The 288,358-nt window shown below is 44.9% G+C and overlaps 3 protein-coding genes and 2 long non-coding RNA genes across 16 annotated transcripts; 3 read left to right on the forward strand and 2 right to left on the reverse strand.

Moving 5' to 3' along the window:
- Positions 1-17,734: 17,734 nt before the first annotated feature.
- RIOK1 (RIO kinase 1) lies at positions 17,735-34,049 on the reverse strand. The gene is made up of 17 exons (XM_061346540.1): positions 33,969-34,049; positions 32,639-32,834; positions 31,816-31,906; positions 31,009-31,078; positions 30,269-30,311; positions 28,969-29,061; positions 27,896-28,008; positions 27,696-27,776; positions 27,070-27,156; positions 26,400-26,537; positions 25,655-25,758; positions 23,778-23,884; positions 22,594-22,659; positions 20,804-20,923; positions 20,553-20,606; positions 19,432-19,572; positions 17,735-17,942 (listed from the first exon to the last, which is right to left on the reverse strand). Exons 1-17 carry the CDS (start codon positions 34,037-34,039, stop codon positions 17,832-17,834), a joined length of 1,686 nt encoding a protein of 561 aa, XP_061202524.1. The 5' UTR covers positions 34,040-34,049; the 3' UTR covers positions 17,735-17,831.
- A 3,265-nt stretch (positions 34,050-37,314) lies between these two features.
- SSR1 (signal sequence receptor subunit 1) lies at positions 37,315-46,945 on the forward strand. Its single transcript, XM_061346541.1, has 8 exons — positions 37,315-37,612; positions 39,735-39,853; positions 40,724-40,811; positions 40,982-41,244; positions 41,924-42,000; positions 42,892-42,970; positions 43,993-44,086; positions 46,721-46,945. Exons 1-8 carry the CDS (start codon positions 37,528-37,530, stop codon positions 46,786-46,788), a joined length of 873 nt encoding a protein of 290 aa, XP_061202525.1. The 5' UTR covers positions 37,315-37,527; the 3' UTR covers positions 46,789-46,945.
- A 1,993-nt stretch (positions 46,946-48,938) lies between these two features.
- Positions 48,939-59,769, forward strand: LOC133208579 (uncharacterized). Its single transcript, XR_009724439.1, has 2 exons — positions 48,939-51,595; positions 58,957-59,769. It is a non-coding gene; the product is annotated as an uncharacterized LOC133208579 (long non-coding RNA).
- Positions 59,647-185,035, reverse strand: RREB1 (ras responsive element binding protein 1). Of its 12 annotated transcripts, none has more exons than XM_061346547.1 (13): positions 184,821-185,035; positions 184,495-184,738; positions 140,389-140,761; positions 129,260-129,379; positions 126,068-126,276; positions 121,363-121,452; positions 119,894-120,057; positions 101,288-101,432; positions 99,983-100,122; positions 86,303-86,492; positions 81,825-84,567; positions 66,582-67,325; positions 59,647-63,510 (listed from the first exon to the last, which is right to left on the reverse strand). In XM_061346547.1, the coding sequence occupies exons 3-13, from the start codon at positions 140,417-140,419 to the stop codon at positions 62,984-62,986; spliced, it is 5,103 nt and encodes a 1,700-aa protein (XP_061202531.1). In that variant the 5' UTR covers positions 140,420-140,761; positions 184,495-184,738; positions 184,821-185,035; the 3' UTR covers positions 59,647-62,983. The 12 variants fall into 12 exon arrangements, with proteins under 12 accessions (XP_061202531.1, XP_061202528.1, XP_061202530.1 ...); XM_061346544.1 differs by lacking the exon at positions 140,389-140,761 and adding an exon at positions 160,997-161,082; XM_061346546.1 differs by lacking the exon at positions 140,389-140,761.
- Positions 185,036-185,132: 97 nt separating this feature from the next.
- LOC133208578 (uncharacterized) lies at positions 185,133-186,622 on the forward strand. The gene is made up of 2 exons (XR_009724438.1): positions 185,133-185,327; positions 185,418-186,622. It is a non-coding gene; the product is annotated as an uncharacterized LOC133208578 (long non-coding RNA).
- Positions 186,623-288,358: the final 101,736 nt, after the last annotated feature.

The following is a 288,358-nucleotide window of genomic DNA, read 5'->3' on the forward strand; positions in this document are numbered from 1 at the left end:
AACGTATCACAGTATCACAGTAGGTTAGAGATTGGAAGGGACCTCAAAAGATCATCTAGTCCAATCCCCCTGCCGGAGCAGGAACACCTAGATAAGGTTACACAGGAACGTGTCCAGGCGGTCTAATGTCTCCAAAGAAGGAGATTCCACAACCTCCCTGGGCAGCCTGTTCCAGTGTTCCGTCACCCTCACTGAGAAGAAGTTTCTTCTCAGGTATCTTTTACTATGCCACGTAATAAGGCAGTGTTTTATCAGGAGGTTTCAGTGCATACAGAATAATTTATAGCACCCGAGGAGCAAGCCAAAATACATTTATAGTTTTACTATCTTTGCTTTTTATTACTGTATACGTTTTAACACGTGCTGTATTCAACCTGAAAAGACAATACAATCAAAGAAAACAATAGAACGAGCACTGAATAACCACTTTCATATTGCAGAAAGATCAAAACCAAGCTAGACATTGTCACTTGCCAGTGGAGGTTACAAGTGACACAGCAGGTCAAAGGGGGAAGGAGGGAAAACCCATCAATGCACTGCCCAGTGAGATTTTGCTTGTTAAGCTGCCCAGATAAATTTCTGTTAGAAGATTTTTTTCACTTGTACTTTAGCTTTTTCTGTGGATGAACATACCCTTTTATAACTAATCCCAATGTGGTACATTCTTGACTGGCCCCAATAAAAGCAGCACTATCTTCCATCTCGGGAATGAACAGGGAAGGATGGCGCCTCATGTCAGGAGAGTCCAACCCTTTCTGTTATGAGGCCCAAGACTGTGATCTACCCCCATGGCAGTGTGTAAAACCAATTCTTCAGGATACAGCTTCCACAAGCCTAGTCCTGCTCTTGCCTCTTGCCTCCTTCTTCTCTCTGTAGAAAAAGGTGAGCAGGAGTTCCCAGCAGATGTTTGTGCCTGCTGGATTTCATCGTTTACTCATCCATTTTCTGATTTGAAAGACTTCTTATCTGGCTGGGGAAGATGCTGAGGAACTCCTTCATGAGGCAGTCTGTGTGCCCCAGCTCCCAGCTGGCCCCAGATGAACCACAGTGTGATCCTGCATAGCAGCATGGAGTACTGATAATGTTTTTTCCTTTCCCCCATCTTTTGCTTATCATGCTTTCCTAGGAGAAGGCTGCCTACAGCCAAAAGGTACCCCAAACTTGCTTAAATCTCACTACAATGCAAGAAACAGTACTATAAAATGTAGGAAAGAAGGAGCAAGTCCTGCAGTGTCTTGCATTTCCCTCCCATCTACTATGCCCATGGCAGAGGGGGGGAACTAGATGATATTAGGGTCTTTTCCAACCCTAACTATTCTATGAGTATACAGAGCAAAACAGGCTGCTGTGGTTACGTGGAGCCTCATGAAAGAGCACAGGCAGGAGTGAACTACAGGAATCTGCTCCCTTCTCTCCTTACCATTACATGTGTCAGCGGTAGCCTCCAGCAGCCATCTACCTGTGTGCTGCCTGGAGCTGGCACAGGAACCTCTCCAGCTCCCCATCGCACTGATGGCAATCTTCAGGGAAAGAAGTGTATTAACAACTGAGAAGTTGTAGATGGTTTTTAAACAACTCTTCTTTTCAAATCATGTTCTCCACGCTGTCTGCTTCTGCCACAGACTGGTGTGAGAGCATCAAATGGATGTTCTCTGTGGGCAGTAGCACATGACTTTCCAATGCTTTGCACCCTCTGAAAATGAGAAATGATCCCATTGAGCTCTACATAAGCAAGTCCTCTGCCATGTAAGTAAAAACTGGTGTATGTCCATGCCTGCAGCCAAGTTAAATTACAGAGTTTGCAATTAAAGCCACATGAATTGGTCAAGAATCACTGCAGGGAATGCCCAAATTGCCTGAGGCAATGCAGAAGGAATAGTGCACCACCCAGGCAACTGCAACACACAAAATGCTCAACCTTGCATTAGAAATGACAGAAAACCATTATTCCTCATCCACCTCCTCCTCTCTATCCATGATCTTGTAGTCTGCTGTCTGGGCCCTCTTTTCCCTGCTGATACACCCTAGGCCATTGAAGGAACTCTCACAGAGTAGGTATTCCATGCTTCTTATCACCCCAGACACATTTCTCTGCATTTTCTCCAGTTGTACAAATTTGGTTTTGAGATTAGAGACGCCAGAGCCATGGATGTGCAGTGACATGCTGATGCCTTCCCTTCCATTCACCCTCTCTTTCCTAAAAATTACCGGACTTATTTTTTGGTTTTGGTTTGTTTGTTGGGTTTTTTAATGAGGATCAGGCAGATTTTCACAGCTCAGTTATAACTCCAGACCTCGTTCTTGTGTTGCAGCCACCAGTCTGGTACCCATCACGGTATACGTAACAGTGGGATTGCTTCCCCCCTCATCATCAGGTGCCTCTCCTTGCACTTACCTATACTGTATTTTGCCTGCTATTTCAGCAAGTATCACAAAGTCCTTCTGCAGCCCTTCACAACCAACTCTCAACCTCCTCACCCTGATGGCTCAGCATCGCCCGCAGATTTGCTCACACCACAGCTCACCCTCTCCCTCATCGTTGACAGGTATGTTGAAGAGCCCAGTCTCTAGCAAGACACAGCTGATGACTTGACTCCATGGCCATGCTTCTGCATTCACTTTTCCTTCGCGGGGGGGGGGGGTTACATCTCTCACAGCGATTGGCGAAGGCTTCTTGTTTTTCAATAATTCTTTAATTACCATAGCACTAATCTTCTCTTTAACTGACTTAGCTCTCTCAGTAATTACACGGTGTGGGTATTTACGGGTGTAGTGGATATATGGGACAAGAGATACACAGAGTACCCATAAAAGTTAAGATTTATACTCCACACAAATGCTGACTTCAACAACCTGTGCATGTTATCTCTTACTTGAGTAAGGCTTTCACAGAAGCCCATGTGCTGCTCCCAGAGCACCACCAGATGAGTGGTTTAAATACCCAACACGTTTGCTGGTGCCACATTTGCCACTGGTGAGCATTGCTTTCCTGTGCCTGAAACAAAGCTTAGTCCAATCATTCACTGCCATTATTAAAGGATTTTTCTAATTATGGCATCAGATCCCATCCCTTCTCCAGAGCGCAACCAACCAACCAACCAAGCAGAGGAGTACAGGGAATGCTGCAGCAGGGCCTCAACCAGGAAAGACCTGGCCTTTTTCAGTCCTGAAGGCATTTAACCTTCATGCCAGCCTGTTGTTCAACCCAAACAGCAGCCACAAAGGGGTACCAGACACAGAGCTGTGGATGAAATACGCTTCCACGCGTGCTTAAGGAATGCCCTTCTTCCCAGAGGCTGCAGTGTCCGTGTGTGGAAGACAGGCTCTTCTGGCACAGAAAGTTCATCAGATCTGGGGAAGGTCAGATACACATTCACCTCCAAGAAACGTACAAGAAACATGATGACTCCATGCACCCCCCCTCCCTGCTACTCAGAGTCTGCAAACACACACCTCAGCAGTAAGTGCATGCCCACAGTCATTATCAGGACAGAAATATTATTGTGAGACAGCTCTTCATGCACTAACTTAGAATGAAAATATCTAAGAAATATACCCATTTCTTTCAAAAATGGTCAAAAAAGACCATCATGCTAAGTACTACACATTTGTGTGTGTTTTTCTCTTTTAGGATACTTCCATATTTGTGCCAAGAGTGTTGAATCCTGTAAACATGTTAGCATTGTGTGTACTATCTTCACTTGTCAGGAGACAAAACAGAAAAATGGATTTTCTTCTTTTCAATTGTCTAAACATTCAGAGCTGGATATGCCCTACATACCGGGCTCATGAGGTTTACATTAATAAATTGTGGCTCGAAGGAGAAGGACATTTATGGCACATTTTTACATAGAATGATTTGAACTGGAAGAGACAAAGAATAGTTGTTGTGATTTTTTTATCTTTACAGTGACTCCAGAGTTGGAGAAACACCATCTGTTTTCATTAAAATTAAGCAAGGTATTTTCTGACCTTGTTCTGTATTGGCTTTTTTTCTGATGACCCTCTTGGATAATAACTGGTTTTACTTCATCGCAAACCAGCACAGACAAGGTCAATGCATCTCTATGTAAAGGAAATGTACATTAATCCTTGCAGTAATACCTACATTCATACATGACTGTCCATACTTTTCTGTGATACTAGTCATAGGATATATCAAGTAAGCATTGCTATCCAAGTACTACTTAGGTAACACTTCTGGGAATCTTGGCAATATTTATGCCAAATGTTGTTTCCATATGCACCTACACAACACAAACTCCACTGCCAACAAATACACAGCACATGAAGCCTTTCTGACAGGTACTCAATGCCTTTCAGATAACTATGAGAAAGTACAAGGAAAAGAAGATGGGTTCCCTGCTGTAACATCACTGTTTCTCAGCTTGTCCCTGTGGGGTTTCACGCATATGCAAAACCTTGAAGGACTGCTGCCTTCAACTCATCAAGATCAAATGCATGCTGATGAATTTCCCCTGTTAATCCAGGCCTGAGTGCTTACAAGAATGGGTTTTTGTATTCATATTTTGAAATCCCTTGTGCAGGCTTCAGAAGACGCAGCTCTCTGCAAGTCTTCATGTCATCTCCCAATAACTCACAACCAAAAGGAAACCACCATGAAGGACTGGAGCTCAGATGTTTCAGAGAGTTAAGAGTTTCCCATTTTATATAAAAGAATTAATGGAAAAAACTACCAAGAAGGGTCATAAAAAAAAAAACCCTTTTTGATTCAACTGGCTTTAATCTCTCCCTCACTTTCAGCGAGGACGGCTCCCAGTGGTGGTCCCAGATCAGATGCTGTACATGAAGCAGCTGCTTTTCTGAGCACAGTAAATCACTTGCAGAGATCCAAATTGGCCACAGATGTAGAGCCAGCTCATCCAACAACGTACAGGACAGTAACGCTCAGGAAGCAACTTTAGTTTCATCAACTAAGGTAGCTTGGGTGACGCCTTTGCCTGCAGCATTGTGCTGGCTTCTGCAGCAGCCAAAAAAAAGCTGCTGAGTGTGGACAATTTACGGAACAGATTAAAAAGTAGCTGAGCTGACACATGTGCTTTGAATATCATCTTCTTTCAGTGTGCGATTCAATCCAAACTCCTCAGGCATCAAATGGTGGACTGGGGATTTGGTTTGGTTTTTCCTCCATGATTAAAAAAAAACCCACCAAAACCCAAACAAACAAACAAAAAAAAAAACCATAAAACCCCACTTTTTTTTTAAAAAGAATCAGCTTAAAGTGATTTGTGCGCACCTAAAAATACAGAAAGCACCACACTCCAAATTGCATAAACATTCAATCGTAGAACGGTTAGGGTTGTAAGGGACCATAAAGATCATCTAGTTACAAACCCCCTGCCATGGGCAGGGACACCTTCCACTAAACCAGGTTGCTCAAAGCCCTGTCCAGCCTGGCCTTGAACACTGCCAGGGATGGGGCATCTGTAGCTTCTCAGGGCAACCTGTGCCAGCGCCTCACCACCGTCATAGTGAAGAACTTCTTCCTTATATGAAATCTAAATCTCCCCTTTTTCAGTTTAAAGCCATTCCCCTTTGTCCTGTCACTATGTGCCCTTGTAAAAAATCCCTCTTCAGATTTGTTGCAGGCCTCCTCTAGGTACTGGAAAGTTGCTCTAAGGTCTCCCTGGAGACTTCTCCCTCTTGAGTTGTTGCCTCCAGAGCTGGATGCAGAACTGCACGTGGGGTCTCATGAGAGCAGAGGAGAGTCATCTCCCTTGACCTGCTGATCACACTCCATTTGATGCAGCCCAGCATACAGCTAGCTTTCTGGGCTGCAAGCCCACACTGCTGGGTAATGTTGAGCTTCTCATCAACCAAGCACCCCCACATCTTTCTCCTTAAGGCTGCTCTGAATCTGTCCTCTGCCCAGTCTGTGTTTGTGCTTGGGATTGCCCCAGTCCTGGTGTAGGACCTTGTACTTGGCCTTGCTGAACTTCATGAGGTTGGCATCAGCCTACCTCTCAAGTGCATCAAGGTCCCTCTGTATGGCATTCCTTCCCTCCAGCCTGTTGACTTCACCACACAGCTCGATGTCATCGGCAAACTTGCCAAGGGTGCACTCAATCCCACTGTCCATGTTGCTGACAAAGATGTTAAACAGCACCAGTCCCAGTAGTGACCCCTGAGGGATGCCACTCGTCACTGGCCTTCACTTGGACATCAAGCTGTTGACCACAACTCTGAATCAACCAACCAATTCTTTATCCACCGAGTGGTCCATCTGTCAAATCCATGACTCTCCAGTTTATTCAAGATAGTGATATTTTTAATGAAATGTGCTTTTGGTATTGCTTCACAAATCACGTATGCAGACGATGGCTTCATGCTAGCTTACAATAACCAAAGTTTTGCCAATACTCCTGCACAGAGCCCATGGGAAAGGTGCTTGGCTGACTCCAAAATCAAAGTATCCTGTGCACCACTACTCTTCTATATCTCAAAACCTGATAATAGCACATGTGCAGGATTTCAAAGGTTAGAATGTTTCTTTACTGTCAAAACGCAGCAAATTTTACATGTTTCAAGAGTGTCTGCTCTGGGTGATCACAGCTTGCTATAACCTCCAAACCAGCAAGAAGACACAGTAATGATTTGCAAGAAGCCTGAGTTCTGTAACTAGTTTTTAAACTAGTTAAACCGGGGGGAAGTAGGAGGGGATGATAAAAATCAGACAGTTGTTTTTACTTATGGAGCTTTGCAAACATGCCAAACACTTCTAAATCCCACCATGGTTCAGGAGCAGGGGACCTGCTCGAAATACCAACAGTACCTTTCTGAATGGTCTGTGGCATCTACAGGGCACAGAATGGAGATCTGTATTAACAGGGGCGTTCAACGTGCAGCAAGCGTAGGATTCAGTCCAATGCCTCCCGAGAGCCTGCTCCAAACTGTGGAGAAGCCCTTTGACTTTCATGGCTGGTGGGTCAGTGCCACAGAAAACCAAACCAAAACACCACACAGAGGGGAAAGGAAAAGGTAAAGGCATATTGAAAAGAGCTGGAGTGCTCTCCAAGAGGTTGAAGCACCCAGCTTCTGGAGGAACAACCACTGTTGCTATCAACTGACGTGACACAGTGTGATGCGGAGGTATTTGCTATTCAAAGGGATGAGTGTGCCGGAGGCAGGGATGGGAGCCAAGTAAATCCTCCTCTCTCCCGACCTGAGCACGACAGCAGAGGAAGGAGTTGACACCAGGTAGGTTTCGCTTTACTAAAAGGAATTTTTGTTTTGGTTTGGTTTTAAATCAACTTGCCTGCACCTGTCAGGGAGAAACCATCAACTCGGTGTAATCACAGAGATCTAGAGGGCAGCTCCTCCAGGATCATCCATCACACCCTGGTCCGGAGGAGTTGAAAAAGTTGTAATAAACACACGGCAAGCAAGCAAAGGCTAGAAGGCAAGATCAAAAGGTTTACCCGGCATGCCTAGCCATGGGAATGGGGAGTGCAGCTGCGTACATGAAAGGGTTACACCCAAAAAATGAATACGATTGCCAAGCAGGGTGGAAAGAAATTCTGTTTACAATTGCAAAGCCTCATGCTTCCATCATCAGCTGTTACAGAGCAGGAATCCTTCCCTGCAAAATTTTCCAATTACCTTCCTTGACTTTTTTCTGCATGTCGTTTCCTTTCTTAGGATTTGTTTGAAAAGTTCTTCTCTCTGGAGTGCTGTTCCCATGCAAACCAAGAACTGAAAAAACAAAACCCAAACCCCCAAAATCCTGATGTCATCGGTTGAGCTTTATATGCCAGTTCAGACAGGAGCATAATGGAAAAAACCCCAAATAGCCCCAACTATTTGCTCTGAATCAGGTTCAACTTTTCAGCTTAGTGGTAACTTCTTGTGTCCTTATACAGGGTCCAATTAATGAAGTCATTTGAAATTTTACTACATGCTCCACCCCCTCCAAAAAAAAGGGATTTATAAAGTAAAGCAAGCTGCCATTGCTCTCCTCTCCCCCAGAGCAAATGCAAGTTCTGAATATGCCTTTATGCTTTTAAAGAGGTGGTCAACTTGAAAATAAAACTATAAAAGGAGGAAAGAATGAACACACAAGCCTTGGTTGTTGGTTTTCAAAGTACAACTGCAACTGACTGACTGATTGCTGGTATTTTGAGGTCTCAGAAGCTTAAGACTGACTCTTCCAGAAGAAGGTATTCAGTACTGCAAAGAGGAGTTAAAAACAAGAAAAAGAAATGAATGGACATGAAACCCTTTGAGACCAGTACATCACCAAAGACAAGACAAGGACTTTGCTAACCCTGGAGGCCATCTTGCTGGGAGGGAATTCAAACTCCTCCTGTTAAGAGATAAGGCTAAGAAAGTCATCAGCGAACAGCTGCATTGAACTACTACTACTACTAACACAGCATTCTGCTTTCCTGGGATGGTTTGAAAGTTTGCTGTATTTTTATTGGACTTTCCAATGATGTCAGTTTGAGGCAGGGTTTAGGCGATTAATTGCTAAAGGGTGAGTCTAAAAAGGGTATAATTACTGCAGGGAGTGTCTGGTGTGGGAAAGTGGCATTCCAGCTAGAGGGAGAGACAGGCCCATCTCTCCTGGGTCCCAATGAACTCACAGATACCGCATATGAGTGTTCTCCATCCTGTGCAGTTAGTTACAACCGTGCAATGCCACTGACCTCAGTTATTCTTCAGCAATTACTCAGGCAGCAGTGATTTCATGTCCAACATTACTCGCTGTTACAGTGCTAGCAATGCAAGCACATCTTAAACCTTTAAGATATGTAGCCCTCAAGTTATTGCATCAGGCAATGGTTGCAAAACAGACAATTGCTGACTTCAGTAAGGTTGCATGGGTGTAACTGGGAACAAAATTTGGCCTGTAGCACTTGGAAGGGTTTCACTAAGGATATGGAAGAATCCTCATTTTGAAATAGCAGGGGAAGCCCTACCTCCCCTGCTGCCCATTGCCTGCCCACAAAAGCTGCCCATCCTCCTGTTATGAATGAGACGAATTCCAGGTGCCAACTTCATACATCCATCCTCCTTTAAACCTCTCCTTTAAATTCACCTCTCCCACAAATGCTGATGCGAGGATACAGCTACCCCAGGAGTAAAACCGCTCTTAATGAGCTACAGTTTTGGAATGCCTGCTGTTCGCTTCCTTCCCACACAGATCTGTGTGTCTTTTGCCTGTACTGCCCCTTGTGTACAAAGCAAACTCCCTAGAGGTATCACCCACTGGAGGCTTTTGCAAGAGCTGCTGTGTTGGTCCAGGAGCTTGTCTCTCTTTGTGGTCCTGGCTAACGTGACTATGAGATAGCAAAAAGCATCAGCTAGGAGCTGGCTCAAGTCCGAAGGTGCTCTTATCATACACCAACACCCTAAAGGCATGCACGGCTCACAGCACGGCACACACTGACAGCTCTATGCAACCTGTGCCTTACGCTGAAGGATTTCAGTTGTGCCATCTTATTTTTCCCCTTCACTTGCTCCCTTTCAGTACAGAACTCATAGGTTCTCCTGGCTGCACTACCAGTAACAGCTACCTTCAAGACTTGATTGAAGTGCACTTCATTTTCATTTAAGCCTTACCACCAAACTAATTCTGTTACTCAGCTCCCATTTCTAACACTTCTAGCATCCCAGTCAGTACAAAGCAAGAGAACATTGCACCACCCAGCCTCACCAAATATCAATAAAATGTACTCATTAAGCATTTTTCAAAGCTATGCACAGAGCCATACAAAGAGCATGGATATTGTTAATCCCATACAAATGGTAATCCTTCAATTCTGCACTGCATAACCCATATGCAGCCACAGGGCACTCAGTGTAATTGATGGACTTTGCCTTAAAAGAGCCCGGCTGGTCACAGAAGGCTGATGTCTGGGTTCCATTTAAGTGGAACTCACTACTGCTACATGCAGTAGCATCTGTGGGCACTGCTACTGCTTACCCCAAATGAAAAAGACGAAAGAGAGTTCCTGGTTCACCTGTGGTAGGAAGTCCATGTCCACAGAACATGCTTAACGGGGACTTCCCAGTGTCTCGAGAAAGTCTGGTATCTAAGGGCTTGGAAAGCCAGTGCTGAAGGCAAGTTCAAACTGTTTTGTGACTCCTTTATGCAATAACAAATTTTGCCCCCCCCCCCACTTTTTTTTTTTTTACTAAATACTACAATTGCAGGCTGGAACTTGTTAAACTTTGAGGAAAGATCAGGACTGGCTTTTCTCTCCACCATCTATCACGTATATAAGGCCAAAACACATCTTCATGCAAGCACTTTGGATGACTGAGAGTGGTCACTACAAAGAGGGTATTTTCTTCTTTTCTCAGTAGTTTGCAATGCCATACGCAGTAATCATTACAAGTTTAAGAAAATAAATACCACACGTAACTCACTCTTCTGAACTTTCCTTTCAAATCCTTTTAAAGCAGCTTTGAAGGAACTGCTCACTTTCTCCTGCTGCACTAATACTAATGTATAAGACCACCCAAAATGTGACACATTCAAGAAACCATGTGCCTGGCTACCCTACTCAGCTACAACGCTTCAGCCCCATTTTAAGTCAGCCTTAAAGCTCCACTGCCATCGGGTGTACCAGTAGTTGAGACCTTAGCAGAACTGAGCCCTTGTCTGATCCCTCCCCAGTCCCAACAATGAATCTCACCCTGTACTGCACTGATGCTCCTGATGTCATGGAGGCAAGTCACTGCAGATCTGCCACCTCAGTCATGTACCCCTGCAGCAGGGAGTGGCTTCTCAAACATGTCAAAACTGCCAAGAGAAGAGTCTCCAGCCAGCTCTCCCTGCTGTTTCTTTGTTCTACCCCATATGTAGCTGGTGTGTAGTCTATGATGAAGGTGAGGAGCTGAGGTCAGGTTGGACCAAGAAGGGAGGGGAACTGGCAAACACTCAGTAACAGATCGGAGACAGCATCCAGAATGAGCAATGGTGCAGAAGGGGCTGGAGAACCAGAGTGGCAGCTCCTTCTGCATCTTGTCAACTGCTCTTTCCCCTCTAGCTTTGTCTACCAAGACATTGCTTCACCACTTGAGCTATCACCATCTCCAAAAATCAGCCATTTCCTGCATTTGCCACTATTAGAGCAAAGCAAGTTGTATAAACAGTGTTTCATGAACTATGGTTTTACCTCTTTTCTTTCCTCAATGGCCCACCTATCTGTCATACCTGAGGTCTACCATGCATAGTGGTAGCCCTCATGTCCACGTAAAGGCCTGTTTGTAGGCCAAAGAGACACAATGCTTTGCAACACATGCACTCTTATACCCTGAAAGCTCATGCCTGGACCACAGAATGAGAAACCTGATGAGAACAGAGGACAAAAAATTCCTCAAGTTTCTTTTCTAAACCAGAAGTATAAAGCCATGAAAAGTAACACCTTATCTCAAGCACACAAGTTAGAAATTTTCCTTTAAACAGCAACAACCAGCAAACACTCTGCTCCACATTGCTAGTCAGCATCAGCCTTCATTTAGTCCTGCCAACTCACAGCTCGAGGCTCTGTACATCCCAAAGTCAAACCCCAGTATGCAGACCAAAACCGGTCCTCTTACCACCTCAGAGCAAACCTTACCCCAAACAACCTTATGCACCTGACCCCACCTCAACACTCAACCCTTACCAGATCCAGGAAGAAGCCTGTTTACCCAGCCCCATCTCTCCAAACCTTGCCTCCAACCTGCTTTGACTCTTTATAGGCTAACAGCAATCTTACCAATATGATGACTTTAACTTTTACACCTTAAGAACACCAATCTGCAGTGTGAAGAATCCAGAAATAAATCACACCTTTTAAGACTTGCTGTCCCAATCTCTAACCAAAGTGTTGGTAACAGACCAGCAACATCTCTCTGCTCAGAATTCAGCATGATTTTTGATGGTACAAACGTTCACTCAGACTTTGCACAGCTGTCCATCCCAAGTCTCATTCATCTTTCAGGCAACCCACAGTCAGGGCTAAGGATGGAGAAGAATGAACAGATAAATTCATTGCTGGATCCTATAAGTACCACCAAACTACTTTGATTCCAAGGAATACCAGCCTAGCAAGCTGCTGTCTGCATCTGATCATGGGTTTAGATTAGGGAGTGAAGGGGCTGAAGAACCAGCTTTGTTTCTTGCTCCTTTAGGTGCTAGAGGACTGGGATGACAGCTGGTGTTGATCATACGTCCCAGGATGATGCTTGGGGAATACAGGACTTTCCTGTTTTAGGGTAAGCCTAGAGCTGGAGCTCAGTGCTGAAGGCTGGAGGCAGTGGAAAGCTAGATGTGCCCCTGGACCCTGAGGAATAGTGGGGGGCTGCAGCTGGCTGCAGAGAGAATACCAGCCCTGGCTGAGTCTGGGAAGAGGATGACAGCCCAGAGTTCACGTTGGACTGATTTCAAGGATTGGGGCTCGGATTAGGTACAGGGATGCAAAGCAATGGTAAAGGGCAGGAATGCCAAGTAAACACTCTGGATCTAGCAGCCTCCCAGCAGACAGCTATGAACCCAGCTTTCTGTCCTCATATCCCCACCACCAGCATTCGTGCCAGCCCTTAGCCCAGTGCTAATGCCAGGAGAAGGGTCATTGCCTTTCATCCTGCTCCGCTCCACAATACAGCTTGTTGTCTTAAAAACTAAACCAGAAAGAAACAACACACACTCAAAGTCTCCACGCAATACCTGCCAGCTGCAAGTCCTGCCCAACAGTCCCAGCCTCACGGCCTCTGCAAACTCCAAAGCAGACATGGGTGTCTGGGCTAGATTAGAGGGTGTCTTAAATCTAGTGCTGTAGGCTAGGTCTAGCATTCACGCTGTTGCTAAGGAGACCTTACAGTTCTGTGCAGGCTGCAGACGTCAGAGGCAGGCTGCTGCACATCAGGAAAAAGGGCCAAGTTTGTTCTTACGTCAATCCTTTGAAAGTAAAACAGCTGGGGAGTGGGGGGGAAGAGCAGCTTCAACTCAGACTGTGTTCAGGGCTAGTTACTGTGGCAAAACAATTGCTAACTACTGCATTACACAAAAGACTGGTGTTTATGCCTGTGGATTTGGACAATTGTCGAACAGCATCCTTACCATTTTGTAGATTCTCACCATGAGCCCTCGTATTTATGGGGGACACACACACACACACACACACACACATGACATCCCTTGATGTTCATCATGTGCCACCTAGAACCTCATCCTAAACCCAGCACTAAGTATGACTGCAGCCCCTGCCTGGCCCAGCCCAGAATAAATTAAACCCCAGCACCTCAGGGTTCTCCAAAAAGTACGTATCCAGTCTAGGTGCCATGTGAAAACCCAGCAGCATTTATAGAAAGTTATGCAGAGAATGGAAATATCAGTAGCACTTTAAATGTACTAATGAAGTTCAACATAGTCTGAGAAAGAACCTACTTCTCCCCCTAGAGGATATGAAAACTAGCACAAGGAACACAAGATTATGTCAAGACCAGGAAAATAAAGAGATGCTAATGCAGAGGGCCAGGTTTTGCTTTGAAAATTTGTCTAGCAGTGTTTTAGAAGGACCAAAATGACGCCTGTAAAAACAGCAGAGTTAAAAAGTTATGTATTTATTTATAGCAGCAATGCCTTAGAAAGCTGAAAGTAAATTCTCAATTAGCTCTTTGCATTTAAACAATCTGTGAAGCTGTTTGCTACAGAACACATTATAAGTTCATTGAGAGTGACAAAAGTTTCTTTAGGTCCTTCTTCACTCACCAGGTGCCCAAATCCTTCCATTTCTTTGGTGGGAAGGGGTGATGACAGGCAGGTCCCCGTAACCAGCCAAGAGACCCCTACACACTTTCCCACCCCAGTGGTGCCCCATCATTCTGCAAGCACACCCCAGGGGAGAAGCCCTGGATGAAGGATACACAGAGGCAAAGCACCTGCCATGTCCTGTATCTGTACATCACATTTACAGTATCATACTCCAACTGGCTATACAATTCTGCAGGTGAAAATAGCAGGTAAAGATACAGCTGGACAACCAGGTAAGCAACCCAGTATTCTGGAATCCACCTCTCACCTTTGCACCCCTTCATCATTAGCTTCTTCGCTAGCTTTGGACCACAAACTGCAGGACATATTGGTCCTCAGAAAACATTGGCTTTGATGCTTTTGTATCTTGGAAGGAGCGCAGGTGTGACTCTCGCCTGAGCACACATCCCAAAGGCAAGCATGCAGCCTGCCACAGCTAGTTTTGCATTGTTTAATCAAAATATTTCAGCACAGAAATTAAAACCCTCTAAGGAGACATATCCTTATACACAGAGCTGGTTTTACTGGCTTCATCATGGGGAAACCAAATCTGCAGAACTCCACCTTTTAATGTTTCTCTTGCTACATATAACATATAGTGTGGGAGAAACAACAAATTCATACCTGTCACAGACTCGGAACCAAGACGAAGCCTGATGCCAACTGCTCAGAGTTGCAAACCAGCCATATGGTACTGTGGGACTTCAGGGAGATGGGAGGTGAAAACACCACCACCTCACTGATGAACTTGTTTGCAGCTAAGCATATCTTAGCTAGGAGGATCTCCCTTCCAGTCCTCCCCCCCATCCCTTTCCCACTGAGTCCTAGTGAATGACTGGGAAGATGGGACTACTTGGGGATGCCCTGAAAGATAGGTTTAATTGCTTTTGTATGTTTTTATCTTTGATAGCAGTTATAAACACTCCCACTCACATACTTAAGCTTTCAAATGTCACTAAATCTTTTGGCTGCAAATTCCCAGAAGCGCATTCTTCCAAGCATCTGACCTGTGCCTGAGAATCTGATGTTCTTACACAAGCTACTCGCATTCCTGCCCTGGCAAAACTACTCTGTCCACACAGCTGCCAGCAGCAGGGCACACTGTAAACATGCTGGTATGGCAAACAAAATGTGTGGGCCTTGTCAGATCCTAATACCTGTGGGGAGGGGAAAAAACCCTACCCCATCATACATTGATATCAATAGAGCATAAATGAGTATCTCTGCTGCTCTGAACTTGGAAGGTTTTTCTTTAGCACAAGATACAAAGCCATGCCATCCCATCCACATCCTCCCCTTTTGGTAGTTGTGTCTAACATTTCTTAATGACCATTCTATTGCTTCAGCCACCACCAGACAGATGGTTCATTTCAGGGTCTTGGCCCAAAGAGCTCCCAGCCCACCCCATTCTTATGGACTTCCATACATCTCAAGCCTGCAATGGCCAGGACACATGAACTGCCCTTATCACCCACATTAACAAGCACATACCCAGGTGCAACAGTTATTCCCAGGCCATCTGCACTTGGACATAGGCTTTTCTGGCATGCTCACACCCTGACTATGTAAACATGCCCTAGAGAAACACCTGAGGCAGCAGATAGGTCCTACTTGCACAGCCAGCACAGACAGTCCTGCTGCACATCACTGCAAGCAAGGCTGCAATCTTAGATGACTGATTTGGGACCACCTTCATGCTACAGAATGGCTAAAGCCAGGCAAACTTGATCAGGCTGTGGTGCGTAGCCTAGGGGTAGACAAGGTTACGTGGGCTGGGATGTTTCCTCAAGCACAGCTAGCAGCCTCCTTTCTCTGAAGTGTCTCCTCAGGTAAAGGAGGTAAACACCCTACAGTGGGACACACACTTGGGCTCTGGGGGCTTCCAGCCTCTTTGCCAAGAACTAGCATCTACCCTTGTCTTCAGAGCAGCCAGCCCAAGTGAAAGGGTTACTGTGTCTTGTGTCTGACAGCCCCTGACACACACTGATCAGTCACAGACCAGTTTCCTGGTAGAATCACCCACTGCTGGGCTACATGAAGCTTCTTAGAGATTCACGTGTACTTAGCCCACTTCACCAAAAACACTAAGGTCTGCTCAATGGACAACCTGTTGCTGGAGGAAGGCAACAGCTTGGACACAGCCTCCCCCTAACCCTTACATACACTTCCTAGTGCACACACCTTTATGAGCCACAACTGCCATCACAGATGCACATACCATAACCTGTTAGTCAGCAGGAATAATCCTCAATACAATGGGATTTGAAGGACAAAAGTGCACAAAGCTATTACTGTTTCAGTCACCTTCAGCACTGCACCTATGAACACTAGTCAGGTTCAGGGCAGCCATTACCAAGGCCACCTCTGCCTGACTATGCCTCTCCACAAGCTCCCATGTTAGCAAGGAAAAGCAGGAAGTAATGCCGTACATCTAGCAGCACCTCAGCCCTCAGCATTAAGACAAATGGCCATCAACAGCAGTCCCTCACCTCTGAACGCAGGTCTTGCAGCTCCTCCTCCCTTCACTACCAAGTCAGAGGCTGCCCCTTTCTTATACCTGATGTAATGCCATTTTCCAAAACAGGTATTTCATCTCAGTCTCCCAACAAACATCCCCACTTGATGAGGAAATACCAGTCTTGCTTCCCAACATGCTCCAGCAATACTGCCTACACTTAATGAATACTATACACAAGAGTGCTGTAAATCCTTGTATGGATAGGGAGAAAGGGAGCAGAGAGAGAGTGAAGACCACTTTCTCTCACCGGGTTTACAGTCAAAGAGGATGTGATGGTCACACTGGGGAATAAACCACGTGTGCCGTTGGACAACATCATCTCTCTTTTGGGTGTGGGAGTTGAGGAGCAGAGAGAAGGAAGCTTAAAAATGTCCCTGACCAACCCATCGTTGCTGGATATCCACTGATGGATAAAAGCTGTCCTCTGTCAACAGAGAATGCATGCCCTGCAAGCTTAAACCCCTAAGGTCATCAACCCCACCCCTAATGTGGGATAACACAAATATCGAGATATTCACTGGACCTGGAACCTTCCTCTGTGCTGGCACAGGCGAGTTCTGAAACTACAGGCAGTGGGAGAAGGCAGCTGATGTGCTACAGCATGGGGAGGACACCTCTCCCAAGAATTGTCAACCTCAGTAGGTGAAGAGGCTGCCAAGAGAGGTGGCTTGTCTTCATTACAGCACCTGTGCCCCAGCCAAGTGGGTCTGCCAAATTCTCCCTACTGAAGACCTGGGGCACCTCAGAACAACATGGACTGGTAATGCTGAGCCATACCATAGAGAGATCCTGTCACAAGCCTTTAGGCAGCCTTGAATTCAAACATACATGACTAATCTCGACAGCAAACACCCATCCGACCAGCTCACAAAATAATTCCATCATAATATTTTTAAGAGAAGGAGTACCCTATGTTGTGATCCAAGGAAAAAAGAAAAGATCATCAGGCTTTGGTGTGTTTGAGTCCACCTGATGACAGCTTCAGAAGGGCACAGGGCAATGAGTACAGCTGCCTCCCAAACCACAAAATTTGGCTTTCAGTAAGATAATGTCAAAGGTGATGCAAGCACAGGGAGGCAGCAAAGGCACAATGGCAGGAGGGTTATCCACAGGTGACTGCAGAAGACAGCTAACAAAATTTGCCTCCATACAGCAGAGAAGCCATGGGCCTTTGAATGGCCATTCCTCCTCCTCCAGAAATCTGTTTGAACTGAATCTTTGAACAGCACTCTGCTCTGGAACAAACCAAACTAGCTTGTATACAGTGCGAGGAAGTGGAAAGACCCCAGGAACAAATCAATGCGAATTTAACAACAGCTTAAACCTGCATAGGCAAAGGATTTTAACACGCACAAGCGTTGAACTCATTCTTTCCTTCGAAAAAACCAGTGGGGTACTACTCTGTTCAAACAATTACACCATGTTATTAACAACACCACTCTCAGAATTAATACTGTATGTATATAAATAAAGGATTTTTTATTAAAAAAAAGATGGTGACTAAATAACCCACAACAAACCATCCCTTTCCCCAAGCCAAAGCTGACTTCATTTGCCTTTCTTCATTTTTGCAGTCTTTTCTTTCCGCTTCTTCACATGCTTTGGGATTTTGTTTTTTCTCTTCTCTCTTTGAGCTTCTTTAACCATCTTTTTCCTTTCCTATAAAGAGCCAAACAGCAATCATTTAAAGCCACAAGAGAGATTTTTGAGCAGGTCAATCAATTGTTATATTAACAAGTTAGTTAACACACCACATAAAAGCGAGGTTATCAAGAGGAAGAAATAAAAACTAAAATAAAGTCAATAAGGAACGGTGAGGGGAAAGAAAACAGGAAGTACAGTTTGGAGGTGGAGCTACAAACTGCACACTGGTAATGGCAAAGCAAAATTCAAACTAGTTAAAACCTGAGCTTCAAGCAACCTTTGAAGAAAGGGAACAAAAGACACTCTTAACTCATGCTGTTTATACCAAAGATTACAACAGGATGCCTCATCTAGGTTTTCTGCTACCCACAGGGCTATTATAGCGTGTGTTTCTATATGTTATGCAAAAACACTGCCCCAGTAACTACTGGTAACTCAGAACAAGCTGATCATCATCAAGACTGTCAAGAAAAGGTGCTATGCTACTGCAATATACCATAATTTGTGCCAGACAGTAAACAGACTACACTCAACTAGGAAACACCAAGTCAGCCTAATAAGACTTGGGGATCAGAGTAGCTGCTGCTAATCAGTTGTTCAACCTACAGCTGAACACACAGGTTACCAAAAACCTCATCTTACTCAAAAAGAAGTCCAAATGAAAACCTACCTATAAGATGAGAAATGATCAAGACTTGCCTGCTTCATATCTGAAAGGCAGGAGGTCTAGATTGACAGAAAGTCTCTATCAGAGCAGTACATTTCTATCTCACAGATATGGAATTAGCCTACCTTTCCTAGGAAGAAAAGCCTAACAAGCAAACACCCAAATCTTGAACTCGTTAAGCCCAGCAAGTTTCATCCTTCTTTTGCAGAGCACCTAAAAAGCTGCCAAAAGCTCTCACCCATGGCTGATACTCTGCAGAAAACCCTCATGAAAACAGAGCATACTTGTTCTGCATTTTGGAAAATGACACCTCAAAAACCCCCACCAAACCCAAACCATAAGCCCTTTGCATGACTGTGTTACATCTCTTGCCCACAGCAAAGCTAGCCAGTCTCTACTAAAGGTACTGCAAAAGCCGCTGTGGTACAAACACTGCCATCAAGTATCCAGTTCTATAGGTCAACTGGGCTCAGCTCCCTGGGCATAAGGAGGTTAATGAGGGACCACGAACCTGAACAGCAAAGTCTGGAAGAGTAGCAGGAGGCACTGAAAAACTGCCCAGGCTTCACTAAATTCTGCTTTGTGTAGCCTTAGAATTCCCTGCAGAGATCTCTCTTCTAGCTTTGTCTAGGCTACAGAGACCTACATTAAAAAAAACACACTAACAAAGCATGCACAGTGAAATCCACTTTCTCTGATCTCATTCTGCACAACACGAAACATGCATATTTTGTTTCAGACAAGAAGTAGCAAGAACCACTCAGAACTATATTCATATTTTTTTCCTGTAACATCAGCAGAAGTGGGGAAAAAGTCAACAATTCCTGGCCAGCTGACCTTTTTATCCATGCCAACTTCAGCAGGCTTATCTTTGGGATGTACAGATTCTTTACAGCCTGAATCAGAGTACTCTGAGCTGCCATCATCATCAGAGTCTGTTTCTGACACATCTGCCTTCTTTTCTAGAAGGGCAGGAATCTGTAATATATATCAAAAAAGAATTGTATCAAACAAAAAAAGACTAATGACATACAGACATATATACACTATATAAATACAAAACCCAAACCAGAATCTGCTGCAAAGAAATGCTTGAACAAGCTTGTCTGCTCTCCTTTACTATAGCCATCACCCAAGTCTCAAGAAAAAGAATGAAAAGTAGATTAATCCAAACTAAGAACAAAGAATCTAGAATGTGCAACACAGATTTTTAGGCCAGGGCTCACACTGCAGCTGTATTGGCACTTCCAAACTAATTTCCATAAGTTAATCAGCGATTTGCTAACATATGTGGAAGCCAATTTTAAATCATGCCTGCATTATACCCAGATCTACCTTGGGGGCACTGTATGTACGCTTTATTGTGAGCACACATATCTACACTGGAAAACTCATTTGATTCACTGTGCCACAGCCTCATCCCATCCATGTTTATATATCATAACATTTACAGAGGAGAATCCACACAGGGCTTCTGCCTTTAATTTAACTGCTACAAACTAATTTGTACCCAACTTCTTATCCAACATACTTTACAGAAGTGTCACTGTCAAGTACTTCAAACATAGTAAGGCATAATATCTTACACCTTATATTGCAGGGTTGTTCTTTGAACCCAGGACACACAGTAATTACAACAAAGCTGCCCTGAACATAAAAACACTTGTAGTCATGCTACAGTTTAAATCAATTAAGTTTTCCATAACTGGAAAACATCTGCCCTCCTCTCCACCTTAGAGATCACTGCCATAGTAAGGATTATCATTTCATTCTAAGCAACCCATTATCAGCCACAGTGCACGGAAGCAATTTATGAGGTGCAGACACACTGTCTGGTCACTTTGCAAACAAGAGGCTTCTTTCTTGACGCCAGCTGCAAGACAAGGCATCTGCTATGGTCCCTGAAAGTGCTTTCCTGGGAATGGCTAAAATTAAGGATTTCAAAATTACCCTCTTACCTCCTGAACACCAGACAAATCCTTCTTCAGTCCCGTCACAGTCTGGTAGAGAATCTACAACCAGGGAGGCAGAAAGAAAATTACATCATCAAAATATGAGCCTAACCGGAGGATTTTAAAGTATGGCACTAGATTCAGTACTCCACACCTTGGTAACAAGGCTCCTGGTTTTGTTTGTTGCTGTCAGTTTCCAGGAAGAATTCCCCATATTCCCTCCCTCTTTTTTACAGTGTCTCAGCATATCTACTTACATTATCTTGCTGAACATTCAATGCCATGTCCTCTTCTTTCAATTTCATCATTATATCCACATCTCTCTCATAGTTTTTAACATCAGTCAAAGTTCGAGGTATGTAAGCCTTCTTAAACACCTAATAGAGGGAAAGGAAACACAGGCTCTCTAATTTACATAGAGTTTCATGACGTTCTTTCCTCCTAATTGCGCGTCCTTAAGGGAATAATCATGAATGATTTCATGGCTCAGAGAAACTAAAAATACAGAGTATCTGTTTTTTGCAGGAGGGGACTTATCATGCCAGCTACATATTATTGATAGATGATGACTAAAAGGCTGCTTTCTTAGCATGACTACCACCAGGCACTTACAAACTTCTCCAATCCTTCCAACTTCCTCTTAACTTGAGCCATCTTTTGTATTCTAAGGATTTTTTCTAATGTTTTTATTGTGATGTTTACAATGCCTTCAGGAGGAAACTCCATTAAAATGCACTGTTAGAACTTAATCTCTTTATTTAACAATACCTGCTACAACCTACAATCCAACTCAAAAAAGGTTCCTGCAGCAGTACAGTATGGTAAAACCTAACTGCAGTATCAACACCACCACACTTAAAATTTGTCATGCACTCTTTCTGAAACAGTCCTCCAGCAAACTTAAGTCACTACCAGCTCAGAGGGGAGTATTTGCTTCTCTTCTTCATGGCATCAGTTCAGTTCCAATAGAAACTCAGTATGATTTACGATCATACCTGCTAGACTAAGTGCTGTGCAAAAAGCAGAGGCTTCCACCTCCACATAGCTTGCCCTTAATCAGCTCTACTCTTGTGATGAAGGGAGTAGCACAAGCTCGCCATGGTCACATGAGACGTCTAAGAGAAACAAACTGAACTTAGACATTGCTAAACCAGCTGTCTTACAGGTCAATACCTTTCTATAAGCAATGGAATAATTGGTTTGCAAAAGATGGGCTTGCAGCAAGACACTAGTATCTCAGCCTAGAGTTCAGAAGTTGTATGCTGAGGCTACCTTAAGAAACAAACCAAGAAGATCTTTCCTTGGCCAAGCCTGAGCCAGCAGCAGTTAGTAAAAGCTGCAAAGCTACACGAGAAAAAGAAGTCTCTGATAAAACAAGCAGCATTGACTCCAAAGATATTCTCCATGTGAACCAGTACAAATAAGTTCTCAGTGATACAAATTCTGCTCAACACAGAGTTGGTTGGGGGTCTTTTGTTTGTTTCGTTTGGGAGAAAGGAATAACTTTTCTGAAACACATGCATAAGACAAAGGTAGAAACTGTTTTTCTTTACATCAAGCCTTTTCAGAATGTTAGCAGTTTTCTGTAATGGACTTGAAAAGGCTTCATTTACTGTAAAAGCAAAAGAGAAAATCAGTACATGGAAGAACTGAATTGGACTGAGACTGGAGCTAGGTAGACAATTTGGTCAATGCACGCATCCAAATACCCTGCTTCTGAATCACTGGTCTAAAAGCACCTGCAAATCATATCTCTCCACTCCAGCTTTTCCGTTAACTGAACATGAGTTGGGAGATAAATCAAGGGACCTAGCTTCATGCAAACACTGGTTTAGGAAATGGACTATTTGCCTTCTAAAACCTTACCATTGTCAGGTTTTACACACAGCATCCCTTAATGCTTCACATCTCAACTAGCTCAAGACATCTCTATCACAAACAGTGATTTGCTTATCAACTGTACACTCTGCCAAACAGAAGAGAACATTTTTCATCGTTTAGAAAAGGCAAGGTAAATATTAATTTCGTAGCAGAAATCCTCACTTACTTCCTCATCCACTTTATCCTGGCTGGATCTTTCCTCCTCTGTTCTTTTGGATGCTATTTCCATTGCCTAAAGAAACATAAAACAATACGAAGTCATCGCTCTAGAATCGCATCACTTAAGCCAGTTAACCATTCCCATCTGTGTTTCTCCCTGTATTCCATCCATGCTGTCACTCACAAATACTCCAGCCTTCCCTATGGCAATGCCTTGAGCGACACCTAGTGGTACGTAACGTTTCTACGAAGCACATTTGAAGCTGCAGATCCGCTCCATTAAGAGGGAACACACGCTTGCTGCTCCTTCCGGCCAATTATGGCAGGCCCAGCATGACTACAGGACATACTAGTCCAAGGAGAATACAGTGAGCAGCGTTCTGTCCTGGAACTTGGCTCTTCTGACACACATAGAGCAAGCAAGAGGACCACAAGTAAGGGGAACGACACAGCACAGCTCTGTTTTGTTCAACCCCAATGTGATAGGAAGTACAGAGCAACTGGAAAACTCCACGCTGTACTGGTATTTTGACTACACTCACATGGTCTTGACCACAAAAGACACATCGAATCTCCACTCTGACCATGGCACATGTGTTCACCATTTCTCTTGTGTTAATTTAAAAGCTCTGCCAAACACACAGTCCCCCCTTTTTAAAGAAACATCTAACTGGGAGCAGAAGACTGACAGCTACAGATGAAATACATGGGTGCTGCTAGCAGGTTTCCACCTCCTGAAATCAGTGTGTTTTGCCAGCCATTAAATTTGGCTAGCAAGACCACATACCTAGGAGTAACATTGCCCTGAGTCATTTGCTTCCTCCCTCAGCCCACCCTGCTCAAATTTGTATTCTTAACCCCATTCTCTATATAAGCATGGTCATATTCCAGCAGAGCTTCTTGTTGCCACAAGAAAGAACTAATTTAAAGCACCTGAAACAGCCATTTGAGTTTTCATGATTAGACATTTAGAGCAAACATAGAATGAAAGTGATGACATCCTATAACGGTATAAACAGAAAAGATGAAAAGACCTGTATGCATTTCTGCATATGATAAGCATAATACAATGTCATGTACCAGCTTCCTTGAATAGCAGGACGGATACTACATGACATGATGAAGCTTGAACTAGGTCTGATTTTACTGTTCATGTCCTCCTACATAAGCAACAAGGCCATGAGGTCTTACCTTAGACAGATAGTCATCAATGTTCTCGCTTGTGATAGAAGGATCAGTAATAAACTCAAACAGCTCCCTCACAGTCATCACTGCAACATGGTGCTTCTGGAAAAAGTCTACCAGAAAACAAGGGCAGAGACAAACACTGTAAGTAATTATATGTAACATAAGCAGCTGTGATGTTAAAGTGACAGTTACAGCAAGCCAGCAGCCATGATGACCTGGCATGTACTGTACCATACTGGGTTTAGTTATCAGATAATTCTTGGCCATCTGAAAAAAACCTGTTCATCTTCCAGATGCAACAAACAATGAAAGGAGAATAACTGGGTAAATACAAAAGCCAAATCAATTTAGCAAGGAGCCAGACTGAATGGAGTAGGGGCTAAGTAGTAAAAAATTCAAGATGGGTGCAGTATTTGCAATGACTAAGATGAAAAATGTATTTCAAAGAATAACGAATGGAGACCTCAAACTTTTGCAAAAGTAAAACAGAAGTACCCACTGAAACACAGTACAGACTAATTACTTCCCTAAAAGGGAAGACATTAACATACTAGATTTTTCCTCAATAATACATTCAGAATTGGTTCAAGTATAACCAAATTCAGAGGCTGTGCTTTTGCACTAAAGAACAATAATGAAAAACACTGCATATCACTTAATAAGCATATCCCACTGAAGTTCTCAGATTTCTCACCATGAGAAATTAATCACAGAAAGAACAAAGAAAGATTTAGTTTGGAGGCAGCTCTCTGTGCCCATGGAATCACAAATCTTTGTAATGATCACAGCTAGGGCAGAGCAAGGTGTTTCTCAGTCTCTGTAGGAGGACTACACAGAGAAAGTTGCAGTGACAGAAAACAAAGAAAACACCAAAACCATTGCAGCTCACTGAGGCGCTAGGACACTTAGCGAGAACAAGCTAAAAGACATGAAGACGAGCAAGGGTGCAAGTATCTGAGCCAGAAGGGGGTTATTAGAAATCCATGAACAGAAAAGGAGCGAGGAAAAGCATGCACACTGGCTATCAACAAACACACAGCATCAAAATGCACACAGTTCTATTCCCACAGACTTTCAAAAGTCTCTGAAAAATTAGGAAAAATGTCAATGCAAAAAGAAAGGGGGGACAAAAGCAAGCCACAGCGACAGATTTCTTGCCCTCAGGGAGAAACACACCCTGCCAGCTGTGTGTCTGTTACACAACATGCATATTCACACGTGAAGACCAAATTTTCCAGAGAAAAATACCATGAAGGTACTTTATTTATCAAAATAGTATGACAAGTGATAACATCTCTAATAAATTACTCCATGCCTTGATCCCCTCATCTGACCTGGACAAGTGCAGGGAACTTTGTAACACATGGTAACTTCTTGCCAGCTGAGGAATTCCAGATGTGGATTCCACCCACAGAAAGAAACGCATCAGTAAGTGGGCAGAGTCCTTTAAGAAGGGAAGTTAAAACTGGAGTGGGCACTGCTGCATACTGGGACTGACCTCAGATCTATCATATTTATGAGATCATAGAATAGTTTGGGTTAGAAATGACCTTAAGATCATTAAGTTCTAACCCTCCTGCCATGGGCAGGGATGCCTCACACTAGACTATGCCACCCAAGGCTCTGTCCAACCTGGCCTTCAACACTGCCAGGGACAGACCTCACTTTCGGCAGATGATTTCTGGCAGGACAGGCTGCACTCTTCTGAACCTGGACCAGTACATTTCTCCCTGAGGAAGTAATGAGACCCAAGGAGAGAGAGTATTTTAATGGAAGTTAGACTCTACAGTCAGTTATACCTGAAAGAACATAGATGAACACAGCTCACCTTCCTAAATAAACCAGCTATCAGAACCAGAGTTAAAGTGCAGCCCACTCACCATTAACATTGGCACAATCCTTCCGCAGGAACTCCAGTGCATGTGGGTGGTCATGTTCGACAGCCTGAGACACATCAATGATGTACACATCCCCACTGTGGTACCTGCAAACAAAAACCCCAAAAAATCCAACACATGCAGAGCTGCACTAATTCAACCACTGTTACATAGGAGATTATGAAGGAGCACGGAACAAACTGTGCTTCAAACTTAAGAGCCAGCAATCTCAACGTATTTCTCCATCACACACCTCACATATTAGAACCAAAGTGGCTTTTTTGTGTCAAACCTTTCCCACCCTCTACACGAGCTTTATTATTAAACTTTAAAGAAATCATCTTCCCATGAACACAAAAAGCAGTGCTATGAGTAGGGGGAGAGAAAGGAAAAATAAAGGTACCTTATTAATTTGTTCTCTAGTTGAGAGTTTTTGTTTGCAAGGGGGTTGTGGTTTGTTGGTTTTTAGCTTTCTTTTTCCCTCTTTGTTGGTTTGGAGTTGGGTTGGGGTTTTTTTGGTGGTTGGCTGGGGTTTTGGGGTGTTTTCTTGTGCAGTTTGTTGGCTTTTTTTTTTTTTTAACAGAGAAAGCTCAAATCTGAGTTAAAAACTACATAATTAATTAAGTTACAAAACCAAGTCACAAAAGGGGCCCCACCCTCCCCTAGAGGTAGATTAGTACTCTTACTTAGATGTTGCCAATGCATACATTTTAGATGTCACAACTTGGAGCAAAGTTTAGAAACATACAGCATATTAAATTCACTGAGATCTGCGTGAACAAGTCTGGCATCTTGGTACATTCTTCTCATGTATTGGATGATTTGCAGGTACAGCTCCCGAACTTTGGAGTCAGATAACTGAGCATTCTTCAGCAGAGGAGCAGGCCTTCAAATTACAATACAAATAACAGAAAGTGAATACTTTTTCCTTCTTCATATCAGCTGCAAATGCTTTAATTCTTGTACCTGATCCTCATGCTCAGTGTGTCAAGCAAGTCTGTATGAGCAGCTAAGTACATGGAGCAAGCATGAAGAGCAGCAAAGCATGGTATATGCTCGCCAAAGATACTGGAGCTCTGTTTTGTGAGTTAATTTTGACCATGCCACATAAATATTTGTACTACAAAATAATGAGCTATCTTCATGTACGATTAGCAAACATTTCCAGCCTTAATCTCCAAGTAAGCTGATTTATGAATTCATTATGCACACAGCCAAGGCTTCAGAATCATGTAGATTGTCTGCAGTTGTAGTGGCAAATGTCTGGGTATTCTAAAAGTTACATGCACATAAAAGCGTAATGTTAATTTTATAGGCCTAAAGTAATAGTAGATAAAGCCAGAGAATTGGTTGGTTTGGTTTTAATAAACTTTTGTGGAAAACTACTAATAAATATTTGATTTTCTAAGGTTACTTACCTATCACCTTTACCAATAAAGCCCATCACAAGCACATGACTTCTTAGCATAACTGGCTCTGGGCAAGGTATCTGGGCTGTATTCAACCTGTAACACAGGAACAAAGCCACAGAAAAATTAAATCGAACTCTACTGTTTGCACTGCACTTGTGCCTATAGGAGCTCTGCTGCTTTAAGCATCATACACAGTAAGAGCTCCTCTACTGAGGCAACTCTCACTTGTTAGGAACAACTAGGAAATGAAAAAAAAGCCACAACTATTTTGGCTCCGACCCTTCTCTAAGAACGCTTGTGTCAGACAAAGAATCTTTACACAGTTCAGGTTAATCCTAGATTAACCTGTATCATGCACCATGTCGCTCCTCAGCAGCAGTTATTTCTAGCTTTTCCTCACTTTTCAGTCATATCAGACTGGGAGTTTAGACACTGAAAAGCTTAGAGCAAGTCAAAGGAGTATCTTTATTCCTCCCTCCCCTTTCTTTTCTCCCCCACAGGGAAGCTTAAGATACTTTATGAATACTCCAGAGACTCTAGAAGGTAGAGGTAGCCACAATCTAGCAATTAAACCTAGCAATTAAAAAGTTTCAGATACCTTTTGATGCTGAAATAGAAACTGGAATAATCACCTTATTAAATTTCTCATTTCTTTTTCAGCCCACGTCTTCACCATTTTTCTTGGGTTGCCTTTACAATACCCATGACGAAACCTTTAAATAAAGAAGACAACAGGGACTCTTAGCCAAACAATGCAGTATTAGCACCAGTGACTTTACCACCTTTCAAACAATGCCTTTTTCCCAGTAAAACCAGGCAGGAATCAACTCACCTGAATTCACCGCTCACATACTTATCCCGATCTTTAAACATCAGGATAGATGTTTTGTAAATCTTTATTGCTCTGTTCTCCCCACTTGCAGTACTGGCATGATACACATTAGCCTATCAGATTATAAAGAGAAGAAATAACATTAAATAAAAACTCTTAAACCAGCATAACCTCTCCTTTTCTCTTTCCAACACCTGGGAAAGATCTGATAAAATGATCTGATCTCACACCAGCCTCTACATAGCACTCAGCTGAGTGCACAAGGGCAGCTTACAGGAAGTACATGAGACTGCGTAGGGGTCTGAAATCCATATGGGACAAAAACAACAATGCACAAGAAAACTCCACCTCATTCACATTTTGGAGACTGAAACAAGCTCTCATGCAAAGGATTGAGTCTGTGCACTACTTTGGCTCTAAAGCATAGCCCAAATACCTCATATTGACACCTCTACACAGGGTGGAATTATGCCTTTAATCAGTATTCAAGGACTTGGGAGAAAAGCGTATCTGCCCAGGTGGCTAAGCATTCTAGGACTGATTTATTAACTTACTTGGAAACTTGTTTTCTGGTTTTAATTATCTATAATATTACTTGATAATAACAGCACATAAACATGCTCATTTTGTAAAAGCAATGAAGATTTAATAGCATTTTAAACAGAATTTTGTTGCACCATTTAGATACTTCCATGTCTGCTGACATGTGCAGCTGGTCTGATCTGCATGTAAGAGTCTCGCGTGAAGAAAGAATTACCTGGCTTTGTATGTTTTTTTCATACACTGTTTAACAGCATGTGTACATATACACATAACCAAAAATTTCAGTTGCAGCATACAATTAACAAGATCCACAAATATAACATTTAAGCATTCTGAGAAATCTTTCATACTTGAGGAAACTTGTTTTCTTCAATATAAATTGCATTTTGTCTTAACATAACCTCCTACCAATCAAGCAACACAGAGAAATAAATAGTGCTAAACCCTAGTATTTCATCTTTCATCATCTGAGCAGCATAAGCTTCTACTTAGCTTACTAAGACTATTACAGCATTTGTAATAAAACTTACTTCTTTCCCTGTGCTGATGCAGCCGTTGATTTCTGATATGACACCTCTAGTTAGCATCTTGAACAGAATCATCCGGGTCCTTGGATCTAATACCTCAAATTTAATATGGAATAGTCAGCACAATGGATGTCTTTGAACAGGAGAAAACCTAGTAATACAGTCCAGACCTAGCACCACATTTAAAGGACCCATGGCTTTAGACCATTCTTAAGGATCAAATGATAATCCAAACAGCAACCACTCTGAATTTTCCCATGATTCTAGAATGAAACTTTACTTTCTTTTTCAGCATTACTTTTCTCTTTCTTAAACTAAGCATATGTCCTTGAGCTCCCTCTAGAAGAGACGTAAAAGAACGATTTCCCCACCCACAGTTGCATTCAATGTGTCAAAATAAGTTTTCCCTTGATACACAGCTATCATAACTGGGATAGAGCAGCTTTCTGGCTTTCAGCCAGTAATATTTCAGTCTTGTTAAAGAAGAAAAAACCCAAACCCAGCATCTATTTATTGCTTTTTGGAATTTAGTTTAAGGAGTTTAAGATGGAATTCTGCCTTGCAAAACACAATGCTAAGCACAAAAATAAGCTAAAAAAGCTTATGGAAGCAAGTACTACCTTCATATAAGAAACAAAGAAGAAACAGGTCTGTTCAGGATAACTTGCTTCAGCAGAGATAGAGCTTATTTTTTTTTGTAGTAGCTGGTACAGGGCTGTGTTTTGGATTTACTGTGAGAATAATACTGATAACACACCAATGTTTTAGTTGCCAATAAGTAGCACTTGCTGTAAATAAAGGACTTCTCATTTTCCCATGCTCTGCCAGTGAGGAGGGGCACAAGAAGCCAAGAGGGAGCACAGGCAGGACACCTGACCTGAACAAGCCAAAGGGATATTCCATACCAGAGATCATCCTGCTCAGTATCTAAACTGGGGAATCTGGCTGGCAGCCACCGACCACTGTTCAGGGACAAGCTGGGTAGCAGGTGATGAGCAGTTGTATTGTGCATCACTTGTGCTTCCCAAATCTTATTCCTCTTCCTCTCTTATTTCCCTGTTATTGTTATTATTATTTCTATTATAATTAATTTAATTTCAATTATTAAACTCTTCTTATCTCAGCCCACAGGTTTTATCTTTTCCCATTCTTCTCCCCATCCCGTTAAGGGGGCGGAGAAGGAGTGAACAAGCAGCTGTGTCTACTTCTTTGCCAGCTGGGGTTAAACCTCAACATTGTTTTACCATTGATTCCACAATTCCACATTATTTGCTCCAGTCAAAAGATAAATTTGATGAATTACCTGTTCTACTGTTGCTCTGTCTGACTTGTCTTTGACTCGATACCTAGCAGAAGTGAAAAAAAAAAAATTATACAAACCCACATATGGACTCAGTACTTCAGAGTAAAACATCATATTCTCTATCACTGATGACAACCTCCAGAAGCAAAGCTTTCAATTCATACAAAAGCAAAGGTTTCTCCTGCAGGTGAGAGGGAGTAGGGGGAGAAATCCATAAACATCAGTGCCCTTCACTTTTATAGTATCTTATTGCCTCCTCTGAACTATGCTTATTCAGTAGAAAACAGTATCTGTCTTAACAACCTAGGGCTGAAAGCTGCAGGCTTAAAAATAAATTTTAAGTACCACCTTTCCCTCACCAAATCACAGCAGAAGGAACTGATGAAGGAAGAGAAAAGGCTTTCAGTACCTTTTTAGCCCAACATCTTAAGGACCTCTGTTTAGAAATAGGACAGCAGCAATAGTCTCTAGTGGAATGACACCCATCACTTCCATCTTACTGCATCAATACAATCAGATGTGCTATCAGCAGCAGCAACAGATCAAAACTTCAGAATGATTCATGCAACTGACTGGGAAACCAAAAGGTTTAAATCAAAAGGCAAACTGCATGCAGACTGCTTACAGACTTAGTTTTTCATAACAAATTTATTCAAAACTCAGGTTCACACTAAGAAATAAGAACTACTCTTCTGAGTTCCAATTATTTGATTGAAAATAGAACCATGAATAATACTCACATGTCTGCTTCCTTCTGTCTAGACTTTTCCGTGACTCTGTTTATAACAGAGTCATCAAAATTTAACTTATCTGAAAAACACATAGAAAGAAATTAAAAAAAAATCCAAATAAGTTTCAGAATTGCCCCTATAATTCTGTGTCCAGTCAATATGCCACAAGACAATGTTAAAAGACAGGTGGAGTTCTCTGTAACAAGCACGGAAGCTTAGCTACATACCAAAGTTAACCTAGCTTTCCACTCTGTCTACACAGATAAGTGAGACAGTCCACAGACCTGGAGGTGCAATGCCATCCAGAAGTAATGCCCGTTGGACGACCCTTCACCATTAAATTTTTCTTCCTTTTTCTTATCACAATCAAATGCAATTTTTTAAGTAATAGCCTCCAGGATTCTTTCCCCATGATGTATTTTAAATGGTGTTTGATTAATTGCTAAATGTATAAAAACTGCTGTATTTTGGTATATATATCAGCACGACTCTTCTGAACCTTCATTTTAGAACCACTTCATTATAAAGGAAAGCACAACCTCTGCTTACTACCCTGTCAAAAGCCCCCAGTCACATCTAGCCCTAACAGCCTAACAGGCTGACCTGAACTGCCATTTCCATCACGGTAAACACCAAACTACACTGGCTAGGACAGCAACCCCTTCGTTCATCACAGAAAGTCTACCCCATTTTTTCATCTGTTTGGCAATTGTTAACTCACTCCAATGAGTTCTGGCATAAAGTAAGATAAATGAGTCTGAGAATATCTCGGAGAGGTATTTGTTTTCATAAAGACAACAATGCAATTATACTCACCTAAATTAATTTTATGTTCAAATTTCCTTAAAGCCTTGTCTGTAGGGGTAGACATTTTTGCTGAACAGCAACTAGGGGTCTGTCTATTCACCTGAAACAAAGGATTTATTAATGTAAGTTGCCTTCCTAAATGGCCCTTTTAAATACAGACAACATCATTGGAAAAAATTAGCTCAAATACCTATTCCTAGAGCTAAGGAAAGAAAATCAGGAAAGGTGAGACAATGAACTAACATAAGACTTTATTTAATTCAAGAAATGAAAATACAGGTGACACACCAGTTAAAATTCAAAAAAGTGCCCTAATTCAGAGTTCTTTTTAATCTGGAAATTTAGCTACAAGTCTTTAATACTTTTCCTATGTGTAACAGGAAGAGAAATAGCAGACAGAAACAAGGAGAAAAATGAGAAGAAACAAAAAGCTAATAACAAGCAGGTATGGTCTTAAATTTAAATAGAAAGGATGAGGAATATCCTGAAAACCATGTAGGATAAATATCAAAAGGTAAGCAAAATCAGCAGAGATCAGCCCAGGCAAAGAAAGGAAAGTTGAAGAAGGTAAGGAACAGAAGGAAAAGTGCAGTGACAAAGAAAATCCAGTGATAAGAGTTTGAGAAGAGGAAATCAAGCACAGCTCTGGCTACATCGTATATACAGACATGGCATGGCAGATGAACAAGAATCAAAGGAAGATCATTCTCTCAAGCTAAAATTTTCTGTTTGAATTTATGCTCAACACAACACTAATGAAGAATAATGCCTTCAGGTTAGCTCCATTTGCTCTCAGGCACCCTTGATGCTCACAAAGTAGCCTTCAACATACCTGAGAATTGCATCCACCAGCAGCACTGTGGCGTTTTGTGAGTCTTCCCACTTCATCATCCCAGTCCCAGTCTTCATCTTCCTCTTCATCATCATCATCACTATCTCCTTCCTCAGTGTTAAATTCTTGGCATATGCGTGACTGGCAGTTGGTGACCTCACTTTCTTCAGCTATTTCTGTTTCTTGTGTAAATTCACTTTAAACAAATACAGATGTTGGTATAAGTACAAGTGATTGTTACAGTCATCAGGATTTCAATACACTTATCTCAAGAGATGATTTCACAAGGTTAGCTCTCCATGAGATGTTTTTCACTTCACCTGTCTAAAAGCAAGCATATGAGGATGTCACTGCCTTTAAAGGCTAGACTACATTTAAATTATCTTCTTCACCACCGCACTGCTGCCTTCTTAAGTTGTTCTGCAGTTACACGTATTTAGGTCCCTCTGATTCCAATCAGACAACATGTTAGATCAGACCATCTGGCTCCTTCATCAGAGACGAACCACTCTGCTTGCTGCCACAGCAGATCACCATCTGACAAAATATCACACAAAAGTCCCCCAGAGACAGACAGCCAACCTGCTGGTAAATCAGGACACCAGCACAACGTAAATAAAAAAAACCAGTTAGACCTAAATAAGAATCTGTGGGAAAAATTAACCATTTTGACTTACTCATGCCTTAGCATAGTACATCACTTTTCTTCTGCCAGAACAAGTATATTCTAAAGCAGACTCTCTGCTGGTATGTGACATTAAGTGAATCATAAACTGGAAAGAAAACGACTTGCACCCATAACACAGACCATTCCTTATTCACTCCCTGCTAAATACTAAAAGCTCTAGGCTTTCAGTTCAACAGAAAATGCGCTTTAATTCCAAAAATAATCAAACCGATCTGCTATCCTCAGCACCTCACTGTTCTCTTATACTGCTTCCCATGCTCAGTTACGATCAAATACTACCAAAGTGAGATCGCCTCTCCTACCCCGAGCCTGCAGGTGTGTCTGCCCATTTTAGAGGTGAAGCACAAATTACAAGAAACTGAGAAAGCGAGCTGAGAGCGCACACGCAGCCTCTCCTCACACATGCTCCCAGCCCTCGGGTAACACACCCACCCCCTCCGCCGGGCCTCCTGCCCTGCCGCCCGGCCGCTAAGCTCTCTCTTAGCCGGCCACGCCTGGGAAAAGAGGCACCCGAACAGCCCCTCTCACCGGCGGCTCCAACAGGGCCTGCCGGAACCGCTCGGGACACGCTACCCAAGCCCGTACGACCTCGTCCCCCCTCCTCAAGGGGCCATCACCCAGCCCTCCTCCACTTCCTCCTACCCGTCGGAGCATTCTGCATCATCAAACTGGCCGGGCACGGCCTGGCTCATGGCTAACGCCCGGTAATCCATGGCGATGGCGGCGGCAAGCCCCGCGGTACTCCTACGGCGCGGGCAGAGGGACGGAAAGCACAGAGCACGAGCGAAGGCCCGCAAGTGAGGCGGGACCAACCCGCCCGCTCCTCAGGTTCCGGCACGCGGATTGGCTGCGAACGCCTGACGTCAGAAGCCTTAAAAGGCCTTGGAGCCCACCTCTGGGCTGTAAAAGGGCATTTGCGCCACAGGTTCATAGGGGGCTACCCCAAAACATGAGTGACCATTTACAGCCTTCCAACATCGGGGGGGGGGGGGGGGGGGGCCTACAAGGATGCCGGAGACTGACTATTCGTCAGGGGCTGCAGTGATTGGACACGGGACAAGGGGTTCAAACTTAAACACCGAAAGTTCAGGTTAGACACAAGGAAGAAGTTCTTTACTGTGACAGTGGTGAGACAATGGAACAGGTTTCTCAAAGAAGTAGTAAACACTCCATCCCTGGCACTGTTCAAGGCCACGTTGGAAGGGGCTTTGAACAACTTGGTCTAGTGGAACCAAGTTCCTTCAGGAGAGTTAGAACTAAATGATTTTTAAGGTCCCTTCCAACCCAAACCATTCTAACTGGATGTTTATGCAATTTGGAGCTCAGCAATTTCTGTATTTTTAGGTGTATATGCATTCACCATGAGAGGGATTTCAACTGCCATGCACTAAGATGGGTTACAATAACATTTTATCTATCAATATAGATAAAATACATAAGTCGTGGAGTAAATACTGAAGAGGCAGTCACACAGATTCTTCAACAGAAGTATTAATGCAGAAACAGTCTCTCCCTTATGTACATAAACCATTATTTGCCTTCTGATGACATCTTTGAAGAAGCACCGCTAGGAGAACCATTTAGTAAGCTCAAAGTAGAAACTGGAAACATGAGGTAAACTTTATTTATAGTCCACTGGCTTGAAGAATGCTCCACCTTTTTGTTAAACATGTTAAGAAATTGAAGGCATTTTCCCCCAATAGTTTTGCCTGTAATTTCTAACTGAAAAATTTTAAAATGCAAGGATACAATGCTTGTACATAACTGCGACCACACACAGAATTCCTGTGGCATTGACTTAAGAGATGTCAAACCTAACAGTTGCAATAACGGCCATGATATTCCATACTTATTTTGTTAAGTCTGTGAATACATACACAGAGCAGTCTGTGCAAGCAGCAGCTTACTTCAGTTTTCACAGTGTCTTTCAGATTGCAAGTTGTTTAATATGGGTAGAGTACTTAGCACAAAACAACTGCAACCTAGTAGTGTTTAAGGCACAGCTTTAATACTGCAGTCTGGGCTAAGTGTTTTACTAAAGCTAGGCAAGGTATCTCAATTATTTTCACAAGCACTTTTAATTAACACCTTTCTGTGCCCCCACCACACTGGTTAGTTAGTTAACACCAGGAACAGCTCACCCAGGTGGAAAAGCAGCACACAAAGTACATACTCACCACTTAAAAGACACAGAACATTCTGGATTCTACAGTTTTTCTAAATGGAAAAACTTCTATAGCATCCTAGTGTTCTTTCACTTCCCCCAAGAAAAAATATTTGCTTGCCTGCCTGCAAGAAAAAAATAAATCCCCAAACCATCAACCAACCAAAACAACCCTTAAACAAAAACCACATTAAAAAAAACCACAAAACAAGCAGACTATGACTAGGTTAAGCCAAATATGTTTGGCCAAAGATTAATAAGTTAAACAAATTTGAAGACCTTTGCAGGAAAGGTAGTATTATACCATTGGGTGGGTATTACCTGACTAGGAATACTTTTCTCAGTAGCAGTGGGTGTTCTCCAGCTTTCATAATCATGCTTCATTGTCAGTCAATATTTAACAGCGTTTCAGCTATTATTTTCAGCACATTAAAAACGTGATTAAGATAAAACTTAGCTAGAAAGGTAGACTTCTGTGTGTGTGTAATTTTCAGGTTCAAAATCAAACGAAAATAATGTGAAAAATGAAAGACTCAAGACTGAGTTATTATTGCCATTACAGCAAGCTGCATGTGCAGAAATGACCAGTTGACGTTACTTCAAAATACGGGATGTGACATAACAAGACTCAGGTTTCATTGTACACTGTATACAAACTGCTGAATTAACCATGGGAAAAAAGAGAAAGCTTGGGGCCTAGTTTTGTTTTGTTTTGTTTTTTTTTTCACTCAATGTCTCTAGCGTAGGATTTGGGAAAGCTTTGCATCTCAAAACACCTTGTTTTGTGGAATGGCTTAGGTTGCAAGGGGCCTTAAAGATCGTATAGTTCCAACCAACCCTCCTGCCATGGGCAGAGACACCTACCCACTAGGCCAGGTTGCTCAAAGTCCCATCCAACCTGGCCCTGAGCGCTACCAGGGCTGAGGCAGCCACTTCTATGGGCAGTCTGTGCTAATGCCTCACCACCCTCACAGTAAAGCACTTCTCCTTAATACCTAATCTAAATCTACTCTCTTTCAGTTTCATCTAACAAAAAATCATTTCCATGTAACATATGAGCCACTGAGGAGGAGGTAGTATATGACTTAAATATACACTGCCTAACACACTTTGGGAAACTTTTCCAATTAAACCATCAAATATATGACTGAAAACCAATTATTCAAAAGCAATGCAGAAGTGCAAGATGTTAACAGCACCTCTGCTTCAGTAATACACTTTACCCCTGCTCCTTCCAGAGGAATGTTAGCATACTGTGAAGAAAACAACCAACCAATCACCCAACAAATCCCAACCACAAACCCCTCACACCTTGTCTCCTGAATTTTATTTCTCCCCTCGCAGCACACTAGCAAACGCAAACCCAACTGCCATACCCTGCACTAAACGCAACCTAAGCTGAACGCACAGCCTCTCATCCCGCTAAGTGCCCTCCCTCTCCAACTCATCCACCTGCGGTGGTTCCGACAGGCAGCCCTCCACACAGGGGCACACAAACTGCCGCGTTACCCTTCGGGGGAGCAGCCTCAGGGGATGCCCCGGGCACCGAGAATTTCCTCCGGCGGGAACTCCACAGCCCCAGCACGACCTGCCGGACACTGAGGACTATCACCAGGTCTTCCCTAACAGTGCCTACATCCCAGACCCGTGCACCCTGCCGCCTTTCCCCACACACTAGCCTCCGGCCCGCACCACCGCTAAGGCAGTGCCACACTGCGCATGCACACTACCTGATGGAGATAGATCCTCATCTCCCTCCCGCCCCCTTTTAGCCCGACCTGGAAACGGAAGCTGCTGCGCATGCGCGGGGCGGGGCCGGCGGAGGGGAGACGTGTGTTAAGCTCACGTGACCGTCCTGCCTCCTTCCCCGGCGGAGCCACGTCCGCTGTGGCGCTGAGGGGCGGGGCGGGGGTGCGGGCACGGTGGGAGCGGGCCCGGATGGAGGCTGCCGACGCCGCCATTTAGATCGCCCGCAGCGGTAGGCGCCTGGCTGGTACGGGGTGTCGGGCAGTTGTTGCTGCTGCCGCCGCAGTCACCATGAGGCGCCTGTCACAGCTGCTGTTGCTCGCCCTGCTCGCCTTCCCCGCCGCCTTGCTGCTCGGGGGCGCGCGCGGCGGCCCAGGTAAGGGGGGACCCGGTGAGAGAAGGCGAGCGGGCGTTGAGCAGTGGGGCTCTCTTGGGGGTGGCGGGGAGAGGAAGCCGGGGTTTCTCCCACCGCGCCTGGGGAGCCCAGTGCCACCTTCGTGATCCGATTGGAAGGAGGAGGTGGCGGTGGGCGCTGCTCATTCAATCGCCGCCGTTCGCGGTCGGTAGTGGCGTGGCTTCTCGCCCCCGCGCACGTGGGCCGCCGCTGGGGCTGTCCTTCTCGGGCCGGGTTCTGCCACTGTGGAGTCATGTCTGTTCCCTCCGGGCGTGCGGGCTTCTCCGGCACGGCGAACCGCGAGTCACGGTGTCAGACTCGGTGCTGCCAGTGCCCGGGGCGCCGGGCTCGGGCCCACCCGTGAAATCGGCCTCGGGAAGCCACGTGGGCGCGGCTGCCCCGCTTAAAGCCTATTCGGGGATGTAGCAACTGGTCTGTGTCTGTCTTGGCTCTCGGTCCCAGGCGGTGCTGCTCTCTGCGGTGAACGGGTAGCAGATGCGCGGGCTGCCAGCCTGCCTGCCCACCTCTCCTCCCTTCGCCCCCCGAGCGTCCTTCAAATGGACGAGTACTAATCTCTGTTTACGCTGTCGTGTTATCTGATTCACGGTCTGAAAGTCGCCTCCCTGCTACTAAATCTGGAGAGGAGGCAGCGCAGCTATCTCGCCCTGCGCTTCCAGTGGGCTGCAGCACACCCACCCTATGCGTTAGTTCCTTCCCACCGCGGGCAGCTCTCTTTTCCCGCTATTGCCACATCATCAGCCCTTCTGACAGCCATTGAAAGACTGTAAATTAGGGGGCTGAGAGAATGTGCTAGCACAGTTTCTTCTGAAGAATGCCTGTTACTTGCCTACACGCTGTTCAGGTACAAGGGTCTTAATAAAAAGTTTGTAAAAATCTGCATTTGTAGACTATCAAGCTTAAAACGTGGTCAAATAAAATTGCAGTACGTACTCTTAGGTTAAATATTGCACGTGGTCGAGCAAAAGTCTTTGAGTGTACCTTCTAAGGGCACTTCAGAGCAGAGATTGTATTTGCTTTTTCTACCTCTCACTGACAATTCTGAAGTCCTTGTGTAGATATGTCCTGCTCAAGGATTTTTATTCCCCTTAAAAGTTATTAAGTATTTATTTTAAACGTTTACTCATAGCAATTAATTCGTTTTCAGGCTTGTGTAACTCAAACATCTGTTCATTTCTACTCTTTCATTTTTGGAAAACGTTAGGGTTATTAAAACAAAAATATGTAGGGGTTTTTTGTATGTTAAAAGTTCTCAGCCTAGCTTGCATGTGCTCTAAACTGGAGACAGAACTTTGTCTGCCAATATTTACATTAGTCATAGCCACCCAGTGTTTGAATATGTGAGACTCTGCTCCATAAAAGCAAAGAAGTATTGAACAGCAAGATTGCACTTGTCTTGGAGCTGTGCTCTGGAGCCATGCTCTAGATCAGGTTTCTTTTCAGACTAGTGTTACGGTTCTGTTGAACATGTGGATATAGTAGTTAATGATATTGATGAGACCATATAAATAAAAGACTTCTTTATGTTTTAAAACTTCAGTTAAAATAAGTGCAAAAATAATAACTCTAAGAACCTGTGGAAGTGTAGGCTTCTGATACTAACAGATGGAAAGGGGACATACTAATTATTGAACTTACTAGTCTTAAAAGAAACAGTACTTATTAATTTTCTGTCAATAGCAGTATCTTTTTTTGCATTGGTAATGGCACAACAAAATCTTTTCATGCATTGGTGTGTTCAGAAATTAAACAGTAGCTTTTAAGACAAGTCATTTGCCTTCTGTGAATGTATGTGTTGCTGTGTGATGCTGAACTTTTCTTTATCCAGCTGTAAAGTTTTTGGTTTTGAACTTAATGGCACATAAATAGGTAGTTCAGAAAGTTGTTAGAGAAGGAAAAAGGCTAAAATATGCACACAGGTGATCATTTGAATGTGATGTTTTTGCAGCTGAGGCTTCAAAATGCTGTATTTGACAGATTTTGAAGAAATTCTTCAAAAATCAGGTTGGAAATGTGTTATGTCAGTTTTCTGTTGATTAACTAGACATTGATAAGGCTTTCTTGTATTTGCATTTTGTTTTGGTAGGTTCAGGTTTATTAGTTGCAGCTCAAGATGCCACAGAAGATGAGGAAGCTGTGGAAGATACTGTAGTTGAAGATGAAGATGATGAAGCTGAAGTTGAAGAAGATGAGCCAACAGACTTGGTAATTGTACATAAATGCTACTTCATTAGTCTGAATTAGACTAAAAGTGCTTGAAGCTAGATATTTTAGGTATATTTAAATGTGAGTTAAATAGCACTGTTATTTCCACATATCTGTTTCCAAGTCTCCAATCAAACTCATGTTCAGTTTGAAGTTTCAGAAGGATTTATCTTTCCTTCCTGAATTACCACGTGAAAAAACACGTGGGGACAGCCCAGTTTTTGACTACCAAAGCTGCAGCTCACACAAAAGGAACACCAAGTGAGAGAACCAGGTTCTCCTAGAAGCCTTTTGTATTTGTTTTTCAGCTTAAGCTGTGTCTCAGTAAGCTGAAAAGGACATTGGGGTATAAGACTACTTCATTCTGGCCTATTTCATATTGATTGTCAAGGAGCAACAGAATCTTACTACTTAGTTAACCTCAATATTAATTCTGAAAACCTGGTTTTGCAGTCCATTTTCACTTGCTACTTTCCCAGTCTCTGACACTTGTTGACTGTGTGCCTGTTGTGCCAGTGGCCATACTGCTGTATAGGGTCACTTAGTTCAGCTTGAACATCTAGATTCTATTCTTTTCTTTCCACCCCCAAACAGATATTACTGTTGATTTCTGATTACAAACATTTCAATACAGCTAAATGCAGTTCTGATTAGTCACTGTGTCGAATACAAATAGAAGTATAAATGTTGAAAACGATGCTGATTGAACGTAGAGGGAGAAAAGACTGTGTGCTAATCCAGCAACAGCAGGAATCGATACTAATGCTTGCCATGGTTGCATGTTTTGATACGTGGGATTCTCATGAAACAAGTGTGGTCTTTGCTTCACTGTTCATTATAGGATTTTTTCAAAAAAGTCTCTTGTCTTAGACAGAAGAAAAAGAGGAAGAAGACTTGTCAGGAGAACCTAAAGCCTCACCTAACGCTGATACAACCATCTTGTTTGTGAAAGGTGAAGGTAAGAGGCCTGTGCTAATGTACCACCTTCACTGTTGCTTAGGCTGCATTAACCCATGCATAAAAATTAAAAACCCATTAAAAAAAAAAGGCAGTATCTGTTTTAGACACTGTTTAGGAGCAGTTCTGGTGTATGAAGTTTCTAACAGTTGAGTATCTTTTATGTTTTAGACTTCCCAGCGAACAACATCGTAAAATTTCTGGTGGGCTTCACCAATAAGGGTACAGAAGATTTTATTGTTGAGTCTCTAGATGCTTCTTTCCGGTATCCTCAAGACTACCAGTTTTATATCCAGAACTTCACAGCTCTCCCTCTGAATACAGTAGTTCCGCCACAGAGACAAGCCACTTTTGAGTACTCTTTCATCCCTGCTGAGCCTATGGGTGGTCGTCCTTTCGGACTGGTTATCAATCTCAACTACAGAGATGTAAATGTAAGCCTGATGTTACAATTAAGATGTAAATGTAAGCCTGATGTTGCAATTAATTTTAATCTTTCTAGTTGATGTGGAAATGTCAGGAAGGAACTGCTGCTTAGTCAAGTTACTAACTCTTCAAAAAGATACCGCCTTGTGTTTTTTAAGCAAATCAGAAGATACGCAAGCACAGTAAGGGACTGTCTACATATTTCACAACATCCCCCCATGTACGCTTGGTTCTGTATATTACCAGCCTGAATCCCATCTGTATATTTGACTTTGAGCAAATAAAAGACCAGTAGTTGCAACCTAGGGGAAGACTATGCAAAAGCATAAATGGGGATTAAAATGTGGGATTCTTTTTTACTGCAGGTCAAAGCTTAACGGTACCTTCTGTACCTTTGTGTTTTGATTGCTCTAGTAAAACCCCTTCATACGGAGTATCTTGCGTTATAGGAAATGACATATTGAAGGCTGGATGTGACTTTCTTGCTAATACCAAGTCTGCTCTTTGTCTTGCACCAAAATGTTTGCACTTCTCTGTGTTGAGTCAGACCTGCACTGCTTATAAACTTAAGTCTGGTGCAGCAGTTACTACTTTGTAAAGTTTTTCCAGGAACATGGAAAGGGACAAACATTTGTGTATGTGTTCAAGAAATGAATTTAAAATGTTATATGGAATCTTTTTTTATAGGGCAATGTGTTTCAAGATGCTGTCTTCAATCAAACTGTCACAATAATTGAAAAAGAAGATGGACTGGATGGAGAAACGTAAGGAGGCTGGGGATTCAAGTTTATTTGGTATACTGATAGAAGAGGTTATTGATGGTGCCAGAGAGAATAGTTCTTATATCCTAATTTTATTGAATGTTAGGTCTGCTGTGTTTTGCTGATGGTGTAGCAGGCATTTGATTTGTACAACAGTGGACTGAAAATACAAACTTTTCCCCCCAAATTAAGTACTGTATTAGTAACTAGGGATCTTCATAATTGGTACTATGTCATTGAGCAGTTTACACATCTGCTTTGTCTCACAGAGCTTAAGCCTGGAATGCAGAATTTATGTCCAACTCTTGTATTTCAGGTAAAATTGCTCAAAACAAACTAAAATGCACAGACTTAAAAATGATTGCATAGTTAGAATTCTAACTGTGAACACAGAGCCAGATAATCAAGGCCTTTTAAAGCTCTGCTGCCAATAAATTGGTATCCTAGCAGTATCTGATTTGCAGGAGTGTACTAAAAGCATAGAAAAGATTTTTAAGGCTTTTGTAAGGGGTTAAAGCTGTCACAAACAAATACTACCTTTTACCTAAGATCTTGAGACATGATACTGCAAAAGAGGTCTTAGCAATTACCAGATTTCAGTAACTATAAGTTTCCCAGTTTATTCAGCATTTTTCAGGTGTTGTGTTATTCAGAATTAAATCTAGGATTACAGTTCCTGAAATAGAAGTTAGAGTAATTAATATTTGTTAGGAATTCAGTTTCAGAATTTTTTTCCCCACCTGCCCCATATGAAAGTTCTTGGGAAAGATCAAGTGGGTATGGGGGCAAAGCTCAGCTTAGTTTCTATGCCTCTCTTATTCTCTCACTTAAGATTTTTAGTTAATGGTTTCTTAAACTGTTTTCTTGTGGTGTTGTGTTTGTTTTTTTTTAAAGGATCTTCATGTACATGTTCCTTGCTGGACTTGGTCTACTTGTCATTGTTGGCCTGCATCAGTTACTAGAATCTAGGAAGGTGGGTAGTGTATTTTGTCTGTGTAATTGTTCTTACGAGACCTGACTGATACAAAAAGAAGGTAATTCAGTAATTGCTTCTGGCATACAACGGTACAGGTAAAACTTTAGAAGCTTTACAGTTGCAACTATGACCTTATAGATGACTGGGAAAACCAGAGAGTTTTTAAAAGATGTTCATAACTAGAGACATTTAGATTGCTTATCTAATGCTCTCTGAGTCTGCTCTTTGGCATCACACTGAAGTGGTTGAGCCAGACTTTTGATACTGTCCAGCCACTGTCTTGTGTGCAGCTGTTCTTTCAATACTTACTGGCTAGACTTTCCCCATGCTCTCTATTTCTATCTATTAGTTTAGTCTGGGTAAAACTTAGCTGTTTTCTCCAGTCTAGTGCTTTATTTGGTTCTTATTTATGCTTTGCTATAATGTTGATTAGGGCCTTCTGGATTCCATTTATAAATGCTGTTAACAACTAAAGGTTTGTTTATGTAAGTGGTCTGGCACGTAAAAGTCATTGAAAGGTTAAGTGTCAATCTACATTCAGTGCATAGGTTATGTCTTTTTGCAGTCTGATCTATGATACTTTTGAAGTTTCCCTTGTGAAGAAATATGGAGTAATTACTGTGCTTTGAAATCTATTTTGCAAGGTGACATGTGAGAATATTGTTCCAATCTGAGAAGGTATAACAGAACTGGTCATCACATTTTGATTAATTATCAGCCATTTTTTCTAACAGGTATGATGAACTTCCCCAGGCATGCATGAAATCTTGATATCTTTATGCAGAATAAGTATTGCAACTCCTTAAAAGGGGTAATGTCAGGCTTAGGTGAATAAACTGCTAGTGGTGAAGATAGTTAAAGCTAAGCTACAAACACAGCTTCATACATTGACTAGCTGTAAGTTTGTGTCTTAGTGAAATAACTGCAACTGACTAAATATAGCATTATGTGTTATTTCTAATACTTGTGCTACCAACACTTTGTGGAAAGAAAATCTTGCTTCTTTCTTGAATTTTCAGAGGAAAAGACCAGTACAGAAAGTAGAAATGGGAACATCAAATCAGAACGATGTTGATATGAGCTGGATTCCCCAAGAAACTTTAAATCAAATAAGTAAGTAGCCTGCCTTCCACAAACCAGAGCAAAACAAACTTCTGTAATCAATTAGTTGTAATTGAATAAGTAGCTGATACCAATTTCTCAGAGCAGCATACCTCTCTCCTAGGGCATAAAATTGTCTAAAGTGCTGTGCTTAATGATTGTAGACTATATTAGCAGCCTATTTTTTATAGAACAAACTTCACTGGTTGATACAATAATGACTATCAGTTACTTTAACAATTTGTTCTATAGACTCTTTTTCAACAGTATAAAATCTTTACCCAAAATCTGGATCACAAAGGATGTTTAAGTAGGAAAAACTATCTGTCATCTCAAAATTTCTGTAAGTTGCGTGGAAGCATGCCTCTAGACCAGCGTTTTAAATAAGCATTAGAAGTGTGTATTAGCTAAAGCTACATGAAGACTTGATGTTAATGTCCTTCACAAGTCCAAAATGACTTGAGTTCCACTTGATACCTGAAATGTCAACAGTAAACCCAGTATCTGATTTCTTTAGCCCATTTGTGTGTTTGTGGGTATTTCTAACTTCTCTTGCTGTTTCTTCTGTTTTGCTTTCCTATGGCTTCAGTGCAGAGTAGAAGAGGTGAGGCAAACTGGTGATCTAAAGTGTGGAAGTGCTTAATGTGTTGTCCATGTGATAAGAAGGCATGGATAGGAGTACAACAGCTTCCTGCATGCAGTGATTGGTGATGCAGCATGAACAGTAAAAGATTACAGAACAGATGCATGCAACCACACAAACAAGTTTTATATACATATAAATTATGTTTTCTTATATTATAAAAATGCATATGTATTATTTCTGGTTATATTGTAGTAACATAGTTTCAGTAGAATATTGCTGAAGTACTCTTGTCTCCTCTTAGCAGTTCCCAGCACCCTTCATCTAAAATGCGGATGTATATCTTGCCTGCCCTGCTACTTTAGTGTAGTGTCAGGCTGATGTTACATGAGGGAGGTGGAGTACTGATCATGACCAATGGCTGAGCAAATCTTGTCACAGTGAGAAACAAACTTGAGCCTTTGGTATTATAGTTTAATAGTGAGGCTTAACTTCTTGGTGTTTCTTATCCCAGGTGAATTCATATTACCAGTAGCATAGCCTCTCTTAGAGCACATCCTAGACAAAGAGAAGTGCTTTGAAAACCCTTTGCAGGAGCTACCTTTACTTGAAAAAGACCACCATTTTGATGAAATGAGCATATTTTGATCTTTATTCAGTGTAGAAGGGCTAGAGACCTTAGCTCTGATATGAAGTTGTGCCAGGAGTTGATGACTTCACTTTCTGATTCCTTCACCCTTCTTAACTGCACTTACAGGTATAATAAGGACTGTACTTATAAGTGTTTTACTTCAGAAAATGTAAACTTTCTTGTACACTCTCTTCTGTGAGACACGAGAATGAGAGTATAAAATCTAGACACAGTAATTTGAAAAGCCTCAATCGGGCAAGGAAGACGGAAGCTCTAAATGCCTCTTTTTAGGTTTTTTGGTTGTTTTTTTTTTTCTTTCAAAGACCAAACTGTCTTTAAATGGGCTCAAATCCTGGCATGTTTTGGTACTCTCTCCATCCCTTTCTTAAGATGAATAGGTATTCAGATCTTAATAACTGAAGTTGATTAAAACCTGTGAGGGTTTTCTAGCTCCGGGTTAGTTTTAATTGGAACTCTGCACTACAGTCCTTTGAAATACATGGCCGTCAAGATCCTCAGAGGTTCTTAACTATTTCATTCTTGAAAGGCTCTTCATAGTGTACGATTGGTTTGTAATGACAAGCTCCTTGTCTTCACACATACTCAAAACAGGGAAATTACTGGAGATGGTTTTATTGAAGAAAATGTGCATTTTTAAGTGAACAGATGCACTTAGCAATTGTTTTAGCACTTCATACAAAGTATTGTAGCTTCTCTACAATATTACAAGGACTGAAATTCTAAGGACCGTTATTGTAAAGGACAGCTGTAGGCCTGTCATAGTCTTGATGATGTTTCTGGCATCCAGTGATCATACAGCTAAAGCTGGGTGGCTTCCCCATAAGGGATAACTGATCACAAAGTGACACCTTCATAGTTAAATGTGGGTGCTTCCTGAAAGTATGTTTTTTTCACAATCTTTCGCTGTTAAGCTATATGAACATGGCAGTACTTCATGAAAAACAAAGATGTCTAAGGGAGGGTCAGTCACATTCTTCAGGCAGACAAAGGAAACCAGTATTGATCAAAATAATTCATTAACTTTATGAAAGTGTAATTATTAAATGTGATGCTTTTCTGAACAGCACAGCATGCTGTTTCATCAGGAAATGGTGGCGGAGTTGTTTTGGTTTCTGTTATGTTGGATGTTTTGGTTTTTTGCATTTTAGTAACTGGCAAATTGAACGACCTTTGCCTTGGAGCTGCATGTGACAGAATAGGAACATTATTTTTTGCTACCTTCTATTTAGTATGCTAATGATTTAGTAGTTAAAAAGCCTTAACAAGCTGTTGGAAGTGGCTTCTCTGTGGTGGTACATTGCACTAGGGGGGAGCTTGGCTTCTGTTAGGGAGGGAGAAAAGTACGTGGTCATATATCTAATCTGAAGTAACTGCAGTAGCTGATAGAACTATCTTTTTTTTTTTTTTCTAGATAAAGCTTCACCAAGGAGGTTGCCCTACAAGAGAGCACAGAAGAGATCAGTGGGCTCTGATGAGTAAATGTTAATTAGTACAACAGTTGAGCCTTTACTAATCCTGCCTGTTTGGGTTTTTTGGATTGGAGTAGTGCAGAGAATCCATACCACCATAAGGAAAATACTGCTAAACTTTTGGACTGAACAGATTAACTGAACGTGTTAATATTACTGAAAATGCACTTCTCTGGTTTTGGGGGTTTTTTGTTTGTTTTTGTTTTGTTTGTTTGGTTTGTTTTTTGTTTTGTTTTTGATTGTTGGGGGGATGGAAGGGGGTGGTAGCCATTAAGATTTATGCCTGCGTATGTAAGGAGTTGGTCTTAACAGAACTATGTTACCTGAAATGTGCCTTTAGAGTTCTTTGTAATGCTGGCTTGTCATCTGTACACTGTCTTGGAAGGGTTTTTCTCCTCCCCTTAATCTGAATGTCTAGTGACTTAATCGGTTTTGATTGTGTCATGTCTATATCAAAAACTGTGTGCATTTTTTTCAGTAAGTATCTTACTCTCTCCAGTGTGCACACACTGAAGTTTGTGTGTGTGGTCCTACTTCAGTGTTGAGGTACTGATCATCTAGGATTCTGCATAGTTTGCATTCTAAAGGCACAATTGGGTGTAACTGCTTGTAGTGGTAGATATTTTGCTGCTGGCTTGATCTGGGCATGCAGTGACCTAAAGATCTGAACTTGCCTGCATAATCTTAGGAATACTCTTACACAGCAGCAGAACTTGTGAAGCATGGAATTTGTGTGCTGAATTGGTATCAATACATAAATTTTTTTATACCCAACTTGTTAAATGTTAGTTATTGAGTTGTGCCAGCATATTAGGTATTCCTGTTATAGTGGTAGCTCTGCAATGTTTACTCAAGAAATTACTGAATAAGCCACAACAACTTTTCAGTAAGTTCTTGGTTCTCTTACAAAATCTAGAATGTCGTATGTATCAAAATGTGGACTTTTCTTAGAGCTTTACATGGGGAAAGGACTTTGCATTTTCTGTGCCCACTTGAAACTGAATTTGAAAAACTGTTGGCTTCAAATAACCTTTTTAAATGCAAACTATTTAATTCACCCTTTGCAGTTCTTGAATCTCAAAACTTTTTTCCACTGGTCAGTACATTGATCAGAGTTATTTTACCACCTTTCCTGCTAGTAACACAGATGCATACCCATTGTTAACTACCTGTTAGTTCAGTACTAAAGCAGAAAAGCTATATGCAGGCAAAATGGGATTTTCTTTTGCAGCAGGCACAGATGTGATTGCCAGGTGTTGATCCACATCTACTGCATTCAGGAACTTAACTGATAGTAAAAATCAGATAATGCAGAGCTGTCAGTTGCCATTCAGGCACTTGGACAAGGCTCCAGTTGTTGCATTCTCAGCTGTATCTCTTCCTGGGTCTGAAGTTGTCTGGAAGGTTATTGAGTTCAGGAAGAGGCATTGATCTGAGACTTCTGTTTTCTTCTTTTTCTCCCCTTCCTGATCCCCGTATGTGAAAGCTCCTTTTTAGATCTAAATTTGCTCTGTAGGGACTGAGCTGCTGAGTCAGTGAATGCTGAGCAATACTTCCAGATCACATCATAGCAATTTTGATGCATCTGAGCTCTGAAACGAGTATCTCTACTGGCACTATCTTACTATATACTTTTTCAGAATGAACTGTGAAGATGTTCTTGACTTATCTTGCTATGGAACAGATTAAAAATAGGAAAAGCAACCCCAAAAGTGCTTCAGCTTCCTGATAGTATACCAGGCAGAGTATTTTTAATAGCTAAGATTGTTGAATTGTCATACAGATTGTTTAGCAAACAGTTGCATGCTACCTTCATAAGGGGTATCTCCACTCAGATTGTGTGGAACAACTTTGTTTGCCATTAGTGATGTAATCTGACTGGTCCTGTGGTAGGTTTATGGATTTATATTTCACTTTGCATTGATTCCACAAAGTGTTTCGTACTACATGCATTGTATACTAAAGCCCTATAGCTATTGCAGTACCTGATGTACTGAACTAAATTCCTGCTCTTGGATTATGTCTCTAACCTGAAATCAACATTTTTTTTTTTTTAATCTTCTTTTAATGGATAGTCTGAAACTGTATACTGTAATTCTTCCCAAGAGAGGAAAAGTACTGTTTAGAGAGGGTGATGATAAAAGTTACTCCAGGAAAAATGACAAAGGATCAGAACAGAGGGTATTAATTTGTAATATCCTAGTTTTATTTCTTCAGATGAATAGTTTAGTCCTTAGAGATTCAGTTCTGGAGCAAGTTAGGCCTTCAGAAATCTTACAGTGGCCAGGATTTAAGAGAAACTGAAGGACTGAAGCACTGTACAAGTAAGAAATAAGTATTTGAAGGTTTTGGCTTTCTTCTCTGTACTCAGTTAACATCCAAATGCTTAAGTTCCAAGTGTGAAAGAAGAGAGTACATAGCTTAGCAACTCACATAGGAACTAGCAATAGGAAAGTCCAGCTGTACCAAAACTGTCTTTCTGATCATACTACTTGGCATTCACTGTGGAGGGTTCATAGTAACTTTCTCAGCCAGTGCAGTTCATGGGAAGAGTGGTCAGCAGTCCACTACTGCTCATGATAAATGAAGTAACAGTTCTGAATTCCTTCTTTCTTGCTCGTTTGCTGTAGCTGAAATTTAGCAATAACATTGTGTACAGTGGTATTTGAACTTTGGCATCTCTTACATTATTTCTAGTAAATAAGACATTCTGCTACACTTGGATTTCTTCAAATGGGAGAGCACAGTTGTTGCTTTATCCTGTTGGTTAACAATTTTTATTTTGGTACTTGAATTTTCTACTCAATTTTTAAACACATACTGATAGCTTAGTGTCAGATATGTTACTAGATATCATTATCAGCTGAGTAGGGTACAGTTTCATTGACTTTAAGATGGAAAATTAACAGTTCTGCCTTTCTCTGTGCCACCCCTTCCCATGTGGCAGCACAAGCATTTGTATAATCCAGCGTTCTTAGCAGCCTAGTTTTCAGGAAGCTTGCTACACTACCACACAACTGCTCATGTTAGGTAATGAGAAGAGGAACAATGACTATGAAAGAAGATGTGTGCTAAGGTTTCTTCCGTATTAGTAAGAGATGATGAAATAAGTTTTAGACCACAAATAAACTGTGGCCTTAGTGTGAAGGATCAGTGTTCATTCCTTTCACAGCTCCTTAGCCAATACAAAAAAACTGTAGAGACTTAATGAGTCTATATTTGGGGTAAGAAATGGCTTTAGAGTTCATGTCTACCATGGTAGCAAATCATTAGCTATACTTGAACAACATTTGATACTTGTAGTCCTCTGTATGCTGCCTGCTGTGTGACAGCAGTTCATTTTTTCCCTGTACCATTTAATCTGAGAAAGAAGAGTGGCTGCTGTCAGACTAAAGGATGAAGTATCATCTTACTCTTCATGTAGAAAATAATTCAGTTGTAGGCCATGGAGACAAATGGAGCCGATTCAATGGCAGTGCTTCTGCTTATTTCAGACACTTAATGATGAACATCTTCCTTACCTTGGAATGGATATAATTAAAAGCATCTTTGACTTTATTCCTCGAATGCATGGTGCTAAACCAGTTGTTGTGGTTGAAAGCTCTGAATTCAGGGAAGCAGCAGGAAAGTCAAGTACTCGCATAGGCTGGTTGTCCTGTTTTTCAGTGTGCCTGATGTGCTGAGGAGCAGTTAAGAGTCTGTTCTCTTTCTTTCTTCAAAGGAAAGACAGTACCTACCTCATAGGAGTGACACAAGGACTGTTCAGGAGCGTTTTGATGTTACTTGAGACTTGCACAATACACATCCATGGTGAGAGTAAGAAAGACATAGTACTAGTGTAGCTTGATGGTAATTACATAGATTCATGTTATACCAGTTTAATCCCCTCACTGAACAGAATTCAGCAGCTTTATGCCAGGACTTTTCTTAAACAGAGGAATTGCAGTTCCAGAGGAGAGCAAGGCCAGAAAGATCTCAGTTTCTGCAAGAGTTTATAGGTGGGCTAAATAACAGTCTTTTGACATTTTTCCATTTATCTTTCAGTTTTCCCAGGGATTCTTTTTAATCAAGTGGTATTTATATCATTTATGATTGTTTGTGTTGATACAATCAACAGTCAGTTTGACTCTTTTGGATGATTAAGTTCAGATGATGTACTGCAGCTGAAGTGTTAACGTTTACTTTCTTACCTGCTGACTCATGTTTATAAGTGAGATCAGATCTCTTGGGGGGTAAAAAAAAAACGACTGCAGGTTTTTTTTTGTAAAGTAAACTTGATTTTCTCCTTTTTTTTTAGCATTGTGTAGGGGTGTTTTTTTGGTTTTTTTTTTTTTTTTTTTTTTTTTAATAAAGCATGAGAATGGCACCAAAAAGCCTGAGTGGGAACTGGTGCTGTTGTCCTTACTAACCAACCTGTAGGAGCAAATACGCAGAGTGAAAACATACTGTTCTTAACAAGCTGCTTTGCCACAAGCCTATTTGGAATGGGAATAACGAGGAAGTATTCTGTGATGTTTTGGACAATGGGCTAATAGTAAGATTAGAATTCTGTAAGAATAAGGGGAGGGCCCTGGGAAAATGGAATCCTGATCCATTCAAACTGAACCATAGTCCCCTGCATTTCCAGAAAGAATAACCTATTGTTGAACTGTAAGCACCATTTAAGAATCTGTTAAGATTCTTAAAGGCTGCTGAAGTAAAAGGTTATAACAAACCTCATTAGGTGTATGCTGTTGTCTGACCAAGAGGGCACTCATATTCCAGGCAGTAATACTGACAGTAGCAGTTCAAGCAGGTGTACTGCGTACAAGCAGAAGGTAAGACTTGGGGGGGGTGGGGAGGAGAGGGAGAGGGGGGAAAGCTAACAAAAGCAAAAGAAAAAATGGCCTAAAAATAAAAGCTGCCTGTATTTGTGAACCATTTCTGTGGATAAATAAGGGAAAATTAAAAGCAGATCTATTAAGATGTACTTTTAGCTCCCAGAAAACATAAAAACAACTTTTAAATTTGAAGTCTGTCTCATCTTTGAAAAGATGAAGAGAGATTTTTTGAGACTTCATACTGACCTCTGTTCTTTCCAAGTCAGTTGCTATAGTCCTTAACTTCAGTAGGCTGGCTTTCTGCCTCCTCATGTTCATAATCTTGATGATAAATTTATATTAACCAAGATGCAGTAAGATTTCAGCATTACAACATTCCAGTCTTTTAACTGGTGAGGGAAAACAAACTTACCACACTTTGCCTCATCCCTTTGGGTCTGTCCTGCCTTAACTCTGTTTTCCCTGTACCGCTTAAATTGACATAATGAAACTGTAACTTAAGAGCTGGATCTTTCACACAGCAGGAGTTAAATGTACATAGCTGCACAAGCAAGAGGAATTTTCAAGATAACTTCATTTAGAGTTCTGGTAAAACAGATACAGCCCTTCCCTGCAGGGCCTGGATGGAGTGAGACAGTACATTTTCATTCAGATGAAGCTGTATGGGTGAACCGTGTGTGACTAAAGCATTTATCCTGAAGATAAAATACAGCGCTGGGTTTACAGGATGAAATCACTATAGCCAGCAATACCAAAGCTGCCAGCTGAGGGATCACCCAAGCCAGTGACAGCTTCTCATTGTAACAGATGGGCTCAGGAGATCTTCAGTCTCGAAGAGCAGCATTGTAGATAGGCCAGAGCACCCACGTCTGGCTTTTCTTAATCATTCTTTGCTCTCTCTTGGTCACCGAATGAAGTCTGAGCCTTTCTGTGCCTTTAAGTAAGTCTGTGACAATGTGAAGCTGAAATTTTGAAAGCTGTCAATACTAGTGTCCTGTATTTGCTTCCAAAAATGAAAATCAGGGCTATAGGCACCTAAAGGCCCAGCCTAAGGCACTTCAGAAGCAGCAAGAATAGCGATGCTGCATACACACTGCCTCTTTGTCATCTGATTTCCTGGTCCTGGGCTCCTCAGCAAGGTTTCCTGCAATTAAAGCTAGATTAAATTGGGCCTTTTAACTCCATGTGAACCTGGACCATGTTGAGACACAAATAAGTCTGCATTCTATCTTCTGCTGGAGTAGTTTTTCCATGGAGGATGAATCAAACATTTCTGTCCATCCAGAACCCTGAAACATACATACTCCCTCACATGAGCCTGGATCCACAGCACTACAAAGTGAGCAGTGAGCAGGACCATGCTCGATGCCAGCCTCAGCTGGCAGGCCCACCAGTAAGTTTCCAAAAGAGACAGAAAGAAAGAACAAACTGTCTTCTGTGGAAGGAGCCTGCACAAAAAGGAGGAAAGTCTTAAAATAGCCTGTTGCGGGTTTCCACTGGAAAGGAAGAGCTAGGATTTAAATAGCTTCTGGTAACTATCGCGTACTGTATGACAAACATTGCCACCAAAATAACAGGTTATAATTAGAAGCAAGTGTAAATAACACAAACTTGATTATGAAATGTGTTACATTTTCCTTAGAGCCACTATTTAAGACTTAGTTAATGCTTAGTGGTACTAGTGGTTCATTCATACAGAGCAGAGGTGTTTTTCACAGCTGGAAATGACATTTTGCCCAACTAATCCTAATTGGCTGCTACTATAAGCAAGCTGAAAACTAAGCAGCGTCTCTTGCTGTCAGGCACCACAGGAAAGGCAGCCTTTCAGGAAGAAAAAGGCCCCCAACAAAACATATGAAGCAGGATTTAGCTTGTGCTTTAAAAACCCACGCTACACAGGGACCATCTCCTTTCCAATGTATTGTTAATGTGACAGGGCATGCTACTGCTGCATCCTGTTGCCACTCGCCTTCCCAGCTGAAAGGCATGATGAAGACCATGTCTGAGGTATCAGTTGCAGTCATACAGCCAGAACCATCACTGGCTCCACTTAGTGGTGTTACTCCAAAACGTTCCCCCCAGGTCCCACCGAAACTGAACTCCCTCTGCCCCTGTTAACAAAAAGTGTCTCACTGGGTGTCCTGGTCCTTCAGTTAGGTGCAGCACCCTGTGTGCTTACTCCATTTATCCTTTAGTGAGGATCCCCAAGGGCCATCGCTCTGTCATTGCTATTTTGCTGGATTTGTAGAACTGCACCAAAACAGATGGCACTGATTCGCTGCAGCAGTAATAAATACAGGCCACCAAGGACCCACTGACAAACTGCGAAACATCCCTCAGCTGCAGCTCAATAAAACACTGGCACAGGAGCCCTGGGGGGAGCTGCTATCACTTTTAATTAAGTGTTGCTCCAAATACATACCTTCATTTATTAGCAGGTGTTTTACAGCTGCTAAAGAGAGTATTTTGGTTCAGAAAAGGTTTCAGAACTGTTTATGAGAGGTGCATTCACCATAAAGCAATAACCAAATGCATTAAAAGCAGCAGGTGGCTCCGTATCCTGTGCCAAAGCACATTGCCATGAGGTGCACAGGTTCCTCAATACTCCAGGTCCCTTCCTCTCCCTTACCTGCAGCCCTGGGAAGCTTTTCTGACCAGCTCAGTGCTAATGCTGAGTTTCAGGTAGCTGTGCTACAATGCCTGCTGGTTTCAACTCCAAAAGATACTGGCAATAGCCACCTAGACAGGAGATGAAAACCCAAACCCACTGTGTAGTGGTGCAGACTTCACAGATTGCTGTGTACACACAAGCAGCTCAGTACTTTGATTTTCTCCAGCTGTGGAGTACAATGGACCTGATGTACGTAACCTTGAAGCCTGTGAAGCCTCAGTCCTATAAGCACCTCAAAGGCAGTGGATGAAAAGTATCCTGCCATCACAAAGGGATTGGCAAAGTGAGCAAATGCACAGTTATCACTCAGCACATGTCCTCCCATGTTCTACCTCTTCCCCAGCTGCTGCCTGGGACCCCTTTGTACCAAGGATGGCTGTGTTTCAGTATGAACGGAGGAAAAGTGGCAATGAAAAAGGGTGTGGGTTTTGCTTACAGCCAGGTTTTACCCACTTTTCCATTTCTAAGCACAGGTTACATGGAAAAGCTCGAGTTGCAAACACCTGGGAGAAATGCTTACTGGTCAAAGCAAGCCTACCTCTCACAACTAGCACTGCCATCACTGTAAAATGAAATACAAATACTTCTTCTGGGTGCAGATTCATTAGAAATCAGATGCTGCTTGTTTAGAACAACAAACAGCCACAAATCTGAGCCGTTGTCGCTCTCTGTACAACCAGATAACAGGAGATAGGAGGGAAGGTTAACAAAGCCATTGTTTCAGCTACCCAAATGTGACTGAACTCACTCCTGTGCCCACTCCCTGTCTGAGGGCAGGGGCTGCCAGTCCTGTGTGCACGCACACTTGTGGAAGATCAGTTTTCCTACATACCTGCTGCAAAGAGGGAGGTGAGGCACTGGAATGGGTTGCTCAGGGGAACTGTGAATGCTCCATCCCTGGCGGTGTTCAAGGCCAGGTTTGACAGAGCCTTGGGTGACATGGTCTAGAGGGGCTGGAACTAGGTGATGTTAAGGTCCGTTCCAGCCCAAACCATTCTATGAGTCTATGATTCTATGTCCTGCTGCTCCTCCCATCCCAGCTGCGGGCATCACACTCTGCAGTAGAGCCACCAGCCCCCTTGGCTGATGTTCTGTCCAAATCCTTGCCCATTGTACGAGCACCTCGGCCACGCTCCCTGGGTGCTTACAGGCTAAAAAACTGTGGATGGGAAGTGAGCCCGCAGCAGAGCAGGCCTTTACTGCATTAACCTCTGCCTCTGGGAGCAGAAAAATAGATCAGGCCTTCCATGATGGAAAGCCTTTTCCCCAGCAAACTGCTCTTACAGCCTCCTCCTGTTCACTGATGTTTGTAAACGGCCTCACAGCCCTTTGCAGAAGGGCACTAGGGAAGTCCAGACACTTTCACAGCAGTGTATTCCAAATGCCCACTGTCCGGTTTCCTCATACTCCTGGCAGTTTTCCCTGCCAGACGACAGGAATCTGGCACAGGAGAAATAAACAAGCACAGCGAAGGAGAAAGCTGTTTCCAGTTCTACTACTCCAAGGACTGCAGCAAGGTTTTCTACCAGGTTACACAGTAAGGGTCAGTGAGCCAGAGAACTCTTCCCACTTACTCGCATTTAACATAGGAAAAACTCCTGCTTCCTGTGAATGAGGCTTTTTAGACTGAGGGGACTTGAGCACTGGAAGCAGGAGGCAGTAGCAGAGTCTCTGGAAAGTCTTGGCAATGCTTCTCAACTCATCTTTACCTCATTTCAGCTCTACAGGGCTATTTCAGTCGAACTGAAAGGAAGGCTTGAAGGCTCCTTAGCCCCTTACCTAGGAAAGGCCCTGGGTGTTTTCATTGCCCTAGAGAAATCTCTCAGCTCTTTCCACTGTCAGGCACTCCATTAACACATGTGTATAGATGATTCACTACTTGCCTGAGGCAGCCAGCAACAACAAAGTAGATGTTCCCGTATCTTTAAGCATCCCATTCCATGCAGTAATGATGTGCCAGGAGCCTGCATCTTTGAGCAGACCAAGGTCCTTCTCCTCCATCGTTGTCCCAGGTGTGAATGCACTCAGTTATCTGGGGGGAAAGAAAAAAAAAAAAAACTTCCTGCAAAAAAAAACCAAAACAGTTCTAGAAACGTATTTTTGCAATACAGAAACTGCTGCTGCCTCAGCAGCACACAAATACAACACTGGTCTCCTGATCCTACTCTTCCCTCCCTGCCTTGCTTTACACAGACCTCATTGCCCAGGTGAAGGCACTGATGAGGCCTCTTAGCACACAGGGATGCTCTCACAGCCTTTGCCTCTGGATGAGGTGCAGCTGGTGACAGGTCCTAAAGCACCAAGGGATTCTTCCCTGGAGCCCTCCTCTCTGTGCTGTTCACACATCCTCCTCCCTCCAGGCAAACATGTGCACAGCGCAGTGTGAATGAGTCCGTAGCTTTCCACAGGACCAGGGGCACGCACCACAAGCATCTGGCACCCACAGGAGAAATACCTTGTGCTTACCTGATGTAAACGATCCTTTTGGGTGATGAGGGGTTAAAACACCTGCAGCTGCATTCCCAACAGCGCAGTGCTCAGCTGTGAGCAGGGCCCTGCTGAGAAAGGCCAAGAGCACCAAACGCTGCTGAGTGCAGGTTGCTGCACCTGCAGGACATGCTTCAGACTCTGCAGGGGGCTGCATGGAGAGTTGCTGTGTACCCCCCGCAGAGCTGGACCTCCTGACACTGGGGACATTTCCCCAAGCCCTGGGCTGTTTCTTGTGAAACGTTTCTTGTTTCTGTCCCTTCATGGCAGCTCCGCTCTGACACGGAGGAGGTTTCAATGCCCTCAGAGTCAAAATGTGTCTGTTCCCTTGTTTGAACACGGAGAGCAAAACCCAGCATCTCCCTTACTGCCCGTTCGGCTGTTGCAGCACGGGTGCAGCGAGCCTCTGCCCTGCATGGCCGAGGGGAAAGGAACCGGAGGGGAAAGTGCTTGACACAGGTCCCAAACTGGTGAGCTCAAGTGCCCACGCCACCAGCAGACACTGGTGTTGGGCAGGTTTCACTCACTTTCCTTCCTGACGTTGGCTGCTCCAATACTCATCTGCGAAGTGCTGGTGGGGCCCGTTTTCCCCCAGCCCAGCAGTTAGAGATGTGCTGATCGAACAACCCCATGTGTTTCTGCAGCCTTTTCCTGCACTGTCGGGGTGGATGATGAAGGATGGTGCCTCTCAGTCTGTTTGACACACAGAAAATGCCAGTTATCCTGTGCCAGGATCTGGCGTCTCCCTTTTGCAGATAGCCCCAGGCCCCATGGTTTCCAGAAGCGATGTTTTCAATGCCCTTGTAACTCTACAGCAACACCTAAAGAAACAGGCACGTGTGACTCCTGGAACAGGAGGCTTGTTTGCAAGGGAAGGTCTCAAGTAAACTTGTCACTGTGCTAGTGGGATTGTGACCCAATTTTGTTTGAGAGACTTTTTGAAACAGCAGGGCAAAACACTGATGTCAACAGTATTACAGTGAATCATCACACACTTTCCGAAGGTCTCAGTGCAGGTATGCAGCCCTCCCGTCCCTCAAATGCTGGGTATTTGTGACAGCTGGATAATGAAAACAAATACTTCTGTTCCTTTCTCTTTACCAATTTGCATTTCAATAACAGTAAAAATGCAACAGATGCTCCATGCAGGCTCCACATCCTGCTTTGGGACAGCCAATTCCCACCCAAGCCTCCTATCTCAAACCAGCCCTCCTGCCCATCCTCTTGGGCCACAGGTTCATACTCCACACTTCTGGACATGAACACCTTCCTGGTGCGAGGACCTAGGTCTTCCCCAAACCTTAATGACTCCAAACCTGAGGCAGTGCTGTGAGACGGATGCTCAGCACAGGGGCTGTGCCACTCTCTCCACCCATGCCAAGAGTTAACCTGCAGTTTCACCTTTGAAAAGATGGGTAAAAAGCATTAGGGAATGAGGCAAGGAAGCAGCAAGTTGGAGACAGCAGAGGGAGACACCACCACCTGCCCATCCCTCTGCTAACCTGGTGTTTCAGGCCAGCTCTGTGTGGGGAGGAGCGAGGCAGGAGGAGGAAGAGGGAAATGCCAACGAGGAGCAAAGTTCAGCTGGCCTGCAGGATGTCACCCTGCCGAAGGCAAGAAGAGCAGGGAAATTCCCATCTTGGGAATGTTCATGGTCGAATTGCGGTAGAAGGAGCAAAGGGCTGGGCACACTGATCACACCCTGCCGCAGCCAAGTGCTAACTCATCTATTTCGTAAGTGATCAGTTGCCATCACTTCCTTGTCACGTAAACTCATCCCATTTGATCCTACACCTCATGACAGGTCCACACGTACTTTGGGTGCAAGTTTCCCATCAGTCTTACAGGAGGAGGGGAGATTTCTGAGGCTGGGGGCGCGGGAAAGGCAAGAAGGTGATTTTCTGCAGGTTTCCTCCCCCAGAAATCCTGTTCCCAGCCCCTGAGCCCACCACAAGATTGCTCACAGAGCTCTGCTTCATCAGACATGCTCGGCTTGGGGCAGAGCTGCCTGGCTGCTTTGCTTTTAACCTGTCCCTGACTGGTGGTGAGGGACCAGATCCCACCAGAGGAAGTGCTGTGGTCAATTGTAACCTCTGTCACGAAGGTCCAGGAGGCAGGAGGGAGGAAAGTGGCGGCAGCAGCAGCAGTTACTGCCTGGGTAGGTCTCTCTGATTCTGAACCTGGTTCCCTTCTCTACCAGAAAGAACCACCCTGCCAGGACTTAGGAAGATGCAGATGCTTCAGCTTCGCTGCAATTGCCCGGCCTCCAGAGCTGGACACACGACCCAGATGAATCTTTGGCTCACCGTCCCGTGAAATGTGTTTCATTTATAGAAGAGTGCATATAAATGCAGCTAAAGCAGCTCCGGCAAGCTAAAACCAAGGATTTCTCTCTTTCTTTTGACACCTGCATGTGGCTCTTGAATACATGGTGAAGATTTCACGTCTATACACATTCATCCAAAAAGAAAACTATGCTGCAGAAACCTACTTATTTTACACAGAAAATGACTGGTACCACTGTGAATCACCACACTGAGCTGGGAGGATGCTCACTTGGGTGATCACAGGGTTAAGAGAACCCTGACCCAATGCCTGGGCAGGAATATCAGCACCAGAGCACTTCCCTGCTGGTTGCTACATTAAGGAACTGCACCAAGAGAAAAGCACCATTTCCGAGGGGCTTGACTACCAGGAAATATGGGGGTCAAAGTGAATGTGCATCTTCAAAGCACTGCGATCATCCCCAATTCAAACTCAGTTCACCCTTAGGAAGAGCAACTGGGATGCTGTCTGCACAGGCAAGCTCTGTGCGTTGTCCTCTAGCAAAGGCACCTCAAAGCAAGTTAGAACAAACCCACAAGAAGAGCCACGTCCATTTTGTAACCTATAATTTTTAAATATAACATTTTATTGCTTAGATGGTTTGATACAGAACAAGTTTTACTTTTTATTTTGAATTTGGAAGTACTGTACAACTGAATAAAAAGAGGAATAGAAGTACCAAAACAAATGTGTGATTCTCTGTTCATGTGGCATAAACCAGTCTTGTACACAATTCGTAGCAGCAGTTTAAGTTCCCTTTAGAAAAATATGAATTCTACACATTTATTACTGTTTCCTGCATGGGATGAAATCACTAGGATTGAACTTCCTTCGTGGAGAGAGAGAGAGAGAGAGGGGAGAGAGAAAGGAGACACACAGAGAGGAGAGAGAAGATGACGAATCATTCTGCAAATGGAATCACTGTCACGTAGCCCCGACAGTTGTTTCACAACAGCCTCAAACAAAGTTCTCTCTTTTTTTTTTGTCTTTTTCCTTTGTTTATTTTTTTGTATCTTTTTTTCTTTTTTGCGCTTTCACAGTCAAGTGCTCAATGTAGTGATTGAATCTCTCAATGTCAACGAGTCCATTGCAACTCAGGCAAAAGAATTTCAGAAGATCCTTTTTTTTTTTTTTTAATTTCTTTTCTCTTTTTTGTTATTTGTAAAAGCCCTGAGAGAGGAAAAAAAAAAAACAACCCCAAAACAAAACAAAAAACCCCCAAAAATAAAAAGATTCAAACAAAAATCGTATAGAGACAAATTAGCTGAACATGCAAACTAAAGCCTACGATTCACCCATAGTTTAAACACATTATAAATTTCACAGTTTAATATTGGGGGAGGAGGGGAAACAAAAAAAAAACCCCACAACAGCAACGGTTCTCAGTCAAACTCAACTAATAAAAATGTCAATAAAATGTGGCAAGACCTTATACTCTACTAGGATATAGATAAAGGCTAAATAAAGCTTTAAATCAATAGTGATTATTGCTAGCAGATGTCCCGGCAGGCTGCTGGGAATTAATTACTTGCTACATCGTTCTGCAGCATATAGTTTAGTAATGGCTTCTCCCCCACAGTATTGCGCAGTTTAGTGTGGAGAGTTGCAAAAAAACCCCAAAACAAAACAAAAAACAAACCCCAAACAAAAAATAGACAAAAACAAAAAAAAATACCCCAAATAATAATAATAATTATTATAATTATAATAGTAATAACAATTCAAGGGATGTGTGAACTGGTTTTAATTAAGTAGAATGCACCTGGGTAGAGTTTCAAATGAATCATTGGTTGTGACTGATTTATCTTTATGTGGCATTAGCTTCGTTTCTGAACTGGTTCAAACATCCCTATTAAAAACAAGAACCAAAAAACAAAACAACAACAAAAAAAATAGAAATCACATCATATACCTCAACCATTTGTTGTATTTTTTTTTTCTTATTCTATTTGCAAGAATATTGCTCGAGAACGTTTCTCTTCCTTTGCATTCTGGACAGTGAGATTTCAGTCTCCAGAATTTTTCGGAGAATTCTTTTAATATATAGTTATATATAGATATATATATATTATATAATATAGACTGGGTCCAAGGCCCACTTCCTCCATGTCTGGTGAGAGCAGGAAAAGCGATTCTGCAGGGGTCGGGGGGAAGGAGAGGGGGGTCACAGTGTGGGCTGGGATGGGCTGGGCTGGGGGTCTGCAGTGGTGGAATAGCACAGTGAGGCTCCGGCAATGCTATTATGGCTCTGTCTGTCCCAGAGGTCATGACTGAAGGACAATTAACAAACAACAACAAGGACAACAACAACAAGGACAACAACAACAAATGCTGGGCACTCCTAGAAATGCACAGCTACAGTAGGATACATTTCACTTAACCCCTTCAACAGTGGCGGCCGGAGTGTCGCCTGTTGCCGGCAACAGGAGCCACAGAGAGAAGAACTTCCAGCTGCCAGCACTGAAGGGGTTAAATTATTGATATGAAATTTAGACACACACCTCAAGTCTTCAAGCATCAACCCCAAAATCTCAGGAAGAATTTATTTTTTATTAATTTATTTTATTTATTTTTTTAACATGTCTTAAATCTGTAGTTTTATTACCAGTAGTACTTTCTTGCTCTAGAACACGACAGTAGCAAGATGACGGTAAGGCTCGCATTTCTCCCTGGCTTGCTTTCGGCTGGAAGACGGGATAACTTTGCTCTTTGAGTAACGCGCGCTGTCACCGGTGTGATGGCCACAAGACTAACCTCAGCACTCGCAGCACCTTTCTCACGCACTTGGAAGGGGCCTCCCCCTGACACACACGCACGCACACATTCACGCACACGAGTGAGATGCTCCCCTGCCTGTATGGGTGTGCTGATACCCCGCAAACGGCCTCCGTTTGACTCTCCGGCCAGAGGAAGGGTCTCATTTAAAGTACAGTAGAAGAGCTGCAACATAAGAAGAGGAGCTGGTGAAAGCGTCGAGTCAACAACATTTTGAGAGGGGATCCAAGCGGCGCTGTATGTCTGCGAGGGGGGGGCAAATATTGCCCATTGGTTTCTGCTGACTGCAGAGACAAGCAAACTGATGGATTTATAAAATAACAATAAAATAATAATAATAATAATATACTGAAGCAAATCAAACATATATAACAGCGGGTGCATAATTTCCATAGGTTACGTTGCTATGTAACTCTTCTCTGCATACACGCTCAGTCCATGATGGCCAGAAAAACCCCCTAGGATTCAGAAGACCATTTCTAATGCTGAAAAGTGGAAAGAAGCGTGAGGTTGAAATTTCTTTGTGTTTCCTGCTTTTTGGCTTGAATCGCTTTGAACACCTTCAACTGCCATGTTGTTCAGGCCTGGAACAGGCTTAATGCTCCACCGTGTGGCAAATGCAAGAACATCTACTGAGAAAAAACAACAAATCAACACCTCGCCTGCATTTCCTCTGACTATTTCATAAGAAATTCACATATTTTTTTCTTCCAGTTATTGGCTGTGGTATCCAAGGGCCTCCCACCCCACTGCCCCCATTTCCAGCTCAGAGAACAAACACAGCGACTATCACAGATATACAAGAACAAGCTCACACACACCAATACAAAAGGTAACATTAATGCTTAAATGAAAAAGGTCCTCTCCAAATAATTCATTAAAATATTAAAAAAAATCATTTTTGAAAAAATCTATAATACCAAAAGATCTAATAAAGTAGTAAGGCACTCAAATCAGTATGTACTGTAGTCTCTTGCATTATTATACTGAAAGGCATATGGCACCACATCCAGTCTGCCATACTCTCCCCACAGCTGTAGGTCACTCTTCCGAAACAGGACTCCAAGGAAACCTTGCTCTGCTGGCTTCAGCTTGTGTGCCAGGACGGCTCCAACCTCTGAGCAAAGTCATTCAACCCCCAAGAGCTGAGGCGCACTGTCTGCAGAGGCAAGGATGTGATTCATGGGAGACTTTTTGTTGTGCATCTCCAGCAAGTCTTGAATGAAACCCGAGGGCCTCTCGAGCTCCGAGCTGCCCCGAGGCTCCTGGTCTTTTGCGGTCTGTTTCTGTGCACTCTTGGTGGGCTCCACCAGGCAGGTGCCGGCTCCTCGCCCGCTCAGCCTCTCCTCTCTGCAGGGGGAGAAGCCCGGGACCGTGCCAGCCAGGGACTCTTTTCGGCTTCCCATGAGGGGTGATGTTTGGTCACCGATGCCCCCGGTAGAGTCGCACTCGTTTTCTGAGATGGGGTTGGCACCACTGTGGCTTGACTCGTTCTCGCTGTCTTCTCCACACCTTGACTGCGTCTCCTCCTTGTCACTCTCCTTCCCATGGTTTCGGGTGGTTTTGATTTTCTGGTGTATGCGCTGGTGGCGAACCAGGCTGTGTTTCAGAGTGAAGGTCCGTTCACAGGTTTGACACTTGTAAGGTCTCTCACCTAGAAGACAGTTAGAATACAAAGTCAGCACTAAGGTCACTAACACACCTCCCTCTTCGTTTCAAGTAGTATGGACACTCACTGCTTTGGAAATTCAGTACTTATATCAAACATTCATGTCTGCCTTTATGCAGACTTTTTGCTTCTGTACTAGCAAACTAGCTGATGGCACGCAAGCGGGAATACAGATACATCCTCCCAGGCACAAATCGAAAATCAGAACTTGTAAGTGTCTTGAGATTCCTGCAAGCTTGGTATGGTGCTGCACTGAGGAGGGAGAAAGACCGTAGGCCCCAGGTACATCCTGTCTAATTCAGTCAGCAACTTTTCTGAAAGAAGCTTGCACTTCGTCCTATGGAGCTCAAAAGCCTTTGTGAAAACAGCCCACAGTGGGATCTCCCTGCTGCAGGTCAGCCCTGATACACGCAGAGAGAGAGGACTGCACAGGTTAACTGTGGTCCACAGCTCCTACGAACTGAACCAAGTAACACATGAGAAAGCATCTCCCCCCTCTCAAATGCTGACACATGGGCAAGGATGAAATATGCAGATTAATCACCGACTTCAAGCTGTTAGGAACTCCCCTTGCTACAACAGCCCCTTCTCTTTCTGTGCAGCAGAAGACAGTATCACCTCATTTCAGAATGGACACAGAGCAGCTGAAGGACCTAGACTTACGATGGGTCGCAGGAGGTGTCTGTTAGAGGTGACCAAAATCTACTGTCCAAGTGAAAAATGCCTGCCTCTGGATGTTTTCACAGAGCTGCTGGTGTTGCCCAGCCCTCTGGTGCTGCAGGACAGGAGTGACTTGTAAAAGCCCCTGAAAAACCTCCTCATACCCATTCCAGAAATGCTACTTGCAGGACAAAATTCTCCCTCTTATTTTGGACTCTTAAGCCGCAGAGCAGCTGCAGGCATCCTCTGCTGTGACCAACTGATAGTTTGCTCTGGTCTCAGAGCAGCTTTTTACACCTGAGACACTTGAATGCTTCCCTAATCAGGAGCTCATCAAAAACAAAGCAACCACAGCCCTGGAGACAAAATTCCCCCAAGTCCTAACCAATCACAGTGCCCCAGGGTAGTGCCTGCCCTGAAGAACCGAAGATCCCACCCTGACCCATCCTCTATTTCTGACTGTGCCTATTGAAGACTTGCCAGTGCTGCAGTTCCATCCAGACACCATCTTGTGCCTATGAGCACATGGAACGAGACACCTGCAGCTCACTTCTCACTTGTAATAATGCTTGGGGTCATTAGAAGATAAACCTGTGCAAGTAGGTCCACTGTCCCTGGGAAATGTTTCTCTTGGGTGCCTTGCTAGGGCAGCTGCTGTCAAGGAAGGGCACAGCTCCCCAGGAGCATTTTGGGCCAACAGCCTTTGCCCATCTATCACTTGGCTACTGCTGATGCAGCGCTGTGGCTGAGCCTGCGCTTGGGCAGGCAGCACCAGAGCACCTCACAAATGCTTGCTGGGAAGCAGCCAGCACTGTGAGAATGAAATGCTCCCAGCCTGACTGCCATTCAGTAGGTGGGCAGAGGTTTCTTGCACACTTCAGCATGTCCCAAACATTCCTCTTCTGGGTAAACCTTATAGTTATCTTTAAATACCCCACACCTTAAACCCAAACTTTAAGCAATGTAACGATTTGATGGTATTTTATCAGTATCAATGAACAAGTGGGACAGAGAGGAGAGGTATGGAGGGAAGATCCTCAGCTGAACCCACAGTATGGAGGGAACCCACAGTATGGAAGGAAGATACTCAGTTGAAAATGTATTGGCTATAGATGGTATTCATGTTTATTAAATTTGAAAAAAGCACTGTCCCAGGTTCCTTTTCAACACCTATTCTACATTAAAACATCCTTCAGTGTCAAACAAGAAGGAGAACCAAACAGGAAAAAAACACACCGACAAGGCCTACACAGCTCAGCATGCAATGAAAACAATTCAAACATATGGTATTTGTTTTAATTATCATCTGAGCACTCATCATTTGGGCATGAAACTCAGTAGTTTAGATAGTGTCATCTTCCCAAAGGTTCTGAATTAGTGTGAATAGGTTCTGAATATAGTGTCCTATATTCAAATGTGGCTCAACACCAGAAGAAAACAGGTCAGTTTTGTACTCAACAGGTCACTATGATTCAGAAGGGTAAAAAGTCTGGTTAAGGTACTCCTCTTTGGTGTAGCTTACTAAACATCTCAGTCAACTTACAGGACAAATATTTTGTTAAACACAAAGACGTTGTCTTCAGCAGAGAGCACCTTCAAAAGCTACAAAATGTCAAACTGAACCAGTTTTCCCATGTCAGAGCAGCTTGCTGACAGTAAAATGCATAATTAATAAGGATGCATAAATAAGGATGAATGATTAATTCACCTTTCAGCTGGCTCATGGCTTCACCTTATTTGCATGGTACTGCTGCAAACCGTATATCACATAAAGCGACCTAATGTATTTTAACTGAGTCAAAGTCATCAGCCAAGTGGTTTACTACCTGTGTTCTACCTTCCCTGCCCAAGCCTGAAGAGCAGGGTGCCCACTGTTGCTTTGCCTTTCACTCAAGCAGCAGGTCATGCAGATGACCAGCACACTAACACATTGCTCATACCAGGCTTACATAATCAGACAAAACCAGACTCTCTCTCTCTCTCAACTTTCCCTCAGAGATGAAGCCTTATCATATACTGACAGGTTTCTCCACTGCTCATCAAAGTACTGGGAAGAGGTAGAGCCACATGCACATGACAAGAAGGGAGTCAGAAGCTGGGCAGAACAACTGCACAGGGATATCTCCACATCGGCCCTCATCTCTAAATCCTGCGAGCAAGATGGGGAAAAACAGTTTGGGAACTGAAGATAAGGCAGTGGTGACAATTACCACTCCCCTTGACAGGCTGTGTATACAGCATGGGGGATTGGGGCAGAAACCTTGCAGATACCTGTGGGACTAAAAGCACTGTCTCCAACCTCAAGGGCTAGCAGCAATCGTGCACTTACAGAGCAGATGCCGCAGTCTGGTGGCAGACCTGCTTGTGATCTGTTCTGCTCTCAAGCCTCCTCTTACCTGTATGAGACCGCATATGTCGCGTCAGATCCTGCAGAGACCAGAAACGCTTGTTGCACACAGTACAGACTTTCTTTCTTTTGTCTGCTTTTGCAGTAATCTTAGCCTCATCAGTCTTTGGTTTTTTGTCATCACTGCTCTTCTCAGTGGACTTTCTCTCTGTGCCTTCCCCCTCAGAGATGCTTTCGCTCTCTTCATTTTCCTTTCCTGTTGCCTCATAGTCCACAGGAGACTCCACTACCTTCAAGTCCATCGGAGACTCTTCCTGCTCAATACCAGAGTCCTGCATCGAGGGAGCTCCTGCATTATCCTGAACGCTTTTGCTTTCATCCTCACTGCTCCTTTCATCCTTTCTGTCCTCACGAATGTGGACCTTTTTGTGACGGCCAAGAGTGCCAGCAAACTTGAAGGTTTTGCCACAAATGTCACAGGCATGTTTCCTTTCAGTCTGAGTACTGCTGCCTGCACTCTGGTCACTCTCTGCCAGCTTGAAGTCCATTAATTTGCTGGCAAAATTGAGGTCAAGACTTTTGTTACTTACAGAATCTTCCTCAGGGCCCTCTTCATATCCATCCGCTTTTATTTCGGCATCCCGTTCTGCTGGAGGGGAATCAGCCTTTTGCTCCTTGGGGCCGCACTCACTCGCTGGTAGCTCTGTTATCTCCCCTGGCTGTTCCTTCTCGCAAGAGGTCAGGTCCAAGACTTCATTTCCTGTAGCTAGTGTCTCTGCATCACACTGGCTGTCTGCAAGCAAACAGAGAGAAACGTTCAGTGGGATGCTCTCTGCTAATTCACAACTACCAGCAGTAAGGCTGCACAAAGACCCATGAGCACTGCTTCTGGTCAAGACTCACAACATCTGTTTCTCTTATCTGTGACCCAGGCCAATAACTTAGAGCTGAAGAGAGATCAAACCCCAGAAGCCAATTAACCAGATGATTAAAAATCTGTAACAGAAGGCTTTCTTTTCCAAAATACACTCATATTCTTGTCAGTTTCTTGAAGTAATTTTTAATATAATCACTTTAACCAGAGAATACAAAATGTTGATACTCAAAATGTTGCTGAGCCCAAAGAAGAGTTGAGGCCTACAGATACACCATTCCAGAGGCACATGAATGTGTTATTTCTAAACTCGTGTATGACAAATATTGACACAGATTGAAGTAATATGCATCCACATATTAATCAAACTGATTTATAAGTAGCAGGAAATGCTTTTCAAAGAGAATGTAAAGGCCTCATGCAACCAACTGGTACAATTAAATGTTATAGGTTAGTGCAGATGATGACACAGAGGTCAGTTACAAAGGCAAAAGATGCAGAAGTTCATCCACATGTGGGTCTTTGACACACACCAATACATCACCTGGAACCAAAACCTAAAGCCAAGATGCAGTAACAGCATCCTTTGCTGTTTCACAATTACTCCAACAGGAAAACAAAACACCTAAGATGTCCACCTTAATGACCTGCTTCGTTAGCATTTTGTAGCATTAATGTTGCTGAGGACATGTGTCCAAAAAATTAGAACAGATCAGGTGCTTCAGGAGAACAAAGGGCTAGAGCTGTACCCTTCCTGAGCTCCCTACAAACAGTTAAGTGCAAATAGGAAATAAGCTGGAGTCGATCTGGAAGCTAAAGCTGACAATGATGCAACGGCATGTAACTGCATCTCCAGTGCCACTTAACAGCAAATGTTCCAGGACACGAACTTTGCAAGCTGTATTTTCTGCAAGTTGAAACTTTTCTTGCTTTAATTCCCCCACCTCATTCGTGTTGACAGCATGCAGCTAAGGAGCAATACAACCTACCCAGCATTTCAGCATTCATCTGCAAGTGCAATAGCTGCTGAGTAACTGCAGGGATTTAGAAACTTTAGTAAAGCAGTTTAAGTTCTCCATCTGACACAGAACAGCTTGTGCTTGCCTCCAAATTACCTAGATTTCCTGTTGCAGGCTTTTTTCATAAGCAAGAAGTAATTACAGAAGGTAAGATAGTTCTCAGGCACTTGGTAGTTAAATGCAGTCTTGCAACATGACTTGCATCGAGCCATCTCCTTGCACAAGTGATATAAATGGCCATTAAATAAATGTCAAAGCTTAGCGGCATTTCCAGCAATCATGAACAATCACTCAATAGAACATAATCCTCAGTAGGCTTTTTCTTGGGGAAGAAGTGACTTGTCAAAAAAAATAATCTCACCTTTTAAACAAAACAGATCCGTTTACACAGACAGTGGATTACACAAAAGCTTTCCACAAAGTCCAGCACTCATCTAATTATCTGCCCATTAAAACATGCAACTGAGCTATAATCTGTGTATAATGCTGGAGAATTTGAGGATGTGGGCATCTGAAAACAAAGGTCACCTACACGTGCCCTGTGAATGTCCATGTGAATTCTGTGTTTTGGCTCGTTATCTCTTAGCTACAGTAAGGCCAAAAAAAAGGATGACAAAAAAAGCTATTACAAAGACTGGTCACTTCTAAACACCAAACTGAAATGCCGATGCATAGTAATTAAGAGGAAGCTCTGCTCCACAACCCCAAGAAACAGAAGCCAGGCGTGTATGAGAAACCAGGCCCATGCATGGTTCTCCTCGTTACAAGCAGGTAGCTGGGTCTCACAGCTGCTGGCACAGAAGCCAATCCCAGGCCACATCTATACACAGGAGTCATTTAAAATGGAAGCACAGCTATGAGCCTGCTGCCTTCTTCCACCCACTGTGTTTGGGGGCAGGATGAGTACACTGGCAGCACCTCACCTCTGCTCAAGAGTGGGGATGAAAACAAGGATTAATGGCAACTGATGTGACTCCCTGCTATTGCTGGAAGGGTCCTTGTCCTTCCTTGGCTACCCACTCCCTAGCATTCACACAGGGTCTTTTTCACCAGAGCACAGGTTTCTGCTGGACTAAAGCAACCCCATAATCACCGTTCCCTTTAGGCTAAGGGTAGGAGGGAAGGGAAACAACAGTTAAGAAGAGTGGAAGCTTCCCCAGCTGCCTTTGGTTGCTACCATCATAAAGACCTATCCGTGGGTGATAGACAGACAAACCGTAAGCGGCAAAGTGGCTCTGAGGCACAAAGACCTTGATGCGACACCAAAATAAAGCGCCTAGAACAGCTCCTGTATCCCTGCCATCAGTGCTCATCCACAGCAAAGTGTGGGGCACCTCCTAACAGGCATGGGCCACCCCGTCCCATCCACACTGAGGTCAGGAGACACCTCCCCAGCGGGATGTGTATTAGGTCAAGGAAAGATTGCAAGCACAGCACAGAGGGGGTCATTAGGGAGCAGGGCAGGAGACCATGTGAGCTCTGTCGGGATGGAGAAGAGTGAAGAGCAAAAGGAGACAGAGGTGGAGAGAGTTCACTTTCTAGTGTACCCAGAGAGATGTTCTGTAACTCTTCCTGGCCAAACTGAAAACAGCAGATGCAGAATAAGTTGTGTTTTCAACAGCAAGTATCAGGAGCAAAGTGAACAAGCAGGATATACACTAGTAGCACTCAAATAAGAGCAAGCCAAAACCACAACGTCTTTAAACTTTCAGCTGCAGAAGTCCCAAGTTTTACATTCAGCATGTATATCATGTATGATTTTCCAATTTCCTCTTAATTTTCCATAACTTTTTCTTCTTCTGCTTCCAGTATTTAAAAAAATACATTATTTTTCTTATAGTACACTCATCTTTCAGTGAATCATATCCGAGCTCTATCTCGTTTTTTCGTCTCCTCTCTGCCCTGGGTCCTTTCCCAGCTGTTCCTCTGTTCTTGTGCAGCTGGCCTGAAATTACATTTTCCTGTGCACCAAGGGTAGGTGGGATACGCTGTCCACAGGTAAGTTATGCTGCCTTACTAGCACAACAAACAGATGAGGCTAACATCAAGAAAAGCAAACATGATGTTTGAACAACTTCACGCAGGGCAAAGACCACTTCAGACCCCTGGAACACAGATGCACGCATGCTTTCTCTTCCGAAGCTGGCCTGCCATCCCTGAATGAGCACATTCAAAGCTCAGGTAGCGACACAGCTAGGAACGTGCTGACACACGTACGTGCTTGGGTGAGTGCTCTTCCTTCCTACCTGCACAAACCAGACCTGCTGTTTTCTCTGCCGAGTTTTACAGGCTCCTATGAAGCCTCATGCATACCGTAAGGTGGCAGCTCCTGACTAGCTGAGCTGCTCTGTGGTTACCCCCAACCTGTGCGGTTGGTTTTGCAGCTAGTGAAGAAGCAAGCTGCTTTGCACAAGCCCCGGCTGTTTGGGATGCGTGAGAATCTGCCCAGCTCTGCTGCAGATGAACTGGAATATCAGCAGGGGAGCCGGGAAGGTGTGTGGGAAACATGACAGTCGTCAAGGCAGCTGTGCCAGGTCTTGTGTGGGATTTCTCCCGCAGTGCAAGGGATGGCTGCACTGGCAGCCACTCCATCCATTCCAGCAGAAGTCAGGCTTGGCTACACTACTGTTTTTTCTCTGCTTACATGCTCATCTGCAGCAACAAAAACCTCACTGGCCATACGATTCCAGCAGGCTTGTATCTTACACAAAGAGGAGGATTCTGACTGAGCCTTCAGATCTGAGCAAACATTGTTCCAATGAGGCCGAGCTCCTCTCAGAAGGGTAATTCCCATTTCCAGAATTTTGCTGATTTATAGTGCAGAGCAGTCACTTGCATCCAGGCGATGAGGAAGGCAGGGCGCATAGGAAAGGCCTGCCTTTCTTTCACCCCTTTCCCATCTTTCACTTACTAAAGTTGTAAAATGCTTTCCAGTCCATTTGTTATCCCACAGATACTTAGACTCGGAGAGTCAAGAGGACAAGAGTGAAGAGGTCTGCTTGCCAAGGCTCCCACCACTGCCACCTCTGCAGCAACCGTGGGAGCAGAACACATTACCTTGTCACAGACAACCAGAGTTTGTGTCACTCCTCCAAAGGGAAGATCAGAGGGTGACACCACTTGATGATGTCATTTCTGACACCAGAGTCAAAGAACGTGGGCAAGGTAAGGGCAAGAGAGGAGACAAGCAGGGAGGTAGGGATGTACAGAGGAAGGTAACACAGAACAACCACCAGTAGCTCAGCTGCTGCCTTGTTAGCTCCTGGGAAAAAACGAACTTCTCAGGAGATATATTCATAAGCAAAACCTCAAGGACTCCATCTGAGAATCCAGAAACTTTTCCGCTTGCATGAAAGAAACCACTATATAGTTGTAGCCAAAATCATTTTTCCTTCAAACTGTGGAAAGAAAAGACTGTTTTGCTGAAGTCTATTTACAGTTCTGGTTGCTGTTTTCAGCCAGCCTAGCTGGAAGAGTCTGCTTAATCTTTTATAGGTGGCAAGAAAGAAAAAGGGAAGTAAACTGCTTTCTTGCAAACACAAACCGAATTAGCAAGAGAGACATGAAATGTGGAAAATTTCAGATAAAAGAGCAGATACAGATCAAGGTGGGGAGGTTGCTGGTTTCATTCTGTCTTCCTATGGTTTTCTTTTCTTCCTGGAACTAAGGTGGAATAGAGTAGAGCTTGAGATGCTAAGGAGTTGTAAGAAAAAACAAGGTGTTATAACAGAAACTATTTTGTGATTAGAGCAAGTGCTTATTGCCAAACACTCCTGCATCCTGAGAGAAGTGCCAGAAAACCCATTACTTAAATAATGATCAAAACTGGAGCAGACAGAGCACTGGGAATGGATGTTGTACAAGCAGTTGGCATTATCAGCCAGATGAGCCAACGATTTACTATTTGCCTACATTAACTTAAATAACCCCAGCCAATTTTGTATTTTACAACAGACACAGACACCACTAGGTGGTAGCAGTCTAGTAAATTTGGCGGTTTTTGGACCGACTCACACAATGCTGCTCCTGCTTCCACCCGTGATCTGGAGAACATCTTTCCAACCTGTGGAGTTGACTTGAAAAATTTTGGGAGCTATCTTTGCCTATTTCTATTATAAAGAGTCTAAACATTAAAATTTAGCCATCCTTATCATATCACATGCACACACACAAGTATTTTATTAGTTCACAGTTGAGGGAGTTTCGGTCATATCTGCATGCCTCTTGAAATGAAAATATTTGAGATAGAAAAGGACTATTTGCAGTAAATGGAACTGAATAAATCTGGGGGGGAAAGGAGAAAACCAGTCCTGGAGACAAACACTTTTTGCCTTTGACACAAGGAATGACCCGCCGGTACCTTCAAGAGAGCACATGAAGTCACTGACACACAGAAAAGTGCTGGACTAGCTCTGACTGCACCTACCAAGTGGAAAACTGCACTAATGATGAGGTGAAGGGCATGGGGAACACTGGACTTTCACCTTATGGTGATTTTCACCGTTCAGCAGAAAGGCATTTTGATACAGAGCCAGCAATACAACCAGCAAGCTATAGACCATCTTCTCAGTATCCTCCCAACAACAGCTCTAGCACTCAGGCCAACCCCCAGTGGGAAGCAGCTCTTGCTTTACCCTGAGCTGTGGCTCTGGAGCATCTGCTAAACTTCGTCTGACACTGAAAATGCAGTTTCAAGGCCTTTGTCCTCTAGGAAATACCCACAAATGTAGTTCAGAGGTACAAACAGCTAGAGCAGTTTGGAAAAACAAAAAGTCCCTGCTTTACCGAGGGCTCACATGATTTCTGGAGGGATCACAGAGTGGCAGGTATCTGGAGCAAAGATGAATTCTGCTAAAATGCTAATCGTAGAATTCACTGCTGAGTATACTTACTTTGTCAATATTTGCCTAGTTAGCACAGAGCAGTTGTGTTCGACCCTCTCACATTAGGGGTAAGCCTCTTTAAGAAAGAGATCTTTCCTTAGCACAGTCTCTCTCTGTATTACATAACAGATAATCCCTTACCCCATTCCTTATCCCACATCTCTCCTCCTCAACTGTGTTTTGCTGCAAGAAGGGGAGCATTCAGAAAGCCCTAAGGAGACAAAGGCAGAGCTGCTCTAATGTGATGAAAGCAGGCGATTCATTAAGTTGCTCCACAATTTCACTGTCCGCCTCTCTGTCGGTACAGGTCTCTCCTGGTCTCACTGCTGTGAACCAGGCAAGATGTTCTCAGTTTTCTTCCCATGCTCTCCATGCAGCAAGGACACACACAAGCCCCATCACTTCAACAGCCTCCTCATCTCTGAATCCTATTCAAAACCACCGTCCTGTTTTTGTTTTGGTTTAAAACAAGACCAAAAGAAACCATCTATAAACTTGTTCCCAGTGACACTCCACTGAATTGCGCTTCCTGTCTTACACCTCATCTTGAAGCTTCACTTCATTTATGGCTGACCAAACATCACACAGGCATCTCCCTTCATTCGCCTGCCTTCTGGCATACAGTGAAATCTGGATGATTATTCTCTTCCAAGTACAGCCCTTGCGTGAGGCCTGAATGTGAGCCCCAAGCACGCTACTTACCCACCTTTAAAAAATAAAGAGAGAGATGACCCCATTTAAAACTAAGCCACAGTTTCCAACTGTTAATTTACTTCCACTGAATTTGAAATCCATTTTTCTTGGACAATGGAGGGAGACCACAAGTCCAAAGCCATTGAATGACTCTGGACCACAATTAAGCACCACTTGGTGAAGTCAGTTATAAACACTATGCTGTGCTATAAAGTGCACACGGTAACTATAACAGTATAGGATCTGGGCTCCTTCCTTGCTGTCTAAAGCTGCTAGGGAAGACACAAAGCATCTGACAGAGAAGCCAATTTCAACAGCATCTATCCCCAGCACCTCCCAGGAGATGCTGCCAACTCCACACCTCAGCTGCATCAATGTGCTCTTTTAGGGCCCTACTGCCAGCCGGATCCAGGAACTGATTTCATGACTGCTGGTCCCTCCCATTGCCCTTTTCGTTTTCTGGGCAGCTGGGTCAGCTACAGTTGTTGGGATGAACAGTTTGGAACAGGTTGAGCCAGTACTGCTGAGAAGTGCTTTGTGTTCTCCAACCATGGCCCAAGGCTCTGTCTGCCAGGGGCAGGTCAAACCACTCTGACCAGCCCGGCGCTGGCTGCTAAGAACAACATCTACATTCCACCAAAGTCCTACCCATCCTACATGCCATGCCACCACTCACTGGAGAGGCTTTAGAAACACTTGCCTCTTTACCCTGCCGCCCAGCTGAGCTGTGCTAGCCCCCCCGAATACAAAGAAAGTTTTCATGAGACCCAAGTAAGATGATTTTAGTTTCATTCTGCTGTGAAGATCGTCAGAGGTGAGCACTTTCAGAGCCTTTTCTGCAGACTTTTGTTCTGTGAGGGGATCATGTTATAACATGAGTCTTTCTCATGCCGTAGCCATCTGCTGTCTGCATAGGCAGGATGGGCTCACGTGACACCGCAGATACCCTGGCTACAGCCCTGTGAAGTTACAGGCTGTTAACATGGTAACAAGGCAACTTAGTTTCTTCATGATAGGCAAGATCAAATCATGTCGTAACACGCCCCCAGCATGGCTGGTTTTAATGCCAGACTAGTCCTGAGTGAGACCTGTATTACTACATCTGAATCGCTGCAAGGAAACCTGCTGTATTAACAGAAGAAAGGATGAGATAGGCAGTTTCCCAAACAAACTGGAGCTGGTAAATTTAAGAGGAAAATCCTTTGCGCACTTCTGTGCAATCTGATCAGCAGCTACCCCTGAGGTTGAGAGTAACAATTCATTCGTGTAATTTTAGCACAGAGCCAACTTCTTGCTGCTTTTAGGTCTGCTACTTCAACAACTCTCCCGTGAAACCAACTCAAAGTGTCACAAAGGGACCCTTGTCATCTCTCCTGGAGGTGTGAATACCTTTACAGCAACAGCTCCCTTGTGCAAACACTTTTCAGGCAGGGGACATGCACCACCATCTGCTGAGCTTCCTTCTTGCCCCCATCCCATTTGGCCAGCAAATAAAAAACCTGACTGACTGCCCTCACCCTTGGTTTCATGTCAGCTTGTCCTTCCTGACTAAATGCCACTTGCCTGCCTACAACAAAGCCTGTGTGATTTGACAATCAATCTCCTTCACTGCTGAACTCTCAAAACAGAGAGGGCAATAAAGTGGCAGGTGAGCTTCAATGCAGATGAACACAGGGTAGGATGCCTCCAGAAAAATAACTAAAACATGCTTATATGATGCTGAATGTGGTACTGGCAGGTGCATTCAGGCAGGAAGTCTCAGAGCCATCGCCAATAGCTCTCCAGGATCACTGGCATGGCCCGCAGCAGTAGCCAAACTGAAGTCAAGAAAGACGGGGTACCATGAGCAACAGTACTGAAAGCAAGACCAAGGGTGTTCCTCCTCTGCTGTTTAGAGCCCTGGCGTGCCCCCATTTCAGGTGGAGTGTACACTTCTGGTCTTCACGCCACAAAAACGAGACAGCAAAAGGCACACAGCAAACCCAACCCAAGCGATGGGGCAGCTGCCCTGCGAGAAGACACCAGAAAGGTTCAGGCTTCTCTTTTGAAGGAGAGAACACGGTGTTACAATTGAGGTTTACAAATCATGAAGGCAGCTGAGAGGGCACACACAGTACAGCAATTCACCAAATCCTGCAATACTGGAACTAAGGGGGAAACTCTGAAGATAGCAGGGGATCAGCTGTTCCTGACACAGTAGGTGGTGAACTTCTGAAGCTTGACTCCAGGTAAGGTTGGAGGCAGATAGCATCAGCAGGTTCAGAAAGCCATTGGAGAGACTTGCAGACAGCAGGCCCATAAACAGGTAGTAAAGGGAGTAGGCAGGGATGTGCCCTTGAACATGCAACCCTAATGCAGCAGTTGTGGATGCTGATAAAGCATTAAGAGGAACAGATCGCAGGAAGTGGCCAGGCCTACATGCTCACCCTAAATAGCACATCCTACTGCTACCACGAGAGACACGAGTACTTGGCTGCATGTACCACTGCTCTAACGCAACAGGGCACTTCTCATGTCCTTGTGCTTGCTTTATCTGCAGTGTTCAGTCTGATCAAACACAGCTTGGGCTTGCTATTCTGAATAGCTGGGGAAAACTGCACGTACCACTGAGATCCAGCATCCTCTTCCTTAGACTGGGGGATAAACATGTTTCTCCTCAGGTTGCAGCTGGCAAGTCCAGGTTTGTGCAAATTCTGTCAGATTTGGCAGAAAAGACAACACCACACTTTTGAGAGGGGAAGGGCTTCTGGCCTGACACAGGAAGAAAGTATGCCTACCTGTCCTTGTAATGTGAAATAAGAAACTCCTTTTCCCCTTTACTGCTTAGCGACCAACTATAACATCCTGACTGCAAGCTTGTCAACAGGAGGCTCTCTCCTGAGACTTCTATCACCCATGTGAATCTGAAACAACTTCCAACAAAGCCATGGGGCATCTTTTCATTGACTTCAGTGGAACCAAGCCCCGTATGTCAAATAAGAAATCAATTACTTCAATTACTTCCACACAGGAGAAGGCTTTTCACATCTGTAATTCATTTAAACGACTAGAACAAGGGAACTAACAGCACAGGAATAGTTGAAAGAAAAGCCAGGATCATGCAGTGCAATGAGGAAAGCAGTCCTGCAAGACATCTTTGTGATGAACACAGAGATTGTGAGGACAGCTACACGTAAAAGGAGATCAGTGCTTTTCACACCTTCTACCTCACACCCAAAACCTCTGAACAGCCCCCTACATGCACCCACACATGTGCACACACCTCCTTGCACATCCCCTCCCAGCCAGCAGCCGCTTTGATACACCACTGTTTTTCTCACTTTAATCTTCCACAAGCTGGCTCTGTTCTAATTAAAATCTCAGCCCATATGAGGGATTCCCTGCATCACACAGACACCTCAGGTGCCGTTTCTTTCTCTTAATTTTCTTCCACCGCCAGTAGAACTTTTTAGAAGCATTAGGGCACTGCTTTTTGCATACTTTCAAGTCACTCTTTCTTTTTAGTTGCCTGCTAAGTCAACCATAAATTTATGGTTACAAACACCACCACTTTCTGCACTTTTATTTGGCTACATTCACAATGCAAATACAAAACAGAACTTCAAAGTTGAGCAGAAACCCTTTTGCTTCATGATAGCCCAATTCCTTTCCACATTTCTTTTCAAGCATGCAATGACAGGATTAGCTGGGGATTAATTACTTGAAACTCAACCCGCATCTCACGTCACAATTTTCTCATATTTTCAGCCTTTAAAACTTTCCTATCAACCAAGTATTTGTCGTACAGACCAATACTTAGAACAGATAAGATATCCTTTCCACACAGATGTCCTAATTGGAAGTCTCAAAACACAAACAAAAATCCTGCTTACTGTGCAAACTCCAATCCTCCCACCCCAAGTTGCAGTCCTATTCCCAAATGGGGGTGAGACCTCTTTCCAAAAATGTCACCTTTAAAGGCACAAAAAAAAGATAATTTTCTGCTTCCTGTATTGTCCCTTAAAGGCAACTGTTCTTCTGATAAATTATATTTGCTCACTGGAGGGTAACCAGAACAGTCAGTTTAAGTGCAATGTGACTTGATTTTTTATTAGCTTCTTCTGTAAGAATGGTCATGGGCTGGATTAGAATACATCTGTGCCTAGATATTGACTCAAAATCAACTGTAAAACTTGGTTAGCATAGCAGGACTAGTCTAGGCTGGGCACGTCATGGAAAACAGTCATTGGAAGGGAGTCTTTTTCAATGTAAAAGGTGATCTAAATCACTGCATGTAAGAAGATCATCCCTTAATTAAGATACCTCCTGCCACTCTTTTCCTAGTGGAAACACATTATTGCCATGGTAAGGACAAATGCTGCAAAGTTAAGATGTCTACCATTCCACTTTAGCTTATGCCATAAAAGCAAAGATAAAAATGCCTCCAGCCCTTTTTTGTTATGACTTATGTTCTCCAATCAACTGGAAACATTCAGGTTCATGGGCTGCTATAACTGTATTCTATTTATTTATTACTTTATTTTCTTTATAAATCTTTTCTTGTCCAATTCATGTCTGTTGTAACTGCAAAATAAAACAAAAACAAACAACAAAAAATTCTCCTCTGCCACTTTCTACATAAAATAAACCTGAGCCAAATATTTATCACTCTGAAAATATCCTTAAGCGATTCTTTGCAGATTTAGGTTACTTGTAACAAACTAATGGTCAAAAAAAGATTATTTCTAACATTTTATATTGAACCTGCTCTGATGCACATGCCACAAAAAGAGCAAAGTTAACTACAACACCTCCAGGGCACATTTTACTTGATGCTCTGAGAATGAGTAAAGAGCAGGAGGCAAATGCAAAAAAGAAAGGCAAACCAAGCTGAACATAGAAGAGTAAATTAAACAATAAGGACATCAAGAGAAAGAACGCATTACAAGCAAGTGTTCAAGCATGTTCAAACAAAACACAGGTACTGTGCTAAATACTGTATAAATCCAAGCTATGCAAAATTCCCAGTGCCCCACTTGTGAGCTCTGCATTAAAATAAAAACCAGTGAGGAAGGTGTGTGCTTCTTCAGGGAAATGCTTTTGAACTAAAATACACACAGTGGTATTGAGGCAAGAATAAGCAGGGTGAAAACTTTCACGAGAGTGCCTTCTGGTTGTGCAAAAGACACAGATTGCCAGTAGCATGTGTGGATTTGCAGTTTCACAGAAGGCAAATATGACCTTGACACTGCTTGGAAGGGGTCTTCCATGTCAAAACTGACTGGTAATACATAGATACTACTTAAATGCTCAAAATAAATAACTTTTCCTCAACCATGCTCACCACTTACATAGGCCACTTACATAGATTACTCCAACTTTCTTACAAATGGATGGAGAAGCGCTAGTTGCCACTTTTTTGCTCAAATGACTGCCTTGTTTTTTTATAACAGAGTACTACATAAATCTAGGAGCATGGACCAACTTGGCTGCAGTGATTCCCTATGGAGCAGACACCAAACACATGAATTCTTTAAGCAGATCACCAGGACTCTCATCTATCCCACCCACATCAGCCTCTTGGCCCCTTCTCTCCCCAGGTCAAGGGAGCAGCTATCAAGCCCAGACAACAAAGTTCTCCTTTTCTTTTTACAATAAGATTAGTGAATAGCATTTTTAATTAACTCCTCTGAAATAACAGAGCTATCTAACAAGTCACTGCCTGTGCAACAGGTGGGGATAGAAACGGTGCATTGCACTAAGACACTGTAGATGTCTCCATCAGAAGAACAACTCACCCAGCCCTGAACAAAGCCCAACAAATTGCTGCATGTATCCCACAGCTGCCAAACTCCTCCCATGCCACCAGCCCCTGACACTCACCACAAAAACACAGTGCTCACTCCACCTGAATGCATCCTAGTGCTTGCTTTGGCATCACCTCCATAAATCTCTACATTCCCTGCTTACCTTTCCCTTTTTCCTTCCAGTAAGTCTCATTTACACTGCTGTCACAGTGGAGCTGCTGCAAACTCCCAGAGTTTAGAAACAGAGTGCTGGTGTCACCTGGAAGGAGATGCCAGTCAAAGCTTGCTGTGGCGTGGTCATCCAACAAGTCTCCCTGAACACTGATCATGATTAGGAAAGAGCTGAGTATTATCATTGCCAGAACACACCAACTGGAATCTGATTATAGCCACTGCTGTAGCATCACCAAAAATCTTGCATCTGCACTGAGGAACCAGCCCTTGCTTTCCTTGTGGGGCCTGCAGCACAGGCCTTCTGAAGGGACAGTGTCTCCTTCCAAGGCCAGTGATTGTAGGGGAGACAAGTTTTACCAGTATAACTCATGTCCAAATGCATTTTCCTGCATTCAGTAAGGGTTTGCACCAGTGCTGCTACCCTTGGAAGTCTGCCATCAATAAGCAGGTCAAACCTCTTAAGTTCGGGAAAAGCCTCTCTATTGTTTTCTGTCTCATGAACAGTTCTTCAATAACTATGTATTTGTTTTGGAGCAGGCTGTTAGAAAACAACTGATACAAATAAAGAGCCCTCCTTCACCCTGAAAGTAAATTGTATGCTAAATAAGATGAAACAACTTGGTCTCTGTGGGCCAGAAAACAATAGCCTCACTGTTGCACTGATACCTTGCAAGTTATGTCCTCACATCACCCAAGGCAAACTGTACTGCTCCACAGCTCAGATTGCCTTTAAACCTCTTAGCTAGCCTATTTTACCTCTTCAGCAGGTTTCCCTCTTAGCACAGACATGAATCAGTTGCTTCAGGAAACCTCTATACCTTCCAAAAAATGAAATTATGTTTTATGAGGCTGTGGTCAGCTCACCTATGTTTCTCACAAATATCCCCAGCTTCTATCCTTTACACCAGGAGTTGAGATTGCATAATGAAGTAAATAGTATCAACAGCTGTGACTGACTTAAAAGGGAGCAACAGCAAGCAGAGCTTTGTCCTTCCTCTCTCTCCCAGCAGGATGAGAATCTACTAATTACTTTATTACAGTGTGGGTGGAAAAAGGAGTGAACTTCAAATCGGCACAGCATTCAACAAAGTATTTCCTCTACAGGGAAGAATGAGAAATAACCCCAAACCTAGTGTAAATCTGCTTCCCAATTCCTCCTTTGGTTTACACCAGGTTTGAGGTTACTTACACAGTGGCACAGTATTAAAGACTCCACACACATCTCTATGCTCTAGGGCAAAAGCCCACCTTTAGTTGTTTAGCACTGCAAACAAACATTTCCTAGAGGCTAGCTACTATGTAATGATCAAGATGATGCTTCTTGCATCCTCCTTCTTTGATCTGTCAAATAAAAGCCACTGTAATTAAAAAAAAAGGAAAAAGCTAAATACAGTATTATTTTATTTTCCTGCCATAATTCTATACTTATTTGTTCTCATATTTATGGATCTTTTTATCATTACTGATGCAGACAAACAGCTGCTGGAACCAGCCAAACAAACCGTGTAAAGTACAGTGAAATATTCAACATGCATGCTCACCTTCAAGATAAGATAGCAATAACAGAACATCTGAAACTAGAGTCTTAGCAAACGCAGGTACGCCAAGTTATGCCACTGAAGTCAGATGGATTTTAGCAGTTTAATTTGCCTCCTTGATACTCAAAGGCACAGAGATTATTCCATTACTAAAAAATGTACCATCATCACTATAAAGCATTGGCTAGGGATTTCCAAAATAACCAAGAATACCATTCAAACATCAAAGAGAGGACAAGAAATGAACATCACTCCACAAGGAGAGCCTTCCATAAGGAATACTCTCAGAGGCTTACGATCCACTATGAGCACAAGGCGCTCTTACCTGTATGAGTGAGTATGTGCTGCTGTAGGGAATTTACCCATGGAAAGACTTGAGGACAGTAAGGACAGGGGATATTTTGCAGGCAGTCTGAGTAAGCATTCCTCTTCCCTCTCAGCAGCTTGTCTTCAGCAGTGGCCTTCTCATCCTCATTTGTTCCATTTCTGCGGCTTTCTTCCTTGAAATTGTCAGTGGACTGCAGAAACGGGCTGAATTTATTAGCGTCTGTGGTAGCCAGCATCTTCTCTATGCTGGCAAATTCCCCACTTGACTCCAGATCCAGACCACTGCTAAATTTAGGCTTATTTTTTGTTCCTTTCTTTCTACCTCTTCTCTTAGTCAACACAGGTTCGGCAACGGGAGACAGCTCTGGATCACGTGCCTGAGCCAGGTCACTGGGCAGGCTGGAGTCTCTCTGCACGGCGGTCGTGATTGTCACTTTTGCTTTGGCGTTCCCTGATTTGTCACACCCAGTGGAGCTGCTCACTGCCTTAGGACCAGTGTCTTCAGCCTCCGTTTTCAGCAAAGAGGGAGCAGAAGACACAGATGAAATGATCTGTGCAATGGAAGCTAGCGGTGGCAGCTCTTTAGTTACTGGAGGCTTTGGCAAGAGAGGTGGAGGTGGTGGTTTAGGCCTCAAGGGTCTCAGCAAGGCAGAATTGCCAAGGAGAGCCGGGGAAATGATTGGGACAGTCAAATGCAATGAACCTTTCAGTGGCTGGGTATGTCTGACACCCCTGTTGTTCTCTGAGTTCCCATTGGCACCAAAAACCAAAGGACACTGCAGACAGTTGTAGGCTTTATCACTGTTCCCAGAAGCAGCCAGCTCTTGGCTCCTAGCTTCATATGGGACATCATCTTTATCCTTCTTCAGGACTTTGGGGATGGACAGGTCAATAGGCTCCATGGAACAGTCATAGAAGGACACAGGAGAAGAGCCAAACAGGTTCTCCTGCTTCACTTGCACAGCACTCAGGCTTCTGCTCTTCTGAGAGAAATCCAATGGCTCATCAAAATCCATTGGAAAGCTACCTGCAGGTTCAAGTTTGATGGGAACATGAGACGATGTCCCAAGCAAGAAGCCATTCTGTGGCTCCAGGAAAGGCGTCATGGTCTTGTGGTCCATGTAAGTGCTGTCCTCCAATAAAGAAGGGTCTGCCTGGCTTGCCTGGGCACTGCAGTCCACCGCTAAGATGTAATTCTCAATTTCCCTTTCTTGCACATGCAAGTGCTGCTTGAGGATATGGTGAATGCAGTTTCTCTTGGCCGAAAAGGCTGTGCCACACTCCTTGCACTCAAACGGCTTCTTCTTCTGGCAGCCGCTGTGCGTCCTCATGTGAATGCGGAGGGCTCGGTAATGCTTCAGGTCCTCACCGCACAGCTTGCATACAGTGTCTGGGGAGCAGAAGGCATCCACCATCTCTGCAGCATTGCTGGTGACATATTCAATGTTCTTTTCTATATCCTTCCTGGTCACTTTGAAGTGCTTCTTTCGCAGGTGCCTCTCACAATTGGCTTTCACTGTGAATGGGTAGTGGCAGATTTTACAGATGTAAGGCCTCTCCCCGCTGTGTGTCCGCAGGTGTCGGATCAGCGCTGCCTTGTCAGCTGCAATGTAGTCACAGATGTTGCACTGGTATGGGGAAATACCCAAGTGAGAACGGATGTGAGCTCTCAGGACACCAGAGAAGGCAAACACCTGGTCACAAAAACGGCAGGGATACAAAACTTTTCTCATGGTTGGGGCTTTCTTGTTTGCTGCCCCTGCAATGATGGCTTTGAGGTCTCCTTCTGTGACCTCTTGCTTGATCTTGGCTTCCATGCTCAGAGGCAGGAGAGCTTCGATGATGCTGTCCTGCTCCAGTTGTGTCTTCATCTCATGCTGAGTTAAAGGCTCTACTTTGGGTTGGAGGAGCAACTGCGAGGAAGGGCTCGATCTGGCTCCTGGCTGGGGTAGGTGAGAGTTGGAGGAGGACTCCACTGAGCTCTTGATCAGCCTCAGAGGGGGAGGTGGGAGGCTCGGGCTGATGCAGCCAGGGGAGGCTTGCTGGGCGCTGATAAGGGGAGGAGGTGTAGAGGTTGCGACGACTGTTCGGGGCGTTACCAAAGGCTTTGGCTTCAGTGGCGGCATATGCTTGAAAATAGACTGCACAGGGGCAGAAGGTGCCTTAGAAAGGGGAGGAAGACTGATCTGAGGAGGAGCGGAAGAAGCCATCTTCAAGATCTGCTGAATGTCTGCCAGCTCAATGGCAGACTCACTGGAGATGGGTTTTACCACAATACTGCTGTCAGGCTGGATGATAAAACCCTTCTGGAAAGGCTGCAGCGAGAGAAGCTTTATGTTCTCTTTTGTAGGGGGAAGGACTGAAAATGACCCTCCCATCGAGGCAGCTTCCAGAGGAGAGAGGCTGAGCAGACTGGTGCTGCCGGGTTCCTGAGGTAGGTTACTCTTCAGTGCTCTGAGCCGCATTTCTTGGACCTCATCTTGTGTATTGTCCTCCTGCTTGACAGGCTTGATGTCTTTGGTGTACTGTAGGCCCAAGGATGCCATGAAGGCTTTCTGGTCTGGGTTCTCACCAGGCAGGATCATGGACTGTTGCTTGTGCTTGTCTCTTCCCTGATCCAATACATGAGTTTCTGTGTGCAGTTTGAGTGCCGAAAGCATGGGGAATGCCTTGTTACACAGCTCACAAATAAATCTATGGAAGTCACTGATGCACCTTCGCAAATTTGTTTCACACCAGACCTGCAAGACATGCAAAAATATTTAGAGTAGATATCTCAAACTGGAAAGGCACCACATGCTTCTGCAAAACAAAACCAGTTTACTCCCTCTTCCACTGCCCAAGTTAAGGAGGCATGGAGACATTCCTGCTCCACAGCCTTTAGTCACCTAAGTGGTGTATCTGAATTAGGTGCTGATCCTCCAGAAGCTCCTTTCTATAGAGGCAAACTACTCCAGAGAGTTATTCAGACTCTCAAATACTTTTCCACCCTTAACTTCCCCTCCAGAAACCTCTCTCGCTTCTCTGACAGGACAGGAGCCTCAGTGGACTAAACAGCAAACTTCATTGAGACTACCTCCTTTAGTTTTACTACTACAAAGAAACTAGAAGGATTTAAAAAAAGGCATCCAAGAAGGCAAAATAACATAAACCAATCAAAATAATAACACCTTAAAACAAATCAATGAAACAAAGAGCCCAAAGTGCAAAGGCTTTTGGTTAGTGAAGTCTAATCATATTTATTCTCCAAAGGAAAATACTAGGCTCACAAACAGATTTTATACCTGTCGCTGAAAAGGATCATGAACCCAAATGCTGCGTTTAAATGCTACCCACACAGCTCACATGTTGCAGAGGTTCCCCATCAAAGAGGAACACAAGCGATAAATTGAGGGCTGGAAAGATCTTTATACACTCTACACACTTCGTTCAGATACTTCATAGGTCTTGCCTCACAGTGCAAGCAAAATTGTTACAAAAGGAAAGTCACAACATTTGAAACCCTTAATAATGTTAAATGTCTGCCACTAATAACGAACGAAATAAACCCAAGTTGTTTAAAAAGTTATCTCCTGCCCTGATTTAGTAACTTCTACACCAAAACTCTACTTGAGAATTATTTACCAAATTTCAGGTCTAACACCTTGAAGCCAGAAGAGCTGGAAATCAGTGCTTTAATCCAAGTAGAATAAGAAAAGTGCAGCCACTGAATAAGCATGGTCCTGCTGGGATGTGCTGTTGATTTATTTCTTTGGGGTTTTTGAATAGATACACAGCTTCCTCAAGACCCAAACTAACTAAGGCAGGCAAGGTGTGATACAAGAGGGGAATGATACTATCCAATAGAAAGCTTTATGGCTGTCACAGAAATATTTACAGACTACCTCCCTGCCTTTCCCCAGCCACTGGCCCTCAAACATGCAGTATCTTCAGACCTCACATAAGGAACATAGTGGAAAGGTGCCTGTGACTGTTTTGTGAAGAAATCACTGAAGATGTCGCCATTTAGTAAGTAAGGTGATTTCCTGAAGCTTTTCATGATAAAATCTCTCACACCACAACTACATCCTTTTAACAGGAAATTAAATAAATAATGTTTTCCTTACCATGTATCTTCCCTACTTATTTTAGATGTGGGATGGTTTTGGGAAGGAGAGAAATAATGGGCAGGCTGGAAGGGGCAAGGACTTAACAACACTAAAGTTTTCATTTAAAATATTTTTACATATCTTTACACCAACAGTTACCCACTGGAATGTTGGAAAAAAAACAACAGCCCAATCCCAATATTCTTTAGATGAAAAAAGAAAGAAGAAAAACAGAAAGCGTTTGAAGCCTACATGGAGAGTGGTAATGTGCTTTCCACAAAATATTCTACACCCCATCTCTGCCTCATCAAGGACGCATCTTTCAATGAATTCAGAAGATACATGCTGTTATCAGCTGTTACCTTAAGCTATGAAGAACAGAAAGTACCTGAGAAATGCGGGGGAACTTCCTACAGGAGAAGTCCGTGAATCCCAAGTCATGGAAGCCTGCTGGAATCGAAGGGTTGTTCTGAATGAAAGGCTTTCCCATGGGATCTCTGGGAAGCTGCTTGTGGATAACTGCATTATGACGCAGTAAGCCCCGATGCGTACGAAACGTAATACAACAGATGTCACACCTGGAAAGGAAAGGAATAAAATAGAAATGACTTACTGACTACTGCAAGCTTAACAGCTAGCATTCTTGCGTTAGGACAGCCTCCTTCCTCTTACCCCATGATACCATGAACCTGATAAATGCAAAACAAAGCCACAGCATGTCAAAAACTTATGACCACAGAAAGGCCATTTTAATCACAGTCACTTTCTACCAGTTTCTGGCCATTACGCTCACTAGAAGTTGAAAGGATATAGCACATGAGATCCAAGCATCCCATGTGGGCAGACAGCGAAGTGGCAGCTGAGACCACTGCCTTCTGACAACCTTCCCATAGTCCAACATAAAATATTTCAATGGCTTTACACCCATTTCATTTTTACTGAAAACTGCTATTAAAATAAAAGACACTTTTAAAAAACCTCTTACAAAGAGAGCCTAAATCAGACGTAAGTAGCAAGCTGCTGCAAATGAATAATAGCACCTTCTTAACTACTGCTTAAAACATACTGCTGCACACCGCTGAAACACACGTGTATGAATTTCCTCTACACTGTCTTTTCCATTAGTTTTCACTGATTTTTCTCAAAGTTGTTATGAGAAATACACTGTTTTAAAAGGAAAACTAGTGCTCCTTGAAGGGAAAGAGGGTCAGAGGAGAAAGACCTGAAACATATTCAACACTTCTGCACTCATACACCCCTTAACAGTCACTGTGCCCCAAAGATAAAGGCAGATGCATCGCTTTTACTACTGACACGTTATTACTATGATTTCTTGCTTTTCCTAACTTCTCAAATCCCAAATTCAGTTAAACAGAAGTTTCTCACATAATGTAAATTTGCATTAAAAAATCAAAGATACCGAAAATGCAGTTATGCTGCAGGCAATAAACACTAAGCAGCAATATCTGGCCAACATGTCAACAAACAAGCCTACTGCCTTTGAAATGTCTGGGATTTGAGCTCTGCAGCATGACAGGTCACATCCAGTCTGCACTCAACAAGTGACACAGTTTCATTCAACACAGTTCCTTGTGGTTACAGCTCCAGCTCACAACCAAAGCATGAGTTTCAGAGAAGCAAACACGAGTGAATGTGAAGCAGTTGGATTTTGTCAGCAATATTATATTCACTAGGAGTTTTTCACGTCCCCCCTGCCTTAGTTCTCCCCATACTGTCTTCGCCCTCCACATCAAGGAAAAGGACATGTGCCTACTCATTAAAAAAACATCCTGCAATTAGAAATGACTCCTGACAAAATCCTGAAACCACCCCCTCCCTGTCCTGTCCCTAACAAACTCCCATTGTTGTTCTTTTTATCACTACATAAACTTCCACAGACCTTTTTTATTCCCTGAAAATGAAACAGATAACCAAGTCACCAACAAAGCAATTGGACTCATAGTCTCGGAGTGGTGAAAGAAGCAAGTGTGAAGTATATGTAACATGGCCTTCATTATCACAGTACCCACAAGGCTGGGACATAAATATTATGCAATGCAGGTTTAATATCTCCCCTGTCTTTTCTCCCCCGTGAATTCACTTGCATCCTACCTTTATAATTATTGCCAGCACAGTCCTTGCATTCCATTATATGCTGAACCAATGTCATTTACAAAGCAAATGTTTACTTAAAGAGATCTACTAAATGTGACAACAATCTCTGGTGGGGGAGAGGGGGAATGCCAACACATAGCTCTCCCCAGTGTCAAGATCTACAGCCCTCCTCCAGCTCACTTGGCAGCACCTATTCCATGATGCAAGGCTTTAATCTTCAGTGAAAACAGAAGCATACAACCACCAAAACCACTGGAGAAAGAAAGCATTAAAGGGTTACAGCAGTCACCTGAAGAACTTGCAGACTAATGAAATAAATCCTTTTTTAATGGTGATGAAAATGCCTTGCATGAAAGCAAGCCGTGCTTCTGGCATACTCTTGCACCAAAGAAGCATCACTGGTGGCCTGTGGGGCCAGCTGTTCTGCAGAGGGACACAGACCCTCACCTTGGGGAATCCTGATGCAGCTCCAGGGTCCCTGATGTGCCTGGCCTTCCATGTGCCAGCAACCCAATGCAGAAGCCATATCCCCTTGTCTGTGACAGGGCAGGCACAGCTAACACTGATGGCACCGCAGGGCTTCTGGGAGACCGGCGCCTGCCACAGTTTGAGCTGAGCAGGAGCCAGTGCTCCTGGCCAAGCAGCCAACTGTCATCCACCCCAGCAGAAAGGTGCACCTCATCCATCTTACACTCCTTCACCTCGCAGACTTTAAGCACTGGTTTATTTAGGGTTCCCACCAAAAGCTGCACTTGAGAGTTAATCTTTCAGAGCAAAGACCCGTGTGAAAGTCCTTTGCAGTACACCTGTATCAACTACTATGCCTCAGGACAGTAAAAATTTGCAATTTAAAATTGCTGTTTTCTATGCAAAGGGAACCGCATGCCCTCCCCCAAAACAAAAGCAGTATCTTGTACTAGTACTTTATGTCTTTTATAATGCATAAAATTAAAAACCCCTCTATTTTTCTCTTTCTGCTTTAGTCTTCTCTTTTGGTTTCCTTGCTGTGAGTGAAGCAGCAGCAAGAAAAAGGAGAAGTCAGGAAAAGGATTAAACTCTTTTTCCATTCTGTCAAAAAGAAGCTCCTGGCCAAAAAAAAGGAAAAATCCAGATACATCACTCCTGTCATCTCAAGATGTAGGCACTCTTGAGGCATACAAAGGCACTGCACCCTGGCTCAGCACCTGCCCCTGGCATCACAGTTCACAGGATCACACAGAGCTGGAGCACCGGAGGGACTTGTGGATGCCTTCCCTTCCTCCACAGTTCAAGCACACCTGTATAGGCAGCCACAGCTTGGAGAGCTGGAATAAAAACAGCCTGAGAAACGTGTGGAGCAGCTTCTCTGGGGCAGGCTTCCCAGGCAAGCAGGCAGCCTGTCAGGCTACAGCAACCGTGCTGGCACCTTGCACCCACGTCACTCGCCAAAAACAAGGGAGGTCATTGTAAAGCTCTTCCTGATACTGATGGGTGCCATCATGTCGCTGGCTCAGGAGGCCTCTCAGGCTCTGCAGACCTCACTTGGGCTTGTCAGTCTTCGCTGCGAGTGCAAGCTATTTAAAATACATGGAACATTTGTACAAGTGTATGCACATCATCTTTTTTTGTGTCCATGTCTGTGTGTGGTTTTCTCACGTTCTCTCCCCCTCATCTTAACTAGGAAGGCAGTCTGAGTTTCTCTCAAATGACACGGCTTGAGCTTTGAATACAATTAGCGATACAGATGCAGTTATGGATGTGTACCACCTTCAAGAAAAACTTACAGGTACTAAACTTCAAAACCTAACTAGTTAAGGCAAGCACCATGCTGCACTGACTAAGGCTTGTGTTAATATAAAATGGAGTAAGCTGCCATGCGTAACAATGCACTAACTGGAAGTGTTTCTTTCTTTTTTAAGGAAGCCTAACCATTAATTTCTCTGTTTTGCCATCAGTACTATTCTCCATCTTTGGTCGTGTCAATGCCTTCAGTATTTTTAAATCTAAAGATTTAGTCTAAATCTAAAGTCTAAGAAGGATAAGAGAGAGGAATCCTGGGTGATAGGACCAGTTTTTCATATTGCTTCAACTGCTTTAAAAAATAGAGTTAAATAACAGTGGGAAGTTTGAAAAGTCCAGCATATCAAATAAAGTATCTGAAACATATGGCAATACTTTGTTCATGATGAACTTTAAAAAAACCAAACACCAAAAAACTCCTCCTCTCCTTACAAATTCACATGTCTGCTTATGTGTGGTGCCAAGTCAAACAGGGATGGTATGGACGCAGAGAACAGAGATGGGAACAGGTTCTGACATTGTTAGCAGAACAGGCAAAGCAATGGCTCAACACCTGAGTGGAGACAAACCACTCCACTTGCAAGGTAAGTTTCCAGATGTAGCTATTAAAAGCTGCTGTGATGCATGTGATTGCTAGCCTTGGCCACAGTTTTCCATTTTTCTATAAATATGATTACAGAACAAAGATCAGAAAGCTGTTCGGTTCCAAACACAGAGATTCAGTTGCTTCTGGCAGATAAGGACACTTTAAAGTGACCTTCATTCTCAACTGCCTTTACGTTTTGGAGTCAACTTCTATCTGTTCAATGCAAACTTAATACTATAGTTCTGACTTGCTAGCAGAAGTGTACAAAGCAAGCAGGTGGGAAAACAGAAATGCTAAAACACAAAAACAGAGCTAAGATGTAACTGCAGGATGACAGCGCAATGACCAGGCTGATCTTGGGGCTCAGGCCACGTATCATACCAGGAGAGTCTGCTTAACTATTACTACACCAGTGCACCTCTTAAAGTTTGGGTTTCTTTAATGCAGACAAGGTCTCTATGTAAAACCACACCATTAAAAAGCTTTCTACTAAAGTAAGTATTCTTGAAATCTGTAATGCTACTTAAGATATAAAAGCATTTTAACAGGTGTTGAGAAATAATCAATGCTTTGTGCAGCTTCTTAAGAAGCAAGCCAGGATTCGCTACACTTACAACAAGCAGCACCTTGCCTGTTGAAAGGAAAGTTTACATTAGCGATGCCTGCTGCCTTGCATTACACTCTTCACTGAGCTAATTCCAATTTGTCAGCACTGGAAATAGCTTTTTTTCTTTAAGAAAAGGAAAGACATTTTAGGAAAGAAATGCAGAGCCAAATTTAAAGCAAAATTAATCAGCCTTAATTTTAATTAAGGTTAACACAGTCAAACATTCAATCCTTCTAAATTTTATATTTCAGTAGCCAAGATTCAAATGCCAAATATTTACATCCATCATTCTGTTCCAAGAAATTAAACAAACACTTTGCTATGCATTACCCTGGACTGGCAGTGGAAAAGTGACATTTAGCATTCTTACACTGCTGAAAACACACAAGAGTAGACCAAAACCTAAAGTTTTCACCCATGCAGCTCACTGACACTATGCTGCCCATGTTGTGGATGTCAACAAATAAGAACAATGTTAATTTTCTATGCCTTATCTAAAACATAAAGCTTGATACCACTTTGTTCCTTTCCTGTCTGTGCTCTTTTTCAGCTGCCACAAACAAAAGCAAGGAAAACAAAACAAGAATGAAACACATCCTGAGACAGAAGTCATTAATACAGTTACGTTATATTAAATCAGCTAAAGTATAAAAGTCAGATATGTATAAAAATTTCTCCCTTTGTTGTTATTCTTTCTGTCTCACATTATTGGCAGAATTAATGCAGCTCTCCTTAGGAGCAAAGAAAATCTTGTTCTGATCTAAAAATAATACAACTGGGCAAAAGAGAAAGATGGGCAATTCCCTGTTGTTGACTCATGTCTGTAACAGGGATGGGAGCAGGCTCCCTGCCTCCACACCATTAACATGTGCTGCAGAGGAGGCCGACAAGGAGGGGGAGATGGGGAAAGGACAGTTTTAAACATAAAGGCTTTCACCACCTATGAAAGAAAAACTAGCTGGTTACAGACCCATTCCCCTTCACAAAATGATTCCTTTGCTTCTCTCTCACTTTTTGGGGGGCAAGGTGAAGGGAGGGAGATGAGAAACAGCAAATTGATTTCTGCTCCTGTGTAACCCCACCCAGGTCCAGATACTTATCTCCTTTTGGATGAAAAACCGTTCCTGGCCTCCCCACCCAGAGCCCTGGGAAATAACATCCAACAGCTGCACTAATCTCTCCCACTTGCTTCAGATGAGTGATGGAAAAGCAGCAGTGCTGCGAACGCCACTCCTGCCTCCTCCCAGGGATCCCTGTGGGTCCTCCTGCTGTCCTGCAGTGACCGGTCCTGCCTCCTTCCCCTGCAGCATCACAGCGTGTCTCACTCCAAAGGACCTGCTACTCTCCCATCTCCATCTTGCCCAATGTTATGGGTCTGTGCTGAAACCACAAGTGGCACAGCAGCATCAGGAACCAACTTCCTGGCAGGCTGGAGAGTCTCCCATCCACTTTTCAGTGTGTAGGGGGATGGACACAGCTCACCAGAAGCTCAGCCCCTGCTGTTTCACCTCCTCACCAAAGGCGGGACTTGACTTGTAACTTTTCCTCCCTCTCACTTCCCCACTGCAGTGGGACTTTGTTACCAACATGTTCTATCACTCCCTGTAATCCTCTCCCTCAAAGAAGTTGCCCTTGAGTACAGCAAAGGCTGAAACCACTGCATCAGCCCTTCTATTAATAGAGGGATGCACAATGCTGTGTGCATTCCTACAGCTGCGCTGTGGTCCAGGCAAGAAAAGTATCGTGTAGGAGCCAGGACAGATCTGATATAAACCAGGGGATGTCGTGCTTCAGAAACTGGTCAGCATACAGCAGAGCCAGTGCCCATACCAGCATACCAGTTACACTTTGACTCCCACTGAGTAAGTAACTCAAGTGAAATTAACTGTTGTAAGATGTAATGAAAAGGCATGAGCTATCCTGTGCCATCTTTTTCTTTGTATGTAAGCAAAGTAAAATCAGGAAAAGATTTCACTTCTTCCCAAAACTGTAATGAATTACATGCACCAGCAATACTTCAGCAGTGCCATATTTAAATACCTCTGCCCCAGTGGAACACTAGCTCACTCTACCATTTACTTCAACAGAATTCTCATGCTACCAAGAACAAATAAAGGGGAAATGGGGGATGGCTTGAAGACACTTGCACAAACAAGTATTTCATTTGCTCATAATGACTTCTTTATTTAGCTAATGAGTTACGTGTCAAAAAATTGGCTGGACAGAATCCTGAAGCAAGAGCTGAAGATCAACTTAAGAAACAATGAAGGGTTTAATAATTAGGGGAAGCATACCTGGGAAGAAAAAAATCCTGACCTGACCTCTACAGGTACCAAAATTGGAAGCTGCACAGCATCCAGAACAAAACTCATTGTGCATACAAACTCAAGTGGACCTTCTGGTATTCTTTTGGGGTAAGAAAAGGAAACCCCCTACTGCCTTTCAACACATCTTTCATATATGGAAGCCAAGTACTTGTGCAGTTTTAAAATGCACAACGGAGTGAGTAAAAAAAAAGCCAGACCCTATGTACTGACCATGTTAAAAGCAGTACTGATTTTCACAAGTAGAAACGTATCTAGAAGTGCTTGTCTATCCACCGACGACAACAATCTGGACTGAACACTCCTGCCCTTATCAACATTTGCAGGTAAGCTATGCTCAGCATGCAGACAGGACTGCTAACACAGTAAGCAGCAGCCAGCGCTTTGAGAGAGCCTGCGTACAAACAAACCCTGGTCACCAGGATCAGGCAGGCATGCTAACAACCTATTTTGGCACAACCCTCCTTCCCTCCTGGATTCCCTTTTACGAGATGCTTTCCTCTACAGCCAGCTTTGCATTTTACCCACTTTCTATTCTTGCAACCGAGCTAAGATATTCAACACCATGTGATACACCACAGTTTCACATGAGAGCATTACTCCCTGTGTCCATTCACTACCCGTTATTTTTACCCAGCTGCTCTGGATTCCCAGTCTCCTCACACAAGGAGCTCCCTGGTGTGAGCTGACCACTTCCAGGCCAGCGCTGGACTCACGCTGCTCTTCAGATATTTCCCATTTTTGTTTCTGAACAGAAACTTCAGAAAGCACTTAAAATGCAGTTCTGGTCTGCTTCTGCAAGCCAACATGCAGATGCTCAACTCACTGATTTTACTTCTCCATTTGCTCAGTAAAAGGATGCATTCACCAGCTTGCTTGCATATCCTCTCCTCTGTCTTATCAACACTAAGAGTTGCATTGTACCACAGCCTGTTTTTGGTCCTAGCATTTACCAGAGCTGGTCCATGAACCTCTGTGCTGGAGTGCTCTCCATTCCTCTCTTGGTACTCAACAATCATGTAAGATACAACCACCTCTGAATTATTCAGCTGCATTAAAAGAGTACAGTATTACATATTTTGAAGTGCTAACAAGGAATGAAGCTTATCCACGTGCTCACCAACAGCTGTGACAGAGATGGTGCATGAATACTACTTGTCATTCACGCTTCAAGTTGCTTCCAGTAGCAGAAGCGTCAACTACTAGGAAAAAAACTTACTCTCCCCACCATGAACCCATAGTTTTGCCTCACAAGTAATACAGATTTCAAACAACATTTAGTTTTCAGTCACATTCACTCCTCTAAGTTTGCAATAAGAGGGTGTCATTAACACCCTCTTCCCACAGAAGGCTGACCATGCATAGAAAGCAACATTCTTCACAAGAATTAAGTCAACACGATTATTCCCTACTATATAAGGAGAGAAAAGATAGGAAATGTATTCCTAAAGGTGCTTAAGTAGGCATTGGCAGAAACAGGAATGAAACTCAAGGGTCTTTTTCTGGTGTTTTTTTTTGTTTTACATCCTGTACCATGTTCTTTTACTCTGTCACATTGCTGCTTCATACACAACTTAGTTTTGTACTAGTCTTTTCTACTGGTGCTAATGAGTGAAATCATCTCTGCACACCTTAAACTTCCATTAATTTGTTTTCTTGGTTACTTTATCTCCCCAAAGCCTGTGTGCAGAACTGTGCTGAAGAACGGTAACTGGGCAATAAATATGTAATGTTCTAAGTAGCTGGAATAATTTTGACTCAAACCCACTTCCTTTTGTCTTGACTTTAAAAAGGCGGCTCATGTGCATTTGATATAATGTTTTAAGATCATTACCCAGGGACATAGCCCTGGGGTGCCTTGCAGCATCCCACCAGCTGGCACCATGCACTGAAGAATGGGGATGTGCTAGCAAAGGGGAAAACCTGGTGACCAGCCTGACTGAATCACAAGCTGCACTTCGTATCTTGTGAAACGCTTTTCTCACAGAGTCCAGGACACCATTCCTAGCACACTTAAGTTGTCCACTCTCAGGTGTGAAGCCAGGTAACACCAAGACACAATAACAACATTTTCCACTTGGGAGTGTTTTCAGAAACAAAAGCTCACAGTAGTTACCCTGGCAAAACCGGAGGCAAATGAAAACAGTCACCAGTGGTCAGGGCATCCTGACACTTTCCATTCCAGGAACTGAGCTATTCTGTTGCTATGCCTGTTACTGATCTAACTGTTCAAAACAACAGCTTTCCATAGCAGCATTCAATCTCTAGCCAATTTGACTTCACAAGTTTCAGCAAAACTTGGGTCAGCTGTTTTGAAGAACAAGGTAGACTGTGAATGACTTTTGGTTTTCTTTGTTTGGAAGTTCTACAGAAGCACGTTACCCTGCGGCAAGAGAGCTGCTTTTGCTGTCCTTGTGAAAATATGCTTGGGATTTGGCAAGTTACAAAGCTTAATATATTATATCACTGTTTGGACATGCTCTGTAAAAGGTCAAAAAACTTCAATCTGCCCTGAATCCATTCATGGCAACAGGCATCTACTGGTTCTGGTCACTAGGTCAGCTCAGTGACTGAGGGAGACAGTCTTTCACACTCTGCGGTGTCTATTCCTTCTCCTAAGAAGTTAGCAAAACCAAATCCCATAACTGAAGTCAATGCCACACTGAACCAAATGTCATTAGAAAGCCCCCATAACACTCATTAACTTCCAGGCTTTTACCACATTCAAATTGTGCAACTATCCTTGCCAAGATCAAATGCTGAAACAAGTCTCCAAGAAAGCAGGTAACTGCCACAATGCCACCATCTCCCTCCTTCTCAGGAAAATACACGGGCACAAGAGGCAGCATAAACATCCCACTGCTGCTGCAAGGAAGGAAAAATTAAACCACTCTTAGGTGCAGGTACAGCATGCTGTAAGAAGGCCCCTGGAGGAGGAGAGGAAATATAAAGGGTATGCTCTGGTTACAGTGAAACCCAACAGAGGAGCTCTGTAGTGCATGCACTTTATTAAAAGCCACACATTTTACTTTAAGCCTGTTCCACCGTATTTGCCAAAGGAGGAGAAACCTCACATAGTGCCTCAAAACGTTTCTCCCCAGGAAATCCTCCCGTCTCCTTTGCACTGCTGATGTTGCTCAGAGCTGTCTGTCAGCTGACCTTTACAAGCACATTACCATGTTTGACAGCAACCCTCCACCACAAAAGTTTCCAGAGAAGTTCCCCCTCTCCTCGAGGTTTCTCATTTTCCCGACTGGCTGCAGAACGTTTTAGTGCTCTGCTAATTATACCAGCACTCAGATACAAACTCACCAAAATAGATGGTGTCCTGAGGCCCCAGCTGCAGGGAAACAGGCATCTTCTTTAAATAATCCAGGTAGAGAGGGCAAAAGGGGTCAGAAAGCACCCCTGAGCCACCTCCCACTGCAGGCAGCCCTGCAGGAACCAGCTCATGTCACTAATTAGGGTGCAGGCCCCAGAGCTTCAAAGGGACAGAGACTGACCAGGGGGGGTAATGCCATGAAGGAGATGCAGTGCCACAGCCTACTGTCAGCAGCACAAAGGGCCCTATTATTGCTCCCAAGAGCAGGGAAGTTCTTACCGTAATTAGGAGACAAAGATGCACGATTTAGGATTTTACATAATCAAGAGATACTCTCCCAAGGGGGAGCCTCTCTCACACAATCAGTGGATTAAGTATTGTTTATTCTGCTGCAAATAAACAATGAGGTGCTCCCTGCTCCGGGCTTTACATTAAAAAGCAGTACTGGGGAAGACAATGCAGGGTGTCTTTTCATCTGGCTTTGAACAGCTAACTCTGTGATTTAAAGTTGCTCATTTGACAGTATCTGGAAGGGTAATGACCCACCCTGTAAATTAGCTGCTCACATACTGATCACTGAACTGCCAGACAGTCTTACCTTTTCTGCTGCTTAGCAGAGGGGGGCTGGGACAGACAGACTCGGGCAGCCCTGAGGGCAAGAGGCTGTATTTACACAACAGCACTACAATGGAAGGATTAAAGGACCACAGGGGAGCTAGGCAGAAGCTCCTGCCCACCCGAGTACGTTGCTGCTGCTGCTGGGGATGCATCCTTAAAGGGAGGAAGGCTGGTACCGCCACCAAGGCAATGCATGCTGGTGCACCACTCCAGAGATGATGTCCCTAATCGTTTCTATACTAACTACTGGGGGAGCAAAAAGGAGTCAGAAGTTTGCCCTGTGGTTTACAAAGAAAGGCACGGTTAGGGAGACTGAGCATCACTTACATGATCACATGACAAAACAGTCTGTGCTGGGCTACTTAAAGCTGTAGCTCCAAACCAAGAACAGGTCCTGGTAAAATGACCCTACTTTTACAACACTGGCAATAAAAATAGACTGAGGGTGTTCTGCACCCTGTCCTTTGCTCATAACGCAGCTGCTAGGCTTGTTTGTTTGTACTTTGGGGAGAGTTCTTCCTCCTTGTCTTCTACAATAAGGACTTGATGAACACCTTCTAACACTTTGCAGTTTGCTCCCCTGCCATGAGCACACCCATACACACATACCTTCTGCTCTGGTACTCCAGCAAAATCTTCCCTTTTCTTCATTTCTTTCACTCAAAAAAACAAACCTTAAGCATCAGCAGGAGGAATTATTTCATTCACATGAACTCAGGACAGAATGCCAAGCCATGTTCAGCATATCTTCTTGATTCCTACAGTCTTGCAGAACCCTGGGAACCAGAGATTATAGCCTCTGCCTGCAAAGCGTTTTAACCCATTTCCTTTGGGATGAGTCACCTTAACAGCGGCCCAGACTGCTCTGCTTACCAGAGGATTTTCTGTTTGGTTGGGCCAAGCACACAGTGTCATTTGACTTGTCTAGACTAGGACAAAAGATGTGTTTTAAACCATGCAGGCAGGGCAAGCTGTGTTTGAATATGTTAGCTGACCAGGGAGAACCACAGCCTCCTTGTTCTGTCCTATCTCCACTGATACATTCTAAATTACTAAACTAAGTACTTGACGAAAAACCCTACCATCATCTAGACAAGTCCATGAAGACCAGCATCCCAGCACCACCCTTAACTGATGACCACATAGCTTGACAATCATGGCTTTGATTTAGGGGCACATTTTAGTCTCTGTTGCTCAACCGAGTCAAGGCTAGCAAAATCCATTTCAGGAGAATATTATCCAAAAGCAAGTCCCCCAATCCTAGAGAACAAGTTGCATGAAGAGGAACAGCATGTTTGCATAGCCATTGTGTCTTTCTGCCTTGCCACAGCAGACTGCAAAGCTGCCATGCTAGAAGGGTATTCATTCTGTTAACTTTTATCCATCACTTGGAGCAAGAGAACCCACCTGTCCTCTCAGCTACATGGCACAGAACTTTGCAAAGAAGTCATATCTTCATACAAGCTTTAAAATGAGGCTAATGCCAGGGTAAGTCTAATATAACAGTCGCTTTCTATAAGGTGTAAAGTGTATGGCAAGATTATCTCTGACTCCCTTTTGTGGGGATTGCAGAGCTCTTCCCAGAGAACAATTGTTTCAGCTTTGCTCTATAATGAAAATTTACTCCAGAAACAGCAGATTCCATATAATGCACTATTTGCTGGACCAAGCTTAAGAAAGAGGTTTCCAACTCCTGTTCCTAATAATTACAGCACTTACAATGATTTTAAAAAATGTTTTTATAAGTATTTACCAAGGTTTTCTTAAAGAAGGAAAATTTAATAGAAGTAATCCCATTTAACAGAACAGGATGGCTCTGCTCCATGCCATTCTGTTAAGAAACTGCATTCAGGAGAGGGTGTTGACACTTCAAGATGGTGAATTGTGCACCCTTCTGAAAAAATCAGAGTCCAGTGCCCCAAAATAAGCTTAAAACACTGACAAGCTTCTGCAAATGGACAATATCCTCTTCTGAAATAGCAGCTTTCCTACATGCATAAACCAGACTTGGAATATCTTTTATATCTTCATGTATCTGGCTCTATATTTTTCTATGATAAAAACCAGGAAATAAAAAAGTATCAAGAGTCCCAGAGGCAATTACTTGAACTAAAACACAACAGCCAAGCACCTTCCCCAGCAATTAATAACTAATTTTTCCTTGTTAAAAGAAGCTGATTTAAGCCAAAATCCACACCATTCCCTAACCTCAACAGGCAGAAAAGCATAACACATTTTATTGAAAGTCTGGAACCAGAAACTCATCTATCTTCACTCACTCCCACAACAGGCAACAAAACCTTTATATCCAGCTGCCACCTTCTCCCCAAACAGAGTAATCTTAGAGGTTGGTACCTGAATACTTTTATCAAGCTTTGCTTCATGTTTTAAGCATTTTTAGTTTAACTTGTTAAAATTCTGCCATGTTGGCATTCTGCAATTTTATATAACATCAGCAATGGGTTTGGAGGGGAGGAAGGGATGCTTTAATTTCTTCTAAAAACATTCCCAGCTATTAACTGGCAAGATTTCCCATACTTGCAAGAAAAATAACAAAACCAAGCGCTACAGCACCCTGATGACACAAGATGAGCAGAAGCATTTAAAAACCTGTACAAAGTCAGGAAGGGAGCAGGGGATAAATGGTTCCTGCCCTTCCCCAGCAGGCTCTCTAAGGCCACCAAGTGACCAGAAACACTCTCGGGACTATTTCTTACCTCAGAGAATTATCTGGATGTGTCTCCATGTGGGACTCCAGCCCATACTTGCAAAAAAAGTCTTTGAAACACACTGGACAATGATAAACTTCCTCCTCAGCCTTCTTATCCCCTTCACAGGAGTGACCATCCTCGACAACCTTCAGAAAGAGGAGAAAAAGCCTCGCTAGACCAAAGTTTAAGCAACATATCAAACATGCAACCCACTTGAAGTCTTTCTCTTAAAAACAAAGTAGCAGGCTTCAACCATAACTTTGCTGCAGGCGACCAGAAATGACTCATGTTGGTAACAGAGGGAGGGTAAGCAACAGAGCCTCTGTGTGTGTGTGAGAACGTGCACGGGAGAAAAGGAGGCTCGGTAGGAGATAAAGTGTGCAGCTAAGTCATTAATACATCAGTTCCAATGAGAAACTGCATCTGAAGAACTTATAAACCTGTATGTTTATATACCACTGAACCAGCAATCCTCACCATCTAGAAAGCCAAGTGAGCTGTCAGCCTAAATTATTTACGCCACTCAGATACTGCCAACTGCTAACTCAAGTGGTCCAGGGGAAAGCAATGAGTTTTCTGTAGCCCTCTTCTGATTACAGTGAGAAAAGCATGCACAGAATGAGGGATACTGTGCTAAATGGAACTGCTACTAGCTGGCCAGTTAGAGATAGCAAATGGAAAGGGTACAGTTAAGTTTGGCAGCCACCATACATTTTGTACAAATGACTGAAATGCACTAAAATGTTTCATAAACAAAATCCTAATGGAAATGTCTAGCCTTCAAATATTTTTCTGGTTTCTCTTGCAACTCCAGTAATGCCGGATTATGCTCCTGTGAAAGGGAAACGTACTACAGATTTTTTTCTCCAGTTCAAGACAGAAACAGACTTAAGCTGTTGCTGTTTTTGAAGTAAACACTAGTTTTTTACAAGTTCAAATCATTATCCAGCAAGATTATAACGAATTAAAGAAGAGAAAAAAAACCAACCTAGAGGAAAACTGCAGTAGCAAAAGAATAGTTCATCCTTTTGTCATCCAACATCAATTATCTAATGCAAATCATAAGCAACCCCAAATTTCAATAATGAAGAATTAAAAAAAAAATATCAATTCTTTCACTCTCCGAAATGAGAAATTACTTTTCAATCTCAGACAACAGTGTTGCCTATACAGGACAAGCACGGCATCTTAAAATATATATACAGGACTGTAAGATGCCCAGATCTGAGTATCTCTATGCTGACTGCCTGATCTGAACAGCTGACAGAGTTTAGGAGGTAACCATCTTTTGCTTCATGCCCCGTAAAGAACCTTTTTTGCAGGTATCCTCTCCTCTCTGTCCATCTCAGCATCGTGGCAAAACTTCCGTTTTGAAGACAATCGCCTGCGCTTCAGTGGTGAAGGGGGAGTTGTGGTCACTGTGCTGTTCGGATCCTTCTCATGAATCTTCATGTGCCTGGGCAGGAGGGGGAAGAAGACGCTGTCAGCAGCAAATCGGGGCAGAAAGCCTGAGTAAATTTTAATGCCAACACCACTTCTAAGGTTTGCCTTTAAAGGATACCAGCAGAAATCCCATAAACCAGACTGAACTTCTGCAGAACAGCTGGGGCACAATCCAGCATCAGTCCTCTGAAGCATGTGGGACTTTTTGGGACCACAGCAGGGAACCCTATAGCTCTCCCCCTTGTCCCAGCCCACAGCATGGCACTTGCCCTGCTGGCACATAGCCCCAGGAGCACCCTGCCTGTCTCACATCATCCCAGAGGCCTTGCTTCTGGTTAATACTGCACAGTAATTTACATGCCCTGCCTCCCAGTCTGGTGGAGGTCCAGTAAGTAAAAGCCTACAGCTTAGCATCCATTTCACCCAATGCAAAAAAAGCCTCCCATCTTCAGCTGGTCTCCTTTTATAGCTTTTATACCCCATCTGGACATGCCAACACCAGAGCAACACTTCTTAAAAGCATTTATTTCCTTCTCTTCCTTAACACACTGGTGTACCCCAATACTGAATTTCAACTGCAACTCTGAAGTCAAGATATATCTGGTCACACTGTTAAGCTGCAGCAGGTATGGCCTGCAAAACTCCATTACTGCCAAAGTATGTTCACAAACCTGCTTCCCCAGGAAAACAACTATTTGTTGTCACAAAGACACTGGGAAGGGGGGAGGGTCAAAACAGCTCAGGAAGCAATCTCATGAATATCTGTATACCTGACCCAACTGCCTCTTAGTGTTCTGTATTTGCAACGTGAGGAAGACACTGTTGCCTAGTTCCCTTCAGTTAGATGAAGGGTACTGCACCTGTGCTTTTTCTGAATTCTCAAAGCTCAATTTTTATGTTGTTTTTTTTTTTTTTTTTTATGTAGGGCCTTTAGCCTCACTTCAAATTTACAATGCTTTTGAAAAAATCAAACTTAAGCTCTTATAGGCAATGCAGATCTTTGCTTCTAATAACTAGAAATGGGAGTGCAGGAGAAAGTTGCCCTTTGTCCATATGACTGACTTCAAAGCAGCAGGAGGGAGACAATGTCATCGTCATTCAGGCACATCCTTCAGAAGTCACACCCACAGCTCGGCTCAGGACCGTGCCATTTAACTCGACTGCATGCTATCATGTTCAAACATGAGAGAATGTTGTAACCTAGAGTCTCCTATGTCCTCATAACTGTTTGGATGTTATGACATAAAATCTGTTTCAGTTTTGGATGCCAACGGCATGATGCTTCAAGATAACACGCTGGACCAAACTGACCCACAGGCAAAATAGGACTAGAACTGCTGGAAGGACTGTCTCTTCACACAATGCTATTTTTAATGTTTCCTTTCACAACTGATGAACCTTTAAGAAAAAAAAAAAAAAAACCCAAACAGAAGGCAGCTAAATTACCGTCTCAAACTACAGCCAGGCTTCTGAGAGTATTCTCGGGAACAGCCTCAAGCCAAAAGCACCACATGTACCAGAACCGATGCAACATTACAGTGGCTGTCAACACTCAGCAAGGCTGGGGCTGCTTGGAGGACCAGGTCCACATACCCACCAGTAACTTCACTGGCCACACAAACGGTGGATGGACACTGGTGGCATCTGCCAGTCACTCTGTGGGAGGTTCACTAGGAGAGAGCATCTGCGCACAGATGTGCCCAGCAGGTTGGGCACAGCATCACGGAAACATTGCTTCATTTCTGTGACCTCTTTCCCTCCCCATCATCCAACTGGGAGCAGAAAGAAGGCTGAAGCTCTGAGGGTTTCCAGGTTTGACAAGACCCAGGGAGAAGCTGGAGTGCTGACACAGCCTCTGGAGTGTAATGCACCCCCCTGCCCCCTCTGGTAGCCCTACCACCACAGGCACCAATGCTAACTGATTTATCTGCATGAATCTAGTGCTCCCTGATCTCACAAAATCTGCAGGGAAGGCATCTACAGGTACTCTACTGCCTCCTTTTCTTTAGTCTCTCCCCCCTCACACCCATGGCACTCATCTAACTTCTTGTGCTAGCTTAAGTTTCCTATGGGTCATAAATCAACAGTGTGAGGAGCAGTTGTCTGTATTCACGCAAGAATAAGGGAGAAGAAGCCAGTTACTTGTTCTGCCTGCAATGGTTGAAGATAAAACACAAACATCTGGGAACAAAAAACCGTAGTGTGCAACAGCACAGGCAAAGCAAAACCTGGAAGGTGGTTTGTTGGTCTTTTTTGTTTTTCTTTCTGGTAAGGACTGCTTTCCAGTTTTGATGAGCTCTTTAAAGTTAGAAAGCAACATTTTGCATGTGCCTTTCTGTCCCTCCACCCCAGACGCACACACATGGCCTGCATGCTTAACCTTCTGGCAGCTTGGGTGATGCACAGCTAGTATTACTTGGCCAGTTACTTTTCACATAGCTAGAGAGCAAAAGCAGTCAAGCTAAATCACATTCACCCAGAAAACAAACGATAAAAAAAACCTGCTATGTATTAAGTGTGAGACTTTTTGTTCCTATTTTCTTTTAAAGTCTCTTTTCTCACAGTAATGAGTATGAAGAACTCCTGTTTAGTAGCTACTATGCAAAACAGCTTCCCTGGGGCTAAGTTCTTTCTTCCTACTGATGTCCACCTGTTGAACGCTGTTCTGATGGGTACAATGACACATCCACAGCATATCAACGGGAGAAACTGCTGAGACCTCCAGGTTAGTGCCAGTCCAACCTGGCACCTCTGCCTGGCATGACCAAATGCATGCAAACACACTGGCTCCTGCAAGTCTCAGAAGCAGGCCAGCCATGTTCGAATATAATATATGCTAATAAGGCAGGGCTTGCTAATGTGTATGCAGCACCACAGAGATGAGGCTTTGCTATGCCTGGTGTCACTCACTGGCTGCCCTCAGCTTGCAGCTCTTCCTGCAATGCACATGCTTTTGCCATGCCCTAAAAGCCAGAGTGGAATCCGTACCCACAGCAAGGAATGTGGTAATCCCTTCATGTTTTAGTTTTGCATATTTGAAAGGAAGCAGCCTGAGCTATTGAGCTATAAACAGGAAGACACCCTGACTACACCTTTGACTTTTAGTCTGTAGGTCAAATATCACAGCCACTGTGATAGCTCTCTGCATGCGATCATTAAGGAAAAAAGAAGAATCTGAAACCAAAGCAGCAGGTTCCAGAGTTCTCAAGAAGAGTCATAACCTGTCCACAGTACAGCCAGCAGGTTTGTTCCTTTGGCAGGTTAAGCGAGTTTCACTACATCAAGGCAAGGGTGGAGAGGAAAGAGATTACTAGAGCCCAAGATAAGCGGGAAGATAAAGCTGAGCAGTACAAAGGATAGACACAATCTTCATCTCTATTTTACTTTGCAACATGGATGTCATTCTGCCTGAAGAAAACATTTATCACTCAATTTGGGCTGAACTACAGCAGATGCCAAGTCACATCCACATCCACAGACTTTCTTTTAAAGCTAAACACTCCCTTCACCAAGGCTTCTTTTACTTAAAAAGTTTCCTAACTATAATTAAGGGGAGAAAGCAGGGAAGTATTTATGTTGCCTTATCCTCCTTTAGAAGAGTTTGCCTTGATTAGATCTTACATCTAACACTGAAAATGCTCGACCTCACTGCTTAGCCTGCCAAGATACAAGGAGAACAGGAACAAAGCTGTGCTTAGAAGTTATTTTCCCATTGTGACTATAACAACATATTTTGGCCTGACAACACTGGCATACTTTGAATACGAAAGCCAGGCTCATAAGTCAGCCTGGCTTTCAGCATCTTACAATGATAAAGGAAAATGAGATGACATTCATCAGTTAAAAAAAAAAATAAAGATAAACACTCAACACTGGAAGTGAGAATGTGGTGCAAAAAAAAAGGGCAAAATAAGGGCATGCACAGAAATGCTCATACTCAGCCACAGATGCAAGTTACAGTAATGTACCAGCAGCTCTGAAGTGACCAGTTGCAGCTCAGAAGAGAGCCAGAGCCACAGCAGATGAAACCTGGCTTTTCTTTTTCCTAATATAAATAAATGAATCATGGCTCCGAGCCATCCTACAAAGCAACTCAAGAACTGCAGCCAAACTCGGGAAGGTACAGAGCCCTGAAACCTGAACTTAGTACTGTGGTTGTTAAGTCTCCCCAGCATGCATGCAAGTACACATACACTTGGGCAGTACTGGTGGTGGAACACTAAAATGCAACTACAATACACAAGATGAAAGGAAGGAGATAAAAATTTGAGCTTAATATTAGGGAGGGCTCTCTTGCACCTAGTGCTAGCTAGCCTTGATTAACCTCTCAGAGAAGGTGGTGGAAGTCTACTTAAAATGAGACCAGAGTCAGAAGAATTTGCAAAGAAATTAAGTATTTTTCAAACAAGGTCTGATCCACCTCTGATCTAAACTCTTAGTGTTTAAGAATTGCTATGCAAAAACGCAGGTAACTTGCTACACACTATGCTTTTTGCAGCACAGATGTATGTTGAAAAGCACTCCTTGTACTCTCTTCCCTTCTCCTCACACAAGGAATTTCTCAGGTGAGCCAGGAGGATCCAGCTGTGTTATGACTCTGTGCCAGTCAGCCCTCCCAACAAAAACCAGTTGCATTTTTCAAGGGCTGGACTGCCTTTCATTCCATCCTCCCCATGAGACTCACCTTCCTCTTCCCCTCTTCTACCACAACTTTCCTCTCCCCTCTAATAGTCACGTGAACAGGATGACCAAAATCATACTGCACAAGCATTTCCCCAGCTTCTTTCCTTATTTTTCCCCCATTTTTTAAAGCACATGGACAGAAGAACTTTTCAGCCACACACTGTGATGCAGAGCATGATTTCAGACGGGTGACTATTCCACCAGAACAGCAGCATGTGAATACTTTGCTACTTTACATCAAAGAAAAGACTTCTGCAGTAATAAACCAATGCAGAACTGAAGTGTCTTACTCCTTTTTCTCTCCATGGATGGTGTTGGATGAGTGCCTCAGAGAGGTGACTCATAGGAGGACGGAAAAAAAAAAGGGCATGTGTCCTACTGAAGTGACATGCAGCTCCTGCTGGTCACAGCCCAGCCTTTACCACATCTCCAAAAAGGGCTGCTGTATTTTGTTAATGCCAAGGGGATTTGCATGTTGATCATATAAGCTTTCAGGAGGTCTTGAAACAGGGCAGCCCACAGCTTCAATGCCAAAACCAGAATGTGGGCAGGTTTTGACTGGTTGGCTCAAGGCTAGAACAACGAGTCAAAGCATCCTGAAAGAGGCAACTGCAAGATTCAGCTGCTCCCATCTCCGGGTCCCACCGAATTATGAACAAAACCAGGAGCTCCTGCTTTGCATGCAGATAACCTGATCAGCGCCACTTTGGCTCTTGGAGAGGAAGCATCCCTCTGCATGCGTGGGAATCCCTCACCTCTTAACTCTGAGGAGAGAAACCACACCATAGTTGCACCCCAGGTTTCCACGGCTGCTGACGTGCTCCACATCCCTAAGAGAAAAGGCCTGCTTGGCTCAGAGGCCTGGGCAACAGGAAGGTGTGGAACAAAAGGGTGTACCTGCAGCCTCTGAACAGGGTCCAGGGTTAAGCCTCTCCCTTTTAACTATGTCAGCGTTAAGTGTTGCTGGCTTTCAGTCAAGCAGAGGTTTATGCCAGGTAGGTCTGATTAGAAGGAGCAGCATGTCCAGAGGGGGAGCAGCAAGCAATTTCACTGAGGCCTGGTTGGGAAAGTCCCAGCATCTACATCAAGATTAATTCTTGAGAGCAGGATCCAGTGTATAAACACCCTCCTCCTCCCTCACATCTCCACACTTGTGGAAACGCAGTGGGGAGGCCAATGAATCCAAGCATTATCAGTCCAGAAAGATCACCTGACAGTATCATGTTTAGGTTCTGGCTTAATATCCCACATATTACTCTAAATTTCTCCGCTTTACCACTAGATGTACCCTACACTCTACTGTACTGCACATGGTGTTCCTCATCTCCCTTGTGATTTCTGAACAGTTTGGTATTAAAATCAAGGGATGATCCTCATCAGATGCTTATCTAAAGACAAGGGAGCCACACATCCAACCATCCAGAGACTAAGGATAAAAAATCAGTGCTTTCCAGCCTTCATCTTATTTAAAATACATTTTGTTTTCCCCTCCAGCATAAAGAGTTATTCAAGGTCACCGAGCTGGTCTGGGAAGGTGATCAGATGCCCAAAGTACAACTTAGCTGATACAATTGCTTTACCTCTTCCACTGTTTTGTTCCCCAAGATCTTTCACTTATTGCTAACTTCAAATAACAGTAAATAATCTCCAAATAATCAAAACCTCCTATGTTTTCAATAATTTACATTAAAGAAAAAGAATGTCTATTATTCAGAAGGTGACCAAACATCAAAGTCTGCCTTGTCTAAGCTTCAATTTCATGCCACCGTATCAGAACCAGCAAAAATGCAGGATGCATCCAAGACAAGTTGAAATTTGGACCATGACATTCTTCAGGCATCATGGAAAGAAAAGTGGATCACAGAGTAAGAGAAGACAGCCTTCAAAATTCACTGATAGTGAATGACTCTTTTCAGAGATTTCTGTGTCACATCATCTTTGGCACTGTTTTTGTTTCATTCTGTGTAACAGATGTTACTTCAGCCCAAACTTTCTATAAATGCAGGAAAACACAGGGAGCTCATCTTTAAAGCTTCTGCCATTTGACATGGCCTAGTATGAGGTGTCCCTGCCCATGGCAGGGAGGTTGGAAGTAACTGATCTTAAGGTTCTTTGCAACCCTATTGATTCTGTGAGTCTATGATTCTATGACACACAGGAAGTAAATCCTAAACAAACAGAAAGAGAAGCAGCAGCATTTTTAAGAGCAATACACTGCTGCTAACACCCTCCTTAACAGTCTCGTGAACATGACTGGAACTTAAGTCAAAAGTGCAGTAACGTGATACCCTTGGGTTAAAGAGTTTAGTCAGTTGTTTGTTTGTTTGTTAAAACATGTAGAGAATCTGTATTGACAATGCATTTCCACTGTTAATTACAAGCACCACCCACTTAAGAGAGCAATCCACTCAGCTCTTGCCAGTTGTAATCACAGGAACCAGAAAGATGCAGGTAATTTTGCAAATCAAGACACAATCTGTACTTGGACAAGTTTCTGTTTGTCTTCTCTTCTTGGCTTGCTTAGTATTTGCATCCTCAAAAAAACCCCAAAATGACCCAAAAAGCCCTCAGACAGGCACATACACTTCACAGCAAGTCAAGAGACATTCAAATACCAAAACCCCAACCATTTGGGAAATGCCCTATTATAACTGTGAAGCAGTATCAAAACAAATTTAAAGTACCACCAAGTATTCTAGTGGTTACCAGTGTTGAACACTCACATGAGATAAACAAAATGAAGCTGAAGAGCGAGCAACCTCCATAGCTATGCTAGTAAAGCCATTGCAATGCATGCAGTGAAACAGCACGGTGGGGGGCACGGGTCCCAGGAAGGATCAGATTGGGAAGCACTGACTCATTTAGCCGTGTGTCTGCAACCAGGCACATCAGGAGATGCCTCAGCTAGTGCTCCCCACGGCACCCAGGTGCTGCTGTCCTGCCAGTGTAGTGATATGGCTCACTATCCTCATGGAGGCCCCAGTGCTGATTAGCTCTGTCTATAAGGTTGGAGGCCAGGTGAGCCTCTCCACACAGCAACATGCAACAGTATGTGGGTGTAGCAGCCACTTCGGTTTTCCCCTCTGGAACTGCTGCAGCCTAAGTACCACAGAGATGTGCTGCAAGCACCCCCTCAGGTTCAGAGAGGTCTGCCACACTGTCTGTCCCCCTGAGCAATGAGGTTCTCCCTGCAAAGCAAAAATAGCCTTAGAGTGGGGCAGCAGACAGCATCGTTAGGATGACATGAGCATTATTATTTAGATCCACCAAGACTAACTGGGTGTGCTAAGGCTGCAAAAGCCTCCTATGATTACATTCAAATGACAGATTAGAAGTCCCTTTTCAGTGCTACTAGGCCAGCGTGCAAAGTTAACCAGTGCCATGTAGCTGCCAATACACGATACCTAAGGATGGATATACGATACACACACATGCACACAAAGCATTTTGTATTTTTATCCTAGAGTAAAATTTTGCTTTGCTGTGAATAAAGGCAAGTAGTAAGCATGAGTGAGAGGAAAGATACTGATCTACACATCCAAAAAGGGGGGGTACCAGTGCCGAATAATTACCCTGTATTCACATTTAAGCAACTACTTGCTATGCAGAATCAGCAAGTTCAAACAGGCTGAGATTGATACAACTGAATTCCCAGCTTGGCTTAAAGTTACTCCTGTTCCCTACCAGCAGCGCTGTCAGGACACCTCAAAGGAAAATAAGGAGACAAATATTTGCCTGATGATGCTGTGACAGGGAAGTGATTCAAACCATGCCTCCAAAGGAAAGCTTCCCAAAGGACAGCAAAAGAAGGCATTCATTTGCAGTTTGCATCAGTCCTTGCATATGGGAGGGCAAAACAAGAGGGAAATGCAGTGTGAGCCTCCCAGTATCACTTCACCCCCAGTTTGCATTAAATTCAGAGCTAAATTAACAATGCCAAATACTGCAAGGAGACTTCCAAGCTATAAGAGCTCTTTCGTGAGAGACAGTATTAAACAAGATCCCTGAACAAGGCCCCTGTACTTCCTTAGGCTTTGAGATAAAACTTTTTCAGTTACAAAAATATTAAGCAGGAGTAGGTACATCAAAAACCTAGCCTGGGACATTCTCAGCTGCTGTTTTCCATCATCTTTTTTGGAAATCTGTGGTTTTCAGGCTCATCCTTTAGTTATCATGGTATATAACCTTGATCAATGACTTCACTGTTCATTTTTCAGGAAACTTCATGTTTAAAGAAAACAAATGGAGGACAATTAAAGCAGTTTTAAATCTTAGCATCAGGAGGTGGGGGGGGGGAAGGAAGAAAATTAGATAAAAGATGTCAGAAGGGGGGAAAGTTTTATCCTCAAGAGGAAACACAGCTGAAGTCCCAGGTACATCATTCCTCCCCTCTAAAACCACACCCCTTTACCAACCAAGCAAACACAAGTCCCAGCTACTTCCCAGAACCAGGCAAAGCCCTTATGCAGTTGCTTCCCTCTCACACTCCACTGTTGAGCAATCCTGATGGCACACAGCACAGAACAACTTGGCTGCGTCACACAGCTCAAGGAGGAAAAAGTAGATGGCCACAGCAATGCAGGGGATGCCATGCAGATGGAGCCAAATACCTCCCCTCCCCATCACACAAACACGCAAGCAAGCAAGGAAGCTGCAGCAGATAAGAGAAGCACATCTTCCTTAAAGCAGGGTCTCTGCATCACCCCCCGTATCAGCAGCCACCAAGTGACTCCATGGGCAAGGAAGTAAGAGGTTATCACTGCACAACACACAAGTTGTGCAAACTTTTCCCAGCGCTGAGGACGGCATCCCAGCAAAAGAGGTTTCACGTGCTCAGCCCATTTCCTGCCCTGTTCCTGAACATGTGGTCCTCCTTCCTCACCAGTGGTGATCTCACAGCATGCCCCCACTGAGCAGAGAAGCACTAGCAAAAGGTTTCATGTCTTGTTACATGTCTGTTTAGTGAAGCGGAGTAGCTGGAAACAGAATTCCCTGCGTGACTTGTACTGCTTTATAGGAGTTTGGGAACTTTCACCCCCAGGTGAAATTAATCTTGGTGCAGTCCATAAGCAACGTGGATTGCCGTACTCCCTCTACCCTCAGCTTGAGACTGTCAAAAAAAGACAACACACTGAGATGGCTGGATGTCAAAAATGAGACACACCGAAGTTACACACCTCCTCTGTTTTAAGACATGAGAGCTGACGCTGAGAGTTTACCAAAAATCCACTGAGAGTGTTTAGAAAGCTTCATCTAAGACAGCAGCATGAAGAATTCAGCATATCTATACATGCTCTTGAGAAACAAAAAGCAGTATTAGCATATTGTGTGCTATTTACCAGCTGTATGATGGCACTACTACTTTCAGACCACATCTTTGCCTAAGCTGTGAGCATCAAGTAAGTGAGCATCATGGCTGAAAAACGCGAGTGAAAGGCTCTGGCTAAGCCCACACACCAGATTTTCCTGTTTGTTTTTTTTTACAGCTAGAGACATTTCCCCAAATGCTGACAATCTGCTGTTAAAGAATAAGCCTATTTTTAAAAGAGGGGAGAAAAGAAAGAGGAAAAAACCTGCTGACCCTGAGAGAGGGTTCTACAGTTTGCTGGTTTCAGCATGCTGAACTAGAACAGGTTGAGCAGGTTAGGTACTAGGGGGAGAAAAGGTAAAGCTGGAAGACATACATTAAAGGTGGAACGACAGCAACCACAAACGCAGTTTGAGATAGCTCTTTACCTCATTCTCGTGGGCACTTGTCCCAGGAGTCTTTTCAAACAACGTGATGAACAGAATGAACACACGTTCATCAGGGAGGCACTGCAGGTATTTCTGATGTGCATGCACAACAGGCTGAGCGAAGATTACCTTAACATACAGACTCTTCCAGCAAACTTTCTCACCACCAGCATTTTCTACACAGAATCATCAAACTGAAGTACAAGGTGGAAGATAAACCCCCAACTGAAATGCCAGCAAAACATGTTACTTAACCTTGAGAGCTAACATCTCCACAAGAATCACGTTAATGTTGGGCTTACAGCAAAGGACTAAAAGCACCTCAACTCCCACATAGACTGCCTGGATTTTCTAGTGCTTGCTAAGGCTTGCTAAAGGCCTGTATTTATTTTGTAACTCTTCAAGGTGAGAATGGGAGGTAACATCCCTGAGAATACTAGACCTTCAGAGGAGGTGATGTTCCTGAAAGGGTACTTAGCGGAAAGATCAAGGTCTCGCGCTGCCATGTGCTCTGCGACTAGAGTCTAATCTGTCAAGTGGCTTGTGCTTATTTGAACTGTGACATGGGTAACAAAGCAGCACTAAGCCATGCTCAATACTCTCTGTTATGTGGAGATTTATGTTATTGCCCATGAGGAGGGTGGTATTACTCTGCTGTGTCAGACCACCTTCCCCTTGGTACAAGTCACGCCAGAAACCTGAACTTACTGAGAGCAGCAGGCCCCGTTTTTTCACCTGCAGAAAACCAAGACACAAAAATACACTGCCTTACAAGGCACAAGATCCAGCTTAGCTATTACTTTAAGGCAACACATTCAAAATCAAAGACCAAAAAGCACACTGAAGTCTCTCTCATGTTTAGGTACTCAAGACCTCTGAAGATGCAAGTATAATGTTCCTCATTGTGTACGCTTTGGTTCTCAAGAACAATGGAGCTAATTAAGGTCTGCGTATAAATCTTAACTCTGCACTTCCTTGCTTCTCTGGATTCTAATCAGATCTCAGCATTCGTGTTTTTGTGTTAACTTCCTTTGCTGTTCTTTAATGATAACTGAAGGGGGATACTGTCCAAGGCTACAAGCAGCATGTAACACATCTGAAACCATGGCATCTTCTTTCAGCTCTCACAGAGATACTGTAGCACAAGAGCTCCTTCAGAGTCTCTACCACTGAAGACATCTATGGAGGATTTTTTTGGGGCACTGTATTTATACATATGTGAATTAAACAGAAGTTTATATAGTCTTTACAAAAAAATGAGCAATCTACTCAGCAACAGTGCAACAGAAGAAAGATTCTGCTTGGGACCAATTAAAAAACTAAAATCCTCCAATTCTCACCAAAGACACTGAGAAACAGACTCTTCCTGCTATACTGTTGCTGAAAAAGCCTGACCTTTTCTTTCTTTCTTTCCTTCTTTCCTTCCCTCTTGCCCCCACCCCAATCTTCTTCAAAACATGGGGATCCCAGCAGAATACCAAATGTTTACTCTGCATCTATCTGCTGATACGAAAGAAACTAAAAAAACATCCTCCACCTGTTTCCCCATCCTCATGTACAAAATGTATCACCAAAATATAAGGAAAATTTTTAAACTGCAAAGAAAACCAAAACAGCTATCACATCTCACCTGTCTCCTACAACTACAGTCATCAATTACTAGAAGGAGAAATCAGTCCTTTATTTTTGTTATTCCTGTTCAAGAATTAGGGCACTTGCATTGGCAAAAGCTTATCTTTCACTGGCATGCTGACAGTGGTTAAATCACCCCCCATGTATAAGGAATGAATCTGAAAGCCTGTAATACAGCCTGCTACTTCATATTTAAGAGTACTGCCTACCGACTACTACACTACTACTCCTTAGGAAATGACCAGAGAGACATCTCTATTGTGCAAAACAATAGGAGAGGCCCTTTTCACACATGTGAAGTGTCAATCATTTCCAGCATGGCCAGTTTGTTTTCAGCTTCAAGATCTTGTATGTTCAGTTTTTCAAAGCTATCCAGTGTTCAACACCAAATTTCCATTTGGCCATCTTTAAAACCACTAGAAACCAAACCACATTGTGATAAGGCAGTTCATCTCCCCTTCTGGAAGAAAAACAGCTCATCATCACATTTGGCTATGCTCTGCTTCCAAAAACTGCCATCTTAAGCAAATGCCAGACTGCATGTGCTAGACTGCAGAGATCCTATTTGTACTTAGAGGCTGGGCATTGTTACTGCACTGCACCCTACAAAACACACACAACTCACTGGAAGCAGGCCAATGCCATAAATAACAGAGGAGCAATTCACAGGTGGAATGCAGGGAGAAGATGGATTCAGCCAGATTTTGAGGACACTCTGCCTACTGGCCATTTGCAAAGTCACAGGCAGCCTGTACGCATGCCTGATGATGAAACACAGACCAGTGTTAAAGAGAGTGGGGAAATCACTGGAGCATACGCATCTCAACCCTTGTCCCTTTATCAGGATCCACCACTCCTCTTCCAACCAGGATGTCACAATCTCCTACAAGCGTACACTTTTCATTTGCCAGTGAAGGTGGCCAGTTAAAACACCAAAATTCACAGGTTCCCCTCCAGCACATGCATTTTCTATCTTCCTCAGAAAAAAAACACTCAGCAACATATATACACTCATAAAGTGACACTTAATAGAGACTCAATTTGAACATCAGATAATAAAGACTTAATTTGAACATCAGAATAGTACCATCCCCTGATAATAGAAACAGCTGTTTGTCTCTTCGCAGCAGATTAACAAGAGAAGTTTGGGAAAATTATCTAGCACTGAAAATGAGATTGAGAATGAAAGTGCTTTCTTAATTAAAAGAAGAAATACCTTCTTTGATAGGACCCTTTGTAAGCATGCTTCAAAGCATAGCTTCTGTGATCCAGATCTTCCAATTTGAGTTTCAAAGACTTCTGCATGTGGTTGTTGCATGTGGTGTTTTGCACGTGCCAAAAAAAAATAATAAAAGAAAAAAAAAACCCAACCCGAACTTGGAGACCTGCTCCTGAGACAGCGCATGAACAGCCCACAAGTACCTAAGTAGGATGTAAATAAAAGGCCATTGTGAAGAATTTTGCTAGGTGTGAGGTAAGGAATGGAGAAAGAAGATTGGTGCATGCGATGTTTTGGTTTCACGTGAAACAGTTTTCATTACGACACTCATATGGACATCCTGGCAAACATCAGCTACTGACAGTGCAGCTTCATTTACCAAACTGGGGAAACTGTGGCTCTAATACCTATATTAGCCCCTCACTCTTTTCATACTTGCCAGAGGGCCTTTAATAGCTGCCCACTGGAAACTGGCAGTAACATCATTCCTCATCTCCCTTCTGGCATTTATATCCTATAACATTTTCAAGTTCCATGGAGAGCATGTCTTTGGCAGGGAATAAAATGTGATTTTGAAGTGATAGGCACGGGCCATCCTCAGTCACAGGAACGGAAAAGGAGATGCTGGCAAAGTCTCCTATCCCCAAAGGAAACCCTTATGGAGCAAGTGGAGGCATCGCCCTTCCCCCTGAAGCTTGCTTTATGTTCTGCTGGAATGCAACACAGTAAGTCAAGCAAAGTCTTTTCTCTATCTCAAGGTCCCTTGCTAATGCCTACAAACCACCACCACCACTAAAACCCACAGCAGCAGCCTAACTCCTCTATCTGCATTTTGGGGAGATGCAGCAGTGGAGACGGAATAAGAGCCTTTCATCCTCCTATCTGGTGGCAGTCTTGAGACCCAAAAGGCTCCTCAGAGCTACCACTATTCACAGACAAACTCCCTAGGGAGCTACTGTGACAGTACAGATGGAAAGCCTTTAGAAAGCCTTTAATAATTGCAACCTGTCACACACACTCCTTCCATGTAGTTTATGCTCCTGCTCAAGAACTGATAATACTCAACTTCAATTTTCTGTGACCAAGAGGAAGCCACAGTGTCTGTCTCTAGTGTGAAAGTGTAAGGATTAGCATATCCTAAAGTGCAGACTTTCTTATGTACTGATTATCACAGAACCTTTAGAACTCGAAATTACTATGATCTCTTTACTCCAAATTCCTAAAAACCACCAAGAAAACACCACCCCCTTGTCCCCCCAGATCATTCCCTGATTCTAGAGAACACTTGTTATTTCCAAGAAAACTTGCTCTTTCCAGTACTGGTCAAAGAGAAACCTCTGTAAAGGATTCAGCATCATCTCCAGCTTTGCCCCTCCTGAGCAACTCATGTTCCTGACACCAGATGCTGAGGGATCCCCCATTACTGTGCCAGGTTGCAACAATCCTACCCAAATAGCAGGAGCAGCACTGATACGGAAGCAGTTAGCTTGACGGCACATTCGGAAGAATGAGAACACCAGCTTTTTGCACTGCACATTGAGCACTCTCCAGAGACCTTCGCTCTCTCCAACTGCAACTGTCCACACAGGCCGCTCCTGAGCAGTCTGGCAGCTGTATGAGAGTTTTCTGGGATGCCCTGGGCTCTCTGTTCCCTGTTGAAAATCCTGGCCAAGAGCCATCGTGGTCAAAAAAGGAAGCAGGTTTTAACCTCTTTTTCTGAATGGTGCTGCACAAGAGAACCTTCCCCCTCCACCCCTGTCTGCCCATTCAACTTGACTTGTTGACAAGGAGCCAAGGAGTACAACAAAAAGAAATTGGACTTTATGTGAGAGCCTATGACTCACTTACAAATGAAGTGTTGCATGCATTGTGGGAATCTGGAAGGGCAGCATCAGTTTCACAGGTAAAGAGTGCATGCAACACCCCAGCACAGCTAAACTAACTCAGAGAAGAGATAGGCAGAAAATAGTATTCTCATTCCACAAAGAGTCTGGCTTCCGAAAAAAGTTTTGCCATCATGAAAAAGAGCCAAAGATAAGAACTCTGGAAGTGGTTTTTTATCCATGAATAAAGCAAGAGTGGAGAAAAATTACTTTCAATTGAGATGATGGACACTTGAGAGTGTAGCAAAATTGGTATTTTCTAACCCCCCAAAACAACCAAGACTTGTCTCCTTCCCTCCTCTGCTCAGCTGAATGTCTAATGACCTGGATCCTATGAGGTGGAAAAATGGGTCAGAAATTTCATCCTGTAGTGGCAGCAAGAAGCACTCATGTGGCACAGTATTTCTCTGGACAAAACCATTTCATTGGAGTTTTTCCCCTAAAAGATCTTTTAAAAATCTGCATTTTAAAAAGTATAGACAGTTAAATAGGAGCTAAAACAAGGCAGAGGGGTAGAAAAAGAAGAGAGGATGTACCTAGTATGTGCCTGCACATCTTTCCCCTTATTCAGGCACTGGCAGATTAACTTCTCCCTCACTCCTCTCCTATGCACTGAGCATATGTGGTGCAAATGCAGCAATACTTGGGAGGCTCCTTCACAAGGTACGTTGATTCTTCATTAGCACATTTACAACTTTCTGCTAACCCTAGAACTTCTCTCTCTGACCCCATATTGTGCAATGCTCCAGGGACACCACTATGCTGGTTACCAGGGGCATGTTAGAAATTATTGTTTGCTGTTTTGCACGTATATCTGTCACTACTTAGATACTGTAGAACAGAAATAGTGAACAATAAAGGAACTGTGCCCAAAAGCAAAGAAAGATGGACTTGTAGTATCATCCAGCTGTCATGGAAGAACAGACAGACGTGGCACCACCACAAGCAAGGCCTGTGGGAGTTGCACACAAGGCAGGTCCTGGCAAGCAGGTCCTTGCTCCAGGATCTTGAGGCAGAAGCAGTTTTGAATGTGATGCAAAAGGCAGTGGCAGGCCATTGGACCTAATGCTATTGCTAAGTTTGAGATGCCTATGAAAGAAGTTGATTCACACCATCTAGAAATACCTGTTTCAGAACGAGGTATCCGGTGGGCAAAATAAGAACATCTTCCTTATGAGTGCATCACAGCACCAGATAACAAATTTAACTTCACTTTGCATTTATCCTCATCTGCCTACTTGCACATTCATGCTTTCCTCTTTAGCAGTAAGATTCATTATTATATTCTGCTACAGCAACAAGAAAAGTTTATTTATTGCAAAAAAACGGTGGCACAGTCCTGCCAATCCTAAAACTCCTTTAGGAAAACTAGCCTGTTTCAGTTTGCTCAGGATCTTGCCTGTCTGGGGTCATTTGCTGCAGTGCCACCAAGGTCAGTAGCAGGTTTCTGCAGTGTCCCACCAAGCTACTGTGGTGAGGGCCTACACTAGATAAGTTTTAAAGAGCAGACAGGAACCTAACAGATGGAAAGAAAAGGATGATTTTCCTTGCATTAACTTAGGCTCTTCTTAGTGCAGACAGGAAACACAGCACTCCATCCTGGTAACTTCAAGCAACACCTCATTAGGAGAAAAGATTAAAACCAAACAATCTTCTCATCAGAAGGCTCTGATAGGTATTTACTTCTTTGGGGTAAGTCACTGAACCTGGCCATTCTGGCAAATTTGCTACTAAAGTACAGTAAGAGTTGCTGTAACGGGAAACCTGCGTAACTGAAGGTGACTACATCAGCATCTGATAGGCCTGGAGTCAAGTCTCAGGGGAAGACGCCTTTTCCTGCTTCTGGGAGAGGATGAGGAGATGTCTAGTAAGCAAAAAGCCAAAAAATCATGCAAGCAGTCCTTCAGCAAGCAGCCTAGGCTGAGGACCTGGGCACAAGTGTCTGACTACCCCAGAGTCCCAGCACTGGAATTCACCCTTGGGTGCCGACAGTGGCATCAGCTGCAACTCAGCAGCTACCCTGCCATGCTCATGGCAGACAAGAGTAATGACCCAGTCTGGCAAACATGTGGCTTGCAACACCTCTGGTCAGATGAGTCAGACATGTGATTCATTCAGTGCTCAAGGCCAGTATCTCCTCCAAACATCTTTGTCTTTTCCTTCTCATTTTACGTCTCTCTCTCCGATTCTCCTCAATTCCAATCAAGTAAAAGTTAAATAAATATGGAATTCCAAAATTGCATTCCCTCCCATTTCTCCTCTGTTTTCATGTAACTGTTTAAGCTGGACAAAACGATACAGAAAAGGTAAATCTGCAAGCAGCTATTGCTTCCTTTGCACGGCATTACATTATCTTTCCCATTGTCATTGAAATCACCCTTTTCATTCCATCTGTAACACACTGCTTGAAAAATGACTAGCAATAATCAAGGAAACAAGATTTTTTCCCTCCCACACAGAACCATCACTCTGGCAATCTTGTTTATAAGTGATATTCCTTTCCTCCACCTCTCTTGCAGTTTCTTTCTAGTTTGTAAGCTCTTTGATATGGGGACTACAGCTATGTGGGACTTCTCAAAGTCTTAATCAGCTCCAAGGTGTTCCACCCATGCAAATGCATGAATACTGAATCGGGGGATGAGAGAGAGGAAGGCACATCCATGTAATTTAACATTTTGTTTCCCCAGTTGACAACTGTACATATTGTTACATGCCTATGGAGGGAACTACATTAAATATATTTGGCAACTTCGGTTACAGAGAATTTCATGGATCTACAGTACAGTAAGTTGTCTACAGCAGAAGCAAGTACTGATGTATGCATTTAGAAACAAGATCAATTACTCTGAAAAAGCATCCTCTTCATGATGGCTCCTGGATACCTAACTATATAACATGCAACAGCACCACAAATGTTCCAATACAACCACTTTCACCTATGACTGTGAAGCTGCAAAATGAGAAGCTTCTATATGGCTTGGCTATATATTTTTGTCCTCTGAAAAAAAAACATCCCACTTGTCAAAATAACAGTAATACTACTAATAAAAACAAAAAAGCATTACTCCTGGATATCTGTAGTAACCCTTGATAGTATGTGAAGAGAGCTAGAAGACCTTTCTCAATTCTGACTTCCTCCAACAACTTAAGCATCCCAATAGGTGCAGTGTGTGTGCATGTCACACCACACTTGCAGATCACACGCTCCACATTTTTTCCTCAAGTAAATGTCTTTGGTTAGCTTGCAAGTCCTTCGAAGGAAACAAAAGAGTTCCTGTCCTTAGATTCTTTCCAAACTCCTGGATCACAATCAGCACTCACCTGTGCATGTTTCCATTGGTGGTGAAGGACTGTCCACATACTGAACATTTATAAGGCCTTTCACCTGAGTGCACCAGCATGTGGCGATCAAGGGAGCTCGCTGAGCTCAGAGACTTTCCACAGATGCTGCAGGAATGGTCTGTCCCTCCAGTGTCAGTGTTATGCTAGAGAAAGCAACAATTTTTTTTCATTGAATGCCCTTTCTGAAGTGCCGGTAAAATATTAGTGACAACATTTAAAAAGCAGCTTTAAAAAGCCACTAGGCACAACACCTTATATTAAGGCGTGCTCTGTATATACCACTCCTTCCCAGCCCTCCCCCCCAACTCCACCCCTACCCTTCATTTTTAACTACTTAATGCACAAGCATGAACAGCTGTTTCATACAGCCTGCAATGCCTGCCACATGTAGCATTTCTGCTGGGTGTGCAGCAGAAGAGCTAGAAAGGGACTCAGAAACAACCCATCAGACTAATGGTACCTTGGGATACTTCGAGCTGTGCAGTGGCTTGGGGTTGGGTGAGTAGTTAAGGGGGAAAAAGGAAAGATAAAGTAATAATGGCCATTAGCTGCTGTGCTATATGTACCACTCTTTCTTTCTTGTATTCAGAGACTTGAAGATTTCTCCACATACAAACCCCCCCCAAAAACAAACAACAACAACAAAAAAACACAGCCAGGAGAGTAAAAAATAAGAGAAATAAAATAAAATAAAATAAAATAAAATAAAATAAAATAAAATAAAATAAAATAAAATAAAATAAAATAAAATAAAATAAAATAAAATAAAATAAGGGTTACAATACAGGAGGGAGAACTGATGTAGTAAGGATCTTGTGGACTCACAGTGGTGAACGACAGCCTCAGCACCCAAAGCAGAACCTTCTGGCACAGAGAAGGCCAAACCTCCTTATAAGGCATGCATATATTTCAAGAGGAGTAAGAAAAGGCCTGTAGCTGACAAAAATGTGCATCCCCTGTTTAAAAAGCGTATTTTTAATTCTGCCTCCCAAGATTGTGAGGCAGAATTAGATGCTAGACCCTCAGAAGGACTGAGAGCCTCTCCTACACTGAGAGGACTTAAAAATTGTTCCTTCCTGCTTCTTAATTTGCATGACCAGTAAAGAGATCTGTACTCAAACAGGATAACAAAACAGGACTTGTGCCTCATGATGGAAGTGGTTTTCCGGATCCTTGGGATACCTTACGCTACTCAGAACAGGACATACATCCTTGTTTGAGCGAAGATGGGGGTTAGTGTTGGGGAAGGAAGGGGAGTACCCACCTTTGGGTTCAGTTTGGGGGGGAAGGCTTAAAGAAAATACAAGGGGAAGGCTTAAAGAAAAGCAAAACAAACTTATACTGGAAACATTTCTGGTTTGCATATGAAATTGTTTTTTACAACTCCAAAATGCATCCTGGCAAACCAGACGCTCTTACTAACAGTCAGAAATCAGTATTCTGCATACCTGACGAATGTGCATAGTTAGCTGGTGCTGTGTAGTGCAAATCTTTTCACACAGAGGACAGGTATAGGAAGACTTCTCTTCTTTTATTTCCTGTGAACAAAACAAAACAAAACAAAAAAAAATCAGGAGGAATACTGACATAAAAGAACTCAAAAGCTGTTACTGCTGGGGATGGAAAAATCACCCATTGTGAGTATAAAAAGGCCACTGCTGCTAACAAAATAGCTTGTACATGTATGTTTATCATCCTGCTACACCCCTCATGGAAGCTTCAGAAACTTCTGAATTTATAAATAGGGGCCATTTCAACTACTGCAGAAGTTCAGCAGCTGCTTTAACAGCACACGGATACTCAGCAGTAGCAGTTTAGGACAGGAAGTGAAGGCAATTATTGTGACCAGCTCAAACTGCCAGGAGAAATTTAGGTGAGCAGAAAGCAATCCCTGGAATACTGCCAGAATATGTGAGCAAATGCCACTAATCTTCCCAAAAGATCTTTAATGAGAATAAATCTCAGGGACTTCAGGTTTTCCACCCTATCTCAACAGCAAGACACTAGCTCAGTGCCCTTCTCTAGGGGCTGTGTTTTCTGCTCTGTGGCTGACTCAGAAGGAAGAGCAGCGCTTACTGAATCACCAGCACCATTTCCCTTAGCATCCTGTGTTTCTCCTGGAAGCATCCCATCCAGGCACACAAGCCAGGCCCAACCCTTCACAAGCTTGCAGGATCTGATGAGATCATAGCGAGAAAGAGGTGACAATGCAGGAGTGTACGTGACTCAAAACGAACACATTATGAACCCGGTTATTCTCCACCCAGGTGAGAAGCAGGAGTAACCATCCTCAAACCACGAGTACAAACTATGAAGCCAATCCGAGAGCTCAGCCTGATTTAAGTATGCCCTTGAGACACCGAGCAAAGCCACCACTCTTTCAGCCAAGGATGAAATGGCACTCTTGCAGGAACCAAAGGCATTTGCCTGAATTGTCAGCAAGGATGGCTACTGCGTGACATAAAGGGAGTTTTCACCACCTCACTAAGAAGCAGAGGAACAGCTTCTGCACCAAAGCCATTATATTAAAAGCTGCTGAAAATTAAATCTCAGCTTTCTGCAGAATGATGCAAATATTCACCACCTAGACAGAACCTGTTAATTGCCTGTTAACTACACTTCTGGTGACAAGAGAGTACAAAAACCATCTCTGACTGACTGATAGGGAAGTATAGCAATTATGCCAAAATGACATGTTCGACTGGACCTCTTTGCTGGCTATTTTAAGTATCATTAGTAAAATCATGAAAACAAGCAAAAAATGAAGCTTTAGCTCTTTAGCAGTAGCTCTTTATTTGGGAGGGAGTTGATGGGTATGCATGTATCTATGCTTTTCCTCTCTCCACACAACTTTTTTCCTTTCCTCCTCTGCCATCCCAAAAGTTATCAACCCAGAAGCAACCATTTCCAGACTGTCAGACACAAGCATTTGTGGTGAATATTAAGAATGACTAACCCAGGTCTCTGTGACAAATTATCTGGCATGTTTTGAGGAAAGATGCTGACACAGTGTTCTAGAAAGCATTTTTAAGTCTCAAAAAAGCAATTATCACCTCCTATATGACTTGGGGAACCATTCTATAGAGACCCCTATTAAAATCCAACACTGTGCTTTCAAAAGCAGCTCCAGGATAATTTTTTATTAACTTCAGTGACCTGTGGACATGGATGAAGAGTTATTTTCCCATTTTGCATGAAGCAAACAAAACTTGTGACTTCACTTCTAAAAGTACTGGGACTGAAACAACCAGGTTCTCCCACTCCTCCCCACCATTTCTCATGTACATCTTTTTCTAACTCTATTTCAGGGCTCTCCATCCTAAAGGTAATCACTGTAGCCCATGCAAACAGGCCAAGGCCTAATGTACTATTTACTTGCAAAACATTAGAAAGCAAGCAAGAAAGGCTGCCATTATGAAGTTTGAACATCCCAAGAAATTTCCAATTCATTATCTTAGTGCCCCCCCATCCTGTTTATATACAAACCTATAATTTGCACACACTCATTCCATCTTACTTATACAACTTTGATTTTACTATATGCCACCTTTCTGTGGAGTAATGTTTAGCTCCAATTACACTGCAACCCTGTTAAAAGTTGGCTCAGGACAGAGAACAAACACACTGTGCCATGAGGAAAATCCCTGCAGCTGTGCTGACAGTTTAGATGGTGTTTAATCCCCCGGGTATTTCTATGAAATTATCAACCTACTACTTTTATTATTTGCACACACACCCCCCCCTTACCCAAGTGCTGCAGTTCTACATAGAATGCACTTGTTTCAAAGCCTGCTTTCTAGACTGCCTGCTCTTCAAATCATCAAATTAACAGAAGATAGAGTAATTACTGGTTCACCTTGAAGCAAAGATCAGAAACACACTATAGCTCAGCCAGAGCTGATTAGTATTGAACCTGGGGTTTATGATTAACTGAAACCCAAACTTTCTCCAATGGTCACACAGGGTACATGCCGCATACCATAACACAGCTCAAGCAAATCCAGGGTAGCTACAACAGGAATGCTGTTGACTGACCCAATTCAGACCAAAAAAAATATTAGCATCCCTACTGTAAAAGCACCCCCACTCACAAATTTAAAACATTTAAAACTTGGCTACCCCACTGGAGCCAGGTTGGTGAAAACACACTTCCTGAACTGGAAGACAGAATTAGCAGCTAATTTGTTAGCTATTCTCCCTCCAGTAAGTCAAGCTGGCACGACTGCTTTGCATTCAACTCATGGTAAATGCTTTTGCAGTTGTGCATTAGGTCTGTTTGTTTTAATCCAGCACAAAGAAATCCCTTTATCACACTTTTTATTTTCTTCGAGAGCAAAGTAAATGAGAAATTAAAGTGGATGCAGGCTGATGTGAGAACATGTTTATTAGACCATGGGTAGACTACAGCCAAGATAAAGTCAGCATTATAAAGAGAACCATAGACTTTGGGACAAAGGTTCAGGGAAAAATGTTTCACTGCCAACTCATGGGAAACAGCAGTCAGGCCCAGAAAACTAGCTGTTATTATCCTTGAAATTATAATAAGGGGCACATTCTGACCAGAATCTGAGATCTGTGTTCTGCTACACAATGAAACAATCCAGTGCTTTCATTCTGCTATACTGGAAGTGGAAATTTGCTGTATTAGAACTCGCTAACCAGACTGATACCCACTTAATATTTCACATCTCACTTCTATTTTCTCAGCAGTGTAGCTATTTGCCCCTCTGGCGATAACGACCTTTCAGCCTAAAAACAAATAGGCTATTTACAATGTTTTCAATGTATTTGTTTATTTTTACGCTGTAAGAATCCCTCTTAATCCTGTCACATTTACTCTCAAGCTTCCTTTGATTCGATGCCCATCGAAATATCAGGTGGAATAAAGGTCACTAACACTAATAAACTTCTCTGAAGCCAAACCACATGGTGTACTGGCGGACGGCTGTGTAACAGCACTGCTACTGAGACTAGTCTGAACTCCAGTGCCTCACTTCACATGACGAAATCAAGGAACTAGGGCAGCCCCTGAGTGAGAACACTGCAAATAAACCTTAAAGCCAGGTGTTAGACAATACAGTCCCACACAGTTGCTCGTATACTGCCCAGGCTCTTCATTTAAGAATGTTCGTTTATAGTTTATGGCTTTTAACTCCTTCCAAGAAAAAAAAAACACCCAAGACAAATCATAAGTCCGTCAACTGGGCAGCTACTCGACAAGCTATTAATAAACTACTATAGGAACATCACATGAGTCAGGCCTCTCAACCTTTCTGGTCCCTGTTACATCTTGATTCATTTATAAATTTTCCATGCTTCACTGCAAGCTCTAAAGTCAAACGGACACATGAATTTCTTGATAGGCTGCAGCACCTTCATTGGTAGGGGCTTGGCCCAGCAGGAGAAAAGCATGGATATAAATAATCACAGATTTAACTGATACGACTCTCTCATTTTAGATTAATACTGCTACCAACTAGTGCCATCAACTGGTAAATAGAAAAAAAAATGATAAAAGCTACATATATTTGCTTTGCAAGATTTGTACAAAGCATTCTGCAGTAGCTCTTCATAATTTTGTTAACAATGAAGTAAAGGGCATCTTAGACTATGCACCTGTGAAATGAGTGTCTCGATGGATGTTTTGTTTTAGTACCACCTTTAATCTTCCATCGCTTGAATCTTCCCCAGGGACAGCCACACACCTCATGAGGGGTCCCAAATGATGGCAGTACCAAGCCTCCTGCCCCACTGCTCTGCTTCTCTCCAACTTTCTTTTTCCCTAGTTTCATGAAATAATTGGTCCCCCAACAGATGAAGTCAATGCAAGAGCCTGAAGAAAGGATGCATCAGGGAAGAAGGGGCAATTCTTAGGTGGCTTTGCCACTGCATGATACAAGAGCTCATGCTTAAATGTTTTATGTGTGAATGCAAGCAAGCAGACCCTTTTGATTCCCAGTTTTCTAAAGTTATGTTCCGGAGAGCCACCAGAAAATATACACAGGGGAGCAATGGTGGAGGCAAGAAATACCCGCTGAAGGAGAAGGCGGCGAAACAGTCAAAGAACATCATTATGTCTTCTCACTTCCCATGCAGTTGTCTCCCTTTTGCCATCCTTCTGGGTTTACAAACCCCACATGTGGGTTTACATACCTGGTTTCTCCTGCCAATCCGATTTGGTGCAGGAGACTTCAAAGGGGATTTGACATTTTGAGAGCTCCCGCCATTTTCAGCAATCTTCCCCACGTTCATCACTGCTGACATCATGGCGTCAATGGAGGACAAGTCTGCTCCGTCCAAACTGTTTGGTGGGCTTGGTGATACCTGGTAGCTGCTTAAGCTTTCCAACTGCTTCTCTGGAACTAAAAACACACATAGGAGTTTCTATGCCATCTAAAATAAGACCAACCCAAACCCCCACATTGTTTCCAGATGCCTGTAACTTGTATCACACTCTACTGGATCATCACGGAGTACAGGTGACAGCCCATAATAACTGCAATTCTTGTAACAAGAGAAGTTTCTTGTATTGGAAAGCATAAGACAAGGTCTACATTACCTTCTCATACGACCTGCATGTTATGTTCATTTTCAACTTTAATTCAGTTTGGGGCTTATAGAGTGATACACACTCGCTGTAAAATGGTACTATTTGTGGTACCTTGTGATCACCATGAACTAGTACAGCAGTACAGATAAATGCATGCTCTGGCAAGCACAATTGCTCAAGCAAGCACTTATTTGAACAGAACTGCTCAATTAAGGCATTAGCAACACAGCATAGGATACTGGATCCTCCTTATAGTATAGCTTAATCCAGCTCTGTATATGGAGTAAGCTAACTTAGAAAAAACCCAAACAAAACAAAACACCAAATTCACCCCAAATGCCTCTTTACTACCACAGCTGGCATTTATTTACATTTCTTTTCTTTTTGGTCTTCAAAACCATGTTAGTCCATGGAGCATATGTACTACATCCAGAAATAATGCCACTGCTAAAGCTGCTCAGATTCAGACTTCTCCATCACACTCTGTATGTAGCAAGGATTCCAACAAATTCAAAATACACCTAAAATCTCATCTCCAGCTTCTCAACATACAGACGTGTCAAACACACAGCTAAGGCCTTCCACTTTCCTCTTTATGACTTTGAAAAGGGAAATACTTTCAAACTGAACATTCTGCTCCCCAAAAAGAAGTCTCCCAAACAAACAGGAACACCCTGCAAGTCTATTGCTCTGTCAACTCTGATGGAGAGCAAAAAATCTTAATGTGTGATGTGAGAAAGTCGCTGAAACACAAGAGGGTGTGAGGGTGAACAAGGAGGAACATGTTTGTGAACATTTGATCTCTGCATAATACTGTCTTTGGAAGATAAGCTTGAGTATTATAAACAGGTGTTTTTTGAGGCTAAGTAATGTGGTGCCAAGTTACCAGGAGCCAAGAAAATCTTAGTTTGGAAGTAATGGTAGCTGAGCATTCATGTGCCCATGCTTCTGCTAACCAATTTTACACTTTTCAGACAGATAGTCTTGGAAGGCAGACGCAGGGACTGTGAGAATGAAGACCCTACACACACTCTAGGAAAGGAACTGGTTCGAGACCATCTTAAGAACCTGAACATACACAAGTCCATGGGACCTGATGAAATCCATCAGCAGGTCCTGAAGGAGCTGGCAAATGAAGTTGCTAAGCCACTGTCCATCATATTTGAAAAATCATGGCAGCCAGGTGAAGTTCCCAGTGACTGGAAAAAGGGAAATATAACCCCCATTTTCAAGAAGGGGAAAATGGATGACCCGGGCAATTACAGACCAGTCAGTCTCACCTCTGTGCCAAAATCTTGGAGCAGATTCTCCTGGAAGGCATGTTGAGGCACATGAAAAACAACAAGGTGCTTGGTGACAGCCAGCATGGCTTCACTAAGGGGAAATCCTGCCTGACCAATTTGGTGGCCTTCTATGATGGGGCTACAGAACTGATGGAGAGGGGTAGAGCAGTTGATGTCATCTACCTGGATTTGTGTAAAGTGTTCAACACTGTCCCACACGACACCCTTGTCTCTAAATTGGAGAGACATCAATTTGATGGATGGACCACTCGGTGGATAAAGAACTGGCTGGATGGCTGCATGCAAAGACTTGTGGTCAATGGCTCAATGCCCAGCTGAAGACCAGTAACGAGTGGTGTTCCTCAGGGATTGGTGTTGAGACCGGTCTTGTGCAACATCTTCATCGCTGACATGGACAGTGGGATTGAGTGCACCCTCAGCAAGTTCGCTGATGACACCAAGCTGTGTGGTTCGGTTGATACGCTGGAGGGAAGAATGCCATCCAGAGGGACCTTGACACACTTGTGAGGTGGGCTGATGCCAACCTCATGAAGTTTAACCATGCCAGGTGCAAGATCCTGCACCTGGGTCGGAGCAATCCCAGGCACAGCTTCAGTTTGAGCAGAGAAGAGATTCAGAGCAGCCCTGTGGAGAAGGACCTGGGGGTGCTGGTCAATGAGAAAATGAACATGAGCCGGCTTCAGTGTGCGCCTGCAGCCCAGAAAGCCAACCGTATCCTGGGCTGCATCAAAAGGAGCGTGATTCTGGGCTGCATCAAAAGGAGGTTGAAGGAGGTGATCCTGCCCCTCTACTCTGCCCTCGTGAGACCTCACCTGGAGTACTGTGTGCAGTTCTGATGTCCTCAACATAAAAAGGACATGGAACTGTTGGAACAAGTCCAGAGGAGGGCCACGAGGATGATCAGGGGACTGGAGCACCTCCCCTATGAAGACAGGCTGAGAAAGTTCGGGCTGTTCAGTCTGGAGGAGAGAAGGCTGCATGGAGACCTCATAGCAGCCTTCCATTATCTGAAGGGGGCCTATAGGGATGCTGGGGATGGACTCTTCATTAGGGACTGCAGTGATAGGACAAGGGGTAATGGGTTCAAACTTAAACAGGGGAAGTTTAGATTGGATATAAGGAGGAAATTCTTTCCTGTTAGGGTGGTGAGGCACTGGAATGGGTTGCCCAGGGAAGTTGTGAATGCTCCGTCCCTGGCAGTGTTCAAGGCCAGGCTGGACAAATCCTTGGGTGATATGGTTTAGAGCGAGGTGTCCCTGCCCATGGCAGGGGGTTGGAACTTGATGATCTTAAGATCCTTTCCAGCCCTAACTATTCTATGATTCTACGATTCTATAAAGGTTATGGATGGCTAAAGAAATGTATGCACCAGTGCTTCTGCTCAATGTATCTTATACATGTCACATAAATTAGGGGTATGGAAATGTTTCTACAAGCCTTAATGAATGCCCTAATTTTACACAGTCAAACAGAGCTAGTCAAACCAGTTACCTTCATTTTTGTCCCCTGGTTGACTGGGGCTCTCTTCTTGGTTGCTGGTCTCCTCACTTAGTGTAGCATGTATAGTAGCGTCTGGCTCTTCAGCCTCTTCTTCAGCAGCACCCTCTAGCACTGTGTGAGGAAGAAGAAAAAGGGAGTGTAAGTTTTTCTGGAAGCCATTTCAGCAAAAATAAGACTACAGTCCTTTAGTTTGAGGGCTCCCCTGACTGCTATATGAAGTCTGATGAAGCATGTAAATAGTACCAGCGCAGCCTACTCCCACAAGTGGCCAGGCACTGGGCTGGGAGATGCTGCTGCCTCTGCCAGTGGTGAAACCTGGGCAGACAAAGAAAGGAAAAAAACCTTACTGGCTTGGTCCCCAGTATTCAGACAGTAAAATCACTGATGGTCATGACATTTGGTTAAGAAATTGGAAGAATATTCTGCAGCTAGAGAATTTAAGTAGTTCAATTTCACACACACACACACACACACACACACACACACACACACACACACACTCCTCCCCCCTTCTCGGAGGACGAACTCCAGCACGTGAATTCATGGTGACCTTTTTCTTCCTTCTAGCACTGGTGAAATGACTACTGAGGTTTCTGGGGCCATTTGGCACATTCCTTGCACCCACTGCCCAAGGCTTCCAGATGAGCTGAAGACATAAGCAACCACCATATGTGCCAACAGAATTTCACCACACCCCTTTCTGAAACCACAGACTTATCATGCTATCGCTGGGGTTTCAGGAAGGATGCCTGTTCTGGCTGGGGAACGACAGGGCAGTTAAACATCATTTTTAGAGGTGACGGGGAATGATCAACCATGAGGAAGAGAGTTCTCTGCATGGCACCCACAGTAATAGCCTCTGGAAAAAGCTATTTGTAATATGGAAAATTACTGATACATTTTAATAGACAAGTACACCTTTATAACCTTACAAGTAAAATAGCCATGGAAATGAAGATGCTGGGGGCATTTAATCACCTCAGATTTACAAATTCAGCAAACTTCATACAGGTTTTCCTTTTTTTCGGAAAGCAGAGGCCATCAGCCTCAAACTGTGGTTAACTCAACAGGATTTCTTTCTTTAAAAAAAAACATATTCTCCAGGATGACATGCAATTCAGTCACATAAGACATCTTCAGATGCTGTTTGAACAGCATTTGCAAACAATAAATGACTACATCATCCCAACTACTGACATTTTAAAGCACACAAGAAAAGGCAGACAAAGAGAAAGGGCCCAGCTTGTGTCAAGCAGCTCCTTATTTCACACAATGCCAGACAAAGCAGCATATTCAAGCTTCCTACATTTAACTGCTGACCCTCCTAGAAGCAGCACACAGATGATTTGACATAAGAGAGCTAGCACAGTCAAGAGACAAAACCTGGGATCCAACTAAGCCCTGTGTCTAAGGCTAACAACACCAACTTGTTAACAAACACTGCTTTCATTCTGCATCTTCAAAACCAGGCAGAAAGACTACTTTTATGCTACCCTGAACAACTCAAAGTAACTCTTCCCTAGTATTTTTTCTACTTTTCTTCTGAAAAAAACACTAGTGGTCCCTGTGACACAGGGACTTTTTGATCCAAGGCAAGGCCAAGCACCCATCCTTCACTATTTTCTCCAGTAATTATGGGACATGCTTATTTTATTTTTTTGTCCTTAAAAAGAAAGGTCCATCTCATTGAAGAACAACATAGCTATTTCTTTTCTTTCTCCTGCTCCACCCCGTATCTTCTTTTAGCCATTTATGTGGTAGCTGACTTAATTTTAAATAGAATAAACAGAATTACATTCAAGAGTGGCCAAATCTTCTAAGTTGCTTGCTGTATCTGCTTAGTACCACCAAGAATAAGGACCAGTTTAAATTATTTGGAGGGATTTCCGCTAAAACAATGCAACTAAGTGCTTAAAAAAACCCCAACACAACAAAATAACTCTTCTTTCCAAAGCAGACCTATTCATTCCTCTTTCAGTCAATACCTAGGACATTAACGTCACTACTGATTCATCCAGGAAGAAAATCTATTGTGCAACCATGAAGACTCCTGTGTTGGCCAAGGTAGCTGAGGAGCTTCCCAGAGAACTAGAGTCAGAATTCCTAGTGCTGCATTTAGCAACAGTGAAAATGGGAACTGTTCCTCACATAGAAAAGGAATGAACACACGAACATATAAACAAACCTACCTCCTGTTTAGGAACATCTGCCAGCTTGTTCTCCACTCTTTCAGGAAGAAAACTATGTATTGTGCTATTACAGGCTTTCATACTTTCTATGAACCAACAGTTATTTTACAATCTTCCTGCTAACGCAAACCAAGATGTATAGTCACAGATCTTGTTCTTAAAACCATTTTCTGTACATCAAAAATCTCCTACTTTGGAAGCAGTCAAAAGCCTTACCAGGTATTATTACTGTTACATGCTTTTCTTTACATACATATTTTCTAATCTCTTGCATGAAGCAGAAATGCACCACTGAAACAAAGACAACTACATGAGCAGCACACACTGATTTCAGAAGCATAACTTTCTATTTGCAATAGGATATAGAAACAATAAGAATACTGGGCCAAATCACTCCTTCCTGTGGGAAAACCCATGGCAGAGTGCCTTTAGGCAGGAACATACTGAGAGATTTCTCTTGCAGCCTTTTTTTTTTCTTTCTTTAAATAAATGCATCACTAAGGATGGGGAAGTGAGTTTTTTTTCCCACAGCACCTAAGAAACTCAGGGAATCAGACAGGCAGCAACCAACACAGATGCCCTCTGCCATGCGGCCTTCAGGACTGCAAGCCTTCTCAGCTCACACCAAATGTCCCTGCTTGTAGATCATCCTGATGGAGCCTTCTTCCTCCCTCTCTCCAAAAGAAAACAAAGACCTCCAGGAAAGAGGACAAAGAGGAAATAAGCTGGCAAACAGTGCAGCCTCAAGTTGCATTCAACACTGGACCAAAGCCTCTAGGAAACAGGGAAGTAGTCACAAGCATTCAAGTCATCTTCTACTTTGAAGAAACCCCCTGGTGACACAGTTATCCTCTGTGAAAAGGAGGAAAAGCAGAAAGCAAGCAACAGAACAAGAGCACTAATATATGGCAAGGTGGGGAGACAAACAACAGGACCAAACAAAACAATGCAGCAGTTCTATTTTCACAGACAACACCAAGGGACCTGGCTGTTCTGCAGGACAGTGTCTCCTCTACCTGATGATGTTGCTGAAACTATGAAACTGGGGCAACCTTGATCCTAGAGAGAAACTGAGGGGCTTTAGCTCCTGTTTCTGAGGCCCACTCCTGATGCCCCATATAACCAGCTAATGCGAGAGTTACTGAGAAAGCAGAGAGCTAAAACAAGAAAAAAAAGCCTTGTTGCTTCCCATTCAGTCTGTACAGGAAGACACTTGCTAGACCTATTTCCTCCTTTGGGATAAAGTGTGACTCCGCTGAATGCTAAAGCTGAGCCCATCAACAGTTACTTCCCCCCTTAACTCAAGTGTATTTATTTGTATTTAATTTTCTTGTTTTAAGACCACTCTCAACAGTTAGAGCTGCTTCTCCTTCTAATGGGAGCATCAGGGATGAAGCAAAAAGGAAGAACACTGGCCACAGGGGAAGGAAGAAGAAAGAAGAAATGATGAGTCTTCAGAGTCACAGTCACTTGACTTGCTGCCGAGAGGCGGCTACACAAGCACAGAGCAGCACGTCCTGGCCCCTGGGAGCTGGTACAAGTCTCTGCTCCAGGTTGCTCCACTGTCTTTGCACATGAGCTCTCCCTTTGGAATAGATAGGAAGAAACACACAATACAAGCAAGGAGGGGAAAAACCTGATGTGTAGCACAAAGCTGCTCATTGTTCTGCCTTCCGAAAAAAATCCACATTAACGTTAAAGTAGAAGCCATGCACTAATTGGGCCAGGGAAAGATTAACACTCTCAGCCAAATATTTCTACTGGTTTCATTAAACATGCCATAGTACGTATTACAGAATATGAAGGAGGGAGGAGGAACAGGGGAAACAAATGACAGTTTTAGGAATGTGCACCCCCACACACATGCATTTCAAACCACTTTTTCCCATGAGGACCAAACAGGAATCCTGAGCTGCCTTCATCATTTCCATCTTAGCAACGCTATTAGCTTATTCAAGGCTTTCCCACTGTTGGGTTGTTTTTTTTTTAAGTGGTAGGAAAAAAAACCCCAAGGATCATTTAAATGAAGGCCAGACCTTCTAGTATACAAATATAGATGAGAACAGAACTTCAAAGAGGGTATCGCATTTGAATAAACAAACTTTACCGTTTACAAGACTGTAATACCTAAGGATTGCTACACCGCACTCCAAACCATTTCTGATGCACTGGTTTCCTACTAAGCTTCTACACAGAGATTTTACTCTCAGAGCACATGGTGCCAAGCACAAATGGTCAGAGATGCACATGATCACCAGCACTCCATTCTGAACGTGATTTTGCATCAAAGCTGTCAGGAAGGAAAGCGGGTGAGAAGGCATCATGTGGGAAGAAAAAAGGGTTAACACTAATCAAAGCACTGCCTCAAGGCAAAGAAAAATGTTTTCCTGACTGACCTTTTTAATACCAACTCTGCCCTAGCTACTCAAGTGCTGGTGCTGACTCGGCATCCCAGTGGTAGAGAATTACACTGGCAGCATCACCTCACTGTCACCACTGCTGGAGCATCAGCACAGAGCAGCCTATGGGGAAAGGAGGGCAAACACAAAAGGAAAGACAGTTGCTCAGGAGTATCTGGTGGTAGTTTGGTAAAAGCCAAGAATGTTACCACTAAGGTTTTGAACTTGTACGTGTAACTAATGTTTTCCTCTAGGGAAAACCAAAACCAAAGAAAGATAACAACCAGAAGCAGCAGCACCTCTTGAAAGGTGCTCTCCGAGCACCAAAAGACAGACTGCTCCTCTTGCTATGAACTCTCTGAGCTATCAGTGATGGAACTGCTTTATCTGTGCTAGAGCACATGTAATACTCTGCTTTCTAAAATAACCCTATGCGTCCACAACATCCATATGCCTTTTCATACCTAGCATGTACATAGACAAACACAGACACAGAATAAACAAGCAAAGCCCATGCTCATGGCCATGCCTTAAAACTGAGCTAGGGACCAACTTTTGGGAGTGGGGCAGGGGAAGAAGCACCAAACAAGGACAAGAAGACCCCTGTATTTCTAGATTATTTTGTATACCGTTGTTACAACATCTAACGGTTAGGCTGCATTTTAAATACTCAAACATACTTACTCCTGTTTTATTTCCTTGACTGCATGATGGGATAAGTGTTTGCATTTGGGTTTTGTGCAGGTTTTGAAAATCACCTCCTCATGACTTATGGACCGCTAATGATCCTCAGGACTTTGGCTCAGATGACCAAAAGCACCTCTCTATAAAGCATATCAGAATATGAACTTTGTTAATGTCTTAAGCAAACAACAACTGATACTCTGGTATTACATTGATGTAATACACTGGAAACAAGGGCAAACAATGTAACAGTGAGATGCCATACAGGCAGGCATTTCCTGGAGTAAATTCACTTATATGGTCCAACAGTTTTACAGCAAGGCAAAGAGACACCAGGCAACTTTACATAAAACACAGTTGTACGTATCTTCTGGGCCCTGCACTCAGTTTGCTAACTCGTCAGTGAGCAAACTAACACGTTTGTTCCTTTCACAAGAGGTGTGCTATGGGAACAGCCCTCCTGCAGGCGCCTGTGGACTTACTATGATAGAAAGGAGAACTGAGGCACATGCTGCTCCAGCACTGAGAGCGAAAGCAAAACCCAACGGCCCCCAGGCTCCCAACAGGAAAGCCTAGGTCTCTGCAGCCACACTGGGCAGAGGGCTTGATCTGAGCCTGCACTGAGCTCCTGATCAGCACTGCAAAAACCTGTGGCCACACTTAGGCTCAACAGCTGATGATAAATACGAGATTTTTTTAACACCTTAGCCCTCCTCCCCCCTTGACCAAAGAAGTATCTACAAGCTGCTCCTCGCCCTCACTGTTTGCATCAGCCTGTGGGTGAGCACCTGGCCCACCAGGAAGCCTCTGTCACCAAACTACAGGCAGCTTTGAGAGCTTGTTCAAGCAAAAAGGATTCTGAGTTTGAAGACAGCTTAACAAACCTGGGGCCACGAGCACTACTTTAAGACAGGCAAAAGAAATAAAGTCAGAGCAACAGCAGAGTAAAACAAGCGGCTGTAAGCAGACATCCCTGAACTCCTTCCGATGCAGACAACTGCAAACACCCCTCCATCCCCACCGCTGCCTGCCTGTGCGGCTGTTGTCAGGAGGCCTCCATCTCCCCCATCACTGGGCACCCCAGCAACGCAGTGACAAGAGAGGACAGGATGGGCCTTGGGCCTTACTGGGCACATCCCCTCCCCTGTGCCCTCCCCACCGGCTGAGGAGGGACACAAAAGCAATACTGTCTGTCCTTATAAGCTCTGCTTTGCATGTGTTCAGGGAGCAGGGACAGCTGTGCGGACGGCTCACAGAGTTCCAGGAAGTCGATGTGTTTCTTGGCTTTGACTCCAGTTTATTTGCCTTAGATGAAGTGGCGACCCGAGAAAGTCCCTTCGCGTCCCCCCTGAGCTGGCACTGGCCACAGGTCCCTGGGACATGGCTAGGGGTCTCTCCCCACACCCATGGCCTTCTCCAGTACAGCTGCCACATCTCTCCCTGGGGCTGAGACTGGCTTTTTCCCCACCTGGCAAGGGGACAGCCCTGGGACACAGCGTGGGAGAGGGTGGGAGCCCGGAACAAAGCCAGGACCAGAGGGAGCAGGCCCTGAAGGCTTTTCCCTTGGCAGGCAGGATGGAGGTGACTTGGGAAGGTGGGAATGGGTCAGGCGAGCAGCATCATGCTGCCTGCCAAAACCACAGCATGGCCCTGATGGAGCCAAGGACAAGGGACAGAGCAGAGGGACAAGAGGAAGCCAAAGTGAGAGCCATCTCTATCACGCATGTCTCCCTGCGGAACAAGCCAAGGAAGGGGAGGCGTGCCTGCCCAAGGGGAGCCCCAGCCCAAGACACAAAACCTCATCTGCTGGAACTCCTGCCTCAGATCAGCAAGAGGGGATGAGAGATGCAAAATGAGGAAACAATCTAAAACGTAGCTCTGTGGGTTTGGGTTTGTTTGGTGTTTTGGGGTGGGGTTTTTTTTTGGTGGTTTTTTTTTTTCATTTTTGCTTTGCCCTGCCAAATCCAGTTGACTTAGAACACTGGAGGGGGGGAAGCTATAGCTTGACATCCCATCACCTACACGGCTAAGAAAGCACTGTGCTGGGGGAACCAGATACTTGTCCAAGAGCCTGAGGGATGAGCTGGATGGATTGCACTTGGGAAAGCCAAATGGAAAACATTTCTGAGTAACAGAGAAGAAAAGCAACCTCCCCTCCAAACAGCCTGAATTACAGCATCCCTTGGCTCCCCTGGAGGAGAGGCTGCAGGGACACGGGGCGGGCAAAATGGGACACTGGGCTTGGCTGGGTAGCTGTGACGGAGAGCCCCGACAATATATGGCCAGTCTAAACCACGGGATATCTTGTCCTTTTAAGGTGGGCCAAGAGCAAGCATCTGTGCAGCAGCAGCAGTACAGTCCCTGCCTGCCATCAATAGCCCCTGGTGTCACTGAAAAAACAGGGGCTTCTGTGCCATACCAACTGGCTGTGCAGATGCCCAGGCACCCACCCCAAGAGGATACAATCCATCCGGTTGTTCCTCTGCACAGCATCACGGAAACAAGAACAGTAGTGACTATAGGAAGAAAAGCCACAAAACCATGCTGGCTGCTCAGCTTGCTGGCAATTGGTGCCTGCAGCTGTCGGGGAGGGAGGGAGGCAAAAAGGGAGGGCCTATCCCTGTCACCATCCCCTTCCCTGTCCCTAGCCCTGATGGCCAGCAGCTCACCCAAGAGCAGCTTCAGACCCACGACTCGAAGTGCAGGTTTAAAGTGAGTTTCTGCTGGGAGAAACAAGAGACATTTCACTCCCTTCATGCTTCCTCTTCACACTCAGCCAAGAGCTGTGTGTGTGCAGCAGGATGAGTTGAGCAGGGATTAGAGAGGCAGGACAAATCATGCCAAGGAAGATACAGAAAATCTCCTGCGCTAGTGCCTGTTTCATGTGTGGCACCCTGGTTGCAATACTCTTCGTCCAGGATGGATTTAGAGAGAGCTTCACAGAGGGCCTGAATGCACATGCAATTTTACAGAACCAGGTCTGGAAACAGGGTAATCCAAACCAAGACTCTCCTTTTGGAGTAGCTATGTCCCACATGGTGTTTCACCACTGTAACTGCATCCACATGCTAGCAAATTTCCTTGCACAGGCAAGCCCAAGGTGGAGAGCACGGGGTCGCTTACCACAGAGCCCCAACACATCCTTTACATCCCAACTGCACTGTGTTTGCAGGATGTGCCAGACCACTCTGTGCCTGGAGCCTGCAGCAGGTAGCATGCCGAAGCACTTTACACCTTGCAAGATAATGTAATAAAATGATGCACAATTTGAGAAGAGTAGAAATTACAGGGATTAAAACTCATTTCCTGGTGGTAGCGTTGTCAACCACCATGATTTTATCACAAGCCCTGTAAAAATCTGGTGGTATTACATTACTGCACAGAAATCTAAAACTCTTTTTTTTTTTTTTTTTTTAACTAAAACTTCCAGATTTCAGTGTTGTGGAGAAAAGACAGAAACATTCCATGCTCAAAAGAATACAAAAAGCAAATGGAAGTGAACAGATTAATTTTAAAGCCTCCAGCTTTTAAGGATAATCATCATCTCAGATGCTCAACCTGTAATTTCTTAACACACACACACACACACACACACACACACACACACACATACACACACACAGAGCCCCCAATAGCAAGAGTGTCCCATCTTTAAGCAGCACGTTTTGTACCCTGGATCATACAATTTCCAAAACTGAAATGGCTTTTTTCATTTTTTAAAGAGGGAAAAGAATCGCTGCATCTCGGCACATTTCTAGTGTTTTAAGTTAAAAGCCAGCACAGCTGCACTTTAATGCTACTTAAAGATGAGAACCTCCACCACATTACCAAACTCATTTTCAGCTGAAGGAGATTCAACATGCAAATATTTTGCAGAGAGAATGATTCAAGAGTTTGCAGCTTTTCTCACTGCTGTTTTCCAGGGAGCATGACTTGCTGACAGGATTAACTACTGCCAGGCTCACGAAGCTGGGAGACAGCTGCCACATGGCAGCCATTTACTACAAAGCTCTACTCCTCTAAAGTTAGGAGAGAGGCAGACTATTTCATCTGTGTTATCAGCAGGGTTCCTCTGCTCCACAGGCTTTAGTGACTAGGCTTTTTCTAAACAAACACCTCCTTTTCTCCCCCACCTTGTTAACATCATTACCTTCCTGTCTTCTGTTTCTGGTCAGCACAGGAACTATTCCTCCTATCACGCTCCCCAAACAACAACAGCAACAAAAATCTACAATCAAGACAATCTAAAACATTCAGAAACACGCATACCCCCCAAAATAGATCTTTTAATTATTTTTAGCTTAAAATTTTAAGAGGGGAAACCACATGCCACAGGGAGGAAAGACAGTTGTGCTGGAGCAAAGGGATCCAGAAGCATCCACCAGCATTTGTGATGCCAGCCTCCAACTGCAATATCCAAAGCTGCTACACAGCTTTCCCATTAACAAGGTAACCTGTAGCAATTCTTCTTAACTTGTATCTCCACACCAGGCAGACTCTCTGCAGACCCACAAGCCAAAGCCAACCCCTGCCTACACCTTATGAGGCACAAACAGGTCTCAAGTCAATCACCTCCTACAGTCTGCTGAGGACCAGGAACAGATATACACCATCTACATCATCTCCATGTGATATTCAGCATATATGACCATCGGTTGCTATTCTCCTCTTATTTTGAACCAGAGTTACAAGATACAAGCTAGAAGTTTAATTTTACCTCTGGTAATATCTATCTATCTGCTATAGATACTAAGAGTACGACAAATCATTCAAACTGAGGTTTATTGCTTCCTCTAGGTAAAGGGAGAACTCAGCCTTAGAAAAATGTCTCTCCCATCACTGATGATCAAGCTGTCACTGATGATCAGTCTCGTGAGCATGCCCACTGGCATATACCAGCTGGACATGTAGCCTTCAGGGCTGTTTGCAGAGCTCTGAACTCTGAAATACAAAGTTCTCAGTTTTAGTTAGGTAAATTAATTACATCAGCAGATGGTGCTGGCAAGCCTCTACCAGGTTGAGATTCCTCACAGGAAAGCCACTAGGAAAATTTTAAACAGCAATGCTACTTGCCTGTGGTATTCTTCGGTAGGAGTTTTCTTTCTATTTTGAAGAACACACAGTGAAACTAACCTGTGGGAGGTGCTTCCTGCACACTTCACAAAATGAAACAGCATCTGTTAGTTTTCATAGACTGCAACATGCATGCAAAAAGATGGGGCACAGGGATCCAGTTCAGCAGCTTCTCATGGAATTCAGAAGCACCTCAGCTTTATCATATAAGAAGCCTCAGAAACGACGTATCTCTGTCTGACTTGAGAAAAGATGTATTTTCAAAACAAGAACTGCATACACGCAAACATACACACAAATCCCCCTTCATCCACAACCACATCCAGCTGCTGACCTTCCATGTTCCTTATAGCATAGCCTTTGCTCTGGGACTTTAAAGCCTAGCAGGCGTTTCTAAAGGGTTTTACAAAGTACACAGGCCCAGCCTTGTAAAATCTCATAAGGAATCCACGGAGGTCATCGTGGAGCTTGGACAGTCTGCAAACAGCATAATCCACGTGCTGGGAAGGTAAGGAATGACCAAAGTCAGGCACATAGGCCTGAAGATTTCTGCAGTTACTGGCTCCTCCAACAATGCTGTAAACCCTGGAGGAAACGCCTGCTGATCTTCAAAGCCTGTCAGAAGGAACAGCCTTAAGTTTCCTGAACATGAGCATTCTGGTTGAGAGGCCATAATCCTCTTATGTACGCAGAGAGAAATATAAAAACAAAGCAAACAACAAAAAAAATTACAATCCACTAATGTTAATAACTGTAAGTAACCAGTGAGACTGACCCTCTACTCTGCAACGAGCTGTCGGATCCATCCAGCAAAGTTTTGATGCTCTTCGGCACAACAGCCACACGGATCAAGCAGCAGCTTACAATCTCTGCAGCTTTCCTTTTTCTAGTCCAGGCAGTACTCCACACGTGTAGACTCCTGGAACTCAACACTCAGTCGTTCGGACTAGGAGGGGATGCTACAACCAGTAGGTGTGCAAGGTGTCCAGCGTAACTATATCAAGACCATTGCAGTGTGTGCTGCACTGCCGGCAGAATTTTAGGTACAGCCTTCAGTCGCCTGACGGGCTGCACAGGCGACCATGAGTAAAGGGGAGTCTGGACACCTGCACACTGCAAAGAATTGCAGGAAGTTTATTTCAGGAACGCTGGGGAAAAAAAACAACAAAAAACAAAAAAACAAAACAGACAAAATTGTGAACAGGTTTCTTCAGTAAATGAAGTTTCAAGTTGCTAATTCTCCAGCCAAAAACGTCTGCTGCTAGTCCAAAACCACCCTCCTCTTCCAAAAAAGCAATTCCAGTGCTAGCGCTTCACACACTGCCATCAAACACATGATACACACAATTCTTCCCACAATTCATGTCTGAAAAGGCAAACTCATTTCCTTCTGCTGACTCCCATTGACATGTAATATACCATAAAGTTAGCCTGAAACAAACTCTCATGAATTATGTGTAAATTCAACCCAACCCTGAGTAAAACATCAGCTGCAAGTTGCATAGAGAAAAATGAATGACAACAAAAACCCAAACAAATGGCCTGTGTACCCACACCCACCCACCCCAGTTTCTGCAGCAGAACAGCAAAAGTTTGCCAGTGGGACCTTGACTAATCACTTTCATATATGCCCACATAGTGAAGCAACACTGAAGTATCATAATCAGACCTATGATACTGAAATTCATGTTCTTTTGAGGAGTGATATTTCCATGTGAACATTTTATCAGTCATATATACATACACACCCACACAGGCACTTTCTTTTAATCCTAAAAATGAAACCACCTTGCTTTACAGTTTTAAACCAGTATATACAATATATATATGCGCACACACATATATTTTATATATACACATTTACATGAATCTTGCTGAGGTTATGTAGAATCTACTCTATGACCAGAGGTGAACAAGACCTGAAGTGTTTTAAAACACCCACAAATGGAAAAATAATTAAAAAAAGATAAAATTTGTTATTGTTCTTTGATCAGGTTACAGTCCTCTAAAGGAACAAACTATTTACACCCAGATGACAGATCCCATTCTCCAAACTTCATATAAAAAAATCACGCTCTTTCAGAGCAAAAGGAAAGGAAAAAAGAAAACCTTTACACCAGAACTCATGCTTTCACTCAGGTACTAAATAGCAGGAGCTATCTTCCACTTCCAGTTCAGACATCACTGTTTTGTAGCAAGTTTTATATGCCTTATGGAGCTCAACCATTCAATATAAAGAGAATCGAGAGAAGAATTCAAGGAATAGGTAGCCGCCTCACCTGTAGAGCAGACAAGCATGTATTTAAATGAGTTAAAATACAAAACGAAGAGGAAAAAGCAAGGAAAACCACCAGCTAAATACATTATTTCTCACTGTAAGGTGAAAACTTTTCTTAATCTACCCACTCATTTCACACATGGTAATGCACAACTATCATTTGAACAAAAATTAGAAGAGTTACCACCAGATTTGTTTCACTCATTCCTTCATCTAGACTTCAAATGGGGTTTCTGAAGCTCGAAGATTTCACCATCCCTCCTTACTGGCAACTGAAGACAGAAACTGGCCTCTTCCTCACCTATTAGTGTCTGGCATGCCACAAAGGCTATGGAGGTAGGCACCCACATAAACAGAAATGGCAGTAGCACCATGTTCCGTATATTTCACACCAAACTTGAAACATTAAATACAGATTTGACATTAAAACATGAAAGCTGAAAAATTCAAAGGTTTCTCAGCAAATACACCCCTTTAGAACTTCCTAAAATCTCTAAACATGGATAATTTCTGAAGTAATGAGGACTTTAAAATAGCAGTAAGGGAGCTCCCTGAAGGGTGGGGTAATTGGGAGGGTTATCACACCTCTGGGGGGAAGTCACAGGCTCTATCTTGGCAGTGTTCCATTCCTTCATATACCCAGGGGACTGATTAGTTCATGATAAGCAATTAGGCACCCTAGGGAGGACGGTTAACCGTCTTACCAAAACAAAAAGGCTGCACAAATGTAAGTCTCACTAGATTAAAGAAACACTATCTGAAGAACAGCAAATTTGTGTTTGTTCCCTTCTACTGGAACTAGCAAATATTACATTTTGCCTACATATGGCACACACAGATCTCAGAATCCCAAATTTGAGCACGTACTTGCTGCTAAATTGGTAACAAATGCTCTGAAGCATTTTCTTTCCCAAGACACCAGTGCTGTGATGCAGGAAAAAAGGAGGAGGGACAGACGGGAGGAATACAGTAAATAATTAGATGACTTGAACTAGCAATCAATCTTGTTCATTTAAATTCTCTTCCTCATTGTTAAAACGGTTCCTAATCAGGGGATCAGCTGCAGAAAGGGGGACCTAGAAAAGCTATCTATGGCTGAATGTTGGTTGCATTTCAGCACAGACTCCCAGTTAGCAGCAGCCCCACCATTACACACCCTGCTCCTTAAAAAGTTCTGGGAAGCTCCTGCCTGCTGTGAGGCTTGCAGCAAGGCACCTATGCGTATCGCAGTCATACCCACACTAAACATTTATCTCTGGTGAAGCAGAAAGATGAATTCACCTTTTGCTTGCCAACTGATGTAAAAGCTCCAGTACACACCAGACCTGCCAATGGTGCTGTTTCTGACTAACATCAGGCCCAATGTATTTCAAAATACTCGATGGCTTAATATACGAAGGAATGCTTTTCAGTTAGACGACCTCCTGTTCTTTTCTTTCCTTTTATCTTTTCTTAACAGTTTGCCATCCAGTGATAGGAGGGAACCCCAGCTGCATAGCCTGAGCTTTTATCTTCTGCTGACCATGCAACAACACAAAGCTCAGTGCTGGATTTCCTGCTGCTTGCCGAAAGGGGCTGTTCAGCTTGTTTAAATATTACTTGCCTTGGGAGCCTTGGAGTTGTGCCCAAGCACTGTACTGTATCTTCCCGGCATCCATTTCAGCATGTACTTTAAAGGTCTTTAGGTTCGATGTACTATGCTCTCCCTTGCTACGGGAGGAGCCTGATGCCTCTGGAAGAATCAAAAAGAAAACCCACCAGACTCCTCCCTCTCTCCCCATTAATCCCTGTGCCTCATTCCATTACACAGCTAACAGAAGTCCCTCTTCATCCCAAAACCATGAAAACATATTTAGTCCAGTAAACTGAACCAATTGCAAGCAAGGAAAAGACATTCTGGTACAAAAGGCTACAGCTGGGAAGAAATCAGATGCTGCGTATCACGTACAGCAAGCTACCAGTGCTCAGTGAGCAAACTGAGAAAGTACAGTAGCAAAAGCAGGCTTTTAAGACGACAAAGGTGCAGCAGCCTCTTGCCATGCTAAATTAGGGCAGTATCCATAGTAGGTTATAGAAGAAAAGAACCTTCGAACACAACCTTCTCTGAATTTGCAAACTTAACATCAGGGTACTTTCTTTCCTTGTTCAGAGCAATGATGAAAATAAAACACAGCTTTTACAAAAGCAGAAAGGATATTCCACCCTTTACGAATTCTTTCAGAAGCTCTCCTCAATTTCCGTGCCACCAGAGCCTGAGTTCTGGCTACAAGGTCAGCAGGGAGATAACCTTGGCCAATAGAAATGATCTGCATCAGCCAAAGGCAGCACCACACGGCCACCCATTAAGCAGCCCGGCAGGCCTCACTGTTAACCTGTTTGCAGCCGATAACAGCTGATATGGATGGAGAAGGAGGAGATAAAAATCCAGATTCACAAACTGTTTGTAAAAGTTGTGGAACAGCAGTCTGAATAAAGAAAACTTTAGTGAATACTGGCTGCAAGTGCCCTGTAAAAAGATGCTTCTCATATTTGACAGCAGCAGAGATGCAGAAATACATGCACCCCCACAAGCTGACACAGAACTGCAGTCACAAGGGAACTGAAGGCTAGAACTGAAATCCTGGGTTTAATCCATTGTGCTTCGCCTCAGCCTGCAGTGTACAGAGTGATTCAACCTGATGTAAGCCACGGCTGTCATTCAGGACAGGCTGGCAGTCCTCACGTCACCCCACAGCTCCGGCCACAGTTCCCCATCCAGCCTTGTGCCAGTCCTGGTGTTTGAACAACCCCCCAGTGATCCGGGATCACATAATTGATCTGGTTCGGGATTTACGTTTCTTGGGGTTTGTTTTGGTTTTTACTTAAAAATGTATGTACACATAGTTTCATCAACAGCCTTCACACAGGGGAGCTGAGACATCGTCAAATTACACCCTCTATTTGAGTGAGGGATGAGAGACCTGAGCAAGAATGTTGTTGGTAACTCTACTCCCGTGGTGCTGCAGTACCGGTGAAAGATGAAAAGATGCAGTGGAACGTACCCACAGCCGGCTCCATCTCCCGACTCCCTCCTCCTGCTCCCCGTTGCTCCCCTCTCTCCAGCTCAGAGTTTGCTTGCAACCCCTCTGCCATAAAGAACACTCCTATCATTTAAAAGTCAACCTGAAGTTCAGTTCTTCAATTAAACCCATTTACATGAATGTAAGTTCACAATAATATAAACTACAACAAGCAAAATGTCTGCACTGCACCTCTCCCACAGCATCCCTGGAGGAGGAGTTCAAGAGAGCAAGAGCAGTCCCAGACAATGAATGCTTACTGCTTTCCTAGATCAAGGACTGTGTGTACCTTTTGCACTGTGCTAAGCACAATACAAAACACTAGTCCAAGCTATCCCTCTTCCCTCCCTGCCTCCCTTGCTCTTTAAACAAGCATCATTTTCAACTTTTTTGTCTGTCTGTAAACATTCATAAATGACCCTTTCCCCATGCACAGAGATAAAATTTATCCCTCCAACACAACTCGTGCTTCATTAAGTCACATCAGTAACAGTGCTGATGCAGTCTGCCACCATGTGCCACCACATGTACCAACCACAGCTCCAGAGTCCCTGGTAAGTAGGGCAAGCAGCTCACCTGGAGTTCTCAGGTACTTTAGAAACAATATTTACAAACCCTGGGTCCTTGGACTTAACAGCACAGTGGGAATGGCACACATGCTCCTGCAAGGGCGGCTGACCCTCTCCAGAGAGCAGCCTTTATTGTAAAATGCATCACCTTAAGGGGACAGGATGAGACACAAGTGGAGAAAAGAAACCAAAGCTGCAGAGGGAAAGGACGGGTTGCCTGGCTGCATGTCCTCAGGCGCTGCTAGCTCACGTTGCTTGCACCATCTGATCGCTCAAAGCTAAACATGGAATGTAGGTAGCAAGTCATAACACTGCGCAGGGCTGGAGACGTGACCCATCAGCTGTTTCTGCATTATAATTATTGCACTGGGGCACAGCAGGACCAGAAGTTTGCCTGGGCAGATTTCTGCAATGTTTTGGCTTGTTAAAAATGACAAGAAAGGCCAGACCCGCTTTCAGCTTTGTGATTACACTCGCTTTTCCGCAGGCTCATCTTTCCCTGTTTAAAATCCTCAATCCGCAGGAAAAGCAGAAGGCCCAAAATTATTGCACTTTTTTCAAAGCAGCATTAAGCAGTCAGATTTCATAGGCTGTGATTGCTCTCTCCCCCCTCCACAAGCTAGAAAGGAGTTTCCCACAAAGACGCAGCAAACCAGCACTCCTGAACCACCATTCCCTGCACTTCTAAGCTGGTCTTGGTCATTTCCCCTTCAGGCTACTTCTGCTCCCAGGCTTTCTCTTGCTGTCTTTATTTTTAAAGTTTCTGCTACCAATAAAAAAAAAAGAAAACCATATTGCAATACCATCATTCCCTTGTATTATCATATTCTCTAGTGAACTGATTAATTCTCAGAGTGATCCTGACCCTCAGCTCCCAGTGGGCCTCAAGTGATGCAAATGGTCTCTTTCAGCTCTTCCTCCATTTTATTTTTGTCCTAACATGCACAAAATACAAGTACAGGACTAAGTGTTGCAACTCTGGGCTTAAAATGCAAACATCCTCACTGATGGAGCTGGAAAGGAACACTTCACTTCTAGGCACTCTGACTGCTTCTGTAACATGTTCAGAATTAAGCAAAGCTCAAAAAGGACAAGTCAGTAAGGAAATCATTTAAGCCAGTGTATATTCAACATGTCTTACTGCCCTAGCTTGCCCTGTAAGCAAAGCTTAAGTTATTAAGAGCACAGTTTGTCAAGCAGTGTGACATTAATTTTAGTGCAACAGGTCAATGGAGATACGACAAAAACTGTAAATGGACAACACAAAATCCTGCAGCAGCGCACAGCCACAGCATTTCTGTTGCATGAAATGGAGCAGGCAGTGCAAATCTGTATAGTACAGCACCTTTCCAAATTATTACCTTTAAGAGACCAGGAGCATTTGCAGGATGGAGGGATGCTTTCAGTAGGTCCCTCAGAGCTACCTCAAGCTTCCTGTTAAAAAGACACTGTGGACTCCACCCATCCCTCAACCAAGCTGAATAAAAACCTAGCTCTTTTAGCATATTTCCAGACAAAGATGCACTCAGACCAAAATTCCTGTAAGGGTTGAATACAAAATGGATAACCCCAAACTTCAAAGATGCTATTTTTCTGCAAGAGCAGAGAGGTACAGGGATGATAGGCAGTTGATGGGAATGCAGGCAGAAGGGAAGACATCAGTAAGGTAGAACGAGCTTGCAGGCCAGAAAAGCACATTGAAGGCTAATAGACCAAAACTTCTGTTAGCAGAAAAGCACTCATCCCCAAGAAACCACTTCCTATCTTATTCTCCCCATCCCCTCCCCAGTAGCCTTCTCCCTGCTGTAATTCAGAACAGCCAGGCAACTGATCTCTAACCATACATCAGAGAATTGGCTAATACAATGTCACCCGGCCCACCACATGAACAAAAACCACCAACGAATCCAGCTGGTGGTTAACTGCAAATTTCTGCTTTACTCATGGCATTATACTGCTGAGGATTCCCTCACCTTTGCACATACACTGCCCTGCTAGAAACACCCTCTGCTCAAACTCAGATTTACAAATACATGTACAGATATTCTACACATCTGCTTCCACCTGGTGGATTACCAGAGATGGAGACTGCAGCGTTTTTAAAACAAACACCTAAACCCACCTCTAAAATTAGCTGAATAGCAAATCTGTTGACAAGAGCAGAGGGGAACAGTGATTTGGCTCGGGGTGGGGAGGGGGAAGCTTGCAAGAAATGCAATAGGGATTGCTAAACTGTTTAATCCACTTGGAAATTCATGTTTTTCTCTCTTGGAAAACAAACCAAGAAAGGATTTTCCTCTCATTTTGAGGAGTCTGTCAAAATTGAGGGGGACACAGCTATTCAGTATTGCTCTGGCGTGTTTAACAGGAATAAACGACTTCAATCAAACGTCTTCTCAAGAACTTAAAATACTCTTTTCATAGTCTCCCCTTCCATGACCAAGAAAAAAAAAACAGTTTTCAAATGCATATTAAAATACATACTATATACACACACTGTGTATAATCAAAACAAAAGCCTAAAGTAATCCATTAATTACCACCCATAACTAAGGATTTAACACTTCAGCAAAGCAAATGAGAACTGTCAGGGAGTATCCTGAGATACTCACTGTTGTACAACCTCTTGAGCTTGGTTTCTATACGTTTCCTTGCTGTGATACCTGCAAATGCAGCTTTGCAGTAACTTCCAGTTCCATTTTCACATGCATATTTTTAAAGCCAGCAGCCGCCTTTGCCCTGCATATACAGCATCAGGGGTATTTCGCTCGCTGTGGCCCAAGCTCCCAGAAAAGCCCGCTCCAGAAACCCTAGGTGTGGCACATTCTTTTTTGCTCTAGGTACTCCTCCTGACTGGAAGCGAACGTAAATATTACTCCAGCCTCAATCTGTTTTCCCCTTGTACCCACTGCAGCTTAGTAAGATACAGTCAGGAGACTGTTGCAAGTTTCACTTCAGGGCTCATTACAAATCAAGGCCTCAGTCTAGCTAATAAATTGATACCAACAGATGTATTCTATGGAGGGGACCCCATAGCTTTCAACAGAAGCTACAAAGGTCCCAGTGCAAGCTGTGGTCTGCAAGGGACTGCTATGTAGCCCATGCAACAGGAAGTTTGTTTGCATCACATGCACAGGTATTTACCAGCTTCTGGGACTTTGTTTTTATTTGGGAAACCAGGATGTTTGGCAAGGTGTGCAAATCCTGTCAGACAACTTTCAAGTACCCTTACTCCATATGGAACAGAAGTGCCTACAAAGTAAAGCACATTCACAAGAACAGTGTTTTCATCTTAGGCTGACAAACCCCTCAACCAGAAAGACATTCTCTACCTATACCTGCACATCACAGGCCAGAAGAAACAGGCACACATTCCTCACATGCATTTTGCATGTGGAAGAGCAGACAAATAGACGTCCACAAGATCACTAAACCTGTTCTAGGATGCCAACTTCAGTACTGACAGAGCTGAAGAACTAACTAACCCTGGTCTGGAGTAAGAGGGGCTTGAGGGTGCTGGGCTTCCACTGAGTCATGCACAGCCCCTTTCACTATCCATACAGCAACAGACATTAAGAGTGGAATGCACTGGAGAAATCATCATTGGCAATGATTATCAGCTATGATAATCAATAGCTAGCTTATTCAGTCAATAGCTACAACTGCAATCTCCCACCACTCACTTCACCCCTCCCAAGTCTCAATGCCCCTGCATTACAGCATTGGGAAGAACCAGTTGGACTCTACCCCCCCTTTTTTAGAGATTCTAGGTTTGTTGTGATTTTTTTATTGGAAAGAAGAAAAAAAAAAAGAACCTGAAGTTCTTTCTTCCTTAGCTGCATTCTTAGAAATGGATGGAGATTTATTTTTATTACTTATTTTTCTTTCAACCCAAACAAATGTGGCCTGAAGCTAAACACCTGACTTAGTGTTTCAGCACAAAGCTTGGTAAAGCTGCCTGCAAAAGAAAGGACCCCTAACAAAGCTGCCTGGTGATCTCCAATTGCAAACCCTCCTGGCAGCCCAGCTTCTTTCATGCAGAGGATCCTCTGACTTTCCCCCTCCTTTTCTGTCAATGATGACTCTCCCAGTATATCTGGAAATTAGGAAGCTACGTTCTCTAAAAACCAGTATGCTCAGGCCCAGTAATCCCTGCTCCAAAATGGTGGAAGAGGACAGTCTGACATCTCAGCAGAGTAAGTCTCAGACTATGCTGGTGGAACTGCCAGCAAACATTAATGTGTATTTTCTTCCTCGAGTACAGTTGCTGTCATAGCCCCTCATTTCAAAAGTCAGGAGAGATTTTCAACGCATTTTTGGGGTTACTGACTTTTAAGCCCGGAGGATAAACTCCACTCGTGGTTGTTCACAAGAAAGAAAATGCTTGCCTGGAAAAAGAAAGCATCAAAAAACTGCAATTCTCTCACAATCACTCAAGCTCAAGAACCACAGCCTTAGCACTGCCAGTTTCCCATCTCATTAAGTGTCTTGCAATACTTGTTTTTGTAATTGTTTTCCATGCTGTCTACACAAAAAGCTATCTCGGAAGCCAGAAGAACTACATTCCTTAAACATGGACCCTTTCCAGACTCACCCCAAACCTTTCTGTGCTTAAGGTCCTATACATACATGAACGCACAGATTGCTACAGGCCCAGCAGTTAATTCATTTTCAAGCTGCCCTAATTTTGAGGCTAAACACTTCCTAAACTTCTCCATCCCTGATATTTCCCTTACCTCTTTCAGGGAAATCAAGGTGCTTCCTGCTTTCCTCCATTCAGTCGCTAAGACTCCACTGCAACCTACCAAGCTGCTCTCCCATAAGCCACGTAAGAGTGCTACCATGCATGCAGAGTGCAATTCACGTTAATAACTACATACACAGCATGTTTCTTTCCAAGAACCTTATAGTGAGTAGCTGCCTTTTCTCCAGTTTTCAGCTGTTAAGACACAGACACCTCCTCCCCCTCTTCGCTCATCACCTCCACTCAGAAAGGCTGAAGCTCACTCGATCGCATGGTAGATGGCAAGGCCTTTGAATCAGTGGTGCTAGCTGGTCTTGAACCAGTCTGGGTAAGGTTCAGACAAGATACAGAGTACAAACACTCCTCTACAAACTTTAAAATCCAAATGCAAATTCTCCGCCCATCACCTTCAATGTCAGGCAGTAATAATGCCAATAAAATAAGGCAGACTATGAAAGGCCATCACCTACCTGTCTGGGGTTCAATGATTGCTGATAACTCCTGAGGAGGAAAGGACAGCAATCCAGCCACCAGTGGTGGTTGCCTCTCTCAGCCTCTCCACCAGACCCTGCCCTACTGGCAGGCCCCTGTTCAGCTCACTGGAGTTCCTCTGTCTCCCAGACATAAAACAAATATAAACAAATAACGGCTGAACGCCACTAACAGCAGCTTGAACTCAGCAGCATCCATGCTCTCTCCTCCTCCTCCAGTGATGCCACATCCTGGGGCTCAACACCACCAAATTGGAGGTACAGTGAAGAATAAACCGGTGGTCACTTCCCGGGGTCAAAGTGTACCTACAAATGTACACTCATAATGTGATATGCATTTATTTTCTTTGCATACACAACATCCTCTATGCCTAAGTCAAGACAAACTCCATTGTGGAAAGCTTTTTAAGAACAAAAAAGCCCCCTCCTTCCGATTTTTGTGCAAGAAGAAAATCCTCCAGTACTCCCTTTGTGTGCTCAGGGCCCTGAAAGCTGCCAGAAATAGCCTAAGGATGGGGAGAGAAGGAAGATTTCTGTGATGAACCCTACTTTTCAAAAGGCTTTAGAAATAACTGTATGATCAAACAAATGCAATGCATTGCTCAAATCAGTATGCAAACTCAGAGGGTAAATCATTTTAAAAATCATTATGGCTTTAGATTTTCTACTTCTAGTTTATTTACAGATTTGACAGCAAAGGACAAATGGTGGAATAAAATTACTTTTCAACCTCAAGATACAATTAACACAGGAATCAGTACTTTTGCATCTTTCCAATACATTTGTATCATAGACTCAGTGGTGCAAACACAAGGATGCATACCTGCAAGGTTCATAACCACACCTTTGCACTAAAAAGATTACTGAGCAATCTAACAAAAGGGTGTTTACTTTTAGTGCATGCAATTCTGTATCACTCAGCCCATTTGCAACCTCTAATACTGATACCATTTAACACTGGAGACAAAGGAACCCATGTTTCTCCACCAATCAGATGTAGTAAATCCACAGAAGACAAAACAAAACTAGACAAGAGACAGGAGAATCAGGCCTTTAGGATGCTGCACTACTGTCTCCTGCCTGGTTAATTTTGATGAGTTTGTTGAAGCACAGCCTTTAGCCAAGTGCTTTTTCATACAAAATCATCCACAGCTCAGAGACAATTAATCATCATTTATTACTCACCTTCTGGCAACACCCACTTTAAGCTAGGCACCGTCCAGGCACATCAAGAAAGACAGTCCCAGTCTGAAAGCTTTGTGGTAAATGGGAGCCATTTCCGAGAGCCAAGCCTGATGGGCAGACAACTACAGACACCCATGGTACTCTCTGCACAGCTACAAGGATCTGCCAGAATAAAGCTGCTCACAAGATAACTTAAACACAAATGCAATTCTTTCAAAAAGGGATGAGGCATTTATTAAGTACACCTACTTTTCAGTGCCTTTTCTGCCGACCGCTACTGGTGTTATGGTACAAATCTTGTGAAAGGATTTTGCTGAAGAAATAGGATGAATCTTCATAGACTTGGTGATCAGAGCACCTTACTTGGTTACAGTACATAGGAAAGTAGTTATTCTGTTCTGCTGCAGCATTAGTAACTTCTCAAACAAAGAAGCCTGATTGAGGCAGACAGTGAGGGGCTTATCAGCTTAGGAAATGGGAAGGATGGTCCAATTAACTGCCAAGCAGTCAGACATAATTCACTCTGACGAGGCCAATGAGAGACAAGTCAAATAAATGCATGTCCTGTCCATTTATGTAACGCCCAAACATTCCCCCCTGCAAAGTCTTCCCTTAGGGAAGCATTGCCTAACTAAGGAACAAGTTGCTGAAGGAAAATCCATCTCTATGGATCTACATCTAACCAGCACCCTCTCTGATTAAGCAACTGCCTCAGTGGTACAGGAGTCATTGCCAGTAGTTAAACTGCTGGATCCAGGCGCTAACAGCCATTCACCAAGCAGACAGCCAGAAAGCTTTGTGCAAGGTTATCTGGGGTCCACACCACTGCGGTGTCTTCTCACATACCAACAGCAAGAAGCAGAAAACACAAAAAGGCAAGAACACCCCATCCCAGCCCAGGCAGGCAGATTCCATCTCCTTCTCTGAAGCCACTTCTGCTAGCACAGAATCTGTGAAGGAATCTCTGTTAAAGAACCAGAATGCTACTGAAGTCATTTCATAGTGTGAAATGAATGAAAGAAGCTGAAGGCAAACCATATGTAACAGCTGATTGAGAAAGCTATGAATCCAACCGCAGTGCTGCTCCTCACATCCTCTGCCATGCTCAGCACCCTGCTAGCATGGTATAAACAAAAAAAAGGCAGAGAAACAGGGAAGAAGAAATTCCACAAAAGATGCTACATGAAAAGAGAAAATTCCCAGTGAATCACAGCCCTAGCTCGGGACCTAAGAAGCAACTGGCATTAAAAGTGGAGAGAGGAATAAAAAGAAGGAAAAAAAAGTCACTGAAACACTGATGCATAAATGTGAGTTTCATCTGTTGTTTATGGAAAGAGTAGAATCCTTATTATGCAACAAAAATGCACATATGGGACCTGGTCCATCCTTTGGTAAGGCACCTTGCTTTGTAGAATACTCTTCATTTTCCAAGTGCCAGACATGTCATGACCAGAAACACGTGCTTTATGCACTATGAGCAGGGTAAAAGACCCCAGTTGTGTGGAATATTTTTGTTACATATGGCAACATCCTATTTGTCAGCCAATTACCAGGAGCTAAGGAATCTGTGGTACTAGCAAAGTCGCCTTGCAGCAGGGTGTTATAGCGAGCACAATCCAGACTATATATGGTATGTTTACTGAAGGATTGGGCATAAACATGTTACAGAAGAAACGATGTCTCGTATTAAGACTCTGGGCTTCCTGCTGCAAGGCAAACCATCCTGCTTGGAAAGCAGCTTGTCACATACTCCTCATACGCTGCTCTCTGCGGGTGCCAGTGAAACCTCTAGAAAACAGGAACAGGTTACGCTGCAAGCAATGATTAACTACGTGGAGGATCGGCCCTCCAAGCTCCACCCGCCAGCATTCCCTGTCTCCTTGCTGCTCTTCCTCCCCTGCTACTTTCCGGGGATGGGACTGCTCGCAAGGCAACACAGCGGAGGGCATAAAGGCATGCACACGGGCACATGCCACACTGAGTGCTGCCTCTGCGACGGGATGATGGGCACAGACAAGTGCACCCTCTATTTCTTAAGACAGCTGGCAGCAGGCAAGCAAGCACTGCAACCATCCTCCTGCCCCCCTTCAAACCCAGTCGGCACAGGAGTATTTCATAGTGGGGAGGAAACCCTGAAAGGATAGAGGGAGAAGGGTGTACTGAAGATGCCTCAAAGCACGGAGAAGGTTCTTATCTGGGTTCAGCGTCCTGCCTAACCTGTTTTGTGGTATGTTCCGGATAACTCTCCTTTTGGTCGAGTTTGTTGGTTGCTTTAAATTTTGGCAACCAGACCCAAGCTCCAGCCCTTCTCTTCTCCGACTCCTTTCATGCTCCATCACACTCTAGCACAAACATAGGCACACGGAAAGGAGACACCAGAAGACTCCATCACAGACTGAAACTGGATGCACAATTTCGGTAGATCACTGGATCTTCCCTACCAACTCACCAGGACCACCAGCCCTCAAGTACCAGACTTCCTGTCTCTGTTGCTGCTCTCCTACATTACCAACTTCTGCAGCTCCTCAAAAACACCCAAAACTACACAAAGTGGTAAAGGGGTGGGAAAACAGAGCAAAAAGCCCAAACCCACAACCACACACCCAGAAGACTGCACGCCATGCTAATCTAACGAGAATGCAATGTGGAGCAGCAGCAGTGATCACTGCATCAGGATGTACCATAATCACCACAGCAGATTTATGTCTTCATTGTGTACAGTATTCACAGGGTTAATGGACAGACCAAAGATCAGAAATGTATCTGCTAAGCAACAAAAGCATTAACTCAAAGAGGTGCTGGGTGGGTTCTGACAGGGGTTAAGCAGTTGGTAACCAGGTGGAAGAACTTGGTGGTGGTTCAGTAGCCATTTTAAGCAGCAGACATATTAATCATGAGAGTGTTGGTAAAAAAGAACCAGGGGTAAAACTATGCTACGGAAACAGGGACCCCTAAAAGCTCAGCAACACACACCTACCCGTCTGTCATGTACAAAACTTAGAGAAACCAACAAAGAAGAAAGACTATTACATGACCTCCAGAGCACAGTAAATCCCTCAGAGCAATGAGTGTTACGCATCAGTAACTTCCTGGTTTACAGGCCATCATTTCATATGTTTTCTGGGGAGTTTTCATGCTGTGGGAAAGATTTCCAAGTACACTGAAAGTAAGCCTGCAACATCCCCTTCCACTCCCACAGCAAGTATGCAGTCCATAAAAGATGAAAGTGTTGGAAACATGTGCTTGAGAATAATCATATCAACAGTATAGCACTTAATGCATTTTATCAAACTATTTTGCCATCCCTGTTTTAAGGCAGTATGGGGAGAGATGGAGCAAGCAAGAGCACATGACACACACACAGTCTGTAACTTGCACACCATTTTACAGGTGTATTTACTATACTGGCTTTTTTGGGGAGGTTTTTCAGGCCAGCGTGGCCTTTGTCTCACATGATATATGCTAGCCAGCTCATAACAAATGAGCAATCACGGAGAAAGCAGACCTAGCTCCTTCTCCGACTCTGCTGGAATGCTGAGGCATGAAGATGTGCCTGAAAAAACTTCTGTCCACTTCAGAACCCAATCAATCCCTTTGGTCACACGAGCGCCTGAAGTCTGGTACAATTATTAACTGTGCTGCAATCACATGAGAGACAACAAGCTTCCCCCTGCCACCCTCATCCCACGGGTAACATCATGTGGGCAGCGAATATATGAAGGAACGGCGTGAGTTAGGGGGAGAACCTCCACGGAAAGGCTACAAAACTGGACTTTATTACTCTTTTTTGGTATATGGATTATTGCATTTCAGGCAAGCCTGCCCAATGCTCAGACTTGTTCAGGTACCCAGAACAGGATGAGGTGGAGAATCCTCCTCTTCCCCACTCAGTACCACCTTCTTTAAAGATGGAAAATTAGAGATGCTTCCACTTTCTCCCATTTCTTAAACACAACGATAACGGAGCACAGAAAATGGTTTTACTGAAGCGTGAGTGGGCAATTTCTAAGCTGGTGGGTTTGCTTGGGAAGTGTTCTTATTTGCTTGGGGGTACTCAACAGGTATGAGAGAGGAGAGATGAGGATAAGAGTCCTCTGTGCTTCGGAGGAGAAACTCCTGGCATTGAGACAAATGAGACAGGCAGCATGGACTAAGAGCCTAAGCTGTGATTCATTTGCTGGGACCAGAGCTTCATGCAACCTCCCTGTTCCACAGCCTGCACTCACGTAACTATGTGGACAGCACTTTCCCAAAGCTGCTTTTCAGGGCCAAGGGGTAAATGACAGAGAAACAACATGCAAACAGCACAGTACCCACTAATGCCAACTGCTCCTCAGCCCCCTCCTCATGCACCTCCCAATCTGCTGTAAGGCCTGAGTTGTGCTAATTGAAGTAAAACCCAAGCATCACAGATGTGTGTGCACTGTAGAAACCTGTGCTGGGAAATACTGCACTGCATCTCAACTAGGATGGCAGCCATGCTCAACGGCCATATATATAGCCCCTCCAGCTGTAGGTCTGATATCAAATGACACGTCCTAGATGTAGTTAAGAATGCAGCATATATTAAAGTGGTTACATCTCCAGCGCTGTGGCACTTAACAAGAAAAAGAGGGGGAAAAGATTCTGGGTTGATGACATACAATAAAACATAAAAACATATACTTTCAAAGTGCTACATGTATTTTCAGTTAAGTTATAATTCAGTATGTCCCCAACGAAACTACTACATTTGTAGTGTTACACCATGCATCCATTTTATGAAACACTTTAAAATGTGCTTTTGCCTCAGCCCACCTCCACAGGATAATGAAGAAATATCATTCATCAGGAGCTGCCTAAGAAAAATAAACTTTAAAACAGCATGGTATGCTGAGTAACGTGTATGTCTGCAGAACTGCTGTTCTTTATGTATTCTGCCTCTGAAAACTGCAAGTCTCACACACATGCACACACAAAAGACAGACAGACTGCTGCTCTGGACAAAATGGTGCCATTTAATACAAAAATCTGGTTTATGCATAGCCTGGCTGTAGTGCATGCTGGTCCCAAGCAGAGTGGGATGCAGCCAGTTATATCGAACAGTTGTGCCCTCAGCAACAAATGGTGCATTCATAGAACTGGAAAAGCCTCTGTCTAGGGGCTCACAGTTCTGCAAAGGAAACAATCGCTTGCTGACATTTTCTGAGGGAGGGTATGGCCAAAAGAGGTTGAGGGGGAGAAGTATGATCTACAGGAAAGTTATGTACAGAAGAAATACCAAAATATAAAGGAAATCCCCCACATCTGTCACTCTGTTCCCTTTGCACTCTCCCTGCATTAGCCAGTCTCTAACAGAAGACCAAGGCCACCTGAAAAAGACATGTGCTTAGAAAACACTCGGCCAGTCAAGAGTACAGAAGAAACAGGAGGAAAGAAAAAAGCTTTCTTACAGAACACTGGCCCATGAAGAAGCGATAGGCATCACACAGGCTGCAGCACACAAAGCTGCATCTGACAGGCAGTTTCTCACAAGTTTCTTACCCTTGCCTTTATTAGCTATGCCACCTCCACACTGGTAACTCAAAGCCAACATCTGGTGCTAGCTAAATGTCAGCACAGACAATCCCTTTAATAAAAATTTAAAGAGTCTGGGTCCCAGTGAGGAAGTCATTAGTGCTTTGAATCTAAGACCCTGCACGAGAGCTGCAAGACTGAAACAATCCAGGCTTTTCAGCCAGGCAGAGCAGTAACTGCAGTGTGAGCCAGGCCACCTCTCCAGGCTCCAGTGCTACCTCACACTGGGGATGCTCGGATCATGACCACCACCACCCCACACGTAGCCTATCTAGATGCTTTGTCTGGTCAGCACTGGTGCACCCAGACAGGTCTATGTATGCTGCAGGATGGAAGCATGCTGTATGGTCTGCCCTCAGCCTAGGGAGCAATGGCTCCTCAAGCTGAAATGCCAGACACTGCTGCCTGCCCCAAACACACCTGGCATCTGTACGGCTGAAACCAAACCCGCTTGCCCTCAAGATACAGGAGACACCCACAGAAGTCGATGCAAAAGTACCCCTAAATGGCTGCCAAGCAGAGTGGCTTATTAATGAATACCCATCACCAGCTCTGCTCTACTGAGCTCACTAATTACCCCCCCCCCCCCAAAAAAAAATCCAAATCACACACTGTAACTGAAGTTCAGTGGCAGTGAAAGTTTCTGTATGGGGAGAGAAAAATTGAGACCCACCTGCATGCTGACAGGAAACAAGAACCAAGTCTCCCCAGTCACTCCTTGCTGCCCCACGGTTGTGATGGGGCATTCACCTCCTTTTCTCCTGACACTCACATGGCACAGAGGTCTCTCACATCTTGCCTTGCCAAACCTGACCATGATAGCTTGGAGCAATGGGACCATCCTCCCCAGCCTGGAGGAGTCCAGCTGAAGGAGGACAGAAATTTAGTGTAATGGTTGACAGAATGAGTCCCTTCACTATATTATCAAAAGACTCTGTGTGTTAGAGATTGAAGAGAGTACTCTTGCACTGAAGCCTATGCAAAGGTCTCTAAAAGAGGGATGCATGCAATTCTTCCCACCCACAGTGCACCTAAAGGTCCTTTAGAAATCTTTTATGAAGCAATTTCAGAGGGGAACAGGACTGCGGTCGCAGGGACTGACAGCGCGAGAGTGCCATTCCTGCACCTCAGTGCTAGTAGGGCACTGCTGGAGTCAAGGAATAAATGCTGGGAGCATGCACAGTCAGCTACAGAGGGGAGAACCAAGCAGAAGCTGTTGAGGCACTGGAGAATGAATGGTAATGTTTTTGTTTACCAGCTGTGCACTGTAAATGATTGCTTTTGCAATAAAGTTTGCACTGTATTTGCATAAATAGTTTCAATACAACTGCATGGAAAGCCGTTTCATTAGCACCGGTTATCAGTCAGAGACCTACAGCAAATAAGGAACTGCAAATGCTTTTGCAGTGGCATCAAAGCAACCTAAAAATTGTCTTTCTGACCTTATTCCTTGGTCAGTTTCCAGGCAAGGCAAAAGTTTACACATACACATAAATGTTTTGTACATGCTCCCATTAAACTTGCCCTTAGAACTAAGTGAATGTATTTCAGAATTCAAGTAACAGGCATGATTTTGTTTCCCTCCATAGACTTCACTACAACACAGAGTCGTCTTATTAGGAAAGACAGTTCTGTTTGTTTTTGCTTTAAATTTGGAGAAGTCAAAAACACCTGGGAAGCTGTGGGAGAACATCAGAGTTAAGAAGGAAATTACACCCCAGCCTCCTGAAAAGCTTTCAAATAAAGCACTTTGGGAAGTTTGTGAATAAGAGACAAAGAAGTTCTCAATTAGAGCAATGTCTTTCCTTTGAACACTGAGTCACAGAATACAAGTCTGCCCATCACCTTGTGAAAGGAAAATAAAAAATAAATCCTGCCTGAAATGTGTCCCTTTTCACTGTTTACTTTTGTTTGTTTGTAGTGGTTTGGTAAAATCCCACAAATATTTAAGACCAAAACCACAGTCCATATTTTATATTTAGATGAACTATGGCACCTTCCAAGAAGCTGTGATTGCAAGCCTGCATCTGAATCTCCCTCTGCCACCCCCAGGACCATGAAGCCACAGCAGGAGGAAGAGCACGGGCCACCACTGCAGCCCTAGTGGTGATGCTGCCAGTATTGGCCCTGATTTAAATCAGTATAAAAGACAGTAAGGAAAGGAGCCCAAAGGTTTCTAATTGAGTGTGCTGAACACCATGACCTCCTCACACCCCCGCCCCACAAATGCTTAACTGCTGAATGAGATTCCTCTCGTTTCCTGCACTGAATCATCTGTGTCACCACAAAGATGAGATTTGTAACTGTGCGCACACGTTTCTTATTTGAGGGGCATGCAGAGGAGGGTGTTTCTCAAACTACTGTCAGATCAGCCACAGACGGTTTGGATTTCTTCCGTGTTTGATGTATCATTTAAGTAAATCTGTGTCTTTTTTCCACTGAGGTACAACCTTTTGGTGATGCTGTTTTCTAGGAAACATGCAGGTGAACACTACTGCTTTTCTTTTGCAAAGTACCATTCGAATGGAGCTGGAAGGGACAGGACATGCAGATTTGCACAAATAAAAATAACTTATAACTTGAACTCTGACATCAGATGCTTCAACAGATTTAATTAGTGCAGGTCATATGCCCTTTTCAAAATGCTTTTTTTCCCACACATCAAAAATCATTTCACTAATTTACCTGCAAATGACCTCATTTTCACTCCTAAGCTGATAAACTATTTTTTAATCACTACAGCAATTCATTTTGCACAAAAAATTAGCAGCACTGCATCCCTCAAAAGCAATAAAGAAACATCCAGGTTGCCCAAGATAAAGAAAGGTGAGGCAAACTGCTAAACCTTGGTTCTTTAACCAACCCCTCCTAACCAGCATGGCTTTGTACCATTGCTTCATGGAGGCAGGGAGGGGAGGACATTGTGATCTCCTGCTGCCAGCTCCGGGCTGTGCACTGCTGAAATCAGTGAGAGCTTTGTGGATGCTGGGTAGGAGCAGCCCCGTATAAAGATGGGACAAGAGATAGCAAAAATCATACTCTGCTCCTGACTGGTCTGAGTCATGAGGAGTTCATGCTGTCAGTGAGCAAGAGCACGAGGAGGGCTGATGTGTTCTGGTCGTCTCACTAAAGCAGCAGAAAAACTTAAGATGCACACCCTCCTTGCAGCACCACATGCTCTTACCTGGATGAAAGCTTAAGAACCATGGTTTTCACATGGGCCTACTTTTTCCACAAAGCTTTTTCAATCTTCTCCACCCCTCATTTTAATGAAGGAAAACCTACCATCCTTTTGACCTTGGACTTGTTCGTTTTCTCTGTCTCTCTCAGTACATGCTCTTTGCTAACCATTCAGCACGCTGCGAGCCCTGATAAAAGTGGTTAATGTTTACTGAAACCTGCGTATGAACTGTACTAAACCTGATGCAGGGGGAGGCAAAGTTCTGCTAGCAGCATCCATGACCAATTGAAAAGAAGTGTTGGTTGTTTTTCTTTTTAAACCCACCTCCCCCCCCCGAAACAGCTGCATCAGTAGACGGGCAGGCAGCACATTCCTCTGGCTGAAAAAATGCTTCTCATCCATCTACCTAGACACACCAAAATAAGTCACTGTGCTGAGTACCACAGGCCTTCCAAGAACACACAAAAGCAACCAATGAACTGACTATTTGGGTTCTCTTTTGGGTGGGGGGATGCATACAGTTCCTTAACTGCTTTCCAAAACAATCTGAAAACATGCCAGTCCAGCAGAACTGCTAAGTGTTCCTTGTAGGAAGTCCATACGCCCTTGCTTGAGCAGTGTTAAAACCATCCTCTCAATTAAGCGGAAAAAGCACAATATTACGACTGTAAACTCGAAATACAATAGCTGATCAATATGATTGTGACCTTAAATTCACCATAATTTCCACTCACTAGTGACACAGCCTTAGAAATAATCACCTGTTTCAGTAACTGTAACCGTGCACTGTTCAAGAAGAATGTTCTGTAGCATAAACCAAATTCATGCATTGCCCTTTCTTAGCTCACCCGCATTCTTTCCTGCCTGTATTCTAATACCCAGCCCAGGGAGCACTACCAAACAGCTCCTTCCTCCCTCCCACCTTCTTTGGTGACAGTGGGATGCGCTCAGGTGCTTAAAGCCAATTTTTCCCTTTGTACTAGAGGGCAGCAACAGCACCGCAGTCACCTTGGAAACAACCATCACCCACTGTTTGCAGAACAAACAATGGTACCTTTTCAGCCAGCGCAAGGCAGGCAGGGCAAGGGGCAGCCAAGCAATTCTGGGACTTACAGGAGTGTTAACATATTGCATTCATTCAGTGCGTCAAAAAATAGTTCAGCACAAGAAGCAGGGCGCTCTAAAAGTGAGAGCCTTTGGCTGGAAACCACAGACAAGCGCACAGGGCTCAGAAGGTCAAACAAGTTTCCCAAGTCAGCAATGTCTTTTCCTCTCATTTTTTCACTTGCCCTCCCGTTCCCCTCTCTCATGCACACAGAGGGATGAAAAACGCACCTATTTAAACTGATCTTATCCACGGAAAGTCAAGTGTTCAGCTTCCAAGTAGCACTCACTGAAGTTTTCTCAGTGTGCCAAAATATTTTAAAGAACTGTTTACCCGCACTTGTAGTGCTTTGTACCCAACGCATCAAGAGCCGTTTCCAGAAGCGCTCCTTGTGAAGCTTGTGAGAACTGTGGTTATTGAGCATTTCAGACCCTATGTCTAAGCACTCCAGCAGTCACATACCCCTCTCCTTTCAAAATAACTTCATTCTTGCAGAGCAATAGACAATCTGACTGCTTTAAAAAAGCCAGATGATGTACATCTGGCTTAGCAATAACTTCAGAGTGGCTTCCTATCTCCTGGAGACTTTTTCCTCTGCTCACAAAACACCCACCACCAAACAGGCCTTGTTACATGCAACAAGCAGGGAAAAAAGCTACAAGTTTAAGGATTCAGGCTTTATCGATTTTAACACCCTCCCACAAGCACTCACTCTTGTGGCCAGGCACAGTGTTTAAAGCAGAAGGGAGACTGTGGCATCACTCAGGCACTTCAGTGCTTTATAACCTTCCCACACCAGTTAGCAGACACCTACATTGCTGAGAACAAGCTGACAGAAGTCCAGCTGCCCAGCTTGTCTATAAGGCCACCCGGCAGAGAATTGAGAGGCCCTACAAGATCATGCTACCGCTTGATTCATGCATAAAAGAGCATCCAGGTGTGCTATGAAGGAGTGCCAGGCACAACACACCCAGCTGAGAACTGCACTGAGGTGATGAGAGCTGCACAAAGGTACAACAAAGCAACTTCTGGGCAAGATCGGTAGATTTCCACATCGCAATATAAACATTTTTCTACAACCTTCTCTCTTCTTTCACACTGCACTCAGCTGGGGGGGGGGAGAGAAGGCAAACATCTTAATTACACCATTAGAAACACTGACTGGTGCTGTCCTGCTCGCTAAAGCCTCCAGCCAGCTTGTCCATGTGGGCCAGACAGGCTCACTCACGACTCTAACCATGGTAGCTCAGTTGAGTCAGATTAACATTAATAAAAATCTATCTTGATGTTCATTAAGATGCAGGCTAACTGGTCTCAACACCCACAAGCATGGCTTCGGACACAGCAGGCTGTAGCTTAAGGAGCATCAGGAGAGCTTGAGAGCTTTAACTTCTTTTTTTTTTCCTTAATTGTGTTCAGCTAACTCAATTGACCTCAAACAATTGAGACACACACCCTTTTTGCCTGTCAGGACAGGGTCCTTCTCTGTCTTGCACTGCTGGGACAGGAGAAGTGAAATAGGTATGGAGGTGATTCACATGCAACCCATCCTTTACCTCCTGCTAGTAGAGGGTGGAGGGGAGGAAAGCACACGGGTGAAAAGCCGCAGCTGTTCCAAGGCTGTTCCAACTTCACAGTACACGATTTATGGAAAACATAACAAGAAGAACAGAAAAATGGGATCTGAACATTACCGACCTGAAAGGATCATTATAAATACCTCCTGCTCTGTGTAAGGGCTACCCTGGGCTCCATCTGCCTTCAAGGCCAAGAAAGGAAACACTGAACTTGAACAGCAGCCAGGACGCACTGTCTACTTTCTAACAGCGCTGGGCCGTGCTGAGACAGGGAAGTCTACCTGTAGCAGCAGCGCACTGGCCCCACCACACCATCTCCCAACAGAGCCGGGCAGAGGGATGAACACACAGCAGCTCTGCCCCACAGGACTGCCCCTCTCCCTCCACATCTGAAGCAGCACCAAGCTCGGACGGGAGCCCCAGCAACAGGCTCCAGCTATTTTGGCAGCGGCACGTGCTCGGGAGGCCCTGACTCAGCGGGCGAGGACGGCACGGGTACCAGTCAGACGGGAACGCTCTCCTGCGCAGGCCAGCCTCCCGGCCGGCTGGGGCTGCCATGAGGCACCTTCGCTCGGGCATCACCGCCAACACCTCCGGGGGTCATGCTGCAGCACCGGCGGCCAGGCCTCCCTGGGGCAGGGAAGCAGGAGGAGCAGCAGTTGCTACGGCTGGGCCAGCCCTTCCCCTCCCTTCCCCCTGCGCAGCCACCCCCACCCTCCAGAAGCTCTATCGCAAATCCCCAGGCCGCGCCGACTGCCAGCTGACATAACTGTTTAGTCAGCAACCAGGGAGAGGAGTAACCGCCCCCCTCCATCCTTCCACGGCTCCTTCCTTACCCTGGTACCTTCCCTGCTGCCAGCCGACAGCACGGAAACAATCTCTGCTCCCCAACCCCTACCGGCCTCAACGAAGCATTCAGCTCTCCACAAAGTTTGTCGAGCTCTGCCCTTCAGCTGAGGGATCAGGGTGGTTCGTTGGTTGTGTGTGTGTGTGTGTGTCCGTGTCCCCCTTCCACCACCCTGCCCCATCCCCCAGGCGAGAGGAGATCCAGAAGCTCTGCTTCTGCTAGAGCAACTTCCTCCATTTGCTGTGAGAACATCACTCCGGCCGGCCCCGGCCCCACGCCGCCCCGCAGAGGAAGTGCAACATAATAGGCAGGCCCCAGGTGCCAAGGTTAGCTTGTCCTTTTCCTCTCCCCGGGATGGTTTCCACTCCTCTCAGTACCAGCCTCCCGAAGACCAAGGGCTCAGAAGCTGTGCAGAAGTTAGGAACAACAACAACAGAGAGGCCGAAACCTGCCGAAGCACCACGCTGCCTTTACACACTTCAACTTACACACCTTTTGGGGAGGTTTAACCTCTTCTGTGGAGCGAAAAGTCAGATTTCATCCATGCACACAAACGCTGATCCATTCTAACCATACCTTTTCAACTCAGAGAAGCTCAGCCCTCACCAGCAAGGCAGTACTACTGGCATACACAACTGACCATGCTGGCTTCCTCCACTCTCCTCACTGAAGATGCAACATCTACAAGTGTCTCAGCTGAAAGGAAAACTGTATCCCAGACCAGCCTGGAATAATGAAAAGCCTGGGCAAAAGGCAAGGATTTAATCAGTGAGGGAGATGGAGGTTATCACCCAAATCCCATTTCCCAGAGCACTGACAATGCAGTTTCCACCCTCTATTCTGACACCACCTCTGTAAGTGAATGCACAATGTACTTTTAAAAATACAGGTTTTAAAGGAAAGCCACACAATGTGTTATTACACCTTTCCCTTGTCAGTTTGCTTGCACGGTACAAAAGCGTGCATCTACTTACTCCAAAACGCAAGTACTCATAGTGTATGTAAAGTTGTTGCAGGGCAACCGCTGCACTGGCATATTTCGCAGAATCCCCGCCTTTCTAGGTATAGTAAGTACCATAAAAGGTGTAACTATACCATACATGCTATGATGCTATCCACATTTTATGCAAAAACAACACGTCCTGTGCTGACATCCCTGAAACAAAGCATTTCTTTGGCTTACACAAAGCCTATTTCAGGGTGAAAAACTGAAATCTCCCCTTTCCTCCACTCCCTCCCTCCCCAAAACTACATGCATGCTTTTTTTCGTATTTCATCACAGCTGGGTATCTATGCAACCGACTCCAACTCAACTGCAGAATAACCAAGGAAATTGAAGAATTAGCGACCTGTCGCAGTTTATCACATTGTGAATATAAGGAGTTACTGAAAGAAAAAAAAAAAAAGCACCCTACAAATAGTCTCCAAATAACTAAGCAGTGGTGAGGACCAAAATTCCCTAGAGAAGAAGAATGTTTTAAGTTCAGAACTCCTTAATTCGCTCTTCCACACTTCAGTGCTAAAACCCCACATTCTACACGGGCTGCCTGCTGCCAAAAGATAGACAGCTGCAACACGTAGACACAAAAAGGAGGTGTCTTTTGGCTGGAGTTTTAGATTTCTGCATGCTGCCCTGTTTTATGTGCTACTCCCCCAAAGAGTTATAAAAAACAACTTCAGAAATCTACAAACAAATGGACTATTGTAACTAATGATAACTAATGATACAGACTGTATTAAGTGTGCAGGTGCCATAAAGCCCCTTCACAGACCATGCTCCTTTGCAACAAGACTTTTTTCTTGGAAATCTGCTGTTGTAGTTATTGTGCCTACTTGGCTGTTAGCATATGTTTAGCTCCATATCTTTACAACAGAAGTCTGGGCATTCCAGTAAAACCTACATCAGTCTTCATTATTACTGTCTTTAAGCTGGTATCCCTGCACAGTGATTGATACTCTGCTCCTGGCTACTTAAACCAACTTCTTCTACAAAAGACGCTGCACCTACACTGGCAAAGTTGCACCAGATTTGTACCTGTTCAGCCAGAACAGAACCTGGATCGCAGTCTTACATGATGAAACATGACTGCCTTACACAATATCAAGCGTAATTAAAGAGGATACTCTCTTGAGATGGGAATTAATTTGGAAGCAGAAAGAACAGCTAAAGGAGACCTGATGTACAGAAGCAACAGAATTTTTGCAGGGCTAATGCAATAAAGAGATTTGCATCGAGACAGCAGACAAGAATGTGTGATAAGGTGGGAAGATGAGACCATTTTCAGAGCTGAAACTCTCAGGCCTCTTGACACAGAGAACAGTTTTGTGTTGAGGGTCAACACCTCTCCAGGACCTCTTCACCTTCCTTCAGCTGCTTATTCTCATGCCAGAGAAATCCTACTTTGGTTCCCCTTTAGTGACCAAAACAAAAGTTGGTGAGGTATAAGTGTTGAAAGACACAAACTATGAAAAGAAAACTGGCTACCCCAATCATTTTAGAGATAAAGGCTTACAGAGAAACCCCACAAACCCTTGTACCAGCATCTCTGAAAGGCAGTGAGTTACACTACAACAGGAATGAACTACTAGAGGTGAGGGGGTAAACAAATTATTGCAAACAAAGATAACCCCCTCTCCACAAGCTGGTTTTACTGCTTCTGCATTCTACGATGTCAAACACACATTCAGGTTGCCCAGGAGGGCACTAATTCAACATCAGGACAATTCTTTTTCAGTTACCCAGGCAAAGACACACCAGAAAGGGGAAAGCTGGGAAGAAACACCTAGAAATCAAAAGTCTCTTAAGAAAAGGGCAGCTTCAAAGATCTCACACAGATCTCCATTGAGATTTCTCCCTTTGTATTGTTTGTAGTCACATACCTGGAAGAATACTTGCCTTGAAGTGGTGGTGGGGGAAAGCCTTAAATACAAGTGGTGTTAAATACAGCCTTTGAAGGCAAACACCACCATGGACCTGAAAGACTGGGGCAAGTGGGAAAATCAAAAGGGGGAGGGATACAGGGGGAAGTGACTCTATTAACATAAGCCTGCCGCTGTTACAGTTACTAGCATCATGCTACAGACACCCAATAACTGAAAGCAGCCATGGAGTGGAGGCTCACTCAGCCTTCAACAAAGCTAGAAGCCAGAATGCATGTAAGAATAAACAAGTTAAAAATGAAGCATCTTCAAAAGAAAAGAAAAAATGGTTGTGCTGGTTTTTCAACATCACAGCTCCAAGCCAGCAAAGATTCTAAGCCCAACACCACAGCAGATGCAGTTCCTACATACAAGGACAGAACACACATCGCTAATGACCTCCCCGACCCACGGAGCAGAGCTTGGATTAGGCTCTGTGTGCAAGAATTAATCAACCCAGCATCACTCCCGCATGGAATCCAAGATCCATCCCAGCAAGCAGTTGCCTCCTGTTTCATCCAAGGTTGATTCAAGGCCCCCGTGCAAGGACTGGCAAAAAGACATTCTGCTTCTTCCACTTTTCTTCCTGGCCCCTGCTTCACTACAAAGACATGGTGGTTTTGATGTTTTGAGCACCCGTCTTTTTAATGATGGTTGCAAGGACTTTTAAAATCTGTTCTACCTGCACTGCCATCAGAAGCTGTATTCCCTTCTGCTGTGTCTTCTCCACTGCCTCCTTGTGCCAGCACAGCAAGATCAGCTGCACAGCAAGTCAGATCAGAGAACTGATCCAGCCAAAATGGAACTTTCAGTCCTTATCAGCTTCTTGGCCTAGCACTTTAGGGCATACCTTTAAGATATTTAAGATCTGTAATATTTAGGTTATATACCCTAATAAAAAAGGCAGTTTAAAAAATATTCTAATTAAAGCAACATAAACATGTCCTCCATATGCAATTACTTTATTTTAGCTTTTAGGTTTTCCTGATCTACACCCAGGAGCAGAGAGATACCTGCAAAGCCTGTGCCATGCCAGGACTCCATTCCTTGGTCCTCACGCGGCCTTTAGGATGCTAAATTTAAATTCAGGATTCTAAATGTGTAAAGCAGCAGCAGAGCAATACAAGACAAGCTCTGGATTCAACCATCAGAACCACAATCACAGTTTGATACTTTAAAAGGACAGCCCCTGCCTCCTTTCTCCAAACATACACGCTTGCTACTTCCAAGCACTATATAATTCACAGAGCCCACAGAGCCCGGCACTACATGCTGAACAGCTTATTAGAATGGTTTTATATGCAGTGACACTGAGAGATTCTAATTATAAATCAGTACTACATGATGAACAGGGCTGGTTTCTCCTAAAACTACAGTATTTCACCAACCTCCAGAGGCTTAATAAAGGAATAAGTAACCTAGATAAAGCTGAGTTCTCATTGTGAAAAGGGGTTTCTTTTTTACCAAAAGGTTTGAAATTGCTAGCACCACCCTTACAACTACGATCCCAGTTCTGGCAGGTTGGACTAAGTTTTTCATCAGCTAAACACAAACCAAGTTGCATGCATCATTTGATAGGGAGGTTAAGGTAGAGCTTTAAAAGCCAAGGTTCCTTTTTAGGCTATGTCAGTACTGAAGAATGCTTAGCACTTTACAAAGAGGAAGAAAGGGGTTACCATGACCTGATCTAAACCTCTCCTTTCTCACTCTCCACTTCAGAAGTGGCTGTATTTCAGTAGCAGTGAAGACATCGATTTGTAAAGTACCCTTTAACTAAATAAATACAAGCTGTATGGTTAATTTCTGCAAGCAAAAAAAACCTATTTTGTTTGCAAAAGTTAAGATTCCCAAGTCCACCAACATGGAGCAGTCCTACAGGTGGAGAAGTGGGACTACCAGAAAAGAAAAAAAAAGGATGAGAACATAGTAGAGTTACATCAATAAACATTTACTTCAGAAAGCTCTAAACAATTCCTTCAATACCTGCTGAGACCAAACAGATGGGTGAATTGAAATCAGTATCCCAAATAAGCAAGCTAGCACTGGAAAGCAGGCAAACTTTTTTGTAGGTAGTATCCCTTGGTTTGAGTGGAGCTCTCTTGTCTCAGGGTAAGTTGCATTCACTAAGGTTTCATACACACAGGGCATGCTTCAGGCTGACATCTGGGGGAGGGGGGGGAATATTAAGCAGAAGGATACATGGATACTGCTCTTACAAACCAGTAGGGTATCTGGGAAGGAAAACAGTGAGCAAAACACCATTTAAAACAAGCAGTTCTCAAGCTATCAGGATGGAAGTAACTGAGCTGGACCTGCCAACACCCTCACTAAACAGCATCTTCTGCCTGTAACCTGCCAACATTGAGAAAGTTTCCCAAAAAAGCTGCTGAAGAGGAGAATTCTGGCAGCACCTGGAAATCTTTAAGCCTGTCCAAGTATATGTCTTAGAGCAATAAATATGCAGGCAAATAAAGTACTTTTGGCATGTGCCTGTGATAGATGTTAACAAGGCAACTGAAGCTTTAACAAGCGTCGGTGGACAACGTAATCAAAAGCACGGAACGACTTCTGCACAATAACCAATACTCAGATCGGGAGTCCAACCTGGAAGGAAGGCCACAGCGGTGATAGAGCAGAGTCCCACAGAGTCCTGAGAAGTGTGGGGAAAGGACTGCTCATTCCAGGACAGGGCACTCCTGAAGAAATGTCACCAGAGCCGCAGCTTCAGGGTGATTCAGGCCAGGGTGATTTCAGAGGTTAGTTACCATGCAACGGCTGTCCTCCCTGTCTGACGGCCAGCGGTTACCACGCTTGCAGCAGAGACACGTCCAGCTCCAGAGCTGCCCATAATTGAAGTTTTAACTACCACGCAGTACAGCTTAAGCACAGTGAGCTCTGAAGTGCACCACTTGGGAGGGGAAAGTCACATCCACCCTTCTGCCATCTCTGCAACACAAACCAAGCCCTTCACCCTGGGTCAGAGCAGAACAGCAGAATGAGAAACCTCCAGAGAAGACAAAGTCCTTTCTTCCTCAGACATTTGCCTGAGGCCCTCACCTAGGCATCGAGTACAAGCACACTTCCAGGCCTTTGGCCATGGACCGTGGCTAGAGGCTTGTCTGCAGACCACCTCCAGCAGAAAAGTCCAGCAGAGAGCCAGGCCTCTTGGTACTGCCAGAGGCCATATTAACTTGTCGCCTTCAACATGCATCCAGCAGAGTTCAGGTCATGGATTTGTTGGAAGTTCATCACTTATTCAGGCTTTTGTGCGAGAGGTCATTGCTGTCAAACTGTCTGCTTTCACAAGCACAAAAGCTCATGTTAAAATGTAAATACTTACAGGTGTTCCACCAGGCACTCAAGATGAAAGTCAGAGCAAATAGATTAGCCCTAGCCATATTTTACAATGCTGGTAGTACTTGAATGTCATCTGTTTGTGAACCAAGGTTTTTATGTGGGTTCATCTGCCTAGACAGGAAGCATGATCTAATGGCGAGGACATGGGACTGGATTTAGAGCATTTGGGTTCTTTTTCAGCCTCTGTTACTGTCTCCTTCTGCGACCTTCAGTAAATAAATTCTTCATGCCACTGTCCCAGTTGAAAAGAGCTGTGAATAGATGCTTACAACCCATACAACTGCTGTGACCCTGTGTCATTTTTTGCTAATTACTACAAGAATTTGGAATGATATACAAAATGTTAATCTGACTGAGAGAGGCAACCTGAGCTAACAAAAAGCAGAGCCTTATAAAGGAGCAGAGCACCCTCCTCCCCAAAGGCCTGTGTTAACACTGTTTTTCAAGACGGAATCTCTGCAACTTATTATTACACTGGCCTTGATGGAGACAGCATTCTGCAAATTCAGCTTTGCAACAAGCCCGGATAGGCTGGCTTACCCCTGTTCCCTCCATTTGTGCACTGCATACCACTTGCAAGCAATTCAAGCACAACTTCTGTGTTGGGGTAACACCACAAGACTAGCAGCAGGACGATGCTGGCACAGGCCTACTGGGAAAATCAATTCCCCAGCTGTGGGAAGCAGCAAAGCCAGTGGAGGCTGCAATCACCACGTCACCCTGGAATCCAGTTCCATGTCCAGTTCAACCTCCTTCTGTGAATGAGCTGCACAGTTCTGGAAAAGCTGGTATCCTCCTCCCTCAGCACTTCAGCTACATGTCCTCTTGTGACTTCTAGAAACTACTGTATTAGCTATTAAATGGGAAGAAGTCATCACAGCCCTGAGAGGAACTCGCACCCATTCAGTTCAGTACCTACCACGGGGGTAATTTGGCACTGTGCATCCCACGTCATGGATGCCAGACCGACATCCCCACCACCCTTCACCACACAGAGGCTCTCTCTGTGAGGGACCCTTGGTACCAACACGGAAGGAAAGACAGTTCCAGTAAACCTCATGGGTAACGGGAAGTGCCATCTCTCTGGAACAACACAGAGGAGTGGAAAGGAACTGCGAACAATTGTGTTCTTCTGATGTGCATTCCCTTCCTCTGCTCAAGCAAGCGCAGGAGGCCAAGTGAGCACACATGACATGCTCCCTGCAGGATGCCACATCCTGCCGTATTTCATACGGCATCCCGAGGCAAGCCAGATACTTTTTGAACACAGTATGGTGTTTGACAGTGTGATCTGTCACAGTGTGACAGGTTCTCAGAGACAACACAGGAGGGAGAAGGGAACGGCACTGACAGATTTATCCAACAGCGCCGAACTGTTCCTACCCACACTTCTCTGAAAGGAATAAAACCAAGCAAACAGACATACCGCGCGCACACACAGATTTTACAACACGTATTCTTTCTGCCCCTTGCTTTCGGTAACTTCTGCTACTTTTGTGAATCTCTCGTAACTCCAACTCACCCAAACCCTTCCCATTCCTACAGAAAGCAGAGGTGTTTTGAAGGGGGGACGACAAAAGCAGCCCGGAGGTTGCTCTATGCACTTCTTACCCTGCTACTTTGCTCCCAGCCCCGCTCCCCTGGCCCCCCGCATGCGGCACGGCGTCCCGAGGAGGAGCGCGGGTTGTGCTGACATCAGTGAGGCTCCGGGGGCCATCCCGGCAGCTGCTCCTGATCCTGCTCCTGTGCATGGCCCGGAGCCAAGCCGCTCTGCCGTTTTGGTGATGTTCCCTCCTGCCGGCTACCCCCTCTCCCTCCCACACGTCTGCAGGGTGCAGCGAGGTGGCCGGGGCAGCCCTTCCCAGGAAACCTAGGCGAAGGGAAAGGGAAAAGAAGGCGGCTTTTCATGGGCAGCCCCTGGTCAGAAACACCCAAGTGATTTCGGACAGCCTGCTGCGGCTTGAAGGAGCTGTATGTAGTTTGGCTTCCCGGGCAGCCAAGGCCCAAGTCGCCCTTAGAACTTTGTCACTTAGAGGAAAAAAACACATGCTCTGTCCTCTGTCTCACCAAGCCTTGCGGCAGGCCCCACTCCATACAGCTGTTGCCCTGTTTTAAAGCAGACCCATCCTTGGGGGCAGCTGCTCTCCAGCCAAATGATGATAGCAGAGCAGCAGAAAGCTCACCCTAAAGCACAAGGTGGGTGCAAGACATCTTCCAAGCACAGCAAAGGGGCCACCGCAGCACTTTTTCCCCCCTCAGCTGCTCCCCACAAGGGCATGAAGCAATGCAAGGGCAGCTGAGGCATGCCAGGGCACCTTTGGGCCCAGCCAGCTCCATGGAGGCTGCTTTTAGGCAGCTGGGTATCTGCAGCCAGTAATCCCAGCGGCAGGGAGCGTCCCTGTGCTGAGCCACAGCCAGATCCGGGGAGTGAAAGGTGACAGCCAAGCCAACTTCACGTACGCCCTCGGAGCCTGCAGCTCAGACCCCATGTCAAGATTAGGAAAGTATGCACACACAGAGAGCACATGAGCTGCTGGAGTACTTTTGTTTAACTCTTGCAGACACCATATATTGAAGGAGTTTGGCTTCATGGCCACGTTTCTTGCCATCTCCCTTCAAAGCCAGCTCTTCTCAGGCAGTCAGACCTGTGACACTTCTTTGGGCTGAGCAGTACCTGCTCAAGTAGGTCAGAAACTGAAGTCAGTGAGACAAGTTTAGAGCTGTAGCTCACACGGGTTAAAGATTCTGGCTTATGTCAGGAATACTTTTTCTGGAAGTTAAATGCAGGCCCCAGTCCCAAAACGCTTCCTCCAACTTCACCCATGCCAGTATTTTGACTTAAATGGAACAATATACTTAAGCAGAATTGTATCTGTATTTAAAGTGTCTGCAGGATCAGTGCCTGCCTTCAACCAGACTTGCCTCTGACATACACACACACGGATGCAAACTGAAAAAAATGCCCTCAGAGCCACCAGGCTAAGCCTTGTTGAGACAGAAAGAAAAGGATAAAGATGACAACCCCCACCGCAGCACATATAAAATTTACATCTGCGTATGTTGAAGAATGATTCACCAGGGCAGGAGAAATAGGGATGCCTGAAGGCTATGGCTGGAAGTGAGAGAATGGTCCATAGTACTGGGTTTATCTGGGCAAAGAGTCTCAAAACCAAGCAGATCCGTGCACTATCAGCACCAAAAACACTGATGTTTCTGGGAGTCACATTTTAATGTTACCTCTTTAAAGGAGTAAGAATTTAAGTTCAGTAATGTTAGCAATCCTACACTGCAAAGAGACCCTGCTTCGGCCAAGAAACAAACTCAACTCCTTCCTTCTCCGCACCAAGCACAAAAGAAGCAGATACAAACACGAGTTTCCCTGGAACAAACCAGTCAAATTCATTCAAATCTTCCCGAAGCGCAACAGGGCAGAACCCATTCCTGTTCCCAGAGCTTATTACAGTAACATGACTAAACATGCTCAGCAGTCCAATGTGATAGGATGCATCCATTTGCTGATGCCAGAGAAAGATGCATGTCTCTGCTACATGGCACTGCTCTCTCAGGCTGCTTTTCAAAAGATGTTTTGAAAAGCAACCTGCTGCGTACATTCTTAACAAGTCATAGTATCACCGGCTGTACAAGTGTTTGACCTCTACTTGCTCTGCACTGTGGACAAAAATCTGACATCAGCTTATTCCAACCTTAGTAACACCAAACTGCTCTTACAAAGCTGTCTGGAACAGACCAAGACAACGCACCGATAAACTCCTAGACGGACCCCCGGAGTGCTGAAAACGCAACTAGTTTAGCACATGAGCCCACATGTTTTAAATTTGGGTTGGTTTAATCCAAGTAAGTAACCTGATTAAAATGGGAGTCTTCTCTGGAGGTCTAATTTCTAGATATTTCCATTACTCCATATGCTTTCATGTTGTATAAACATAACAAACAGTACATACATCACTGTTGGGATGATTTAAGAGTTCGGTTTAAAGCTACAACACAAGTCACTCAAGGCAAGAGTTAGTTGGTGAGAACCACCAATTGTGTTTCATTTCAGTCTTGGCAAGGTGACGTACTGAGAGGTGACATCTTTCTATTCCCAGTTTCTTCTTCTAATTTCTCAATTTCAGAACCTTTACATATGTCACATTTACATACAGACCTAAGGCAAAAGGAGCAAAAGGGAGAGAGAAGGATGTAGTCTGACTGTGACACTTTAAAACACGTATCAATGCTAGGAGTGTATTTGCTTCTGAACTAAACAACCAGACACAGACCCCAGAACACATGTATATATTTGCACCTATACTGCAAACTAGGAATTTCTGAGACCCTCCCAAATTCTGCCTGGCAACCAAAGCTCTCTATTTATAAGCGGACACCTCAGCAGCAGTACAGGTTCCCAGCATGCCTCAGCCTTGGTATCTGGAAAGACTCCTCCATTGGGTAAGAAGATAGTTATAATTAAACATTTATAGTGAGGTAGTGCTGAGCAGGTCAGTTCCACAATGTGTTAGGTGGCTTTTCAAAACTTGGTAATTGAATGCTGATCCCTGCCCCGAAGAGTTTACAATGTGGGAAATCAAAGCATAACACTTGGCATCTGTATGCTGGGAATTAAACAAAGACCACCACCAGCTCATTTCTGGGGTGTTTGGACTAGGCAGCTCATATAAACAGCCATTACCAGAAATAGTGGAAATCTTTAAATCAGCAGCCTGGACTTTCCTAACCCACATCTGTGCAGTCCGTTTGAATTACTAGCCGGGACAATAAGTACAATTTGCACATGCTGCTGGCATCTTCTTGTCCGCGGTACATTATTTTTGGCTGCGCTACTTTTCAGCAATCGTCTTGAAAAGACAGTGAGCACACAAACTGAAACGTTTACTGCAAGTCAAGATCATTCAGGCATTGCAAGCACAAGAGAGGCTGCCAGTGCACAAGGTCAAATGTCAGGCAACAGCAGATCCTTCGGCACAGGGTCACCCAATACTCCAGGACCACCCCAGGCAGTCATCAGTACATCTACTATGCAATAGCAACACACACTGGCTATCAGGCTGTCCACATGTGAGAATGTGGTGTTGCAGATCTACTAACCTGCATCTTTTTCTATGGAGATTAAAAGTTATGCAATGGTGTAAATAAAAACTCTGGCCCCAAACATTCAGGGGCCATCTCTGTCCCAGATCCATCCTCGGGGAGAATTTTCTACATTCCCCTTTTCCTACAGGGAAGGACAGGCCTGGGAAGGACAAGCCCTCCTCCTCCCACTCACCAGAGCAAATACACTCAAGGAAGTTAAAGCACAGCTTCTAGGATTTAGAAAAGGGATGCAGCAATGGCGACACTGCTTCAGTGATGCCAAAAAACGGGATGGAAGAGAATTTAGTCACCTAGGCTATTACACTGCAAATTCAGTTTGCTGTTTACCAAACAAGCCCCTAGAACAGATGCGCTGACTTTGTAACTACACCTGTAGGAATTTCAAGCACCAGAAAAGTACAAAGACACTATTAGTGCTTCAGTTTCTTTAAAGTTTCCTGGCATCTTTCATGCTGTGAATGCTCAAGAGCTTTCAGCTGTATACACCCCACATGTAATCTTAGTCCAGTGAAGCCTGGAAGAATTCTGCTGTCGATTTAAATGAAGCTGTGTTTTCCACATCTACAATCTGCACATCTATTGATTTATTAAATACATAACAGCAACGACAATGGGCCACGATCTGTATTCAGTTTGGCCTGCTTTTCTGTGAACACGCTGTTTGCTGATTTTTGAGCATGTAAAATGAATACCTTACCATTTATTTCTATCTTTCTTGAGGGAAAGGGAGCCATGGAAAATCCTTAGTCACTAAACTTAAAGAACTTATAAGTTCCAAACGCTTTGCAAGTCAAGACTGGGAGCTGCTTGAACTGCAGTTAGTGCAGCTGCATAGTTTACAGAATCCACCAGTTCCTTCCTGCAGAGTTTACAATCTACACAGCTTCCTCCCAAGGTAACCAGCATCCACTGAGGTACAGATCATCTCACTCACCCCTAGAAATTCACGCTCTGGTGAGGGCGAACGTGGTGGCCACTTCACACTCAACTAAAAGATGCTGCCATTTCCCAAAACGGAGGACTGAAGGCAGAGAGGATGGAGGAGACTTCTCCCACGAAGTATAGGTAGCACCAGTATGAAAATCAATTCTTTGCTATTTAAAGAAAAGCACAGTTTCCAGCAATGAACCAAGTTTACACAAGGGAAATAGGGGCACTGTGATACAGCTCTCTTTACCTTCTGCAACATGGACACCTAAGCTACTGCCAGTTCAAATACTGCCAGGAAACCTTACCAAGCAGAAAAGCCACCAATCTGCTGTAAAATCTGGAAGTTGCTCCAAGACTTGTTCCAGAAGTTGCCAAGGACCACAGCTTTGAACCTTACTTGGAAATGTAGTAAGATATACTAAGCAAAACCTGACTGGGCCATCGGATAAGGAGGAAGAACAAATGGTACCTGCAGCCATTAGAAAAGCAGACCAAAAGAAATACACCCTCCAAATCAACTGAACACAAGGCGTAAGTTGCATCTCTATAGAGAAGCACTTATCATTGTACTCATACTTCTTCCCCTGGAAAATACTGTCAAACCTCACAAATGGAATCCCTTAGTAACCCAGCTACATCTCTTCCATCACCAGCCTGTATGGCACACGCTTCCACTTCCTGGACCTTCAGCATCTCACTTAAAAAGCAAACCTCCTACTGCAGCCCTGCAGCATCAGGATGTATAGACAGCAAAACACCTGAGTTGTGCTGCAAATTATCTGGGTAAACACCAATTCAGGATACCTTAGTGCTTTTGAGGAAGAAGAGGAGGCGAAGCAGGCAAGCACATGCACAAAACACCACAGCTGCCTGTTGTCCTCAATACACAGGCAACTGCACCAGCATCAGAAAAAAAATACACACACAAATCAAGAACAGCACACAGGTATTCACGTCCTGGCTGCTTCTCATATTCTCAAAACACTGAGAACAATGTACACAACGAACTTAAATTAATGAAGAGAATGCATTTTGTGTAACAAAAAGAGGAACTTGAACTAAGCTCTTTCCCCTACGCAAAGCTGTGAGTGGTCCAAATTGAAAGGGATGTTGCTCCCTAAAGGAAATACAGGGAAGTACTGCTGCTTATTGGTGCAAAATCCAAAGCAGTTCTCCCTTGACCAAGCTGTAACGTTATCAGTGTGAAGGAGTACAGCCTGAACACAGGAATGGAATTTACTGCTGTGATGCAAGTGCTCTGAGCAAAGCATTCCCAGTTACCAATACACCTGAACACTGACATCACCTGCTGTACGAAACAGGACTAACAAGGGCTCGAGTTAAAGCCAGCTAACCACACACGGCAGCAGCAGAGGCCAACTATGCTTCCAGCATGAACAGTCTGCTTCTCTCACCCTCAAAGAGGAAGCACATACCTAAATTAACTAAAAAAAGGCCTGTCAGCGGCTGATCATCCTCCATTTTCAAAGGGCAGATGATGCAGGCCACCCATTCCTAAAACACCTACGAGCACGTTTGTGCTGTTTCAAGAAAGCACATGCTAACACCTGTTAAAATACCCACCATGAGCTGACAAGTGGAGAGGTCTTACTTGTATCAGAGGCTGGCAATTCCACTATTAACCACAACATACATTTCCCTTTTAGAATCAAATTAACAAGTCACTTGCACACATCAGCATAGAAAACGTCCAAGATGCTAAACATACTTTTTACCCAGAGTGACTTAAAAGTAAAAATTCGGTGTTTCAAAGCTGGCAGAAATTACACTAGGAAGTCACTTGGCCATTGTGTGCAAGCAGCTTTCCCACACTTTCTGAGAGCTCTACACAAATAGCATCCCTCCTGCAAATGGATCTTCAAAGCAACTTCAGGCAGCAGGATGAGGGGATGTCTTCTTCAAAAGGAAAGGGATCTCCTGAAATCCTGAGATTAAATAAGTTTAAAGACAAACCATTTTTGCTTTACGAAGGTTAGGTTCAGGAAAACGGTGGACTTTGAAAGTTGCATTCCACATGTTTCTATGGAAAGATCAGCAGGGGAGATGGAAGAGGTAATCAAGGCCTGAAAGACCTCCCTCTCTAATAGTCCTTGGAATACCTATTTTAGTGCTAGAGCCTAACAGTGCCGTGGGGGATTTTGACAGTTTTTCTTCTCCCTGACTGTAGCACCTTTGAGGGTGGCTGTGACTCCGCAGGTGAATCCTGTTGTTAAAACAGCTGCCTTTCTCCACATCTTTAAAGAGGTATTCAGATTTTCTTAGCCTTACTTAGTTGAATCACCCTGAATAAACAGTCTCCACCCATCAACTACTTATTTTGTGTAAAGCACCTATTCAAAGGCAACCACCTTTATTGATTGCCAAGCTGAAATGGCACCATTAAAAAGAAAAATAAAGGCAGGATACAGCAGAAGGCCTGTGTTGTTTCTGAAGGAAGCGCAGGTCCAGGCGCTGCATCAGGGCAATTCCTTTCTCACTGCAGGAGGCTGCTCTAACAGGTTTAACACCGGCACAGCCACAAGCCATATCCCACTGACTCTTCTCCCTTTAGTCCAAGCTCTTTTCCTTGTTCTGACCCTTTTCCAGCACAACACGTAAAAGTCATCCAGCAGGAGTTCACAGCATATGCCCTAGCTGGCAATTATTTGTACTTTTAACATTACATAATACAGCATTAGTACCAGCTCTAAGAAAGTTTTGTCACCCTGCTCCGAGTAAAATCCTGAGGGAAGGGGATTGAGATGCTTTGGTACTACTGCCTTGGAAGCCCACACTCTTCCACGTCTCTGGCCCTCAAATGTTGCTATTCAAAACAGAGGGATAGGGTGGAGTGGAGGGAACACCTTCAGGTGGGAAAAACATCATGACTGGCAGACATCAAAGATAAGGCATCATCAGATTTCTTGCACCAAAGAAGTGCTCCTGAATTTCCTGTTCAGAAGAAGTACCCCAGAACAAAGCCAGCACTTCCCACCTCAGCCAACCTCACCTATTTTCGCTTGTAATCAAATGCTGATAACCAAACCTGGCCTGGCAAAGCTCTGCAAGCTTCAAGCCCTTCCTGGCACCACACAAAGAGCTAACTTTTCAATGTACGACCAGAAAGCAGCACTTCCAGAGATACCAAAGTCCGGCCCTTGAAATTACTGCCTATAAAGATGCTTCTAAGTAGAGGGGGAGGGATGAGAGGAAAGCCACAGCTCCCATAGGTGCTGCTTTATATAGGATACTAAAAGCAAAACAAAATATCCCAACACACAGAGAAAGGATTCCTCTGGCCAAAAAAAATAACCTGCTTTAACTGCTGAACAGATTGGCAAGTCAGATCTCCCACCCCCAAAAACAGAAACGAGCTGTTGCATGGCTTCGGAAGGCGATCCCTTCTCACCAAAGTTTACATCTTCTGCTCCTTGAGGCACTTCCCAGCAAAGCTGCAGGGTACCTGAGCACTCCCATCTACTGTGAAGCTGCACTCAAAAGAACACAAAGCAGTTCCTGGCCCCTTTCCAAGCTGCAGGAATACTCTTGATAAAATGCATTTTAAAGCTGCAATCCCATGACTGACCGTCTTGCCTGAATTCAGAAAGGAGGTAGAAGAAGACAGAGAGCAACAGGCATTCTCACTGCCTTAAGGAGAACTGAAAGCAGCACTACCATCCTCCTCTACAATTACCTCCCAAGGAAAAAGCTACCACATCATCAAGGCAGCCTTCTCAAACTGGCCCAGTAACATGGTCCAATAATACACTCATTTAAGAACAACCTTTATTTCACTGAAAGAAGAAGACATGATTTCACATGTTTTAAGAGTGTACACCTAAAACACAGATTTCCAAACTTAGGCATCATCCATCAACAAGTTAAAAGGGGCTTTTTCTGCACACGCATGGATTTCAGACTAACAGGATTTACTTGTTTCCTGCCTGTTCCCGGGGAACCTCTGCAGTTTCTTTTTTTCCCAAGACTGTCCCTACAGGCTGCTATCCAACATATATCAGATGCTCCTGGAGCAACAGATAACTCTGGAAGGACATTTGCAAAGGGCACAAATAGAGGGCCCAATGCTGGTAAAATTTAGGCGTACTGGGGGAGGGTGGAATTACTCCTGTGTGTCGATAACTTTAACACTCAACACGGTCCCCTGGAAGGTTTTATTCATGCATCTAGGTACTTCTTTCCCAGACGTTTCAGTATCAAAAAATGTATTTTAAGTAAATTAAAAAATTACTGCAACTTAAAAAGTGAGTCCCTTACAAAAACGCTGAGGTTAATTTTAGCATCCTTCTGTTTAGCTGCTTAGCAACACTTATCCTATGACCTTCTAAGCACCACCTACTTTTGCAGGGGATAATGAATATAATCAAAGGGATTTATCTATATGTTTTTAATCTATGCAGTGTAAGTACATGAACAGTTTTTATTTAAATGAGAAATCCAACAGAGAGCAACCCAAACTATTTCTGCTTAAGAATAAACTTCCACAGACTAAAGTCAAGCGACTGTTACGACGGCAGTGTAACTCTGACATAGGCAAAGTGATAAAATCCTTAAGGATTGGGAAAAGCACTACAGAAGCCAGCGTTTGTATGCCCTGGGGAACACTACACGTGCCTTTGGTACCAAAGGAGATTATAGATATTACCAATAGATAATGAAAACACTCAGTTTCCCCAGTTTGGAAACTTCAAGAATCTCCTGACCCTCGAAATCAGAACAAAAAGCCATTTGGTCAGAGGGACACTAAACACTATGAAGAGTGAAGAATGGGCACACAACCTGGGTGAGCTGAGGCAGAATAAGATGTTTCACTACACTCAAGCCTGCAAGCAAATAAAGCTTCAAACACCCAGGTCTGGGTGCAAACAAACAAAAAAAATCAACAATTGCTAAGACCAGTCAGCAAACACCCTGTTATATTCTGTCTTAACAGCAAGCCAAAAATGCATGTATTTATCATTATTAAAAGACATATGTAAGAGTGGCTACATGAACAGTCACTCCCGATGGACAAACAACAGCTTAACAACTAGAAGCTGCAAAATTAGAGCAAAACAAAAGTTTAATTGATCATACTTGAAGGATGGTATTTTTAACTGTATTACATGAACTGAGTTCCAAATATGACTGAGAGGAGGAGGAAGGTGAGGGAGTAACAAGAGGCCACATCACGCCAAGCACAGCTGCCCCGCAGCAAGAGAGGAGGCTGGATGTGTCCCTCTGCAGCAGGTGAGGGAGAGCCCTGGTACTCTGATTGATTGGATGATGGATTCATGCTGTTCCTGGGTTTCTAACAAACAAAAGGGCCTATTCTTCCCTGGATGTACCCAGCTCCCGTTAAGGCTAATCGGCATTATGCAGGCACACCAAGAAAAGACTATATACCCTTAAGTCTTCAAAGAGAAAATTAAAACCTAAAACAAATATGGCTGGCATGACCCTGAGTCACTGCATCCCTTTCACGCACGCTGACCCTGTGGAAAACAGGAACTGCAGTAACAAAACTCAGCGCTCATGTCAAAACGACAGACCTCAACGAAAAACTTCAGCCATCATTTACAGCTGTCTACTGTGCACTGCAGGGGTGACAAGGCAGTGTTATTTAGCAACTGCTCGTGTCGTTAATAAGCATTTTTGTTTCTCCCAAGGCACAGGGTTGGATGTTGGAATGGTAAGAAACATCAGCTGCATCTGCCTTCTCTCCACTGCCCCCAAATCACACTGAACTAGGAGTTTTAACTACCGTCTCAAACGGGTAACTACACCAGATCTTATCTGCAACAGCAGACAGGGGAAAGAGGGAGTCGGGAATCCAAACTGGATGGTTGGTATGCCTCCCCCTTCCCACCAAAAACCGGTGATTCCAGAGCAGGATGCTGGCTCCTCGGCGGCCAGGACCAGAGCATCACCTCCGGGCCGGACACCCCGGGATGGCCGTGGGAGGGCAGCGGGCACGGAGGAGACCAGTGGGGGCCTCCGTGGGGTGCGCAGCGCAGCGGGGCAGGCAGGGAAAAGTGCTGAGCCAGGAGAAGCGCTCTCCTCCTCCTGCTGCTGCGTAACGAGGCCAGGATGCCAAGCCGGCGAAGATACGGAGAGGTGAAACTGGGAACATTAAGGAAGAGAGGGGGAAAAAGCAGGGAAATGAGGAAAAAATGAAAAAACTCAAGCGTACGTGCGGAGGGGAGAGGCGGGGAGAACTGCAGGGAGAAGAAGCCAGAGGAAACTTATCTGCGACATGACAAAGTTCAATCCACCGCCCTCCCTCCTCTGCTGAAAGAAAAGTTGCAGCATCTCGCCGCTCCGGGGCCCGGCCCGCCTCTGTCCCACAGCCCCCGCGCCTGGCCCATTCCGGTACCTCAGAGCCCCGCACAGCACCAGGGCGATGGGGGAAACATCCCAGCCCCGTGTACGATTAACTGGGCGGGAGGCTCTCCCTCACATCCTCACCGCCGAGCCAACGAGGGGAAGGAGGAGGGGGTGTCCCCGGGCCCGTAGCAACGGCGATGGGTCGCCTGAGAGACGGGTCGCGGCTGCAGCCAGTCCGCACCGGGCACCGCGGTACAGGCCGGGAGGGGAGCAGGGGGGCGGCGAAACTTTGTTTTCACCCGAAACTCCGGCGCTGCGGGGGGGCAACTCCACTGTCCCCCGGCAAGAAGGGGGCAAGAGCGACCCCGGGACGGACACCCCCCCCCCCCAACCCCCCCCGCTGTCCATCCGCCTCGGATGCTGCCCAGCTTCTTCCTGTAGTGGTGACGCCGCCCAGGCGTCCCTGCCCGCCGCTGGCCTCGCCGCGTTGGGATGTGCTGCTGGCACCGCATAAAAGGCAGCGGGACGGGGGGGACCCGCTGGGGGCAGCGATCCCCCACCCCATCTACTCCCCCCAGGGCCTGGCTCCCTCTGCCTCCTAGCAGGCCGGGAGGGGAAAGGACATGCACGTCGCTACCGGGGGGGAGGGAGGGGGGGGATAAGTTTGGAGTTGGAGGAAAAGCGGAGAAAAGTGGATAAAATAGACTAAAATAAAGAAGAAGGGGGGAGAGGCGCCGGCAGAGGTACCGGGGAAGGGCAGGCACGGCCGGCCGGCCCCGCGGCGTAAAGTCAGAGGAGAGATGCGCGGCGCAAGGCGGCTCTACCTGCGACGAAGGGTCGCCTTCATCCCAACTTCCCAGCGCCGGAATGGCCCTCCCGTCCGGGAAAAGCGGGCAGGGGCCGCCGCGGGACCCGCCGCCGCTGCCGGCGGCAGGAAAAGCAGCCCGAAGGAAAAGTTTAAAAGGCAAAGCGGCTGCGGGCTCTGGAGCGATCCGGGCTAGAAGATGTTGCTTCCTCGCAGCCCCATCCAAATTGTGGCGGTGGCTGGTTAAAAATAAACTTTGCAGCAGGAGGAGGGGGGGATGATCTGGCCGGATTCCTGAGCTCAGACGGTTTAATATGGATGAGCATCAGGTCCTGAAGGCAAAACGCCGCGGCTGGTGCCGCTGGTTGGTAGAAAGTCTGCAACAGGGAAGGGGGAGAGAGGAAAAAAAAAAAAAAAGAGGAAAAAAAAAACCCCAGGAGCCGCGGAGGGAGGAGAGGAGAGGGAGGAGCGGGGGAAGGGAAGGGAAGGGAAGAGGGAGGCTGCACGAACTCATCATCATCTCCACCGCTGCCAGCCAAACTTTTTTCCTCCTCTTTCCTTTTTCTTTTTTTTTTTTTTTTTAAGGAAACTTTTCCTCCTCTAAAAACCGTTTCAGTTGTTTAAAGAACTCTCACGACCGGCCGACACGCTGCGACCCCGAGCGCGCCCCGGCCCAGGAGAGCATTCTTCCCTCTCCCCCCTCCCACCACCAACCCTCCCCAAGAAAAAGAAGGAAAGAGAGAGACCCCTCTGGAGCTCGGTCAGCTCCTGCTCTTTGTGAGGGAGGAAGAGAGGGAAAGAGAGAAGGAGCGCGGCGGCGGTCCCCCCGCGGTACTTACGCCGGACTTTGCTGGGGCTGGGCTGCTTGCGCCGCGACATGCCGGGAGGATGGGCCGCCGGGGGGGGGCGCGGGGACGCGCCGGTGAGGAAAGGAGAGGGAGGGGGGTGGTGTGTGGGGTGTGTGTGGAGCGCGCACGGGAGGGAGCCGCAAAGTTGTTCCGGAAAAAGGAATCAAAATGGCGTTTCTGTGGATGTGTGCAAAGTTCATCAACTCCGCGCGAACTTCCCGTCCTCCGCGCCTCCCTGGAGGGGAGAGATGGGCACGGTTAGGGACCCCGCCGCGCCGCGCCCGCCCCCTGCCCGCCCCCCGCGCTGCCCCGCGCACCCTGATAAGGAGACACATCACGTGTCGCCCCGGCTCCTCTCCCGGGGACCGCCTGTTGCACGCAGCATCTCTCGCTCGCCCTCGCCGCGGGGAGGGGCGCCCCTCCGGACAGACAGCAGCGAGCACAGCCCCGGTCCCCCCCTCCCCGCACCGGCCCGGCCCGGCCTCGCCTCCGCCCGCCCCCCGGCAGCGCAGCGCAGGGATGCCCCAGGCCGGCGGGGGGGCGGCCAGGTGCCACGCGGCGCTCCGTGACACCCCCCCTCCGCGCCGCTCCGCGGGGCTCCCCCGCCCGCCCACCGCTCTGTCCCTGTCTCCCGTGGGGCTCTCCGCTGTGCTCCCTCCCGAGCGTGCGTGTCCCCCGGCAGCCGGCGTGCGCTCGGCGCTGGAGCGCATCCGGAGCGGCCGCGCAGCCGGGTGCCGGCTTTAGGAACTCATCGAGGCTCTCCGCTGGCCGTGGAAATGTCTGTGCATCATCCTCCTCCTCCTGCCAGCCCGGCGCCTCACCAGGTACAGCGGCCGCAGGCAGGAGCCCGCCGCTCCGTGCGCAGAACTCGGCTTCTTGCGTTGGTTGGTTGGTAGGTTGGTTTGTTTCCTTAGGAAACTTTCGTCCTTGCTCGTTTCGGGTCCCTGCGGGGGTCACTCATCCACCCGGCTGCCGGAACCTGAAGGATGTGAAATCCAAAGAGACCCGGCACATCAGCAGAGGAACCGGAGGTCCAGATATCCCCGTGGCTAATCAAAGGCGAGACTGGGACGTTTGCAACCAGAGGTAGTTAAGAAGCTGCACAGGCGCGGTGTGTGGCACTGCACGTATGGTCCTTCCCGGCGCCGTCACTGGAGGGGAAGCTCAAAGATGCAGAAGGCTCAACAAGTGATGGAGAGCTGTACAGAGTCTCGGGGATTGCACTTTAAAGCCCATGCCGGTTTGGAGTTATGTGACAAATAATAACAGTACGGGAAAATAATGTAGCTGGAAATACTCCATCCCTCGATGGGGGAGGGGGGGAAGCAAAGCAAGGGTGAGTGGGGATAATGGGATGGGAGGAACCGGTTTACACTTGAAGGAAATGGTTATTTGCACGATTTCTAGAGCTGTTAAAAACCCAGACCTTTTTAAAGCTGTTACTGGTGAGATGGAAACTGAAGTCACAGGCTGTTTCTCAAAGAAATCAAGTCCTGGCCTGTAGGTGAAAGGCTGGTACCAGCTGATGTGGTATCCTATCTCCTGGTTGAAAAGGGATTCACATGGAAAGGAGGGCTTTCCTGGTATGTGGCAGCAAGCCCTCAACCAGCTCTTTTCACAGTCTTTTGTCTTTAAGGTGTCATTATTGATTTCCTTTGAACCATTCTTTTCAAATACTGGATGAAGGCATAAGGTCAGGAACCCACAGGACCTGTCTCAAAGACATGAGCTGTGCTTCGTGTCAGGAATAACCCTCTTCCCTTCCACGCGAAACACCTGCATGCCTGGTGATACGGAACCTGGCAGTGCCAAACGTGCAAGCCCAGGAGGTGCACACGTGTATTCAGGACACGAACCTGCAGCTTTAACTTACTTGTGCTTGTTGTCGTGGTTGTTTCTGCAGGCTGAATTTTCTGTCAGATGGATTTTGTGTGGTATTATACCTGAGCTTTGTGTATAAATTTCAACACTACTCAGCATTGTTAAAGCAGCGTTGCTGACTGACAGAACAGCTACATAATAGCCAAGTTTGCTGCTAATATTGCCTGCAATATTAGGGGCAAACATTAGAAAGTGCATTTTGATTGTTATGTTACAATGTTCTTATTTTACAAAACAAGCAATCAAGAGAAATCATTAACAATTAATTCATTGCAAGGTATCTTTAACCTTTTCATCTCTCCCCATTACACCTGGCCAACCCACAGAGGCAGAACTGCTGGTGAATCCAGCAGCTCTATAGCCAGCTTACATCCTCACTTCAGTATCTCTGGTGGTCATGCATCAGATTAAACAATAACCTGAGCAGTTTCCCATCACAAGCTCAGCCCTTAAAACATGTTATTCCCATTGGCAGGCTGCAGGGATTTAAGCCTGTGTGGCACATCCATATAAACTGGTGGAGATTAGGCCTACGAGTTCACAACCTCAGGCCTTGTTTGCACAGACATTTGCATGAATTGCTGTAATTGAAACTGGTGCAAATTCCTGTATGGATAAACATCTTTGGAGGCTGGGGACCCATGTCTCACAGGTCTGTGCTTGGTAGCTCTGAAGTAGTCTTGGAGGCATCATGGGGCACCTTTGTATGAAGATCTCCCTTGCTGTATTTTCTAACTTCAGAGGTGTGTAAGCAGCCTTCCACATGGGAAGTTTAGCAAGCGGGTGGACAGAACAGGAAAACAGCGTTATTCAATTCAGCATCTGAAATCTGCTCCAGAAGCATAAAAATGCAAATAATATAGGTATTGTAAAGCTTACATTCAAGAACTAAATCAGGATTTCAGTGATTGGAGAAAATATGTAGGTATTCTTTAATCGCATTTATGTTTTTGTTTTAAACATCCCTATTCTTTTAGTAAGATGTAATGAAGGGTGAGCCAGCACAAGCTATGTTAATGCTGTAAATGAACAAAAAACCCCAAAACAAAACAAAAGCCCCTTATGTAATAACTAAAAAAAGGGTTCATGAAATAGAAAAAACGATGTATCTAACAGTTTAGGAATGAATTCTAATTCTGGGCTATCACAGGGCAAGAGAAATTAAAATAACTTGGTTTCTAAACTTTCCATCATCCCAACTTTTATAATACTCCAGGGACGTCAAAACTGTGGTCTAAGGCTTAATGTGAATTTCTGAGTAAATGGTTTTATTTTTTTTATTCCAGTAAAAGTGGAGATAGTTTTTTGACTAATAAAAACCACTTTTTGAATAAAATCACTCCCCAAAATTGCTGCAATGCTTACACGATAGAACTACTATCCTTTTCACTCTGTATTTTCTACCATCTGCATTGCTCTGTTATATCCCATCTCCTCTGATCACTCGATTTATGACAGTTTAAATCTTTTTTTTCTGAAGACTGCACATGGTTTGTATACTTTCTGGGTATTGTGACATCAGAACAGTGATGGGATATACATATATATGTGTATATATATGTATATATAACATAATTATATGTATATGTAACAGATGTGATAAGGGGCAAGAAAGCTTATCTCTAACTTCTGTATAACTTCCAGCTTCTATGCAACCCTCACAGACCTCTCTGGTCCTACATAGTGATGTTAACTGCAATGAACAATAGTAGAAATAAACCCAATAGTTTTGTGGAGGTATTTTGTGCATTACCAATTCCATTAAAACCACTGGGTGACATAGTTGTCTTGGTGACATAAAAGCCATCTGCTGCAGTCCCAAGAAAAGGAAAACTCTGCCCCTACCCGTAATTCAAATATCAGAGATGCTGATTGAATACCTTATTCAAGGAGAGAAGAAAAACAGGATGTGTATCTTTTACGAAGGCCACAAGGTGAGGATACACTGATGTCTTAAAATGCAGAGAATAAAGCTAATATTGCCATTAAAAGAGGGGGTGAAGGTTAGCTAGAAAATCTATATCCCCTCTGTCTTATTAGACATTATTGATGTCCTCTGCTTTAGATCATGGTACTTAGAAGTTACTTTGATTTCTTGCAGTGCTTACACCTCCCTTTCAGCCAAAGCAGTTTGGAGTTAAAGTCAGTTCTCTTACTAATCAGAAGTATTTATCATGCAATAAGAGGCAGCATTGGGCCCTGATGTTCTAACACCTCACAACTGCTGGGTGAGGGAAGCTGCCAAGAGCCAGCTCCCTCATCCTGACACGTGGCTGTGCAGCCACAGAGGATGTCAGGCATCGGAGGCCCCGTCTGCTGCAGGAGCTTATGCCTGCACAGCGTCCGGAGTCCTCTCACCGCCATCCTTTTCCTGGTGTCCTCACTTGTGCCAAGAGGCAGAACTCAGCTGACATACAAAGACAGGGAAAAGCCTGCTCAGAGGATCAGAGAACACACAAAAAAAAGCCTCAGGGCTTTGAAAAGTAAGTCTTTATAAAACCTAAGACCAAGAGAAATGCTCAAAGTTCCTTTACATTTCAACCGGGTACTTCTTTAAATGAACAAACATGCCACTGCTGGGTCTTCTCATGGGTTGGGGTTTTGTTTTGCTTTTGAGGGCTTTTTTTTTTCCCTTCATCTGCGATACAAGTTTCTTGAATCAAAAACTCCTCAAGAACAAATGCAGAACTGACAAGGGTGACCACCGTACAGGCAGGGTAATTATACAGAATAAAAGGGAGGAGATTCAATTAAATATTTTTCCTAAAACATGCTTGGAAAACTAAACTTGATGAATTTGTGCAGTGGAAAGCCACACAGAAAAGCACATCACATAAGACCAAACGCAGACTCTCTCAGAGCATTTGTTGGATGACACAGCATCATACAGCATTCCCGTTCTCTGCATGTGGGTGAATGTGATGCACCACCGTGCTCAGCCACCTCGGCCTCTGGAAATCAGGCAGCTGGGGAGCAAATGAGCACAGTGGTGGAACTTGCTCCTTCAGCAATCCCACCCGTTATCTCCAAGGGCAGCGTTGGATGGTCAGAAAGTCAAGGCCGAAGCTTCAGTCCAAACTTCCCTAGCAGCAGCTTTCAGTGAGTGAAAGAAAAGCTGAGGTAGCACAGTGTGTTTAAGCAGTTTCCCTCGCATCCCAACAGGCTAGCAATGGCTAAGCTGGAAATAAAACCTCTTTCTCCCCGCGTCCTGGTGTAGTTCTTCAGGTACCAAGCCATCCACTCTGCTTTGTGACCTGTTCTAACCAGACGGTATTGTATTGGTAACACACAGCAAAAACAAAAGATCAGGTACTAAGTATTTGCTCCCTGTTTGCTCTGAGCTTGTTTCAACAGTGCAAACCAGACCTTGAGCTGACCCACCTAGCCAGGTAAGACTACCTGTTGTCTAAGGACTTTTCTGGCAATGTGAAGACAGTATTTTGGAAACCCACATCACTTCCTCCCCCCTCCCCCCCGTAGATCACAGCCTTTAGGGCATATTGCAGGACTGCCTGAAGTCTCTACCTGCAGTACCTGCTGGCCCCGTCTCCTTCTCTCTTTTCACTGTGGAAGTCTCTAGCAGAGAGATGCAATGCAGAGCAGCCCTGCTGCTGGGTCTGGGCCAGCTTGATGACCTAGTCACTTCCACAGCCCTAATTTTTGGGGTGTAAAAAGTAGCATGAACTGTTCCCCTAAACTATTTTAGCAATTACCAAGGTTTCTAAATCCTTTCTGGGGAAGATCTGCAACTGAAACCTACTCTTTCAAGTTGCTATATGATGGTAACTGTAGAGAACGGCTAAAGTGATACGTAAGCAGCTGACGTGTCTTTCAGCCTTCTAACAAAACAGAAAATGGGTACAAAGGAACATTATTACCAAAATTCCTAATACAGGAGATTTTTTTTTACATGCATAAAACTAAGATTTCCCCTGCATACTTAGCAGATTTTGGAACAGGACAGCTTACTTATTCCTCAGCCTGCTTAAAAACATAGGGTGAAAAAACTTAGCAAGCAGATGTTTGACATTTACATTCTCAAACAGTTCTGTGATCACTACTGTACACCCTCAAAAACAGGTTGTATAGCCCATGTGCAAGTGTGCCTGCCTGGAGACAAAGTGGGGAAAACAGCACCAGCAAGCAAAACCACCCACTGCAATACTTTCACTTCTTTTAAAACTCTACATCGTTGCCCAGAAGCTTTTGTTGCCAGGTAATGCAAAAATCACAGGTGTGCAAAAAAGAAGTTAGTGTTTAATGTGATTTGGTACTGAACATGACATGTTTCATTCTTACTGGCCACCCAGCCTCTCACACCTAGTTAGTTTAAATGTGATTATTTTCTCTCCTGAAGGCAAGTAGTAAGCCAGCTGTGTGTTTCCCTGTGTCCTGTTTGCTAGGGAGACCTCATTCTGAAATATCTCACAGACAAAATATATGCTTACACTAACAGTGACTTCTTCATGTTCAGTCATTCAAAGGACTGCTGAAGCATCAGCAGAGGCAGTAGCAGCTAAAGGCAGGCAGCAATATCCAGCTGAAGCATTACTTACTATCATTTGATATTATAAGCTAGAGACAGAAAATAGCTGCTATTCATTCCCCAAGGTTGCCACTGTATTTCTCTATGCAATATACTTTTCAGTACTGCCATGGTTTACTTTTAAATCTCCCCAGTCTTGGAGGATTCAACAACTGCTGTTGGGATACTTGCAAATTTTGGTCTGTACACCTTCGATTCTGCTGTTAGGAGATTTCTCTTGATTTTTCCAGCCTAAATTTCTATTTTCTTCATATCACAGCTAATTATATCTCAAAAAGTGCAAGTTAGAAAAGAGGACAGGGAATAAGGAAACCCCAAACAGCCCAAGGAAAATATGATAGACAGTGCTTTGAGATGCACCCACACAGCAGCAGAAAATAGGCAGAGAGGTCCAGCAATCAGCAGAGAGGTGAAGAAATAGGAAGCGAGGCAGAAGTCACGAAGAAAGTATGCAAGGGAGCAGTTACCCTGCAGGGAAGAAAAAAGCAGGACAGCTTTCAAAGGGAGAGATTAATGTAACTTGGGGAGGTTGCAGTGACAGGATTTAGAGAAGAGAGGACCAGAAACAAGATACCAGGGAAAAAATGGTCAGTGGATGTAGTAGGCAAAGAATTAAGGGAAAAGCAAAAGAAAATGGTAGGGCTGAGGTAAATAGGCATGAAAAAAGTCACCTGTGCTTTTGTGGCTGCTTAAATTGTGCTGTATGCCTCCCTAAATCAAAGGCAAAATTGCCTTGGGAGAGGAATATGATATAAAGTTGTGCAGGCCTGCTTACGCTAGTCAGATGTATAAAGGGACATGACTTGCAACTGAGGTTAAAGCTACCTCCCTATGAAAAGGCAGCAAATGTTCAAAGTTATGCAGTCAGAACTATACTTTCACCAGTGCAGCTTGTGTCATTCAGACAATGGTAAGTGACACTGGCAAAAGCACAGTTTTGCTGATGTAAATTGTATCGGGGGTACACATAACCTCTGCTGCAGTGTACAGGAGTGTAACTGCACCAGCAGAGATCTTTGATTGACAAGTCAGCCTTACCATATCAGCAGATAATATATTACAGGGACATGATTTAAACAGGTAAAAGGAATTATTCCACCAGCATAATAAAGTGACTTCCACAACAACAGCAAAAACTGCCAGCAGAGGGTTTTTCCTGGCAGAAAAAGATAGCTCTGTGGACCAGGGGGGTGTAAAATAGGGACGTATTTTAGATCACTTCTGGGGCTTTCATGTAAGAAAATACTTGCTTCTTCAAAAAGAAAGCTCGGTAGTTGTAAAGTGTCTGAATATTAGAAAAATGTGTATAAGAACACCTGAGTTTTAATAGTGACACTTCTACCTTCATTTATCTTTCACCATTCCCTTATTTTCATTTTTAAATAAAGGATTCTTGAGAATAAAATATTCTCAATACATTTTTCTGCATTCCTGTCTTCAACTTGCATAATAGATAACACATTCCATAATCTCGTTTCCTCCTGTGCTCTACAAAGAAAGTGAAAACTCTCTTAATGAGCATTCAAAGAGGAAAGATTTGGTAAATGGGGTAGATGTGCTACTAAACGTTCTTGGGTTTTTTCCTTTCAATTACTTTGGTGGTCAGATGAGGCTGTGCTCTATCTAAAATGAAACCTGAAAAGGAAAAGAACTCCAAACCACTATTATTAAAATGAGCATAAGAGAGTTGTTACCTGAAATGATTCACTGAATGGAAATCTCGACTCTTGAAACAAGTGTTTTCTAAGAACAGGGCACAGATCTCAGCATCTTCCTCAAAAGAACTCCAGGTAACTGGAAAGTGCAGAAAACATGTAAACTCAGATTTTTCAGCTTGCAGTCAATGGTCCATGTGTTTACAGCAAAGTATTAAATCCTTTGGGATTAATGTCTGCGAAAACATCCTGAAACCCTAACAGTCACGCAAATTTTTCCCTGAAGCCTCCTGGGAACTAATAATAGACAACTGCAGCTCCCTAAACTCAGTGGTGGAGTAATCTCAGCTAGGAATTTTGATGAAATGGCAACTGCAAATATGATTTTCTCTTATAATTTTCTGAACAATCTTATGTACTCACTTCACACAGACCTTGTGAGTTTGTTTCATTAAGATGTCTGTTTTACTCTATGTCCTTTTCCTCACAGAATTGGCCAAAGGTAATTCTTAGACTGCAGATGAGCAGCCTGCAGTACAGAAAAATTACGTACAAAATGGTCAAATGCAAAGAAATGAAAAAAAACCCCACCAAAACCCAAGAAGAGGCCTGAGGGTAGATCTCTAAACGTCACTAGATTAAGAATCGTACAGAAGGCAATCCAAGAGAAGGGCTGAGGAGAACACTGCTAAAGTGCTGAGTAGCAGAGTGGATTGGAGTGGCTTTCTACCTCTAGAGATCTGGATGCAAAACCTGATTTAAAAATGCACATAAAAATGAATGGGAAGAATTCACCTTCAAGGCTTCTGAGCAGTGATCCACATGTAAAAATACTATCTGTGAAGGACACCAATGTCCTCCACCATTACTTATCTCCTACACACACATGCGCACACACTAAATAAGGCTAGAAAGTTGTGTGAAAGGTCTCTCTGACTGACAAGATTGCTTTTTTTTTTCCTGTTCATTTTTACCTGGTATTTATAGGATCTGTGCTATGATTATAGTTATATGCAATAAAGAACTGAGTAGCGAACAGTCTCATAAGTTACATGAAATTCGGAACTGTGGTTTCTGCTATAAGTGGGGATGATTCACCTCAGAAGATCTAGTCTTGGGCACAGACTTCCCAGTAGAAATCCTCCCTGTTTCTGTGCTAGCTGTTAAAGCTCTGATCCACCAGCCAATGGACACATTTCACCACAGTCCACACACTTTTCTTGGGATAATCTTAACGGCAGATCCACAGATGATGCTTTTGGTCTAGACTCCGGGTTACTGACGCTGCAAAAGGGAGGAAATATTCCGTGTGCTTACTTGCATGTGGTGATTCAGTAGAGCTTGTATCATTAGTCCTGTCCTATGATGAACACCGTATTACCCAACCATACTGGAAAAGAATTAATGGGCTCAGATTTCATATCTGGAAAACAACAGCTCTTGTAAAACTTGGTAATGTTGCATGTAAATAGGAACTACAGCAAAGTCTTGTGATCTTGTGGCAGCAAGTTGGAGCTAACCATAAAAATGGAGAGTTTTTGAATGCTAGGACAACAGAAGGGTGAAGAGAAAGTAAGATGAGAATGGTGTATAATAGTTCAGCATACAGAAGTCTGGTAACATGGAAACTAATAGAGACAGTTCCTGGCATGATTTGGAGGTAGTTATGACTGCAGAGAGCTGCTATACAGCTGGGGTACTCGTGTGAAAATGTTAGCAGCATATGTAACAAAAACCACTGAGCTGGAATTATACAGAAATAAGTTATTATTGAAACACAGCTGTACTTTGAACAAAGTGTTGGGGAATTTTAAAGACAATGATTTGCCAAAGGGAACAGCATAAACTTATCTGCCAAAGAGCCACAACCAGTTCCTGTGGCTGCTCCCCATCACTGACTGCAAGCCCCGTTTGGCTGCAGTAATAAAATGGGGACCAAAAGCTTTAATTACACGGTGTGCTCCACATCAATTTCTATAAACTGATGTCCTTTCTTCATACAAACTAAAACCACATGTCAACTGCCTTGCAACTTTTTCATTCTCTATCATTGCTATCACTCTTATCATATGAAAGTTGATCACAAGGGAACTGTAATTATTCAGCTAGCAGCTAGTGGTGATAACATCAAAGCAAAATTATGTTTATAGGGTTAATGCATGATTATTTTAGCATCCCAAAGGCTTTGGGCTGCCATACCATCCAAATATCCCAGGGCTGTGTGAGAAGAGAGAATTTCATGTAATTAGGAAGACCTAAACTAAGCTTTCATGATCAGTAAAATACATCGTGTCACAATTCACACTGCCAGCCTTTTTCACCCCAAATTTTACAGAACATAGCACTACCTTTTTTTCAAATTTAGAAAATGAAACAAATATGTTGAAAATCAGGCTACATTTTAATAACTACATTTTAACTTTAAATAGAAAAATCATTACATCTGCCAAACATCATAAATGTACATATCAGATTTACCACGTATGAATGAGCAAAATCTTTATTAATCCCTATGCTCTGCTTCTGCTAGGAACCCATACTACATCCGTGTTCGACAAATTAAATCCCAGGTAGGATGCCTGCAGTTGGATATTTGATTTTGTATTTTCTAGGCACCTACATAGCCTGATTTTCAGAGATGTTGAGCATGTTCATTACTTCTGTGGCTGCTGAGCAACCCTGAAACTTAAGCACTTGAGTATGAATTAGATGCTGAATTGTAGTCATTCCATTTTAAAAATTAATAGCATAATGTATATAACTAGTTGTGTGGTCTCTGATGGAAATGAATGGAAATACTTTTCTTCATTTCAGGTAATTGCCCAAGCTACTGGGGTGTTGAATGGTCACCTTTGACTCAATAAACTCTTGAAGAAAGGCTTAATCAACACTCAAATATTTGAGTGGAAAAAAAAATGGGATGTAAAAGTAAAATTGCATCTCAGAAATTTGTGGAAAAATTCCAGAGCAAATCTTCTTACCAATAGTCTGTTCTCCGTATAATACCAGGAAGTTAGTTTAAAAGTGAAACTCAGTAAGAAATATTCATTTGGAAACCTCTACCGTTTGTCAAATATGCTGCAGCATGTTGAAACACTTGAAAAACTGTTACTAAGAAAACAGGTTAAATTCTTCCCAACGAATTCTAAACGGCTGGGAAAAGTGGTGGAGGCCACTGTGATTAAAGGGAGATAGGAAGGTTGCTATGAACACAAAAGAAAAGGCTTTCAGGGATACTAATGAAGAAATATATTGAACTTTAAAGAAGGGTAACGTAAGAGCTGTTTATATAGATAATTTGAAAATATGTATGATTAATAAGGTTTTCTTTATCAGGCACCCCCAGTAGGGATTTGGAAACAGGATAACAAAATGATCTCCTGAAGAGATATTCTGCTATAGCCTTTTCTGCATTAAAAATGAGAGGATGGAGTCAGCTATCTTGGAATGGAATAGTTTCTTGGTACAGTGTGAAGTTAGTGTCCAGATAATAGCAAAAAGAGCTGTTAAAAATACTGCATATAAAAATGCCTGATAACAGACACCCACCTGCAAATGTGACCTGCAGACATCTTTAAGCAATCCAGTAATATTACACAAGGTTCTATGAGTTATTAACTTGAACATTAAATAGCTGTGCAGAATTCTGGTGATCTGCTTTTACGATGATCCTGCATGCTCTCTGCTGGTCATGTCTCATCCATAAACCCTTTCTGCAGACTTCAGAGGGCCCAAGTTAGAAAGATAAATGTTGTCTTACTACAATGCTTACCATTCTTCGGGGCCTATTTTTCATTTCAACATTTTATTTATCATTTGGCATTCATATTAACTCTCCAAAGCAAAATTCCTGATCCCATTACACAGACACACTGCTCCATTGTAGGAATATACAGAATTAGAACATCACCCACACAGCACTTTGTGGGGCGTTCTTTGGAAAACGTGTGCCAGATCCTGTGCAAGGCTGTTACAGGACTTGGAGACAAAATGGAGTAAAGATGAAAAGGCTCAGCTTTGCATTAATAAAATGTACAACATATACAAATTTGCATTACGTAGCCTGTTGCTTTGGTGGAGATCTTTTTATTTTAGGGGATGAGTCAGAGGAGAGTATAGATACAATGCAATTACTTTCTTCCCTGCTCAAGAATCAACGTAACCCTAAATCTGCATGTGCATTTCAGTTACTTTATGAACAAAATTAAAATCTATCCATCAGTAAATTGAGATACCTGATTAAGGAACAGTGCCTCTGATATCAAAGTTGTGTACACCATTCAGTGCAATGAATTATTATTACTATTATTATTATTATTATTATTATTATTAAATTGGAAGGATTTTCATTCCAAGTTATTTCAAGTTTCTCATAAAACAAATTCAATGTCATGCTGGGCATATTCATCAGCAAGAAAATAAGACTGTGTAACTGGCAGGTCTAAATGCTTACAAAACTCTTCTGCTTTCCTACATATCCTACGACTAGTTTCTGAGGCCTGCTCCAAGAAAAGATGAAGCTACAGAAATGATATACCCAAATGTAAGGAATTGCAGAACTGCGTGATTCACCTACTGTCAGTTTTCTGTAAGGGATACACAGTAGCATTTTGTAATAAAAGAACAATACTTAAATGATTAGAAACAGTCCCGATTTCAGAGAACAAAGGAATAAATACAATAAATACTGTGTGTATGACATTTACTACCTCCTTGTAAATACAGATTGTCTCAAGGTTAATAACTGGTTAAAAAGGAAACTGCCTTTTCTTTTCCCTTTTCCTTATTGCAAATAACTTCTGCCAGGATCCTGACAGGATCTTAAGAAGACCACAGTAATGACATCGCACTTGGCAAACATTTTTTATCTACGATGCTATTGTACCATAGCCAGGCCAAAGAGTAGAAGATGTTAACCTTGAAAAAAGTTTTGCTGCTTTATAGCAACATGGTGTTGGAGAACTCCCCACGCAGTGGTGGAGGTATATAATACTTCTGCAACAGCTATTGCTGTCTAGTTTCATGTCCTGTTCTTCACCAGTTAAATCACTTTATAATACAAAGGACAGTTTTGTGAGCCCCATTGCACAGCTGAAGGAACAGCCAGTGAGAGAACTAATCAGCAACATGTAGAAAGGCCAGGAACAGAAGGACCCCTCTCCTAGCTCTAGGCCTGCTTATATCAACCATGAGCACTTTAGTGCATGAAATAGAATAGGCTCACATTAAAAGAAGAAGAGACGTGTCAGCTGTACAGCCATGTTTAAAGAAGAAGTTTTAGAAATTGCAGAAATCTCATCACTGACTGATGGAGTTCTACCTTTACAGCTTTTGAATGCAAACCAGCCTGTAGCTGTACCTCTGCTCTACACACACTGGTAATAAAAAAGATTCTGCTAGTCCTTGACAACTCAGGAACAGACACAGAAATAAATACAGGGAATGATGGATTGATGCTTTTAGGAAGGCAATCTGTGGGTTGAGGAATAGCGAGGAAAAGAGCAGAGTCGAACCATAGGTTAGGAGGTGAAAGGATGGAAGGTTTAGGGGAAGGATTTTGCTTTTCCAGTACTTTTCTGTGACGTTGCTCCTGACCCTAACTTTTAGGGTAAAAAGGCCTTGTGACACAGCAGAGCTGGAGTGCGTTTGTCACGCAGAGAAATAATTTGAGGAGGGTGTACAGGTGTTTCCTGTGTTGCAAAAATCATCTCTACAGAGACTCTTGTTTGCTATTACCCAAGACTTCAAAGAAAACACCAAGACGGATGTGTGAATGGTCCTGCCAATACCAGGATCCTCTATCTATTCTCTACTTGCCAAAGCAGACACAGCTCCTGGGAATGCCTAGGAGGAAGTACCATCAACAGCTCTTCAAAACAGCCCTAGATGTAAATACAATTCTTCCTTTACCATTCCCTGCTGGGTAGCATCCCCAGTGACTCATGTACGTTTCTAGGGTCAGGGCCTACATGCATGTTTCTGTCACTATTGTGATTTTTCTTACATTCTTATGCTGCTGACCAGCTGTACTGGAAGGCCCTTCCGCTTTAGCAGAATTTATTTTTTAGCCTGAGCTAAAACCCAGTTCCGTTTGCTCTAACATGATGCTACTCTTTGCATCATCTTTTGTGTTAGAAAGCATATCCTGAAAAATGACATCTACAATTTCTTCTCAGTCTTATTTTGCGTTTTGGTGCCACTCGCTTCTGAGTTTTTCAGAGCAAGTTGTATACAATGAGACTGTGTTTTTCAGAGGTGCTGAATAACCCTTTCTGACCTGAAACGCTTTGCTGCCCATCAAAGAAAGGGGTGCGGAGAAGTACTAAGAAATCTGCAGTTGGAAAGGGAGAACCAAACAGGAAGCTAGTGTGTTTTGCAAAGTCCTTATCCACAGCTTTTCTCCCCAGACCTCCAGCACAGAGCAAGCACTGCCAGGTGCCTGCAGAGGATCTGATATGTCAGGCACTCTGACTATGCCCTGGGGTTGGGTGGGAGACCCATGCAGAGTCCTGTGACCTGGAGCACAGCCCTTCTGCAGGAGAGAAAAGAGTACAGCCTTGGGCAATGAAACCTAATTTCCCTCTAAGGAGTTGTAGTTAATGTGAACTCAGAAGAAGCAGAATTATACCCCAGTGACTGCTTCCAATGAAGTACAAGATGCCTGCATCTCCCATGGTCCAGTCACTGCATAGCCTCTCCCGTGGGTGTTGGCTGAATTACAGTGAATTAAGATAAGGGGAACTGGGTGGGTAATTAAGACTTTCATATGCGTGTTTTGAAACAGGATCCAGTAAATACACAGCTAAAATTCTGAAAAATTAGTGTAGGCTAAGCATTTTAAATCCACCATGTTCTTACTTGCAAGATGCAAATCTTTCTAGCTCCTTCTGAAGCATCCCACTGGAGAGGGACTATAAATCATGAAATACCTGACTTTTGTTGTTTGGGACACTACAAAAACCAGCGAAATCTGTTTAACGAACATGCTTCTTGTTCAAAGCCTCTCAGGAGTTCGACTCTGATATTGTTTCAAAACTGTTTTCTAAAGGCCCTCCAGCACATGGCGTTACAAGAAAAAAAAAGTCGTCAGACTGGTTTTAACACATCTTTTCAGTACTGATAAGCAAAAGTTCATTGTTATAATTCTCAATAAGATACATGTGGAATATACCTTTCTTAAGGCTTTTGTATTGAATTCAACCTTTAAGGAGACCTGTCGCATTCTAAGCTTAAGCAGCCTCTTTCAAAGTTATTGGAAAAATAAAGGGATGCATCACATCATACTGTGCTGAAGAGAATCTATGTCACATCCTGTTAACCGTGTCTGCTTTTAAAACTGTTTTGTAAGTGCAGTGAGTAGCAGACAGTCTCCAGCTGCAAACAGATTTGAAACTACATGAGCATGTTTCAGACACAAGACAGACATTGCTGTATTTTGTTTGCTAAAGGTAAAACGCTCAACAGATAGCATATTTTTTCTTAATGAAGTAAAGGATTTCATCTGAGACTACTTTGCTTAACAATGCCGTCATTAAAATGGTAATTAGTTTTGAGGTCCCTATTCAGCATGGCATGGCATCACACCTTTGCTGCTGTTATTTCAGCCAGTTTACACAGAAGTTTCTGCAACTCAGTCTAGTAAGAATAAGATACTAACCAAGGAAATAAATCTCCAAAATAGCATGTGGCTAAATCTTTACGTCTATCCTAATAGGGTCCAACCTATCCTCTCCCTGAAGCCAGTCAGCCACTCTATAGGAGGCAAAATAGTTCCCCTGCAAGGTGGAAACAAGATAAACTAGTAACTTTATTATCTATGTTGGAAATGATGATTTTAAAAGCCAAAACATGCTAAAATTACTCAGGAAACAAGTATTTCACTGAAGTAATTTTACTAGCCTGCTAACATGATTCGTTAAATGTTTATACATCTTTTTTCTCTCTAATAACCGGGGGATGCTACTGGACACAGCTAGGAAAAGCCTTATTTAAATAGTTGGTGTATTTTATCTCCTAACTTTCCAGTGTACAAGTTAAAGTGAAAACAAAACAAAAACACTTTTGCAGATGGGCTCGGGTATCAGACCTGGAACTTTCCCATGTTTCCTTTTCTATACTTTCGCATTAACTAGCCTCTCACTGCAGACTAGGTTCATGCCCAAAGCTTGTCAGTAAAGGACTAGCCTGAGATGCCATAATCAACTCCTGTAGAAAGCAGCCACAGGTTTTAGGTCTAATTCTCTATTATACCTAAGCTACGCTTTGTGCGCAGTCATATTATCTGATCCTTCTGGGGACCTCTAAGATATCGATACAGATTTAGAGTGATGTCAAGGTCCTTGCCATTTACCCTTGAATAGAAAGGCCTTTGCCAGAGCCAAGAATAACTAGAAAGCAGCAACTTTCTGGCCACGCCTCCTTCCTCACATCTTCCCTGCAGAAAAGGGCGGGGGGGAATAGATAGGAAACACCATGCTTCTACAGAGCACAGGAGGGTTTTCTCCTGAGGCTTAAGGTTTAACATGCCCTTTGCTTGTCCAGAGGGGCATGAAACTGGCCCAGCCTAACAATGAAATCAGACCCTTCCTGCCAGCTAGTGAAGGAATGGTTGCTAATGCAAGCGCTTCTTCTCTATAATGTTTAGTTTTCCTGGCTCAGTGGATTGCCTTAACACACGTGGAAGTCTGCTGAAAATAGGTGGGACTATCAAAACTTTCTGTGTCAGTTCCAGAAGAGGAAGCTTTCTAACCTGACATTTTCACCCGATAACAAGAGAGACTTGTGGGGTCCTTGCCCTGATCTGCAAGACTGCACAGCAACAGAGGCCCATGCAAGCAGATGGCATGACAGTGTCCACTGATTGGTCTGTACTGCCAGGAGAGTTCACAAACCCAAGTAATGTTCTACAAAATATAAGCATGACATGCCCAAACAATTATTGATCTTAAAACTGTGGATAAAGACTGTTTAAATATTTTCTATTTTTTTCTAAATATTTTCTAAATAATTTCTAAATAACTGGAGGCCATGGGCTACATTCATCTATGAGGTGTCACCAAGGCCGTCTGTTGAGTTCATTTTAAGAAAAGCCTTGTGGCCCACAGCACTTAAACCATTATTGGTTTCTAATTTTTTCTTCAAATAGGAGTAGTGGTACAATAAATCGGTTCTATTTCAACACAATTTGCTCACGTGCATGTAACTTTTATTATTAAATTTAGCTTTTAGTAGCAAATTATTTGGGAAATTGACAATTTATCTCACATAAAAAGTTGAAATTGTAACATTCACTTTGCATCCTTGAATGTCCTTGAATTAAAGGGCATGGTTGCTTTTAAACACAGAGTAGCTTTCAGAGATGAAAGAAGCTAAAGGGATGTTTATTTATAGCAATACCTCCTTGACAAATCATTCAAAGCAGTAAAAGGAATAGCTGCACAGTTTACTCCAGTGACTTTTGTTCCCTTAATGAAATGCACACACATACCCACATCCATCGACTGGATGCATACCTATCTGCTGCGTGGCCTGCACTGACACACTCGGTGTGTCCCCTCACTCCTACTGCATGTCAGCCTGACAGCTCACTGGCAATCCTCAGGCTGGGAGCAGAATCGGTCCCATGTACAGCAACCCATTTTTTCTTTAGGATACCAGTGCTTTATTAAAACCATGACTCTGGCAGAAAGCTAAAGAAGAAACAGATATATCATGGTATCTGTCTTCTGTGTTTTTTCTGCAATTCTTCATTCTAACTCTGAAAAGTGATGCCCCACCCCTGTGAATAAAGGTGCATTTCGCTGTAAGAGCAAGATGGAAATCAGATGATAAGAACTGGAGGGAGCAATGAGAAATGATGCATGACTGGGCCTCAAGTTGAATATTTTTTAACTTGTTCTATTAGTTTGTTTTCCACTTTGAAAGTATTTAGTTTGGGGATTTCTTGTAGGAGCGGAGTTCATAAGGTCTCTCTTTTAATCTAACTAACAATATTGAAAATGAAGATGGATGCAAACTTTAGGTTTAGAGTCAGTGTTCAACTTCTTTCACACCCCTTCACTTTCAAAAATTCAGGCCATCAAGCAAAAATTACTTTCATGCAAAAGAGCTGCACAGGGCTACTACAGAGTTATGGGTGAGCTCTGCACCTCACGCTGTATCTGTAAGGCAGTTTATTTCTATCATCTCTGTTTTCTTAGTAGTTCACAATACATAGGGGATGGATCCTGAGAGTTTTATTGCATCAGGAAATGTAAACGTTGAGTACTTAACCGGTGCAGTTTGTTGGGACATTTTTAACATGTTTCCTGACCTGGCTGCAAGAGTTACCCAGCCTATACAGTTTCAGCTTCCTCCTCCTGCATTAGCAATGCTCACCTATGATATTTACTGCATCATTGCATCCAAGCCAAACTCGGTTACTCCGGCAACTAAGTTTTTCTTCTCCAAGGGTCACAGGGAAACACATCCTTCAGGATCCCCTAGTAACCGTCAGCCGGTAGGGCTGGGGAACATCAACAGTGAAATGCCTGCTTTCCATCGCTAAGGCAGCGCCGCCTGCGCCTGCAACAAGGGGGGCAGAGTCTAGTTACATTCCTGACCCACTTTCACATCCCTCCCTCCTCCTCCTCCATCTTCTCCTCCCTCCCTGAGCACAGCAGCAACCAGCAGGGCAGCAGGAGCCTCCATTTAGCAAGCCTCACACACCCGCAGCCACCAAGCTGTGTGCTGTCTCCTAGCAAGCAGCAGAAGCGCAGGTTTCCCCAGCAGCGCCTGGGGAACGGGAGGGGGAACCACAAACCTCCCGGAAAGGAGGTCTTCCCTCTCACCACCCTTTATGTGCAGTGATGGTGTTTCTGTCTTTTCTCTTTTGTCCAGCACTTTCATGCATTCTGTTCAAAGCACGCACCCTCACCAAAAGCAGTGTAAAGTTGTCTCCCTTCCTTCCACTCCCCAGCTGGCCAGCTATGCTTGGGCAAGCATTAGTTTCCCCTCCCAACACCCCCTCTGCCATCCCCTCGTCTCCGGATTAGCCTGGGTGCGTGCATCTGGCTGTCCTGTTCCCCTCCTCGCCCACCTCCTTTATGTAACCCTGCTATTCCTCTCCCACTCATGCTCCCGGGGCTCATCCCTTTGCCCAGATATTGCAAAACCTCCCTCCTCCCAGCGTGGCAGGCAGGCAGGTAGGTGAGTAAGAGGAGGGAGCTCCTGACTGGTTTTGCATCCTGGCGGCTGCTCACAGCATCCGTCTGTCACCCTGTGAGGGACACTCCCTTCCCCGGCAGGCAGCTGAGAGGGATTTCACCCCATGCTGGGGGCAGACATTAACCCCCGTGCCACACCTCGCCTCACCTCACCTTGCCACCAGGGCTTGCCCGTATGTGCCCAGCCTTGTGGCATCCACAGGCCTAGCCAGGCCACAGGAGGCCATTGATGCTTGGGAGGGGACATACAGATAAGCTGGGGGGTGCCTTGCTGCCTGGAGGGGTGCAGGCATGGTGTGGGGGTCTGTGTGCCACCCTGGGGGTACCAGTGTTTGGAGTGTGGCACCTGGTCCCTGGGCAGGTGGCAGGGTTCAGAGCTCCCTCCTCACCCGGACCTGCAGGGGGGCAGGTGTGCCAGGAACCAGGGGGAACACCTCCTGGGACTATGGGGAAAACCCTGCTGCTGGGACATGCGGCATCCTACTGCAGCAGCTGTGAGAGGTGTTAATGGAACCATTTTGGGTTGGCTTCTTTTTATGCAGTTATTGCAAAACACCGGTTATGACCATGAGCAGGTTGCTCTCCAGCCATGACATGGAGGGTGGCCCTCTGAGGGTGCCCTGCCTCCAGCCAAGGAAGTACTCCCACTGCAGTCCCACATCCCACAGTGCTGGATATCCTCTGCCCCACACACAGGCTGGGAGGTCCCTGGGAAAATAAGAAGGCAGGAAAAATGATCGTGACCCCCTCCTCCATGGTGGGAAGGAGCCTGAGCCTCAACTAAAACTATGACTTAGACTTGATGTGTTGCCTCTTAGCTGGGGGCTTTCTTTTGAGTGGTGGAAACAGGAATAAAGATTACTTTTTAATTTCTGAAAGAGAAAAGTGGCTGCTTAAGAAACTGTTCACTGTTCTTTGTGCTTGTATAACTTAAAACCACCTGTTTTCAAGTTTGGGCTTGATACATATTTCTGCTCCGTTCTGTAAGCACTTCAGCACATGTTACACACATGCTTATGTCTGCAGAGTAGGGGGCCTGAATCTTCAATGTTACCCTAAATCTTCAGCCCTGTACCACATTTACAAAACTAGTTGAGTTAATAATGACTCAAAATAACATGACACACGAGCAGTGCATTATTTCCATCATGATGGAAAAGGTGGTTTTCCAGACACTCTCTCTATAAATGTGCATGTAGCAGAGTTCTAGGTACTATGTAGTACATGTATGTTTTTAGTTATTATAGTTGAGCTAAATGTTCATATGTCTCATTTAACCTAACATAAAAGGACCCTAAACCATATTTATTATTTACGTAAGCTTTAAATTAGCATGTACTCTCCTGTGTGTTGCCAGTACTAAGCTGGTAGCTCAAGCATCTTTAAACCTTCCTCAGGTATTTCTGCACAACAGTGAGCTGACATCTATAGCTAGCCATGCACTAGGGGAGACTTACACACCTGCAGGGGTGTATGTGAGGACACAAGATTGCACACAGATTGTTTCCCTCTCTGGTAATGTCTCTGTTGTGACTATGACAGCAACTACATGCTGTGAAGTGCGTTTGTCAATGACAGATATTTAGGTGGAAACAAGCAAATGAAAATTAGAAAAGAGCCAGGAGAAAGCACCAAGAAAATAATAAATGCAGAACAACAACAGTGACAGACGTAAAAGCTGCTAAACTAATTTTGAGTGCAGTATTTTTCGCTGAGATAACCAAATCTTTTGGTTGACATAATGAATAGACAGCAGTAGCTGCGCTGCAAGGGCATTTCTCAACTCTTCAAAGCTTTTCTACGAACTAAAGAACAGTGACTATTTGCAACACTGATAGCTTATTATTAAAATAGTAGCATCCCCATTCCTAATTCAAGCAAACTGCTAGGCTGTTTAAAGAATGATTGTCAATGAGCAGCATGTGCCTTTTTCTATAAAGGACTTTAATTCTTACTAGCTTGCAAAGATCCTCTCCAAATGGCAAACTGCAAGATATTTCCAAGAAGAGCTGTACAGAAAAACGGATTGTCTGGATTTATTGCATAACATATTGCTTTGCAGTACTTTATAGTGAAGATTTATTAAATAAACAGCTTATTTGGGGAGCTTCTTGTGATAGTCCATAGAGATAGACAAGAAACGGAAGTGAAATTGTATCATTCAAGTTGGTACAGACAGAGAGCCCAGCCCCAGCTGCTGGGATTTAAAGGTGCTTTGCAGGGGTGTATTTTCTGTATTGCAAGGTTAAATCTTTACCATATCTGCTGGAGTAAAGATGTCAGCTGTAATACTCCTTTACAAGTACTCTCCTTTGGTGAGTTCATGTTCTGGATAGAGTAGCTTGCTACAGAACAGATACTGAATATGTCATTAGCAAAGTGATAAAGAAGATGCGTACGTAGGAGGCTTTGAAAGGCTCAGAGGAGCGTGGCGGGGAGGCTGTTTAGGCTGTCCTGGAACTCTGAATGGTACAAGGGAGCACGCCAAGGGCAGGAGGCCGAGCCAGTTACTGAAGATGGCCTTTATTCAAGCACCTACTGCAGCCATAAAAATAGGCGTGTGAGGGAATATCCTGGGAGGGCCTTTCCCAAACAGCAAGGTGTGCCTCGAGGCACACCACCGTGAAGGGTGAGGTGTGGAGGCCCTGCTGTAATGAGAGGTGCGTGAAGGATCCCAAGAACAGTGTGGAGCAGAAGGATCCAAGCTTCAACACTTTCGCATCGCCTCCAGCCGTCTCTTCCTTGTCTCTTCCCTACTTCCCCATGACCTTCAGCCATGCTGCCAGATGTGGGGTGAAGGCCTGAGGGCTGGGGGTGAGGGAGCCCATTAGACATGGCAGTGTGGCAGGGCATGGAAGGGAGAGGCAAATAACCCCAAACAAACCCCTTTTAATACCCTTTATGTCAAAACAGACATTGGGGCCTGTCTTTCCTGCTCTCAACTATCTTTAAAAAAGCCCGAACAACTTGCTGTAACTGCTACTAACATGGCAAAGTAGGTGAGGCCAGCAGCACACCCCCTTTTGGGGTTAACCTTGCCTGGTTTGCCTTACAGTGAAGCTGAGGTTGCCTGGCTTCACTGCTTTTTTTACCTTGGGACAGGTCAGAAACATTGCCCTGAAGTAAAAAAGCTGCACTGCTTTGCACGGCAAAGGTAAGGCCTCACTCTGCCTCAGCCTTCTCTCTCAGTAATTGGAATTTCAGCAAGTACCTGCCCCTAAGATGAATGTTGTGCGGCATTCCCAGGCACGCCCCACCACGAGCACCAGCCTGATATTCCTCCAGGCCCTAACACAGCACCAACAGCCTTCTCTCGCCTGGAGCAATGCACACCGGCTTTGGAGTAAGGCTCTGCTGGAGTTACTGATTCATGCTGCTCTTCCACCAGCAAGCAGGGAGATATCTGCCCCATCTTGGGGACCTGGGTGTGGGGTAGTTACCCAGGCAAAGTTCATGCTTGGAAAGAGTCGTTTTCTCGCTCTGCTGGCCCCTTTCTTGAAGATTTATATGTCCAATTTATAAGCTCTTCTTAATTGTAGAGATAATGTATTTAAAACATATGTGCTTCCTGTAGCACTGTGTGCGCTTTGAATGCTGTCTGCTTCTTGCCCTGTCTACGTTCACAGAAGGTACTTGTGCATATGGAAACAATCAGGCTACCCAAAAGACAACACACTTGATACTGCTAATTACACGGAATAAACGCTGCTGGGACTATAACTGGTCTCTAGATCTGAGTCAGTGTATTGCTGCTGAGCTAGAGAAGAAGGTCCATAATGTGCACTCATATTATAACCAGCTAAGTCCCTGCTGCACATATTGCTGATTTTCTGTACATGCTACATGGCAGAGAGCCAAGGAATTGTAGAACAAACAGGATTTTATAACCAGTGTTATTTAAGGATGGGCAAACTGTGAATCTCCAAAAGTTAATGATTCTAGTGCACTTTCAATTAATTTTTATTGTCAAGCTATATTTCAGGGTACTAAAGACCTCTTGTGATGACAAGAAGGAGTATGTGGGAACAGGCAGGAATACAGTATGCATTGTTATTCTCTCTGATTTGTAGATCAGTGAGTAACCTATCGGGCAGATAAGTTATTTCTTTCCTCTCATGTTGGATGGAGTTCATCTCCATGTTGAGCTACCTTCAGAAAATGCATTTTAGCCATATAAATACAGCATTAGGCATCATATTGCACCAATATGTACATTTGAGCCCCTGCACAGAAGTAAACATCACCCTTTTTGCACTAAGAGTATCTGTTAATACTTGTGTTGTTAATATAATTAAACTTACAATAGCTCTATACAGAAATTACTGAATAGAGTTAAAAGTGTTAGCTACATCTTAATGACTTACAGAAGGAACTTCTGACACAAGTACACACTGCAGCCTACACACCATGAATTTGAAAGTCTGGATTAAAGCAGGCTGTGCATAAGCAATCAAAGTGATAAAGCCTGGCCTCATGTGAGCATCAGGTTCACCATCTCAGCTCTCTCCCTGTCCCCCTGAAACTGTAGGCCGGAGTTGTGTGTCAGCTAACTGGTAGCAGTGGCTATCACCTAAGGAAAAGAAAGCCACAACAAAAAGCTCCAACAAAAATCCTCACACATTTTGAAGAGTATTGGTGGAGCTGGGCTGCAGTCAAGTGTCCTGCTCCAGCTTGCAGCTGAGTGAGGTGGCTGCTCTGGTCCACTCCTTCTGCGCTGCTCTAGGTTACTGCTTCATCGGCTGTGCTGATTCAGCTGTTTGTCTAGCTGCCCTTTACACTGGTTCTGTGAAATGATCCACGTAAAAGAGAAGACATGCTTTTCAGGGAGCATCTATGGTCTTTTCTTATTTTTCTTTTAACCGCAAAGTCCTTAAAAAAATCCTTAGAGCTCAGCTACACAAGCACTTGATTGGGTGTCATGGGCAGCAGGTGTGTCTCTGTGGGTGTGTGAGGGATGAGGGGAGCTACACCAAGGGGCTCTCCTCTAGTTTGAACAGAGGTATGTCTGTAACTTGAAGTGGCAAAAACAGTGTTACATCTGGCGTTCCTATTCGAGTCCGCCAAGACCAAAAAGCACCCTGATGCCTGTCCCCACAGTGTTTTCACCTACTAGGTGGTCATCCTACTGGCTGCCATATTCATTGCAGGGTACCTGCTGCAGCAGAGTGTCTTCCTTTGGACACACTGGTTTTTGTAGGCCTAGCATACACTGATTTTTGCCAGTTCATCTGTTATCATACCGATCTTACAGTGTAAACAATAGCGAAGCTATGCCTGCACTGTTTAAAATGTTAGCCATGTCTAATGCACTAGCACCAGGCTCAGGTTCATGTGAAAGCTGGCATGGGACAAGCCCAAGTGTGAACTTCGTGGACACTGTCACCCCACACTTAGTCCATAGATGTTCCTGTAGGCTTGGCGGGAGTTACTGTCTCCAGCTCTTCCCCAGGCACTGGAGGTTCCTGCTGCTTCAGATGCAGGAAGGAGGCTGTGGGGTGACCACTTCCCATCTTGGATTGTTGGTAGTTAATAACCTCTGCTAACCTACGTCATTCAGACTGAAAAAATGTGAGCAGCATTCAAGCGTAGTTCAACAAAGCAGACCTGAAGGGCTGGTAACCTCAGACTGGGAGGATAGCCTTTTCTGCCAGCACCTTTGCTTGGGCGGATGTGCATCTGTAAGCCAGCCTCCTGTGTGAACGCTGTCAGATTATCTCTAGAGAGTTTATTGCAGAGAAGCCTGCTGCTTATTTCTAGCATGAAACCACACATCTCCTCCTTTGGGCTGACATTGTGCTCCAGCTAATTGGGTGCACTCCTTCAGATAGTCTGTGTCTGCTTAACATGGGTAGACATAATCTTTATGTATGCTAAGTAAGGGGGTAGCTCACTCCTTTTTGAAATGCAGGTAAGGTATTTCATCGCTGATTGCAAACCAAGAGCATCTTCATGAGGAAGCTTTCTGCTGAAACCAAAGTGAAACTTGGCTTTCTTATTGCTACCTCTCGAGTCACCACATCCTTCTCTTGTCACTATCACCTTTCAGTTTAGAAAGTGGCAACAAGATACGGTATTGAGCAGTAAATGAAATGTGGGTCTCTCTATGCTTGTGTAGAAGTGGTGAATTTATGGAGGAGTTAAAATTTGCTCTTTGAAAGTAGTGAACACCAAAGGGTCCACTTGGGGAGCATATTTCTAGTGTGCTGCAATTTTACATTGCTTCCCTACGCTTCTTGTGGAGACAAGCCCCAAGGAATCTGAAGGCTTGGCTTATTTTCCTGATCATGCAACACATTTCCTGTCTTGCCCAGCCATGGGCAAATCCTTTAGGTTCACATTTTCAAGCATGGGTTTTAATTTTAGCCTTGTGGCCTGAGATACGCAGAATCTGTCTTGCACATGTATTAATCATTTACAGCTCTAGCCAAAATTAACAGAAGCTGCCTGAACACAGAAGTGCACTGAAAATTAGATGATACTTAGAAACAACAGGGCCAGTTCTGTCTTACTCAGCTTGCTCATATGTTCAGTGGAGATGATAACACCTGTCCAGCTGGGGAGACATCAGGCTAAATTAATTAATGCTTGTAGAGCATGTGAAGCAATTTCTTTTTTTGTTTTTCTTTTAGCATTATTTGTGAATGTAATGGAGAAGAGCTCTTGGAACATTGTTTCTCTTGTTTTGGTGCTTTTATTGGATTCAAATACGGATAAAAATTGCCTCCTTCAACAGCAAGCCTGCTGCCCATAAAGAATTTGGTTTTGCTTGGAAGGGTTAGGGCATGAGATTTTAGTTTCTCTCACTTGTTTATGAGCACGAATTTGCTACACATAAATCACTGCAGGTCAGAACATTGCTGTTCCCTTAGCGCAAGGTAAGGGAGTGCAGAATCACTCTTTAATGTTGTGCAATTGGGCAGGATTTGGCTTGTCCCGATTTTGTGTTTGGAGGACTCAGGCTGCCCTTTGTGCTTGATGTTTTACCTCTTTTTCTCTTGAAGGTCCAGTGGAGAAATCTGACTAGGTGCATTTGCATCACTCACTGCCTGCCTGCTCTTTGTTTCAGTGTTTTGCTGAAATTAAAGTAGAGTTTCCTTCTCTTTTGCTTTCTGTGGGATTTCTGAGTGTTTCACCAGGCTGCAGTTTGATGAATTCTTCAAGCTGGCCCTGATGTTGAAAGAAGCAGTTGTATTTTCTTTAAAACTGGTCCAGAGTGCATGCAGCTGTAAGATGGACCAGAGCAGGCAAGCAATCCGGCTTATTAAAAATACAATTTCTGGCTTTTAATCACCTCAGTTTTGTGCAGTTCAGTTTCACAATAGAGCTGCTGAACAGCAGGGCAAGAGCAGGAGTCACAGAGTCAAGGCCCAATCCTTCAGGCAGCCTTGCATGGTGGTATTTGTAGAAACTCATGCAGCCTTACTATTTGCGACCCTGTGTCTCTTCATCCCTCTTAGTGCCGCTATCTCTTTGGGGTGGTGGCAGTAAGTTAATGTTACTCACTTGCCAGCAAGCACTGGGGATAAAGACCCATATTGTGCCTTTCTGATCTCAAGGCTGTCCCCCTCCCCCTTGCCATTCTTCGGTTTACTCAGTAGAGCTACACTGATTCACATAAGCTAACAATCTGTTTGAGAAGAAACAATTAGGCCTATAGAAGTTGTTGACATCTTATTTTCATTTTTTCTTTTTCAATGGCGTAACGGGTACTCCAGTCCAGCTTGTCCTTTTGTGTTTTCTATCCCAGGCATTCCTCCCAGATGCAAAGACCCTGTGAGGATGGGACAGAACAGTGGCTCTCCAAAACATTTTGAACCAAGAGGCTGCTAATGACACGTAGCATTTCTCACAGACCATGATGTGGCTGCTGAGCAGGCTATTAATTGAAAACACTGCTCAAACTAGGCAGGCTCCCTGGGCCAGCTGTGGGCTGCTTCCTGTGCCCTCTGAGCCCACAGTGCTGGCAACGGCTGGGATGAGCTTTAGAGCCCGGGAGGATGAACTGCGGTTGCAGGAGGCTGTAAGACCAGCTCGGGTGTCTTTTCCAGGAAGTCAAGTGCACGCTCCCTGCTTCTTCTTTCTCTGTGGTCTTTTGGAGTTCAGCTAAATCAGATCCTGAAAACAGCATCTTGCTGCAGAAGGGTGAATGGTCCTAGAAACAGGCTCCCACCGTAAAAATCCTACAGGAGCCAGATGGCCCTGACCCTCACAAAGATTGATCAAGTGGCTGGTTGTATCACCTTTCACTTCACTTTGGCAAGGGGAGAAGCACAGGATGATGAAAAGTTTTCAGGTGGAGTTGTATTTTTTAAGTGCTGCAGATGGGAAAGAGTCATTCCACACAATGAAATACCAGCAGACAGAAAGGAGGACTATAGTCATTCCTGAATGCAGCATGCTGCAGATGTGTACCTTGAGAGGCTGGATTATCATGTGGAAAGGGAATCTATTAAATGTATCTCCTGGAGGTATGGGAGGCTTTGTGACACATCTTCTGGAGCAGGGCTAATCTTTGGCCAGAGAACCTCTTTGGAGATCAGAGAAACATGACGGGGAGATGCTCAACTGTGCTGCCAGTCTTCGCGGTACTTCGCTACGTTTCCCTGCAGGTCTGTGAGCAGCTGAAGCCGGGTACTCGTCCATCGACCTGCCCGATAAGTCGCGGTGCTTCTTTAAACCACTGCTTGGGGTGGCTCCTGGCCTCCCGGGTGCTGTGGCAGGTGTACCCTGAGGCGGGACCCGGCCCGGCCCCTTCAAGACCGCTCGCTCTGCGGGCGGGTGGACGGGCGGGCGGCGGCGGCCGGCTTCGGGCGCGCCACCAGAGGGTGCTGCGCAGTGCGCGGCACCGTGCGGGGGCCGGGCTCCCCTCACCTCCCGGCGCAGCCCGCTGCGGTGGTGGCCAGCTTGGCCTGCAAGCTAGCCGTGTCTGTTGGGTACGGGTGGGCTGCCCCTGAGGAAAGTGCTTGTGGCCACGTTGGTCGGCGCGGCGAAAACTCCTACGCGGCGGGTGAGGCGGTGGTAGCATCTCGGGGACGTGTGTCGGAAGTAACGCCTGAGGGAACCGATCTGGCAGTTAAGAAGGATCAATTTATTAACTTTGCACTCCTCTGCAGAGTCACCAGGCGTCATTTAACAGAAGAGTTTTAAGACAAAACCAAAGAGAGCATCACCCTGGGAGTCACATCCTTTCACCCGTCTCCTGCCCTCCACAGCTTTTGACCACTCCTCCTCACCCCATCGGCTGCACGCTGTGTGTGGTGCCTGTATCCCACAGATACGGGGTTGTTGTGCAGAACGTTGCTTATAACACCATCACAAAGAGAGTCCCCAGCAGTAGGGTCCTAGGTGGAAATGAAACCTCCTTGAAATAAGTAAATCCCAGGGGGTTGTTTCCTGTTAAACTAGCAGATAGTTCATTTTGCCACAGTTTGCAGCATCCAACCAGATACGGGTGGAAACTTCTTGTCTTCCTTCCTCTTTTATATTTCCAGTCTGGGAAACAGCAAAAAATGTTAGTGAAAAGAGTAACATCTGTGTGTGAGAGAGAGAGAAAATGATGAAGCAGGCTGGCCAGGCAGCCAGCCTCAGGAGATGGTAACACAGAAGAGCTATTCATTCTGAAAGCCAGTTGCTCCTCGCCCTGCTAGATTATAAATTGGACACCTTATTAAGAGCTGATCCTCCAGCAGCCCCACCCTGGGCTGTGCTCATGCTCTAAACCAGTGGAACGTAATCCCGTTTCACTACTGATGCCTGTTACTGGATAAGCACATGTGCAAGCAGGACAGAGGATACTTAAGCAGAAAGAAGCAGCACCCTGGCTGTTTTATGAATTGTCAGTTTAAGAAAAGGAGATGGGGTTTTGGGAAGGAGTGGGGAGGAGGTAGATTTGCACCAAAATTTGAACACTTTTATGATAATGCTAGCTGTCTTGTCAAATAATTAAACTAGGTTTGCCTTTTTTTTTTTTTTTTTTTCTTGTTTTCTCAGTTGTAACTTAAAAATGCTGACTCACTGGCATGGTGTGCCAACCCAAATGTTGCTGCTGGAATCAACCACTGGAAGAGCATGATGAGATATGACCCCACAACAGTACGGGCTTGGAGTAGGCCTCCTCAGTGATTCCAAGATCCTCTTCTGGTCACTTGTTTCTTGTCAGATCAACTTGCTTGGTCGCTTGTTTCTTGTCAGATTAGCCCAGAGGTCTGTACAAATTTAAGCAGATGTCAAGTTGAACGGTTCTCAAGGTGAAAATTTCATGGAAACATAAGTTTAACAAATTCAACAAAGTTTTATATCCTTGGCAAGACTTCCAATCTTTTCAACCTTCACATACCTTTTAACCCTTTGAAAAGCTGCCCAACTGGCATTTGAAATCACAGTTGCTAAGTTATTGACAGTTGTTGTCAGAAATAAATATGTGACATGTATTTGTCAGGGCTTATTTTTGTGCTGAGGAAAACAGGATGGAGTATTATAAACCTGTTTCAGTGTCTCTGGATTGTATCCTTGCTCATGCATGCATGTTATTCCTTCCAGGCAGAACCAGCTGAGGGGTTCATGCAATGCTACATGCATCATGTGCCTGGCAAAATCTTGGAGCAGGTTCTCCTGGAAGGCATGCTAAGGCACATGAAAAACAAGGAGGTGCTTGGTGACAGCCAGCATGGCTTCACCAAGGGGAAATCCTGCCTGACCAATTTGGTGGCCTCCTTTGATGGGGCTACAGAACTGATGGACAGTGGTAAAGCAGTTAATGTCATCTACCTGGACTTGTGCAAAGCGTTCGACACTGTCCCACACGACATCCTTGTCTCTAAATTGGAGAGACATCAATTTGATGGAGGGACCACTCAGTGGATAAAGAACTGGCTGGATGGCCGCACACAAACAGTTGTGGTCAATGGCTCAATGTCTGGCTGGAGACCAGTAACGAGTGGTGTTCCTCAGTGATCGGTATTGGGACCGGTCTTGTTTAACATCTTCATCACTGACATGGACAGTGGGATCGAGGGCGCCCTCAGCAAGTTTGCCGATGACACCAAGCTGTGTGGTTCGGTTTATACGCTGGAGGGAAGGGATGCCATCCAGAGGGACCTTGACACGCTTGTGAGGTGGGCTGATGCCAACCTCATGAAGTTTAACCATGCCAAGTGCAAGGTCCTACACCTGGGTCGGAGCAATCCCAGACACAGCTACAGGCTGGGCAGAGAAGAGATTCAGAGCAGCCCTGTGGAGAAGGACCTGGGGGTGCTGGTCGATGAGATAATGAACATGAGCCAGCTTCAGTGTGCGCTTGCAGCCCAGAAAGCCAACCGTATCCTGGGCTGCATCAAAAGGAGCGTGACCAGCAGGTCAAAAGAGGTGATCCTGCCCCTTTATTCTGCTCTCGTGAGACCTCACTTGGAGTACTGTGTACAGTTGTGGTGTCCTCAACATAAAAAGGACATGAAACTGTTGGAACAAGTCCAGAGGAGGGCCACGAGAATGACCAGGGGATTGGAGCACCTCCCATATGAAGATCGGCTGAGAAAGTTGGGGCTGTTCAGCCTGGAGAAGAGAAGGCTGCATGGAGACCTCATAGCAGCCTTCCAGTATCTGAAGGGGGCATATAAGGATGCTGGGGAGGCACTCTTCATTAGGGACTGTAGTGGTAGGACAAGGGGCAATGGGTTAAAACTTAAACAGGAGAAGTTTAGATTGGATATAAGGAGGAAATTCTTTCCTGTTAGGGTGGTGAGGCACTGGAATAGGTTGTCCAGGGAGGTTGTGAATGCTCCATCCCTGGCAGTGTTCAAGGCTAGGTTGGACGAGGCCTTGGGTGATATGGTTTAGAGCAAGGTGTCCCTGCCCATGGCAGGGGGGTTGGAACTTGATGATCTTAAGGTCCTTTCCAACCCTAACTATTCTATGATTCTATGATTCTGTCACGAGGATTCTGCATTGTCAGAGTATTTATTCTGATCACTGTATAGGTACACAGCTGGTTGGCTCCCCTATTGGGGTACTTCTGATTTACTTTCCTTGGCAGGCAATTTAAACATAAATACACTGCAACTGTGCAGCAGTCAGGAAATTCAAAAGTAATATGGAAATGCAACCTTAAAACACTCGTCTTCATGAGGAGTAACAGTGAGTTATGGGCATAGATTCAGGTGTATTTCAATGGTATCTTCTAGACTTTTTGATGTATTTTGCATCTCATAACATTGAAAAGTAGCTTTTGTGTTTGTTTTAGTAGGAAATAAATTTCTGATCTGATTATCACTAGTGACTGATTTGTCATTTGAAAATGTTTGTGTAATTCTGTCCAGGTTCTGAGTCCCTGTCAAATGGTGTGTTGGAAAGCAAAAACTGCTCAGATGTTCCTGGATACCTTTATGTATCTGCCTCCAATTACTTTATGAGCTCATGAAAATGAACATGAGGCATCTTCAACATTCCTCTCTCTCTTCCTTCCATATTTTATAGAGGGCACCTTTGCCAAAAAATATTTGATAGTAAAACAGAGCCTCTAAATTCCTGCTCTATGTGTATGTCTGCCTGTATATGATTCCATTGCTCTACCTCCCACCTCCCCGAAAGCGTCAGCCTTTTGGCAATTAATTTGGCAAAAACATACAGATCTGAAAGTGAAGTTCCTTTAAGGTTGAAAGAGAGAGGCTGATTTGTATGTGAGAGAGCCTGTTTGCGCTGCCAGCTCAGCTCATATTGTATCAGGCACCAGAGAACCCCCATTGGAGTGTGCCCTTGGAAATCAGACTTCATCCTGTTTGTCAGTCATGGACATCTTGTTCATAATGGTGGTTTTGATATGGTTAGAACAGAGAGGGGAAGGATGGGTTGAAAATCTGGAGTTTCTCTTTTGTTCTGCACTTTTGAGATTTACAGTTGTCTCCTGCAGGTGACCAGGAGCCCATAGTTGTACCCTAGTCAGTAGGGTATCTCTAGCCCTGGTGCACACACCCTTCAAATTGGGTATTCATTTTGTTTCAGAGCAATATAACTGTCAGATTTCAGTATTACCCTAAAAGTGGCTGTCCTTCAACCAATTTTTGCTAAGCTCATGAAGGCTTTGAAAATAAGGGCGAAGCCTTGAATTTAAGGTGGGCCTGAGTTGTCACCAGAGCACAGAACAAAGCTTAAGCTTGTTTGGTGGTCTTGCGCTGCTGAGTAAATGGACTGAAGCATTCTTGTATAAGATGTCATTTCTAAACCCGCTAGGTTGTAAAACTCAAGCATAAGAGCCAACTTCAATCTAGCAAGTTATCTGATTGGAAATGATGCTGGAGTATCAAGGGTTGCAGCAACAGTTATTGGAGCTTCCAGGATCAGTGGGTCCAGATGAAGGTTAAATCTTCAATTAGTCTTAATGCCAGCAACAGAGAACGGATGAGGCATTATGGAAATGTGAAATACTTTCCTATACCATTGCCAGCTCAGGATCTTACAACAATTCAGCTTCTGCCAGCTTCTCTTCATTCATTTGCTGATCTCAGCCAAGCCCTTGAAGAGCTGGCTAATGGTGTTATTTGCATGGGAGGTGATGTAGAGATGGGTGTCCCATGTGTCCTGCTGACAAGTCAGCCCATGGTGCCACCGAATCTTCTCTAGAGGCTTTATATAGATACAGAACAGGCTGGCTGAGGGGAAAGAACTTTGTGTTATTCAGCAGGTGGAAAAGGTTTTGGAGGTTAAGGAAAGAGCAAGTGTTTACCATAAATCTCTTGAGTGTACAAGAGATTTATGTAAGGGGTGTCTGAAGATGTACCAGCTCAGTTCCGTAAGGCTCTGGACAGACATTTATTTTCAAACAGCTGAGCTGGCTGGAGATCTTAGAGCCATTCCAGATGCTTGCTACCAATTCTCTGCTGATGACATCTGTACCCCTTGCTCTGCTATTAGAAAAAGCGGTCCACAGTCTTCCTAACCGGTCAGTTGAAGCTTCACAGAGTTTTAAGTGGTGACAAAAATGGTGGTAGTTAACACAGGTAGCATTGCTTCACCTTTAAGAGAGAACTGTATGAATGTATAGTCTTACCCTGAGTTTTAGAAAGGAGGGAGAGAAGGCGGCTGCATAAACAGCTTTCCCCAGCCCCAGACAGTTCCTGCATGCCTTCTACAGGTTTGAAGACGAGTAAGGCATGCTTATGGGACTGGATGCACCTACTGGAATAGCCTATGTTACTTCTCATTTGTGTGAGTATGTACTTGGGAATTTTGTGCCAAGCACATGTGAAATACTTGCATGTTACAGGAGCAACTAAAATGGAGTATTAGGAGCTGTGTCAGCCTCCTGTGTAAATAAGACCTCTACGATGGTTACAGAGTCTGGTAGAAGCCCAGGTAACTAAAAGATCATAATTATCCAAATTTACTAACAAAGTATTCATAAGTAATTGGTGTTAATTATTATGTTGGTACCACTGTGGTTAAAGCTGAACCAGCAAGTTACAATAAAATCTTTAACAATAGCCAGCTGGGGCAAAGAAGAAGAAAGCCCCTGTGCTCAAGGGATAATTCAGAAATTGGAGGAGGTGGGAAGAATATGTGCAGGTGGTTTTTAAGAGATCCTGGAGTTCCTACAGGGTTTCCACATCCAAAAATACTGAACTGTCAAAGAATCCTTGGTGCATGTACAGACAAAATGGAGTTAAGTTATAATACTTCGTGTGGCCTCATGGTAAACATGTCTATGTGCTGGTGGTGCTTAAGTAGCACTTAAACATGGAGAGCTGATGATTTGCAGGTACTGAAACATGCTGTCTTTTATTCCATGGTCCCCCCTGAGGACTGGTGAGACCTGTGAGTCTTCCCAGCATCCCAGAAAGAACCTGCAAGCTTTCTGAAACATGGAAACAAACACACAATTTTCAAATTCTCCTTTCATCAAGAAACAAACTTGCTCTTTTGTGTAAAGCTGCTGATTTATTGTGCAACACAAACCTATAAAAACGGTCCACCCTAATGTTTGGCTCTGGCTCTGAGATCCCTAACTTACTGCTCATCCTGTTTCCAAATGGGGCCAGAATGGAGCATCCTACCTTAACAACTGTCTGAAACTCTAGTGGAATTCGAACTCGGATCCAAACTCAAGGCACAGGCTCTTCTCTAAATAAAAATAACTAGATCACAAGCTATTTTGGGGTGGTGACTTTTAGACAAGAAATGTAGCGCTTGCATTGGTTTTTGCTCCTGTCAAATACATCTGGATGCTGTCCGCCTTCCAGACTATATTCTGAAAGTGCTTTCATCAGCTCAGAGTCAAATAACCCCAACTGGACGGTAGAAACTTTAGAACAACTGACATTATTCATGGTAAACACTGGTGTTTTTCTGGTGATTGTGTTTTTCCACACAGAATATTCTGCTCCTCTAGTTGCTGCTGATGCTGATATAATTTCTGTCATGACTTGTGATGTGTAGCGTATGCAACGCAGGGTCAAGATAAGAGCCAGCAGCATGTTGGAAAGCTTTTTCTAAATAGGAATCCCTACAGTTCCGGCTTTCTTGGCAGGGAGGTGGTTAACGAATTTGCCACGCCTGGTACCATTTACATAGCTGCCAAAGCCGCTGGTGGCCGTCACCTCCTCCCTTCTCCTAGCATCTGCTAGCAAATCTTTTGGTTTGTTTTTTTTTTTTTTCTATTTACTTAGGTATACCTAGTATAAGGATATGAATAGTTTCTATTCATGAAGACTGTGGTGGGATATAGCTGCTTATAAAGGGAAGGAAGCAAAGGAGGAAGCAGTGTGCTGGGACCTTGTAGTCAATGGCACTAAGTAGCAAGTGCTAAAAAAGGTAAGAGCACTTTTCACCTCAGGAGTTCCAAGAAGTCTGCAGTCTTCAGTTAATTTACTGCTCTGGACTATGTAAATTATTATCTTGTTGTATTGCAGGGCAAACTAGTTTGCTTAAGTTGTCACAGGAAGTTTTCAGCTTTGCCAGGGGTATAAACTAGATCTTCTGACTTGCAGGTCTGGGCTATAATTGAAGGAGTTTCTTCTTCTTAACATATCTGGCCTACCTTCCCCTTGATATTATCCTATCTTCCCCTAATCGCTGGGCAACATCTGATCTCTGTGACTTTTGTACAGCACCCAGGATCTATTGTATGTGGTCCAAGGTCTCACCTTTCATTTCTGGCTCTTCTAATTCAGCTCCAGTCCCTGGCGATTCCAGGAGGTTCATCCCAAGCCTGGCTGCCAAACGCTTGGAAAGGAGGGTGCACCTTAGAAAGCAGGGTGTGCCTTAGCAGTGTACCTCACCATGGCATGGAGATTTCCCTGAACCAGACACAGGAATGGTTGTGGTGTCCTCCACTAAACCTACTGTGGAGTATGGCTATTGCCACCCACATGCTTCCTGCAATTTCTGCTTAAACACAGGGTTCTTTACTTGCTGCTTGCAGTTGGTATGTAAAGCTGCTGCCCCCTCCAAAGTGGCTTTATTTTAGTGTTCAGCTCAGTGATCTCAGCAACATACTAGCCAGTTGCCAAGATTTTATTTAGGATCAAGTTAATATATTGCATTGCTTTTGTCAACATTATTATTTTTCTTTTGTCTTTAATGTCATTAATTTTTTTCAGGGCTATTGTCTCTTTTTTTTTTTTTTCTTTGTCTCCTTTAAGGATTTGCAGTTGTTCTTTAGGGCTATGGGTGTCATGGACTAAATCCTGCCCTAATTTACAGCTGTAAGACCGATGAAGCTGCACACATGCACGTGAGGTCACAGTTAATACGATACTGAAGCTGTTTCTCTGTTTTGAAAAGTCATGGTCTAGAGGACTGATGCTGGGAGAAGTCATTTAGGATTATATAATTCCTAAATCTGTAAATCCTGATGTACAGATAGCTTCTGTCTTGCCTTATAACAATTTTATAACAGCTTTTTACACAATACAGTGCTTTCCCCCTCCAGTTTAGTACTAAAGGCTTATCTACACCTGGACTGAGAACTGAATTCGCATGATAGTTAACATTTGTACAAAGGGTTGAAACTGAGATTTAGATTTGGTTTTGTAAAGGATATTTACTTTTCAGAATCTGATTTGTCAAATTTTAAAATCATTTTTTTATTATTTTATTCCCAATTTTTTTGCATATATTTTTGTGTGCGTGGTTGGTTGTTTTTCTTTCCTTTTTTTTTTTTTTTTGTTTTGTTTTGGACCAGTTGGAAGCTTTGATTTGTAGCTTTGCAGTTTACCTGGTGCAATACAGACACAAAAGTAAAATGAAAGTAATTTTGAAATAAAAAAAAGATAGCTATGTTACATTTCAAAGATGCTGAAAATTGTTATAGTACTGATGGAGCTCTTTGTTTTCCTGATTTTCTTAAGGAAAATCCTGTTGAAATCAGCTGGATTTTGTGATATGCTTTGCTTCCAGCAGGACAGGATTACAACAGAGATTTTTTTCCTGGTGAATGGAGAAGAGCAGGACCAGCAGAGCTCCCCATGCGGAGGGTGTTATTCCAGGAGAGTGCTCCCTCACCCGCAGAGAGAAGCAATCCAATACGCTTTCCATCCGGGGGCAGGAGGGGAAAGGAGGGAGGAGAGGGGGGGTGAGGATGCTTCCTTCCCAGCACACGGGGCTGCCAGCCAAGAATGTAAGTCTAAATTCAAGTCCAGGGAGTGCTGTGCCAGATTCAGGGAGTTTGGAGTCCCTTTGTCCAGAAGCCTGCAATACTTGAGGGAGCTGCCAAATGGGATGTGTGGCATCCATGTAATATATCTGATGCGTGAAAACTGGTTCCTACTGAGCTTACCGTGGTGCCTGAGGCAAAAGTACTTCTGATTGCCCACATGATGCAACCCTCACCAGACCACTGCTGTTCTCCTTAAACCCAGCCACAATGGCAGTTCAGGACAACCTCCTGCCTCGGGTCAAACTGAGGCAGATGGCATGTACTGGGAGAGGAAAGGTGGTGCTGCCTTTGACCCTGCTCTCTCTCTCTGGGAAGGGAGGACCCAATGCCGTTTGCATTTCTCCCTAAGCTGAACCATTAAGTCTGATGACAGAAATGAACCTTTCCCCCTGGACACAGGCCAAAAGACTATTTTCTTTCCCTTCCCCTCCTGTCTCTTTCATAACCGTCATTTTCACATATCTCTGGATCATATCACGTACTACTGTCATGTGCTGTAGGTGCGCTCCCCTTTTTTCCACAGCTATGTCCTGCTTCCCCTCTGCCAAGTGGGATCCACTCCTTGTCTGGCTGCTGCTAGTTTGCCACAGGTGACAGGGTGGATCAATGCCACTGCTTCTGCCCCAGGGGAGAGCCTCTGGATCTAGGAGAGAGGGAGATCTGCTCTGGAAACACCATCTAGCAGCCTCTGTGTGAACATGGCCATAGCAATTCCTGTGGGATGAGAGTGCTTGTGTTCCTGTGCCTCATCAGACAGTTCAGCCAGTTGTGCTTGTGCAAACCCCTGGAGGGCTCTGAGGCTGAGCAGGTGTCACCAAGGACACAGCCTGGGTTGCAGAACTCCTATGACAGCTTGTGCTAAACAGAGAGGAAGCTTTTCTTGGTAGGAATTGGTTTTGTGTTCAACAGGGATGCCAGTGGAGGACAGTAAGGAGGGGAAATCCCATGATGATGCTTCCCAGGCCAGTAGTACAAAAGGTGATTTCCCATTTATGTACTAATGGGGTTCACATCAAATGCCAAGGGGTTGCTGAGGGCTGCTGTGAAGCATCCCTGATACAGGACATGCCATTGCAGAGCCCTATCCAAGGGTGTCAGTTCAGCCAGTGCCCATGTAGAGGCGAAGCAGAAGCAATGTGGTTTGGTGCGGTGTGTGTCTCTTAGGCTTAAATTCCCACTAATCCGTGTCTGAAAAGACCCACTGGGATGTGTGACAATAGGTTGATAACCCAGGTCCATGCCTGGATCCAGGCCATTGACAGAGAGACTTAAGGAGATGTGATCCCTCAATCCCTTGTCTTCCTGACGTCAGTCATGATCCTGGCACATGTTCTTCCAGCTTTCTGGGGCTCTTGTCAAAGCTGTGCTGCTGCACTAAGAGCAGGAGCTCTGGACCAGAAAATGAGAGCTAGAACTTTTTCCTGAGGCTATCCCAGCCCGGGCAGCTGTGCTGTCTCCTGGGCCGCAGCTCAGCTGCTCCAGTTCACAGGCAGCAGCCCTGCTTGTTCCCTGCAGCGTGTGCCAGGAGGCGGGTTTCAGTTGCAAAATAGAGCACGGTCTATCCTGCCCTCCCTGGGTTGGGGTCCAGAGAGTGTGCCCTTTCCCCAGCATCTCACCAGTGCAGGGGGTACTTCATCACTCCATCTTCTCCTCCATTCACACAGGGGCTGCTTTTTCCCCAAGCACATCCCCTGCCTTTCTGTCCTGTTCTGGCTGGGAGTGAGGTTTTCTGTGTGAGCCTCCCAGGCAGCGTGACTTGTTTCCAGCACGCTACAGGCAGGCCTCTATTGGGATGAATGTCCCTGTTAAATATGTATGAATCCAATTGACTTTGACTTCCTACTTGTCCAGGTTTGGGGTTATTTCTTGTCCAGATTTTATTCCTTTTTATTCATTTGCGAACACCTCCTGCTAAACAGGAGTTGTGACCATGTCTCAGTGAGTTTTGACTTGTTTGAGAAGCTGCCCTCAATCTGCTTGTCTTTAAAGCCTCTTCCCCTCCTCCTCCACTCCATCTCCCTCAGGCTCATTTCTCCCCCCCCCCCCCTCCCCCCCCGGCTCCTCTCTGCAGCTGCTGGACAGCTTTGTGACCACCAGTTAGGATGGCTGTTTGCCACTCTCCCATGATTGCTGCCATGTGCTGTTTTCCTTATGCCTGTTCCCTGTTTTGTTCCTCGGTCAAAGGGAAATTCTCTGTAGAGAGAGAAGCAGGCGCAGTTGTCTCTGGGCTGATGTTGAGGCTCAAACTTAGCTTTTACTCCATGGAAAGCCTAGCACTTTTCTCTTACGGTGACCATGTTCACTTGGCAAGAACAAGCATCTTTCTCAACCCAGCTGTTCACCACCTTTCTGCCACAGGTTGCCAGCCATCAAGCAAACAAAACCTTGGCTGTGCCCATGCAGAGCAAAGTGGCTTCACCAGAGAAGGCTTTTTGTCCTGCTGGCTCCTTGTGGGAGCAGGAAGTGAATGGTGAGGAGCATCCTTGCAGCCATTGATGCTGTGAGCACCGGTGCTGGAGCTGGTGCTTTATAAATAGACTCATTATGAATGAGGCAAAATTCCTAGTGATAGTGGTGCCTGTGTATGGGCATGTGAGCTTGTCCGACCTGCCTGTGCTGGGCCTGAGGATGTGATTCCCAGTGGTACCAAAGGAACTTCAGTACCTAACTCCTGCTAAGGTTTTGCCTTGTAAGCTCTTGGAACGCTGTCATTTCCCATCCTCCGCAGCCACTGGGGAATCCTACCAGACAGGCCACACTTGCAGTGATGTGAAGTAACAGCAAGTTTCAGCAGAGAGGTCTCTAAGTGCACACACTGGCCCACAAGGTCCAATGCCACTTGCTGAAGAGGTGGCTGGGCAGAAATACCACCTAAGCTTGGGTGAAGCCAAGGGTTTGCAGATTTCCCAGCCTGCCCGTGTTGCGCATCCTGCCAGCAGCTTCTGGGGAAGCTGGTGAGCCATCCAGTGCCTTTGACATTGTGGTCCTGGGAAAGGGGACATCTGTGCCCTGTTGTGTTCACAGGAAATTTCATGCTGGGCAGCCCTAATGCAGGAAGGCATGACCTTAAAAGGGAAGCACTTTTCCCTCCTCTGCCATCAAAATCCGCTCATGTTTTCCTGGGAGCACCTGTGGCACTGGCTCTGCTAAGGAGGCTGCTGTGGCCTGCGAGCTGCTCCAGCCTTTGACCGGGCCATCGGGTTCCTGTTGACTGCCAGCCAGAGCCGCCTGTGAAACAGCGCTGTGAGTCATGGTGAGGTGGCACAGGGAGCTGGAGCACAGGGGAGGCCCCTTCGCCATCCACCTGGGCACCGGGCAGGCTCCTTGGCTGCTGTGGGTGGTGTGGCCAGCTCCCCACTATAGAGAGGATTCCCACTGTTGCAGCGGGGGCTGTATGCTAGTGGTAGGGATCATCATCATATCATCATGGCTTGACTTCGCGAACGAAGATTTGGGAAGGGCATTTACCCACGCTTACTACAAGCGCGCTGATGACTAAGAAGGCCAATGTGGGATAGGCAAATCCGGCTACAAAAAACACAGCAGAAGGTCTCCTTGGGTGGAACAGGTGGGACACGATTCTTCCTGCGTTGTCTTTTCTCCTCGAGACTAGTTCTTCGTGAACTCTCAAAGGAGTCAGCGGCATTATGTATGGTGTGCCTCCAAGTCTCCCGATTGGAGGCCAAGGTGGACCACTGATGGTAGTCAATATGGCCAAGGCTAAGGTATTGTTTCAGGGAGTCCTTGTATCTCTTCTTTGGGGCACCTCTCTTGCGGCTACCGGTGGCAAGTTCACCGTAAAACACGATCTTGGGGAGGCGGTGATCCTTCATCCTAGAGACGTGCCCTGCCCAGCGCAGCTGCAGTTTCAGCAATGTGGCCTCGATGCTGGTGACCCCTGCCTGTTCGAGGACAGTGACATTAGACACATAGTCAGTCCAATGGATGTTTAGAATTGTACGAAGGCAGCGCTGATGAAAGCGTTCCAGGAGTCGCAGGTGATGACGATAGATGACCCATGATTCAGACCCATATAAAAGAGTAGACAATACAATGGCTCTGTAGACACTGATCTTCGTACTTTTCTTCAGGTGTTTATTACACCAGACTCTTTTATGGAGTTTTCCAAAGGCTCTATATGCCTTTGCTATTCTGTTGTCTATCTCTCTGTCGATCGTGGCGTCCGAGGAAATGATGCTTCCCAGATAGCTGAACTGCTGAACTGTCTTAAGCTCTGACTCGCCGATGGTAATATGGGGATGGTGATAATCTTCTTGCGGTGCAGGTTGGTAGAGGACTACTGTCTTCTTCAAACTGACTTCCAGCCCAAAAACCTCAGCCGCCTCCGCAAAGCAAGATGTTAAACGCTGCAGAGCTGCTTCTGTGTGGGCAACAAGGGCGGCATCATCAGCAAAGAGCAGAGGTATGCTAGTGGTAGGGATAAAGAGTATGCTAGTGGTAGGGATAAAGCCTTGGGGACCCACCTTGTCTTTTCATGAGCTGGGACACAGCTGTGCTGCTGAGGCAGGAGTGAGTGAGAAAGTGGCTACTTCTCCTTCCCTCTCCACAACACATTTTATTTTACATTCAACATGTATTTGTTTTATTTTACTTCATCTCCTCCTATTAAAAAATACTTAATTTTGTTTTGTTCTTTTTTATTTTGCTTTGTATTTAATTCCCTGCCTGAGTGCTCTTTAGGCTGAGAGTCCCTCTCTCCCTGCTCTGCACCTCCCTCTCTTGCTGCTTGATAGGAAGGTTGTTCCTTGAATGCTGGAGCTTGTCCCTGCATGTAGTCCATCCTTTGTCTAAGGAGCTGTGGGAGGGCTGTCCCACTGCTTTGGCTGGGTGGCAATGCCTGTGCCAGTCTGGTCTTCACCCTGTGTGACTCAGTTGTCCAGTGCTTCTGCTTCTGCATGCTTGCTGCCCTTTTCCTGCCAGGTCTGAGATGGGGCCAGAGGCTGCCTCTCCTGAACCCTTGTCCCTCTTTAAAGACACGATATGATTCCTTTATCTGCTGACACCAGGCAAGTCTGGGATGCTCAGAGGTGCAGATAGCATGACTGCTGTGTGTGCTTAGGGCTGGGTCATTTCCCTGCCCTTGCTTTTATTTCTGGTGGGCACAGAAGGATCCTGCTGCTGTTTCTGCCCCATTAGCAAACTCCAGTGTGGCCCTTCCAGCTTCTGGAAGCAAGGTGGCTGGCTGCTGCCCCACTGGGAGCTGCAGGGCTCAGTGGTGGCCTTGAGTGGATGGATGGGTTCAGGCTGTGGCCCAAAAGCTGTCAGGGAAGCCAGGCCATATGCAAAAAAACAGTTTATGGCCTGGCAAGGGAGTTAGGGGGAAACATCATTCCTCCCTAAACCACAAGTGGGTGCTTGTGCTGGGACATCTAGTCTAGGTCATGCTTTGCCTGGAAAGGTTGGACGCTTGAGGTCCTTTCCAACCTGGTATTCTATGATTCAGTGTTCTCATTTCTTCATGTCTACTCATCTAGGAGCACAATGTACCTGGCCTGTGCATGCTTATAAATATCCATTCACTTATGTAGTGAAGCGTAAACTTAAAACTACTACTGGTAAAATCACAGAAGAGCAAGCAGAATTTTAGTCACTATTAGCACAGAATACCAGTGATGTTCCCATCCAATAAAACAGTGCATTTTCTTATTACATTTTACAGTGAGAACTTAAAGCCTGGCATCTTCAGATTTGATAAGTAAAACATGTTTACAATGACAAAAATGTGTGGGAATTCAGTATTCTCTGGGTCATTGGATTAAAAGCCTGTCTCTCAACTTACTTACCTCTCCACCCATGGCTTTTACTGCACCTTTTTCCACAAGCATCAGAGCATTCATGTTTTGTCTTTTCCATGGCCAGATGAAATCATCTTAGAGTATGTGAAAGACGCATGTAGTGGATTTAAATCTCTGGGATAAAGAGAGAAGCTGAATAAAGATTCCCTCACAAGGTGGCTCCTATCGTAAGTGCAAGCCCCAGCTGCCACAGTTCTGCAGCTGGGTGCTGCTAGGGCTACAGCACCTGCAGCTTCCTGGTTCCCTGGATCAGCCAAGGATGAAGGCTCTGGGAGACAGTGCTCCTCTGGCAGGGACTGCCAAGCCCAAGTCAGGCGAATGGAAAGCCTCTGCAACTTGGTGTGTGACTCTGCTCCTCTGGAATTTGGGAAAACACCTTCCTGTTTGGTTTTAGCAAATCACTCTGAGGCTAGCTCTTTAACTTGTTAGCATCTGTGGATATTGGCTAGAGCTGGGAGATGCCTAATGTTTTGGAGAATCATTTCCATGATACGTACATGATACTCAAGTGGGATGTTGCGTGTTTAAATACTCAAGTTTCCAGGAAGCAAGGATGTGCAGATACTCTGACTCACAAGAAGAAAAGTTAGTTCTAGTGACTCAAGGCCTTGGATGCTGCTGTTTCCTAGTTAATCACCATGCTTCAGTGTCGGTCCAAAATCCTCCTTTGAAGACCAGAGAAAGTTTGTGGCCTTGAGGATCCTTCCTGCTCTGGTGCAGCTCATTGACTGATTAACCTCTTGCTGCCCATCAGGAATTCCTGCAGACACAATTTATCTCTGGGTTGTTCCCACAAACGACCTGTCAGGCTCTTAAAGCCTGATGGAGGTAGTTTTGCCTAAAAGATGGACTTTGTGGGGGACACTTGGACTTTTTTGGGGTACCCATGTAATCTGAGGCATCCCACAAAGGTATGTTGCAGGTTTGGCAGCAATCTTGTGATCTGAGGATGTGGGGGATGCATGGGGGGTCATTCCTGGGTAGAGAGGGATCTAGCCATGCACTAGAGGTGGGAACCCTGGGGGAGCCCTGCGACTGCGCCCTTCTTTTGCAAGAACACAAGAAGAGGTGCCACCCTTTGCCTTGATGTGGCTCATCGCCAGGAATCTGTTCCCATTGGGCAAAAGGTGAAATGTATGTCTTTCATAGCTTTGTGTTTGATTTTGTGTCCTGTGGTTATTTTATACCAAATGGCACAAGCACCAAGTATTACGCACTGAAACTACAGATAGCTCATCTCCTCTGCCCAAAGACTGAAGTATATGCTGCTGTCAGCACGGGAAAATAGTATGTCCACAAATGGGAATAAGGAATATTTCTTTTCAGAGTTTGTGATAATTTTGCACTTAATTGGTACGTAAGCAACCTAGCAAATCATAATTAAAACCTGATCTTTCCTCTTCTTAAAACTGTGCCTTAAAATGTAACTTGCCTTAAATATCTGAGCCGAAAAGGCAAGCTTTTGAAAGAGATGAAGCATGCCCTCATGTGGCAATATTTTTTCCTTACAATACCTGTTTTGTTTTTAACCCCCAAATAATCAATTGCAATGTGTTACATCATTGTATCAGGACTGGCATACAGAGCTGGTGTTGTGATACAAAGCTGGGGTACACGCAAAATGTTCGGAAGTAATTATGTGGGCTCTAACTCTTTTGTTATTTGGGTCCCTGCATGAGTGCTTTTATTCCAAAATAAGAATAGCTCCACACAGGAATTCTCAAATAAACACAGGTGTGAATAAAAACTTGTGCTGTCCCCTGTTTTGTGGGAGAGTTGCTTTCCATGACTGAAAGCAAGGTTTAAAATTGTTACAAAGTGGGCACTTTTATTTGAAACCTGAATAATCAGTCTTGAAGTCAATTTTAAACTAAACCAAAATAACTTGAAAATGAAATACACATTCACAGAGTTGGCCTGAATAGCTCACTGTAAAAATCATGTTATTTGTTGAGCTGCTAGAACTTCCTCATGTCTATGCAAGGCTCGCAACTGCATGGCTAACCCTCTGGAAACCTGTCTTTGCTGTGAATTTTACATTTTTGACACGTAGAGGTTGGGTTTTAAAACCCTGTCTGACACTGCTCTGATAAATCAGGAAGTTCTAGTCTTGCCTGATACAGCATTGTCTGCTTTTACTGTAGATCAACTTTATTTTTTCCTTCCCTGATTTTAAACAGTGAATGTGATCTGTAGAAACTAGTGGGTCCTAGCAGCTTATCAGGATTTTTTACAGCATTTTTTTGTGTGTCTGATTACAGATGGACTGGTATCTTCCATCCAGAACATCAGAGAGAGAGTAAAGATAAAATGGATGAGGATTGTGGGACGTCTGATTTGGGCATGTGTCATGGTTGCCATCAAGCTTTAAACTGTGTGGAAGTGTCTGAAATACCAAGGTTTCCCAAGTGACTAGTGCACTGCCACTTCCGTTGGCTCTCTCCTTAATGGACTGCCAGGAGGATGGTGGCAAGGAAGATGTACTGCACCTTACCGTGGAGCAACTACAGCTTGACCTCCCTCCAGAGTGTGCTTTCTCTTCTGAGGGACCTGCCAAGGTCAAGACTCATCTGTGTATGGGATGTCTGACCCCTTTGTGGCAGCTTGTCACCACTGTGACTGGGGGATTACCCAAGGTTCATCTTCTTCCTCACAGAGCTTTGCAAAGCTGTGTGGGCTCACAGGGTGGTCAAGTCAGCTGAAGAGCAGTTGGTTTCTCCTCTTCTTCTCTAGCCCATGCTCCCTGATAATACAGGCCACTTCCTCCTGTGCTGAGGGCAGTTTCCGTGGGGTCAGGGAATATGAGAAGCAGAGAAATGGGAAACTCAGTATCCACCAGGATCCCCTTGACTCTGCTAGGGGGGCCTGCACATGTGTGAGAGCTGTGGGTGGTCTGAATTTTGGGTGCTTGATCTGGAAGCTTTTGATATCAGTGTGGATATCCAAGTTGCTTTGAGAACACTTCAGGCTGAATGAGAAGTGAATTCCTTAAATCTCTCCCCTAGGGTCTCATTGACTTCAGTGGCAGCAAAATCCTTCAGAGACAGCTCTGCAATCTTCATTCATCGCATCCTTGGCAGCGCTCGGCTGTTGAGTTCCCTTTGAAAGGTTTTTGTGCTGTAATCTGCTGGCTGGTTATTTAACTGGTGCAGCTTACAGACCTCCACTAGTCGTTGCATGTCCTGTAATTTTTAAGGGTTTATTTCAGCTCTTTTGTGAAGGGTAAGGAAATGGATGATTAGCGAAATTCTCCCCAGTATTCTAGAACCATTAGTAAATATTGAATAAAGGGCAATCACACTGTTGTTTTCATGGGAAATGTGAAAGGAAGTAAGACTGTTTGAGTAGACACAGTCCTGCTCCTAAAGTCAAAATACGTCCACACTGATTCTTGCAGTTTGGTGCAAAAACTCGTGTGTGAGAATGTGTGCTTGTGACAAGCCAAGTAATTTGGCATACAAGCATCCCATCAACTTCATCTCCAACTGATAATAAGCATGGGCCTGGACATGTCCAACTCATTTGTTTGCCGCAGAAACCATCTTGCACTATTTACAGTCAACAGCAGCAATGCTCTTCAAATGTTGGCTTTGATGCAGTAAATGGAAGTGCCACTTCTGCTTTGCTGACTCTTGCTGTGTGCTAGGGTGATTGTAGCTGTGCTCCACTTTCTGTTACCTGTCCAGAGACACCCTCCATCCAGAAAGGGAGTGGGGCAGCTTCATTGGAGAACTTGAGTCAGCCTTCCGGCAGTTAGTCCATCCCTGTGCTTTGCTGCCCATTTGCAGAGTTTCATTGCCTGAGCAAGTGTGTATCCAGCTGGCTGGGGTGCTCATGTCCCTGCAGCACCTGCATGGAGGACAAGAACAGTGTGGTTGGAGCAGAGATGTTTGCTGACGTAGATGACTAGATGAACTGGTTGACTGGTTAAATATTGGTGGCAAAAGAACTTGCAGAGCTGCTTTGGAGAAGTGGGTGGGTCTTGGTCACTGGCTTTTGTGTTGTCTCAAGTCTGATTTCTATTTTCTGGACACCCTTTGCTTTCTGCTGTTTGGCAGGAGACACTAGCATTGAGTTGTGACAGGCTGTCAGAAGTGGACAGAGACATGCGTTGGTTGAACAAAGCCTGCCTGTTCTCTGCCCAGTCTGAAAATCTAGCAGAAGGCATAGGAAGCCCAGTCATGGTCCTGCTGCTCATCTCTCAATCTGCAGATGAGTGTTCATGGCACCCCAGGACATACTGCCCTGGAGGCATTACTGTGAAACTCAAGGTATCAGGGCCTGGGGGTCATCAGGTGGTTTTCAGATGAAGAACACTTAAGGCCATGGGTGTGAGTACTTTCCTAAGCACCCTTTTCCTGAGCACTTCAACAGTTTTTAACACTTTCTGTTCAGATACATCTAAAAGGGGTATTATAAGGGTACACATCTGCTGTTGCTCCCCTCCAGGAAGGATGGGGTGCAGGGCAGGTAGCCCCCTCCTCTCTGAGGGGCTTCACCCATCTGTGCTGCACACATTTTGGGGGGTCCAGGCTGTTTTCAGAGGTGGCATGTTGACCAATTTTTGCTTCTTGCCATACATCAGTGAAGCCTGGCAGCTTTCCTACTGATGTAAGTTAGGGTCAGGAGGGAAGAAATGCCTCCATGAAGGAGCTGGGCCACCATGCTCACCTTCCTCCTAACCCATCTGCCCCTGCTTGTCAAAGGCGATGTCTTCACGGCTGCTCAAGGTTTTGATGCATGTAGGCAGCAGATGCCAGTGAGGTTTAATCCAGGTGGCTCAGGTCAAGGTAGGCAGGGAATTGTTGCTCCAATCTTTAATCACCTGAGTGAGTACCGCGTAAGCCTTTTGCAGAACAAGGCAGAGGTTTTGTTCTGCACTGATCCTGGCTGGCAGCTCCCTTATAACAGATGGACTGCATTGCGGATGGTCCTCCAGGCTGCACCCTGGGGGTGGATTCAAGGTCCTGATCTTTGAGGGGCTCCATCCTTGGCTTGCAGGAGGAAGAGCCATGGGAAATCCCAAGGATGCAGAAGCATGTGGCTATGTCTGCTTCTCTTCCAGAAGCTCCTACAACAACAGGAATATCACACAAAGAGGTAACTTAGGCAGGACTGTGGGCTTTTACAGAACATGGCCCCCACCTCTCACCTTTCCAAGCAGCAGATTCTTTCTAAATCACACCAAAACCACATGAGAAGCAGGGAAGGGGTGTTTATGGGAGAGGCAGCTCTGCTGCGCTGGGACCTCATGTGAGAAATTGTGCTAGTACTGTCTGCTGAAGTTAGACCATGGATTTGGAAAGGACTAGTTGAGGAAGCTTCTTATCACAGCTGGATTGTCTTTTTGGTGTTTTTAACCTGACAAAGTCAATTCGTGCCAAGAAGCAGCCTCTGTGTCTGTGGCAGGGAGAAGAGACCGTGAAGCCCTGTGACACGTTTTCAGGACACCTCTTCAGGACACCTCAGTGTGAGCCTGATGGACCAGAGGGATGCCTACACAGTATGAAGAAGGTTGCTGTTGAAAACTGTAACCCCAAGACCCGGAGCCTTGCTCTTTTTGAGGAGTTTCATGAGAGGGAGGGGAGAAATGAGTTCATTTAGAGTTATCCACCTACAGTTGTCAGCCCTAGTAACTCTCAGAGTGTTTTCCAGGGGATGCTGTTAATCTTACCCTGGCTTAACCCATGGGGAAACTGAGGCATGTAACAGTAAGGCGACTGATCCGTGGTTGGTGCAAGGCCCAGAAAGGATCTGCTCTCTTGGATTCCAGCCAGGTGCTTGCTACAAGATAAGTTATAAGTGATATACATAAAAATAAGTGTTCTCCTCTCTGTATTTAGAAATCCCCATTTCCAGCAGGAAGCAGGTAGAGGGGGAATCGGTAAGCCCTGCTGCTGCCTTTCCTTGCTAGGCTGCCTGTCAGTTCCCTTTCGCCATTTTACATGTGGTCACTTGACACCAGCAGCTGCTTTGGGACATCTTTCTCTGTCACATCCTTCTTTTTATTTCAGTGCTCAAAAGCTTCAGTGCTCCACAAAACCCCCTCAAAGCATTAACACCACCCCTACTCCCCCTCCAGTAGCTGAGTTTTCATACAGGTTTGGTTCTAAACATGTCACTTTAATGACGTCTAAACTAAGCAGCACTTGATGAGCAAAACATTACTATCTTTTAGCCACATTTGTTTTCCTGGTCTCCCAGAGCATTATAGTCACCTAGGGAGAACTGTGTGTTCTACTTCACTGCTGTAAAGCTATTATGGGTATGAAAAGTTCCCATTAATCTGCTCCACACATGGATGTTTCTGGATAAAGTTCAGTAGCCAGATCCCTCTTTCTTTGTGTGCATCAAACGAAGCAGAAAAATGCCTCCAATTTAAAGACACTAAATGAATAACCAAATAGATGAGATTAATTTTTGTTTAATCCACGTGGGCAGCGAAGCCAATGGCCAGTGTTTATATGTGGACTTCTCCCGGGAGTTCATTACCAGCCAAGTCTGTAATAAGTTAACGCAGAGATTCCATGGAAATAGGGGGTTAATTATATGCAGAGGATGTTGGCCAATGTACGGCTTTGAACAACAAAAATAGCCCAATGTCTTGTGTTTTGGATGTGGAATCAATTAACGAGGTCCACGACACGTACCAGGATTTGTCAAGATAGTTGTTGTACTATAAGGATGCTTTTTCTTTTATTTTCTTTCTTTTCTCTCTTTTCTAAAAAAGCTAAGAAAAAAAGCAGATAATGGAAGGCAAGGGACAGAAAGACATGAGACTGGTAATGAAACACTGGACTTTGGCCTGGGGCCAAGGCAAGCTTTTCAATGGGACTGAAGTTTGGACGACAGCAGAGTTTGAGGCAGTTTTCACTAACTGTCCAGAAGTTCATACCGTAATAGACAAGAGAGAAGAGGTTGCTTTTAGTTTACCAACTCCCTTCTCTCTGCTGGCAGGACCGCTATGATGCTAACACACCACAGTCGTTAGACTGACGGATATCAGCATGTGGTGCTGTGTGCTGCAGATTCAACTCCGAAGCTGAAATATAAAGAATTCTCCTCGATGCTGGTTGGCACAAACCTGACTTTTCCCCCCTTTCCACATCTGGTCCTAATATAAAATGTGTCTTTCTGCTTTTTTTCTTTTTTCCCCTTGCCACATGTTTAGAAATGGCTTCTTTAAGAAAATAAAGTGCTCCCCCCCTTCCCTATATTTCTATGTTTTAGAATTAGTTTTATGTATGTATGGTAGTTTAATATTGCAGCGTGGGCACAGCACTGTGCCTTTGCAAAGGGATGCTGTTTCACAAAGACAGAGAAAGACAAGATTTCTTTTAGTTCCCTTCAGCGTTCAGAGCTGTGAAACACACTTTTGGCTGTTGCAGCTTTTCAAGGAGCCCCTTAAATAGGTAGAATACAAATTTAAAAGAAAAGATCTGACCTGTTTTCACCCCATTTCACTTTAACCCAAGCTCTGGTCTTACTCCAGGCATTTCCTAAGTCCCTCAGCTCTACTGTTTTTCTCCTTTCACCCTTCCACCAACTTGATCCCTACAGCCATTAGTTTGTTCCTAGAAATTATCTGCTTGCTTGTTGTGTTGTTTCTTGGTTTGGTTTTTGTTTTGCACACAGAAATCCGCAGGCCAAAGCAAGCAGTACTTCAGAAACATGTTGCAAGAGCCCAGTTTTGAGCCAAGTGCCCCTGATAACTTCTCAGCACCTTCACTAAAGCAGCGGAGGCTGGGACCAGTGAGTCTCCATAGAAATCACAGCGGTTAAGGTTTAACTAATGAGTAGCAATTTTGACTAACTCTGTGGGCTGTAATTTATGGTGTTTCCACCAGGTTCTGTGTTCAGCTCCTTATGGAGACTGTGGGCCCCTGGATGTTGTAGCATATAGACTCCTGGACACTGTCTGGCACAGTCTGGAGATCTCAGAGGAGCCACGTAGGGCACAGGGACATGGTTTGAAGCAGATTGCCCCGCAGTCCTCTGCTGTGGCTGAGGGGCCAGCCCCATCACTGGCCATTGTCCTGAAGGCACCTGGGGCAGGGTATCCTGAGTGCAGGCCAGGACAAGGGCAGGATGGACAGGTTTACAACAGTGTGAGGAAGCTGACTGTACAAGGGACCTGGAGAAATGGACTCGGTCGGCAGTGGTGATGCAGGGACCACTCTGACCTCTCACTTGGCTGCCTGACTGCTTGGAGTTAAAGTGTTACCAGTGAAGGTGGCTGCAGGCTTTACACTGCAGACCTGGTGTGCCTGTTGCCTCCCAGGGGCACTTGGGGACAAGGTCAGAGATGCAGGAGAGGAAGGTTATTTCTGTGGTAGCTCTGTAGGTAGAGGGGAAAGAGGAGGCATGGGAGGTCAGGCAGGAGGAGATTGTGATATCCAGCTGAGGTGACCAGCCTCGGGCCATCAGGTTGATGAGACACAGAAGCTGTGGGGCTTGTTAGTCAGGGTCCCAGCCTGCCAAAGGAGCTGACAGTAATGTATATGGTTTTTTAAACATTGCTTAGGAATGGGCAATGCCTTCATTTTGCCTGTAATTCCAGAGATGCCTTCAGGCACTGCATTACAGGTGCACTAACAATGAACACTGGCATGCAACTCCCTCATGCCCCCCAGTACCCACCAGGTGTTAGAGCAGGAGCAGGCTACATCTGCTCTCTGGCTTGCCAAAAATTGGAATGGAAAAGCTATATCCCAAGTGCCAGAGCACCACTCAACTCCCTCCCTCGTTTACATCCTGCAACTGGTTCAGTTAGGGTCATAACCAAGTGAAATGGAAACGTCCAGCCCCATTCATGCCATAAGTGTAAGAAAACATCACAGTTTTCATTTTCTGAATGGTCTGGGGAGTGCATAAGAGAGGGAGTCTTGACTGGATCTGTTGGTTTTAGGTCTTCCTTGTTTGGGAGTGATTTAGGATGGGGAGACCCACTGCTGACACAGCTGAGTAGTGCCATGTACCATGCCTTGAACTCAACTGAAACTCTTTGCAGAGCAAGAATGGATGATGGCAGCCTAATTCCTTTGTAACCAATCTGAGCAAGGAAGTGTAATTATGATAGTTATCACTGGGGGATGTTTCAAAGGGAATTCATGCTTAGATACTCTGACTAAGCACTTATTTTTTTTCCATCAAATTACTTCCAGCCCAGCAGCTAGCTGTATGCACATAATAGCTCTGTTGGCTTCAATGAGGTCCTTCAGCTAAGGTCAGCTGAGTACCTGCCCCGTGAGAGTAGGCCACAGAGCAGATGTGAGATGCCATGGTATCACCTCATTCACTCCTTCTCCCTTCTGCTGCAGACCGCCACCCCAATGGCTACTTGTCAGCATTTTGCCTTGTGTAGTTTTAACTGAATCAAGCTCCATCTGATTTTACCCTTAAACCACTAGATCATTTCCCTGTTAAAATTCAGATTTTTGTTCACACTCAAATAAAAATCCATATCAATATTTTATAATTTCTGCAGTGTATCCCCAGGCACGAATTATGTTGTAATAATAAACTGGCTAACTTGTTTTAATAGTTCCTGGCTTTTGGCTTTATGTAACACTGCAGGTGTGATTCTAGTAGCAATACTGTAGGTGTGAATTGTTATGTTAACGTAATAGGCTGCACTTTATTGTGCTTTATTGCTTAATTGGCTGCTTCCACCAGGATTCTGCAGTTGTTACTGGGAAATAATGCCAAGCTTTTCCATGAAAACAGTGATACTCTTTTTTTCTTTTAAACTAAGGTCAGTCTGATTTCAGCGCATGACTGTGTCTGGGAAATGAAGGGAAGATGTCATTAAATGAATTAAGAAATCGCTTACCATGTCCTTAATAAAAAGCAGAGCAGGCTAAAAGATGCTCCTTGTTACGCATAGATACTTGCAGCTCAAAAGAGCCCTTTGGGAAAACAGCTGGATGATCTTTCTGGCAAAGAAAGCACTCTCCCATGTTCGGGGGATTCCCAGGTGGTGGGCAATACATCTGGGTGCTCACACGCTCTGTGATCTCCTCTTCCCCCTCTGTCCTTCCCACCACATTACTTCCAGAAGATGGAAGGAGATCAAAGTCATCTTCACAGCAACACGCAGGCCCCGATCCCCTTGCCAGCATTCCCCTTCAGGAGCGTACCTCTGTGTGGGGCACCTGCACCCCCAGCCGTGTTGACCTGCCTGAAGCAGTGGGAATGCAGGCAGCCCTTCAGAGCCTGTGCAAGTCCTACCACTGTGCTTGGGAATCCACAGGGCAGGGAGAAGCCCCAGGGGTACCTGGGAGCCCCACAGTCACTGCTGCCACTTGGCACCTAAGACACTGCTGGTATGTGCAGCCACACCGTGGTGTGGGAACCAAGCGTGTTTTTCAATGGTCGGAAATAACGAAAGCTGCTACTCCTGTGAGTCACTCAGATTCCCACCATGGACTCTTGCTAAATGATTTGCACCTCTGCTTCCCTATGCTCCCCAGCAGTGTGCCTATTTATGCTTGCTGGAGTTTGTTTTTTGCCTCTCTTATTTTAAGCCCGTGTGTGTTTGGAGCTGCAGGCTTACTAGAGGGATCTGTATTTGCACTCAGCTGGGTGAAATGCCTGGCATCTTGTCTGCAGGGATAGTAGGAAACTATTGATTTTCCCTTCTGCTTGCAATAGTGATTTCCCAAAACTATTAATGAAAAGCAGGGCTGGGCAAAAGCTGCAAAACATGGGTGCAGATCTAGGTTTTGAAGATGCAGGGTTTTGCTTGGTTCCACCAGAATGGTGAGGGGAGAACTTGTGCTGAATGCTAACTTGCCATGCCAGGGATCAAACTGGAAATCTGCAGAGCTGAAAGCCCAATAGATGCATCATTAATGGCTGGGTTATATAAGTGTTTGTCATGCAACGGATTGTCCTTTTCTATGGCTGAAGCACAAACTGTAGCACTGGTGTCTTCTTTTTATCAGGTCTTACCCAGAAAAACCCACAGAGGATGAGCACGTTTGAGCTGTGTTTGTACTGTCTGCCCAGGAAGAAAGGACTTGTCTCAGCCAGAAGGGTCTCAGTAGGGTTTGTGCTGAAGTGGGCTCTCACCATCTTGGGATCTACCCAAGAGCTACATCATGCTCTGTTAGAGACAGGAAAACTTCCTAAAGAGAAGACTTTGAATGAGGAGTGTGCTGTGCATTGCAACACTTTTCATCATGATTCATGTACCTTCAGCGTTACTGCAAATCTGGGCTAAGTGTGAAATGATTCTCCCTCTTATCTTTGAGGAAATGCAATGTGCTCCAACCCTGCTGACTCTGAAAGCCAGCTCTGCCCTGATTTGGTTCATGTAAATTGTCAGGATTATTGGAAAAGCTCAGTGGCATAATCTACACAATTAATTTTGGGAAGCATTCAGTACTTTTTCTTTTCACCTTATTCAGCTCTGTAGAAAACCTTTGGGTTCTGCAGGTACATACCAAGCTATGAAGGTGCTGGGGGCACTTAGAGAACGTGATTAATAACTGCCAAATTACACAGAATACTTTTAAATCCCTTAAATCTCTCCCCTCCCCTACTTTGTCTTAGGAACTAGCACATGAGCCTTTAGCTAGGCTGTCTTTCTCTGATGCAGTTACTTCATTTGTGATGGAAGAGGATCTGAAGCCACTGTCAAGGCTTTCAGAAGCTTTAGGACAAAGTCCTGACATGGGAGAAAAGGGAGAATGGGTGAGCTGCAGTAAAGAGGGTCACAGGAGGGAGTAGCTGGTATGCACATGCCTGTGCCAGAGTCCTTGGACTCTTTCATCATGGGAACCACAATTTGACTGCCAGATAAACCACCTCCTTTTGTATTCACAATTGCAAAATATCTCTGCAGCAGCTCTAGAAATTGCTCAGAGAGAAAAGAAATAGAAAATCTTTTATTGCATCCTTAGCATAACAGGTGCTTTAAAAAAAAACAACAACAAACCAAACAAATTAATTGTGTGTTTTATTTGGCCCTTTGCTGTATCTCCATTCTGTATCTGCAGTGTTTTCTTTACCAAGGAGAGGAGCAGAGCCAGTCAACTCTTTGAAGACCCCTTAAAGTGGTTTTAGGTTTATCGTTTTTAGGGTAGTTTTCTTGTATACACTTCAGCATTGGGTTTTGGTTTAGGTTTTATGGACTAACTGCATTTATTTTGCTGCCATGCTGTCATTTGCAGAAAAATTTACAAAGCTTATTTCTCATTCCGGTTCGCCATGGAGGCCTCAGTCTCAGAGTAAATTATAGGAGAAACCCAGAAACAGTTAATCAAATGTTAAGCAGAATGAATGAGGCTTGTATGGTGCCCTGAAGGTCATTAGACTCAAGGTCTGAGTGGCTGCCAAGGGGAGTGAGCTCCAGGGCGGGACCATTCATCTGAGAAATGCTGGTTGCAGGATGTGGAGGGGTCGAACCTGGGAGCTGGCTGCAGGCGCCTCCCAGCTGAGTTCAGCTGCCATGGCTGGACGTGGGGAAGGACATCATCCCTTCTCATACTCCTGGTCCAGAGAGCTCTGCAAGCAGATGGAAGGGCATATCTCACCCTATGGGAGGGTGACAGGGACTTGTGTATCTCTCCATCCAGCTGGCTGCTTCCTTTACTAGCTGTGAGTGAGCAGGTAGCTCTAAAATCCTGAAGACAGACAGCTGCTGTGAGTTAGGGCTGATGAAAGGGCCCATGGTCCACAACTAAACTGAAAGTGTGGAAGTGGCACAGAATCAAGGGGTGCAGCAGAGTGACTGTAGTCAGCTATGCCTCATCCTCTGAGTTGTTTTCCATCCCACCCACATCCTTCTCTCCTCATCAGAGTGACTGTGGAGGGGCTGCTGGTTTATCTTCCGCTTCATTCCCGTCTCTTTCCAACTTGGATGTGGAAGTGAAACCACAGAATACGGATGCAAGATGGAAACAGAGAAGTAAAGTGTTGTGATATCCATTCAAAGTGTCTTCCAGTGCCTCTTTCTATTTTACAGAAGAATTTTGACTAAATAATGAAGTAAAAACTATTATGTGCAAGGATGAAGATGTACGCAGGTACCCGTGCACTATTATTCATGAATGTTAAGCAGCATGTTAAGCCTTACTGTAGATCAGTTTGTGTATCTGCGGGGCAGTCTTGGTATTCTATTCCTCATTCGTGCAATTCATAATTGCAGGAATCCTATATGCCAGTGTAAACACTGATCTCACTGCATGTTGGAATTACAAAGTATATAAAATGAGGAGAGCTGGAATAACAAGAATGTGTATTTTCCGAAAAAGTAGAAGGTTTCTGGAGGAGGAGTTTTCCCAAAGGGATCTAAGTTTACAGATCTAACTCATTCAGGCCTTTTTGCCTCTGAAGCTGACACACACATGCACAAACACACATGGTCCAGTATCTATTTCATTGACGCATTCTTCCCATTTCGGTGTGTAAAGGTCTTGAAAGCAATAGCTACTGGCAGTACCCCAATTCAACATATCTAATAGGTCCTTTCCAGCTACAAAATCACTAAGGACACATGCCCAAATGAAACTGAGGCTTAAACTACCTTGCTGTCAGAAGCAATGAAACAAGCTGTGTGTCCTTGTGGGCTTGATTTGTGGCTTCTTTGTTTCTTTTAGTCTTGGCTTGCTGACTGCATCTGAAGAATTGTGTTGCTAGAGTGACTTTGCTAATGCAAGTAACTCCAGTGGACCGCAGGACCTTTCACAATCTAATAATAGACTGCAACGGGTTTTTGTGATTTTTCCAACTTTTATGGATTAATAGGCTGCAGGTGGAAGGAAAAAGGGGTAGGTTTGATTCTTTGCAAACTACATCTGACACTGTGGATCTGCTCGGATTCAGGGAGGCGTGCCCTACCTATGTACTTAAAGCAGATAATTTGGATCAGCATCAAATGGCCTAGCTCTATTGACTTAAACATAACATTTCCGGTTAATATCATCTCAGTGTTTGAACCGGATGTTACATGTGCAGACATGTAATCAGAGGAGTGACTGCCTCCCTTCAGCCCAACATTTGACCTTCTCTGTGTTTGTGTGTTTGTATGTGTTTGTGGGTCTAGAGAGATGAAAGTACATATATGAACACAATGTATCTATGCTTTACCATGTTTTCCTATGAAAGTACATATATGAACACAATGTATCTATGCTTTACCATGTTTTCCTATGAAAGTACATATATGAACACAATGTATCTATGCTTTACCATGTTTTCCTATATGCTTAAGTGGGAAATCTTAGCTACAGTAACTGTCATCAGAGTCAGCTTTCTGACACAAATCACCACTGGAGGAAACATATGCCTTGAAGGTGGTCCTTGCAGTTGGCACCTGGCAAGGACGTCCTGTTAGCCTGGAGATGCTAACAGGAACAGAGTTCCTTACTGGCTGACATGCATTTTCCAGGCCTAAGTTTCTGTTCTGTCTTTTTTTTCCCACATTGGCCTCTCTCCTAGCAATTGTCATACTGCCTATTCATACTTCTCAGCCTAGAGGAACTCTGACTTTATCTTAGTGGTCTGTATTCCTACGGTCACCAAAACAGTTCAGGCTTACTCTTTGGAGCAAAATTAATTATTGTTAGGTTATCTAGGAGTTTGAGTCAGACACTGTATTTCACCAATAAGCATCATTTTGTAGAGCTTGTGTTTGAAAGAACTGTTATCTAATGCTTACTGGCAGGTTTTGAATCTTACATCCCTGTAAGATCGATTTCCTGTACATGCCTAATTACCGATGACACAGTAAGATATAAGCTAAAGAGTAAGATATAAGCTAAAGAGCTATCTTGCAACTGCAACAAAAAGCTTTAAGCCAAGTTTGCTTTGGCTTGCACAGAAGGAGGCTTCATTTTATTTCTTTAGTAAGGTCACCATGGAAGGATCCTCCTCCACGAACTTGCAGCAATGTAAGGGCTGTGTACAAAACAAGTCCAGACATCAAACAGGGCAACTCCCAAGATGTCTCTGCATTTGTAAACATACTTCACATCTGCTCATCTTTGCAGTAAGCATGAAACATAGAACTTGGGATATCTGTCTTATTCATTTGAATGGATGCTAATTCAGTCTGTGTCTTGATGAGATGGAGGCTGCAGCTATAGCTGCAGCTGGCTTGAGAAAGGGTTTTAAGAAAAAAAAACCCACCTTGAAAAAGTAAATATATTAAATATAATGTATCTAAAAAAGATCAGTTACCTGATCTGATTTGCAGTGTGACCCTATCAATAGCTGTTGGAGCAACTGCTTAAGCATTGCAGTCACTGTTAGCCTCTCCTGGGGATCAAACAACAATTTTTGATCCAAAGGATGTTCACTGATGATGGGAACATGGATGGAGGGAGAAAAGGTTCTGCTTCATTGCAATATGTGGTTTTTATTCCAGTGTATGTGTGAAAATGGCTAGGGAGCCTTTATTGGGATGTATGTTGAAGATTTGTGTTTAACCACCAGCAGGTGTACTTTTCCAGATACCTAGTAGGAAATCTTGCAGTGAGAACGGGACTGTAGTAGTTCATATGGACACAGAGTGGCATGGCCTATCTCCAAGTTAGAAAGATAATATACTAAGTCAGTAAAAAGTGGTTATACACAAGTATAGGCACCTGCACAGCAGGGATAGTACACTTCGAGGTCACATAAATTAAAAATATATATATAGTAGCATCCACCTATATTTGGTACATAATTATAATGTGTGGGGAGTGTATGGAGAGCAGGTCTGAGACATGTGCTGTAAAGTAAGTGGCATGAGATGACCTTCGTTCGTGGTCAGGCACTAAGTAAGGCTGTTTTATATGCTAGTGTAAAACTGCAGGCTCTACTGTACTAGATAGTGCGTGTTCTGGTCCCAGCTGCTGCAAGAAACTTTTGCCCACAGTTGCTTATCACTGTCTCTTCTCTCAAGTCTTAAATCTCTAAGACTTACTGGCTGAGCTGCTGATCTGATTTACCTCATGCACTTCACTCAAAATACATACCTGTGCACCTGATCATGAAGGACAGCTCTCTGCAGCCTTTGTAGGCTTGAGACAAACCATATCAAGTACAGAAAGAATAAGATAACCAAGACTGATCTGTACTTTCTTGAATTTGGGGATTCGAAATTAAAAGAATGGGGTCTTACAGTTTTACAAGGTTCTGCACTATTGGAATTGATAAATACAACACCACTAATCAAGCCATCGTTGGACTACTTTCACACCCTGGTTAGTACAACTATTTTCTCTCTTCCCTCATGCCAGTTTCTACTGAGATATGCCAGACAGGCACACTTGTTTCCATGGCAAACGCTCTTCTTTGTGTAAAGAACTGACACAATTTTTGATGCAGAGACAATACCTCTGTCACTAGTTCAACATGTAAAGCACAGTTTCAGGAGTGCTCCAGCCTCCTGGACCATCTTCACAATGTAGATATTAAATACCATATAGTGAGAACTCTCTGTGGGGAGAAAGGGGAAAGTAAGGCACATCCTAACACATAAGGTGATGTCTGCTCCTCAAGGATGTAGACATTCTGTCTTTGGCAAAACTTAGCTCTATACGTGCTCTGTGGCTTGTGTCACTTGGCCACATCCCAACCCTAACTCTAGTGTGGCTACATTTCAGCAGTGTGGTGTGTGTAAGTGTCATGAATTACTATTTATATGACAGCAGTACCTGAGGGCTTAAGTTAGGGCTGTAACCCATTGTGTTAGGCACAGGTCAAATACATGGTGAGTGGCAGTCTCATTATGAACATCTCACGGCCTAAATAGACCAGAAAAGGAGCAGGAGGGGAAAGAAAATCAGCTGAAAAAAATTCACCTAGGGTTGCACAGTGTGGAAGGCAGCAGAGGTTCCTGCTAACGGGTGGTGGCTGCTTTCATGCTTCCCAGCAGCGAGTGTCGTGTCACTTGATGCTGCAGAAGGTAACTTTTGGGTCACGTCTACGCACAGGGCTTCAGCAGGGCATCTCTGGCAGCTTTTCCCACTGTGACATTTAAGAGTGTATCTCATCCTGTATGACTGCTGTGTCTTACTGCCAGAGGGACTGTCCTAATGCTTGAGTCAGTGAAAGCCAGGTACTGGTGCCTAGGTAGTGTTTTTCTAGGGCAAAATCCAGCTTTCACATTTCAAACTGCCTGTATACAGCAGATCATTGGTACTGCTGGAGGTGGGCCTTAAGTACCTGAACTCCTAATGCCCACTAGCCTCCACCGTATGCTTTAGGCTAAAAGCATTGTGCAGAGGGCATGTCATGTTGTTAATACAGCTAGTTTTCCAAGAGAGCTGTGTGCTAGAGGTTATTTTATTTCTTTGTTGTCTTCCTAACTCACAGAAATATTCTAGGTTCTCCAGAGTACAACCAACTTCATCTACATTGTTGATGTTTATTTCTATTTATCTCCTTAATAGGAGTGAGGAAGCAGTGACTGGTCACCCAGCTGCAATGTCAAGATCCTTCCTGAACCTTTTGAGTGCCTAGGCTGGTAGGAAATGATGGCAGAGTGCTGACGAGATTAGCACCTCTTGATCTCTGTAGTGTAAAAAAAACCCCAGGACTAACTCATTCTTCAAACTCTTCGGTGACTAATAGGTGTTTTATCATCCTTTCAATTAGAAAGCATTTATCAGCAATCTTTGCTAGCTCACTGCATGAATTGACCTGTCATTCAAAGTCTCAGCCCTTGGAGCTGGTAATTAAGTTTAGCAATCTGCCTGAGCAGCCCTGATTGAGATACCTGGTATGCTTCCATGTGAGTAGGCAGATACTTTGGGTTTTCCTTCCCAGCAAAAGGGAAGGGCTTTGCGAAAAGTGAATGAAGGGTCCCAGCAAATGTCTGCTTATGTCAGGTACCTGCAACCATCACGGTCTTGCAAACAGAGTGTGATGAGTGTCATGGGGATGTGTTGCAGTGGGGTGGCACTGGGGCTGACCTGATTACTTGTGGCCCCCAGAGTTACTTTGAGTTGGTTGATAATCTGGGACCACACACAGCACTCTGTAGCCAAGTACCTGCCTCATCCCCAAAGTTTCAAAGTTGCTTGCTTTGGAGGCTGTAAAGGAGAACCACATTTCATTCCTCATATTCAGAAATGTCAGCCTTGAAGTTAAAGCATGGATATGTGACTCTGAAGTTCAGGTACCTCTTTGTGTTGAGCAAGTAAAGCAATTGCAGTCAAGCATGTTATGTGTGATGAAATCTAGAGATCAAGTACACTGACAAGAGGTCCTGTGTCTTCCCTAGTACTATTCTTGTCAATGACAGCAGAGGACACATTTTATTGACAATGTAAATAACAAAAAAATGCAAGCCAGTCTCCTGCTAAAGGAAGATATTTAAGGAGTTGGACCCTACAGAAAAGTGACAGAATGCCAGCACTACCCCATGATTTGCTGTGTTAACTTGAGGGTAATTTGCAGATCACTTACACTGAGACCATACTTCTAGTAAAGGAGCTTTTTCCTCTCCTTGTCTGAATCTTTGATTGACACTAGTTGATAGGGGCTCATTTCCAGTAGCTGGCCCACTGTTTTTTTAGGCAAACTTTGCTCTGAAAAAACCAGACACCTTAAAGAAGCCCACCCAACCTTCTCCACAGCTGCCAAGGGGTACAGAAATGCCAGCGTCCCCTCTGCTCACCCCAAACCCAGGTTCAAGTTGCCTGGTTTTGGAGGAAACGCGCAATTTGCAGCGTTCACCGAACCTCGCAGAAGATTTGGGTTTGAATTTGTCTGGAGCTGCCCTGAAATACTTCTTACCGTTCCTGGAATATTCCTTGCTCTCTTTTACTGCAAGAAACATCCTGAGGGGATTTTTCTGCTTCTTCTTTCCCCCCCACCTTCGATACACCAGGCTCGTCTCCCTGCTGTCTTAAAAAGACCACCTACAATTTAAAGAAATAAAGACCTCCTTGAAAAAATATAGGCAAACCTGATATTTAAGGGTCAGTTCCCCACAATATTTATCTAGTTGTCTGAGCTGGTCTAACCACGGGGAAGGGGGAAGCATTATCATGGGGTGGCTGGGAGGGTAACCTCTGCTAAAAAACAACAACAACAACAAAAACCCCAGCAACCTAAAAGTGATGGGAAAAGTGCCAAGTAGAGGAAAGGAAAATGACTCCGATATTTATGAGGTATAGCAAATACTAGCACTGGGAGGTAGCACTGCTTACAAAGTGTGTGCTTAGTGAGGATAAAGCAGCAGACATACTTCTTCAATTTTGGAGCAGAGAGGAAAGGCCCTGCCTAATATAATTTAAGAGGTTTCTCTGTGTTTCTAAAGCAAGAAAGTGGTCCTGGACATGAAAAAAAACCCAAAAGGATGGAGCTTGGGCAACAAAATATGCTTTCTTCCCTGAAACCACACAGAGGTTCTTTACAGCCTCCTGCTCCCTCAAGATCATATCTGTTAACTTCAGACCCCCCCAGAAAAGAGAAGGAAAGAAACACAATTTGAAGCAAAGGCTGCCTTTTCTCACCAAGGCAGTAAGCAAGGACATAAATTACAGGGTATCTGTTTCAGGCTCCTTTCAAAGTACGGTTCCTATAAGACCTCCAGAGTAAGATAATCCTCTGGAGATCAGAGGCAGCATGTTATTAGCAGAAGCTCATAGGTTACATTTAGTGTTGTCTGGGGTACCTTTATGCTGAAGTGTTAGTATCAGCTAGAGAACACATAATCTTTCTCTTGTGTCTAATTATACATTCATTGCACAGGCAACAAATATTCATATGTATTTAATTAGTCAAAAGATGATGCTTTAAACCCACAAAATGCAAGGCAGTAAGAAGTAAGGATGAAAAGTCAAATAGCCCTTAAACTGATCTTTTATCTAATTGCATCACTGACTGCTTGGGAGTCCCAAAACCCCAGTGTGAAAGGTACTGTAAAAACATTTAAATATAAAGCCTGTAGGTTCAATAACCTACAGCCAGAGCAAGACCCTAGGTCTCTGTTGTGCTTGATGACCGGTTGAATTCTTCCTGATTTACACCAGGAAATAGAAATGCGTATGGTTTGCATCTGCTCAGCCTCTCACTTGCATCGCCTGTAATGTTTGTGGTGTGGGTGAAATGCTTTCTGCTGTTTATAAAAGTAGTTTGTTATCTGCTTTGGAAATTTCTTATTTACATTTTCCCATTACAGAATAAGTTCTTAAGGGTTTGCATTTAAGTTTTAGGTTAATAGCTTAAATGGGGAGTTATATTTAAATACAAACCATAAAGGCTTCACCCTTGACAATAGTGCCACTGTTTCATCTGAAGGACCTTAGTTTTCTCTTTTTGTTCCTGGTGCTGTAAGCTAACTGGATTTTGCAGGTGCTTTCTGAAATCTAATGGTGACATAATAGTTATATGAAGTTGCAGCAGTTAAGGTTTTACCACCTGAGAGCCTTTGGCTAAAGAAGAGCTCTGGGAATGGGGAGGATGGAGGCACCATTTGTGCTTCTGCCAGTTCACTCGCTGCCTAGCCATGGACGACCTCTTCCAGCTGAAATTTTCAGGAGTGGTAGCCCAGTCCCGAAGCCTCCTGGCCTGGCATTATGGGCTTTTAAACCATTGCCGAGCATGAGCAGTCCTAAAGCAGACTGAGTGTCTCTGCTGGGTGATGTCCTCCCAGTCAAGTATCTCCAGGCTTATGGGGGAGCCTGATGCACCAGCCGTGCTCTGAGTCAGCCCAGCTCCATGATGCTTCAGCTCTGCTTCTCCCTGTTTCAGTAGTATAATGTCCTCATCTCAGAGACATTTTGGTTGGAAAGGACCTCTGGAGGGGCACCTTCAAAGCATGGCAATCCTTCAAGTTAAATCAGCTTTTTTCCTGGACAGGACAGGTATCTGCAGATACGTGTTTTTCCAAAGTACGATCTGCAGCGTGTGACTTAGTGCAAAGACAGTGCAAGACTGAAAGGAGAAAACAGACCATGAAGTGAGCTGAAAATCCAGCTCCTAGAATTAGAGGAGTTAAGGGGATTCGGTCCTGCCTTAACAAAGTTCAGACCATTAAAATAAGCCATTGCTTTTGAGAACTAATCAGCTCAGTTGGGATGGGTGATTATGAATGCCCTTCAGCTGGCTGTGACCATACTGATGCTGCATCCATGGCCTATCTTTTGGAAGCTGCAGACTTTCCCCAGAGACAGGTGTCAGAGTAAATCTGCTCAGTGTCCCCAAACTGAAATTTGTGAAGGTTTCATCCTGGGAAGATAGGAGCTCAGTGAAAGCAGAGGAGAAAATAGAGGCCGACTTCATTCTAAACCTCTTCATACAATATAGCTATTGTTCTATTTCATGCATCTAGGCTGGGAGCATCATTCCACATGCAGAGCATGAATTGGGATTTATTCCTTCAGGAGTTTTTAAAACCATCACATGTCTGTGCATGCAGCGTGTGGAATTTGTCATGCAAAGACTTCTGTTATTTTAAACACCCTTGTAAAGGGTTTGAAGGGGATCTCAGAGAATGCAAGACATTGAAGGACTGATTGCAGATTTCTGTGTAGAGCATGGCACCAGGAGACACAGCTTCTGAACTGTGATCATTTGCTATAGCCACTAAGTGTGGCAAGCATAGATGGCTATGCCTCCATCGTCTCCATCTGGACAAACCTGAGTCTTCAGAGGTACTTGGATATCTACCTTGTCTTTGGTATTTTGGTGCAAGTAAATGTCCTCCTGCACTGACTCTTTAATAGAGGAGATCTGTTCAAGCTTGAGATTCTCCCTCATTACCCCTCTGCAGCTGCCATCATTCAGAGTGTGGCTGGGGATAGAGTCCTTCCCAGTGTGCCTTTTGAGGAACAGCTTGGGTTGTTCTATTGCTTTTTCAACAGATGGGTGTGATGACCAGGCTGTGGAAAAGGTGTTCAGAGGGCTGGAGCCATTGTGGCATGGCTGGTCTCTTCCTCCCTGGAGCTAGTGGGATATTGAGGAGGAGGGAATGAAACTGCAGTTGTAATTGGAAGCATAATCGCTGGCCATAAACTTGATCAAGTGGATGCTTCCTTGTCCTAAAACACCATCTGCTTTCTGCTGTTGATATTCCATGCCAACTGACACACATTCAGTCAAGTCCATGCTGCTGGGACACTCATTGTCATAGCCAGAACAAGGTCTGCTTCAGGGACCGGGTGAGCACAAAGTGACTTCCAGGTACTGACAAACCAAAGCAGGCAGAGGTGGGGAAAAGAACCTGCATTTGCCTGTCCTGTTTCAGGTGTTCCTCTGCAGCTTAGGGGCTCATGCTTCACAGTTTCTCTTCTCTCTTCTAAGAATGGGGGAAAAGAAAGTGTCTAAGCAGGCTCTGGAAGGTTCTGCAGGGCTCCAGGAGCATGGCCTGACTTTCGGAAGCCTTGAGCACCGCTCACTGAAGCCATCTTTGCAGCCTGGGAGGAAGGTGGCCTCCGTTTTCACAGCACTCCAGGCTGAATTAACAGAAAACGGCCTGCAGTTCTGGGCACGCTACATTTGAGTGTTTATCCTACTTATCTGTTACCTAAAGATGGATGTTTTGAAGACTTTTTTTTTTCCCAGCTGCTAATCTTGAAGTGGCAGGAGCCTGTGCTCATGGGAAAGTTGCACCAACTTACCTCAAGGGGCTTTAAATTCTAGTTAGAGTGATGTGGGATGCCTTCTGCATCACGCTAACAAAGCTGAAGTTCAACTGTATCATCTTTCTTGTCAAGATAACAAATTACTATCTTGATGAGAAAACAAAACCTAACAGTTTATGATTAAAAAACAATAAAAAGGGAAAGCCTGTGAAGCAGGAGGGAGGACATCGCTACAGGCGAAGTGCGACCTTGCAGCTTCCTGTCGTGCTCTTTCACTTCGCTTTTCCAGCTAGTCATGAGAGCTCAAGCAGAAGGCAGTCAACCCTCCCCATCTCACACTACCCTCACAGGGCTGGTGCTGAGTGTCCCAGTGTGGGGAACCTGTCCCTGGCATGAGTTTCGCTCCCCAACAGACGTGTGTGAGCGCCGGTGGGACTCTGGGCAGTGGATCTGCTGCAGGATGGACCAGGCAGACAGCTTACAAAAGCTGGGTTTCCACCTTGTTGGTAGGCAGCAAGGCAAGCAGCGGTGCTTCTGGTCCTCCACAGGGTGACGTGATGCTCCCCGAGGCATCCCTTCATCCCTTGGTGGGAGGATGAGGAGGAGGAGGTGTAAATCAGGGCCAGGTTTCCACACAGTAATATACAGGCCTTTACCTCTGCACAATGTTTCACAACTGGCGTGGCGGGCCAAAATATGACTTCTGTGCTCATACTTGTTTTCCCACCCAGGCTGGCTCAGTCCTTCATGAAAGTCAGTGGGCAGCAGGTTTATTGGGTAACTGCTGCTCAGTGACACAAAAGGAGAGAAAAACAAATAGGAAAAGGCAGGCCGTTGGGTTTGCCTTGCACATTCTTAAGGGCTGCATGCAGGTCTGAAGCACCAAAGGTGAAAAACTCAACTAGTGCCATTAGCAATAGCTAATGCCATTGACTTCAGCTTTCTTCCCCTCAGTTCTTAATTTCCACTGTCAATGGACAGGACTTGTCCAGCCTGTATCCCACCACTCGTTCACAGGATGTTTCCCAGCATCTGTGTTGCTGTGAGGACATGGACTTCCTATGGGAACCTGGTGTGGCTCAGCCCATGGGACTTGTTACCACCTCTGGCATCGTTAGCCTGCTGAGGGATGAGAGAGGAGGCTCTTGCAGGAGGAGTGCTCATGGCTTGCAACTGCAGAAATCCCAAAGCAAAACAGCGGAAAACTGGCTGGATAAATGCAGAAAGCGCTTGGAAATAAACACCCCGCAGAGGCGCAGCCAAGCTTTTCGAAATCACTTTAAAGCGATCAGTGACTGAGTCTTCCTCCATGTGGGCTGAGCCGGGGTGGGGGAGGCTGATGTCCCGTTCGAGGTGTGCAGTGGAACAATGGGTCCCTTTCCAGCTGGGAGCCCTGCGGGGCTGTCACGTAGAGATGGGATGTGGTTGTGCCGGAGGCCAAAACCTCCCTTCCCAGGGGCTGGAGCAAAGCTGAGGGTGTTGAGTGAGATGCAGAGTTGAGTCCAGTGTCCCCCACTGATGGCGAGGAAGGGAGAGGGCATGGCGGAGTCGTGTGAGACATCCTCCTGCGTGTGTCTGCCTCGCAACACTTTGAAAGTGCTAACATGTTTTATGACGCGGTGCGAGGGAAACAAAATAGTGGCTCCTGGCTCCTCGTAACTTGTGTAAATTCCAGATGTGACAATCCTTTTACTGGCAAATGGAGCTGTTTATCCCTGCGCTCTCCTCGCGTTGAATTAGCTCCTGCTAGGAAGAGCTTGCTGAAAATGTGCCTGCCTTGCTACTAAACGGCTGCATAATTGTCCCGCAGCCCCTTCCCGGAGCTGCACATAAAAAGCGCAATCCAAATTCCTGGGCAAACCAGGCAGGGCCCTGGAGAGCACTTCTAACCCCCCTTCAGGAATTGAATGTCATTCCTAAAGGATAAGGCAGGATTAGGGCAAGGGGAAAAAGAGTGGCTTAAACAGATCTGAGCTGCAGTGAAGCTCAGCAAAACGTGTCCTTCTACCCACCCCTGTCCCTCTCTGTCCTTTTGAATAGGTTTTCATTTCTTGCAAGGGGAAGGAGGAAAGGGCCCCAGATTGTGAAACGGGCAGAAGAGGAACAGCGTCAGTTGCCTGACAGCCCCTAGCCCCGGCAGCAGGGCAGCCCTGCCCACCACCACATGGCAGCCAGCACACATGGGAAACCCTTTCCAGCCCTTCCCAGCTCGTCCCCCCCCCTCCCTCCTCCTCCTCCTCCTCCTCTCCCCAAGCACACAGGCGCTAGTTATTAGGGATTAGGTGGAACAGATGCATGTAAGATGCTTACAACCTTTTCCAGACACAAGGCCACTTTCCAATCAGCTCAGAGGAAACAGGGTAATTAGATGGAGTCGTGGGCAGGGAGCAGGCGGGAATTAGCCTGTTACCCAACCAGAGACTGCAAGTCCAACTCTTCCACCTGCCCCCTCCTTTTCCTCCCCCCCATTCCTCTGCTCACTCTGTGATTTCAAAGGTTTTATGTTTTCTTTCCCTTTTCCAATGGCAACTGATGCTGACTGGCCACATGCCAAACAGGTCAGGCCTCTGAGCTGAAACTGCCTGTGGTACTCCAGCAGGGCGGTGAATCAGCTGCGTCCTTTAGGAAAGGCATCCTCTCTTCGTTGTGCCAGGATGTCGCATCCACTCCCAGTGAGTGTGCTCAGAGCTGCTGGCCGATGACAGTGGGTGGATTGGTTAATTTGGGTTAGCTCTTTTCCCTCCCCCTCATAAACCAGCTTCACCTGCTGGTGAAGTTATTGCCCCTTAAGCCGATGATAGCAGTCATAGATGTCTCAGTGGAGGAGGAGTGCTGGGCTTTGAAAGGGAAGATGCCTTGCTTGTCATTTGCCTGCCTTTAAAAGCACACTAAGGCAGCTTTGGCTTGAGTGCCCTGCAGGCAGAAATTCTGAATGGGGACCGGCTGGTTTTCACTGCGTCCCTTCTCACTCCCAGAAAAGCCTTGGCTGTTGGGGTTGCTGCTGCTGCAGACTGGGGGCTGTTGTTCACAGGCTCAGATCTGGCACCAGGTTTTTCTTTTCCAACCTCTTCACAAGTTCCCTGTGTGTGCTTACACTTCAGTGCATGCTCATCCCTGGGTAAAGTCCTCCAAACGCGGAGAGCTGTCCTGCCATGACTATGTACAGGGCAGCTGTGACAAGGTAATGGTTATCAGGCACTAGGGGCAGTGATTAACAAGCCGGCTATTGCATTTATTACCATCTCCTCCCACAAGCTCCTGCCTTGCTTGTTTGGCTTCTGAGGCCTGTCTGTACTGCTGTTTATTGGCAGAGCAATGCTATTCTCCGAGATGTTTGGTTTTAAAACCATCAAAATATCCCCAGGGCATTTGGAAGGGGATGTGCTGTGTCACAAAAGGCAGTGTTCCCCATGGGAGGATTTTTTTCCAGTGACAGGTCAGTCGGGCAGTAAACATGTGAAGGAGGATTGCCATTACAGATCTAAGTGAGCAGAGAAGCGCTGACCCCGGTTTTGAGGCAAAGAAACCAGCTAGTGTCTGAACTTCTCCAAACAAAGGCGCTGTTCCTCACTGGTGGCATCCTTTTGCACATCCTGTAGATAATTCTCTGAGCTTGACATTAACCTCTTCTCATAAGCATGCACAAGCACCGAGTGTTGAAATCCATTGAGAGCTGGATGGAAAATTTCTGCCAATTGTTTGCTGTCAGGAAATGCTGGTTCAGCAAGAGGAAAAGATGTCAACTTCAACAGCAGAAAAAAAGGATCGGAAAGAAGCAGAAAAAAAATGATACCATTGAAGATATGCTCCTGGGGACGTTTTGAAGCAGTGGATTTTATTTTGCAGTCCTCTGTTTTTGTTGTCCATTGGCATGTGGGATGGGCACAGATAAAACAGAGGTTGCTCTGTCCTTTTCCTTGTGGTTTTGCTTAGTATGTGGCAGGTAGTAGCTTCTTTGTACCCATCATATCCTTCCCAGTGCAATAAGAGAGGCATTAACTATGTGGATGGAGAGGGAGGAAATCTCTTGCATGTCCCATCTTCCTTAAAGAAGAGCAAAGTGCTCCTGTGGAGGCATGCTGGGGTCTGTCCTAGAGCTGGTTTATCTCCTTCACTGACATCCTGCACCCCTGGCTGTGCTGGTTAGCTGATGACCTAGTGAAGCCATTGGCTCTCCTCGAGTCCCAGCATACTGCTCATTTATGTACCTCCAGCTACTTAGGCCCAGGTTTTAATTCTAAAAATGGCATATTCCCTGGATGTTCAAGTCCTCACAGGAGTACAAAAATACATACGCAGCACAGGAACAGGACATGGGTGCCCTGGAAGAGCAACCCTGTGATGTACAGCAAGTATGTGTTAACTGAACAATCCCCCCAGATACACAGCTTTGCTACCCAGCGTGGCTGTTTGGTTCGTAACTGCCCCAAACGGTGTTGTAAACAGACCATAGCACTGGGCATGTTTTAGAGTAAACTGCACAAATAGATTATTACTGTTGGATAGCGATTAACGTATTGACTAGGCTAATCTATGTCCTGGTGTAGTGCCAGATATCAGGCACTTGGTTTATGCACTTCCTCCTCTTCCCCATGCTGTTTCTGAATCGGGACAGTGTTTAGATGCGCTTCCATCCCTGCTGGTGAATGGGGCCAGTTTTGCACTGGACTGCAGGTGAGTGCACCAGACCAGATGCTTACACTTAGCCCCATGCCAGCTTGTTTCTAGGAAGGAAAGCTAGAAGATTTCTGAGGTTTTCTTTGGTATTTCACACAATGGAAGAAATGGATTGAGAGCAGCCCTGATGAGGACTTGGGGTACTGATAGACAAGAAGTTCAACATGAGCCAGCAGTGTGCACTTGCAGCCCAGAAAGCCAACTGTGTCCTGCACTGCATCAAAAGGACTGTGTTCAGCAGGTTGAGGGAGGTTATTCTGCACCTCTGCTCTGCTCTGCAGTACTGCATCCAGTCTGGGGGGCAACAGCACAAGAGGGATGTGGAACTGTTGGAGCAAGTCCAGAGGAGGGCCACAAAGATGGGAGGGCTGGAAGCCCTCTCCTGTGAAGACAGGCTGAAAAAGTTAGGGTTGTTCAGCCTGGAGAAGTGAAGGCTCCAGAGAAACCTTATAACAGCCTTCCAGTACTTAAAGGGGGCCTACAAGAAATCTGGAGAGGGACAGGAGCATGTAGGGATATGACAGGGGGAATGGCTTTAAACTGAAAGACAGTAAATTTAGATTAGATATTAGGCAGCTCACTGTGAGGGTGCTGAGGCCCTGGCACAGGTTGCCCAGAGAAGCCGTGGCTGCCCCATCCCTGGCAGTGCTCAAGGCCAGGTTGGACTGGGCTTGGAGCACCCTGGTCTAGTGGGAGGTGTCCCTGCCTGTGGCAGGGAGAAGGTCCCTTCCATTCTATAATTCTATGATTTTACATGGTGAGGTTCCTGTCTCAAATGTGAAGTTTGTATTTTGTTTTCCTTTTTCAGCGCTGCCCCAGATGATACAGGAAGAGAGCACAATTTTTATGTTAACAAGAATGTGTCCTTTGAGACTGTGACTCCTGCTGGCTGGCATATGGGATGCTGTGACCAGCCTGCCATCATTTTCTGTCTTTCTCTGGGACAGCTAAGTAAGTACTGCAGTGCTAATATGTGACAGAGCTTTGTGATGGACACACTGACAGAACCACGTTTTAGAGAGGTTAATAAGAGGTTTGTAGCTGTTATTTATTACCAGGATAGGGACCGCCTACGTATGCCCCTATCTGTTACTGCAGTAGCAGCTCCTGTCTTGAAAACCTGCTCATCTGCTTTCCCGCAGGCGCTTGTCTGCTTTCCCCTTCTTTAGTTTCTGCAGGCCATGCTGCCCATTTAGCATTTCCCCAAGCTACAAGGGACAGACTGAGCGTCTGGGAATGTGTGCACACACCAGATGACCTGAAACAGCCTGGTTTTTTGTTGTCTCCTGTTGCTGGATCACTCAGGTGCTCTTGCTTTGAATCTGCCCCTTTGTTACCCACCGGGGCATTTGCAGCTGCAAGCATACTGGGACAGGGACAGTGTGACACCAGCATGTACAGGACAGAGGGGCAGCCTGACCTGCTGACAGGCTCCATGCGCTGCTGCTGTAATGACAATGGTGACTTTTCATGCATGTTAGTGGAAGAAGGAAGTAACTGTTTGCAGTAAGGTTTTTGGGGACTTTTTGCCTGTTTGTTTTCCTTTCCTAGTGAGTTGTCTCTGAGCAGGGACACTTTGCAGCCCTGAGCCTTTTCCAGCCCTGCCGGGAGGGATCTGGCATTTGTCAGTCACTCAGAAGATGGGAGCTCAAGCGAGAGGTTTTCCCAGTTGCCAAACATCACCCGTATTTAGGGAGGCTTCTGGTCCCAGCCTCAGAGGAGCTGTCAGCATTCTGGCTGCTGCGCGGTGCTTCTGCCAGCCTGTGGGTGAAAGAGAAGACACAGGGCTGCCAAGGTCTCTGGGCTAGATAACGTCTGGGTGTCACCTCCAGCACGTGATGCAGCTGGTTTGCAGCTTGTGCATGCAAACGCTGTTGAAAACCAAAGGGGCATGGGTGAAGAGGAAGAAACGTTTCGTTTCTCCTCTCCTCTGCCTGTTCTTATGCTGCTGTTCTCCTCCTCCTGCCCTGCTCCTCAGCTATTTGGCAGGATTGCTGCCATTGCAAATGTACGTGACTAATCTGTTACTTGAGGAACAGGGAGGCAGATTCACAGGCACGGATGACCCAGGCTCTCAGGAAGCTGATGGGATTCCTTGCTGGGAAAAGTTTCTTTTCAGAGGGCTGCTCCCCTTGCTAAGTGATGGGAGAGAAATACTCATCGGAGTACTTGGTGCGATGGGTACAGCCTCAGTTAAAGAGGTGGCCATCTTCTTCCCAGCCCCGGGGACAGATGTGCTGCATCGGGATGGCACATCCCCCTTCCTGCCCCCCCAGACATGTGGATGCCATTCCCTTGCAGTGGCACAATGCCATTAGCTGTGGTGTGATCGCTTGAGTGCAGAGGCTCTGGAAGGTCTGGGTGTGAGATTCGGGCAAATCCTTACTCGTTCATCTCCTAACCAGCTCAGGCAGAGGCCTGAGGCCATGGGACCTGAACGCTCTGACCTGAATACAGCCAGACGCTTGCACTGAGAGCCAGATCCTTGTCTTCTTCCTTGCCTCCCTCTGCCACTTTGCCTTGCTCTGTTTCAGCTGTGCATCCTTAAGTGGATCAGGGGCTCCCGGCCAGAGGGCTCTCTGCCTCGCCAGGCTGATCCCAAAGAGAAGGGGTGATGTGCCAGGAGGTCTGGGAGGCGACTGTCATTTCATCACTGTTCTCCTGAGAGAGGTAGAGGGATCCAGCATGGGAACAACGGGGGTGGGGGACAAGGGTTAATGAGAAGAAATGGGATAAATTAAAGCAGGGAAAATGCAGGCCAAGTATTGGGGGGAAAACATATGTTTAAATGCTTGCAAGCCAAGAATCATTTGCTCAAAATAAAACACCCCAACAAGTAAATTCCAGGGGATGACTGAATTATTGGACAAAGCTCCTAACTAGGCACCTAGAAAATGTGCTGAATCAGGATGTCAGCGTGAATTACTAGCCCAGCTCTGGAAAATATACCCTAGGGAGCACCAGTTTTCCTGGTTTTCCACTCATCATAATGCCAAAGTGAAGTCTCCTGAGGCAAAGGCCTTGCACATTAACTAACTTACAGTGCCACCTAGCCCCATCTAAGACATAAGACGTGTATGAGTGGCTGCTAATTTTGTTCCTGTAACCGGGAGGCTGAGTCACTTTAGCTTGAGCCCACCTCCTAGGTCATGTGCTTGTGGATGTAAGTGTATCTTGGAGTACATCCGTACGTGCACTGGGATGCATTTTTAAAGACTGGAGTCACAAACGTAAAAGCCTGACTGGGAGCCATCCCAGCTGGACAAATCCTATGTGTTTTCACTCCATGCGGGGAGGGCAGCTAAGCATTGCTTCGGCCTGTCTGACACTTCCCATTGATAAGACCTTACTTAAAGATTTGCCAGCCTGCAACTACTTGGGCTGGGAGCAGGGGGGTGCTGGGTGCTTGCTGCAGGCTATTTGTGGGGAGCTTCCTGCGGAGCAGTGTTTGCACAGCTCCCCTGGGTGAGCTATGGACCAACGCATGGGTCTGCTCGTTCTGGACAGGAGAAAGGCAAACAGAAAAGTGATAGCGCTTCTGTTACCGCTCCTCTTGCGAAACACAAGAGGTGGGGGCAGAGGGTGGTGGTGCCCGCTGCTCACAGGGTGCTGCAGCTGCATCCCTATGTCCTTCACTGCCCCCACCGCACATGCATCCTCCCCTGAGACATGGGGTCAAAGGGCGAGATGCAGTGACCTGCCAAAGGCCATGGAGCAGAGATAGATGCTGTGGGCTCCCTGATACAAGGGTTCAGGGTCCCCTGAGGTCTGTGAGAGTCCTAAAGTTGCTGTGTCAGCTCTTTGGGTGTCTATTTTTTGCCCACATGGTCTGTGCAGGGCTCAGGGGGTGCTGCCAGGGGCCATAGGTTTGGTGCAACGTTGTGTTTCTGAGCCTGCTAAGCTGATGGCAGCCTTTCTTTTCTGCCTTGAAAAAGGCTAATGCAGGGAGGCTGCCCGGATCGCTGAAGGTAGTGAAGTAACCTTCTCCTATAGGGGAAAACACCCGTTATCCTAACAGGGCTTGGGTTTCAGGAGTCTTGTTTTGCGCTTTCTCCTTTCTGCTTTTTTTCCTTGTGTGCTCTCAGTAATGTCCGTAGCCAGACATATGCTCACAGCCTGGAATGAAGTCGACTGCAATTACATCCTAAGGGAGTCACTCAACGGGGGTTTTGTAAAGGCAGGACGCAGGCTTTGGGGGAGCCTGTCACTGCTGCACATGTGCTGTTAGACCTCCAACTGCACTCACCCTGCCTTCAGCTTTGTGGGAACAAGGAGCAGAAGGCTCAGAAATACAGCCAGTCTGGTGCACATCTGGAGGCAGCAACGTGAGGCAAAGTATACACCTCTTGTACTTGAAAGGGGTGCTTTCCTGCATTAGCGATTCCAGCACATCAGCGCCAAAGTCCTGCACTCGCACTACATGCCCTGCTCTGGTCCAAACCTTGTCCAGCATAAAGGTGCTTGGGAGCTGGGTTGCAGGGTCAGGCCTCCCTCTGCAGTACTTTCGCCTTACTTCCTTTATCTCCCAGAGCAGCTAGAAGCACATGCTGCAGCAACGTAATCATTTAATCCAGGCTGGTGAAACCTGTTCTCCAGATGAACAACTGACAGATCATTTGCTCCGTAGCTCTGCATATGAATGCAATGTTTGTTGGGGCGGCTGGATGTCAGTGCCAGCTTTCCACTCTCATTTCCAGCAGAGCCAAACAGCAGCCTGACCGTGAATCTGCTTCCAGCTCCTTCCTCCACTCCCTGCGCTGTGCTCACTGCAGCTGCATTAGTCCTGGGGCTCACTCTCCCTCCTGTGCTGCTGTGGATGTGGTAGGTGCGCAGATACCTTCCAGGAGAAAGCAGTCCTCAGAGGAGCGCAGCAGGCTTGTGGTGCTCGGGACAGGAACGTTGTTAGCCCGGGGAGGCAGGTGATACCTGAAAGGGCGCAGCCAAAACTAACAAAGGTGTGTTCAGAGATAGATACAGTTTGATCTTTAGCCCCTGATGCAAACCTTCCTTTGGCTGGGGAGGGTGCCCTGCCAAGCCTGTGTGTAAGGGCGTAACAACCTGGCACATCGCTGGGGATGGAGATGCCCGCAGCGGGTTGGAAGGGGGGCATTTGCAGTGGTCTCCCTTCCAACTGCAGTGAGTTAGCAGGGGCAGGAGAGAAGTGCATCCTTGCTGTAGGCCTCTGAAACCCTCATGTCTGAATGTCACCTGCCCAGAGCCAGTGGTTTGTTGTGACTTGTACAAATGCACATGTAGCATCTCTGGGTGCCCAGAACTGAGTCTGTGCTGCCCCAAGTGAGCGTCCCTGCCGTGCTGTATTGTGGGAGGCTGCTACCCCTGGTTTGCAACTCCTCTGGTTTCAGCTCCAATCTCTCTCCCAGAGTTTGTAATGCAAGCAGCCTGGGCTGCTAACTGACAGCTGACAATCCCAGCCCAGCCCGTGGCTCCATGGCAGCACATTCCCGGGGACCGACTGCGGTGTGCTGCTGGTGGGAATCAAACAGCGTTAGAAACTTTCCAGGTGAATACACAATGGTTTTGCAGCCACCTTCTTTCTTTCTGACTGAAGGAGCAAGCCCAGATGTTGTGCTGAGACTCTACCAGCATCAGTTTATGCCCCTCAAACTGCTTCACATGCATGGATTACCTCTAAGGATGGAGAGCTGAAAGAAGCTGCTTGCATTCAGATTGCAATCCAGGTTTCTTTAAAATGCCTCTTTTTTGAGAAGGACACGTGCTCCATAGTTTTGGGGCCAGTGCTATGAGGTTGGCTCAGCCTCCAGAAACACTGTCCAAAACGTGTTGTCCAGAACAGCGTGCTTTAAAAACACATCACCTCCCTCTGCACTAGCTGGTCCAACCTCTTACCATGGCCTTACAATAGGGTTTTTCTTTCAGTTCAGATGATGGTGGTCTCATGCAGCTGGTTGCAGAAGACCCCCTTGGAAGAGCATCTCCCCTTCCAAGCTTGGTTATCTTAGCATCATCTGAACTGTGTGAGGCAAGGACCTTTGAGGTCTCTCACTCCAACTGTTTGCCTTCTGTTTTGGTCTATCTCCCATCGATAGCTGTAGCTGGTGTAGGTGGTTTTTAATGGGCATATTTTATTGTTCACAGATGATGTAAGATTAACAAGCTTGGACATATAGTAACCTGGTCACCTACCAACTGGCAGCGGGTGGGAGAAAAAGCACCCTTCTCCCACCTCCCATGGCTTTGCGAGTACAGTTGTCCTGGAGGAATCACCTGTATGGATGAGTTCAGTGTTCTGCTCAGAGTTTAACCCATGAGCTGTAAAATCTATTCCTACTGCCATGACACTACTACTGGTTTTAGTGTTTTCAGACAGAGACCATTAAGGGCATTGGAAACCCTCACTGATGGATTTGAATGGCCTTACAATCCATACTGGTTTAGGATCCTAAGATCCATACTAGGATCTGTATTTGTTGCACAATGCAACAACTTCCTTTACTTTCTTGCTCCCTCTTGAGTACCTCCAGTGTTAGCTCCGTGCTAGACAAAAGCCCGTGGGGCATTCAAGGAGTGCAGGTCTGTGCTGTGCATCACCCTGTCACCAGGACTGCGCTGGGAGAGGTCAGTACATGTGCACAGCTCAGAGCAATGCATGCTCTGGGGGATGGGAAGTTTAAAAGGATCACTGGTATGTTATCTTCAGTTTAGCGGGGCTCAGGTTTGTCATCGAGAACCACAGTCCTGACATTTCAAGCCTGAGGCGGAGCTGGGAATAACATCCTTCTGAGTCGCTGCCTAAGGGCTTTGGACACAGCTTCTGTCACGGACTTCCCCTTCCTGAAAGAAAGGGATGAAGTGTGATGTTTGCATTTTCTGTGTGCAGTCTGCTCAGACCTATTCAACCCCCGCCTTTGTATCATCTTTTAGAGGCAAGAATTAACTAATAAAGAAGTTACTAGTTAAGAAGGGAGTAAATCTTGCTTGAAGTTTGTTCACTCGCTGCCCCCATGTTGCACCCCCAAGCTCTCCATGGCAGGCGCTAAGGAGGCAAAATGCACCGTGCCTACAGGGCAAGATTAGCAGTGCACAAAATGATCTCTTTTCTCCTGGTGCACCTCAGAGCCTGGAAACTCCCCCATCTCACCAGCCCTGTAGCCCTGCTGTCCCTAACCCCAGGCAGCAGGGATGGAGAGCAGCAGGCTGCTCTTGCACTGCAGCTTGGGCAATGGAGAAGATAATGGGAAGGATTTCTTGGTACAAGTACGAGCATGAATCCTCTGAATAAATATTAAGTCTAGTTGCAGTGGAAATACAAAAAGAAAGCAAGAACACACACACACACACACACACACACACACACACACATGACCTTGGCTTCGTGTAACGCTGAATAGTTTGGTTGTGCCTGAGTTTTTCTCAGCTGCTGGTCCTCTGAATCCTCCCTACATGACTACCCTGGAGCAACAGCCAGAGTGCTGAAGTGCTGCGTTGTGCTGCCAGGTCTCTTTGCTGCAGATCAAGCCATGAACTGTGATATTTAGGGATTTATTGAAGCCCTTGTGCATCTTTGCCAGAGTTGGCTTTCAACTGAAGAAAAGGGGGGGCTGACAGACAAAGCTAATTAAAACTCTCAAGGTTCTAGCACTTGTATTTGTGTGGAGGTACTTAAAATTGAGAAATGAGTGTGACCTATAGAAAGATAATAATCAAAATCGTATTTTATCTTTTTGCCCTGAGCAAGGCCCTGTAAATTGTTCTAATGATGGGGGGGAAGCAAACGGAGCCCTGCTCAGTGCTGCAGCCCTGCTGCGGCTCCAGAAGAGAGAGCAGTGAAAGCTAAATTTGCCACGTTGGATGCTAACTCGTGACAGGCAGTGACTTGAGCTATGGTGAATGACAGGGTTGGTGCTTCCTACTCCTGGCTGCTCCTTTTGCCAAAGGTTATGGTGATGGGTATGACAGCCCATTACAGATTAACTCCTAAGCCTTAAGATGTTTTGCTAAGTGAGGTGCTAGTCCAGTCTTTGGAAATTCTGGTCTTGAATTACTATTTCTTTCAAATATTAGACCCTGCCTGCAAAGATGAAGTTTTTCCTGGCCTCACTTTTCAGTACTGCTGCTATTCTTTCCATCCTCTATCTCCATTGTTTCCACAGTGGGTACAGAGACATGAGATTTCAATACCTTCAGGTTTCCATCCTGTTTATTAGCTGGGCTCTGCACAAAAGGGACCATGCAGAGTTGAAGATGCTACAGGGAAGCACCTGAGAAGTAATCCTCACTTCCTCTGTGAGTGTGCTTTGCGTTGTTAGGGCAGCAGGAACAGGACTCATGAGTGACAGAGCAAAAAATCAGCAATTACTCTTTGGCAGGAGATGCTAAAGCTTTGTCAAGCTAGGCGAGTATCTCCATTGTGGTTTCTGACTCACAATTCAAATATGCTGGGAACATTTGAGGGGGCTGGGTCAGTTCTTTAAGCAGTGGGAAAAACAAGGGTTTAATGCATCACGGCGTAGTTTTGGGTCTGAGCTCTACTATTCTGCTTTCCTTTGAGGAAACTGGTGCGGCTGGTAGTGGGGAGAGGGAGGTGTTGTGAAACCACACACACACACACACACACACACACACACACACACACACACACGTGATTCTGATCCCTCCTAACAGTGCTTCAGACTCACTTGACTGCCGTGGCTGAGCTGAACCACTTCACCCTCCTTCAGGTGAACCGAGAATGAGGATGTGTGCTGTGGCTGGTGACAGCTCAGTCCGCACCTCTGCTGCAGCAGCCTGGCTGAGGTATGCGATGCAGGGGGGCTCATGGAGGGGCTCGCCAGCTACTCTGTACCACTCTGTGGACACAGGAGTGTCATAAACTGGCCGGTTAAACCAGGTTTGCAGCTCTGGTGTGTCATCATCATGGTGGCACAGAGCAGCCAGGCTGCTGTGGTGCATCAGGCTGCGAGGTCAGGAAGGCTTGCCGGCAGCCCAGCTCTCCCGGTTCCTTGCACTGCCACAGATAAAGCTGTGCAGCCACCCTTAAGAGAAGATGCTTTCTGCTGATACGGTGCATTCCTGCACACGGAGGGGAAGGCAGATACGGCCAGACATCCTTCCCCAGATCCTGCTGTGCGGGTGAGAGCGGCTGCTGGTGGTGAGGTTGCTCCTCCGTGCTTTTCCAGCTGGAGGCAACCACCCGCTCAGGCAGGCTTCCCGGTGAATACAACTGCAGAGTGGGCAGATGCTTCCAGCCCATGGCTTTGCACCTTCTGCTCCTGGGAGAGGCCGGAGGGAGAACTGGGAAACGGTGCTGGAGCAGGATGGCCAAAAATGAGCATGATCAGGCAAGGAGTGGCCATGTGGCAGACGAGCTGTTGGCTCTGTAATTAAGCCAAGTGCTTGGGATGTAGGAGGCTTGACTTCCCTCAGTTCAGAGCCTGGCTTCCTGTGCTTTCCTCCCTGCTATGATTTTGACCAGAAATTCCATTTTTGACCTGAAAAATCTTCCAGATGAAAATTTAATTACAAAAGTGATGTATTCCCACAAGAAACTTCAGTGTCAGCAAAGAAGCATTTTTTTTTTCTTTTTGATGAAAAACTGTTTTATACACATACACAAAAAAACTGGCTGCCATTGATTCCATGGTAAAATCTCTAGTGTTTTGTTTAATCAAAACTAATGATTTGTAATTAGCATCCATTAGGCATACAAGTCACAAAGAGTTGATACCAACACTGCAGTCCTCCTCCACTGGATGTGGTTTGTCGGTGAGTTATTAAATCATGATCTATGCTATGCCTGTGATTTATAAAAGGTTACTGGCAGTGGGGAAGTGGAATGAATGAGATGTGGGAGTGTTAACCCAGAGAACAAGATTTCCTTTCCTTTTGTGACACAAATCCCCTGCTTTCTGCACAGCAAAGGTGCGTTTTCCTCCACCCACCGTGATTCGTAACACAGGCTTTGTAAACATTTTCCATGTGCAAAGGTCTTTGCCCATGGTTGTTATTGGTTCCATGTTTAACTTTGGATCTTCGCATGCAGAGGATGGCTTTTGGCTTGTGAAGAGGAACTTCTCTGACACTGGACCATTTCCCCTTGCACAATGAGTCTCCTCAGGACGGGGCGTAAGGCACAGAAAGCCTGCTAGGGGCAAGGTGCTTTTCCACATAACAGAAAACTTTGCAAGCTCATTAATAATGGCCAAATATACTAAAGCACAGAAAGTCAACATGTTTGAAAAGATAGGCTGTTCTGGGAAAGTAGCGGAGGTGGGGTGTGTGTTTATGTGAACAAAAGAAGTCTGAACTGTAAACTATGATATATCTGTTAACTCGTGAACGTGTCTGATGCTGACTAATTCCAGGGTTGTTCCTGCTGCCCAGCAGCAAAAGTGCAAATAAGTGGACAGCTGTGATTTACTGCCAAATATTTAATCACATCGTGACAATTCAGGCCACCCACACTCTTAAGCAAATACAACTTCTGGGAGTCATTTCAGACTGAAGTGCAGAGCATCCACTTTCCTGCACACCTAGGCCAAACAGTCCTTCGGTATGAGGCCAGACTTCTGCCCTCTGTAACACCCTGGGAGCCCCATTCATTCCATGAAGTTCATACTACATAGCTGAGGGCAGATCTGACTCTTGATGCTAATCTGACTTTTTCTTGCTCAGTAAGTACAGTTTTGCATGTAAATGTGAATGTGGAACAGATCTGGACTCGATTAGCTCCTGAATCCTTGACAAAAAGCCATAATTGTTTATCCAGATGATTTTTCTTTGTCTCCCATTTTCTCTACACTTTAAACCCAAGGTTTTAATGCACTTGTAAAATAAATATGTGAGCGTAGATTAGTGGTATAAAGGGTGTGAGGAAAGCCCTTCCCTTCTCCTCAGCAGGAGTAAATGCTCCTTTGGTGCATGCTGAAGTTGCGCTCTCCAGAGCCTGGGGAATGGGTGGCTGTAGGAGGGAGGGTATTTCCAGCGCAATGCTTAGCCTGGGGCTCCCATTACAGATGTGAAGGACCTGTGATATAAATCTTTTTTTCCTGGTAAGCAGTGAAATTGGTGCTAGTGGCAATATCTGGGGCACAGGGTTGTTGGGAGACGGCAAAGCAAGGGAATATGAAAAAATACTGTGTTTATCAGGGTAATCTAGTCTAGGAGCACAAGCACTAAAACATTTTAATCACAGTCATATGGTTATGTGTCACTTCAGGGCAGAATTAAGGCTATTTGTATGCCTTGGTTGCACATTGCCACACTTCAACAAGTTTGGATTTATTTTAAGCATAACTTTAACTCTGAATTCCCTGCATTTGTAATGCCTGGTCTGGAAATAAGTGCAACCTCTTTATATCATACTTTACTCTTAAATTAGGCTTCCCACTTTAGCTCCATTTCTATTGGCTTGGCAATAGCATGGGCTGTCATTTCCTGCCCTCATGGGTTTACTGTTGAAATGGAGAAGGCCGTGTATCCGAATAAAGGAACACAGCAGTAAAAGCGTGAACGGGAGATGTTGTAAACACAACAAGCGCTTCCAAGGATGCTGTGTGCACAGCACGGTTACTGCTTTAACTGCCCATGCCTGGCTCTCTCTTATGTGAATGTGTGGATGCCCTTTGCACACAGATGCTTTTGCTGGGTGTAGAAGGAACCCACGTGGGATTGGAGGTTGAAATTCAGTTTCATGCAGTGGAAGTGGTGCCATGATGCCAGCTCCCAGTAAGGCCACTGGAATCAGTGGGATGATGCTCAGCTCACACCAGGGTACCCATGAGCTCATCCACAACTCTGGGGCTATGTGCTGTAGCTCTCCATGTGCCACGATGTGGAGAGGCTCCACCTCACCTGGCTGGGCACAGCATACCCAGGGATGCAGACACAGGGATAGTCTCCTGCAAGAGAAAATGCTCCATTTGCCTCCTCACAGGGGAACTTGCCTCCTGCCTCTTGTGACAGGAGGGCTGGTGGGTCAGTGAGCTCTGGGAAAGGAGTCAGAACCCCAGCGGTTTTTAACAAGGTTTTCTTCAGCCAAGGCTCCTTCTTGATAGGAGGGAAACGACATCATCCCTGGCCTCTGCCTTGGCTCTGCCTGCAGCCATCGCCTCCTTCCCCCAGTCCTAGACCCCGTCCTGCTGGGCTTCTTTCTGCACATCTAGAGGCACGGTGCATATGTCCCTTCTCCCTCACTCTCCCATTCTCTGTCCCTCATTCCCCTCCCCATGCACCCCTGCCCTGCCCCCTGACTAAAGCTAAATTGCCCTTTTTTTTGGCAGCTGGCCTTCCCAGGGGCCCAGACTAACAGAAGCCTGAGCCCTGAATCTGCTGTGTCTTGGCCAGAGCAGAGCAGCTCCTTGCCGACAGATAACGTTGCCTTAAAGGAGAAGGGATATTTTGTTTCCCCATCCATTTCCCCGTCACGGTCTCCCATTTGTTTCCCAGCTCCCCTGGGATGGGGATGCTCATGCCAGGGACCTGCCACCACCCAGTCACTTGCTGGGAGTTCCCTGCTTCCTGGCCGTGGAGCTGGTCTCTGAGCCAAGCCTCCAGTAATTAATGCAAGCCTCACTGTTGAGTTCCAGCGAGCTTGGGATAAGGCCTTTCCAGGACTTGCAGCTTTCCTCCAGCTCAGTCCTTGCATGCCAAGTGATGAGGCTTCCAGGGCTTCTCCCGTGGGATGGCTCCAGTGCAAGCATCTCACTGTCAGGAAGCTTTTCCTGCAGCTCAGCCTAAATTCTCCCCTTTTCAAATGTCATCCTGGTACTCCTACTTAGCATGCTCTTCCTGTGCTTCTTGCTCCCTCCAAGAAGGCTGATGCTTCTCCCTCTCTGTGCCCACCTCAGCTTAGCCACTCCAGGCACATTCTCCTACAGCTCATTTCCTCTATAAATCAAACCTCCCAGACTTTCTTTTTTGCTTTCTTCCGCCCCCCCCCCTTTTTTTAATCATTTTCTCTCCTCCCCACAGCACACAAGTGATTTTGGGGTGTCTGCCCCACAGTGTGGAACAATTATCTCTCTCCTTCAGGCTGACAAGGTTTTCAGTGTGAAGTGCTGACGTTTCTTTCTGGCTGTAGGCAGCCAGCTCTCTGGGTAACAAATGGCTGGGGATGGGTGAATGCACAACCACCTCTGAGCCAGAGGTCCCGAGAGCAGGCCTGGCAGGCACCCCTCAGCCGGTGCTGCTGTGTGCAGACTCCCTGATATCAAATATAGGCTCAGCTCCCCCTGTCACTCTACCCTGTTTGTCCTTCTTCCCATGGATTTCACAGGTCTGAGGGTACTGAATCTCTGCTGAGTTTGGTCTGTGTGGGCACTGGCCTCGAGGTAAGGGGGGACTGGAAGAGAAGAGAGGCAGGCTCTGCCCATGCTGCACACACATGAAATGACTGCATGCACCTCATTTCTCTATCAAGCCAGGCTGAACATGCCTCCTGATGAGGATTAAAGCCACACCAGAATGGGAAAAAGTAAGTGACAGCTTGCTTTCCCTCCTGTGTCCGAATTCTTCACTATCACATGGACACAGGTTTTGCTGGGAGCAGGACATGGGGTGAAAGACTGATCTGCCCTCCCGCTCACACTGCCACTGGCTTTGTGTTCCTGCTTTGCTGTAGCTAGAAACTGAAGGTTTCGCCATGCAAAGTGGCAAACGCAACCTTGGGGGTTGCCATGACAGCTCAGAGGAGAAACTGGGTCAGCCTTGCAGCCCGTGGAGGGGACCGGCCCTGGCTGCCTGGTGGTCACCCCTAAGCCCACAAGAGCAAACACGTCCCAGCACTTGTTATTGAGCCGGCTGCATGGATTCTTTATTTCCCAGGAGGAAACAAAAGAGTTGTTAACTTGGTTACCATTTTAAACTCAGTGTGGCTAAAACGGTTGGATGTAATCCACACCACTGCCACGGCAACGGAGATATACATGTGTTTTTTCTTGCACACGCAATAAGAACAGTTTTTCTCATTGCGTGTTCACTTTTCTTGCCCATAAGTAATCTTCAGAGGAGAAAGATATAGAGAAAGTAAACTTAAGAATGAAATACCGAGGGAACTGGAGACACCAGGCCAGCAGAGTTGAACACAGGATCATTTCAAAGATAAAAAGAAAGCCAAGGATGGACACTGTGGCTGAGAAGGTGCTTTGGCCAGTGAATTTCCTTAAACAATAGTGGCCTCCACAGTCTGAAGACCAGGCTTAGAAACACATTTTGATGTTTTGACATCGAAATAGGTTTTTCAAATGAGAAAACTGGGTATTCATTGACTATTGACCCTTTTGGAAAATGCAGTCACAAGTGCTTCACTTGATCATGGGTGAGAGCCATGGAAGAGCTATACTTTATTTGTCCAGCCATCTACCCTCCTCATCTTCTCCTCCAGGGTATTACACTGATCTGTTAATTCCCCTTTTCTCCTCTCACTTGCCACTTTCTATACAGATGACACCAACATCTGGGAGCTGGGTACCCTCCTTGGAGAACAGGAGGGATGGGTGAGGCACATCCACCAGTCCCTGTGATGGAAACCAAAGCCATTGCTGTTCCTTTCCTTTGGCATCACCTGTAACACTGTCCTCTGGTCTCTGTGCAAAGGAAGGACAGACACTGGTAGCCTAACTCCTGAGGGCCTTGTATTATCAGCAGTATCCTAACAAAATAGTTGTTTTAGTCTTGACTCCAGCTCTACTTCTATGTTGATATCACTGGCAGGTGATAGTGTGACCTGTTTAAAAGTGTGACTATGCAGTCTGTGTGCCATGTAACAGCTAGTACATAGTTTTGTAGAGACTTGGGGAAATTGCATGTGTGAAATGTAAACGAGTGCATTGAAGTGCATTCTGGTACGCACAGATGCGCACACGTGCACACACACACAGAAGAGTGGATTTAGTTGCCAGCTCTGCTCCACAAGAGCCACGTTGACCTCTAAGGATTTTGCTGGTGCTTTCTGCAGCCTCTTTCCTGTCACAGGGGTGAGGAGCACCAGAGTGTTTGCCCCACAGTGCACCAACAGCTTGGCACTTCATGTTACATGGCCGGAGGGTCACTGAGCCTGCTGTCATCTGGCCAGGAGCAGAGCTGCTCCTCTGCTGCTGGCAACCTTGTGGTAGTGACCCTGCCCTTAGGAAGAGGTGCTTCTGTTTCCATGTAGATAGCAAATATTGCACTGCTGGGATAGTGCCTCAGCTAGGAACAGTGAAAAGATGGCCCTTGTTTGGGCTTGCTGAGCACTACTACTGTACATAGAACAATAGAATGGGTTTGGGTTGGAAGGGATCATCCAGTTTCAACTCATTCGGAGAAAACTCCAGGAACAAACTCACCAATAGTTTTCAAGTTGACAATCAGGTATTTTTTATTGCGGCGCTGGGAGACACATGGGATAGCTCCTCCTACCGTGTACCACCCTATTGCTATACAGGCCATCCTTATACAGTCCCTGGGCATACATACATATTCATGAGGCTACACATGAATTACATCATTTTCCAGAAAGTTTCCCTCATGCATACAGAAATGTGGTGGTGGTCTTTGAGGGTTGTTTACTTCTTCCAACAACCTTCATCACTTATGGCAGTCTTTGAAGCACCAACTTAATTAACATTACAGACACAGTAATCATCCTGTCCTTCTACTTATTCCTTAGTTTAAATACTTCCATCCTGGACTAGTCCCTGATACTCCCCAGTAGATGTTTATACCAGTTTAATGGGTTCATTAACAACACAAACATAGCAATCATCCTGTCCTTCTACCTATCAGCTAGTTTAACTGTGCCCATCCTGGACATCTGCTAGTCCCAGATACTCCCCATCCCCAGGTCCTGTTTTTCTATTCTGCTTTTCTTACATTTTTTGTACTAAGGTCCTAAGGCCTAAAACTATGTCAACTACCCTCAAGCACCTCCGTTATCTTCCATTACAAAGCCATCAAACTTAACCTTACTTAGAACTGATTACATTTTGTGCTTTTGTGCCTCCTTGTCTCTCAAACCCTGGCTATAGGCCGGGACACCTCCCATTAGACCAGGTTGTTCCAATCCCTGTCTAACCTGGCCTTGAACACTGACAGGATGGGGCAGCCACAGCTTCTCGAGGGGGGAATATGTTCCAGTGCCTCATCACTCTCACAGGGAAGAACTTCCCAAAATCTAATCTAAATCTACCCTCTTTCAGCCTAAAGCCATTCCCCCTTGTCCTATCACTACATGCCCTTATAAAAAGTCCTTATCCACATTTTTTCTAGGCTTCCTTTAGGTACTGGAAGACTGCTCTAAGGTGCCCCTGGAACCTTCTCCACAGGCTGAACAACACAAGTTCTCTCAGCCTGTATTCATAGCAGAGGTGCTCCAGCCCTCAGATCACCTTAGCAGCCCTCCTCTGGACTCACTTCAACAGGTTGATGTGCCTCTTATGTTGTTGCCCCCCGAGTGGGACACAGGACTGCAGGTGGGGTCTCATGAGAGCAGACTAGAGGAGAATCACCTCCCTTGACCTGCTGTTCATGCTCCTTTTGATGAAGCCCAGGATACAGAAGTACAAGTAGTAGTTACTTGGAATCAGACTGAGCCCTGGCTAAATCCGCTGGCACAGAGTCTGGGCTCAGCTGAGGGTCACTCACCATGGGGATGGAGCCCCTCTGAGGCATCAGAACACACAAATCCTTTCTGCCAGCCTCCTTCCTGTCCAGTTTTCCTTTCTGTTGTGGTGGATTGACCCTGGCTGGACGCCAGATGCCCACCAGAGCCCCTCTGTCACTCCCCTCCTCAACTGGATGGAGGACAGAAAACACAATGAAAGCTCATGGGCTGAGATAAGGACAGGAAGAGCTCACTCACTCACCAATTACTGTCATGGGCAAAACAGGCTGGAGTTGGGGAAAGTGTTTAATTTATTACTGATCAAGTCAGAGCACAGTAGTGAGAAAACAAAAACTAAATCTTAAACCACCTTCCCCCAACCTCCCTTCTTCCCGGGCTGAACTTCACTGCCAATTTCTCTGCCTTCTCCCCCCGCAGCAGCACAGGACGAAAAGGAATGGGGGCTGAAGTCTGTTCATCACACTTTGTCCCTGCCGCTCCTTCCTCCTCAGGGGGAGGACTCCTCACACTCTTCCCCTGCTCCAGTGTCGGGTCCCTCCCATGCTCCGGTGTGGTTCCTTTCCCCCCTCTTCCTCCCCTGGCTTCTTAACTGTGTTATACCAGAGGTGTTACCACCATCATTGATGGGCTTGGCCTTGGCCAGTGATGTGTCCGTCTTGGAGCCGGCTGCACTGGCTCTATCGGTTGCAGAGGAGGATTCTGGCAGCTTTAACAGAATTCATCCCTGTAGCCGCCCCCCGCTAACAAAACCTTGCCACGCAAACCCAGTTCACTGTCCTGGACATCTCCTCTCTGCGCTCATCTGGAAACATTTCTTTCTCATGTTTCTACAACCCCAGAAGGGAGTTTAATTGCTTCAGCATCCTCCTCATGCAAAGTGTACCTGGGGTGCTGGATGGCTGAACAACCTCTCATGCACTGAGAGCCATTAGCATTTGAATTAGCGACATGAGGATAACAGGCGATTATCCCATTTAACAGCTGTTGAGTGCTGTTAAAGGAACACCTTCAAGAAGAAGGAACAAAAATGTAGTGGATTTCTCTTTTTTAGAAAGGGAATCCCTGCCTCCTATGAATACTGGCGTCCTCTTGTGTTTGAAAAGTGGCGTAGTTTCCACAGTAACACCTTATCGTCTTTAAATCTCTTCTTTGTAGAGAGATGGAAACCTAAATACACCCACAGTGTGCCAGCAGATGAGAGCAAGAAAGTGGAACTGTTCCCGAACAGAAAGGGAAGTGGTCCTGGGCAACTGGGAGCCAGACTAAGCCAAGCATAAAGGGAAGCAGTTAGAATAAAGCTGCAAAAAGAAGCACAAGTTAAAGCATCCTCTCTGCTCTGGAGCAATTCAACCATAAAGGAGATGCATTAAATGGGCCTGATGGCTATCTGCCTCAGTGTAACATGGCTGTTTTAAGGGGCAGGATGGAGCAGGCACCAATTACAGCCCCCAGAGTGGTATAAAGATGGACAAAAAAATCCTCTCTCTAAGGATTTGGCTAGAGGCAGAGAAGTGCGTTTTGAAAGTGTAGAATCTATTGTATGTATCACAAAAGAAAACCATCCTGTATGGAGGGCATTTTTTCAAAAGCAGACTTAAGTGAGCAGGAATTATTACAGTTATTAGTGTAGGTGATGCTACAATAGAGATAAATCTCTGTCAAGGTCCATCACTCCATTTCTCTTGACATCATGTTAAGCAGAAGACTAAATACTGGTCCTCATCATCACAAGGAAGCGTTGTCTAGACTCCAGCATCAAAGATGTTAAAACATAACTCTCCTTGTCTCCCACATGAGTCTTAAACATGACTCATTCTGAGGCTTTGCCTTTTACACTAAGCTGAACAAACTGAGGTTGCTCCACTTTCTCAAGGATTCATCCTACGCCAGCTCCCACTGGGATGCTGGTGGTAGGCCTACCAGCCTTCAGAAGGTCTAGCAGCTCATTCAGGTGTGTTGCTGCCTGACTCCCTTTCTGAAAGCTGGCTCAGACTGGGTGCCCCAAGATGTTTGTGGATCCCCACAGACAGCAGCATCTCACCCAAAACAGAAATAAACCACCCAGGCTTTCATCTTTATTGGAGAGTGAAGGGGCACAGCCCCACAGTGAAGTGGGCAAAGCAAAATGGCTCTTTTGTTCCCACATCATGCTTTTGGAGGGCAGGAATGCTGTGCTGGATCAGTGTAGCATCGCTGAGTACCCAGGGCTTTCAGGCCAAGGAAAGCACTTCACATGAGACACTTAGGGGTTAAGCTGTCTGGAGAGGGACCTTCCTCACAACCACCACTCAGTGACTTGCATCCTATTATGAAACCTGAAGGCTCATATTCTTCTCAAAGCTAACTGGCAGAGCTATTGCTGGCCAGGTTCACCTGCATGACAGGCTCTCTGCTGAGCCCAAAGCCAGTGGCATGAGGTGTGCCTTGGGGCAGGTTAACCCTGCAGGGTGAGAAAATCAGTTTATATAGTGAGGTTGTCCCCCTGAGTGGGCAAACAGAAGTATTTCTCTAGCCTTTTCTGTGCGACTGGCTGGTTTGTCTTCCTGTAGGCTTGAGGGGGACAAAACTTTTCTAACAAGCCAGAGGAGCCTATGGGGTAGAAATTTTGCGCAAGTTTTTTACCCATCTCTTTCAACGGAATTTTTGTCCTCTCTCTCTCTATTCTTTCTTTTTCAATAAACGTTCTCTGAGGTGGGTGCAGTGGCAACACTTCAGCACAGGTGAGGATACAGAAACATTTATAATGTTAAATAACAGCCTTCCTGTTATTTCCTCCCTAATTATTCTTACCCTCTGTGATGACCACTTATGGTCTAACTAATGCAAACCTTATTTCCACACAAAGTAGTGGCAACAAAGATGAAGATACCCGTTTTTTACGTTACTTGTTTCTAAGCAGGCCTTTTTCATACCATCCTTACCTCTTATCTGACCATTAAATCTGCAAATACATGCAAATGGTATTTACTGTGTTGTTACATGTACCTCGAAGCAGATGGTGAGCCAGTACCACAGCTCACATTTTTACACCTTTGTGCAACATCTGGGGAGCTGGATTAAATTTCTGCCTGGCTTGGGGCTTCCCACAGACCTCTGCCTTCGTGGCAAGCACTTCACAACTGTTGCCAACCCCAACTGCATTATTCAGGGTGTTTTTCTTCATAGACTATCAATAAAGGAATGTCGACAGCATTTACTCCGCCTCCCTGTCCCCCTCACCCCCAAGTAGTATTTCCAAAAAGCCATGCCAAGGTTTTGAACTGTAGCTGTGTGCACTGATGGTGTCTCAGTCACCTGGGTATCCTCCTGCATTTTCCATACTAGATGACCTGGTTCAGCTGATATGGCAGCATCCCTATGTGCTGCGTGTGGGCTGTACAGTGAGGCAGACATGGGGACCTGGGGCTGCTGCAGGATGGAGTCCAGGACAGAGGGCTGTGCTCTCTTTGCTTGCTGGCATGGGAAATGGAGTGGGAAGCACATCTCACTGCTCCAGGAAGTCAGCCGACCTTCTAGAAAGACTCCTCATGACATTAAAACATCTGAAGAGCCATTGCTAATCACCATAAGGAGATCAGACAGGTCTGTCCTGTAGCCAGGACTAGCAGCAGGCTATGTGGGACTTGGGTGACACTGAGGACAGACACCAGGAGCTGCTTTGACTCATGCACACACAGAGCAGGAAGGAGAGAGCAATGGCAAAAGGGCTTCCCCAGCCAGGGCCTGAACCGCAGCCTGTTTGAGAGATGCTGAAGTCCTCCTGCCATGGCCATGCAGGGCAGTGCCTAGTCCTGTGGGCATCTTTGCTATACCATAGCCACTCTCAGGACAAAGGTCCATGCCAGCCAGAGGCTGTGCCACCAGCTCTTGTGGTTTGTCCCACAGGCTTGCTCATCACTTGGGGTCACAGTGTTTGCTGGCCCTACATGCATGCCCTGCTCAAAGCCTGTGGGGTTAAACATGCAGCATGTGTGTTGCCAGCAGAAGTGAAACCCACCTGTGGAGTTTCCCTGGGAGAGCCCTTCCTGCTGATGAGTTCAGGAGTGAAGCAGCATGAAACCTACTCATGTTTCCTTGGGCAACACCCAGGCCTGGGGAAAATCTCCCAGGAGATCGCCCTCAAACACACACACAGAGCCCTCATCCCAGAGCTCTGCCCTTCCCCTTGCCACCCAGGAGCAAAGGGTTGTTAGGCAGAAAGGATTAATTTACTGAAATTCGGCCTGCATGATGCGAATGTCTTCTGGCAACGTTACCATAGGTCCCCTTTTCAGAGAGAAGTAGGTATATGATGTATCTGACTGCTGCTTTGGGAGGGGATGAATTGCACCTTCAATACATCTGTTTCTCGAGTGGATCTGACATCTCTCTATGGCCAGATTAATTCCTCCTTTACCTCACAAAGACACCTTTCTCATCTCTGTAGCCTTCATTGCCATTCCTCCCCTGCAGCACCCACACTCATTTTCATCATCTTTCCTCTTTTTATCACTTTGGTTTTGGAGGCCTGATATGGCTTACTCCTTCCCTTCCATGCAGTCCTTTCTCCAGCACAGTGCCTCATGGTGTCACTCTCCCCTCTCCCCTCCCTGGAGCCTCTGCTTCTCCATGATGCTGTGTGTTTCTGCCTCTTTTTCTCTGGCACAATGTATCATAATTCCCAATCTTCCTACGCACAGACCCTCACGGTCTCTCCTCCCCTAGGCAATGGCTTGCTTCCTCTTTGCCGAACCTGCTCCTTTGGGAAACACCCAAAGGTGCCTGTTCCCCCAAGCTCTGCCTGCACAGCAGGCTCCCCCCCAGCAGGCCATTACCCAGCTTAGTTCCCAGCCAGCCAGCCAGCCGTCAAGTGCTGGTGAACAGACCTTCACGAGCAGAAGATGCAGCTTTATAGGGAAGATCCTCAGCTGATGTAACCTGTCATTTTAGAGGGCAAAACGGGCAGCCCTGACACTCTGCAGTCAGTACACCTCCTGGGATTCCTTCTCTTTATGTTCCCCACTGCAGCCAAGGCCAGGCACAGGAGTACCCATTGCACATCCCCTGTGTCCTCAACCAAGCACAGGACTCTTCAAAGCTCTTTCTCCGGCAGCTGCTGAGTGCAGGGATCTCTTTATAACCTTATATCTCTCACACAGGCGTGGCATGTAGGGCAGGTAAACTGAAACCCGACTCTGAAACCCTGAAGTGTGATGCACAGCGGTGAGCTCAGCACATTTGGGTCCTGTTCTCCCCTCTAGTGCTGGACTTATTCAGCTGGAGGTGGACCTTCTTTTAATTAATCCCCTGGCTCCCAGTGCCCCACTGAGCCCTTCCTCTTCTGCTGTTTCAGACATAGCGGTGGGAACTGCTGGGGAAAAAAGAACTTCAGGCCGCAGGCTGTTTTCCCTTGTGACGGAGGAGATGCAGTGTTTATTACCTCTTCCCCTGAGAAAACACAATTCCCCAGGGCGACCATGCTCTGACACAGTCCCACTGTTACAACAATGGCTGACAGATGCTCTTTCAGCTCTTGGGCAGTATCCAGGCCATTTTGGTAGTGTGATACATCAGAACAAGGAGACATGCACGTCAAGGAGAGCTGTCTGGGGAAGACGTCAGTGTTTGGAAAGAGGGTGTTTCCCTGGGCACCACCTTAGAGATGTCTGTCGTGTATTTGGATTTAATCAAGGTACCGCTGGCAGCACTGATGCAGACCAAGTCTCAGCATGCTAAGTTCAAAAACCACATCTCTACATCGGGTGTCCATGTCTGAACGCATGGGCATCTGCTGATTTACCTCCAGACCAGAGAGAATGGTGCCTGTTCTTTCCTCCTGCCACAGGAGACATTATGAAGTCTGCAAATAGCCTTTGCATAGAGCGTGCAGTGAGTATGCTCTGGACATCAGTCTGTGGTTCTCAGCTTGAGGGTGTCAGCATGGTGGTGTTCCTGAAAGCAGGGCTCCATGTTGCACTGATCTACAGATGCCCTGCTCTCAAACACACACAGGCATCCGTGGCGGAGGGAATATGCCCCTCTGGCACAGGCGTCAGCCAGATGGCAGCATGCCTTTGACTGAGAGGAAAGGAATGCAGCATCTCCTGGTCACTGGGAAAGCTTGGGTGGTTTTGCACATAGGAAGCTGCTTTAAATGTGTTTCCTCCCACCGCCTGGCCTTTTGTTTTTCATCCATACTTGATGCTGCCGTTGGAAAGCTGAACTCCCCAAAAATGAACTTCCTCTCCTACTATAAACTGACCCTCGGGGGTTGCTATAGTGACTGCAGAGCAGCCAGTGAGCTGTGTAAACACTCCCTCCCGCTTCCCATCACACTGCGCCCGAGTCCCAGCCGCGGGATGTGTGCAGCAACCTGGATTATGCAGGCAGTTGTGAAATGCAAACCCAACAATTTCTGTGCTTCCTCCCGCTTCCCCTGCGGGAAGGCAAACACAGCAGGCTGGGAGCAGGCACCAACACGCCTGTCCCTGACGGATTCGGGCACATGGTGCGGTACCGCAGAAAGCAAACCCAGATATTCACCTAGGGGGCTTGGGCAAGATGTGGAAATGCATGGTGCAACTGGATCCTCTGCAACACTCAATTCCCCTCGCTAACTGTTGAGCTTCCAGCTGTGTGGGACGAGCAGTTTGGTACACACACACTCACAGCTCCTCCGGTGTAATTAATTGGAGCAATCAAACAAGTGTGAAACCCGCCGGTTTCTGGGTTCTCTGATGCTCACTTTGATGTCAGCTCTTCCTCTTGGATTTTCTTTTCATTCTTTTTCATGTATGTCTTTAAAGTCTATAGCTGACTCTCTGAGTCACTTCCCAAGTGATGGTGTTTGTATATGGCTGTATCCATCCCCATAAAACCAGGTCAGGTGTTTCAGCAGCAATAGCCTGGGTGACACACTGAAGCACCCAGGGAGGTGTTTCTCAAGTAAAGTGGGGTATGCATCCCCTAGGGCTACTGCAGATGTTCTTCTAAAACAGCAGGTATTCCTTAGCCAGGGATTTTGTGAGAGGTGAGGGAAACCACCCTGCCAGGAGGAGGCAATCAGCTCTGCTCCCACCTCTTCTGATTTCCAGCACCACCAGACCTTCAAACTAACACAGTCATCAACCTTGTGTCATTAACGAGACCTCCCCTTCCCTCTCCCCATGCCTGCAGCCAGGTCTGGCACAGGCAAGCAGAAGGGCCTAGGCTCCATGCTGCCTCACCGAGATGCATCTTGACATGGTGTGAGTCACGTCTTCAAGAGCTAAGGCTGCCATCCCTCCACAACAGACGTGTGCCTGCCTCTAACAGTGTAAAGCACATCGTCTCCAAGGTCTGTAAAATGATGACCCAGCTCCATGCTGTCAGGAGGGCCCATTCAGAAGTGCCAGACATCCTGCAAAATTCCCTCTGATAACAACTGCCAATACACACTTTTGGTTTACTATTAAGAGACTTCCTGGCATGAGGCTGGAGGACATGTATTTTCCTGTCTATATGCCTGGGTGCCACTGACCATGCTGTTTCATAGGTACCTTTGATCAGGCAGCTGGCTATACAGGTTGTCTGCATAAGGTTGACTGAGTGTTCCTTGAATTTCCATCCTTTCTGGTGCACCTCAGAGCATGCACAACCTCTGTAGGCAAGGACACTGGCAGAGGTGGGAGTGAAGGTTGTGCTTGTCTGTAATCCTAAACATGTCCCAGTAATCCCAGCCTGTGACTCAGAGCTGGGGGGATGCAGAGGGTCAGTGTCACCCACTCATCCACCACAGTGAGTCATTGCATCCCAAAGAGAAAAGGAGCCTTAAAGCCTCACTCTGACCGCTGTGAATGATGGCAACAGGACAGGTTGCCCAAAGTGTACTAAATCAAAGGCGATTCTGTTATGCAATACATTACAATACCTGGTCCCTATAGTGTCTCACTTAACAGATGGCAGGAGCTGAGTCTGATTAAACAGGGTTTTCCCAATCACTTGCAGAGATAACTGAGAGGGAGGCAGAAGCATAAAGTGACACATAGCCTGGAGTGCCTTCTGGATCTTTGTGGGTTTCTCCTCAATTCAATGCACTTTCCTTGATACAGCATTCAAACATAGATCAGCTGAATTAGTTGGAGTGAGTACATGGTCTTTCCTGTGCCTCTCAAAGATGCTGCTGGACTCTCCACTGCTAGCTCTGAGACTGACTCAGCATCAAGCAGTGCTGCAAGCCTGCCTGCGCTCAATACAGAAATCCTGGTGAAACCGGTAAGGCAGTAAAGACATTGATGCTCCCTTTTTCCCTGGAATTCCCATCACAGAAATAATCAGCCTGCAAATCTCCTATTCATGTAGGGACTTAGAAAGTTGAAGTGGGTCACACGCATCTGTGAGTAGCTGGGGGGAAGGGAGGAAGGGGGAAGTAGGACAGGCAAAACAGATCTGCTTTGGCAACTCTGGGTGTTCAAAGATTGCCAGGCAGATGAGTTTTTGGGTTTCTTCACAAGAAATCTTAATCCCTGATGGGGAATGGGACAGCCTCAAATGATGAGGCATCCGAATAATGTCCATAGAAACAGGTAACAAACTGAATGCTTTACAAGTTACTGAAATGCCTGCAAACCTCAAGAGTCTGGGGGTCTTTAGTGCTCTTTTTGATAATTCTGCTTGGGAGGCCAAATCTGGGGGCCCTACAGAAAACAGCACCAGTTAGGTCTCCAAGCCCAGCTCCTCAGCATCTGGGCTGCATCTCAGTGGAACACCTGATGGGGCATGGAGGCACAAGTAGGCACTGCCTGATTTTACCTGCGGTCTTGGTGTGAGCGTGGTGTGCGCAAAGGGAGCCTAAAGGAAGACAGTACAAGGGAGCTTTCAAGCCTTTTCTGACTCTGGCTCTGATCCAGCTGCAAATGGTCCAGGGATGCCCTTTCCAGATGTGGACTGACACCATGGCTGTCCGGGGAAGCTGGAAATTGCTAGGGGAGGGAAGGGAGGAGGGGGCATGATTATTCAGTTTAAAAACGAGGGGAGGTTTGTGAGGGTTCTGCAAGGTCTCCCTGCTGCAGGGAGCGTGTTTTTAGAGGTGCCTCTGGCTGTGGATTGCGAGCGGCTGGTCGGTGCTGTGGTGAGCTGCTGCTGCCTCCCAAAGCCACAGCGGCATTGTGAGGCTGCAGACGTGCAGAACAGCTCACGCCAAGGCTGCGCGCTCACAGGTGATCTCTCGGTCTGTACATTTTCCAGTGGAGCTGGCAGCAGCTCCTGCGGTGTGCATGCTTCGTTGGCTATCCAAAGAAGGAACAGGGCGGGCGTTGATCCAGTTGAGGCGGTTTCAAGGAGCGAAGGCAGGAAGGAAAATTACCAACTTTGACATATGTAGCTCCCTGCAGGTCTCTCTTATTGTAGCCTGGCGGGATGTCAGGGTGCACAGACACGACCCAGAGCTGTAACACCCTATGGCTGCTTTGCCTCCCTTCCCTCCCCTTTCACACAGGCAGCAGTGGCAAGCCCATTTCTGGCATACCAGGAAATCCTGGTTCTCACTGTTATCAAGGAGGGAGCGCGCAGTTATACAACTTCGAGCTGCCATCAGTGGGACTCACAGGAGGGAGGGGGGGAATAGTTCGCTTGGAAAGGAATGCTGCAGTGTAGGGCAGTGGTTTTGACATGCTGGAGTGAAACTTGGCATAGGGGAACAGAGGGAATTCATTCGCCCAGTTGACGTGGCACTTGAGCAAGAGATTAAATGAAATGGCAGTGGAAATCTTGAAAGATCATGAGAGGCGGAAAGTTAGCATGAGGCATGTGTCTGCAGCCCTTAACACAGGTTTCATCATTCTGGGTGTCCATAGCTTTCTAACAACTATTACTTATCTGACTCTCTCTCCTGCCAGCACACATGAGAAGCCAACTGTGTGCATAGTCCTACCCAGGACAGGGCCTCCAGCTTGACAAGAAGAAATGAAGACCCAGGGTTCAGCAGCCTGAAGTGTTTGTCAGCCATCTGCAATGGCAGAAACCTACTTACTTTTCTGAGCGTATTTATCTACTTCAGTGTGCCAGGAAGAAAGTAGCGTGGCATGCACAATGATGGCAAATATTTGTTCCTGGTAAAAATCTGCTTGCCACATGTCTTCATTTGCAGTAGGTCTCCTATCTTAGAGCAGATGTGGGGGGGTCTGAGGTGTTCTGAAATGCCACTTGTTAATGACTGAGACTTAAAGAGAGCACTTATGTGGAAAGGCTGGGCAAAATACACATGTGTACCAAGAAGCATTAGGTGTACATTGGATTAACACCTTTCGTTCTCCCCCCACTTTCCCAACAAGTCCGTGCCAAGGGCTTGACATCTAAACAAAACATGTTAAATCTTCGTCTTGGTAGATTATTTCTTCTGGGGCAAGTTCCCCATCGCTCTCTTTCATGCTGTGCTTTCACCCGTTGTTTTTGCAGTCTCTCAGCACAGCCTTGAGAAAAAGGACTTTGGCTGAGAGCTGAACACACAGTACCAGCTGTACTGATTTCCACCTCCTGGTATGTAGCAGTGGACTTTCACACTGTGCCTTCTTTGCCTCCCCCAGGCTGAAATCTCTCACCAAGGCTTCTGCTCTTCTGCGTGCCTGAATCAACTCAGCCACAAGAAGAATCAGGTTTAGGCTCTCACAGCCCCACTGTTAGGATGGGAGCCCCTTGTCAGGGTGCAGGCAGCCACGTGGGATGAGGGGCTGAAGGCATCAGAGGAATGTTGATGTTCCAACAAACTTTGGGATGAGCAAGGGAAGCTGGAGTGCACAAGTGGATCAGGGAAGAGGAGGAAGTGAGCGGAAAAGGGAGACACCGTGTGATAGATGGGATGGAGAGCAAAAGGGCAGTGTGAAATCACGGAGGGGATGGGCATGATCTGAAGAATAAGGCAATAAAAGGTGAGGGAGTTTTATAAGTGCCTAACTCTGCTGGGAGCTAGTAAGAAATTACACATAACCCCCTCCATCGCTAACTTAGGCTGTAATTTGAGAAGAAAAAACCTCCAGAGATATTTTAGTGACAATCTTTTTCTGTTGTGGAATCAGGTTCTTGCACTATGAGTTTTTTTTCTTTGCATTCCTTTGGTTATAGTAGTGAGGTAGATTTAAAACAAAAGCATCCTATTTTGCACTTTGCCACATGCTTTGCTCCCCTGTCCTTTTCTCCTTTCTTCTACTCTTGCATGGAGGTACTCAAAGTGTGGACTTCTCCTCCTTAGCACCAGTTGTACACTGACCTCATCACCTGTATAAAGCAGTGTTGTTACCTGGCAGTTATGATGCTCTTAAGGGTTTATGAGAGACAGAGGTCCTTTGTGTGAATAGAAGGAAACAGGATGAAGAAATTGAGTAATGCCAGAATAGCAGCATGCCTGGAACAAAGGCTTGGAAGGCTGATGTGGAAGGGGGATGCTACAGCCTCCTCCTCAAACATTCTCCTGGCACTGGGACATAATCTGGAAAGTCCTCATTGTCCTAGTGTCACTCAGCTGTAAAGCCTCCTCATCCCATCATGTGGCCTGCAGATACTGGTGTCCATTGACTTTTCTCACCTTCTTTGCCTGTGCATGTCTCAGGAAAGGCTGTCGAACTCTATTTCTACCCTGTCTTCCCTCTTGCTACTGTTTGTCTTTCCAAAACGTACCGAGCACACCTATTTTCTCTGGCAGAGTGTTGATGAACTTCTATTTGTATCCCAGGGGACTTATAAGAATTAGGGTCAGCTTGACATGAGTGGTGTACTGTACAGAGATATTTACAGCTGCTTGCAATGCTTGTGTTGAGTATGAGACCAGAAGCAATTAGGATCCAGGCCAGTGCCTTCAGTGAATAATAGTCTTGGTTACTTGGAAATATCAGATGGCTTCAGCTTTATGCAGTTGCTATGAGGAAAAAAAGTTAGGTAAACAAAGAAAAAGAATAAGAGGAGGGAGTGGTGTTTTTTTTTATTGGCATAGTCAAGAAGGGCAGTCAAAAAGAGAGAAAGAAACTAGAAAACAATACCCTGGGTCTTCTCTTGCAGCCCACAGCACAGAACAGACATTTTCTTTGCGTGCCCTGATGTTCAGTATCCTTGTCTATAAGCACTTTTGGTTCCTGTCCCTCAGAGTGCCCTTGAAGGCCACTTTTGCTATTTGGGTGATTCACTGTTAAGATTTGTTTCTAATGCCTAACATACTATCTCCATCACCATGCTGTCCTGGGACCTTATCCCTGCGAAGCACCTCCACATCTAATACCCTCCATGGCAGCTGACAGTACTTAAAAGCATGTCCCTGCGGTCAGCATTCAGCAGTTGTCCCTCTTTTGTGAGGTCTGTCTGAATTGTGCACTTGGCTTCCTCTGGGAGATTGAAGATGGGAGACCCTGAGATGCAAAGGGAAATTGTTTCTGGAGGTTCTACGGATCTGCTACACTGCCTGTTGCATAGATATATTCCACTCCTATAGATAATGGAGGAATGTTGTCAGATTCCTGGAAATATTTTATCTTTCTTTGGATAAACAAGATAACCCGAGGGAACCAATCATGCCCCGTTTCTTGGTGCCTAGCTGCACAAGCGGGCACTCAACAACCTTTGCCAGACTGGTCTCAGAGTCTGTAGTCTTTTATACTTCTGACTGGCAGTGTGGGTCCTGCCTGGACCCAGAAGCCGTGCAGGTAGTTCCTGTGAGTCAGGGGCCTCCATCTGGAGTTTGGAGCTCATCCCTCTTTTCTGGTGCAGTCTAGCCCTGAGCACAAAGGTGGGCACAAGCCTTCCTCAGCACACCGCTGTTCAGAAATAATGTGAGCCTGTTTTGCCACCCTGCAAGAAGACCTCTGAGAGCTCTGAGGTGAGGCAGGAATTATCCTCCTCACAGCTTGTTTTCCCTGCCTGCAGCAGGGGTTGCCTCCTCTCACAGCATTCCCTGCAGTGGCCTGTGTTTCCCTCTGGAGATGCAGCCAGTAATGAGATCAAGATGGTGGGACAGCCTTTTAGCAACCCTTTGGCCTGCTGTAGCAATGGTGGAGGGCTGTCAGTGCACCCATCACTGGGACGAGGTTGGGGTAGTCTTGCCTCCAAGCAGCGATGGAGCTGGTCGTTCCAGGGCACTGTACTCTTGCTTGTGATGACACCAAAAAAGCCTTGGCTTCTTGCAGGGTGCTGGCACACATGGCTCGCTAGAGCACTGGCAAGTTTTTAAGCATTTGTCAGATGGGAACAGTGGTGGAGAAAAGAAAAGTGAAACCAGATGTTTTTCCTTACAGTTGCTTCATATTCATATGGGGGGGGGGGGAGAGAAGAGAGGCCATAAAAATGTCATAACCCTTGATCTCTGAGGCTCAGCATTACACTCTGCAAAAGCCAGTGCTGTAAATCCGCACCTCTGCCTTGGCAGCCACAGGTCCTGATGGGGAGATACCCTTGTGATAGCTGGGGTGGGGGGGCAGAGCCTTTGTGTTTTTTTCAGCACAGATTGGAGGAAAAAGCCTTTGGAAGTCAGCACCAATAGGCTACTTTTATGGAATCAGTTATTTTTTCAGATTTCTCTGGGGATACATCAATGCTGAGTCCTGAGGCTGACCGACAGGCTTAAAAATTTGGGATGTGTCTGCACCACAATCAATCTATCCTGCAGGCTGTGCCGATGGAGTGGGGTTAACTTTATCCTCCCCAGCCCAGGCTTGCCTGTCAGCACAGCCAGGGTAGCACAGTGCTGGGATGAGGATCCATCAATGAAGAATTCACCTAACTTTCCTGGTGGGGTTCTACAGCCCTTGCTGCTCTGCACTGCTGCAGCTACACAGCTCCCTGTCACCTTAGCACCCAGCCTGGGTACCAGTGCAGTGCAGTGCAGTGCAGTGCCAGCAGCATTTCTGGTTGGAGGGTCTGGCTGGCACTAGAGGAGAGATGCTAGGTGACTCCAGTCATCTCTTTTTATACATCAGTGAGGCTACTTGTTGTAGTCAGAAAGCAACCTTGAGGAGTGCCCAGCAGCCCCCTTCCATGGAAATGTGCACTTGGCTGAATGCAGAGATGGAGAAGAGGAAATGAAAGTTGTGTATACACATGCCTGGAGCCAAACAAGGATTTAAACAGAAAGCAGCTAGGCCTTTTCTGCCCTGTGCAACAAGCACTGTGATAACCAGATATGTTTTCTTGATATTTTATGTTATTTCCATGCTCAGTTTCTGCCTACACATCAGCAGCGAAGAAAGGCTTTCCCTAATCTGATGCAGACTGTATGGGCATGCATCTGCCCTGTAGGAGTTGAGGTGGGAGGTGGCTTCAGCTGCCATCCCAGATTCTGAAACTGAATTTCCCTGCAAGGTCAAAAGTGACTAGGTTTAGCCCGGTTTTTTGGGGGGTAAGCTGTGCTACCTCCCATAGGATTTAGGTAGTTCCTTGGGCTTGGCAACGTATATTTACAGCACTACTTGCACTAATGGGTGAACAGGAACAAGAACAGTATGGAAGGTGCAGGGTGTATGAAGAGAGCAGTGGGCATGATCTCTGAAGATTTTATTTTGGATCTTGATTCAGCCAAAGACCCCTGTGGTTTCTGTAGTCAGATCATGTAAACCAGGTTTTGGAACCATCTGCAGTTGGTAGTCTCTGCTGAGACTACCTGAGATTGCACACTGCTCAGGTGTTACGACAGCATAGCCCAATAGGTTGGAATAACTTTAAAAAGTATTCCTGTAAAATAATTTAATGGAAGGGCTGCAACATGTTTTACTCACAAAGTGGCTGGAAGTTTGTTCTCCCTGCAACAGGAATTGCAAGCATTTTAACTCACTGCTTGATTTCTCCATCATCACACCAAGTGATGGAAAGTTGAAGACACTTGCAAGCTGTCTGGCATTGTCATTGTATTACTTCTGTAAATTACTTCTGATGCACCCTGGGCATCCTAGTGGGCTGCAGCTATCAAAACCAGATTATTCTGTACACAACTGTGCTTACACCAATTTGGTATTGACTGGGATGTTCTCAGACAGATGCAGTTCTTCTGGTCCTTCATCACTGCCCCAGTTTTCTAGACCTCTGGTCTATCTCATGCCTCTCTTCTGGACTCTTTCCAGTTGGTTGGTGTTGATGTGTTGTGTCGAAAACCAGAGAGCAGTCCAGCTCCAGCCTGGATAGCCCTGGGTAGAAGGATTACTTCACTTGTCCCGAGGGCTTTTCTCCTGTTTATACATCCAGCATGTTGTTTGCCTTTTTCCCAACGGTGTTGCCCTGTTGACTGACATTCAGCACATGACCCTGATCCTTCCCTGCAGAATGTGTACTGAGACGGTGGCGTCTCCATCCTGGATCTGGGAACTGATGTATTTCTCCCACTGTATAGTTCCCAATGCTTGGACTACTAGAAATGCACTTTGTGACCACTTCTTCAGTTTTCCTGTGGCTAATGGAAAAGAACTTTAATGATTGGTTCAGACAGTTGATTAATGTTCATTTGGGGGAGGCTGGCTTGGGTGACGGAGCAGTGGCAGGCTAGAGCACCGGGAGACAGAGTTAGATGTTACAGGCAAGATTGAAATGTAGTGGCTGATGTTACAGTGCTCAGTGGTGAGAATACTAGTTAGGTCTGTCAAAAAATGGGTGTTGCTGACCAGCTTTAGAAGTAATTACAAAAGATTGGCTGGTTGTAGAAATGAACGTAAGAATGGTTTTGCATCTCTCTTTGAGTTAGGGAGTTAGTAATAGCCAGAGGGTGAGGATTTCATCTGCATACCTATTATCTCCTGGCATTTTGCAAAATGATTGAAAACTTCAGCCAGTTTGCGAAATGACTGGTTTCACAATACGAGAACATAAGGTATGGCTACTGTGTCTGAAGCAGAGCAGTAACTCAACAGCACCTTTATTCACTGAGAGATGAAACTTGTCTGAAGAGAGAGGAGTCTGCTCCCTCTGTCAGATGCCCCACTTGCAGCTGAGCACTTTGAAGGCATTAGAAAGGACAGAATGGCCTTTAGACTTCTGTTAACCTGGAAACTCCCCTTGTACTGCATGATTTTTGCTGTTGTCAAAGAACTCTTCCCCTTGCACCCAGCTGCTTCTCCCTGCTCCTTTTTTTTTCAACACAGCAGAGCTTCTCCAGCATTAAAAACTTCTCCTTCTGCTATGCAAGTGCTGGGAGAGGAGGGTGACTGCTGGGCAACTGATGAGTTAGGAAAGATGTTGGGAACGAGAGTACAATGTTCTTTTGCTTTTATGGAAAGTGATATATTACTGTAGACCACAGTAATCCAGGGTCTGCTCTCAGCTACTTCACAATCAGCAAACAGGCCCCACTTGTGCTGCACTGACCATTTGTGCAGCTGTGGTAGGGCATGAGGATGTCAATTAATCTTGATTTGTGCTGTAGGATTACTTCATATGAGAGGAAATTTATCATCAGCTTTGGTTGCAGTGTATGTACATGGACATCGTGCTGCCTTTGCAGGGAAAGCACGGGCTTCTGCTGTGCCAGGAAAGTCACTGGTCCTTGCTGGAACTTCCTGGCAAATTCCCCCACTTCTCGGGATCCCAAAGTCAGTCTGAAAGATGGAGCAATCAGCACACAGTACAAAACGTTTCACAAACTTTGCCCAGTCTGTCCCTGTGTCACACCCATTTTAGGGGAAAGAAAATTAAGGCTTTTGCTCAGTCACATAAACAGTTGCAATGATTATCTGCACGGAAGCTCAAACTGTGAGACGCAGGGTAAACACAGAAACAGGTGAAGCCCTGGTTCTGCATCACGCAGCACAAAGTCTGCTTAGCGAAAGCCTCAAAAAGATATAGGCAAGCACACCATCCAAACCCAGACATTTCTTGTCTCTTGATATTCCTTCTGCCACCATCCTGAAGCAGAGAAAAATGAATTTACCTCCAAAACTGCAAGGCTCAGAGTAATAAATACAGAGCAAACCACAAATGTGGTGTTCTTCTTACTGGCTTCTTTTGCAAGGTGATGTTTGTGCAGAAGAACGAAACTAGTGCCCAAGTGTCCCTGTTCTTCTTTACTCAGCATATCAATTCCTGTTGCATGAAGCCACGTTGCCATGTTCCCCAGGGACCAGGCTGCTCTGAAGTGGGTGCAAGGCAGCACATGCTGGATGATGTACTCAGTACAGGTCAAAGCAGGGAAGAGCAGCAAGGCCTTCCGCAAAAAAACAGTTCAGGGACCTAGAGAACTGTCTGCCTTTGTGAGCTGGGGCTGAAGTCCTCGCTGCTATGCCTCTGCCATGCTTGCTCCCTGCCTGACCCCACTCGACTGCAGCTAGCTCAAGTATGCCAGCCATGCTGATTGTGGAGATCACTGTGTGCAAGCCAGAGGAGAAAATAGCTGGGCAGATGGT

Source organism: Neopsephotus bourkii, unplaced genomic scaffold (assembly GCF_033783945.1).
Source record: "Neopsephotus bourkii isolate Nb327-2 ecotype Australia unplaced genomic scaffold, CSIRO-AGI_Nbou_v1 NB_272, whole genome shotgun sequence".
NCBI classification, from domain to species: domain Eukaryota; kingdom Metazoa; phylum Chordata; class Aves; order Psittaciformes; family Psittacidae; genus Neopsephotus; species Neopsephotus bourkii.

What these genes read in the sequence shown, in the direction of transcription:
- RIOK1 (XM_061346540.1), bottom strand. Translation starts at nt 34,039, where the DNA reads ATGGATTACCGGGCGTTAGCCATGAGCCAGGCCGTGCCCGGCCAGTTT. An exon ending in TATGTGAGCGGTGAATTCAG is followed by an intron (nt 27,777 to 27,895) that starts GTGAGTTGATTC and finishes CTTTATTTAAAG; the next exon opens with GTTTCGTCATGGGTATTGTA. An exon ending in TTGATGACTATCTGTCTAAG is followed by an intron (nt 22,660 to 23,777) that starts GTAAGACCTCAT and finishes ATGTTTCTTTAG; the next exon opens with GCAATGGAAATAGCATCCAA.
- SSR1 (XM_061346541.1), top strand. Translation starts at nt 37,528, where the DNA reads ATGAGGCGCCTGTCACAGCTGCTGTTGCTCGCCCTGCTCGCCTTCCCC. An exon ending in GGGCGCGCGCGGCGGCCCAG is followed by an intron (nt 37,613 to 39,734) that starts GTAAGGGGGGAC and finishes TTGTTTTGGTAG; the next exon opens with GTTCAGGTTTATTAGTTGCA. An exon ending in AAGATGAGCCAACAGACTTG is followed by an intron (nt 39,854 to 40,723) that starts GTAATTGTACAT and finishes CTCTTGTCTTAG; the next exon opens with ACAGAAGAAAAAGAGGAAGA.
- RREB1 (XM_061346542.1), bottom strand. Translation starts at nt 163,937, where the DNA reads ATGCCCGAGCGAAGGTGCCTCATGGCAGCCCCAGCCGGCCGGGAGGCT. An exon ending in ACCAGGGGACAAAAATGAAG is followed by an intron (nt 126,277 to 129,259) that starts GTAACTGGTTTG and finishes GTGTGTTTTTAG; the next exon opens with TTCCAGAGAAGCAGTTGGAA. An exon ending in ACATATGCGGTCTCATACAG is followed by an intron (nt 63,511 to 66,581) that starts GTAAGAGGAGGC and finishes ACTGTCTTCTAG; the next exon opens with GTGAGAGACCTTACAAGTGT.